Source organism: Schistocerca piceifrons, chromosome 2 (genome assembly GCF_021461385.2).
Source record: "Schistocerca piceifrons isolate TAMUIC-IGC-003096 chromosome 2, iqSchPice1.1, whole genome shotgun sequence".
Lineage (NCBI taxonomy): Eukaryota > Metazoa > Arthropoda > Insecta > Orthoptera > Acrididae > Schistocerca > Schistocerca piceifrons.
In genome coordinates, this window is record NC_060139.1 from 141,929,646 (window position 1) to 142,218,003 (window position 288,358).

Sequence of the window (288,358 nt, forward strand, 5' to 3'; positions counted from 1 at the left end):
CCAGATGGATGCGGCTAGATGCACCATATACAACCATGGTAGACACATTATCTGAGTAGTGTGATATAGACAGGTGTGCAGTGACATGGCAGTATGTCGCAAATAAACTTACTTTGTAAGTTGGGTGATAATCTGCGCAGGGCGCATATCGGACATTACCCAAGAATTTGGGTTGCCGAGTTCAGTAACGGAGAAACAATTTTTCAATCTCCGCAAACCGTCGCAGGGGACGACCACTGTCTTTTCTAGAACGGTTGTCACGTAATCTGCGTACAATCATATGATGCGATCGACGGTCTGGTGTAAGCCAGATCGCGCCAGGATGAATGTGGGGTTCAGACACGCATTTGGACCAGCTCTTTAAGGCCGCAAATACACCGCGTAGGCTCCAGATTCCGGATGTGTGTCCCATGAAGATCTCTGGGAGAGAACTGCCTAGGAGCAGTGACCTGGAAGACTAGATTCAACAACCATCGACAGAATTACATTTCATCAGTCAGATTGTTGATTGTCAGAAATCTTAAGATTATAGAGAACGTACAATTGTGAAATGGGAAATAGGACGGCTCATTCTAACAGTCAGTGAAGTGAACAAGAAAGAAGGTAAGGATACATGATCGAACGACGGAAAAGTGCTCCTGCCAGAGAACAGAAAAGGGGAATATTTTCCTCTTTACAAGACTCTGAGAGAAAAGTGAGGACGCAGCTGCCTCATCCTTCACGCCGCCTTCCTCACAAAAAATTTTTGCATGTGAACATGCTCGCGCTCTTTTAACACAGAACATTCTAAACCATTTTGCCCAGTCTCTCTTTGTAGTTCAGCCTTTACACTCAGCATCTTCCTCCCACTGTCACTGTTAACGTATGTCTCTTTCTCACTGTCTCCTTTTTCTCCCAATGATTTACAGTACATCCCACTGCCAGCGTTTTCTCTTTCAATTACTCTGTCTCCTTTTGTCTTCCATTCCCACTGTCACATTCTCTACCATACCTCGAAAGGTAGGAAATTCGGGCGATCCAACTTACTTTTTCCCTACACTCAAGTGTTTAAAATTTCGGTCCAAAATGCGCCCTCCGCTGTTTATACATGCTTAAGATCGACAATGTGTGAGAATTCATCTGTATTTATCATTTCCTCTGTCTCTCCTTTGCTCCCACTGCTTCTGTCTCCATTCATCTCTCTCTTTTACTGCCATTGTCTCTCACTGACCATCAATATTGACCCCACTGCTATTATCTTTATCAGTCCCTGTTTCTCTAAGAGTGCCACTTTTTCTTTCCCACCATCACAGTCTCCTCTCTCCTCTATCGTCAATCTCTCTCTGCTACCCTGCTTCAACTCAAAAAAGAAAAAATAAATTCGCGTGCCTAAAATGACGAAGGCGGAATGTATTATTGAGGCAGCTGGTTCCTCATTTTTCTGTCAGAGGCTTTTAAAGAGGATCTTATTGCCAGTTTTGTGCCCCAAAAATAGCATATTTCCGCTGTTTTTCTTCTTTTCCATGTTACAGCAGGATGTGCTGCTGATATAAAATGAATTCTATGGGTAAAGTCCTGACTATTTAGGCGCTGCAGTCTGGAATCGCGAGACCGCTACGGTCGCAGGTTCGAATCCTTCCTCGGGCATGGATGTGTGTGATGTCCTTAGGTTAGTTAGGTTTAACTAGTTCTACGTTGTAGGGGACTGATGACCTCAGAGGTTGAGTCCCATAGTGCTTAGAGCCATTTGAACCAATCTTGACTATTTATAAACTGCGACACTCTTACATACTTTGCCACATATGAACAGCAAATTAATGTGCATATTATAAGGTTAATACACAATCGTTTGCTTTATATTTTTACGGGTACTTTGCTCCTAGATCGCAAGTCATCGAAAACACCCGGCTCATGATTTGTATCATAAAAACGTGAGTATGTTATTAGAAATATTTTACTGAATACCAAGCTTTTCCAGTTTTTTGGAGTTGGAGTTGTTGGCAGTCACTTTAAGCTCTATTCGGGTATGTTACAACCCTTTCTTGTCACTATAGTACCACACTGGGCATTTTCGTAAAGGGTGAGGTGCCATTTACACAGAGACAGCGAGTTACAAAATTTTACTAGTGAAAAAAATACTGACTAAAAACATACTTTGGTGACCTCATCGCTCTTGCGTTGATCTGAGAAACTTGACCATCTGTTCACTACGTCAGTTAAAACTGTATTTACACCTCAGACTGGATATTACGTGCATAACTTACGTGAATATGTGCGACAGCTCTGGATTTCTGAATCTTGGTAAGGGATAATTATAGGGAAAAAGCTTTACAAGGTTCAGAGGGAGCATTGTCTTAAGAAGGTGCGGTAATATTTTCGACGCTTTTCCAGGAATAGAAATTACAGAAGTGGTCATCTCCACGTTAGGTAATCTCCGCACACAAAAATCTTATATTTCCGGGTGTAACTTGACAACGAATATACATTTTCGAGAATGGCCTTTCCTTATGAAAGTCTAAAGTACGTACAGTTAATATTTGAACCATGAGATATTTATTTAATTGCAGTCCATTGTGCAAAAGCGCCGAAAGCTGTGGTTTTTCGGTTTTGTGCATAAGTACGGTTACATTGAACCTCTGGATCACGGTAACAAATAATTATATCGAAAAAGTGTTTCAAAGTTTTCAGAGAACACATGACAATAATTTCGACGATCTGCCATGAGTGGAAATCATAGAAAAGGCCATCCCCTAAATCGACACTTTTCGTATCCAAAAATGATTTTTCGGGGTATTTTCACGATTTACCCGGGCACAAGCATTGTTGGAAGCTGCCTAAAGCCCACTCTAGACCATATCTAATGCAAAAGAAACAACCGAACTGCACAATTTTTGTGGGCTGCAGGAAGTGTACAATGTTCAAATATTTAACCTGTATTCTAGGATAGCTACAGTATGCCCGTTGTGCCGATAAGGTGTACAAATGGCCGCTACGTCAGGGGCTATCAGACACACTTGACCCCTTATCTCCGTTACCAGTATAATATGTGATATGACCCACTGATTAACACTTTCGCGCATTACTCTTTGCAACATGTTGGTACCGTAAGAGCAAAAGAAAATGGTATAATATGAGTAGGGTTCATTGTAAATAAGAAGGTAGGGCAAAGAATGAGTTACTGTGCGCAGATTATTCTCACCACGATGGAGGGGAACTGAAGCCATCACACAGAGGTCAAGCATAAAAGCCGCCTCCACAGGCAGAAGATGAAGTTACTTTTGAATACATCGTGGGAACAGACAATGCTCAATGTTATTACTAGTAGTTACTATTAAAATCATTCTGGATCACAAATTTATTTACTCTGGTACCCGGTTTCAACCAAGCCCGTGGTCATCTTCAGACCTATAAGTCAAATACAAAGTCTGATCAGAGGGTTACATATATTAATGAAAATTATATGAAACTACAAAGCTATAAAACGATGAATTATCGAAATGCTGTATGAGCAGGATCCTTCTTCTGGTGGTAAATCGCTGCTAGATAGAGCGGTGCACGTGTTACTTATATACTGGAGGCTCAGCCCACATTTGACAGAATGATGTCATCGCTAACCAATGGGTTAAAAAGTCAAATGGCAACGCAACATTTCGTAATTAAAAGAACAATGACAAGCTACTGTCAGATAAAATATGTAAAAATATTAAACATACGAGATAAATGAAAATCGTTTTGACGGTACATGGGCTGCCCTATCTGGGCCTGTTGAAGAACCATTTAGAAGCTATTGGGGGCCATGGTAAGTACAGACGCCTTTCCATAGATGTGGCAGCAGGCTACTCTCAAACGAGGTTTTGTAATATCGATAGGCTAACACTGTCACGTCAGACGACGTACCATGACCAGCAGCATGTTGTTATGGAAACGATAAAGGCTCTACCAGGGCAGTTACCATTAAGGAGGCTGCAAAAATCCTTAACTGACGTGTTGCAGTTAATGCTACGAAGATACAATTTCAAGGTGTAAGAAGAGACATCTATTTATACACAGAATGAGATTTTCACTCTGCATTGGAGTGTGCGCTGATATGAAACTTCCTGGCAGATTAAAACCGTGTGCTGGACCGAGACTCGAAATCGGGACCTTTGGCTCTCGCGGCCAAGTGCTTTACCAACTGAGCTACCCAAGCACGACTCACGCCCCGTCCTCACAGCTTTACTTCTGCCAGTACCTGGTCTCCTACCTTCCGAACATTACAGAAGCTCTCCTCGCAGGAGAGCTTATGAAAAGTTCGGAAGGTAGGAGACCAGGTACTGGCAGAAGTACAGCTGTGAGGACGGGGCGTGAGTCGTGCTTGGGTAGCTCAGTTTAATCTGCCAGGAAGTTTAATCTATTTGTATAGATTATAGGGTAGATAATAATGATCAGTTCTTGCAGGTGAAACCTGAGAAAGAAAGTATTCGAGAGCGCACAGTACATGTGCATATTCTTAAAACATTGCCTATGACACTCCTATATGTGACAATACGAAACGGCATTGCTATGTTATATTTTACATATCAGTGTTACAAACAAAAATATAGTTAAAGAATAAGAAACAGTACTGTAAGACTAACAATAAAACAATGACAGTGTAAGGTAAGAAATTAACGGATACCTGTGACGAACACACAAGCAGGTGACATACATTATTCGTCAATAAAATATATGCACAAAATTGTATATTTAATAACAGTTTATATTAACTTTTTTTCTTAGTAAAATGTAAAGGAAGAGGAAGAAATGGCTAAAACTTATGAGACAGACTACGTTGTAATAGATTAAGATCAGTTGCACATAAGTATATAAAAATCTTTATGAAACAAATATAGAAACATAAATCGTGTATATACCGATAGTCAGAAAGTAAAAAGAATTTAAAATACAGTACTACATGTCGTAGTGTCAGAATATTAAAATGATTTGAATTTGCATTATGCAGTGTTAAAGTGAGACAGAAGTAAATATTGTAAAATCAGATTGACAATCACAAAATAATATTTGGCAAAATAATAAAGGTTACAAACTATAAAATCTTTCATAAAGGTTTAGAATAATTTTGAAATTGTATCTGTGCAGCATTTACTACAACACGTCAGTTAACGATTTTTGCCGCCTCCTTAATGGAAACCGCTCTGGTAGAGCGTTTATCGTTTTCATAACAACATGCTGCTGTTCATGGTACATCGTCTGACGTGACAGTGTTTATCTATCGATATTACAACAAGCTCGTTTGAGAGTAGCGTGCTACCACATCTTTGGAATGGCGTCTGTACTTACCATGGCCACCAGTAGCTTCTAAATGGTTCTTCAACAGGCCCAGATAGGGCAACCCATGTACTGTCGAAACGATTTTAATTGATCTCATATGTTCAATATTTTTACATATTTTATCTGACTATACCGCCCATGGTGTACCAGGTAAGACATATGTATTTTTATTTTTCGTTCTTTTCATTGTTCTTTTAATTACGAAATTATGCGTTGTTATTTGACTTTTAACTCATTTCTTAGCGATGACGTCATTCTGTCAAAAGTGGGCGGAGCCTCCAGTATATAAGTAACACGTACACTGCTCTATCTAGCAGTGATTTACCACAAGGAGGAGGATCCTGCTCATACCGCATTTCGGTAGTTCATCGTTTTATAACTTTGTAGTTTTATATAATTTTCTTTAATGTATGTAGCCGTCTGATCAGACTTGGTATTTGACTTGTAGGTCTGAAGATAACCACAGGTGTGGTCGAAACCGGTTACCAGAATAAGTAAATTTGTTATCAAGAATGATTTTAATGATAACTATTAGAAGATGAAGTGATGTAGCACGTGAGGACGCTGAGTGCTGTAATATATTGATTATTCCTTGCTACTATAGTGTTATCTTGAAGCTGTGGGAAAGGATGACAGGCGCTCCAAGGCGCGGAAGCAAAGATGATGCTGAGGGCAGACGAAACTAGGAGAGATATTGATACATGAAATAGACGGTTTGCGAAAACGCGTACCCCCAGACACGGTCCCAGGGCGGTAGTTACTCTTCAGCGAATTAACATGTAACTTCATACGTTGTCTAGACGCTGTGGTAGGTTGCCACCTTAGAACTTTGTAACAAACAGGCACGTATTAGCGTATAAAGCCAGCTTGATACCAGCCCTGAAAACAGCAACGTCAGTAGGCTCACAAGGGTTAGAAAGAGAGCGAAAACGCGAAAACACTGTTGACGTAGCAGTCCCTACCCTGGGGAGCCCGAGGGGCTGGGCTTAATGACGTATAACAATAATGTTGTAAGCCTTGTTTGGCAGAGAAGTTACGTTTAGCTTTCAGCGGAACAATGTTGATACTAAATACGGACTTAGTAAGTGTAACTGCATTAACATCACCGCCTTAGGAGCAGGAGAGGGGACCTAACTAAACCGTGATTGGCAGGCTGGGTGGCTTTAAGTGGGAAAGACAGTGCCCCCACGCGACTCTGTAAAATCCCTATATTCCGCATTTTGGCGGAGTTCTCAGTCAGACGATCTGGATGCTGAATCCGCGTCCGTCGACTCCAGCTCGGTCCAGCTCCGCGTAAGTCTGCTCCCTCACTTGGAGTGACAGATTCCGTATGTTTTATTTTGCAATTAAGTTGTAGCCTTCAGATGCTGCTACTGTTTGTTACTGTGGTTAGCATCCACATCTGGGGCTTCTGCACTGGTTTCTGTTGTAACAGTGTTATTCATGCTTTTTCTAACCTTAGAACTAGCCTCCAGTACACTAGTTAGTCCTGTCTGGAATAAATAACTATTTCAAAACCCTGTTTGTCCAAGAGTCTCCCCACCGAGTTCCCTACCAAGTCTCACTACCTCCATTTCTAGTAAATATATGTACCAGCGTTGGCTCAGGTAGAAAAAAAAACAATCAAATGCCTTCACTGTGAATTGTCCTTCTGCCATCTGCTCTGTACCTCTCGGGAGTGCAGACTGAGCAGTAACCCCTTTTCTCCCTCTCCCACCTATGTCAGGACACGAAAGTGCTTATTTTAGGGGAACAAATGAAAGTGAGACTAAGAGAGTAATGGACTCGAAATGCGAAAGAGCGAGGAGGAAGACTGGGATCCGTAATAAATTTCTATTGGCAACTCAGCAGATACAGTGCTCAAAAGTCACAGAAGAAAGAGGTATGCTTGAAAACAGATTCGAGACATGGATGGTTACTAGTTGGGGTAAACTATTGTTAGATAGAGATTCCAGAAACAGGTATTATATTCTAAGGCGTACTCAGGAGTGCATATAGGCTCAGGTCACAGTGCAGCAGTGTAGAAGGTAAGGAAAATTATCCGGAAGAATCAGTGAGGAAAGAAGTGGGAAACTGAAGTACTCAGTAATGAGGATGTGGTTCGAAGTTCTCAGAGGCTGTACTGCGATAGTGAAACCCACAGCAAGCAGTTTCGCTGCAGGGCAACGAAAATCCCTGAAACAGAGTCAGAGAATATCAATAAGGGATTGAAAAAGAAGGTAAATGAGAAGAAAGGCCACGGCCTTGCCACAGTGGATACACCGGTTCCAGTGAGATCACCGAAGTTAAGCGCTGTAGGGCGTGGCCACACTTAGATGGGTGAGCATCCAGCCGCCATGTGCTGTTGCCATTTTTCGAGGTGCACTCAGCCTCGTGATGCCAATTGAGGAGATACTCGACCGAATAGTAGCGGCTCCGGTCAAAGAAAACCATCATAACGATCGGGAGAGCGGTATGCTGACCACACGTCCCTCCTATCCGCATCCTCAACTGAGGATGACACGGCGGTCGGATGGTCCCGATGGGACACTTGTGGCCTGATGACGGAGTGATAAGTGAGAAGAGACGTTTAGTGGCACCAAACATACTTCCATTTACCAATGAAAGTAGCAAGTTAAAAAAATCGGGAAAAGAGGGGTACATTAGTACATGACACAGAACTGGAAGTCTAGGCAACTGAAAGCAAAGTTGCTGCAAGAAAAATGTGACAAATTGACAACGATCTGAAAATCTGAAAGGCAGCTTCAGCACATCGAAAAATCAGTCTTGGCTACATGAAAAGAAAAGCCGCCAACATTGAGGATGCAAAAGGAAATCGGCTGTTAAAATCAGAGGAGAAAGCGGATAGCTGATAGGTAGAAAGCGAACATTGATCGCCCTTGCAAAGAGGAATAGTCTACTAACTTGACAGAAGAAGAAATAGACGTCGATGAGGAAGATGAATGACATCTAACTCTTAACTTCGATGTTCAAGAACTTTGGAATACTTTCGAGTAAAGGTGGCAGCAGGAAAAGACAACATTCAATCGGAATTTCTAAAATCAAATAGAGAAAACAACTGAATTGGGTGATCATGAACGCAGCAGCAGTTAATAGAGTTCTGACTCCTCATTGATGAGCATGTATTGACAACCAGATGCATCAACCAGATGCAGTCCCCTGTCCTGTATTTCCTAAGTAAAGGGAGGAAACTGAATCATTTGGACGCCCTGGAGATCAGTAAACATAGGCTACATAATCTTTGTTTAGTATCAAATGGTTAAATACAACCTAATTTTCCCCCCTCCCCCCTCCTCATAAACATCATTAAGAACCTTGTTTCTCCAATTCTCCCACACTGTGTACTTCATTTTATTCCTCAAATGAACGTAAAATGAAAATAACAATTTAAAACATGAAACAAATGTAAGTAAAATAATTAGAATGAAGATGAATGGTTAGATGATGTAATTAGATATGTTGAAAATACGCCCACGGTACATTGTGCACAGCATGTTTTCCAAAAATAGTATTTCACAAACCAGCTTTATTACATATGAATTACGTGGCTTGAAAGCTTCTGTAATTTATGTTATATCAAAAGGTATCAAGTTCCGTAAGTAATTAATGTTGGTGGGATATACTCAAAATTTTATGTTATTACAAGAGTTTATGATACAGGTTTCAATAACGTTAATTACGTATCAACCTTTACCTGAAAATCACTCTTCATATATCGTCGTTTGCGAAGTGTTTCTTCTAAACGTAATATTCCAAGTAACGTTGAAGCGTCCCCTTAGAAAAATTATTGAATTACTGTGCTGGTAAATCCCTTACGTTATTTGATTTTCAAACAGCTGCGCAGAACTGAACGTACTCAGACATTTCGCTCTTTACCTATTCTGATCAACACTAAACTGACACACAATATTTTTAGCGCAACGCAATCTGACTTTCAAAAAATCCCTACAAAAGAATGGCCCTGACTAACATTAACCTATACCTCTCACAAATCACTTACCTCACAAAAATCTTCGCTACTGGAACTACTGCAATACAGCGAGCGCCACTACTGCCAGCTAAATAAAAGATTCAAACTACGGAAGGCACTAACTACTGATAGGCATAGTTAGCAAATGAAAGATTTTAATAGAGCACAAACAATATATTTACCTTAATAGTCATAATATATATAGCAGTTCATGACAGTCTTACAAATTTCAAAACTCCGCCATCTCTCTCCCCACATCCACCACTGCTGGCGGCTCACCTCCAACTGCGCAACGCTACGCGCTGTTCACATCCAGCTGCCCAACACTACAATGGCAGACAACAATGCAAAATACCCACAGACTGCGCACAGCACAGCCAGTGATTTTCATACAGAGCGCTAAGAAAACCTAAAACAGCCTACTTACAGCCTTTAGTGGTTGTGCTCCACCCCTCAAAAGTAAAATTTTGTACAACAACAAAAAAATGAAATAAAGAAAAATGCTTATTGCATTACTTTGCCTCCTCTACACAACCACCGAGTTTCATAAGGTTCGTTTATTTACACTTGGGAATGTTCCCTTTTCAGGTAGGCCATGAGCAGTATCAAAGAAACGGTAAACATCTAGTTCAACTCACTGTCTACCCAGACCGTCAAGATCTGCTCCAACAGGTGCTGCAGAACACATTCGCCCATGAGGCAGAACAATGAATCTCCACTGATCTCTAACTTACAGAGCAACTGTTAATCCCGATCATCATTCAATAAGGCAGGTTGAAATCTAGGTGGCAAATTAGCAGGGAAGAAGGAATATTTTGCCAGAATAAGTAAAATTCATTTGAGCTACGACGCTACCTCAGGAACTTGTTTCTCACTAAAAGGTCCGTTTACAGGAAGAATTTTGGCGCCAAACTCACTACTGTCGCATAGGAACTGGCATAATCTAAACATAACCCGAAAACGTTACTGAAGAATTTTATATTCTTATCAGACGTTAGGTATTCATCAAAAATACCTTCATGTAGCTATGGTGCACCCCCACAAACTATCAACCTATAGCGAGGGAGAATGTATTTTGCGTATATCAAGGATACTTCATTACAATCCACCAGCGTCTCTGAACCACATTCGGCTGCTAGATCGTACACTGTATTTTTTATTTCTTGGTTGTCACTGGGAATAAAAGTACTTGTTGTGGTACACTTTATTCGAACTACTCGTAGAAAGTGGAAACGTAACTTCGCTTACATTGTATATGAGAACATATGCCAAATCCACTGTCGTGAGGCACTGAGCTTACACCATGGAACTGGATGAAGTATTATAGATGTCTAGGGCAATCTTATGGAAACAAAATTTACATTCTGTTGATACCGTTATTTCACTTCACGAATCTTTGTTTCACAACATCTTAACTCATTAACACAGTTTATTTTCACGTAACTCTATGAGTGTATTAGAATGAAATACAGATCTTCACCATCGTATACCAAACACTACACCACTCAAGGAACAGCAGAAACGTATTGCCAAAATTTCTCGATATGTTCTGTAAGGAACTCAGAAGCCAGAGATGTACCAATAAGCTCCTGGGTCGCCAACGAAGGCTCTTCAGATTTATGCTTAAACCTGTCTATAGCAAGACATCAAATAACATCACTCATCTTGTGAATTTTTGAAACCGTTCTTTTCTCTTGGTCGTTTTTGTGACGTTGTTGCAGCTTTATCACCTCTACGTTTTACTTACTTACGTCTGATATGAATAAATATTGCTGTCATCAGTCTACTTACAAACATGTATTCTTTCTCTGCCCCATATGGTATATGCTAAATAAATTAGTAGGCTGTCGTGGCTGAAAATGCGGTTGCCTTAAGGTCCGTCGTACAGTTGCTGAAATTGCGCCACGAAGTTCGATCGCAGAGTACCCACCAGTGGCCACGCTGAGCCTTGGGGATTGGCGGTTTCGCATCTGTCCCGACGCGGCCACAGAGCGCTGTAATCCCCCGCAGCTACCCACACAAACACAATGGGCCCAGACGGCCTGAGAACGCCTCTGGCGGTTGGCGGTGATCGGCTTTTCGACCGACGAAAACCGGATCCTCTCCAGGAGACTGAATTTAATTTCTGCTAACAATTCCTCACATCGTTTCTCTTTTCTTGAGCCGCCTTTGTTAATCGGATACTAACATATCTATATTAAACGCTTACCAGATGTAAGAAACTACCCGTAACTTGACTGTATCGAACAGTACTTGTGTAGCGCATGACTGGTTAATGCCGGAGATATGATAGTCATTTATACTTTTCCTCCAACAAGTAGATCAATATCTGTGTCCACCTATACATATGCGAACGTCAACCACCCAAAACCAGAAAAAACTGTAGGCATTATAACAGTCATGTACATGAACAGGTGGGCTGCCACATTCATCGGTTACAGTCAGCTCTTGTTGAGGCAATCTGCTCCTCAAGGCAGTGCAGTTTATCGGCTTTTCTGGTTTTTGTTAGCCTTATTGTAGTTCGAAATTCTATTTTCATACCCGAGAAGAATTTTGTCAAAGAAGTTGGGAATTTTACACTGATCAGCCAGAACATTACGACTGTCTACCTGATAGCCAGTATGTCCACCTTTGGTACGGATAACAACGGCGAAGTGGCGTGGGACTGACCAATGAGGCTTTGACAGGCTGCTGGAGTTAGCTTTCACCACATTTGCACACATGGACAAGTCACCCAATTTCCATAAATTCCGGGGAGGGAGTCGATGAGTTCTGACAGACATTCAGTTACATCCCAGATGTGTTCCATCTGGTGCGATGGGCTGTCAGCACATCTCTCGGAACTCGCCACTATGTTTCCCAAATCACTCCACCTCACTCCTGACCTTTCACTTGGCGCACTATCTTGTTAAGAAATGCCTCTGACGTCGGGAAATATGATCGTCATGATGGGGCGTAAATGGTCTGCAACCGATGCACGATACTCCTTAGCCATCATGATGCAATGCAAGAGCTCCACTAAAACCATTAACGCCCACGTGAATTGAGCCGTGCTGCGGCTCGCGTTGGCGCTGTTTGTAGATTTCCGACCTCTGTTGGAGGCCAGACCGTATCGTTTAGTTGGCATGGGCAGTTGTTTGTCTTCTTGTCGTCTTGACTGGCGCCACTCGTTTCGCGAGCGCTGCCTGTCCGCTAGTGGGAGCAGCGGCGATTATCGATATGTAGTAACTGTTGCCCTATCTTTGGGGCGACGTCATTGTTTTTCCGTGTCGTGTGAGTGTGGCAGTTCGGCTTCGGACTCATGAGGAGCCAGGTTCCAGTAGTGCGAGAACACGCCGGGACCAGGGTGGCACGCATGGACTGCCGGATGTAAGGGCTGTGGGCATGAGGGTGCACGATCTCGTCGTAAACTAGATCCAGCAAGCATTAAGATGAGTGTACTTCAATCCAAGTAGAGCGGAGTCAGTCATCCGTGTGGGCCCCATAGTACGTACGTGATGTTGTGACAGATTATCATCGCGCCGTCATGTGCAGTTTGGTGGATCTGCCTACCGCTTAGTACTTGAAGACCCTACCATGTGAAAAGCACTTGGCTCAGTGATTAGACGGTAAGGTTACTCAACTGTGAATTAATAAACCAGTGAAGACATTTGTTTCATTATGCCAACCGTCGTTAGAGTTGTCACGTTTAATTCAGTGTGCGTTTGTGTGGCTAATGACGTGTGTTTGCTGATTCTGGTTGGTTACATTTCGGTTTTGCCTCGCACGCAAATCGAGTGGGGTTTTAGTTACTGTTAGTTTCTATGGTTTTCTGTACTGTGAACTTGTTTGTTCAGATTTTCGGGTTTGTGGAATCAGACGGATATCTGGTAGTGGTTCCTTTCTCGTTCCTGGCTCTGAGCACTACGGGACTTAACATCTGAGGTTATCAGTCCCCTAGAACTTAGAACTACTTAAACCTAACTAACCTAAGGACATCACACGCATGTATGCCCAAGGCAGGATTCGAACCTGCGATCGTAGCGATCACGCGGTTCTAGACTCAAGCGCCAGAACCGCTCGGACACAATGGCCGGCTAACACAGTATTCTGGGGACGTAGTGCAGACCGACGGTTCGGTTTTGGCGTATTGTTCCATTGTAGCATTTGGTTTATCGAACGTCACGTAGCTTCAGCAAGATTATCATTAGTAATTCGTTAGACTGCCACTATTCTGAGTTACGATCTTGTGAAGTGAATGCAACTCTTGGCTGCCTATCTCATCGTTCGCGAAAGTGTTTGTTGCTTGACCTTCTCAGAGGTCGATTCCTAGAGCACCGCCTGCGACTGGTCCTTGTGTTTTATTATTGTATTATTTATTACCATACCTTGTAATGCCTACATTAAAGCTTATGTATGTCTAGTTGATTTTCAGGTCACTTTCTTGAATAAATCTAGCAGTTTAAGGGTTGAGTTACAAGGTTACCATCATCTTATTTCACCCGTTTGGTGGTCAGTTGCATGTTTCCTTTAATTAACCTTTGCTTGTATTTGCTGTTTTACAGTAGGGTTTTGAATTTTTTTTAGATATTTGCCGTTCCTCGCGTGTAAGGCCTTCAGCCGTGATTGTGGTAATTTGCTTTGAAGAAATAATTCGACATCTGTATTTTAGCAGTAAGCCTTAAAACCGTATTTACTGCCATTCCTGGCGTCTGATACCTTCTGCTATGCTTGTGGCCACTTTCTTTTAATATTTCAATACCTGTAAGTTGTAATTGCAACGAGTTCTTAAACATTCTTAATTTATTGTCATTCTTGGCGTGTAAGGCCTTCAACCGTGATCACAGTGGCTTGTTTTTCTTTGAACATTGTCTGTATCTGTATTTTATGGTGATTTGCAAAATTGTAACGCACTGAAAACACTATTATTTACACAGTTCTTTATTCGTTCATTAATAACGTGTGGTTTTTTAATTTATTGTTGAGTCAGAAATTACTGTTTAAAAATCTATGTGTGTAACTGTAAAAGGCAACCTATAGTAACTGATCACGGCCCCGTCCACAATCGTAACCGAATCCTGCCTTACCTTGACCACTTTGGTCTCATGAATATCCCCCAGAGCATAATAGAGCTGCCGCCAGCTCGTGTCCGTCCCGCAGTATACCTGTCAAGGAGCTGTTCCACTGGAAGGTAACGGATTCGCGCCCTCCCATCAGCAAGATGAAGACGTTATCGGGTTTCATCAGAGCACGCAACCCTCAGCTACTGCGCCAACGTCCAGTGCCATTGGTCACGTGCAATGTCACATTTGGCGACGTCGTGATGTTAACATTGCCACATGCATAGGTCTTTGGCTGCCGAGGCACATCGTTAGGACTTTTGGGTGCACTGAGTGTTCAGACACAATTGCCAGTCTGCCGAGCATTGAAGTCCTATGATAGTTACGCCACAGTGCGCCACTTGTCCTGTTTTACCAGTCTGCTCACCCTACGACTTCCGACACCTGTAATGAGTGTTGGCCGCCCAACCCCACTCTGTCTAACTTGATTTCATCTTGGCTTCGCCGCGTGTTGAAGACACTCACCACAGCAGTCCTTGAACACCCGACATGTCATGACGTTTCCGTACCAAGCTTCCGGGCCATGAAAATCTGTCCTCGGTCAAACTCAGATAGATGACGCGCCTTCCCCTTTCTATTCATAGACAGCCCCACGCTCACTTTTACTACATAGACCGTGTGTGTGTGTGTGTGTGTGTGTGTGTGTGTCTGACTAGCTCTCATACCTCGTCAGATGAAACTGCTATCGCCTGTTCGTCTTTTTCTTGTGTAACTGTGTGGAATTTTAATCCCAATCTGACACAATATTTTTCTTTCCGTTATTTCAGGTTCTAGCGACACCTGGTGAAAATATTATATCCGATTGTGCTTGATGAACAACGTGATTAGGTTTCTGAATTACCGTTCTGCGTAAAACTTTACGTCAAATCACGTCAAGTTTAACTCAGTGCATACAAATTTCCTGCGAATAAAAATATATTTAATATCTCTTCGTGCTTTACTAACATGAGCAATAGATGCCGGTTAGGAATCTCCATTGGTCACTTTTCGATTATTACCAACCACGTGCCACACGCAGTGTTCTGTACCATTCCAACAGAGAACACATGGGGGAAAACCAATGCACTTGTTCACTATCTTTGTATCCCTCCGTTAATTCCTGTTACTGTATACTCATCAACTGATAGCTGATGAAGTGAAAACTGTAGCGGGAAATAGATGCCTGTTTCACAAATTTTAAAGAACAATTTCTAGAACTTTATCATAGCTAACACTTGGTTCAAGAATCATAAAAGAAGGTTGTATACATGGAAGAATCCTGGTGATACTAGAAGGTATCAGATAGAATATATAATCGTAAGACAGAGATTTAGGAACCAGGTATTAAATAGTAAGACATTTCCAGGGGCAGATGTGGACTCTGACCACAATCTATTGGTTATGAGCTGTAGATTAGAACTGAAGAAACTGCAAAAAGGTGGGAATTTAAGGAGATGGGACCTGGATAAACAGACTAAACCCAGAGGCTGTACAGAGTTTCAGGAAGAGCATAAGGAAACAATTGACAAGATTGGGGGAAAGAAATACAGTAGAAGAAGAATGGGTAGCTCTGAGGGATGAAGTAGTGAAGGCAGCAGAGGATCAAGTAGTTAAAAAGACGAGGGCTAGTAGATATCCTTGGGTAACAGAAGAAATATTGAATTTAATTGATGAAAGGAGAAAATAAAAAAAACGCAGTAAATGAAGCAGGCAAAAGGGAATTCAAACGTCTCAAAAAATGAGATCGACAGGAAGTGCAAAATGGCTAAGCAGGGATGGCTAGAGGACAAATGTAAGGATGTAGAGGCTTATCTGACTAGGGGTAACATAGATACTGTCTACAGGAAAATTAAAGAGACCTTTGGAGAAAAGAGAGCCACTTGTATGGCTATTAAGAGCTCGGATAGAAACCCAGTTCTAAGCAAAGAAGGGAAAGCAGAAAGGTGAAAGAAGTATAAAGAGGGTCTATACAAGGGCGATGTACTTGAGGACAATATTATAGAAATGGAAGAGGATGTAGACGAAGATGAAATGGGAGATACGATACTGCTTGAACAGTTTGACAGAGCACTTAAAGACCTGAGTCGCAACAAAGCTTCGGGAGTAGACAACATTCCATTGGAACTACTGACGGCCTTGGGAGAGCCAGTCCTGACAAAACTCTACTATCTGGTGAGCAAGATGTAGGCGAAATACCCTCAGATTTCAAGAAGAATATAATAATTCCAATCCCAAAGAAAGCAGGTGTTGCCAGATGTGAAAATTACTGAACAATCAGTTTAATAAGTCACGGCTGCTAAATACTAACACGAATTATGTACAGACGAATGGAAAAACTGGTAGAGGCTGACCTCGGGGAAGATCAGTTTGGATTCCGTAGAAATGTTGGAACACGTGAGGCAATACTGACCCTACGACTTATCTTACAAGAATGATTAAGGAAAGGCAAACCTACGTTTCTAGCATTTGTAGACTTAGAGAAAGCTTCCGACAATGTTGACTGGAATACTGTCTTTCAAATTCTGAAGCTGGCAAGCGTAAAATACAGGGAGCGAAAGGCCATTTGGAATTTGTACAGAAACCAGGTGGCAGTTATAAGAGTAGAGGGGCATGAAAGGGAAGCAGCGGTTGGGAAGGGAGTGAGACAGGTTTGTAGCCTCTCCCCGATGTTATTCAATCCGTATATTGAGCAAGCAGTAAAGGAACCAAAAGAAAAATTCGGAGTCGGTATTAAAGTCCATGGAGAAGAAATAAAAACGATGAAGTTCGCCGATGACATTGTAATTCTGTCTGAGACAGCAAAGGACATAGAAGAGCAGTTGAACGGAGCGGACAGTGTCTTGAAAGCAGGATATAAGATGAACATCAATAAAAGCAAAACGAGGATAATGGAATGTAGTCGAATTAAGTCGGGTGATGCTGAGGGAATTATATTAGGATATGAGACACTTAAAGTGGTAAAGGAGTTTTCCTATTTGGGGAGCATAATAACTGATGATGGTCGAAGTAGGGAGGATATAAAATGTAGACTGGCAATGGCAAGGAAAGCATTTCAGAAGAAGAGAAATTTGTTAATATCGATTATAGATTTAAGTGTCAGGAAGTCGTTTCTGAAAGTATTTGTGTGGAGTGTAGCCATGTATGGAAGTGAAACATGGACGATAAATAGTTTGGACAAGAAGAGAATATAAGCATTCGAAATGTGGTGCTACAGAAGAATGCTGAAGATTAGATGGGTAGAACACATAACTAATGAGGAGGTATTGAACAGAATAGGGGAGAAGAGGAGTTTGTGGCACAACTTGACAAGAAGAAGGGACCGGTTGTTAGGACATGTTCTGAGGCAACAAGGGATCACATATTTAGCATTGGAGGGCTGCATGGAGGGTACAAAACGTAGAGGGAGACCAAGAGATGAATACACTAAGCAGATTCAGAAGGATGTAGGTTGCAGTAAGTACTGGGAGATGAAGAAGCTTGCACAGGATAGAGTAACATGGAGAGCTGCATCAAACCAGTCTCAGGACTGAAGACAACAACAACAGATATACAGGTTTAGATTTCGCCGCTGGTATGTCAAACTGTGAGAACTCCAAGACTCGACTGTTTGGAGTAAAATGATCAGCTGTTACGGCGACCCAAATCGAGGCTGTAGTTCGGAGATTCAGTTGAGTTGGGACACTTTGGAAAACAGAAGATGGTACTGTTCCTCACAAAAGAACCCTTGTGTTCCACTGTGAAGATGCGGAGACAATACTGTGTGATAATGGAACTGTTCTTATGGACAGGGCATTTCACAGTTGTTCGAAACATGTCAGACAACTGTACACAATACATTCCGACTTCGGAAGCACAGAAGAGACAAAGATATCTCTTTCATTCTCTCCAAGACATAATTCTAAACAAATATGAAGAATTTAAAAATACGATGTCTTGTTGGTCACCGAAAAATGCAGATAGACTCTGAAATGGTTGTAATTAAAGCATATGGAATTTCCACGACCTCATGAAGTCTCTACTGTTGACAGCAACGGAAGTCGTGAAAAGCTTGATACTTTACATAAATATGAAGCGACAAAAAATCCGTGAAGCATTTATCTAAGTATGTCATCGCTAAAAACAACATTTTCAGGTCAAATGGATGTATTTAAAGTGGTAGTAGTCATAATGTGTTCTTTATTTAATAGCTTATTTCAGAAAACCAGACTGCTACAGCAATATCAGAAAAATGTTTCGTTCATGGCCACAGCTGAAGAGGAAAAACCTATTCTTAAGTCAGCTCTTCGTGTCATTGAAAGAAATAAAACAACACAGATAATATTAAATAGTAAACACTACCTAATACTCTGCAGAATATATGTTTATTTGATCACGAAATTGATTTCCGCTTCATATTCATGTTCAGGCGAAAACTGAATGTCGCAAACACAGAAACAAAAGACATTTAACTTACACATATATTATTCGCACAGAATATACGAAAGAAACAAAAATGTTGGCATGTAGAGTATTTACGTAGAAGATTTTATATTTTTTGTGACCCAGAAATATTTACATTAAGAAAAAAGGAAACAGTGTTTTTTGTAGGGGGATACATTTAACAACTGACGAAAAGTGAAGTTGAAGTTATAATTCAATTCATGTACTTGCAACTAAGACTTCATTTAGCAGAGGTGAAAAAGGAAATTGAGTATGGTCATTTAATACTGAGTTGGAATTCTGTGTCTTGTGTTTGTGACATTCAGTTGCCTCCTGAAGATGGGCTAAGAAACTGAAAGCTGTTCGTGATCAAAGAAATATAAATTTTACAGAACATTAAGAAATCTTTCCTGTCTAACATTATTATCAATTTCTGCCAAGCACCGTTGGAAAATTCAGTTAACATTAAAAGCACAGATGTTGCCGCAAGCAAGACTGCCGAAGCAACGTTTTCTCGCTGCTCGTCATGTTGATTAAATTACTACTGTGTCGGAAGCAGGCGAGGGCCAAGTGTAGAGTTGTGGCGTACAAATCCAGTAATTAATTTTGGTCGCATCCAGCACCATGCAGCTCTCTCGGTGCTCGGAACGTTTCTCACAAAAAGCGTATATATGTTGTGACACGAACAGGCCTTGATACTGGGCAAAGTAAGAGTCCGCTAATATGATATACGGCTTATGCATAAGCTTTACGTGAAGTGAGGCCACAATACACTTCGAATAAAAGCGCTTTTCAGAAGAATATATGATGCTGGTGTTGTGGAGGCAAAAGGGTAGTTATTCTTTCGCCTAAGAGTGTACGACTGCGCTATATAATCCAAAATCCAAAGTCCTGACAATTTGTCTAGTGGAATGGTTCGTGATTTTACTGTCTAGAGGTTCAGATTCTCAAATTTTTTGAAGTTGTTTGCATTACGTCGGGTCCAGTTTACAATCATAGAGAAAAAATGAGTTCATTTTTTATGCCGTTTATTGCACTTGCAGCCATTTAAGTTTCCGCCTTACATGAGAATAGCTGCCCATTCTTGATGCAACATGGAGTATTTAATTTGTTTTTACAGACAGACAGTGAAGACTGCCACACGTGTCTCAAATCTGGCTTAATAGTGCAGATTTGCCTGTCTATTTCGTCTTTTTGTGCGCATGGCTTTTCCACACATTAATTAATATACAGGGTGGTCAGAAAAATTCTGAAAATCTTGTGAGTATATTGCAGGGTAGTTTGTGCTGAGAAATAATTGTTAAGAAAAAATTCTATACGTTGCGTCATTTTCGAGTTAATTAGGGTTGAAGTTATCCAATCAATCCGTTGCGTGGGCAGATTCAAGCAGCCCATCACAGATAGTGTCGCCAGCGTGTTCTTAGTTTGGTTTCCTAAAACTGAACAAGAGAGCGATACAGGAACGGGATGTGGGAAGATAGTAAAGCTCGAAACCGAGGTGAAGGCTGGGCAATCTCGTGCATTATCATCCACGCTACAAGGCTAACGACCTAATTGGCTATCTTCAAAGCTAATTGTCCTCGCAACAAAACTTAATTCGAATTTTTTGCTAACAATTATTTTTCATCACAACCTACCTTGGAACATCCCTACTTGTCACACTGCTACTGACCACCTAGTATAGCTTTCGTGGTTGAATTTGACTATGCTTCTGATACCACCCAAAGCCAGTCACTGTTTTTGTATCTCATGCTGTTCCTGTTGACCGTTGTGCACTGTAGTGGTTGTACAGTGGTGCTATTGTGGTTGTGAGGAGGTGAATGTTTGATGTGGCTGCCAGGACATCACTTGTGTCCTTTCCATCAATGTCTTTTTCAAAGGAAAATCTTAGAAACGGTACATATCATATAGATCTGCCAAATCATCTTAAGCGATGAGTTCTGTTAAACACAGAGGAACACCTCATCCAAAAAATTTATTCATTTACAGACAGAAACTAAGCAGATAAAGAAATATTGAGCATGGGTGGACAAACTGTAAGTAGAATTTAAAATACTACTACATCATAGCAAAAGCCAACCACCGGAACTGTTTATAACCTGTAAGTACGTTGTCCCAAAATGTAGACAAAATCATAAAAAATATGTACATATTCCAGGCCACTGAAGATGCCTTGCAGAGATTAAAGACGAAACGAGTATGGCACGAGAATTGTGTTTCATTCAGTTGCAGCTAGATGCTCCAAAACTAAAAATTATCAATATACTGTAATATTACACGCAACTGAGGAAGACAGGACTATAAAAGTTGAAGATGAAAAATTGATGAAGTTCAACAAACAAATGAAGGAGTATAGCATTTGGTATCAGGCGAAGAAGAAATGTTTTAATCCAGTGATACAATTACAAATCAAGACTAAACCGCAAACTTCTTAAAACGGAAACCCTAAAAACTTGTGTTATCATAAGACCTCGAAAAATGCAAATGGGAATAATAAATGGAAAAGAAAAAGGCAGACCATTATTCATACCACGAGTATCACCCAAGTCAACTAACATATTATAGTTTTAAATTATCATTAGCTCTGTTGGGAAAGTACCAGAGGCCCAAGGGCCGATAGAAAGCACTCATGCTCAAAACGTTAAGGGACTAAAGGCTGGCTACAGTCTGAGTAAAGTTCCGAAGGATCTGATAGTGTTCAGAAAGGATAGGCCTTATACAGTTACCTGTGCCGTATTTGGAGGTGTTAGAAATAGTTTATCTTGCAGCAAAATTGAAGTGCCAGTTCCTGTGAATTTGTGTGGGTTCAAATCATTCTTGGAAAACGGAATAAAAAGTAATAATTGGGTCCCTTTACCGACTTCCCAACTAAGATGATACAATTTCCGAAAAGTTCAAGGAAAACTTCAGTGTAATTTTGAAGTCGTACCTGATTCATACGATTATAGTTGGTGGTGTCTTCGATTTACCCCCTACATGTTATCGAAAACACATGTTTGAATCCGGATGTATGCATAAAACTTCATCAGAAACTCTGCTAAGCTCGTTCCATTAAATTTATTTCAAGCAGTTAGGTCATGAGGCCACACTGATTGTAGATGACTGTGGAAAAACACTTGACCTACTAGTGACAAATAATCCTGAGCTGATAACGAGCACGAAAACGGATACAGGGATTAGTGAACACACGGTTGTCGTAGCGAGACTGAATACCGTAACTCCCAAATCGAACCCAAATATCTCCTATAAAGGCTATCTTTTACGAAAGCTCGAAATTTAGCGTGGACCTCAATGCGAGATGGTTATAATAGTACCCACAACAAAACTATGTCTAGAAACCCGACAGAAAACCTAAAGACTATGCTAGCAGCAAGACACAATCAATGCCTTCACTGCGCAACAGCAATGGAAATACTATCGATAACAATTGTGCTAAAGCAAATTTACTAAATAAAGCCTTTCGAAATTCTTTCGCCAAAGAAGACGAAGTAAATATTCGAGAATGCGAATGAAGAGCACCTGGAAAGGTGGATAACTTAGAAGCAGATATCCTCGGAATAGTGAAGGAACTTAAATCACTTAATAAAACCAAGTCTCCCGCTCCAGATTATATACCAGTTAGGTTCCTTTGAGAGTACACTGATGCTATAGCTCCACGTTTAACAAGCATATACAACCGCTTGTTCGACGGAAGATCCGCATCCAAAGACGGGAAAGTTGCACAGGTGATACCAATACACAAAAACGCAGTAGGAGAAATCCAACACTCAATTACCGGTCCGTGCTACGAACGGCGGTAAGCAGAATGATTTTGCACCGTACGAGGGTTGGAACTTAAATAGTAGCAACTATTTATCCACAACCAATACAAAAGAGTTACATGTTTGTACCTGTTACTGTCCTTCAAAATAGTCACCAGAGTTATGTAGAACCCATTGCCAGAGATGTGGAAGGCGTAGTGTACCGTTAGCAGAGCCTGTACTGCTGATTGTGCGACTGGAGCGGTCTAAAGTTATGGAGATTCTCATGTACGACAGTGATGGTGTTTTCCTAACGCATTACGTTCCTCCTCGGCAGACGGTCAATGCACAGTATAACTGTTCGTTTTTGGAGCATCACCTACGACCACCTTTGCGAAAGAAGCGGTGACACTTCCTACGGCACCCACCCATCATTTTACACGTCAATGCGCTGGCGCATACAGCGAAAGTTATGGCTGCTCTGTTCGGTAGATGGGACTGGAAAGTACTGTACCATCCACCATACTCCCCGGGCTTAAGTCCTTGTGACTTTGATTTGATTCCAAAGATGAAGGAACCACTTCGTGGCATTCGCTTCGGAACTGTTTCAGAGATTCGACAGGCAGCACTCCGCTCCATTTGCACCATCAACAGAAGAGGCCCTGCTACTGGTATACTACGCCTTCCACATCGCTGGCGACGGGTTCTACATAACGCTGGTGACTACTCTGAAAGCCGGCTGGAGTGGCCGTGCGTTTCTAGACGCTACAGTCTGGAACCGAGCGACCGCTACGGTTGCAGGTTCGAATCCTGCCTCGGGCATGGATGTGTGTGATGTCCTTATGTTAGTTGGGTTTAAGTAGTTCTAAGTTGTAGGGGACTGATGCACTCAGAAGTTAAGTCGCATAGTGCTCAGAGCCGTTTGCACCATTTTGCACTACTCTGAAGGACAGTAACAGGTGCAAACATTGTAAGACGTCCATGACTGAGGAATTTATTGTTAGCGCACTTGAGCAGATGTAACTTCGATGGATTGCTCACGCGCTTCCTGCGATGTGTGTGTTACAATCGAATAGCAGAGCACAGAGCAGTGGAGGCAGTAGTAGTAGTAGTAGTAGTAGTAGTAGTCGCAGTCGGGCGGTTGGGTCAAGTGGCTCTTAGAGAGCAGTTGTCTAGTTGTATAGCTCACAGAGAGCACTTATATCCTATATGGAATTACCAGGGCCGGTCGTGGAGAACGATGGCGGTGCCTGAGGGATGTAGTATAAGGTAAAAGCAAAAATTATTATTTCTTACTGCCGTGCGCGTATGTAATTTGCAACAACTCATTTTGTACTATTGCTATATCAAAGTCAGATGTAAGTAATTTTCAATAATTTTTCAATAATAATCTTTCCTATAAAGATAAATTTTGACAGTCATTCATCTGAATTTAAAGTTTTTACTTATTGCTCCTATCCATAGTCATGCCAATTATCGTAAACAGAATCATTTTTTTTATACATAACAAAATCTGGAAAACCAGCATTGCACTGGGCCGTGCCCGAAAAATTTCTTATACGAGCATATATGTATGAATTATCCGGCAACATAAATGAGGTAAGAATTTTCAGTTTATTCAGAATGACTTTTCAGGTCCATGACGCAGCATTGCTGACGTCCAGATTTACCACTTTAGATTCACAGTCAGTTAATTATTGAAAGGTTATATATGAGGCACTATTTTATTGGGGCTTAGTCATTATTATTGCAAGGTTACGGAAATAATCTGTTGGAAGGTTACACTTGTCGACAGTCGCCTAGGATCGTATTTTTTTTTTTTTTTTTTTTTGTGAATTTCTGAGAAGTAGTCAGTTCATATCTGCTCTTATTTACCTAAAGTTAAATGTAGTCCGCACCTGGCGCAACGCATTTACTAATTTGTCTCTCCTTCTTTCACAAATCATCGGCAATTTATTGCTCTTTGTTGTTATTGTATTTGTTAAATGTTTTGTTTTATCCTTGTTTGATTTTGTGCCTATCATTGACTTGTGAAAATTCCGCAAAAAACTGCCAACAGTTCATCACGATGCGAAATGAGTGAAAAAGCCGACTTGAATAATTTGACTGATAATACTAGCGACACTCAGTGTCATAATGATAATCCTCCAATTACAGATAATCGGTGTGTGACGAACACCAGTAATGATCCTAATCTAAATGTTGAGCAAACAAATTCAATTGTGTCCACAGTAAATTTAACGACAATTGATGACGTGGCACGTTCCGCTGTAATGAACGCTGCCCTGTTTGACACACCTGATTTGCAAAATTTAACAGTGAACAGATAAATGTTTCTTACGAAGATGAACAATGTACTCAAAATGCGTCTATTTTATTTGATTTCGATGTAGTAACCAAAAGTGCACATCCAGTTAGTAAACCTTTCCATGAATCAGACAATGACCAATCGGTAACAAAAAACGTGACAAACGTGGATACACCACCACACAGCACAAAGAATAGCGTCGCTAATTTTGGCATGGATCAAGTTGTGGCATTATTGCTACAACTTAATGAAAAACATGAGAAATCTTACTGAATCGAACAAACCAACTAATGAAAAACAAGACAGGTCGATCAGACAAACTAATGAGAACTTTAGAAAGATTAATGAACAGATTACAGCCGTTGCCGTGCAATGTAATGAAACTAAAGAACAATTATGTGGAGAAATTAAGGCTTGTGCTAGGAATAGTAGCGAAGAAATTAGATCCGTTGCACAAGAAATACGTAATTCACATGCAGTCACAACAAAATTACTTACATATGAAATCAGTGCTGTCGCTAAAGAATGTTCAGAAAACGCAACACAGTTACGAGACAAATTTGAATTAATGCCAGCAGAACTTTCACGCACTCTGGCTGCGAAAGTCGACAAGAAATTCGAACAACAGAACAGCCAAATTGACGAACGTTCCAATCACCACTTTCAAAACAGTGAAACGCGTCACCGTAAATTCATACAGGAACAGAAAAAAAGGAAAGAAATAAGTCATGGAAACTATTACTACACAGAGACAGGAAGACAAGTGTAAGTCGTTACGAAAGCAAAAACATACATAGACACCAACATTGCTACAGTATCAGACGAAAGCTGTACTATCAAACAGTTGAACACTGAACTGCATGGTGAAATGTCCGATCTAAAAACAAAAACAGCCACTAGTATTCAGACTTTGGAAAATACATACACAGTAGACTTTCAGTGACCAGCAGACTTGAACAATTGGAATTAATATAGGATCCCGATGCCATTAAAGCAGACGTTAAGAAATTAAAACCACACGTAAAATGTAAAGACAAATGGTGCCTGCGACACTAAAAATGACGAGCAGGTAAAAGCACTGACTAAAAAATTTGATGAATTAGCCAGTCGTATTGACGTTATCGGAAATAACAATGACACCAAATCAGACGATACGTGACCAGTTTCGTTCAGTCAAACACCTGAGCTCCAAAACATACAGCAGACAGTCAGTGACATAGGTACATCTAGTAACACATTACGTAGAAAACTGTCATCTTTGGAGCAAGAAGTGACAGAAATGAAAAATGTTTCAGCCTCTAACACGTCACAGCATATGTCACATTCTGAACATTTGTCGCAATCACAAAGCCAGTATAACTTACGTAATTTACAGAGAGTATGTGACTTAGATTCCGAACGGACACAGACAAACAGATTATCATAAATCATGAACCTGCTCTGACATTTAGACACGATAATTTTGATTACAAGCACTTTATATCCGTTACGAAATTTAAGGTATTTAAAAATGACAGAACACAAATACATCCTTTAGACTCGATACAACAATTTGATTTTGAATTTCCACCGACGTGGCCTGTAACGCAGAAGCTAAAATTTATTTGCAGTTTTTGACCTCACAGGATTCATTACACTCCGATGAATATGTGCCATAGCGAACACAGGACCCTGCGCCACAGCCGTGCTATTTCTTCTTTAGTTTTCCGCACTGCTGCCTACTCTTTTACTAACCTTTATATCCATCAAAACAACTCTTCAACTATCGATCTATCTATGATTAGGAATGAGTATAGAAAACCTGATATGAAAAGTTTTACATGTAAGTCACAGTTTTCATTAGACACTCCAAAAATGACAAGAACTACCAGAATAATTTTAATAACCTACCAAACTTTAATTATCAGTATCGTCAAAATTGTCAGCAACAGCAAACACATTTTGGCGACAATAGAGGCTTTTCCCCACAACAACAATAAAACCAGCCGGTTAGCGTACCTAACCAACAATGTAATGTGCAAGGTCAACCAATCTTTAATGTTTCGCCGCGCGCACGTATAGCGCCAAATAGTAACGCACAACAACAAGGAAATCAATAAATACAGAAGACACATCATTTCAACTCCTACCGCAACGTGCCGTATAGTAATGACTATCATGACAGACGTAAGAGTAGTGAGCACAGTTTTCAGCGCACGTTTAATAACAGTACGTTTTATCAGCAGCAGTTTCATCCACAACAACAGATTATCATGAATGAACCAGACAGTCGACATCATACCGAACCAAATACGTCAGGACGAAATAACAGAACAGTACAAATAGTTGATAGCCACAGCATCCTCCCGCTAATAACAGCACGTCAAAAAATTTTTTTTTACTAGATACAGCACAGGTTGCATTCTGTAGCAACGTAAGCAATACTTATGATACACAGAATCGTGTTCACGAAAGCGTCATTCCTTTTGACGACAACCGAGGCACACTTTTACATGAAAACCCGTTATACAAAAAACCATTTCCCACTGTTTTATTGAAGTAAAGATTGGATCATCCAACTTTTCAGCAGAAATCGATTCTGGGTTACCTATGTCAGTTATAAATGAAGAAACTTTCAACGTATGAAATAAAGACAACACCTATCCTGTGTTACCATTAGGCAAAACTAAAGTAAAAGCAGCAGTATCTGGTCAAGGAGTAGATGTAAAATTACAGACACACTTATCATTTTGTATTGCAGGTCATACGTTCCACACAAATTTTTGGATTGTTCCCTTATTGACAACAGACGTTATTTTAGGTACGACGCAATTATTGACTTTAAAAGTTCCTATTTAATGTTAAAGATGAAAAGTTACAACTGGCATTGGAATTTCAACACGCTTCATCAGCAGAAGAAAGACAACGTATGGAAAGAAATTAAACACGTTTGGCAAGATAGGAATAACGTTGCCATTAGAAACAATTATACTGTAGGCAACAACATTCTGTTTCGCCGCTCACACCCTGACCGCAACAAGTGGTTATTGTGCATTCCTGACGAGCTAGTTAACAAATTAATTTGGTATACTCATTCAAGTTACGCACATTATGGAGCCAGAAAATATTTTCTTATACTGAGACAGAAATACTAAAATGTAGACTTACACGGCCAGAAATATCCTGTCCATTATAATTATCCGGGCTGTTTTGCCATGGTCGGTTTATGAATTCTGTGTCGATTCCCAACGTTTCGTCTCCGACTGCGGGAGACATCTTCAAGGGGGTCCGTAGGTCGATGGATGGTCCAACACACCCACTGGCTCGCTACTGACTGCCGCTAAATTCTGTGTCCGCGCGCTCCCACGCCGCGGCGTGACGTCACATGTTTTGAAAACGTCAGTGCAATTGGCCGCTGTCCGTCGCCGTCGATCGCCGTTGCCATCACCCAGTAGTGGACGGGTGGTACACATCTTCTTTAACACCGGCATCCATATACCGTTTAATTTTACGCCCTCCTCCTTTCGGTTGAAATTATTTGGGTGTTTAGCGATTTCGATTGCCTCCCCGTAGAGCCTTTCGTAATATCCGCTTGTGGCCGCTAGTATTTGCGTCTCCTCGAAACGAATATTGTGGTTCCCTGGCTGGAAAGCATGCTCCGCAACAGCTGATCGTTCCGTTTCTCCTCTTCTACAATTTCACTTGTGCTCTTCCAAACGTTTAGAAACAGTTCTTTTACTGGTACCCACATAAACATCATCACAGCTGCTTGGGATCCTATACACTCCAGCTTTTTCCAATGGTTTGCAAGCGTCCTTGGCATGCTTAAGGTATTCCTGTATCTTCCTGGTGGGCTTGTAAATTACGGTAATATTCTGCTTCGTCAAGATCCTCCCTATTCTTTCCGTTACATTTTTAACAAACGGCAGGAAAACCTTAGATTTCGCAGTAGCCTCTAAGTCAGTACGATTTCTGCGTGGCTGCCTCAACGCACGTTTTCTTTCGGCGGACGAATATCCGTTCTTCATTAGTGCATTGTGGAGATGTTTCATCTCAGCGTCTCCTGCAGCCAGGATAATTATAATGGACATGAGACAGAAATGTTATTTTGCCAACATGTAGAATCGTATTCGACGAGTTTTAGCGTCATGTAAAATCTTCCAGAAAGCTAAGTCAGACACGACTTCACATATTCCTTCGTTACATCCCATTGTACCCATTAAACTGAGACATGTGGCCGCTGTAGATATTTTTGGACCGATTCCCAGATCTAATAGAGGTTTTTGTTACATCTTTGTCGCTGTTGAACTCGCTTCGAAATTTCTTACCCTCGCTCCACTACGAAAAGCTATTGCTAAATCTATTTCGGATGCATTTGCCAAACATTTTCTATTTCATGTAGTGCATGCACTGAAAGTAATTTCCGACAATGGACCACAATTTCGATCTGCGATATGGACATATAGGTTACGAGCTAGAAACGTTTCTCCGATCTATGTATCCATGTATCATTCTTCTTCGAACCCTTCTGAACGATTGTCGAAAGAAATTGGTAAACTATGCAGAAAATACTGCCACAAAAGACATATTGATTGGCACACACACATACTCTCATTCCAGGATGTAATTAACTCCATACCAAATGAATGAACTATGCTATCTCCGACTGTAATATTGAAAAATGTTGAACCACCCAACAAAATTAAAAAATTAGTATCTTTTCCTACGTCTCGTCGACTGCGCCACCATGAAATAATTGACACTGCGCTCAACAACATCAAACCTGCCTCAGAACGCCGCAGATGACTGCAAAAACAGGTTTGTACACGCCGTGACTTCCACATACGATAGAAGATATTAGTATGCACACACTATTTATCCAACAGAGGAGAGAGTAAATGCAGTAAATTTGAGCTTCTATACGCTGGTCCATATAGAATTCGCAGCATTCTCCATCCCAACACATTACATGTCGAAAGTTTGAGAACCAGAAAAACCAAGGGCAATCACCATACTTCCAATATTAAACCCTTTATTGAATTTACATACATTATGATTTATCAGAATGTAATGCCGTTACCAGATATTTGTATGAACACTTACTGATGATGACCATATTTTCTTGGCAAGTGGCTGGCAAGATAAGGTTAGCAGGTCGCTTTCCCTGCCGTTATATATCAGAGTGTGCACATTTTCCACTTTCTAAATGTATATATGATGGTTTTCCTATCGAAAACAGAATTTTCTCTGCATGCACTATGAAATCTTTAAGATATAACAAACACCACTTGACTTTGACATTTTGCCTTATGATACCCCAATATCTTGACTATTCTACATTTTTGCTACTACGTTATGATATTGTGTGTACATTTTTGCATTTGAAAATTGTCTATGGTTTTGACCTAATATGTTTTCTGTCATGCTACGCTGTATGCTTAGTCATATCACTAGAAACAAGTTTTCATTTAATGGGTATATGATTTAAATGCAAGATATTAATCCATATTCATCATTTTCAGAAGGCAATATAGTGTAAAGGAAATAAAGAAAATGCAATACCTTGTCATGAAGAATAAATGGATTAGAATTAACAAAGGTTACCAAAATATAGTATATGCACCTTATGATAGCAGCCTTGACAAATTACTTTGAGAATATGACGAAGTTGCGGCGGACCGTCGTTTAGTTTTATTGGTAAAGTATGTTATAAGTAAGAAACTTAGTAATATATGAATTGATGACACTGATGAATTATGCTGATAAATAAGATAATGAATAATGATCTATTTTTGCAAAGGATAATAAATGATGGTGTCTAGTTATATGAAGAAAATGGTAACGAATAATGAAGTTTTTTTTCTTTTTTGCAGATGAGTGTAATGATAAAGTTTATGTAGTTATTTAAGTATTTGTTGTAGTTCTATTTGACAGGATGCCGTATATCGCGTAGTATAATGACTGAATGTTTGGGAAAGGGACGCCTAGAGTACATGCATATTAAGTTGATATGTCATTACCTGTTAATTAGAAGTTTACAACTTTTCAGCATAACATATATTTCTTCTTTCAGCCTAATAATCCACTTTACCTTTTTTCCAGGAGAAGTTTTTCATGACATTAGAATCATTTCTGAAATATGTCGTTATGTTATATGCCACAAGCACTTAGTTATTAAACCTGTTCTAGAACGCATTTCTTTTACCCATTTGCCTCTATCAATAGTGAATGTGATCACATATACTATACTTGTTTGATAACCTTGTTACAGTTGACTCATGACGAATGATGTTGATAATCCTTATTTCCACCAATAAGTGAAAACCAAATATTTTCGTGCCCCAACAATTGTCTATTGATCCCAAAGCAATGCATTGCCATATTACTAGTCCCAACTATTACCAGTATACAACTAAATAATGCTACCTGTTTAAGATATATTTCTAGTCCTAAATATAATACAAATTTTTCTGATGTATTAATTCCATTATGTCTATGTATTATTGGACTAAACACCTTGAGTACTAGTTCCAGTGTCTTATATTTTAAATATGTCTTATGTCATGTGCTACATATCAAATGTAGTCACTAGTAGCTTGCTGCTACACTCAATAATTTCCGTTTTGAATGATGACTTCTCAATAACACTGAATAATGTTCTGTAATACTCAATAAATACTTTGTAACTGGCCAATGAGTGTCAATAATTGTTCAAATCGGATGACTCACAAGTGTAATTCTGAATGATGACTAGCATAATGCGTAACGTATCCTTCACCTTCTGAACTAATTACCACCAATTATTGCGATATCCGTATGTCTTGTCCATCCTCATGATCATGGAGCACTATATTTGCGTTTTGCACTAATTCTGTATTGCTGTAAGAGTATGGATTCTACAAGAATGTGGAGTTGACATCAAGCTGTCCACCACCTTGAAAGATGGAGATGTTATTATGGACCTACTGTTTGGCGTACCTAATGTACTACCAAAATGATACCATACAATGTTAATGCAACATTTCAGTGTCAGGGCTACACTGATAAATTCGTCAGGGAAGAGAACATCAGATTGTCTCACTTGGTGTTGTGCTTCTGTAGAAAGATATGGAGTTTTAGTGCAGCTATGTACAACCTACTGTGCTACAACCATAATGCTATACTTCCCATTCCTTTCCTATTTCATGTAAAGATGCTGAAGACTTATACAGTGCATGTACACTTTATTTCATTTCTCAATGTGTTCAGTTCTTGAAAAAAATGTTAAAGACTTATACAGTGCATGTGCACTTTACTTCATTTCTCAATGTGTTCAGTTCTTGTATAAATGATAAAGACTTATATTGTGTGTGAGCACTCTGTATCATTTCTTGATATGTTCTGTACTTATATTATTTATCAATAATGTGATATATATATATATATATATATATATATATATATATATATGTGTGTGTGTGTGTGTGTGTGTGTGTGTGTGTGTATATATATATATAGACTTAGTAAACTAAATAGGTTGTAGGAACATTTTTTGCTCATGGCAAGTCCAGTTGACTCACCATCGCTGCCAAATTTTTACCCCCCAGTGGAGGGTTGTGTAAGAGGTCCATGACTAAGGAATTTATTGCTAGCACACTCGAGCAGATGTAACTTCGATGGATTGCTCACGTTCTGCCTGCGATATGTATGCTACAATAGAATCGCAGACCAGAGAGCACTGTCGGCAGCAGTAGTAGTAGCAGTAGCTCACAGTCGGGTGGTTGGGTCAGGTCGCTCTAAGAGGGCAGCTGTCGAGCTGTATAGCTCACAGAGAGCCTTATGTTCTATATGGAATTACCAGGTCTGGTCGTGGAGAACGATGGCGGTGCCTGAGCGATGTAGTATAAGGCAAAAGCAAAAATAATTATTATTTATTGCCATGCGCTTAAGTAATTTGCTACAACTCATTTTGTACTATTGTTATATCAAAGTCATATGTAAATAATTTTCAAAAATTTTTCAATAATAATCTTTCCTATAAAGATAACTTTTGACAGTCATTCATCTGAATTTAAAGGTTTTACTAATTTCTCCTATCCATAGTCATGCCAATTATCGTAAAGAAAAATCAGTTTTATCTTATACATAACAAAATCTAGTGGCCAGCATTGCACTGGAAAGCGAAAGAAAAATTTCTTATACGGGCAGATATGTGTACGTTATCCGGCGACATAATTAAGGTAAGAATTTTCTGTTTATTCAGAATGACTTTTCAGGGCCATGACACAGCACTGTTGACGTCCAGATTTACCACTTTAGATTCACAGTCAGTTAATTATTAGAAGGTTATATATGAGTCACAATTTTATTGGGAGGTTAGTCACCATCATTATTTCGAGGTTATGGAAATAATCTGTTGGGAGGTTACAACATATAACTCTTTAGTATCGGTTGTTAATAAACAGTGGCCACTATTTAAGTTCGAACCCTTGTATATTGAGCCCGAACATTACGAATAACTACGAAGGGAACTTTTTATTGAATCGTAATTAACACGGATTTAGAAAACATAATTTTTGTGAAACAGGTCTATGACTTTACTCACTCATGTTGAGTGCTAAAGCTAAGGAAATTCAGATTGATTCCGTATTTCATAGGAAATATTGGGAAGTCATTGGATAAGAAAGAAGTGATTTTAGCCGTTCCCCAAGGTAATGTTATAGGCCCTCCACTGTTCCTTATCTCATAAATCATCTAGGAGAGGTTCTGAGCAGCTGCCTTAGCTTGTTTGCAGAGATTGCTGCCGTTTACCGTCTGGCAAAGTGTTCAGAAGATCAAAACCAATTGCAAAATGATTTAAATATGATATATGTATCGTAAGAAAATCAGCAATTGATTCTGAGCAGTAAAAAGTATGAGGTTATCCACATGAATGCTCAAAGGAATTCACATAACTTCCTTTAGACGATAAGTCAATCAAATGTAAGGGCCGTAAATTCAACTTGAACCTTCTGCCATGTACTTAAGTGTGATTTGCAAAGCAGCCATTTGCATGTGGAACGTACCTCGGATTTAAAAGGCTGCAATATTTGGTAGAATTACCGAACAGCAGAAGTATTGTTGAAGTACGAGGATAAGCATTCCAACTTTGTGATCTGAATTGAAATAAATTCGTTTCTGACCCGGATAACTAACGGTAATGTGTTGTAGTGTTTGACAGTCTTTGCATCCAAAAGCTAAAAGCTAAATATATATTATAAAAATAAGTTTGTATACGTTAGATGGTGTTTTAAATGGTGTGCATGTGGGATGATTCATTGCACTTTATCTACAGTTCAGAAAACAAATATAAAAATTTAAGCACGTTCTTTTCAGCTACATTTACAGCATACGCAACTATGTACAGCCAACCATAGCAAAATACTCAAATATATAAATCAAATTTTGATAACATACTGTGTGAACTAGTTTCTCTCCTTAACACATTTAAGATGTGATTTCATTTTCAGTTCTCACAATACTAAAGAGATAATACTAAGTGAAATCCAAGGTATACCCAGAACCAATTACCGCAGTCTGAAAGAAGAACAAGAACATAGACGTAATCCAAATTTTGTACAATTACGTCTGGAGCAGACTTTTTCCTATGGAAAAGAAGAAAAAGAAACTAAAGCACTCCTATGTCAGTAAAGATAAAATAATTTTCTGGATAATATAAATAAACAGTGTAGCATTAGAAGATATTATAGTTGCAATAATCAATGACAAAATGAAAGGGGGCAGAAATATATGACAGTAATATTTAAATATGTTGGTCAATGTAGAAAGCAAAACATTGTCTATAACTACAGGCTGTTGGGCTGAAGGACAAGTGGAATACCTAGAAAGCGATCGTGAAGGCGAGAGCTGGAATGGGTTGTGTGTTGTAAATGATCTGCACTTGAAAGATAAAGAACAGGAGTAGGAATAGAGTAATTAATCAAATAGAGTAGCATTCGTCATGGCGGTGAAGAGTAAGACAACGTTAATACAGTATTAGCTGATTCTATGAGCGTTCATTGAGAAATTCCAGAACTACTTCTGTTTATATTAGTATAGACAATAACGCAGATATAGTACTAGAGATCGAAAGGCAACTGAAACCAGACGCCAGTAACAATGACATTCTAAATTGCGATTGAAATGCATTTCATGATGATGCACAGTGCAACAAAGTTGTGGGAGCCTTTTTCGAAACCCCGCAATCGTCTGCCATTGCAATGCGTATGTTTGGAATTCGGACTTGAAGGTGACTCCAGTCTTCCTCTGTAATGGTGCAGAAGTGTGGCGCCATGCGACAGCACCCTTGGTGACGCTCCAAGCAGCAAGCTGTCGACACATACGAAAAGAAGGCCACAGCTCAGCATCTGAGTTGTAAGGTGGGTTAATGACGCCACAATGGTATCAAATTTCACCACATTTCTGCCCAGAGCCGTGGTGGACGTGCCACACGATGAGAAGGATTTCGTCACATGCTCCTAATACCCACATTTCCTCTCTTCTTCTAACGTCTCTACGATGGATGGTAGAACCGCACCATCCAGCGTTGAAATCAATCCGTTATATTAAGGATGGCCGGGGAAAACATTTCACACACATCGCAGTTCAGAAACACGAAAAGGCCTCATAGGGTGGCATAATGGGCGTCAACGACACCACCCCTTTCCCAGAGCCACTAATTACAACACAATTCGCTGCTGAATACCACGGTTCGCAGTGCGATGGGTAACAGGAAGATTTTATTCACAACCTCTGACACTGCTGACACCCTCGAACGTTTTAACCCTTGTGTAAGGACAAGTGAAGCTGCATCACATTGTGCGTGATCGCACCTCTTTGGAGTGCATCGTGACTGCGATTTTCGCTCTCATATTCAGGCTGGATTTACTAGGGACCGTTCAGCCCCTTTAGACAGAAATATAACGTGGTCGGAAGCCATGGGGTACTTACGCTTTTTCAACCGCACTCTTTTCCGCCATCACGTGATTTGATCACACGCGGGTGCAACATTAACACAAGCGTGAATAAGACGATAAAGTGTCTCCCTAAGAACACTAAATTCGGCAATACGCAGGGTGCCACCCTAGTAACTTTGTTTCGCGTAGTACAAATGTACTTGTTAGAAACTCTGACTGATCCACACTGGCGTCTGTTCTAGCACCTGAAGGGAGGCAAACATCATCTAAGAGATGGCGAAGGGGTTGCGTAACCGCCACATGCGAGACAATCCGCCAGGCTGATTTCGTATCGAAATTTCTGGATGTGTATTTCTACGTTCTGTCTCATCACAAAAGGGGAAAAATTTATCCTGAGGTTTGATATGACGTCATTTCGAATACAACTTGAGTGTTTCCAATACTTTTTTCCCCTATCATCATCAAAAATAAAAAGGAATACTTTATGCTGCGGCTGGCACCGTTTTCCGTTTATATGGGCTTCATCGCAGCATCTGCCACCATTCAGAGAGGGCTAAAGTGACACGTGCCCGGGAGTTCATTTGGGCGGTCCGCTGTAGCTCCAGTCCGCCGAGGGGCCAGTGACTTCAGGTGACGTGAGGGGAAGGCGCCTTATTAGAAAATGCCGCTCCCGCTTCCCTACAAGCGTCATGCACCCGTTTTCGCTTCGTTTCGCACATACAAAGTCCGTCACCACGTCCTAATAAGTGTGTGTCCGTGGTATCTGTTAAAATTGTTGCTGTTTGTTCTAACGATGGCGACTGAACTCCCGGTACTTGGCCACTTCTAGTAAATGTAGCATCTGCTGGTGGTAGTCTTAAAAATTCAGGACCAGGGAGGCAATTCCTTTGTCGGCTGCCAAGCGAATCAACTCCCCGTTCTCATTTATTTTGAATAAGCACGTCCTTCTTGTTGGCTACTGTTACAGTTCAGTGGCTTAGCTTCACTTCCACTCATATCCATCGCCAGGAAGAAAGGGATGTCACTAAAGGGCTATGGTTTACTAGAAGAACTGGTGAAGAAATTAGTGCCTCATGCCACTAGACGTCTCTGGTTTCATGAACTGCTGATTATACGCAATGGAAAGTGTACCTGATTGACCTATAGTTAGTGTAACAAGTTCACCCAACTACAGGCTATCAAAACATCTGGCAGGTTATTAGCATCCAAATTGGGACATCGTTTGCACCATACTGTGAACTCACAGAAATTTGATGACATACTCAGGAAAATGAAAATAGGCTGAAACGATGTTACTCTGGAAACTGTGTCACTTTTTTATGAGGGTGCCCAGTGAGACTGTCTCTTTTGGCCCAACACCTCTCACATAGAATCTTAAAGTTGTACCACGACGAATATTATGGCACAGCGGTGGCATAATCTCTGTCTCTGGCAGTTGCATATTTCTTCATGGAGAACTTTGCGAACATTGCTCTGAGCCTGGTGACTTTGCGTCCGTCTTGATTTCTACAACATCTTCCTGACGTGCTTCACTTTGAAAATGCACTGCAGCAGATAGTCGATCACATGAAACTTTACTTTCGAGATGGAGAACGATGGTAACCTAACATTCTTGGATGTTTTAGTTGAGCAGCAGGCTGAAAACCAGCTTGGTCATTCAGTGTACAGGAAGTCAACGCATACTGATTGATACTTGAACACCAGTTGTTTTCAAATCGATCATGAAGACGTTAGCACACAGAGCAAAGATTACTCCAGATAAAGATTATCTACAGTCTGAACTGAATAATTTGAGAACTGTGTCCAGAAAGAATGGTGACAGTAAGGGAGATATTGCCAACACTTTCAGGTACCACCGACTAAGGACGCCTTGTGAATCTGCAGGAAAGGCCATGCTGACTGTTTTTCTGTGATACTGTGAGGTAACGATGAGCAAGTTTGCACATGAGGTGGAGAGACATGGACTGAGACCATTGTTCCGGCCCGTCCCCGAGATACGAGACATTGTGCGCCCTGTTAGAAACTACATAGCCCTTCGTGCCCCCGAAAGAAACCAAAGACGGATTCTTGAAGTTTGTAGGGAGGTGGGAATGGCAGTTTCAAATGTGTCGCCGTCCACTCGTGCCTTCTGGTCTCGGAAGCGGACTGGAGCTGCTCCGAGCTCTACAATTCTCCTAATGCGCACGCGTCACCTCGGCCAGTGATTCGTGGGAAATAATGCAATAAGTGGAAAACCGTGCCAGTCCCTGATGTCTGTGGTCTTTTACTACTGTCGACGATGGCGGAGATAGTCACTGAAAGCTTGAGTGCTATATTCGAAATGATCCGGCTTCCAAACAAAGAAGATTTTGTGATTCTTGAGTTCCTCCCGGCGTATTTGATAATCAAAATATCCACGGGTGTGCTGCCGGTCTATAGTGTCCAACGGGCACAATATTTCGGCGATCATACATGTCGCCATCATCAGGTGAACTGACGGACTGAGCTCCTGTGAACGTGCCGGCACGGAGATCCGTACGCTATGGCTGCTCAGAGGGAACTGGGTTCGGTCGCGGCGGCGGCCGATTTAAATACCCTCCGCCCGCGGCGCGCTCCCTCCGCAGTCCGCACCCCGTGCCACGGTCGCGCGGTGGAACAGATTGCGACGGCGTCTGAGATGACGTCGGTGTGATGGCTCTGTCCGCCGTGGTCGTCACAACTATACGTTTGCTCGATTTACTGTTGATCTACCAAATAGCTGGTTCCCAAGCCTTGCTAAGATTATAGCCACAGTCACCGTTTATGAGGTCGTCATTGGTGCGAATTTCGATGGCCTCTCTAACAACGCTGTCCCAGTATCTCGGCGTCTGTACCAGAATCCTCGTGCGGTCATACTCCATGGCGTGATTTTCCGACAAACAATGTTCAGCGACCGCCGACTTGCTCAGATACATCAGTCGAGTGTGACTCTGGTGTTCACGGCATCGATCCTCGACGGTCCGCATCGTCTGACCAATATACGACTTGCCACATTGACACGGAATCTGGTACACGCCGGCCTTCCTCAAACCGAGGTCATCTTAGGCGCTCCCCACCAGTGCACGAGTTTTATTTGGAGGACAAAACACAGTTCAGACCCGGTGTTTCTTCAGAATGCGGGCGATTTTCCTCGAGAGTGCGCCTGTGTATGGAATAAATGCAGTGCCTACCTCCTCCCTCGTTTCATCCATCTCAACAGGTTGTGCTGCAGTGGTTGGGCGGAGAGCACGTTGAATCTGCCACTCTGAGTTCCCATTTTTTCGAAATACAGTTCTCAGATGTTCCAGTTCCTGGGGTAGACTCTCTGCGTCGGAGATAGTGTGCGCCATATGTACTAGAGTTTTGAGTACCCCATTCCTCAGTGAAGGGTGGTGGCAGCTGTCTGCGTGCAAATACAGATCAGTGTGCGTTGTCTTCCGATACACGCCATGACCTAGGGTGCCGTCAGCCCTTCTCTTGACCAAGACGTCAAGGAAAGGTAATTTACCCTCCATTTCAGTCTCCATAGTGAATTTGATGTTGGGGTGTATGGAGTTTAGATGTGCAAGGAAGTCAAGGAGTTTATCCATACCATGTGGCCAAATGACGAACGTGTCGTCCACGTAATGGAAAAAGCAAGTAGGTTTCCATACAGAGGACGACAGGGTTCCTCCTCGAAGTTCTCCATGTACAAATTTGTTACCACCGCTGAGAGTGGGCTACCCATGGCGACTCCCTCCGTTTGTTCGTAGTATTCTCCATTAAAAAGAAAATACGTGGAAGTCAAGACATGCCTAAAAAGTTCAGTGGTCTTCTCGTCAAACTTCTGACTAATCAATTCTAGTGACTCTCGCAGGGGTATCCTCGTAAACAGGGAAACGACGTCAAAACTCACCATGACATCTGACTCATCCAACCTGAAGCTATCAAGGCGTTTAACAAAATCCACGGAATTACGGATGTGATGAGGGTATTTACCCACATAAGGACTTAATATTCCCGTCAGGTATTTGGCCAACAAATATGTAGGTGCCCTGATGTTGCTGGAAAGCTACTTGCTTTTTCCGTTACGTGGACGACACGTTCGTCATCTGGCCACATGGTATGGATAAACTCCTTGACTTCCTTACACATCTAAACTCCATACACCCCAACATCAAATTCACTATGGAGACTGAAATGGGGGGTAAATTACCTTTCCTTGACGTCTTGGTCAAGAGAAGGGCTGACGGCACCCTAGGTCATGGGGTGTATCGGAAGACAACGCACACTGATCTGTATTTGCACGCAGACAGCTGCCACCACCCTTCACAGAGGAATGGGGTACTTAAAACTCTAGTACATATGGCGCACACTATCTCCGACGCAGAGAGTCTACCCCAGGAACTGGAACATCTGAGAACTGTATTTCGAAAAAATGGGTACTCAGAGTGGCAGATTCAACGTGCTCTCCGCCCAACCACTGCAGCACAACCTGTTGAGATGGATGAAACGAGGGAGGAGGTAGGCACTGCATTTATTCCATACACAGGCGCACTCTCGAGGAAAATCGCCCGCATTCTGAAGAAACACCGGGTCTGAACTGTGTTTTGTCCTCCAAATAAAACTCGTGCACTGGTGGGGAGCGCCTAAGATGACCTCGGTTTGAGGAAGGCCGGCGTGTACCAGATTCCGTGTCAATGTGGCAAGTCGTATATTGGTCAGACGATGCGTACCGTCGAGGATCGACGCCGTGAACACCAGAGGCACACTCGACTGATGTATCTGAGCAAGTCGGCGGTCGCTGAACATTGTTTGTCGGAAAATCACGCCATGGAGTATGACCGCACGAGGATTCTGGTACAGACGCCGAGATACTGGGACAGCGTTGTTAGAGAGGCCATTGAAATTCGCACCAATGACGACCTCATAAACCGTGACTGTGGCTATAATCTTAGCAAGGCTTGGGAACCAGCGATTGGGTTGATCAAGAGTAAATCGAGCAAACGTATAGTTGTGACGACCACGGCGGACAGAGCCATCACACCGACGTCATCTCAGACGCCGTCGCAATCTGTTCCACCGCGCGACCGTGGCACGGGGTGCGGACTGCGGAGAGAGCGCGCCGCGGGCGGAGGGCATTTAAATCGGCCGCCGCCGGGACCGAACCCAGTTCCCTCTGAGCAGCCATAGCGTACGGATCTCCGTGCCGGCACGTTCACAGGAGCTCAGTCCGTCAGTTCACCTGATGATGGCGACATGTATGATCGCCGAAATATTGTGCCCGTTGGACACTATAGACCGGCAGCACACCCGTGGATATTTTGATTAAGGAAGATTTTGTTCAGCAATTTCAGTGCGAAGGTCTCCAAGGATACTGGCCAAGGGAGTTCAAGTCAGGACTAAGGTGAGGCCGCCAGACATTCAGCAACATTCTAGCTCACAAACCATGGCCTCACGCACGATACTTTGTGATCGGGTTTGTTGTCATGCTGATACAATAATCTTCTACAAACTGTTCCTCTACTGCACCCAGTACACATGCCTTAAAATTTAATCATATCTTTCATTGAACAATTCCTTAAGCTAAAGGGACCATACCTGAACCCAGTTTCTTAAAACCACCTCCTCTGTACATCACTGTTGCCACTGCATGTGATGTCAGGTACGTTCCATAGGAATTGGCCAAACTGAAACTCTTCCATCGGATTGCTACACAGCGTTGAGTAATATATCAGTGCAAAACACTCGTTTCCAGGTATCGTCCTTTAGCGTCACATTTTACACCGCCTGAAGGGTCCTTTATCACTGGCTATAGCAATATACGGATTGGGCTTTACTTTTTTACCATTGTAACTCACTGCATATAACACCCCATTCAATGTCATTGTGCTAGCTGGATTGCGGTTAGCACTTTGGGATTCATGAATTATTCCTTCTGCAGATTTCATACGTATTTTTATAACCATCCTCCGCAATGCTTGTTCCATAGAACTTGAAACTCTTTGGTCTCGATTTAGCTGCGATTGTTTCTTCAAGTTTCTATTGCACAATCACATTTTCAACTTGGGCCGTTTTAAAACGGTTGAAGAGTCCTTAATGGATTTCTTAAGTGGCATCCAGTGTCTCATTCTGGTGTTAATGCTTCTCTACTGACAAAATATTCTCCCATTTCTTTTGTTCGCCTCTCGTGAATCTGTTGATCAATTCCGCTTTACGTAGAAAAAAGTGATCAGATGTGTATAACAGTAAAACGATGAGTACCAATTGTCCAACCATTATGGCCTCCAAACGGAGGTTAGAGTGCAGGTCGAAATACTAAACTCCTTTGTGCAAAACTACTTCATTCAGAAATATTGCGTGGCAGTGTCCTCTTTAAATCGTAGCAAGTACGTCAGACATTCAGGTGTCGAATAACAATAGAAATTCAATAGAAATTAAACTGAAATTACTCAACAGAGGACACATTATAGGATCTGATGGGATATCTGTATGATTCTGCACAGAGTACGAAAAAGAACTTGCTCTTCTTCTAGCAGCAGTGTACTAAACGTAGCTGGAGGAGGTGTAGAATCCTAGTGATTGCGAAATACCTTCCACCTTGTTCATCAGTACCACTTTGCATTTATATAGGAAATAAAGGAAACCGAGAAAACAGAAGCGTGTTTTGTTACTGTTTCATTTTTTAAACGCGAAAGTCTCACAGACATGCACAGCCAGTTGCAGTGGCAAACACTACAAAAGAGACGTTGTGTATCAGCATGTGGTTTACCGTTAATATTATATTATCGTACTTTCCTACTAAAATATTCATTTCTTCTTTGGCTTCCCGTGGAAATACCATGAACGTAAAATTAGAAAGATTCTAGCTTATAGAGAGGTTTTCCAACTATCAAAGCATGTGTGGTGGATCCTTGTCGGGTTGTTTAAGTATGTTTGTCTCTTAAGGTATTTCTTTAAAATAAAATAATCTGAAACCCTTGATGTATATTATCTGTGGTCGTGAGAGATTGTTAGGCCCTTAAGCAGTGAAGGTCGCCCAGAAAGATGACGTTTTGTCGGAACTAAGCCCAAAAATTATCAGGAGAGAGCAGAGGGGGAGCACGTCATACGTATCTATCTGGAGACCAGAGAGAGCGTCCTACCTTTAACCGAGTCCTGCGGTCAACAGATAATTTCTTTCCCACACCCCTTATTGGCTGTCGAAAAAGTTGTGCTTCTTGGTCAGTGCATTTTATCAAAACAAACATTCTTCGAGAGGAGGGATCCAGCTAGGCTCGTAGGTCAAAATGAAGTGTAGTCAGACATCGCACACTAAAATTTAAGTAGAAAAATCTTAGAAATGATACCTAAAATTCGCAAATCACCTCTTCCTCCTGACGCCCCCACCCCCCCCCCCCCTCCTCCTCCAATTTTGGATAGGCGATTCTCCCTTTCAGGCTCACATATATTTATGGTAGGATGGCATGTCATTGCCCCTTTTTACTTGTCCAGCAGGTGCCCTAGAGTCATACTGTGACACTATTTCCTAGTGGTTTTAAGTTTCCTACCTAGGCCTTCATCTTTATTGGTGTCAATACCCAAGGGTAATTTGTTGTAATTAAAAATTGGAGCGCTTCCTCATCCGTTTAAAGCCTAAAAGGTGTCTTCCCCAAAGATTCGACTGTGACAAAATGTAAATTAGATTATATTTATTTTATTTTACTATTTTATTACAACTACTACTTCATATCTAAATATTTATCTATTGAGTAGAAAAGGAGTTGTCATTTAGGAAACATTTTAGTGTGTTTTTAAATGTTGGTCTGTCCGACTTTTGATGCTGTTAGGTAGATGATGAAACACTTTTATGGCATCTTAATTCATCTCTTTCTTTGTAAAAGTCATACTTAATCCGGAATCTTGATAATCCTTTCTTGTAGTATGCTGGCTATGCACTTAGCTGTTCTTTTTAAACTGGAGTGTATTAATAATAAATTTCATAAGTGAATATATGTATATTGAAGGTGCTGTGAATATTCCTAGTTCCTTGAATAAATGTCTGAATTTTTTGCAGTAATTCTAATAGCACAAGTATCTGATCTCACATGTTTCAGCTGTTCATCAATACGTTTCTTCCAATTCAATTTCTCAGCAATCCACACACTCATAAAAGTTGAATATTCTACCTTAGTAACTTCTGTTCAAAGTTTCTATTTCTCAATGGTGTTATGCCATTTACTGTATGTAACGGTATACACAGTGTTTTCTTTTTTTTTCAAAATTTAGTGAGATTCCATTAGCAGGGAAGCATTTAATAACTTTCTAAAATATATTATTTACAATTTCATCACTTAATTCTTGTCTGTTGGGTGTGATTATCAGCAAAGAGTATTAGCTAGGTAGCTTCCTTATAGTAGAGTGAGAAGTCATTAATATGTATGAAGAGCAATGTGGGACCAAAGACTGAACCCTGTAGAACACTGCCTCGATATGTCTCCAGTTAGAGGAATCCGCAGAATTTTTCAAACTATCTGTAGTGTTAATTTCAACATTCGGCGTTCTTCCAATTAAATATAAAGTAAACTGTTTGTGGGCTATCCCTCTCATAGCACAATAATTAAGCTTATCTGGAAGAATTTCATGATTCACAAAGTTAAAAGCCATTGAGAGGTCACAGAAAATCCCTGTGGGTGATGTTAAGTTTTTCAGTGCATTTAATATTTGATCAGTGGAAGCACAGAAATAGCATTTTCTCTTCAAAACCTTTGTAAAATTCAAACTGACATTTTGTTAACACTTCATTTTTACAAATATATAATGCTACTTTTGAATACTTTACTTTTTCAAGGCTTTTAGGTAAAGCTGTCAGAAGTGAGATTGGGCAGTAGTTGTTAGCATCAGACCTAAGTCCTTTTTATGCAATGTTTTAATGATAGCATATGTTAATCTGTCTAGAAATGCCTTGTTTTAGTAAGCTAGTACATATGTGATTAGGAATCCTATTAATCGGTTGGGAACAATCTTTTAGTGCTGTGGTGAAAATACCATGAGTTCAATGTGAGCTTTTCCTTTTGGATTAATTTATTATTTTCCTAATTTCGGTAGGAGAGATAGGTTGAATTTCTGTATTATCAGTGTGCATAGGTATTGCCACACCCATATATAGCCTAGCATTTGCTAATGAACAGCTGCATCTTATTTTCTCTGCAACACTTTAAAATGGTTATTGAAAGTGTTTTCGATTTTTAACTTTTTGTTAACAAATTTTTTAATACGTTTGATAGAAATACAGTCTTCCTGTGCACTCAGTCGCCTTGTTTCCCTTTCAACAATAAGCCAAATTGTTTTAATTTGATTAACAAACATGATGCACATACTTCAGGACTTCTGAATAACGTTTCTTATCACAGTACAGTAGTTTTTATAATGTTAGACTGTTTCTGGATCAATGCTCCTTCTAGCTATATTTCCCTTTTCTGTTTACAGGATGTCTTTATCCCTTTAGTGAGCCGTGGCTTTTCTTGTAACAGTTATGTTTCACTGTTTTTGTAGTGAAACTATTTTCAAATACACTTATGAAATAGGCTAAATTTTAAAATAGCATTCGGTTTCCTGTACACCTCATCCCAGTCTAATTGTTGCAGGCTTACCGAAAATTTGCTATTGTTAAATCACTAATTGAATGCACTGTTTTGGAGAACAGCTTTGTATAGCTATATTGAGCTGTGTCATATACCTTAATCAGCTTTCCATAGCGGTCAGAAAGCCCATTCTAAACAGGAAAAGTTTTTAATTAATCAAATTTATCTTGGTCTATAAAAATATTATCTATCAGTGTGTTGCTTTCCTGTACTACTCGAGTAGGAAAATCAATAACTAATGTCAAATTGAAAGACGAGGTACTACTTCAAAGTCACTTTTTCATGATACCTACATGGATATCCCAACAAATAATAATTCACTTTCCTCTGTCTGACAGATAGCACAACAAACAATCCACGTTCTTGAGAAATAAGTGAAAATTTCTCATTTGGGACCCATACACAGCCAGAGCTATAAATGTACCATTATTTAATTTAAGCTCAAAGGCTCATGTTTTTTGTGTGTGGCTCCGCAGAAAATCTTTTTGTTTCTAAATTTTTCACATTGTGATAAATTTTTGCATGTATGGTAACACCTCCGCACTGCATAGTGTCTCTACTTACATGTATTGAAAACTTATACCCATCTACATTTACCTTTCCCACATCTGCATATGGCATGCACTTAGACCATGTAATAAGAAAGATTCTTAGTGATGGCTTCTTGTACTCTCTTCAGCTTTCCACTTGTGCTGGAATGGAAAGATGTTATATTCCATTTTTTTACGTGCTATAGTTCACGAACTTGAAAGAATAATGAAGACATGAACTTTGTCCATTAATCAGAACGTATTGCAGCAGGACTTGCAAATAGGAGAGCGAAATATGTAGCAAAAGCTTTTGCCTGTTTTTCTGCTGTCATGTCAGCAATCGGAAGGAAGATCAGGCAGGGTGAAAAGTGATCAATGATCGGTAACATATACATATGTCCAATCTGTGTTTCTGGAAATGGTCCTAGTATGTTGAAAACCACTATTGCAGGAAGTCTTTGCAATTGATTTTAAGGCTTCGTCTTTTGTGCTCACTGTGTGCACAGATATAATCTCGGTACTGTGCTTTGAGCTTTCCATCACTTTTTACCCAGTACTTGAGTGTTTTTTGCCTGTTTTGTACTATGACTAACTTTAATACTGTCATGACACTATACAATAATAAGTCGATGAAGTGCTTTTAGTATAATTAATCAGTTCCCTTGTGGATTTATGCCCTTTAAAATACCATCTCTTGACAAAATTTATGGTAGGGTGGCGAACGTCTTGTATCCTACGTCCTTCTCCTGCAAATTTTCGAGGATTGTCATGAGATGCAGGAGTGCATTCACTTCTGTCATATCAACGGATGCCTCAGATAACTAATTCTAGAAGTGACAGTAGAACTGTATTGCCAGTCACTACTGTGAAACGTCTGCTGTAAATAATGTATAGTACTTGTATTAATTTATGCTGAAAACCAGTGCCACGATTCTCGGTAGCACTTTAACTAAATTCTGCTTCATTAAGCTGTTCAGACTCATAACCAGTTGGTTTCTCGACACGATCTTGTTTCTAACTTAGAAGACAGCTAATGGTATAATCACTAACATCACATGACAGAAAGAAATATTTTTGAACCCAGAGGAACCAATAGAGGAGATTTAGTCAAAACATCGTTAAATCGTTGCGTCAGCACATCACATTCACCAATCATTTAAAAAGGCACTGAATTTTTCGGTAACTTACAGTCTTTCGTGACATAATCTTGCATGAATCTGTGATAATAATTGGCAAGATCGAGAACTGATTGTAGTTCTTTTACATTTATTGCTGCGGGAAAATTATCAACGGCTTCAGAGGGATGTGGATCTGGTTTAATGACAACAGAGCTTATAATGTGCCCCAGATATGGCACCTGAGAATTCGCACAAGAGCACCTCTCTAATTTCGGACTCAAAATAGCAAGTTGTAGATGTGACAGTACGCTTCTCAACTGATCACCTTGTCCCTCGATTGCCTGCGGAAAGTTAGTGATATTCTCATATCATACTAGTCGCTTGGTGGGTGTCAGTCCCCACAGTAATAAATCTGCAAACAGCTAAAATGAAGTGGGTGCAATTCTTAATAAGAGTCATTTAGAGGAATTCGTATAGCGCAAATGGGATAGTAAACGCAGTATTGGGTCCGTCCTCAGGAGCTATTGATATATTCTGATATGCTTACCTCGTAACTTGCTTCGTAAGACATTTGTAATCTCCCAAATGGCCTATTAATCTCTCAACGTGAGGCAGCAAATATGTATCCAATGTGGTTGTACAAGATACCACTCACATTTTCACACAAAGATGGAAATTTTGTTCTCCAAAGACGCTATTTTTAGGTGATTGTGAGAATGGACAGTGCCCGTGGGCTAGAGGAATGATTAATTATTTACATGTGTAGCTGCAGCTGAATGCACTCGTCCATGACTGATTTGAAATAATAGGGAATGTGATTTGGCTTCTGAGGCATTCCCAGGCACAACTTTAACCTGCATCTGTTGCTAGTAGATACTGTCTTTCCTAGGAGAGCCACATGAATCCCTCATATAATGGATGCACTATTTTTACGTCCAGCTCTGACAGACGCATTAACTACTCTCTCAATTGGCTCATTGTAGCGAGTGTGACTGTGCGATCTTCCCAGATGGCAACACTTCTTTGTGGAAGGTTTTCTGTGTCCCCTAACACATTTTTGAGTCTTCAGAATTTTCTGAATGTCTCTTTCTTGTACGCTGACCAGTTCTGCTCCACACAGGATCATAAAGTTATACATTCCAAATCATATACGCAAAAAGAAACACACAACTCTCCATTAATGATTCATTGCTCATGTCTTTTGAAGCTATCTGGGACTTCGTTTATAGCGCGCAGATAGATCAGAAAGATACTTCTGGCCGACTCTTGGATTTTCGGTTGTTATCCAGAGAACTTTCCACATTCCACCATAAATAGTTGCAGTGGGACGTGCCTTTAATGCTAAGATCACTGGTTTAATGTGGAATTGAGAAATAGGCATTTTTCTTCGAGTTACTTGCACCTTTGCAGTGCCTTTTCCATCCAATCAACGCACTGAGTCACCTAATTGACAGTTTAGGAGTGAAAGTCCACGACTCTCTGACTGTGGCGTACGAAGTCATTGCCGATAATGACATCAGAGTTCTGTTCTCTTTTCCTTAGCACCTCAATATGAAATAAAATTGTCTTTTATTATCCTCTACTTCAGTAAAGTATAATCCCTATGGGCTAATAGTTCTATATCAAATCCAGTAAAGTGAGAGTGAGGTAGCATCAATACCTACTTCGCAATGAAACAGTAAAAAGGAGTAATAACCTGAGTGCTTGTCTCCGTTAAAACCTTGAGCGGCTTGCTTTTATTCTAGCCTCTCACAAACAAGTTTGTCACCTCAGATAATCCTTGATAGCTTATGGGATTACTAGATTTTATTGATAAACCGGAGTGGCAGCTACACCAGCTACTATCTGTATTAACCAATCCATTTCTTCTGTTACCTCTAGAACCTCACAAAGTTCTTCTCGACCTCGGTTTGCTTATTCTGTGAGTATTTACTGTCTGCGCTTAAATGGCTGATCTCTCTGCAGTGAGAACAGCAGAGGGCATGACGCATTTTGTTTTTGTGTCTGGGTTACTTACTAAAGTTACAATTTCTCTTCGCAGTGAATATATGACGTGGATCATTTTCGCAAAAAGCCGTTCTCAGGCTGTAGGCACAGCTTCTTGTCAGGACGCGAATGAAGTAATTTTTATTTCTATGGCCACATGCGGATTTAAATCCTTGTTAATGTCGTCCACAGTTCTCGCCTCTGCCTCTTCAAGAAGCACGTCATTTCTTCCCTTGTCCGGTCTCAGGACCTAAGTACGCAGGAGACAGCTCGTACACGGTCGGTAAAAAAGTTAAACCTTTCTTCACTCCACTGACAAAATATGGACAAACTAACACTCTTTTTGTCAAAGTATCGGCTAATACATTAAAATTTCTCTCATCGTGTAGTGAATCTACTGAATGTACGCCGAATCTTGGGTGTCCATTTACTTAATTTGTGCAATATACTAGAGGAACCTGTAAGGCCAAGGAAATTTTGCCACTAATGAACACGTTTCACACAAATGTGAAGATATTTTCAGATTTCTTCTTCATTAGTGGAGGTATGAAATTAACACCAGAAAACTTCATCACACAGTACTGCAACTCTTTCGACGTGTCTAATAGGGTCATTAAGCACTGCCTGTACGGTTAAGTCTATTTAGCGATGAGACTGTGATGCTCCCGCAGCGCCATTTTCGTAATAGCTAGTTCCGTTATATTATAAAGCAACACCTCAAAGGTCCTTTGCTTCCAGTGGTGAGGTCAAGTCTCTATGTGGAATATATAATTTATTTTATTATCTTCTAATTTTTCGTTTCTTACACTGAACATAAGCCGAAATAATGTTCAATATTTTGCATTTATAAATATTTTTATAAAATTCTAGGAAAGGAAAATGCAAAGGATAATTTGGGTTTTGAAATAAATTTCCAAGAAAATATTGTCATTATAGATCACAGAACGTCTTACTTATCTAGTTTCATTTTGACCTTCGAACAGCCATTAGGAGCTGTATGCGAACAGTGGGTACCTCGTGCAGCTAAAATCAGCTCAACGAGAGAGAAAAAATATATCTCGAGGGGACTGCATCAATCTACGTTCCAGGTTTCATCACCAGCTATCCTCGACAATATTTGGCGAAATGATGCATTACGCATGGTTTGTTGTCAAACAGTGTGAAGAGGGGTCTTTTGTGAATGTGAACCATGTTGGTTTCTCTGTAGAAACTTTAAAACAACATATTATTGTAAAAATGCAATGCTTGTAACGTATACAAGATGTTGAGGCAGTTACATCTCCTTTTACTTTTACAATGAATGTAACCTCAGCACATGCAAATTATCAACCATAAAATAATAAATTTATTTATAATCCCAAATTTTCCATTGGCTTTATTTTTCATTTCTTTGGTTAAAACATTAATAAATACAGTGCACTGAGCATCAACTCAGTTTAACTGTAGTGTAAGTAACATAAAAATTTAAAATAAAATGTTGTTTCTGGATAGGCACTCAACCTCACATCCATCGGATTATCTTTTGTACTCTTTCTGCTGTGCCACCTGTTGCTTGGCATCTAAACTAAAGCTTCCCCCCACCCTCCCCTCCACACAGAGTGGGACACTGACCAGCTTTTGTTTGGGTACCGTGCGACTATGTGGCAGATCTAACTGCACCTAGTCCTGTGGCAGCTTTCGCCATGGCAAAACAGAAGGAAAAAGGATTAGGTGTCGGGTGGCAGATAGCAGCCAGTGGCAGATAGCAGCCGGGGCCAGCAGGTAGTGGTGCGCTGCTGGAGTTAACGCACCCAGACCACAGATGCGACCACTGTAAAGCCGACCACACAAAGGCAAATATGTCGAGGCAAACCCAATCAGCAGGGGATTGGCCGATTGGTTGGCCTGTGAATGGGTGGCTTAACATAAATGGCTGCAATGAATTGTACTCAAACATCTCAAAAGAAAATTTGAGTGGAAAATATTTAAGAGATATCAATAAAAAGTCGCTACACCCCGAGGTCCGTTATGTGAGTTGAATAAATCGTTCTTTTGGGAACTTCTCAACTGGAATGGGAAAGAGAAGTTACAATGGTACACAAAATACCCTCTGACACATACCATAATGTGGTTTGCCGAGTACATATGCAGATGTAGAAGGTCTAGCACAGATAAACGTATTACAATCACAAAATGCAGCTTGTTCGTGCACGTACATCCAATCTGCAAAATAATTATTGGACTGAGAATTTCATATGCTAGTAAAGTTAACATTACTGAGCCCATGCAACTACGATTTGTGAAATTTCTGTCTACATAAAGGTCTGTTGACAAGTACTTCAGCCATCACTACTATGTTTAAACAACAGGAAGTACCCATTTTTCTAGTAAGCCCGTGGAAAAGTAATCAGTGTTGCCATGTCCACTTTCAATTATTTTATATGAACTAGCAAATGGTCTTTTATGTGAAACAAAGTGTCTTTACCGAGGCTTATTTACCTGCTGAAAATTTAGAGATGGTTAAATAACTTTTAATAACTGTTTATAAAATTGTACAATGTTTTTGTAATGCTTGTCTACCTGAATAATGGAAACCATCCTCCAAAAATCCTATTACATTACGGTGAATAATCGGATATTCTGACTTGCCATATAATTCCCACATATAACAGTAGCTTTAAGCAAGGTGTCAAAAGTGGGAACCAAAGCATAAATTTGAATTCATAAACTGAGGTCAGACTCAGCACTTGTAAAAGGTTGATATTAAAAGAAAACAGGAAACGATAAACATATGCCACAGCCGAAAGTATGAACCGAGATTTTAGTGACTGGGATTGGAGAGCTGGGTTCCATTAACTGACGAGGTTGAAGTGAAGGATACGGTAGAGAGTCTGTCGTCACTGCGGAACAATCAGGTTGGAAGCCGATGACGGATGCCACCGATCACCCAGTAACAGCCACTGACACTCCCTGTAACTAACAAGGGGTGGCCATGACGTTCGGATCACGGATGTATTTCAAACATCATACACGTTTAGTAGTCCGTTAGGACAACATAATGTGCAAGTAATAAGGCGCGCTAGTGATACCAATTTCTAGATCATCGCAAGAGCAGTAGTGTCGTGCGTTGCGACTTTGAGCACGAGCTTGCGGCGGTCATGCAGTTAACTTGCAAGCTCTGTACTTCAGTGGATCGATGGATTAAGTCCTGGTTATCTTTTTTCGTAATTTATATTCTTTTCAACACAAGCTATATGAAAGGTAATGTGATGAAAAGATCAGTGTATTTGCATGAACTTTCATTTAATTTCCAATGTTATTTCGCTGTTTACCAATTTCTATTACTACAACAACTATTATGCAACTTTTATTTCTATAGGCGAGTTAAAAGCCTTACCATACGCCTTCCAAGTTATTCATATTTGATTACTAACAAACGACGAAGTGCGTCTAGTGAAAAGGTTATTAAAATACATTCAACCGTACATCGCGAATTTTCGGCACCGACACTTACGAAAATGTCCTACGCATGGTCGTCATACAAATTGTCGGAAGAATGACAAATTTTACAAAATGTAAACGAGTTTTGGTTTTCTTTAGAAACTCTGAGGTTTCCTTGTTCATACGGGATAATTGTGTTCATACCATGTAGTAGGTGCCGTTTTATTTTATTTTTCCCGTGTCTTTATGAAAAATATCATTCAGCATCTTGTAATGTCGAAAGCACATCCGATGATTAATCGTTCAATACCCTGATATTCTCGCATATTGTAACTCATGGTTTTAATGAATGAAGTTCCCTCGTCCTTGAAACCTGAGTGTGCAGATCAAAGCGTCCACTTACAAAACAGTTATCTTCAGGTACAAGGGATTTCAGATATCACAACAGGAATACATATTCAATAAAACTTCGTGCATTTTGACGTCTAATTGTCGATAATTATGAACATAATGTTTGTTACAATTACAAAAGTTGGCAAATAATCAAACGAAATCAGAAATTCAATAAAAGTTGTGCAGATACACGTGTCTTTTCATAAAATAATACCTTTCAAATCAAATGTCTATAAAATAGTATCATTAATATTCAAAAAAACTATAAATTTAAAAAAAATTTCTGGAACTCGATCCAACGATGCACCGATTAAGGGGTGTGAATACTAACCCCATGACGTCCGCCGTCTTGTAGTCAGTGTCGCAAAGCACCGACATATCACTAACACATAAAAATTCTCTTGCCGTTTTCTCTAAATTGCGATTTAGTACTTGCATTTTGTGTTGTCCTAATGGACTACTAAGGATGTAGGAAATCTGAAGTAAATCCGTGATCCGAACGTCGTGGACCTCACAATGTGAAGTCGGTATAAGAACGAAGCCAATGTAAAATTTGAAATTTTCCCGGTGAATCACCGTTCAAAAAGATTTCGGGCTGCCAGCTGGTCGTCGTAAACTTCATTGCATGATATTTCGGCTTGAAAACTGCCAGCCATCTTCAGGTGAGCCAAATGAGGACTGACGAAGACTTTTTTTTTCTTTATTGTATTTAAATTCCCATTGGGGCAGGCTGGCAGCAGCATATGCACTGCTCTTCAGCCAAAAGACGTAGAACAAACAATAGAAGCCAGTGAAAAATATACAAAGGAGAGAATATGGTGAACATAGATACAGAAAATAGGGAACATCATGGAAGGCAGTAGACAAAAAAAGGGGCGACTGTAAAATGGAGACAAAAAAGTTCAAAAAAGTAGCGCACTAAACATAACACTGACGTGGCACACTGACGATGATCAAAACTGAGGATCTGCCAGGTGCAAGGAGATGAGCGAGACTGGAAGAAGGGAGGCAGGGTAGAGAGGGGGGAGATGGGCGGGGGGCGCGCTCTAGAGGGCCAGGTAGGGAGGGATGTGGGAAGGAAACAGGCCAGTATGGAGTGAAGGGTCTCAGTGGGGGGGGGGAGGTGGAAAATCCGCTCTGGGAGAAGGAGGGGAGAGGTAAAAGGTGACCCTAGGAAGGGGGGGAGGAACAAGGTCAGGTTATAGTTGGAAGGAAGGGTGGATGTCACGGTGAAGTTCATCATCCTGGAGGGGGAGGCGCTGGAAATCGCCCTGATGAAGGAGATGGAGGGTGTGGAGGTGGAGAGAGGGAGGGATACAGCGATAGAAGCGTGGCAATGGGCGGCGGGTGGAGAGGAAGGAGGAAACCAGAGGGTGGGGGGATCAAGCCTGCGGACATTGTAAAGGATGGAGTGATGTTGGAGGAACAGGAGGAGGTGGGGGAAGGGGATCAGTTCAAACAGGAGCCCTGTGGGGGAAGGAAGGCGGATATGGAAGGCAAGACAGAGAGCATGGCATTCAAGAATTTGGAGGGCCTAGTAAAAGCGGGTGGGGGCGGAGATCCAGGCAACACTCTCATAACAGAGGATAGGACGGATGAGGGATTTGTAGGTGTGGAGGATGGTACAAGGATGCAATCCCCATGTCCGGCCACACGGGAGTTTCAGAAGGCAGAGGCGGGAATGGGCTTTCTGCTGGATGGTCTGGAGATGAGGGGTCCAGGTGTGGTGTCTGTTGAGGGTGAGGCCAAGGTATCTCAGGGTGGGGGTGAGCTGGATGGGACGACCATAAATGGTGAGGTAGAAATCATGGAGACGAAAAGAGCGAGTGGTGCTGCCTATGATGATTGCCTGGGTTTTGGAGGGGTTGAGACGGAGGAGCCCCTGGTTACACCAAGTGGTGAACTGGTTAAGGTGGGTTTGGAGGGTACGTTGGGACCGTTGAAGGGTAGGATAGAGAGCCAGGTAGGCGGTGTCATCACCATACTAGAGAAGATGGACTGGTGGGGGTGGCTTGGGCATATCAGCCGTATACAAGAGATAAAGGAGAGGGGAGAGGACAGAGCCCTGAGGGACGCCTGCAATGGGATAAAAAATACGGGAGTTGGTGTTGTGGAGGGTAACATAGGAATGACGGTGCGAGAGGAAGCAAGTGACCAGACAGACAAAATTAATAGGCAGGGCATAGGTTGGGAGTTTAAAGATGAGACCGGGATGCTATACATGGTCATAGGCATTTTGGAGGTCAAGGGAAACAAAAATGACGGAGCGATGGGAGTTGAGCTGGAGGGGCAGAAGGTGAACAACGTTAAGGAGTTGGTCTTCAGCAGAGCAGGAGGGTCGGCAGCCACACTGGGTAAGGGGGAGGAGGTGGTGTTGGAATGAGTAGGGTGCTGATGGATATGGTGGGAGGGGATGGATTCAAAGACCTTACTGAAGACGGAGGTGAGGCAGATGGGATGATTGGAAGAGGCGGCAGAAGGAATAAGAGGACGCGGGAAGTCTTCCACAGGTCAGTGTAGAAGCCAGTAGAGAGGATGACGTTATAGAGATGGGCGAGGACAGTCAGGAAGGAATAGGGGCTTTCTCAAAGGTGGCGGTAGGTGACAGAGTCGTGACCAGGTGCCGTGTTGCGTTTGGACCGAAGGGGAGTGTTTATGTCAGAGGGGCAACTGCCCCAAGTACTGGAGACTAGGAGCAAGTGGAGCGACCGAGGTATCGGCACATTCCATGACGGTCGGGAAAAGAGAATAATCAAAGTGGGGATCATCTAGAATGGAGAAGACCTCAGAAATTGGGAAGTGAAGTGATTGGCCTTACTGAGGTTGTCAGGAAGGGGGCGATCGTTATGGAGAAGGGGGTAGTGGGGAGCAGAAAAGGAACCAGTTCAAATGGTTCAAATGGCTCTGAGCACTATGGGACTTAACATCCATGGTCATCAGTCCCCTAGAACTTAGACCTACTTAAACCTAACTAACCTAAGGACAGCGCAGAATACCCAGTCATCACGAGGCAGAGAAAATCCCTGACCCCGACGGGAATCGAACCCGGGAACCTGGGCGTGGGAAGCAAGAACGCTACCACACGACCACGAGCTGCGGACAAGGGAACCAGTAAGGCAATGGAAGGCAGACCAGTAATTGGAGGAGTTGATAGGGAGGGCGGTGTTGAGTCGTGTGCAGGTCTGGCATCTGTCTGGGCGTTTCGTTGCTGTAATAAGATTCCGTATGTGTCACTGTATTTGCCGGTGGCGTTGGAGTGTATCCCTGTCACGAGTGCGCAAGAAGGATCGATAGAGGCGGCGGGATTCACAGAGGAGGAGGACAGCCTGAGGAGGGAGAGTGGTACAGTGTGAGTGGATGGTCTTTGTAGGAACATGGGCCTCCACGGCATCAGTAATTACCTTCTGAAGGAAGGACAAGGCGTGGATGATATCGTCAGGATGGCGATAGGTAAGAGGGTGGCTATCGACCTGGGTGGAGATGGAGTCCCGGTAAGCATCCCAGTTGGCACAGTGGTAGTCATGGACGACCTTGGCAGGGGGTGCAGGGTGCGGAGCCAGAGGGGGATGGTGAGCAGATGTTATGGTGAGAAGGACAGGGAGGTGATCGCTACCCATGGGGTCAAGGACGGCGATGGCGATACGCCCAAGGAGGTTGGCAGAGGCAATGACAACATCTGGGGAGGTGTCACTTTCGGGTCGGGTGTGCAGGGGAAGGGGAACAAGGTCACCTTGGATCATGGAGAGCAACTGATGCCACCGCATAAGGGTGGCAGGAGTACAGCTATGGATGTTGTGGTTGGCGGCAATCACATAGGTGGAGAAGGTGAAGTCAATGTGCGACGTGAAGTCACAAGGGAGAGGAGCAGTGGAGCGGACATAGATGGTGGCACAGGTAATGGTGAGGCAGGGGAAGAAGACGCTCTATGGGGTCACTGAGGAGAGGTTGTGGCTGGATGGGGATATGCTTAAGGTGGCCAATCGCGACTCCACCCTGCACATGAGGACCAGGAGTGTCAGTGCAGTGGAGGATATAGGGAGAGGTGTGGATAAAGTGGTGGGGCTGGAGGAAGGTTTTGTTCAAGAGGATGGTGTCGACCTGGTGGTGGGAGAGGGTGTGCATGAGTAGGTATTTGTTGGAGCAGAAGAGCGAATGTTCTGGAAGAGGATGCGATACTTGTGCTGCGCCATGGTGGGAAGGAGGGAGGGGAAGAGAAGGAAGGGAAGAGGCTTAAACTAGTGTGTCGAGGCAGGTGAAGGTGAAGTGGGCTTGGTTGTGTGAGTAAGTGGAGAAGGTGTTCAGGTGGAAAACGGAGCAAGCGGCAAGGGAAATTTGTTGGAAGGTGTGGGTGCACTGAAAAGGGTGAAAATTTTGGAGTACAATGGTATGGACCCAGATGATGTCCTCGGCCGTGGGGGGTGGATGGAGGGAATTGTTGGGATGTACAGGGGGATCAACAGGACGAACAGGGACTGTAAGCTCAGGGGTGGCTGGAGGGGATTTGGCTTTACACTTGTGGGAGTAGGTGGCATGGGGGCCATTGCAGGTATCACAGGAAGGAGGAGCAGTGAGGTTGGGGCAGTTCTTAAGAAAGTGGGAGGCCTTGGAATTGGGACGGGTGGGGGGGGGGGGTTGCTGTAGGGAGTAAGGTGGTCATTGTACATCAGGCACTGCTGACAACGGTAGGATTGCTGAGGGGATTTGGAGGATTCAACAGGGTGGTGACGGTGGTATATCAGGGCACCCTGGGTGAGGAGATGGTCGATGGAGCAGGTGGACTCAGAGAAGACCCGCATGAGGTAGGTGGGACCAGAGGCATTGTGGATACGGTAGGCAGAGCAGATTTCTAGGTCTGGGTTGTATTTAAGTTCCGCCAACACTTCATCCTCCGTGATCTGCGGACTGAGCTTGGTGATCAGGGCGATGTAGTTGAGGGGGTGACGGGGAGGCTGGGGCTGATGAGGAGTGGAACAGGAAAGGAAGGGTGTCAGAGAGGCGTGGGGGCCAAACATAACTCGCGGGAGTTTACGGAGGAGGTCTGTGTGAAAGGATGGGGATGGGGACTTGATAAGGACTGAGTCCCTGTGGGGAATGAGTTTGGAGATGAGAGCACTAGGTAAATACTTTCGTTTCTCCATGGTGAGGGTACGAGCATCGAGGAACTGAGGATCGGGAGTTGACAGGACAAAGGTATCGTGGGTGGGGGCTGTGGTATGGGTGGCTGGAGGAGGGGTGGTGTCCATGGAGACAACAGGAGGAGGGGGATGTGGTGTTGACTTTTGTGGGAAGTGGCGGGAGCAGAGTCGGTAATGACGTGCGTTTGGGGTTTTTGGGAGACTGGAGGCTGGGAGGATGAGAGAGGGACAGGGAGTAGAGGGAGGTGGTGGGTGCAGATCCCTCTTGCGTAGTGGAGGTGCTGCGTGAAGCAGCCGGTTTAATGGTGGCGATGGTGGCTTGGTGCGAAGTGATGCGTGTGGGAGAGGCAGTTGACAAAGTGATGGGGGTGGTTGAGAGAGAAGAAGCTGACCACCTGAGGGGTGGCATCAAAGGAGGCAACAGAGGCGCATGTGAGGGTGGGGGTAGTAGTGGGAGCTGTTGAGGGTGTGGAGGCTGGAGGAAGAGTGTAGAGGTGTGGGTATACAGCAGGGCAGCAGATAGGGGGATGGGTAAGTGGGGGAAGGGGAGGTAAGGTGTAAGGAGAAAGGCCATGGGCGGCGCTCCAGGAACTGACTGTCTTATTGACAGTATTGTCGCGCATGTGTTGCAGTCGTAGAGACAGAAAGGCCCCACACTGCCCAGCGACAGCGCCCTCGCTGGTGGAACTGCAATGCTCAGCTGCCCTCGGTATTGTCGCTGGCCGCAGCTATCGAAGACTTCTGTCCTCTTCGTCTCGAGCAAATTTCGGAGATGACGGGATTCCATGCGTTATTCAATTGGTAACCACTATCACGGTTCATTACATTTCCCGCAATTCGTATTTCCACGGATTCTTTGACGATGGAGTCCCAATAATTTGCTGCTGTGTCCAAACTCGAAGTTTCATCGCACTCCATTGAATGTCCATGGGAAATACACTGTTCCGCAACTACAGACTTACTGGGTTGCAGTAGACGAGTGCAACGTTGATGTTCTGTACTACGGTCTACCACTGAGCGCGTTTCTGTCCTATATGGGCCATACCACAGTGACGCGGTATTTTGTACATTCCCGCCTTCCGCAGTAACAAATCATCGTTCACCGATCCCAGCCAATCCTAAATCTTAGATGGCGGACGAAAAACCACTTTCACATGAAAATTATTAAGAATCCTCGCTATCTTGAAGGAGATATTTCCAACTAAGGGAAGAAAACCTAGGGACTTGGCTGGCGTAATCTCCTCTTTATCCGCTTTCCGGTTCCTGGCTGTAGTTGAGAAGGCCCTGTTAATTTGCCGGGTCGAGTATCCGTTGTCACTGAACACCGTCCAAAGGAACTTGCCCATTTTTCTAGTTTTTTTTCTTTTTGTGGAAACCTATTGCCTTTTCCTTTATAATGTGCCCAGATATCGTTCTTTCTTGGTGTAACCACTTCCACGATGCATTGTAAAGCTGTTCAAGTTTAGGCGTCTTCAATGTATCGCGATTCTTAAGAGCCATTCCACTATTTATCGTGACTGTACAGGGTAATCCAATGATAGTGACCAGGCCGAATATCTCACGAAATAAGCGTCAAACGAAAAAACTACAAAGAACGAAACTTGTCTAGCTTGAAGGGGGAAACCAGATGGCACTGTGGTTGGCCCGCTAGATGGCGCTGCCGTAGGTCAAACAGATATCAACTGCGGTTTTTTTTAAATAGGAACCCCCATTTCTATTACATATTCGTGTACTACGTAAAGAAATATGAATGTTTTAGTTGGACTACTTTTATCGCTTTGTGATAGATGGCGCTGTAACGGTCACAAACGTGTAAGTAGGTGGTATCACGTAACATTCCGCCAGTGCGGACGGTATTTGCTTCGTGATACATTACCCGTGTTAAAATGGACCGTTTACCAATTGCTGAAAAGGTCGATATCGTGTTGATGTTTGGCTATTGTGATCAAAATGCCCAACGGGCGTGTGATATGTATGCTCTTCGTTATCCTGGACGACATCATCCAAGTGTCCGGACGGTTCGCCAGATAGTTATGTTGTTTAAGGATACAGGAAGTGTTCAGCCACATGTGAATCGTCAGCCACGACCTGCAACAAATGATGATACCAAAGTAAGTGTTTTAGGTGCTGTCGCGGCTAATCCGCACATCGGTAGCAGACAAATTACGCTAGAATCGGGAATCTCAAAAACGTCGGTGTTGAGAATGCTACATCAACATCGATTGCACCGGTACCATATTTCTATGCACCAGGAATTGCATGGCGACGACATTGAACGTCTTGTACAGTTCTACCTCTGGGCAGAAGAGAATTTACGGAATGATGACAGATTTTTTTGCGCGCGTTCTATTTAGCGACGAAGCGTCATTCACCAACAGCGGTAACGTAAACCGGCATAATATGCACTATTGGGCAACGAAAAATCCACGATGGCTGCGACAAGTGGAACATCAGCGACCTTAGCAGGTCAATGTATTGTGCGGCATTGTGGGAGGAAGGACAATTGGCCCCATTTTATCGTCGGCAGTCTAAATGGTGCAATGTATTCTGATTTCCTGCGTAGTGTTCTACCGAAGTTACTACAAGGTGTTTCACTGCATGGCAGAATGGCGATGTATTTCCAACATGATGGATGTCCGGCACATAGTACGCGTTGAAGAGAATTTGAACAGCAAATTACATGAGAGGAGGATTGGTCGTCCAAGTACCATACTATGGCCCGCACGTTCACCGGATCTGACGTCCCCGAAATTCTTTCAATGGGGAAAGTTGAAGGATATTTGCTATCGTGATAAACCGAGAACGCCTGAAAACATGCGTCAGAGCATTGTCAGTGCATGTGCGAACATTACGGATGGCGAACTACTCGCTGTTGAGAGGAATCTCGTTACACACATTGCCAAATTCATTGCGGTTGACGGACGTCAGTTTGAGCATTTATTGCAAAATTGGTTCAAATGGCTCTGAGCACTATGCGACTTAACATCTGAGGTCATCAGTCCCCTAGAACTTAGAATTACTTAAAACTAACTAACCTAAGGACATCACACACATCCATGCCCGATGCAGGATTTGAACCTGCGACCGTAGCAGTCGCGCGGGTCCGGACTGAAGCGCCTAGAACCGCTCGGCCCCCACGGCCGGCTAGCATTTATTGCATTAATGTGGTATTTATAGGTAATCATATTGCAACAGCATGCGTTCTCAGAAATGATAAGTTCACAAAGGTATATGTATCACATTGGAACAATCGAAATAAAATGTTCAAACGTACCTGCGTTCTGTATTTTAATTTAAAAAACCACCTGTTGCCTACTGTTCGTCTAAAATTGTGAGCCAAATGTTTGTGACTATTACAGCGCCATCTATCACAAAGCGAAAAAGTAGTCCAAGTAAAACATTCATAGTTCTTTACGTACTACACGAATATGTAATAATAATGGGGGTTCCTATTTAAAAAACGCAGTTGATATCCCTTTGACTTATGACAGCGCCATCTAGCAGGCCAACCATAGCGCCATCTGGTTTCCCCCTTCAAGGTAGACAAGTTTCATTCTTTGTAGTTTTTTCTTTTGACCCTTATCTCTTGAGATATTAGGACCGGTCACGTTCAGTGGACCACCCTGTACATTATTCATTGTCTTTCCGATTTCTGCTTCGATATTTTACTGTCGTAAGCCTACATCGAGTTCCTCGGCAGTTTTTGAAGTGATTCCCTTTTGTCTGGTCCTCATAGCACTGGCAATTTTCCGATTTAATGATAGAGTAACGTCTACGTTTCACTCCTGATGTGTAGAAAATGCGCACACAACTGTACAGTACACACAATGTAAAACAAATATATACAACAGTGAAACGAATACGGAAGAACAATATAAAACGACCGAACAGTACGGACTAAAAACTTCACAGTGCACTACTATACAAAAAACACAACGCCAGAAACGATTCAAGAGATCACGGAGCACTATAACAGACAATAGATAACAACCATTACCTGTAAAACTGCAATACAGTAAACAACAAAGTCGCGACGTGTAGTGAGTCACCGCCACGAGTCGGTGAAAGTTCGCTTCGAGCACGGTTGGATCAACCGGAGCATCGGACCAGCCGAGGGCGGACGAAAGGGGTTCTACTGCATGCTTGCAATTACTGCGTGGAATGTAGGATGGAATATTTTAATTGATTTATAATAGTTATTATATATAGGAGAAACACTGTAAGAAATAAAACGACTCACCATCTTGTTCGTCGTTGACCACTTTTTCTTCTGACTTTTTGTAGTGTACTCGTACAAAAATATTCAGCTCCTTCATTAAACCCACTGTCAGTAATTTCTGGAAGTGATGTATCTTAAGGTTTTTTGTTTGTGAATGGGTGTCCAGTAAATCTGGTTGTCACCGTAACAGTTGATGTGCATAGTATGTGTAGTATGAAAGTTCCTCTCACTCTGTCGTATGTACTAGAGATTGGGTTGGTTGGGTTGTTTGGGGAGGGAGACCAGACAGCGAGGTCATCAGTCTCATTGGATTAGGCAAAGAAGGGGAAGGAAGTCGGCCGTGCCCATTCTAAGGAACCATCCCGGCATTTGCCTGGAGTCATTTAGGGAAATCACGGAAAACCTAAATTAGGATTGTCGGTCGCGGGATTGAACCGTCGTTCTTCCGAATGCAGTGTCTAACCACTGTGCCACCTCGCTCGTTTATGTGCTAGAATCAACAAGTTTTACGTTTCATTTCGTACATTTCTGAATTCTACGAGAACTAATGCTGATATTGTCTATATCCTCAAGCAACTTCTGCAGCAGTTTTTAGATTTGAAAAGTACTCTCACTTCATGTGACATTCGTAAGGTTGCTATTTTATAACTACAGAAGGTATGCCACCACAAATTTGATTGGACCTTATTATTAATTCATTTCATAAATCCAAATTTTTTGCATTTTTGTTTTTGCATTTGGTCATTCACGCATGGGAAATGATTAGCGAACGCAATTTGTTTGTGATGGCTAATTCCTTCTCAATGTTCCCTTCGTTTAAAGGGATTTTAAAAAGATTGGAAACATTTAAAACCAGGCAGTGCAGTTCTAGTGAACAACGCCGCCTAATTATTCTGGCTACTGCTATCTTCAGATAATAATATACAATTTGTAAAATAATGTTCAGTATCAGTTTCAATAAATCCTAAGCGCTTAGATGTAAGGCGTCGAACGTTGTTTTGTGAGTTCAAAGTTTTTATATGATGACGGAGAGGTTGGCGGGGTATATAGAAAGGCGAATGTAGGGTCTGTGCGGCTAATGCCTCGTAACGTTCAGTTTTTCTGAAATTGCGGCCAGTGAAGAGTACATTTGCCTGCGATTTGGGAATGAAGTCATAGATTTCGTTGTTACTTATAATCCAACCAGCCCCACACATTCTGGTTATTAATTACTGAGATATTTACATTTTAGCTAAAAGAGAATTACGAGGTTTTACCCGACAAAAAGGGGCGAAGCCCCGTCGTGCGTATCTTTGCCTCATTTGAGATAAACATGGATAACAATAGATGACTGTATAATAAATACACTTGAAACAACTCTTTGTAACAATTTTGTATTGTAGCTAAGAAACCAACACAATATTGAACTGAAATGTCTCGTAAATTTGAACATATCACATAAAAGTACTTGTACAAAAATAATACTTTCTTCTCCTCGAAAGAAGGATTAGTAGGTTAACCTGAAAGAGTTCAGTTGCTGAAGCTGAACTATCTGCATAGATACTCCACAAGCTGCTGTACGGTTCTTGGCGGAGGGTACCCTTACCAATACTAAATATTTCCTTTACTGTACCTCATAAATGGTGTAATTTATTATGTCCTCTAATTCTTCCTTGAAGTCCGATGCTTTTGTTCTCCTTCTTCGTATACTTATTTGCCAAATAGTAAGTCCATACTTATTCGTGTGTCATTGTCGTGCTGTGGGAGAATAAGATGAACAATCAACAGACTGACTGTTGAGGCTGTTCACTATTTGATCATTTCATTTTTTTTTTTTTTTTTTTTTTTTTTGCGCTGATGTAATGAACTCTAGCTGACGTCGTTTTGTTTCTATAATACGGTCTTATAATACTGTCTTCTTTTTCTCTGGCATGCTTTTTTTTCCTTGTCACTCCTCTTCTGTTCGTTTGTTAGTGGATATCTACGTTGAGATTTCAATGTTTTGCCAGAAAGTTTCCCCCAAAATCTCTGTTTTTAGACAGCGGAATTACATCTTCAGGTGTGCTAATTTCACGCAGTGTGTGTTGAATGTCATCTGAAGAATTGTCGTTACATTGTTGGAGCTGCTGACATTTACAACAAAAAAGCTGCCGGTGTAGCCACCGGTTTGACATTTTTATGAAAAATGTGCCATTATTGATTCTGGAGACCAACTGGAACAATTATTTCGCAGTGAAAGTGATGCTTAAATGCAGGAGTGTCAACGAGTAATTCTTTGATTCTTCTTCCCGAACACTACATTACAGCATGTTCAAGTTACATTTTAGTAGTAAAAAACAGAGCGCCCTTTCATGGGACTGTAAGTTTCATTAGGACAAACCGACCATCTAGTGCTCTCCTCCTGAACCGATGTCAATCTATGACTCGATGCGTGTTTTTGTCCCAAGCTGGGCTTTACCCCCACCTCCTCTACGGTACACGGATCAAGAAAGTTATTTTCTAGATCCCGAGAAATAAGGAAACAGCAAACAACGATTTAGTGGAAAGTGGTAGATGGAATTAGAAAACACCAAGGACGGACGCAGCTGCGCGTATCTGTGAGAACTGTAACTTCGGAAATGAGGATAAAATACCTTCTGCACATCCCAAATTTTTCGCCATTTAATATCCCTTGATAACTTGTACTGTACTTCTAATTCTGAATCTGTAGGCTTTGTCACAGGTCCTATATTTAATATATTAAGAAGCCAGAGCCCTTTCCTTCAGATGTAGTCATCAAAAGTCGAAAAATATGAAAATTGATTAACTATTTACTGACAGTTTTTTTTTTTTCTAGCGACCAGCCTGTCTAAATTTTGCTGCCTCAGTGACTTCATTCTTGTATTGTATAACAGAGACTTAACTAATTTGCAATTTTGAGTATTAACTGCACTCACTTCTGCACTTTCAGTGGAAAAACTAAAAGATACAGCACCAATTAAGTGTACACAATTACATTTATTCTGCATTTAGCTTAGTGAGTGACTTCTGCTGAATTGTTGTTACGTTAAAAGTGAATCAGTTGCTCATTTGCTTAATATAAATTCAATTCAGTCTCTCAAAAATTAAAAGTAAATTGCTTGCTTTTTTTTCCGAAGTTACCATTTCGTTATGCTGATGCATTTCTACGAAACAATGATTCTCCTACTGTCAGTCATTTATTTAACTAGAAACATAATTTAACTTTGCTCTCAAAACTTTAGTATTTCAGATTAAGTAACTGCTTTCGGATTCATTTATTTGTTTAGCTATCTTTGCCATTACCTTTATTGAGATTCTGGTTATCCATTGCCCTAGTGAGCTGACGACTTTTTAATTATCCTGTTTTTCGTAATCAGTATTTTTTGCATAATTAGAATTTTTGTAGTAAAAATATTACGTCGTACTCCCCCCCCTGCCCTCCCCCGTCACCTTTGTGCGGCTCGTGAGCGACTGCATTATATTCCACCCATTTCAAAATTACCATCAGTATTTAGTTCAGGTTTAGAATAGATTCTTCCTTTAGCATGATCTGTTGTGTACTTTCCTACTAACTGGCATTATTTTCATTCGACAACGATAGCATTACTGCGCAATCACGGTCAATCATATAACAATCCAATAGGCCGATTAGGAAGGGGGAGGTTACAGAACCATTTATGGGTACTAATAGGTGATGTGGTGGTGACGATGACTAGACATAACACAGTCTAAAAGTCTTGTAAATGTTACTAAAACTCTAAAAAAAAAAGAAAAACAAATGAACCAACTCCTTTTGTAAGCTTACTGGTACCACATGCTCATGTCTGCTTACATAAATTCGTAAAAAGTTCAGCAGGTAGTATAAAATGACAGATCAGTACCGCACTCATCAGCCACTAAAACTGCTTTATGATGTAAGATTGACTGTTTCAATACAGTAGCCTCGGTCTTCGAATGCCATTTTTCACATCTGAACGAAATTTACGGTGCTGCAAAACAGAATATCCATTTTTTCTAATTACGTACTGGGATACTAAGATTACGCTCTACGTTACCTGGTCGCACGACCTGATTTTATGCCGGCACCATTATTTTCCTGCCAGCGCGCTTCATCTCGTCCCCTCCTGTTCCATACATCATTTCCTTTATCCTCTACGGAGCCCATAGCAATAGTTCCAAGGTTACTGCTTATCCTCCAGAGAGGATTTTCATATATTGGACTTTTTTTCCCTCGGGCTTTGGCGTCCAACGCAACATATCCAGGCACAGAAATGGAGATTTCTCTTGGAAAAAATTTTACTAAAGTTAACTGTCTCCTCAAAAGATTCAATTCAGTAACCGTGTACAGAAAATTTATGACCGAACGACTAGAGCTATTTACTGATAACTCCAGCTGTTACGAAAAGTACACATTTCATTGGATGGCGAAGTAACTGTTCCAGTTAATGAATATATCGCAATGTATTCAGAAACTGATTACGTGTGAGTAATTACGGCATAGAAATGTAACACTGATAGATATCATTTCTTGTCAAAACGTTTTTTAACTTGTTACAAAGTCATAGAATAATTTTTTTTTCGAAAGGTCTCGCAAATTTCTGATGACAGTTGTGGTGCTTGCGTTAAAAATTAAAGTTGTTAATAGTAACATTATAATTTCGGCCAACTTTTTAAGACGAATATTCACTACTGGCCATTAAAATTGCAACACAAACAAGAAATGCAGATGATAAACGGGTACTGATTGGACAAATATATAGTACTAGAACTGACATGTGATTACATTTTCACGCAGTTTGGCTGCATAGATACTGAGAAATCACTACCCAGAACAACCACCTCCGGCCGTAATAACGGCCTTGATTCACCTGGGCATTGAGTCAAACAAAGCTTGGATGGAGTGTACAGTTACAGCTGCCCGTGCAGCTTCAACACGATACCACAGTTCATCAAGAGTAGTGACTAGCGTATTGTGACGAGCCAGTTGCTCGGCCACCATTGACCAGACGTTTCCAGTTGGTGAGAGATCTGGATAATGAGCTGGCCAGGGCAGCAGTCGAACATTTTCTGTGTGCAGAAAGGCCCGAACAGGACTTGCAACATGCGGTCGTGCATTATCCTGCTGAAATGTATGGTTTCGCAGGGATCGAATGAAGGGTAGAGCCACGAGTCGTAATATATCTGAAATGTAACGTCCACTGTTCAAAGTGCCGTCAATGCGAACAAGAGGTGACCGAGACGTGTGACCAATGGCACCCCTTACCATCACGCCGGGTGATACGCCAGCATGGCGATGACGAATACACGCTTATAAGGTGGGTCGCCAAACACGGATGCGACCATCATGATGCTGTAAACAGAACCTGGATTCATCCGAAAAAATGAAGTTTTGCCATTCGTCCACCGAGGTTCGTCGTTGAGTACACCATTGCAGGCGCTCCTGTCTGTGATGCAGCATCCAGGGTAACCGCAGCCATAGGCTCCGAGCTGATAGTCCATGCTGCTGCAAGCGTCGTCGAACTGTTTGTGCATATGATTGTTGTCTTGCAAACGTCCCCATCTGTTGACTCAGGGATCAAGACGTGGCTGCACGATCCGTTACAGCCATGCGGATAAGATGCCTGTCATCTCGACTGCTAGTAATGCGAGGCCATTGGGATGCAGCACGGCGTTCCGTATTACCCTCCTGAACCCACCGATTCCATATTCTGCTAACAGTCATTGGATCTCGGCCAACGCGAGCAGCAATGTCGCGATAGGATAAACCGCAATCGGGATAGGCTACAATCCGACCTTTATCAAAGTCGGAAACGTGATGGTACGCATTTCTCCTCCTTACACGAGGCATCACAACTACGTTTCACCAAGCAACGCCGGTCAACAGCAGTTTGTGAATGAGATTTCGTTTGGAAACTTTCGTCATGTCAGCACGTTGTAGGTGCCGCCACCAGCGCCAACCTTGTGTGAATGTTCTTAAAAGCTAATCATTTGCATATCACAGCACCTTCTTCTTGTCGGTTAGATTTCGCGTTTGTAGCACGTCATCTTCGTGGAGTAGCAATTTTAATGGCCAGTAATGCGTGATACGACGTACTGTAACACATTACTGCGAAGAGCTTAGCCACTCAAGAAAATAGCCATGTTACGTTCCTGAACTTCCACATATAGTCTTACATTACTTGTATGCAGTAGGATTCCAAAACCATATATGCATCCCTTCAGTGCCATTCCATGCCCCCCTTGCTCCCCACCCAAAGCGGTACGAAATGGCATGAGCCTGTCAGAGCTCTTCAGCCACGTAGCTATGATGAAATGTAGTGTAGTAAAAAGCATATACGTTGTCCTACATATCTAGACGACTCAACATTTTGTCCCGTTAAGAACCTAATAAATTTATCAAGCAAATGTTTTTTAGCTACAAGTGCGATGCTAAACAACTTGATTGTATTGTAACTTTGTTCGCTATGAAGACAAGAGAAGCAGTACATCTTTTTCTTTTATAATAGCGTCCTATGGTTTTGTTTGGTAATACACTTCCTCTACTGAAGACTTGTTCACAAACTGTTACGTATTCACGTAAAGACTACATTCACCCCAATAAGAAACAGGAACGGGAATCTTTAATAGCATTCTGTATTTCTGTAACCCACAAAAAGAGGCGGAACATTCGAGTGTAATGAAAGTGGTAAACACGGACACTGTGTGATAGGTTAGTACCTGCGTTGAATGAAAGAATTCATCGCTGCTTCCAGTCTCTCCAGCTGAAGTGAATTAAAAGCTAGCACTGCAACTACACTGGGGTTTAAGTAGCTGATAATGCTACCTAACCAACAGAGGACTAGTGGATAACCTTAAATTGTACATATATGACGGTAGTATCTGCTCCCGAAAGAACAGTTACCGTGGCTGACCATGCAGCTTGCTAGAAATGAAATGATAATTAAATGGACACCCTAGCTGCGAACAATGAAGTACATCAACGCCAGTTTGCAGCTAGGGTGTCCATTTAATTATCATTTAAATTGCATATGCCTCGTCTGCAGATTAGGAGGTCGGTTGGGCACAGTTGCTTTAAGCCCTTATGGAAGCATTGATTAATTATACGGCCTACTTATTTCATGAACACAACAGCAATTGAATGAATTAGTAAATGAAGGAAATAAGAAATGAATAATCCCTCAGGATAATAAGGTAACTTAACCGCAGGATTAGAGTTCATTATTAGTTTTATTCAGATAGAATACAAGTTACTAGGGATTGGCGGCTTTTCGCGGACTAATAAGCCTATTTAAACACTGTGAGGCAATAAGTGTGATGGCTGTGAGCATTAGGCATTGTGCAACGCACCAAAATCAACTACACTATGAAGCAAAGCAAGCATTGTATCGCGTGTGAGATACAGAGACGAGCGGGTGTGCCGGGACTTACCCCAGTTCACTGCTACCATCTCCACGTAACCTTAACGTGTCTGCGCGTAGCGCACTAGTATTGCACCACAATTAAATATGAAAAGTATTCCACGTTTTTAGGAAAAATCAAAGGCGCTAAATAAGGGACTTATAAACATGAAAATTTGTTTTATGCTTCAGTTTATCCCAAAAATAATAACTGAAAGATCACGTTAAGCTACCTCTTATCGTTTTTGAGTAATTAGGTAAAAACCAATTTTGTAACAAAAATGTCCCCAATTGTTGAAGATTGAGTACCTGTGATTTTAATGATAGAGAATTTTGGTTAAAGTGGATGATAAAACATACCAAGTGAGAGAACTATAAGAAATTTGAAAGTTGTAGTGTTAGTACCTGCTGACATAAGTTCTAGTAAAGATACGGTTCAGAGGTCACGATCTACGTTAGTTCCACTATAAAAATTCTAGAAGGCAAAGTTTTCATTCTAGAGTGCTGAAACTTTGTCGGTGATTTCAAACAATTTAACTGAATTCAAATAAAAATTAAGAGGTTTCTGAAGTAATTTGTTACAATATTATTAAAGTTTATGTGCCCAAGAAAGCGGTCGTTCGGAGGCTACTGCAGTATGCAGATAGCCGTAGACAACAGATGTTCCCTCTGCCGTCCGCTCCGGCGCCTATATAAATACAGCCCGAGAGGCAGTAGGAAGGTTCATTTCGCTATCAGCCACTGTAATATCCACGTCTGTTAAACGTCGGATCGCGCTCTGCGTCGGATGACGTCAGAGCCGAACAGTGACAAAGCTCGTATTTTGTGGCAAAAACGGATAGTGAACTCGCGAGGACTGTACACCGTCCTGGATCGCTTGGAATTTGCCTAAGTAACTGTTAATGTACCGTCCGTGTGAGTAACAATTCCGCGTAAGAAGTGGTGATTTTATTTTCACTTTTATGGCGAGCATTTATTTTGAACATTTATTGCAAATTTTCATTTGAGTGATTTTAGTCAGGGCGAAAGACAAGCTGGTAGTAATATACTGTAGAGGTCGTCTCTGAATTGCTAAATGTGCTGGTAGAATAGAGAATCTCCAAGTGATGTAAGTGAGAAGCTTTATGTAATATCAATTTGGACTGGAACTTTATACTTTTATTTGAAATCATAGTCCTAATCTCTCAGGGAAATAGAATAGAAACTTTTCTTTCAGTTGGCTGGATCAGAATATGGCCGAGCAGTCTGGAAACTAAGTTCATTATGTTTCCCTCTGCTTTCTGGCTGACCACTAAATTAGTTGCCAGGCAAGCGTGATTAAGACGGCGTTTAAAATAATTTTCAACCGCCGCCCCACAACTAGATATCATCCTAAAGTCCAATAAGTTCATTCAGGACTATAGACACCAAACGGTTCAGCATAGCAAAGTCCAGTCGGTTAGTGTAGCACTCATTGTTCAAATATTTTCTGATATTATTACTTCTGTTACGATGAAAAATTTCTTAATATCTAATAGGAGCACACCTAATTAAATGCCTGTGCCTCACTGACTGCTCAAAGGTTACCAGCTAACATACCCAATAAGACATGAACATCAGAACACCACAAACTCGATCTGGTTGCCTATTTAAGACTTTTGTCATGTGGCTTACCATTAATCATCTCGGAACTAGGCAACCATTCTAATAAGTAAGTATTATACCATCATTACACATTTCAAACATTTCGAAAACATATTGTCATAAATTTAGCAAACATGTATAGGGTGTACCAAAAAAGTATGTTACAAGGCATGGTAGTTGTAGAAGGGCACCGTGTGAATATAATCTGCTCATAAACCGATGTTGGAAAACGCTTCTTGTGGGTGCCAGCGTTCCTAAAATGTGGAGGATATAGACAATTACAGACATGTGATGTCCAGTGAGCGAGGGACTAGGCTATCAGGCATCCATGTCCAAACCATCTGTGGTCAAAGCTGTCATTCAAATGGTCACGTACCGCAGTGTCGAAGAGTGCTAGAGCACCATCCTGCTGGAATCATTTAGTCGACGGATGTGCAAAGGCCGGCCGGAGTGGCCGTGCGGGTCTAGGCGCTATAGTCTGGAATCACGTGACCGCTACGGTCGCAGGTTCGAATCCTGCCTCGAACATGGATGTGTGTGATGTCCTTAGGTTAGCTAGGTTTAAGTAGTTCTGTTATAGGGACTGATGACCACAGCAGTTAAATCCAGTAGTGCTCAGAGCCATTTGAACCATTTTTGATGTGCAAAGACACTTCATCCAACTAGGGTAAGACCTATCGCAGTAATGCGACCATCAACATGCGCAGGCATGAAGTACAGATCAATGACTTAGTCATCAAGCTGACCTCCCATGCGTTACCAACAAAGTGACGTTGGTGGCCTCGGATACGCAGACTCTTCCATCCAAAAATTACTTTTTCTGTTGTTGAACCTGTAGTCTCTGGTACAGGTGCACTGCTCAGAAAACAGGATACATCTTTGGAAGTGAGGATCCTGACTACTTTGTTCAGGCTATCGACAGATGTGGACACAACGAAAGAAGTCATCCTGAGTCATCACATGAACCTTCTGTAGTGTGTGAGGACGAAGTTGCTTATCATGCAGGAGGTTCCACGCAGGCATGTGGTTCACGTTAAATCTGTATGCCACAGTTCGGATGCTCATAGAAGGCTGCTCTGCAAACTTCTAACTCACAGCTTCTTCACCTCTGGTGTACGGCCTTTCCAGGGGCGCAAAACAGGGTAAATATTAGGTCCTAATGTACTCGTGGTCTAGGAGTTGCGTCTGTGGCTAGAATTCGAACCATCCTGGATCCCGTGTTAGAACTTCGCCACTGCTTAAATTTTGATTACAACTTATTAGCAATGACGGCCACGGACCTGCGGCGTAAGACTTCGCCAACGGTCTTGCCAGAGTGCGCAGGAGAGAACAGATGTTCAGGGAATTCTCTTGCCTTTGGGGTGGGGTACGGCCCCTAATAGGCGGAAGAATCAGTAATTATCAGCGTCATGAGGATGTAGAAGGCAAGGGATACCAGTCCATTACAGACAGATAAGATGTATCCACAGTATATATGGCCTGTAATTGAAAAAGTGTCATGACTCTCTCTCTATAAGCAAAAGATTCCAGGTTAGTCCCACTATAGAATTTCTGAGAGGGGACTGCCAAGGGGGTGCTGACATCAGAAAAAACAATGAATAACCAACCAACGAAAGGATAGCGTTCTAGGAATCGGGGAGAGCGAAATCAGAAATTTTAACGTGGTAACGAATACAGAAAATCTGTGAAGGGAAATGATAAGGCTCAGTCTGGACTTAGCGGCGTACAGTGAAGTGAAATGGAAAGAGGACAAAGATTTCTTGTCACACGAGTATAGGGTAATATCAACAGCAGTAGAAAACGATATACTTTGAGTAGGATTCATTACGAATAGAGGGTAGGGCAGATAGTGAATTACTGGGAACAGTTCAGTGGTAGGTTTGTAAGCACCAGAATCGACAGCACTCCAGTAGTTCAGGTATACATGCTGACGTTGCAAGGAAAAGACGAAGACTCTGTATGAGTAATTCACTACTTAACTCTAGATGAAAGTCTAATAGCCATGGGGGATAGAAATATGGTTCTGCAGGAAGGAAAAAGAAGAAAGAGTTACGGGGAAATACGAGCTTCGCAGAGGGAGTGAAAGAGGAGAAAGACTAATTGAGTTCTGGAATAAATTCCCACAGTAATAGTGACTATTCTGTTCCGTAGTTACAAGGGAAGGAGGTACACTTGGAAAAGGCCCAGAGACACGGGAAGACTCCAGTTAGACTGCATTATGGTCAGACAGAGATTCCGAAATCAGAAATTGGAAATTTGTGTTAAGTTCCTATGGGACAAAGCTGCTGAGGTCATTGGTCCCTAGGCTTCCACACTACTTAATGTAACTTAAACTAACTTACGGTAAGGACAAAACAAGCACCCATGCCCGAGGGAGGACTCTAAAGTCAGGAAAACAATAAGAAAAGAAGTGGGATGTGAAAGTACTACATAATGAGGGGCGACGAAGTTCTTTGAGGCTATGGATACTATGATTATGAACAACTCAGTAGGCAGCTCACCTGAAGAGAACTGGACATCTCCAAACGGAAACGACAGAAGTTGGAAATAAATATGTTGTTGCAAGGAAGGTAACTGCGATGAATTACTTCAGTTGATCAGTGTAAGAAGGAAGTACAAATATGTTCTCGGAAACTCAGGAATACAAAAATATAACACACTTAGGAATGAAATAAATTGGAAGTGTGGGGTAGCTATGGCGAAATAGCTGCATAAAAAATATGAAGGAATAGAAAAAGAAATTATTGTGAGAGGTACAGACACAGCATACAGAGAAATTAGAAATAGTCTTTGGTGAAATTAAAAACATGTGCGGTGGCACTAGGAGCGCAATGTGAATTCCACTGCTAAATCCACTAGCGACAGAGGAGAGGTGGGAAGAATATACTGAAGGGGTTTGTGACGAGGTTAACGTGTTTGATGAAGTGACAGGAGAAGAAACTGGAGTCAGCAGGGAAGAGGTTGTAGATCCAGTATCAAAGTTGTAACGTTGTTGGTTTAATTCGCTATGAAAGCGGTGCTGATAGACAATAAAAGCGGTTTAAAAGCTGTGGGTTGTCTGGGGAAGTTAACCCTGCATTACTGCGCAACTGTTTCACCAGGTATCCAGTCTAGCTTACCAAATTCCCAACCAGACTAACATTAATTATAATCTTTTAATAGTCATACGTTAACCGGTGGTATATATTTATAAAAAAGAGAATTTAAATAAAAGGAAATAAATCAGTTTATATTTGGAATTTTATTTTAACATTGATCATGGATATTTCAGCATATTAAACTTGATTCATAACTAAACTGGTGCCTTATTTAGGATTGTGAAAATGTGAGTTTGTAATCTTACGGAACACATCAAATATGGAGCCAAGATTGGGAGACTGCATATAAAACTGCTGTCATAAAATAACACACAAAGAACGTTGAAACATATGCAAGAGGAAATTTACCACAACCAACCGATTAAATTTTCACCCAAAGAAGTTACGTTCGTAGCGCAATCCTGTCCGTCATGAAATTACCACACACTGGTATACTAAATTCATACTAACTCTCAGTGAAATCTTCCCGAGAAGAATAGCTGAGGGCTACTTTGATGCTTACACCACATGCTTCATGTGGTAAACTTGGTTTACACAAAGAGTGTAACTCCACATTAATTTTGATAATTAAAATAATTTACATCGAAACGCAATTTACTAAAGAAAATCCTCAAATTGGTTACTATCGTCTTATTATTAACCTGATGGGTCAAACAATTGTATAAGCACGTGGTACTGGTCTCACAAAGTACACCCCACGTGAGTTGAACATAAAGAAAAGTTGCTATATTGAAAAATATTGTCAAGACGAGACGTTATAATCTCACACACATTCGCATTTAAGATTGATGATCTTAGTTAGAGTTACTGATCAACACGTGGTTCTACTTTACTCAGAAATTAGTGACAAAGCAACAACTGGAAGATATTCTGAACTGTACACTCGAATCACACTGCGTTGCAATTTAAGATAACATTAGATATTTTAGAGCTAAACCTGAAATAAAGGTGATTAAATTTTCAGTTAGGCTGAACTTAAGAAATCCATTGTCCTACGGACTTAGCAGACACGTGCTTAGCCGGAGATCTTACCACTTCAGACGCTCGCCGCGGACAGACTGACTGGTCCCTTCCTGAGGGTGGCTCACAAATACAAACGGAAGTGGCCAGAGAGGCAGCTTCCTATACCAACATGACAAGGGACGGACAGGACGATACTAAGGATAGAAATCTCTCTGCTTTTAGAAAGCGTAGCTACCTGTTCCGACGTTGGTCCTACTGTTCACTAGCAGACACGCTTGTCTGCTACCCTCAAGCATGCAACTAGAAATACATTTGCTCATTCATCCTCTCACACAGAAGGGAAGGGGGATCACAGTATCTTATCATACACAGTATATAAAAGAAAGCGGATGTAGGTTCCGTATGAGACTGTGTGACATGAATTACATATAAACTGTGTTTTAAAGTGTAGTAGTGTGACAGATCGTTCTTGTTTATGTTTAAATGTAACACGTTCCACTACTCAGTCTCCTCCCAGATAGTCAGAAACACCACAGTAAATTTAGAAGAGGAATTTATGCCGTAAATGACAACAGATTTAAGAAATTAACATGAAAGGAATCCAACAGAGACCTTTCAGAGTCTCAGGCTAAAACAGCTTGGGTCGACATAAGATCCAAAAGGAAGAAAGGATAGATAACTTTCTGTCGGAATTTCTACAATCATTGGGGGAAGTGGTAACAAAACGACTATTCAACTTCACGGATAGAGTGTATGAAACTGATATACCATCAGACTTTCAGAAAAAAATTCTCCACTCATTTCCCAAGATAGCAAGAGATGACAAATGCGATAATTATCGCACAAGCAGCTTACCAGCTCATGCATTTAAGTTAGTGACGAAAGTAATATACAGAAGAATGGAAAAGAAAATCGAAGATCTGTTAGATAGCGGTCAGTTTGGCTTTAGGAAAGCTAAAGACACCAGAGAGGTACTTCTAATATTGCAGTTAATAATGGAAGCGGGACTGAAGAAACGTCAAGACAAGTCACAAGATCTTCGACCGTGGAATAAAAGGTTGGATAATATAAAATCGTGCAAGATCTACATCTACATCTACATCTACATCCATACTCCGCAAGCCACCAGACGGTGTGTGGCGGAGGGTACCCTGAGTACCTCTATCGGTTCTCCCTTCTATTCCAGTCTCGTATTGTTCTTGGAAAGAAGGATTGTCGGTATGCTTCTGTGTGGGCCCTAATCTCTCTGATTTTATCCTCATGGTCTCTTCGCGAGATATACGTAGGAGGGAGCAATATACTGCTTGACTCTTCGGCGAAGGTATGTTCTCGAAACTTTAACAAAAGCCCGTACCGAGCTACTGAGCGTCTCTCCTGCAGAGTCTTCCACTGGAGTTTATCTATCATCTCCGTAACGCTTTCGTGATTAGTAAATGATCCGGTAACGAAGCGCGCTGCTCTCCGTTGGATCTTCTCTATCTCTTCTATCAACCCTATCTGGTACAGATACCACACTGCTCAGCAGTATTCAAGCAGTGGGCGAACAAGCGTACTGTAACCTACTTCCTTTGATTTCGGATTGCATTTCCTTAAGATTCTTCCAATGAATCTCAGTATGGCATCTGCTTTACCGACGATCAACTTTATATGATCATTCCATTTTAAATCACTCCTAATGCGTACTCCCAGATAATTTATGGAATTAACTGCTTCCAGTTGCTGACCTGCTATTTTGTAGCTAAATGATAAGGGATCTTTCTTTCTATGTATTCTCAGCACATTACACTTGTCTACATTGAGATTGAATTGCCAATCCCTGCACCATGCGTCAATTCGCTGCAGATCCTCCTGCATTTCAGTACAATTTTCCATTGCTACAACCTCTCAATACACCACAGCATCATCTGCAAAATTCTCAGTGAACTTCCGATGTCATCCACAAGGTCATTTATGTATATTGCGAATAGCAACGGTCCTATGACACTCCCCCGCGGCACACCTGAAATCACTCTTACTTCGGATGACTTCTCTCCATTGAGAATGACATGCTGCGTTCTGTTATCTAGTAACCAATCCAATCACACAATTGGTCTGATAGTCCATATGCTCTTACTTTGTTCATTAAACGACTGTGTGGAACTGTATCGAACACCTTGCGGAAGTCAAGAAACACGGCATCTACCTGTGAACCCGTGTCTATGGCCCTCTGAGTCTCGTGGACGAATAGCGAGAGCTGGGTTTCACACGACCGTCTTTTTCGAAACCCATGCTGATTCCTACAGAGTAAATTTGTAGTCTCCAGAAAAGTCATTATATTCGAACATAACACGAGTTCCAAAATTCTACAACTGATCGACGTTAGAGATATAGGTCTATAGTTCTGCACATCTGTTCGACGTCGCTTCTTGAAAACGGGGATGACCTGTGCGCTTTTCCAATCCTTTGGAACGCTACGCTCTTCTAGAGACCTACGGTACACCGCTGCAAGAAGTGGGGCAAGTTCCTTCGCGTACTGTCCCTAGTACTATATGGGCGTTGTGACCGTTTATTAATGAGAGCAGTTCTGGGACCTTTCTATAGACGCTCCTGCAGTTTACTATTAGCACATTAATATTGTTATTCCCAGTTGCATTTTGCCTACTCCTACCTTGCCGCATCTCAGGAGGCATCTTGTCGGGCCTAGGGAGGGAATTCTCTAACCTAAAAAACCCCCATGTGCACTCCACACGTACCCCGCTACCCTTGTAGCTGCTTCCGGCGTGTAGTGCACGCCTGACCTATCAGGGGGACCCTACATTTCTCCACCCGATAGCGAAGGTCAAGAAATTTGCACCCCAGATCTCCGCAGAATCGTCTGAGCCTCAGGTTTAAGCCTTCCACTCGGCTCCAAACCAGAGGACCGCGATCGGTTCTGGGAACAATACTACAAATAGTCTGCTCTGATTCCATCCCGCGAGCGAGGCTTTCCATCTTCACCATTTCCGATAACTGCCTGTACTAACTGAGGATGACCTCTGAACCCAGACGGCAGGATCCATTGGTGCCGATATGAGCAACAATTTGCAGTCGGGTGCACCCAGTGCTCTCTATCGCCGCCGTCGGGGCCTCCTCCACATCTCGGATGAGACCCCCCGGCAAGCAGACAGACTGAACACTGGCCTTCTTCCCCGACCTTTCCGCTATTTTCCTAAGGGACTCCATCACCCGCCTAACGTTGGAGCTCCCAATAACTAATAAACCCCTCCCCCCGTGTGCCTGCTCGGACCTTGCTGAAAGAGCAGCCATATGTCCACTCACAGGCAGAGCGGGCGATGCCACACGGCCAGCCTCCACATTTACCCTCCGCGTCGTGCGGCGCGATCGCCGCTGAACCCGCCACTCCCCTTGGGGAGAGGGTAGCCCAACCGTGCCCCATACCCGCGGAGATGTCTCGACAGCAGGGACAGTGGGTGAAGCATGTAACACCTGGGGTGTACCATGCGACGCACCAGACTCCCCACTGCCGCTACACTCCGAGGCAGCTGCCTGAAGACGGCTGACCGTGGCCATCAACACGCTCAGCTGTTCGCGAACAGTGGCCAGCTCCTCCTGCATCCGTACACAGCAGTCACACATCCTATCCATTCTAAGAAATCAAAAGCTGTAGAGAGTTAATCAATTTTTAACTAGACTGCTAATTCACTAAAGGCGGCTGATTGTTGACTAAACTGTGATTGCTAGCCACTTCTTGTAGAAAACAATGAAAATAGGACTACCTGTCTCTGGACTGTATTGAATAAACACTAGCACTACCGGCACTATGGTTGACTAAAGGGACGCTCTCTGACTGTATTCAAAACAAACACGAAATCTATCGAACACTATTTCTAGCACTCGACAATTAAAGCATCCTAAAAGCAAAAACACACGGAAGAAGAAGTGACAAGTAAGAAAAATACAGTTAATACTTAAATTAAGGTAGTTCGCTGCACAGCAGACATGAAGCACACGGCAGTTAGGAATTCTGTGGAAAATAGGAGTTCGCAATACGGAAACACGAGTAACATACAGTATGTGCAAGAATCAAGAGGAAACACTAAGACTGGAAGACCAAGATGTAGTTTTTCGCCCTTCTGTTCAATCTATACATCGAAGAAGCAATGAAGGAAATGAAAGAAAGGTTGACGAGTGGAATTAAAATCCAAGGTCAAAGTATATCAATGATAAGATTCTCTAGTGACATAGCTGTCCTCAGTAATGTGAAGTAGAATTACAGGATCTGATGTATGGAATGAACCGTCTAATGAGTACAGAATGTGGACCGACAGTAAAACGAAGAAAAACGAAAGTAGTAGAATGAGAAGTAGCAGAAATGACAAGAGCGAGAAACTAGACTCCGGAAATGGTGATCACAAAGAAGACGAAGTTCAGAAATTCTGCTACCTAAACAGCAAAGCAGTCAACGAGAGACAGAGCAAAGAGGCCAAAGAAGCATACCTTAGTCATGTTCATCTAGAAAACTAAGCGGATAACCAGATCGTAATCACACCCCTGTCTAAATTAGTATAAATTAGGATAGGCAACGCGCTCTACATCACAGAACACTACTTGACGTGGATGTTACTGCTACCACTTCTTAGACCGTGGTATTTCTTGGTCACATTTGACACAACTATCACACAATGTGAACATTTAACATACAGACAGGCCAGAGAATCTGTTATTACTCGCCTGACGTCTATACGCATCTGCGACATCTTTCATATCTGTAAAACAGCAGGTATGGACAATTAGTACCTAAAGACAGAATACAGTAAAAGTATGAAATTGTAAAATAAAATACGAAAATAGAACTGATGTTAACTGTCACGCACTACACATGTGCAAAATGACCTTAATGCGAACCGTGTGTGTATCGTAAAGCGTAGTTGCATTTCGGATTTGTATTCAAAGTGGATTAAATATATGTCAAATTAGTCACTTCCTCATGCACGAGAAGGAGTGTGTCCGAACCGAGTTCGGTTTGAACGTTGTTTTGTATACAAATCGTTTCGGAGATCCAGATGGTATGGCGTGGGGTGTCATGATGTTGCATTGATGCTGTGAGCTCGAAATCTTCGAACACTGTACAAACACCGATCAACTTGAAAGACGTATGTATTCATTACCAGCGATGGCGAGGCATGACAGAATCTGTGACCAGAGAGTTATTTATCGTTGCTAGTCTGCGCTTGACCGCGCTAGTGTTCAGTTGTACTCTGTCTGTAGTAGTAGCCAGTCGGATACGGTAGTAGCGAGTGGACGGTTGTACTGAGCAGGCGTCGGCATGCGTCGATGGCGTGTTTTTCTTGCGACTCTGGTCAGGATTGTGGTGGACGATGAGTATTGTTGTAGAAGGTAATGAAGCAGCATTGCGCACATTTAGTAATGTGTTAATTGAAAATTTAATTTGTTCAGAAAAAATGCCCTAATAATAATTTTTTATAAAGTAACTCTTTTAAAGAAAAACATTCATTTCAATTTAAAGAATATTTCCTATGCATTTCCTTGCAAGAATAAAAAAAAAAAATATAGGCCAGCATTGCACGAAGCTGTGTCGATAAATAAGAGCAGGTATAGATGCAGTTTTTAGTGAGGTAAGTATTTTGCTTTTGTTATTCGGAATACAGAGCCGAAGGTCAGCGCTGCTTTCCTTATAAAATTTACCAGATATTATTATTTCTGCTGAGAGGTTCCATTTGGGTCATGGTTCACTATTTAATTAATAATATTGTTATAGGTTTTTGGTCAATTTTCATTCCTTAATTTTTGTAGGGAGTTTAAGCTTGGCTCCATTTTGCATTTTTATTCTTTTATTTCTGCGGGGAGGTTACAAACTATATTGTGACACTGCTCTCCTACTCCATGTCCGTCTTTTCAGTGGTGAGTTCTTGTCTGACCTTATTTTTATGTGTGACATTGCATGACTCCATTGAACAGCGCAGGTGGAGGATCTCTTAAATTTAGGAGGCATTCGACGAGTCGGTTGTCCTGCCCCGTCCCCGAATCAAATAACCATCGAAAATGGAATGCTTTGGGGAGAAGTACTACAGCACATTTTCTTGCACCAAATAGCACGCGTTGTGATCACACATCCTATTAAGAACTAGGTCTCGCCTCCCCCCCCCCCTCCCCCACTTCGTAATATCCTGGGAACCATCATGAAACGCTGCGACTTCACTGTAAATACGGCCTCTGAGTATAAGTGTTATTGCTGTTAGTGTCATTGCGTATTTCTTTCAGTTACCTTCTGTACCATACTGTACTAGTTGTTTCTATATACAGTGAGAGTTTCAGCGATCTATATTACTTGGCAGGTACACATCACACGAAAGTTACTTTCGTCATTAAGTTTGAAACATCCCCTTTGAAAAATTAATGAATTATTGTGCTGGAAAACCTCTTACATAATTTGATTTTCAAACAGCTGAACAAAGCTGAACGTACTCAGACATTTCTCTCTATACTTATTCTGATCATCACTAAACTGAAACACAATATTTTTAGCGCAACGCAATCTGACTTTCAATAATCCCTACAAAAGAATGGCCCTGACTAACAATGACCTATACCTTTCATGAATCACTTACCTCACAAAAACCTTCGTTATTCGAATTACTGCAATACAGCGAGCGCCACTGCTGCCAGGTAAATAAAAGATTCTAACTACTGAAGGCACAAACTACTGATAGGCATAGTCAGCAAATGAAAGATTTTGATGGAGAACAAACAATGTATTTGCCTTAATACTGTTCAAAAGTCATAATATATATATATATATATATATATATATATATATATATATATATCAGTTTATGATATCCAGTATTACAAATTTACTCTTTCTGACGGACACACGTCCAGATCGTCCGCTCTTAAAATTCTGCCATCTCTCTCCCCACATCCACCACTGCTGTTCACATCCAACTGCCCAACACTACAATAGCGAATACTCCAACAGTGCAAACCAGCCACAGACTGCACAGAGCGCAGTCAGTGATTTTCATACAGAGCGCTACGTGGCATCACCAACATAAAAACCTAAACAGCCTACTTACAAGTTTTGGACACTGGTGTACATCCAACAAATAGTAGAACACGATGAGTGTAAGTGCTTTCTGAGATGAAGATCTTCTCACAGGAGAGAAAACCATGTGATGTTTCCTACTCAATTTACGAATCTTCAGCTCAGAAAAAATTTATTATAATTCAGAAGGTCAGGATGAATAGTGTACTGAAATGAAATATTGCTCTTTTCAGATTAAGTTTATTGCACATCAAACACGTGCACTTCAAGAATTAGCAAGCAGATAAAAAAACTAGGAAACAAAATACATGGTGACAGATGATATTGATGGCTGGCAAATTATTAAAGGGAAAGGACTTAAAGCTATATCGTTGACTCCCTCAAGGAAATAGCAACACTCTCTGACTATACGTGAAGTACTGACCGAGGTAGTGAACCGCTAGCTAAACGTCAGTACGACTTCGGTTGGTTGAAATGCAGGGCTGCAGGCCAGATGGACTCACTACAATGAATACTAAATTCTCAAAGATTGTCAACAGACCCATGCCATTGTGCTCGCCACTGAACTGCCCAATTTCTAATGGTTCACCATGGACAGTTGTCAATGTCAATAAGATTCACCAACAGCCGCGTAACTTAAGATATTATTTTATTTTGAAGGCTACCGGTTTCAGCATTTCACTATGCAGTCATCAAGCCCCATACGCATTTCTCCAAATAAGAGATACGTTGACAAGAGCTGCCGAATGGTTGATGTGAAGACTGGCCACAGCTGCACAGCTGCAAAGGCCGTGGGCGACATACGCTCACACCGAGATGTGCAGAAAATCAAGGACGGCGCTCCCAAAACGGTAGCACTCCGCCAAGTTGAAGAGCGTACAACGTACATCGGCCGAACTGCCTAGGCCGTCCTCTACGGTGGACATCCACCAAATGTCTCAAAAATCTCTCCTGTCCTCCCTCCTCGACAACATATCGTCGTTGAGGTGCCAAAAATTGACCCCGCCAATGGCCTTCGAATTTACGCCAATTGCTTACTTGCACACTGCGCGAGAGCTCCCGCCTAGACATGTCCTCCAGTGAGAAAGTTTTCCACCAAAAGAGTTGCTCCTCCCCGTTAAACGTGGCGCCAGAGAAACGCATGTGCATTTATACCTACGACGAACAATACTTTTATTCCGAGAGTAACTCGCAAAGGCTGTGGGTCGCACACCCGTGGTGGGCAATATGCCTCTGGAATGCAGGCCTCTGTCAATTGAGGCCTGGATGCTGTCCTGGAAGGGCCTATATCTGTTTCTTTCGCCTCTGACGCCCTGGTCACGGCTCCTTGCCTTCCTCACCGACACAATAAAAGACCTACTGCCACAACTGTTTTTTATAGTGGCAAGAAAGCTCTGTCATTCTCTGTCATGCCTATCACAACTCATTCTGATGGCTCGTTACGTAGCTGAGATGGGTGCAATGTCTTGCACGGACTAGGCAATTAACAAGGATTGAAAGATGGTGTTCCCGAAGGGTAGCAACCTTTCAACTATGCCGAAAGCATCGCACTAGTATCACGGCTAATGCAAAAGAAAAATACGTTTTGCAATGTAAAATAGGTTTCGCTGTGTGATACATGTATATATAGTTTCTGAAACACGTATTCTATCTGTCAACTTTCGGTATATCTGGGCCTCTCTCACTTTCTTTAATGGTTCTTAAACAAGATATTAACTATGATTAAAGTATCAAACTGATTTCCCTTTCATTAATTTAATCCAATCGTGCTCCCAGTAAAGTTTTCCTTCTTTTCTATATATAGGTTGGAATTTAAATAGTGGCAACACTGCTGTGGAGACACTATGCAACGGAATCTACTATTGTTGGTGGTAGCACGCATTGTTGAAATACCTATCTTACCTCCGAGCAAATGGACTCGCCCGTCCTATGTCACCGTCGTGCACACAATCGAGGGAAACACAACTAAAAATGGGCATCAAATTTGTCCTTTGATAGATGTTTAAGATATTTTTTTCGCAAAAAATTTGGCTATTACCGAAACGATTGCTAACAGTTATGCCTGTAGAAGGTGAAAAAATTATATTTATAATTTATAATAATTTACTATGAGTTCCTTTTTAAATATTCTGACGATGATTGTTGTTGTTGTTGTTGTTGTGGTCTTCAGTCCTGAAACTGGTTTTGATGCAGCTCTCCATGCTACTCTATCCTGTGGAAGCTTCGTCATCTGCCAGCACCTACTGCAACCTACATCCCTCTGAATCTGCTTAGTGTATTCATCTCTTGGTCTCCCTCTATGAATTTTACCCTCCATGCTGCCCTCCAACACTAAACTGCTGATTCCTTGATGCCTCAGAACAAGTCCTACTAACCGATCCCTTCTTCTAGTTAAGTTGTGCCACAAATTTCTCTTCTCCCCAATTCTATTCAATACCTCCTCATTAGTTATGTGATCTACCCATCTAATCTTCAGCATTCTTCTGTAGCATCACATTTCGAAAGCTTCTATTCTCTTCTTGTCCAAACTATTTATCGTCCACGTTTCACTTCCATACATGGCGACACTCCATACCAATTTTTTCAGAAAACGACTTCCTGACACTTAAATCAATATTCGATCTTAACAAATTTCTCTTCTTCAGAAACGCTTTCCTTACCATTGCCAGTCTACATTTTATATTATCTCTACTTCGACTATCATCAGTTATTTTGCTCCCCAAATAGCAAAACTCCTTTACTACTTTAAGTGTCACATTTCGTAATCTAATTCCCTCAGCATCACCCGACTTAATTCGACTACATTCCATTTTCCTTGTTTTGCTTTTGTTGATGTTCGTCTTATTCCCTCCTTTCAAGACACTGTCCATTCCGTTCAACTGGTACTCCAAGTCCTTTGCTGTTTCTGACAGTATTACAATGTCGTCGGTGAACCTCAAAGTTTTTATTTCTTCTCCATGGATTTTAATAGCTACTCCGAACTTTTCTTTTGTTTCCTTTACTGCTTGCTCAATATACAGATCGAATAGCATCAGGGAGAGGCTAAAACCCTGTTGCACTCCCTTCCCAACCACTGCTTCCCTTTCTTGCCCCTCGACTCTTATATCTGCCATCTGGTTTATGTACAAATTGTAAATAGCCTTTCGCTCCCTGTATTTTACCCCTGCCACCTTCAACATTGCCAAAAGCTTTCTCTAAGTCTACAAATGGCTAGAAACGTAGGTTTACCTTTCCTTAGTCTTTCTTCCAAGATAAGGTGTAGGGGCAGTAGTGCCTCACGTGTTCCAACATTTATACGGAATCCAAACTGATCTTCCCCAAGGTCGGCTTCTACCAGTTTTTCCATTTGTCTGTAAATAATTCGTGTTAGTATTTTGCAGCCGTCACTTATTAAACTGATAGTTCGGTAATTTTTACATCTGTCAAAACCTGCTTTCTTTGGGATTGGAATTATTATATTCTTCTTGAAATCTGAGGTAATTTCGCCTGTCTCACACATCTTGCTCACCAAATGGTAGAGTTTTGTCAGGGCTGGCTCTCCCAAGACTGTCAGTAGTTCTAATGGAATGTTGTCTACTCCTGGGGCCTTCTTTCGGCTTAGGTCTTTCTGTGCTCTGTCAAACTCTTCACGGAGTATCATATCTCCCATTTCATCTTCATCTACATCCTCTTCCATTTCCATGATATTGTCCTCAAGAACATCGCCCCTGTATGGACCCTCTATATACTCCTTCCACCTTCCTGCTTTCCCTTCTTTGCTTAGAACTGGGTTTCCATCTGAGCTCTTGATATTCATGCAAGTGGTTCTCTTTTCTCCAAAGGTCTCCATAATTTTCCTGTTGGCCGTATCTAGTTTACCCCTAGTGATATATGCCACTACATCCTTACATTTGTCCTCTTGCCATCCCTGCTTAGGCATTTTGCACTTCGTGTCGATCTCATTTTTGAGACGTTTGTATACATTTTTGCCTGCTTCATTTACTGCATTTTTACATTTTCTCCTTTCATCAACTAAATTCAGTATCTCTTCTGTTACGCAAGGATTTTTACCAGCCCTCGTCTTTTTACCTACTTGATCCTCTGCTGCCTTCGCTACTTCATCCCTAAAAGCTACCCATTCTTCTTCTACTGTATTTCTTTCCCCCATTCCTGTCAATTGATCCCTTACGCTTTCCCTGAAACTCTGTACAACCACTGGTTCTTTCAGTTTATCCAGGTCTCATCTCCTTAAATTTTCACATTTTGGCAGTATCTTCAGTTTTAATCTACAGTTCATAACCAATAGATTGTGGTTAGAGTCCACATCTGCCCCTGGAAATGTCTTACTATTTAAAACCCTGTTCATAAATCTCTGTCTTACCATTATATAATCTATCTGAAACCTTTAAGTATCTCCAGGGTTCTTCCATGTTTACAACCTTCTTTCATGATTCTTGAACCAAGTGTTAGCTATGATTAATTAAGCTCTGTGTATAATTCTACCAGGCGGCTTCCTCTTTCATTTCTTTCCCCGAATCCATATTCACCTACTACGTTTCCTTCTCTTCCTTTTCCTACTGTCGAATTCCAGTCACCCATGACTATTATATTTTCGTCTCCCTTCACTACCTGAATAATTTCTTTTATCTCATCTTACATTACATCAATTTCTTCATCATCTGCAGAGCTAGTTCGCATATAAACTTGTACTACTGTAGTTAGGCGTGGGCCTCGTGTCTATCTTGGCCACAATAATGCGTTCACTATGCTGTTTGCAGTAGCTTATCCGCACTCCTATTTTTTTTATTCATTATTGAACCTACTCCTGCATTAACCCTATTTGCTTTTGTATTTATAACCCTGTATTCACCTGACCAAAAGTTTTGTTCCGCCTGCCACTGAACTTCACTAATTCCCACTATATCTAACTTTAACCTATCCATTTCCCTTTTTAAATTTTCTTACCTACCTGCCCGATTAAGAGATCTGACATTCCACGCTCCGATCCGTAGGACGCCAGTTATAGTTTCTCCTGATAACGACGTCCTCCTGAGTAGTCCCCGCCCGGAGATCCGAATGGGGAACTATTTTACCTCCGGAATATGTTACCCAAGAGGACGCCATGATCATTTAATCATACAGTAAAGCTGCATGCCCTGGGGAAAAATTACGGCTGTAGTTTCCCCTGGCTTTGAGCCGTTCGCAATACCAGCACAGCAAGGCCCTTTTGGTTAGTGTTACAAGGCCAGATCACTCAATCATCCAGACTGTTGCCCCTGCAACTACTGAAAAGGCTGCTGCCCCTCTTCAGGAACCACACGTTTGTCTGGCCTCTCAACAGATACCCCTCCGTTGTGGTTGTACACCGCGTGACCGCTACGGTCGCAGGTTCGAATCCTGCCTCTCGTATGGATGTGTGTGATGTCATTAGGTTAGTTAGGTTTAAGTAGTTCTAACTTGTAGGGGACTGATGACCACAGATGTTAAGTCCCATAGTGCTCAGAGCCATTTGAACCTTTTATTTTTTGTTTTTGCACCTGCGGTACGGCTAGCTGTGTCGTTGAGGCACGCAAGCCTCCCCACCAACGGCAAGGTCTATTTTTCATGGGGGTGGAGGCTGATGATGATTATAAGGCCTGAAATATATTTGTTTATTTCATTCAGACTAACTACGACACTGAAGGCTACTTCTAAACCTTAGAAGAAACCAAGATTCCGACTGTTGGCACCACAGATACCGTTGTCTGAGTCCGTGGGGTAAGACCTAAGTAGAAAACACAAGCAACATTGTAAATTACACACATTAGAGCAGTATACCGAGTCAGAAAAAGAGATTTGTCGGTGCTTACTCGAGGTTGACGACGAGCGCCACCGTATTGGCGTCCCAACAATCTGACTGAGAAGCCCTTTATGGCAAAAAAATGGGAAAAAATTGAGTTTCTGAACGCTTGTGGCAGCACCCTGTTTCTATTTGTAGTCGACCCGCCAGTCCACCGACTTCTTAAGAACATCGGCCTTGCCTGACGTGCAGTGTTGCACCTCCAGGTTGCCTCTATCCAACCACATTCTAATTCCTGCCCTTGTCCTATTCTTTAAGTATGGTTATCACTGATTTTCACGTTAACAAACTCCAATCCTGGTAGCAACAGAATTCTGATGAAAGCTAAACGTCACTGCTACTGCTGGTTACTTGACCCCATCCACAGACGTGGGGGACAGATGTTACAGCAGTTTTACATACTTCCTATCTCACTCTATGCTGGGTAGGCCCATGGACGTTGTTGTTCTCAGGACCAAGCTGCAAGCTTGCTGCTTATGCTAAGACGTGCCTGTTTGTCACTGTCTTCTACTATGACACCTTACAACAGCGTCTAGGCTTCACATCGATTTACAAGTTAACCCTAGCAATAGCAAGGGATTTTCCATAACTCAAATTACCATTGAGGGAGTGGGGGGGGGGGGAGGGGGCGAGGAGTGTACGACCATATCCCTAGCCGAAAGAAATTGATTAAAAAACAAACTTGTTAGTTGTAGCTGATTTATACTAACAATGTACTTTTGAAGAGATTCTGTAAGTGAGGAACAAACCCTGAAAAAACCTAGAGCATACACACTACTGGCAATACCAATGCACTCTCAATGACGTGTAATACCGACTCTGTGACCATCACAACACATTAAAAATCGAGATATCATTCATTTCCGTTGACTTTTACCCTCAATACAATTTTTAAGGAGATATTAACGTATTAGTAACGTTCCGAACGTGGTATTATTGAATACGACCTTCTTTGAGCAAAATGACATCTAATAGTGAGATTTAAATTCTTGAGTTACGTTTAACTGAAAAATTTAAAATATGTGTGGAATCAGAATTAATTATAAACTATCTTTTTTCAAAATTTTTAAAATATAAAATAACTCACTAGGTTACAGTATTTTCAAAATATGGGAATAAAGTTTCCACCCCCCCCCCCCTTTTTTTTGGTATTGCTACGGTTAATTCTCTGAAGTGAAACCGCTACTCAGGGACAGCTAGCAAGAGCGTCTGCAATTTGCAGGGCTCGACCATTACAGTTTACCTCCGGTAATTTGCCTCCACTAATATAATGGCTTGCATTTTTGATTGCTTTCTGTGTTTCTGTGACTTCCTGTCTGGAGTACCCTCGATTGCTTGCAGCGCCCTTAACAATATACAAGTGAACTCGTCATCAATATATGACAAAAGCACGTAATGGAATGAAATGTCGTGTGGCTAGGACCTCTCGTCAGGTAGCCGGTCACCTGGTGCAAGTCTTTCCAGTTGAAGCCACTTCGGCGACTTAGATGTCGAAAGCACGTAATAATTAAAATTGAAACAAATGAGCTCTCGGTCACAATATTTAGTCTTATTAACTAGGTTTCAACACTTCTAAGAGCGCAACCTGTGGCTGTACAGGAATGAGCTGCCCTTAGAGGCTCGCCTTCACACATTCCTTTTGCATATTTTGTGACCAGAGCCCTTCTGGCATGTTATTTATTTTACACGTGACATGTATGTACTGTTCTATCTTGTATCGTTAGTCAGTACTTACACTTTTTATATAATTTTTTTTTCTTACCACAAATTTGAAATTATGTTATAGACCACTATAAATGCCCAAATTCTGATGAAGGCACTCTTAGAAGTGTTGAAAACTGGTTAATAGGTCAAAAAAATTGTGACCGAGGGCTCATTTGTTTCAACTTTAATTAACGAACGGTCACTGAACCCAGCATCCATGTTCAAAATTTTCAACGTAATAATGTTTGCTGGTCACCGATGCTCTGAATTGTAAAACTAGCTGAAAGCAAATCACAGTAACAGTCTAAGGTCCAAAGTAAACGTCATTCAGTGATAAGATTATAAACAAAATCTGTACAGAAACGGAAATCGTTACTAATTCAGTTTCTTTAATGATTTTTTTCGTGCTCTGCAGATGACGAAGAGATGGATGAAATGTATGATGAGATAAAAGAAATTATTTAGATAGTGAAGGGAGACGAAAATTTAATAGTCATGGGTGACTGGAATTCAATAGTAGGAAAAGGAAGAGAAGGAAACGTAGTAGGTGAATATGGAATGGGGGTAAGGAATGAAAGAAAGGAGGTTGTATACATGGAAGAGGAATGGAGACACTAGAAGGTTTCAGATAGTTTACATAATGGTAAGACAGATATTTAGGGACCAGGTTTTAAATTGTTAGACATTTCCAGGGTCAGATGTGGACTCGGACCACAATATATTCGTTATGAACTGTAGATTAAAACTGAAGAAACTGCAAAAAGGTGGGAATTTAAGGATATGGGACCGGAATAACCTGACAGAAACCAAGGCTGTAGAGAGTTTCAGGGAATGCATTTGGAACGATTAACAGGAATGTCGGAAAGAAAATTTAACAAAAAGTAGGTAGCTTTGAGAGATGAAATAGTGAAGGCAGCAGAGGATCAGTTAGGTGAAAAGAGGAGGGCTAGTAGAAATCATTTGGTAACAGAAGAGATGTTGAAATTAACTGATGAAAGGAAAAAAATATAAAAATGCAGTAAATGAAGCAGGCAAAAAAGAATACAAACGTCTCAAAAATGAGATCGACAGGAAGTGCAAAATGGCTGAGCAGGAATGGCTAGAGGACAAATGTAAGGATGTAGAGGCGTATATCACTAGGAGTAAACTGGATACTGACTATAGGAAAATTAAAGAGACCTTTGGAGAAAAGAACCTGTATGAATATCAAGAGCTCAGATATAAACCCAGTTCTAAGCAACGAATGGAAAGAAGAAAGGTGGAAGGGGTATATGGAGCGTCTGTACAAGGGCGATGTACTTGAGGACAACATCATGGAAATGGAAGAAGATGTAGATGAGAATGAAATGTGACATATGATACTGCGTGAAGAGTTTGACAGAGCACTGAAAGACCTAAGTCGAAACAAGGCCCCGGGACTAGACAACATTCCATTAGAACTACTGTAGGCCTTTCTAAGGACAGCCCTGACAAAAATCTACCATCTGGTGAGCAAGATGTATGAGACAGGCGAAATACCTTCAGACTTCAAGACGAATATAATTATTAGAATCCCATAGAAAACAGGTGTTGACAGACGGGAAAATTACTGAACTATCAGTTTAATAAGTCACGGCTGCAAAATATCAACACTAATTCTTAACAGACGAATGGAAAAACTGGTACAAGCAGACCTCGGGAAAGATCAGCTTGGATTCCGTAAACATGTCGGAAAACGTGACGCAATACTGACCCTTCGAGTTATCTTAGAACATAGATTAAGGAAAGGCCAACCTACGTTTCTAGCATTTGTAGACTTAGAGAAAGCCCTTTCAAATTCTAAAGATGGCAGGGGTAAAATACAGGGAGCGAAAGGCTGTTTACAATTTGAACAGAAACCAGATGGCGGTTATAAGAGTCGAGGGGCATGAAAGGGAAGCATTGGTTGGCAAGGGAGTGAGACAAAGTTGTAGATTATCCCTGGCGTTATTCAATCAGTACATTGAGGAAGCAGTAAAGGAAACTAAACAAAAATTCGGAGTAGATATTAAAATCCATGGAGAAGAAATAAAAACGTTGAGGTTCGCCGATGACATTGTATTTCTGTCAGAGACAGCTAAGGAACTGGAAGAGCAGTTGAACTGAATGGACAGTGTCTTGAATGGAGGACATAAGATGAACATCAACAAAAGCAAAACGATAATAGTGGAATGTAGTCGAATTAAATAGGGTGATGTCGAGTGAATTAGATTGGGGAATGAGACACTTACAGTAGTAAATGAGTTTTGCTATTTGGGAAGCAAAATAACTGATGATGGTCGAAGTAGAGAGGATATAAAATGTAGACTGACAATAGCAAGGAAAGCGTTTCTGAAGAAGAGACATTTGTTATCATCGAAAATAGATATAAGTGTCAGGAAGTCGTATCTGAAAGTTTTTGTATAAAGTGTCGCCATGTATCGAAGTGGATCTGGACGATAAATATTTCAGACAAGAAGAGAATAGAAGCTTTCGAAATGCGATGCTACAGAAGAATGCTGAAGGTTAGATGGGTAAATCACATAAATAATGAGGAGGTATTGAACAGAATCGGGGAGGAGAGATATTTGTGGCACAACTTAACTAGAAGAAGGGATCTGTTGGTAGGATGTGTTCTGAGGCATCAAAGGATCACCAGTTTAGTGTTGGAGGGCAGCGCGGAGGGTAAAAGTCGTAGAGAGAGACCAAGAGATGAATACAATAAGCAGATTCAGAAGGATGTAGGTTGCAGTAGGTTCTGGGAGATGAAGATACTTGCACAGGATAGAGTAGCATGGAGAGCTACATCGAACCAGTCTCTGGACTGAAGACTACAACATCAATAACATTATTATGAAGTAAAAAATATGTTGTAGGTGTGAAACTGTGATCCGACGTAAGAGAGACGCAGATGGCCTCAATCAGACCTGGTTAATTAAATAAATAAATACATAATCAAAAAGCAGCATGCTAGTGACCGATTTATTTTCCTTGGAACAGTGAACTCAGTAAATTTTAGTTGAAATTTTTACACTATCCAATCTATGTCCTGTTCTGGTTAAATATCACGACTGGCCACTAGTCAACTCTCGTAATTTATTTAGTTGCGTGGTGATAATTTTTTCTTTGAAACCTCATAGTAAGTACCTCAGCCATTCTTCAGAGAAAATGCAATTATCACCAAGTGCTTGATATTTATACTTTCTCACGCAACGCTTCGTCAAACGTTATGTTTCCTCTTCGTAGCTGATGCGGTACCATTCGTTGGCAGTCTCGTTTTAATTACTAAGCTTCTGTATGTCTGTATGCAGCTTCGTTTGACAATCGCTTGGAACTAGCAAGTCTGCAGGATACGCATATATTCAGTTTCCATTCGAAAGCCGCTCTCACACCGTATGTTGTCTCTATCATCTTCAACTGAAATAGTGTAATGAAAGACAACGTTAATATTATACTCATTTCATATACGCTTTCACATCAAATCACCGATGGATTTAAATGACGCTATTAACGAGTGTGTGGAACGCTATTGGATTGATTGTGCGTCGAAAGCAGGAAGAGAAAAGCAACAGTTTTCCAGATACGCGTCACCTACATCAGAATGTACTGTGGTTAAATTTTTTCTGGGGCTGTTACGCGAAGGTTTCGTGTTTGATTTCACGCTGAATGCACTCTGGAGCTTGTCAGTTGAGGAGCATATATTAATAACAGCCCTCTCCAATTGCTCCTTGCTATTAAAATTAAGCAGCCTCCTAGTCTGCGCATAGCTAGGCTACAGATGTTCACACACCCTCGTATCTACCACGTTCATCTGATTCACAATTTTGCTATGCATAATCTTCAGAACAGAAATGCTTAAAAAAAGATGAATTTCGAAACCATTTGTGGTGTGAAACATGGCACTCTCCACAGACAAGACGAATTGGAAACTCTAGTCGCCAAATAACTACTTGTGATCTGGGCACGTCACACATTTTCAAACACCGTCCAATCCCACGGGCCCTTAGCTCGCATCCTGGGAACGCTCTTGCGGCAAGCACAATGAACGGTGAGAGGAGCTCAACAAGCTTCACCCCTATGTAACGATATTAATTTAATCGCCAGTAAACCTTAAGAGAAGCAGACTCAACCCAGGGTGGGGCAGGTTATTTGTAAAAAGAGAATGACAAGCGAGAGACGCTCCCTTTGTTCGTCATAATAAATGTTAATATGAGAAGAGAGATTTTTGTTGCTTTTCTTAACTTATCGAACCATCTAACTCATTGATGCAGCGCATTTAGGATCGGTGTAGGGAACTCAGTAGATAAGCTTTCGTCTAGTTTGTTAGTTAGTTACATGTTCCACAGATCATTTGAACGATATTTTGATCGAAAGGATGCGGAACGAGTCAGTTCACAGGATATGTATACATGATTAGTGTTAGAATTAATGAATGCACATTTTTTTTTGTGCTTTTCATTCTAGTACAAATATATAACTGGCTACAGTTGTTGTGTAGAAGTTCGTCACTGGAAGAGAAGGGGTTGTCCAGGAGAAATTCTTTAAAATTAGATTTAAAATTCCAAACGTGCTTCGCTATCTGTCAGACATTTTATGCTCTAGGGCAAATAAAAAAAAAATATTTTTGTTGCTGCATGTTGAACTTCTGTCTCAGCCACTGATAGCTTCAACAATGGGTAATAAAGGCGTTATAGCTTTGTAGATCACTGTTCTTCTCAACCTGTGATGTACTGTAAATACTGGGTGTTGAGTGATGTCCTTAGGTTAGTTAGGTTTAAGTAGTTCTAAGTTCTAGGGGACTGATGACCATAGATGTTAAGTCCCATAGTGCTCAGAGCCATTTGAACCTTCTTTTTTGTACTGTTAATGACAAATTTCATTAGTGAAAATATGTATTGTGACTGCGAAGTTAAAATGCCTAGCTCCTTGAAGAGGTACATAAGTGAAGTTCGTGGGTGAGCACCACTTATTGTTCTTACGGATTTCTTTGTTTCGATCGGTACTTTCTTTCTAAGTAATGAGTTACTCAAGAAAATAGTTCCACACGACGTTATTGAGTGAAAATATTCGGAAGTTCCCCACACTTCATACGCCAACTGCTGTTACGTTCGTGCCGAGGTAATAGTGTACATTAAATAAAGAAAGAAGAAAGTAACGGGCAACGTTCTTCTCTTCACGGATTGAGTTGATTTTTATGATGCAGCACAGGAACCGACAACAACATGTAACCTGGAGATGCATCTTTTAGTGTTTTCGTTGTTTTGCAGTAGTCACGGAATATTTGGTACCAGCACCACGAAAAGCACAAGCGGCCTGACTCTGAAAATAATTTATTAGAGTACCTCAGCAGTTCCAGTAAAACAAAATTCATTTTTCTCCTACTTTTAAATATTTCAACGCGGTGACATTTGAATCTCACTAGGAGCTCCGTTGCTGTTTGTTTGAGCATGAAAACGTAAGAAGTATTATCGTTGTATTTGTACGTTATCTCTATCCATAGATAATGAGGCAGCAGTCTGGAACGATATGGCACGAAAGAGATATAGTCACCGGTCACGGAGAAATACATTCGTCCTCTCAAGCCACAGTTGTGACTGGCCGTGGGAGTGACCATAAAAATTTAAGAGGACGAGAGTAACGCTAACAGTACTGTTCAGCGCTACACCGAAGCAGGGTACGACTGTCTTCTGACGAAGGTATTTGGAGTAGCACTGCTGTTCTGGAGGAAAAGAAAATGTACTCTCAGGTTTTCTACTCTCTGGCGCTGTTAAACTTATCAAACTGTACGAGGTGTAGCGCTTTTCCCGCTCTGCCGGAAACCGATGAAGAATTGTTCAAAGCAGAATTGGGACATCTGACGCGTGACGTTCTGTCGCTGTACTTCAACTATACGTGCGTAGCGACAGTAACGGAAGGCGGAGACTCGGTGGTGAGCGACGTGGCTGTCGGCACGTCGTCGGTGCGGCTGTCTGGGGCGCTGGAGCAGCGACTGCTGGTGTTCGCGCTGGACGCCGACTGCCTGGGGGCGGTGGTGCAGCGCCGGGACGCCGCGGGGGCCGTGGCGGCGTTGCTGGCGGCGACGCGAGAGGCCTCCAGGCGGGCGGTCCGGCGCCTTCTTGTGCTGCCGGTGGCTCGGTGGGCGCCCGTCGACACAACCGCACTCTTCGCTCTGGAGGACATCAAACTAGCACCAGACATCGTAGTGGCTAGGCTCGTGGAAGAGAGCGATAGGTAACTAAACTACGTGATAAGTTACATCTGTCGCATGCTCGGAGATACCGTGGTGTCACGAAAAGTCCAATTCGCGGCTAGGGTCAGACCATTCGATTCCAACGACACTTATGATACGAATTACTGCCCCAGACACCATGTGTACCTGACCGGGGGGGGGGGTTCGTTTCCCATAAGAGCCATCTAGTTCTGGAGCTTCAGCAGCAGTTTCTTGCATTAGTCTCTTCGTTCTGACCTCCGCCTTCCTCCGTTGAACTCTTCCGTCAGCTTACCAGAGGAGGAAGGTGCCGGAATCTTAAGATAAGGCTGAACATCTTTATAGGCCTATAGTAAGCAGATCCCTCTGTATATCGGCCATATGTACGTTTGCTTCTCCCAATTATTGGGGAATATCCTCGTACCATAATCGTCTATGCTGACAACTCAGATACTGATGAGCACATCAGTTTTTCCTTCACACTCTCTAGGGGGCTGTGAACAACATTCACAACCGGCCGGATGTGTTGTTAGAATATCTTTAGTGGCCGTTAAACAAGCCCTCTGTTACGTGTAGGCCTCACGGGATTAGCCGAGCGGTCTACGGCGCTGAAGTCATGGACTGTGCCGCTGGTCCCGGAGGGGGTTCGAGTCCTCCCTCGGGCGTAGGTATGTATGTTTGTCGTTAGGATAATTTAAGTACTGTGTATGTTTAGGGACTGATGACCTTAGCAGTTAAATTGGGGTTGGGTTGTTTGGGGGAAAGAGACCAAACTGTGAGGTCATCGGTCTTATCGGATTAAGGAAGGACGGGGAAAGAAGCCGGCCGTGCCCTTTAAAGGAACCATCCCGGCATTTGCCTGGAGCGATTTAGGGAAATCATGGAAAACCTAAATCAGGATGGCCGGACTCAGGATTGAACCGTCGTCCTCCCGAATGCGAGTCCTGTGTGCTAACCACTGCGCCATCTCGCTCGGTGCAGCAGTTAAGTCCCGTAAGATTAGACACAAATGTTTTTGGTTAAGTGTACACTTGCAATCTGTAGTAACTCTCCAAGCATCCTCCACGCCATAAACCAATGCGTCATCGGAACCAGATGGTTTTGCAATACACGATCGTCCTCGTCACGACGATACTGGGAGCCCGATTGTTTCCTTCTAAGACGCAAGTCATGCAGGGATCCTGAAGACCAATTATAAATGGATCCTACTGAGCTGGAAACCACGAAAGCGAGCAGATTGGGATTCGAGTTGCGGGCGACACAGTGTCTTTATCTTTTGAAAGACTGGAACAAAGAACAAGCAATGTATCGCCAAGGGGTCCACGACTGTATGGCATTTTTCCCGTCGCCTCCTTAAAGAGAATTTAGCGTCATTTACCGAAGTACATGTCAGTTATTCTTGGCTGTCTCCTGGTTACAATCTGAGGCGACAGGATCCACCCCATTGTTATTCCAACCCAACTCTTTAGGTGGTCCATCTCGTCATAGAGCGACCCATCTTCATTGTTTTGCAGCGAACAGTCTTGACACCTCTTTAACTCTACTGCTAGGGGACTACTTCCAAGGGGCGGATCTGTTTTACCTTATGTTCGTGCGAGTGGTTTGTATAATTCATAATCTTATCTCCTCTTTTACCATTCTGTGATGTTCGCGCTCAGCCAGCATTTACGGTGAAATGGGGGGGGGGGGGGGGGCGGCTGACGGGCCTTTTTTCCTGGAAGAGGCTAGGCGCTATTGGCCGGTTGTGGACGCTCGGGCCTGATGGTGGAGAGGAGAATGGAGGGAAGGGTTATCTCCGGCTGCTTCACTACGTGACACCTTTCCTATCTCATTGTTGCAGTTCCTCACCGCTCACCTTCTCTCTAGTTCCTTCCCCTTTCTACGTGGCACTCTGCCTCACAAGATGTCGCAAAGCTGAAATTGGCAGTCGACGAATTTGTTTCTCCTCTAAACCTTTAGGCTTCAATTATTAACTGACAACAAAGATGTTTAGCCTCTCTGAACCTCCATAAAAATTCATATACTGCTTCGTAGACATACGCGGAAACATAACAACCACCCCCCCCCCCTCCTCCCACCTAGATTACGATCTCAGTTCTGCAAAGAAGAGACTCCACAAGTTCTTCGGGTAAGCCATATCCAGGTGAAGTCAGTGATTGATGTTTAGATTCAGCATAAATAAGCAGCTATGAGGTTGTTGACTGCTACGATTGACATGGTGCTCCTAATAGTCGTAGGTATTTTCTACGGGCCAGGCGAGAAGCTATTCAAAGCCAGTGTGGCTGTGAAATCAAGAACTTCAGACTTCACAAAACATCCACAGCATGGGAGGCAGAAGATTTGTTGACGGAACTAAAGTTGTGAGAGGTGGTACAGAGTAGTGCCGCTGGACGTTACCTACACCCTAGACGCCGAGCCAGAGTTAACGGCTCATCTTGCATTCGGTGAAATCGGCAGCGTGCATCTTTTGAAAAGAGGACATACCGCTACGCCCACAGGCAGATACTGTCCTATTTCTCAGTTGTCTGGCCGACTGAAAACGTGTTGATTTATATCCCACAGTCAGCAATGGCTCTTAGCGAGGTAAACTAACTCCATCCGAAACATGCCATGAAGGTCGAACGGCACCGACCGGCCGCCGTGTCATCCTCAGTCCACAGGAGGTGTCGATGGATGAGGATACGGAGGGGCATGTGGTCAGCATACCGCTCTCCCGGCTGTATTTAGCTTTTACAACACCGGAGCAGCTACTTCTGAAAACAAGTAGCTCCTCAGTTTGCCTCACAAGAGCTGAATGCACCCGGCTTGCCAACAGCGCTCGGCAGATTTCGAGGGTTACCCATCCAAGTGCTAGCCCAGTCTGACAGTGCTTAACTTCGGTGATATGACGGGAATCGGTGTTACCACTGCGGCAAGGCCGTTGGCCCTTAGCGAGGTACCCAGTTCCTAAAGTCCGCTGCATACAGTTCCCTTCGCAACGTTCGTCGGAAAGTTGTTCAGATATTCATTCTCTCACACCAGTAATCCTTGTCGTGTTTCAAACCGACAGTCTTTGAAAAGTGTGGCATTCTACTCCGGAACACGTCGGCGAGAATCTTTTTGCCATTACGTTTCTTAAGTTGTGTTACGTGGCTCCGAGGGGTACACCATTTCCGACATGAGCAGGTCCAGATGCGATAGGTGTTCTCTGCATACTATTACGACTGCACAGCGGCTCTTCTTACTGACCTGATTGCATAAAACCACTGTCACGTATATAGAATTTTTCTGTCGTGAATTACACCATCGCTGGTGGGTCACACGCTCGTTAGATTGCAAGTCAATATCATTTACAGCGCTCTAGTGCTATTTTCATTTCTTTACTAAAGCATTTATTTGTCGTTGCGGCCTTGAGTCTGAAAACTGGTTTGACTGTGTTCGCTAAACTACTTTACCCTGAGAAAGCGGCCTCATCTCTGAGTAACTACTACAGCCTACAAGGGATGGTCGAAAATTCGAAAAAAGAAACAAAAAAAAAACACAATAATTTGCCCAATACGGCGAACAAACAGCGTTGGCATTCAAATCAGCTACCAGTCGACTCTGAATGGAAAAGACAAGACTTGTATGGTTTCCAAAGGAATGTTATACCATTATTCCTGCAAAATAGTGGCAAGTTAGATAATGATTATGGAGGCGGATGGTGATCATGATTGTTCTCTACAAAACGGAGTACAAATGCTCAGTACTGTTGAGATATGATGACTGAGTTGGTCAGTGGAGACACGACAATACACTCTGTACCATGGGATGAACCTGCCAGCCAAAATGGTCACATAATTCTTGACAGTAATGTAACCTTGCAGAGTTACCAAGGCCCCATACAATACGACGATACGGCTGCCGAAATCATAATTCACTCTTGTGACGTAAAGTCAGCCAGAGTTGGTAACAGGGTGTGACAACGCTCATCCGACCAAGTGACTTTCTTCCACTGATTCATAGACCAGGTTTTTTGGCTTCGGCATCACTACTTCTTCGTTTTGGAATTACGGTTCGTCCTTCAGTTCCTTGCTTATGGATCTCCCTTCATAATATTTAGGAGCTGAAAGGGTTCACGACTGTTACAGTGCATTTCTCAGTGATTTTTACTGAAGTCCTTCTGCTGTTTTTTGGCACAATCAATGACAGTCTGTCACGATCACTCAACACACACTTCGGTTCGCGTTGTGATTTATCGGATTACGTTTTCCCGCTTTCCCTGGATGCGGTACAAATCTTCGATACGGTGTCTTTTGAAACACCAAAATATTCGGCTATTTGTTGCGGAGGCAGCCACCATACTAGGACCAACAATCTGCCTACGTTCGAATTCACTTACCTCCGAAATAACGAAAACTACGCAAAGCACTGACCTGGACTGTCACTTGCCACATGAGGAGGACTTTGCACAGCTGCTCTTCCAGTCCATTTCCTTAGCACCCTTCTCCGCTCGAAAAGTGGAACTTGGGATAGGCGCCACAGCACACCTATCAATGGCGAGGCGTGTTCGCCCCATCAGCGCGATCTCGCCACCGTGGGAAAACAAAAGCAAAAAACAGGATCTACTCTTTAACATCGGTTGGGAGAGACACCTTCCCCACAATAACGTCACCTACGGTCGAGTTTCTTGGTCAGATCTCTTAAGACGCTATCTACATCCTGAGCCTGTACTCCTACTCGCCGAAAATAGCATTCTGTATACCATCACATCAATGGCGTGTTACTGCCTTCCATCGGCAGACGCTCTACGTTGTCCGGATGATGGGCTGGCATTTTTATCGCCGTAACTGCCTCCCACCGCAATGCCCTGGACGATCCACGCAAACTAAACCTGTTCTGCATCTTTCTCCAAATTGTGAGTTCCCTGCCCATATATGAAAGGCAGAGGAGGAAGTAAGTTACTCTGACCTGTCCACGGATAGAGGTGTTTCCATCAGGATAGACAGCAAACCAACACCGACACGAAAACTCAGGTATACCTACCAATGCCGCGAGCACAAGAGGAAAATATGAATTGACTGGATAATTCAGTACGAAAAAAGAGATGAATACCTAATAGCAATGAGGAATTGGAATGCGACTGTGGGGAAGAAGCAGAAGAAACGGGTACGGAAAAATAGGAGCTTGGTTGAGGGAATGACATCTTTCTTCTCTGCAGTAAAGTTCAACTGGTGACACAGAATCACAAAAGGAGGAGGTAGACCTTGAAAGTCCTGGAGATACGGGAAGTTTGCTGATAGATTACATCATGTTCAGACATAGATTCCGAAATCAGATGTTGACTGTAAGACATACCCAGCAGCAGATATAAGATCAGATCACATTGTACTAATGATGAAGTGTAGCTTGAAATTTGAGAGACTAGTCAGGAAGAATCAGTGCGCAGGGAAGCGGGATACGAAAGTTCTAAGCAGTGAGGACATACGCTTGAAGTTCTCTTAGACTATAGACTCAGCGACAGTGAATAGCTCGTGGGAAGTTCAGCTGAAGAGAAATAGACATCTCTAAAAAGAGCAATCACAGAAGGGGGAAAGAAAAACATTGATAAAAGGAAGGTAAGTGCAAGAAATCTTTAGTAACAGAAGAAATAAGGAAGTAAAAAAACGTTCGTGGACATTCAGGAACACAGAAATGCGTCACCTAGGAATGAAATAAATAGCAAGTGCAGGGAAACTAAGGCGAAATGGCTATATAAAAAACGTGGAAAAATAAAAGGAGAAATGATTCTCGGAAGGGGCGACTCAGCATATACAAATGTCAGAACAGCCTCCGGAGAAATTAGAAGCAAAGCCGATAACATTAAGAATGCAATGGCAATTGCACAGCTAAATGCAGACGAGAGAACGCATTCGTGGAAAGAGTACACTGAATGTCCCTATGAGGGTGAGGACTGCGCTGATGACGTGATACAAGAAGAAATAGGAGTCGTCAGTATTAGAATCACAATTTAAAAGAACTTTGGAGGACTTAAGAACAAAGCCGGCCGAAGTGGCCGTGCGGTTAAAGGCGCTGCAGTCTGGAACCGCAAGACCGCTACGGTCGCAGGTTCGAATCCTGCCTCGGGTATGGATGTTTGTGATGTCCTTAGTTTAGTTAGGTTTAACTAGTTCTAAGTTCTAGGGGACTAATGACCTCAGCAGTTGAGTCCCATAGTGCTCAGAGCCATTTGACTTAAGAACAAATAACGCGGAAGGTAAAGATAATATTGCATTGATATATTTAAAATCATTGTGGGCTGTGTCAACAAAGCGATTTTTCACGGCTGCGTAGAGAATATATGAGCCCTGCAATAGGCCATCAGGCTTTCGGGAATATATCGTTCACACAACTCTGAAAACAGCAAGAGCCGATAGGTGCGAGAATTATCGCGCAGTCGGTTTAACAACAGCTCATGCATCGAAGATTATACCCAGAATAACATAATGGACAACCGAAAAGAAAACTGAGTAACTGTTAGATGATTATTAGTTTGTCTTGAGGAAAGGTAAAGGTACCAGAGAGCCAGTGGAAGCAAGACTGAAGAAAAATCAAAACATGTTCACAAGATCTGTCAACCTAGAAAAAGCGTTTGACAGTGTAAAATGGTGAAAGATGTTCGAAATTCTGATAAAAGCTCTGGTACAACACGCACAAGAACTAAGATGCAGCAATAAGAGTGGATTAAAAAGGATGTGAGGCAAGGAGGTAGTCTTCCGTCCCTACTGTTCACTCTATACGTCGAAGAAGCAATAAGGGACATAAAAGAATGGTTCAAATGTGGGATTAAAATTCAAAGTGAAAGGATATGAGGGATAAGAATCTTTGAGGACATTGCTACCCTCAGTGTAAATGAAGAATTACTGCATGTGTCGAATGGAACGAACAGGCTAATAAGTACAGAATACGAATTGAGATTAAATCGGAGAAAGACAGAAGTTATGAGATGTAGCAAAAATAAGAAACGCTAGAAACTTAACATCAGAGATGAGGATCACGAAGCAGATGAAGTTAAGGAAATCTGATATGTAGGCAGCAAAATAACCCATGACGGACGAAACAAGGAGGACATAAAAAGCATACTAGCACTGTCAGAAAAGGGCATTCCTGGCCAAGAGAAGTCAACTAGTATCAAACATAGACTTTCGTTTGAGGAAGTAGTTTCTGAGAATGTACGTTTGGTGCACAGCATTGCATTGTTGTGAAAGAAGGACTGTAATAAAACGGGAAAAGAACAAAATCGAAGCATATGAGATGTGGTCCTACAGAAGAATTTGGAAAATTAGATTGACTGATAATAAATGAAGAGTTTCTCCACGGAATCAACGAGGAAAGGAATGTACGGGAAACACTGACAGGAGGAAGGGACATGGTGACAGGTCAACTGTTAAGTCATCAGGGAGTAACTCACATGTACTGTAGCTGTAGGGAGCTGTAGAGGGTAGAAACCGTAGAGGAAGACAGAGATGGGAATGCATCCTGGATAACTGAGGACGCAGGTTGCAATTGCTACCATGAGGTGAGAAGGTTAGTGGAAGCTGCGAAAAAGGGAATACTGCCCTCGCCGGCCACCATTCGTGGAAGAATTCATCTTCCCAGCATCCGTTTGCGTGGATGCAGGCTTGTTGGGACACTAACATCGCCTGGTACAACAAGAAACATAACGATATGTTTGGATATATTCACGCTACAACCTGGATGATGTCGTACCTATTACATTTGTAATTGATGATTTTGTAGGATAAACATATTATCAAATAGATGTCATGTGCTCTGAAGCCTTATTATCAACATTTTTCGCCGAACTACATGGTCCCAAACACTTTTACTGGCGCCAGTTTTGTACTGTGCCGTCATTTCTGACAAAAGTTTGCACCTGTCCCACTTTACAGTGCAGGCAAGGTTCCGGCATCCACATTCCATGGTGCGTGGACGTACATCACCTTTTCGCCTACATTTTGTTTCACCTTCCTTCATCCACTTTCCCTCAACACTCACGAGAGCAGCACACCAACATCTGACCAGCTTCGCTGTTTCAGAGATCCTCCTTCCAAGGTGTAAGGGTATAATAACTTGCTCTTTGTGAAAGTAGTTTAGGCCATTGGGTTTCATCATTTGAAGCCTTATCGTTTCTAGAATGATTCATCTTTCGGCTCTGCTGAGTTAATAACCTTCCTTACTGCATCACGTGCCCAAACCGCCCAAATCTTTAATAATTACTAGCTGCTTGCCCATGACTATGCTTGTATATCAGTAATTTTGTTGTAATGATTGATACTGAGTAGCTAAGCTACTGTACTTGCTATAATCTCAGCTGCCCTGACGTGTCTGTCAGTTTCACGAATTATAGCCCAGGAAGCGTAACTCTGTTCCCCACTGCTCCTATGCCCCATTGCACGACACAGAAGTTTGTGTAGTGACACTGCCGAGCGGTGCATACGGAAGGAAGTGGGTAGTAGCGCATATAATGTGGACATTATTCGACAAATTTAATATTTTTCGCCACACACTGTGTTGACTGATGTGAAGAAGGGTGTTCTATCCCCTATTTCAAAATGGTTCAAATGGTTCAAATGGCTCTGAGCACTATGGGACTTAACATCTGAGGTCATCAGTCCCCTCGAACTTAGAAACACACACATCCATGCCCGAGGCAGGATTCGAACCAGCGACCGTAGCAGTCGCGCGGTTCCCCATCCCCTATTTCATACTCTGAGTGTTACTTTGTATATTATTATTCTTAACTTTGTAAAGTATCCTATGACCTTCCTCTGCGTTTAAGCAATCTGCATACCAAATTCAATCGAAATCGCTTCAGCAGTTTAATCGTGAAAACGCAACATAAGGATATATATGTGCTTATAATAATATTTGTATGGAAACATGGATTGAACACGTTGATGATTGTATAAGCATTGTATTCATCACATTGAATCGTGTTATGTAGGACATATGATCAATAAAAACATTTTCACGAATGCGATACAATTCAAATGTCAAAGCGTAAACTCCTTTCTCGAAGAAGCATTATATTGCAATATGCTTTTCTTCTGTGAGCTGAGTTTGAGGAAATAAACCTATATGTAGGCGTAAGCTAAGTTCGAGTTACCTGTGAAAACATCCCAAAAATTCGTTTACTAGGTTTGGAGATTAGTGTAGTAAAAGAATTAACAGACACAGTGGTTTTAGGTAGAGCTTTAAATCACTAGAGATGGGATTTTTATATTACCTGTGAAAACATAAGGAAAATTCGTCTACATGTTGTGGAGATTAGCATGTTCAAACAGACTGCCAGGCAGACAAATCAGTTTCATGGTTTTATTTTTAGTATTATTGTGAGATGTGGTAGTGCAGGCCGCTTCCACTTTTGCAGTGGGCAGTACTCACGATACTTTGGCTCTTCAGTGCAGTGAACTTTATATATCTGTCACTGGTAGGAGTACTGATCTGTGCACGTACAAATACTCCATAAAATACTCTGATGAAGTAATTTACTGTTTATAGGCAATTGATTTTTAACCACGACACTTATGGAGAACCTTACTTGCTGTAACTTACTCTATGCACCCAGTTAGTTTACAGGAAGTCATTACGCATTACCTGCGTTTATCGATGCTGCTTTGAAGAATTCACTCTATGAAATGGTTGCGGAAAGTTTGATCGATTCAGCCTTGTAGATCTCCCCTCACTGCAAATATCCACTACAAGGTGTGTCTTCCTACAGTGAGTTTCTAAAACAGCAATGGATGGCACAACATGCAAAGCATAGGAGCGAATTATATCATAGTGAAATCAAATGACACCAGTACTTGAAGGCTGTGCTCCTCAGACGACCAAAACACACAAGAAAGTGTCATCAAAGGAAATGACACGGTAGTTACTGATGTTTCTTACCACAAAGCGTAATTTTTTCCCTGCGTTCCGGTTAGGAAAACCATTACACCACCTAAGTTTCTGTGCTCAGAAAGCTCAACTATGGAAAAGTCTGATACTCTCTTTAGGTGCTGTAACTGAAGCGCAGAGATTAGTCACTAAAAAAAGAAGACCCTTGATGACTTGATTACTTTTAAAAAATCTTTAATTATAGAGACTCTTTGCATTGTCACATTGCATAACATCTGAAAAAATTCATTCACACAATTTTCTGTAACACTGGATAACTGGAATTACCTGTGAATAACGTTGTCCCACATTTATTTTAGTGATATTTGTATTTCAAGTGCGTTAAACAGATCTTTGCCAGGTTCTGTTCCCCTGATATTTGACGAGTACGTTTGCCATTTTCTTCGCTCTTACTTCCGTCCTTTACTTTTGCTCCACATATTGTGCACTAATATGTAATGCTTTAAATAACATTGTTGGCAGTTTCAATGCACTTTTTTTTATTTTTGGTGTTATCATCAGTAGCGGCATGTAGGCACCTTACGCATACACCGGGTGTAAGCGATAGCTGTAGCCGATACCTGCTTATAATGTACCTAGGTTGACGAACAATTCAATATAGTACACTTGCAACGTATAGTGGAGGGAAACGACCACAAATACGGTAATACGAATCAGAGATTTTCAGTAGTACCTCGCTCTCTTACGCAACTATTTTAGTCGGCTGTTTCATGAACATTGATAATTTCGACTTTTCCGCGAGGGTAATGAAAGAAAAAGAACTGTCGTTGTGCATAAGCTAATTACGTTTTCAATTCGATCTGAACTTAACCTTTAAAACCACAATAGCTTCGCAGTAGCAACGACAGGCAAACAAAAAGATTGCATTTCATATATCATACTGTTCAAATTCACAATACTTGGCTACAAAATTTACACACACGTAATTTTTACATTTTGAATGAGCAAGAAAGAAGTTTTTAATTTTCAAGGACGATTTTACCCAAAATCTCGCATGGCGACCATACGCTGTAGCACAGGTGGATTTTGAAGGCCAATTAGAAGCTCTTTCCTGGCTTGACAGATTGTGACTATCATGCCTCGACTTTAAACAACATCATTCTAGTACGATATGACAAGTTATAGTTTACACCCTGTACACAGGCTGTTTCACATCTCCTACTACAGGAATCCAGGTGGTGTGGAGGGGACTTAGTAGATGTTTAATAATAAGCCCACGTCTGGAAAAGTACTGTGTCGATGTAAAATATGTTTGAATAGTGGAACACTTTCAAATCTCGCGCTCCACAGCACACAGAGGACACCACCTGTGAGCTCTACAGGAGCCCTGGGCATGGCCAATACTTAGAGTAGCCGTCGGGCTCTCTTCTACGTGAGAGTCTTGCGCGTCCGTGGAGGGTCATGGTCAGTCCTCCAATATGCGAACGTACCATTGTCTCGAAGTCGTTCTTATAGCCAAACTACACTGAATAGCCAAAGAAACTGGTACGCTTGCCTAATATCTGTAGGAACCCCGCGAGCACACAGAAGCGCCGCAGCTCGACGTGGCATGGACTCGACTAATTTCTGAAGTGGTGTTGGGGGGAAATGACACTATGAATGCTGCAGGGATGCCCATTATCCGTAAGAATACGACAGGGTGGTGATCTCTTCTGAACGGCTCGTTGCGAGGCATCCCAGGTATGCTCAATAATGTTCAATTCTGGGGAGTCTGTGGCCAGCGGAAGTGCTTAAACTAAGAAGAGTGTTGCTGGAGCCACTGTAACAATTCTGGACGTGTGGGTGTCACACTGTCCTGCTGGAATTGCCCAACTTCGTTGGAATGGGCAATGGACATGAATGGATGAGGTGATCAAACAGGATGCTTACGTACGTGTTACCTACCAGAGCCTCCATCAGCTTGAACAGTCCCCTGCTGACATGTAGGGTCCATCGATTCATGAGGTTGTCTCCACACCCGTATATGTCCGTCCGCTCGATACAATTTGAAGTTAGACTAGTCCGACCAGTCAAATGTCGTTGTTGCCGAGCCCAGTCGAGGCATAAGGTTTTGTGTCGTGAAATCATCTAAGGTACATAGGTGAGTATTCGGCTCCGAAAGCCCATAGCGGTGATGTTTAGTTGAATGGTTCACACGTTGACGCTTTTTGATGGCCCAGCATTGAGATCTGCAGCAATTTGCGGAAAGGTTGCACTTGTGTCACACTCAACGATTCTCTTCAGTTGTCAATGGTCCCGTTCTTGCAGGATCTTTTCCCGGCCACAGTGATGTCGGAGATTTGAGTTTTTACCAAATTCCTGATATTCACGGTACACTCGTGAAGTGGTCATAGGGAAAAAATCCCCATTTCATCGCTACCTCGGAGATGCCGTGACCCTTTGCTGCTGCGCCGACAATAACACCACTTTTAAACTCATTAAATCCTCGTCAATAAAATTTTTCTGAGTTTGTGACCGAATTGTCAATACGTAAAGCTACCGACATTTCGATCACTGTTGAAAGTGACTTTCTTCAGGGTGTTTTTGATTACAAACCCAGAAAAAAGTTATTGAGTGTGACGATGGCCGCGGAAGCCTAAATTTATATTCACTTATATCTTGATAACCTGCTATTGTAGCAGCAGTCACCGATCTAACAATTGCGCCAGGCAATTGTCTTATATAGGCGTTGCTGACCAGAGAGCCCTATTTTGCCAGTTTACATATCTCTGTTTTTGAATACGCATGCGTATACCAGATTATTTGCCGCTTCGGTGTAAAACGGTATGTGATGTCATAATTACACCAAGGACTGACGACATAGCCCTCTCTTCTGTGTACCTTGAACGGGGGATTTTATGTTCAAACGGTTAATAAATGGACATTGGTTCCTTATCAAAACTTTATTTACTAAGTCCTTTCCACAACCATAGAAGTCTGCAAGAGAAATTGAGCTTCCTGTGTACACTGTCTGACAAAAAACTGAAATGTCCAGAACGGAAGACGTTTGTGGACCTTGATTGTCACGGGAGCATCTGAACATTACACAGGCAGTTCATAGCGACACGTGCCATATGTGAATGAGCATTGTCATGTTGGAAAAAGGCACCACGATTGTTGGGTCCGCTATAGCACTGACACAATCAAGGAAGGACAGAAGTTGCGATGGCCGGTGAAAGGAGTCCAAAAGGATCTGTACATAACACTTTCAAATTAATAAAACACTATTTCTAACAAGGACGAAACTCAACTTCTCGTTATGAAGTGGAGTGATGTGCTTCCTGTGCCTCCTACAAGCAATTATTTTACACTCTATTACTACTGGCAGAACACAGGCTAGGTACCATATTCCTGTTACTCACTACTAATGCTTTCGAAGCCTGCGACCAAATTGGGTGCGACCAGCGACCGTTTGCTGGTTAAGGCAGCGTTAACTGTGGGCGCTGAACTGTGTCTCCCTAGAAGTGTGGCTCTTCCCGCTCTTTCCATTGGCGAGCGGTCAGCCATTTTCATAGGTGTTTATCACAGAATGAACACCTTTGCTAAGCAACCGTTACACTCGTAGGAAAATTACTTCAGCTAAATAAACATATCTAACGAGGTATGCACATTAGTACAAGATGTTCTACATCTAGAAACACTGAGAGTTTTGCACGGAGACGGAAGAATAGTAACAAATATTAACAAATATCTAGCGAACGCGGAAGCCACAAAAGCTGAAAATCAAAGACAAAGAGCTCGCGGTGCAGAAGGTATTAGGAAGCGTGGCAGCTAATTACCAGTGCTATTCAATTTGAGTGCGAAGGTGAAATAGAGAAGCCGGCAGCGGTGGCCGAGCGGTTCTAGGTGCTTCAGTCCGGAATCGCGCTGCTGCTACGGTTGCAGGTTCGAATCCTGCCTCGGGCATGGATGTGTGTGATGACTTTAGGTTAGTTTGGTTTAACTAGTTCTAACTCTAGGGGACTGATGACCTCAGATGTTAAGTCCCATAGTGCTTAGAGCCATTTATTGCAATAGAGAAAGTGAAACTGAATTCCAGCGCAGGACGAAATGAGGAAGGGAGAAACAAACAGGCTACATAGATATAGCCTATCCAACAGTTAGGCATTGTCAACACCCAGACCCCACAGTGAAATCAGTCATAGCAGCGGATCACATCTTGTGGTAAATGACGTGTTCATTGTTACTGGGTGTGTAGCGTGAAAAATATCGAATTCCTATATACAGGGTGTTTCAAAAATGACCGGTATATTTGAAACGGCAATAAAAACTAAACGAGCAGCGATAGAAATACACCGTTTGTTGCAATATGCTTGGGACAACAGTACATTTTCAGGCGGACAAACTTTCGAAATTACAGTAGTTACAATTTTCAACAACAGATGGCGCTGCCAGTGATATGAAAGATATGGAAGACAACGCAGTCTGTGGGTGCGCCATTCTGTACGTCGTCTTTCTGCTGTAAGCGTGTGCTGTTCACAACGTGCAAGAGTGCTGTAGACAACATGGTTTATTCCTTAGAACAGAGGATTTTTCTGGTGTTGGAGTTCCACCGCCTAGAACACAGTGTTGTTGCAACAAGACGAAATTTTCAACGGAGGTTTAATGTAACCAAAGGACCGAAAAGCGATACAATAAAGGATCTGTTTGAAAAATTTCAACGGACTGGGAACGTGACGGATGAACGTGCTGGAAAGGTAGGGCGACCGCGTACGGCAACCACAGAGGGCAACGCGCAGCTAGTGCTGCAGGTGATCCTACAGCGGCCTCTGGTTTCCGTTCGCCGTGTTGCAGCTGCGGTACAAATGACGCCAACGTCCACGTATCGTCTCATGCGCCAGAGTTTACACCTTTATCCATACAAAATTTAAACACGGCAACCCCTCAGCGCCGCTACCATTGCTCCACGAGAGACATTCGCTAACGATATAGTGCACAGGATTGATGACGGCGATATGCATGTGGGCAGCATTTGGTTTACTGACGAAGCTTATTTTTACCTGGACGGCTTCGTCAATAAACAGAACTGGCGCATATGGGGAACCGAAAAGCCCCATGTTGCAGTCCCATCGTCCCTGCATCCTCAAAAAGTACTGGTCTGGGCCGCCATTTCTTCCAAAGGAATCATTGGCCCATTTTTCAGATCCGAAACGATTACTGCTTCACGCTATCTGGACATTCTTCGTGAATTTGTGGCGGTACAAACTGCCTTAGACGACACTGCGAACACTTCGTGGTTTATGCAAGATGGTGCCCGGCCACATCGCACGGCCAACGTCTTTAGTTTCCTGAATCAATATTTCGATGATCGTGTGATTGCTTTGGGCTATCCGAAACATACAGGAGGCGGCGTGTATTGGCCTCCCTATTCGCCAGACATGAACCCCTGTGACTTCTTTCTGCGGGGACACTTGAAAGACCAGGTGTACCGCCAGAATCCAGAAACAATTGAACAGCTGAAGCAGTACATCTCATCTGCATGTGAAGCCATTCCGCCAGACACGTTGTCAAAGGTTTCGGGTAATTTCATTCAGAGACCACGCCATATTATTGCTACGCATGGTGGATATGTGGAAAATATAGTACTGTAGAGTTTCCCAGACCGCAGCGCCATCTGTTGTTGAAAATTGTAACTACTGTAATTTCGAAAGTTTGTCTGCCTGAAAATGTACTGTTGTCCCAAGCATATTGCAACAAACGGTGTATTTCTATCGCTGCTCGTTTAGTTTTTATTGCCGTTTCAAATATACCGGTCATTTCTGAAACACCCTGTAAGTAAAGATGTAGGTGAACTGGGAGTACAACGTAAATATACCAAGATGATGCGTAATTGTGCGTTCCTGTTCGAAGGAAAGCCATCCAAGTAAACAAGTTACACTATTGGCCAATAAAATTGCTACACAACGAAGATGACGTGCTACAGACGCGAGATTTAACCGATCGGAAGAAGATGCTATGATATGCAAACGATTAACTTTTCAGAGCAATCATACAAGGTTGGCGCCGGTGGCGACACCTACAACGTGCTGACAGGAGGAAAGTTTCCAACCGATTTCTCATACACAAAACAGCTGTTGAACGGCGTTGCCTGGTGAAACGTTGTTGTGATGCCTCGTGACATGCGGGGACCAAGCAGCAATCGGTATTGTTATTGTAAACTGTCGAAGCTGCATTGGTAAAGTACCTGAACTTCAAGCGCTGATAGAAAGCACCGAAGCTGAAATCGTTATAGGTACAGAAAGCTGGCTGAAGCCAAATAAATTCTGCCGAAATTCTTACAAAGGCACAGACAGTGTTTAGAAAGGATAGATTGCATGCAACCGGTGGTGGCGGGTTTGTCGCTGTTAGTAGTAGTTTATCCTGTAGTGAAGTAGAAGTGGATAGTTCCTATGAATTATTATGGCTGGAGGTTACACTCAACAACCGAGCTAGGTTAATAATTGGCTCCTTTTACCGACCTCCCGACTCTGCAGCATTAGTGGCAGAACAACTGAGAGAAAATTTGGAATACATTCCACTTAAATTTTCTCAGCATGTTATAGTCTTAGGTGGAGATTTCAATTTACCAGATATAGACTGGGACATTCAGATGTTTAGGACGGGTGGTAGGGACAGAGCATCGAGTGACATTATACTGAGTGCACTATCCGAAAATTACCTCGAGCAATTAAACAGAGACACGACTCGTGGAGATAACATCTTGGACCTACTGATAACAAACAGGCCCGAACTTTTCGACTCTGTAAGTGCAGAACAGAGAATCAGTGATCATAAGGCCGTTGCAGCATCCCTGAATATGGAAGTTAATAGGAATATAAAAAAAGGGAGGAAGGTTTATCTGTTTAGCAAGAGTAATAGAAGGCAGATTTCAGACTACCTAAAAGATCAAAACGAAAATTTCTGTTCCGACACTGACAATGTTGAGTGTTTATGGAAAAAGTTCAAGGTAATCGTAAATTGCGTTTTAGACATGTACGTGCCGGGTAAAACTGTGAGGGACGGGAAAAACCCACCGTGGTTCAACAACAAAGTTAGGAAACTACTGCGAAAGCAAAGGGAGCTTCACTCCAAGTTTAAACGCAGCCAAAACCTCTCATACAAACAGAAGCTAAACGATGTCAAAGTTAGCGTGAGGAGGGCTATGCGTGAAGCATTCAGTGAATTCGAAAGTAAAATTCTATGTACCGACTTGACAGAAAATCCTAGGAAGTTCTGGTCTTAAGTTAAATCAGTAAGTGGCTCGAAACAGCATATCCAGACACTCCGGGATGATGTTGGCACTGAAACAGAGCATGACACGCGTAAAGCTGAAATAGTAAACACATTTTTCCAAAGCTGTTTCACAGAGGAAGAACGCAATGCAGTTCCTTCTCTAAATCCTCGCACAAACGAAAAAATGGTTGCCATCGAAATAAGTGTCAAAGGAATAGAAAAGCAACTGGAATCACTCAACAGAAGAAAGTCCTCTGGACCTGACGGGATACCAATTCGATTCTACACAGAGTACGCGAAAGAACTTGCCCCCCCTTCTAACAGCCGTGTACCGCAAGTCTCTAGAAGAACGGAAGGTTCCAAATGATTGGAAAAGAGCGCAGGTAGTCCCAGTCTTCAAGTAGGGTCATCGAGCAGATGCGCAAACCTATAGACCTATATCTTTGACGTTGATCTGTTGTAGAATTTTAGAACATGTTTTTTGCTCGAGTATCATGTCGTTTTTGGAAATCCAAAATCTACTCTGTAGGAATCAACATGGACTCCGGAAACAGCGATCGTGTGAGACCCAACTCGCTTTATTTGTTCATTAGACTGGTCTAAATTATTGTAGGGGAATTGTAACATGCAGTGATATTATAAATAAAGATGCCAAAGAAATTCGACAGGGACAGGAAAGCGAATGTGTCACCAAAGTTCAAAAGTTTATCAAAAGAGTTAATGTTGAGTACCAGAATACACCATGTTTTATCGTGACATTCAATTTACTGACATTACCGGAGTACATTGCCGCAGGCTCTCTCTCTCTTAGAGTTAGGACCCATTTAACTAAACTAAAAATCTGCTTTAAGCATCAACGCATGTGCCGCGCCACGATGATTTACAATGGTCATGTTACATGCCGAGATGCGGTTCCGTTGCACACCAGACAATTATTCAATACCCTTTCCCGTTCATGTGTGTCAGTTGCCCCAAAAATCATCCAGTTTCCTTTCGGCAGAGGAGATGAAAATCTCGGATATTAAGTCACATGACGCATCTTATACTTCGACGTGAAGAGGGCTTTTAGCCTACCTAGCCACCTACTTTCATGTAGTCAATGCATCATAACTGAAACAGTGCTTCCAGATGACTAATGTTGGCTCACAGATTTCAACTGCTGAGCAGAGCACAAAAACCTACCGCTATAAATATAGACGATGTTTCACAATTCATTTTACATATTTCTAGTGGTTGTATAGGGGACTTAGTAGATTGCGTTGTACATAGTAACCAACGTCTATAAATGTCATTCAACGATGCTACAGAGCGTCAACGTTACAGGCGACGGCACGTCTGTAAACGTATGTATATAATACAGGGTGATTCTGATGTCTCAAACTTTCTAGGGTGATGGAGAAGGAATAATGTGTCAATTTGAGATAGGGGTCCCGCAACAGGAACGAACGAGTCGAAAGTTATAAGGGAAAACCGTTCTGATACATCTGACAGTTGAATACAAATACTGGTGCTTTTTATCTGATTTTAGGGTATACAACGTTCATAAGTGGTAGTATGGACCAAAACAAGGAAAAAAATGTCAAATATACGTGGGCTCTAAAATGCATACCTGAGGAGTTATGAGCAATTGTTCACCTTCGCTACTGTGAAACATATCTACCTTTGACACTCTGGAGCGTCGTTGGATGACTTTTCCGCACATGGGTTCCTATGTAGAACTTGATCTAATAAGTCCCCTCCGCAACATCTAAAATTGTGTAGCATGAATTGTGGTACACCCTTAGGAGAGCACGTCTGCACCACAAGTCAAATAATGAGGCTTCCTTGTGTTTGAAAAAATGGTGGAGTCGAAATCTAATGTCGGAGAGAACACCAAACCCTCACGGCAGACAGATGAAAATTTCTGTTACAACACAGTTTTGCCACCATCCACAAAGTCCAAGTCGGGGACGAAAAGCAACAGGCTGAAACTATCTCGTCCCAAACTAACACACCATGCGACATTGGTCCTGTTTTATGGATCAGATGGTGACCACATTATCGATGGTATGGACGGCGGTGTTTTCCTTAGGGAACCAACAGATCCCTAACGTAACTCTCATCCACTTTAGCCAACCTACGCTAGAGGAACTACAGGGGTAAAGACGGAGGAAATGTCGAAGTTAAGACGGATTTCATAATACAGTGGAATTTGAATTACTTGAAGATTCCTGTGGAGGGACTATGTCTAGCAGCTCATGGTAGGCGAATATATATATATATATATATATATATATATATATATATATATATATATATATATATATGTCTCCAAGAGACGCCCCTGAGGTATGTGACTGTATTCTCCATAAAAAGACGGCCTTAGCGGGGAGAAAACTATAGGAGGAGTGGCTGTTTTGGTGAACGATGCGTACCATTCCTTTCTTTTCTCAACCAGCCTACAAACTGTCGCTGTACCAGCACATGAGCGTCATAATTTAACGATAAATTCCCACTACAGGACCCCGCATGAGGTGGAAGACGAAATGGCTCTCAGTGTGAAGATATCGCCATGACACTACACAGATTCCGTTACCTTTTTCCTGAGCTCTCCTCTTTTTCTTGTTTTCTACTTTCTTCGTCAGTTGGAAGATTTAATACGGTATGGATTTTGTAGCTTCGTTTCTTTGTACAACTTTCTTTCCGTGTAAGTCAAGGAAATGGTATTTTTATCTTTTTGATGCTATGTGCTTGCACTTTTATTAACGCATCATTTCAGTTATTCTCTGTAAACATGATAATATGAAATTGTGGTATTAACACGTAACTGTAAAACAGCGTATTCTGTGAAATGCGAAGTGAGATGCGTTGAGCTGCAGATATATATTGAGAAGTCTATAGATGAACGGCAGCAAAGAAGCCTCTTGAGAGGGAAGGAAATGACTGTCGTTTCGTGTGAGTTGGGTAGTGGTGTGTCGTTGGCCGAAGTGGAAAGCTGTTTTATCGATGATACGTGTTTTCATTTCGATGCGTACCATGGGCAAAGAAGCTTATAACCAAACGCGTCGCACTGCTTCTCTTTCTGAACTGCTGTTCAGGACATTAGTCTTGAAATTACGATCGCCGCATGATTGCTATGGGAGTACGTTATCCACTGTGAAAAGTACGAACTGTTTGGCTTGTAATGCGGGTTGTTAACCAAACTATCGAGATATTAATGTATGTTCTCTGTATCGATTGTGGTACTTTGAAACGTTCCGAGTCATAACGGAAAGGTAAACAGCAAAATAAAAACTGTGGCCATTGGCGGTTAGCAAACGTTATGACGTCGGCATGCGCCACGTGTTAATTGAATGAAGTGTGTCTTACCTACATCGGTAGGTGCATATACGTTAATCAAGAGGATTCTGCGACTACGAACAGACTGTTGCAGTCAAGAGGTTTAGCATGACCGGATAATCAGTGGAACGTGCGCTCATAGATTACAGGCAAACAACGCGGACGATGACGATACGAAGACAACGCCAGTTAAATGAAGATTGCCGTTGTACATCGCAGAAAAGCTAAATCATCACGAGTTATTACTGAAAGGTTTTTTTAATATAATTTCCATCTGTGTTACAGTTGTGTTAGTTCCGCATAGCCTCTGCCTGTAACATAACAGAAATTCCACTCAATTTTGATTCACATTTTTTAGTAAATTTCGCAAGTAAGATCAAAATTAAATTAGTTCCTTAAATACATTTCTAACACATATGTTAAAATTTCATAAGCCTTTTACCTTTCGACACTGTCCTCATTCATTTTTAGCAGCGATACTCAAGTCTTCAGTCTTTAGTTTTGATTCGCGTTTTGTCGTGTATATATGTATACTTGTGTTGTTTACCACTTATATTTTCTGTGTTTTCATGTTGCTTGTCTTTGTGTTCATTTTCATGCTGGTCATTGTCGTATGCCCAACACCAAGCTACTAGGCAGCAGCCAAGCGCAACAAGTCAGAGTGTTCTCATCGGTGAACTACTTTAATAGTGGGAAAATCTGATTTTGGTTGATGTGTAATGAACTATAATTAATCAGATGTCAATATTCGTCATGTTATGTCTGTGGTAAAATTAGTAATTATTTTAATTTTTGTTGGCGTCAAATTCAATTAATCTTGAGGATTATCGATTATTCTTTGTTCAGTTATCTCCATCCTTCTGCATATGACATATTGGGTACGTAGCACGGGAGATTTGTCAGGACTTTTTCACTTCTGTTACCTGAACACCATTTCTAGTAACATTATGATTAGCTGGGTTCCAGCTTCGTCACAACTGTACTCCTCACACAGCTATCCTACCCTTTCCTCTCCTGTGGAAATTTTAATTTACGAAATGTGCTTTGTAGTTCTGGAACCACATGCCCCGGGATTACATGACTTTGGGGGTTTCTCATAACATAATTTGCGTGTCTAATCAACATGTGGGAGGGCACGCACTGCAGCACTGCGGTGGAATCGTTCAATGGCATCGATTTCCCGAAATGCTCTCTGGCCCTCTCAAATACTGCTCTGTAGAAACTGTTCCAAGACTTGCATTCAGATGACGCCCTTCCGATCTGAATTCGACTGCCAGAAAGAGTGGTGCCCGGAAGAAAGAAGCGACGATGGGTTTTCAGTAGGACCAACTGGACGCTTCACTACGGACTTTTAGTACGTAGACACAGTGACAGCGTCCAGGAATGGGTGGATCATGTTACCAAAATGATTCGCCAAGCGCCTGTCCACAGTCTTCCAACCAGTTAAGAAAGGCAGCCTTGGTGGAACGATGAATGCCGATCCACAACCAGGACTAGGTGGTGAACTCTGCTCAGGTTCAAGTGCCAGCTAGCAGCAGACAACCCCACGGCCTTCGGGGCAGCGACAGTGAAATGTCTTCGAATGATTGGATAGAGCAAAAAGAGGTCCTGGAAACCGTTTCTGAGCACCATAAACCGTTCCACTAAAAGTACAGTCCTAGGAGGATACCCGGGAACCTTGGGAGGTGCTCAGTAAAAGCTGTAACGAAAGATGGACGTCTCCAAACCAACGTAGGAATTTTGTGAATTCTAAATTTTGTGGTAAGAACTTATGGGTTCATACTGGTTAGGTCATCGGTCCCTAGGCTTACACACTACTTAACCTAACTTAAACTAACTTACGCTGTGGACAACACACACACCAATGCCCGAGGGAGGACTCGAACCTCCGACGGGGGAAGCACGTAGGAGATATATTCCACACTATGGTGAACTGTTTTGCCGTTATTACCGTCTCTGCTGGTCTGGATTCTCCTTCCCAGTGCTACAGAGTGGCCGCTGAAAGGGCCAGTTGGGACCTCAGTTCCACCAATTATGGTGAATGCAACTGCCCCTCTCCAACTAGGGAAACTGATTCTGTGTTATCTGCAGCTCGTGACATAGCACCTGATCACAATGGGGTCCATCATAATTTGTTACGGCATAACACAGAGCGAAGAAAATAAACCCTCCTCGTTTTTCTTATCTTCAGTTAGGCATGTGGGTAGTTTTCCAACTTGTGAAGACAGTCAACTTTAATTCCACTTTCAAAACCTGCGAAGGATCGTACACCCCCCAGTAGAAATTACAGTTTGCCCTCGCTAGCCGCATGGGAGTGACCCTGGAGCAGCTGTCTCGTTATTAGAATTCAGTCTAATCGCCAATGACTTTGAGTTTGGGTTCAGGAGATATTACTCCACGTTCGATAATCTGGTCCTTCTGAAAGCGGCTATACAACAGGCATTTCTGCACACGAATGACGTAATTTTGTTTCTTTTCCTTCCTGACACTGAGAGACACAATAACCTCGGAAAGTTCCACGAAAGGGGCTTTCGATAACTTCCTCCTGTCGTTATATTGTCCTTGCTCTCACTACGCTGTTATAAATATCGAGTCGGTCAAATACTCTCTAACCACAATGAGCAACGTAAGGGTGTCGCGAAAGGTACTGTTTATGTGTGATTGTTCTTGTTATATCTTTTAATTGTGACCAATAGGTTATGGCTCTGAACACTATGGGACTTAACATCTATGGTCATCAGTCCCCTAGAACTTAGAACTACTTAAACCTAACTAACCAAAGGACAGCACACAACACCCAGTCATCACGAGGCAGAGAAAATCCCTGACCCCGCCGAGAATCGAACCCGGGAACCCGGGCGTTGCAAGCGAGAACGCTACCGCGCGACCACGAGCTGCAGACGACCGATAGGTTATATCTGTTCAGGAATCATGAAGGAAGGATACATACATGGAAGAAGGCTGGAGATACTAGAAGGTTTCAGACAGATTAATATAACGGTAAGACAGAGATTCAGGAACCAGGTTTTAAATTGTAAGACATTTCCAGAGGCAGATGTGGATTCTGACCACAATCTATTGGTTATGAACTGTAGATTAAAACTGAAGAAACTGCAAAAAGGTGGGAAATTGAGGAGATGGGAACTGGATTAACCGAAAGGACCAGAGGTTGTACAGAGTTTCAGGGAGAGCATTAGGGAACGATTGACAAGAACGGGGAAAAGAAATACAGTAGAAGAAGAATGGGTAGCTCTGGAGATGAAATAGTGAAGGTAGCAGAGGGTCAAGTAGATAAAGAGACGAAGGCTAATAGAAATCCTTGGGTGGGAGGAATACAGGGTGATTCAAAAAGAATACCACAACTTTAGGAATTTAAAACTCTGCAACGACAAAAGGCAGAGCTAAGCACTATCTGTTGGCGAATTAAGGGAGCTATAAAGTTTCATTTAGTTGTACATTTGTTCGCTTGAGGTGCTGTTGACTAGGCGTCAGCGTCAGTTGATGCTAAGATGGCGACCGCTCAACAGAAAGCTTTTTGTGTTATTGAGTACGGCAGAAGTGAATCGACGACAGTTGTCCAGCGTGCATTTCGAACAAATTATGGTGTTAAACCTCCTGATAGGTGGTGTATTAAACGTTGGTATAAACAGTTTACAGAGAACGTCAACTACCCGAGGCGATGGATCGGCCGCCCGTGACAGAGCACTTCATCACTGGCCTCCCAGAAGCCCTGATCTTACCCCCTGCGATTTTTTCTTATGGGGGTATGTTAAGGATATGGTGTTTCGGCCACCTCTCCCAGCCACCATTGATGATTTGAAACGAGAAATAACAGCAGCTATCCAAACTGTTACGCCTGATATGCTACAGAGAGTGTGGAACGAGTTGGAGTATCGGGTTGATATTGCTCGTGTGTCTGGAGGGGGCCATATTGAACATCTCTGAACTTGTTTTTGAGTGAAAAAAAACCTTTTAAATACTCTTTGTAATGATTTATAACAGAAGGTTATATTATGTTTCTTTCATTAAATACACATTTTTAAGGTTGTGGTATTCTTTTTGAATCACCCTGTATATAGAGGGTCTATACAAGGGCGATATTCTTGAGGACAATATTATGGAAATGGAAGAGAATGTAGATGAAGATGATATGGAAGGTATGATACTGCGTGAAGAGTTTGACAGAGCACTGGAAGACCTAAGTCGACACAAGGCCCCGCGAGTAGATAACATTCTATTAGAACTCCTGACAGCCTTGGGAGAGCCAAACTTAGCAAAACTCTACCATCTAGTGAGCAAGCTGTATGATACAGGCGAAATACCCTCAGACTTCAAGAGAAAAATAATAATTCCAATCCCAAGGAAAGCAGGTGTTGACAGATGTGAAAATTACGGAGCTATCAGGTTAATAAGCCAAGACTGCAAAATACTAACAGGAATTCTTTACAGACGAATGGAAAAACTGGTAGAAGCCGACTTCGGGGAAGATCAGTTTGGATTCCCTAGAAATGTTGGAACATGTGAGGCAATACTGGCAAACCAACGTTTCTACCATTTTTTGACTTCGATAAAGATTTGATAATGTTGACTGAAATACTATCTTTCAATATTCTGAAGATGGCAGGAGTAAAATACAGGGAGCGAAAGACTATTTACAATTTGTACAGAAACCAGACAGCAGTTATGAGTCGAGGGGCATGAAAGGGAAGCAGTGGTTGGGAAGGGAGTGAGACAGTGTTGTAGCCTATCCCCGATGTTATTCAATCTCTATATTGCGCAAGCATAAAGGAAACAAAAGAAAAATTCGGAGTAGCAATTTAAATCCATGGAGAAGAAATAAAAACTTTGACATTGTATTTCAGCCAGAGACAGCAAAGGACCTGGAAGAGCAGCTGAACGGAATGGACAGTGTCTCGAAAGGAGGATATAAGATGAACATCAACAAAAGCAAAACGAGGATAATGGAATGTATTCGAATTAAATCTGGTGATACAGCAAGAATTAGATTAGGAAACGAGACACTATGTTTTCCTATTTGGGGAGCAAAATAACTGATGTTGGTAGAAGTAGAGAGGATATAAAATTCAGACTGGCAATGGCAAGGAAAGAATTTCTGAAAAAGACAAATTTGTTAACATCGAGTATAGATTTAATTGTCAGGAAGTCGTATCTGAAAGTATTTGTATGGAGTGTAGCCATGTATGGAAGTGAAACGTGGACGATAAATAGTTCTGACAAGCAGAGAATAGAAGCTATCGAAATGTGGTGCTACAGAAGAATGCTGAAGATTAGATGAGTAGATCACATAACTAATGAGGAGGTATTGAATAGAATTGGAGAGAAGAGAAATTTGTGACACAACTTGACTAGAAGAAGGGACTGGTTGGTGGGGCATATTTTAGGCTTTATGGCATTACCAGTTTAGTATTGGAAGGTAGCATGGAAGGTAAAAATTGTAGAAGGAGACCAAGAGATGAATACACTAAACAGATTCAGAAGGATGTAGGTTGCAGTAGGTATTGGGTGAAGAAGAAGCTTGCACAGGATAGAGTAGCATGGAGAGCTGCATCAAACCAGTCTCTGGACTGAAGACCATAACAACAGGCTATATTTTCATACCTAATGCAGCTAATGCAGAAAGGTTCCGCAATCACTTTCAAATGTATAACATAGATAGTAAAATGTCCTGCCCAAAATTTTTTGTTTGATGACGTCTTCGAACACTCAGAATGTTGTAAAGTCGTGACTATTAGGTACATCGCTTTGCCCTTATAAGCCTAATATTCTGCCTTAAGATTGGTGGCCAATGTTAACTGCCTGACTTGTCCTTGAGTTTCCAGTTTCTTGCACCTAAAATTCAATGCCATTGCTAGTGTGTATAGAAACTGCTTGTGGGGACCAATGTAGGGACGTCACCCTCACTGCTCTTAAGTGAAATTCGTTTGTACCCCATTTATAACTGTTCGTTCTTATGGTTACCCATTTGTTCATTTAGAATTTTAGTCCGTTGTAGTTCAGTCCATCTATGGGATTATGTCATCTTCCCAGTTAACGGGGTAGAGCTTAGTGCAGGTTTCTGCTGCCTTGTCGTCCACGGGTCTGGCGCCGCTCTCTTAGCGACCAACCGATCGATCAACCGAACTGCCAGTGTGAGAAAAGGCCGAGCCATCTCTTGTTTGTTACCTGACGTTCGAGGCTGGAGCTGTAAGACAATAATAACTAGATTCTATGTATCTTACTTTCTTAAACACCCCCGGCTTTATTCTGATGGCCCGTGACATTTCTGTTCAGAGCATACTTCGCACTGACTTGTTAATATGTAATTAATTATTAGTTGAGTGCCGAGGCGGGTTTTGGTCTTAAATATCTTATAACCTGAATTGCTATCAGTAAAAGTCTTAGTGGACGTGGTGGCGCATGCTTCTAAATTACATCTGTTAATTGAAAGGTTATTAACAATGTTTGGTAAGCGCGAGGAGCGCACTTTTCTAAAGTTGTTAATATTATCCAAGTTGTTTTGAAAAAATAAATTGGATGGTTTAGTAAATGCCAGGTGCGCATTTTTCGAAAATTGCAAATTTCGTTTAATTTGTTTCGCAGAGACAAATTATGATTGACAGATAGTCCAATAAGCGACAGGCGCATATTATCTTAATTCTAAAATGTCTTGAAATTCTTGCGATCGTCTGCTTTTTTAACTGAGAATTGTTTACTGTGTAACCAGAATTTCATTCGAGTATTTCATTCAGGAAGAAATATGTTTAATTGTGTCCATGCACTCACTGGTTAAACTAGCGCAAATAAGTTGTTACCATGCAAAATGTGAATGATACTGTTGTTGCTGCGCTAGCCCTCCCACTCCACAGCCTGGTGTGCTGACCCTTGTGACCTGTCCATATGAGCGTCGTTTCAGTGTCAGAGCGTCGTTACGGACCACTGTGGTAGGGTTCTTGATTGCAACATGGCCTGGACTCAGCATGTGGATGACTTAACACAGGGAAGAATCATCGGGGAACTAGAAGAAGGACAAAGAATGACGAGTGTAACTCGTTTATTTGGTATTACCCACAGAATCATTTTACGTGAGTGGGAGAGTTACGAACCACAGGCACTGCTGATCGAATGAAAGGATGGGGATGACCACGACCAACCATAGTAGCATGTGACCGCTACATTGTGCAATAGTCTAGAGGAGCCTCATGTAAAACGTCGGGTGCAATTGCAACGACATTTAACAGGACGGCAAGACACGCAGTCGTATACTCCGCAATTGCACAGCGACTGTATGCGGGTGGTCTCTTTGTCCGACTCCCAGCACGTTGTTCTCCGCTGACAGTCCCAAATCGGTGCCACCGTTTCCGATGGGGTCAAGAGCGTAGGAACTGGACCAGCGAGGCGTAAGGTCATGTGCTCTTCTTGGGGAGACCACACTCTGTCAGAATACTGATTCCGTGTGTACAGTCATGTAGCAGGTGGTGGGAACAGGAATCCACCAAGAAACGTTGTTGAACACGATCGTTTTGGTGCTCCAATTGTTACGGTGTGGAGACGCATAATGTTGCATGCACGTAATATCTCCAAATCATTTAACACAATGGACGCACTGGTCAACGTTATTGTGACACTGGACTCCCTCCGAATTTGAGTCTCTTCATGGGTTCGTTCGGTTCTGACTTCACTGGCAATGAGCGACCACATTGAGCAGGACAGGTGCAGAATCTCTTTGAATGGGAGGATACTTGGCGAATGGTTTGGCCTGCTCTTTTCCCGACTTAAATATCAACTAGCACTCTTGGGATGCCATAGGGAAACGTATTGCAACATGTCCACATGGATCAATGGCCTGGTAGCAACTGATAAACGCGCTAGTGGAGGAATGGAGCACCATAAGGTTGGCCATCATGTGAGCACCTTGCAGTACATGGACTGCTGTCTGTGGTTATCACACGAACTATTAAGAACCATTGTTTCGCTTTTGTAATATCTAGGGTAGTATCAAAGATCGCGCCGTCTCCAGTGTAATTGATGTCTTGAAAATAGTGTCATTTCTGTTCGTCCCATTCCGTATTCCTTCAGTTGCCTTCTGTAGATAGCTCTTTCTATGTGTGGTCAAAGTCTCGAGCTACGTTATTTCGCAGCGACACATCATGCGGAAGTAGCTTTCGTCCCTACTTTTTGCACAAATGTCAACATAAATGTAAGATAACTTATTGTTGCCGAACACGACCTGAGGAATAAGCATGAAATCTTATTTCAGCAAACACAAATATTAGTTCTCACTTGAAACTAGTGATACTCAGTCATCAAGGAGGGTGCCCAAATTAGAACGTATGTGCGAACGACTTTAACGTAATGCAGTATTCGGTTTTCACAAGTTTATTGGGGGGGGGGGGGGGGGAGCTGTAATTGATACCTGTTTCCTGTTTTTCCTCCACCCATGTTAGCTGGGCAGTCAGTTGCAGAGGTTATTCATTTCAGAAAACATCCCAGTGGTTGTCAGTGGTTGTCAGTATCTCGAAGAGGGTTTCCCGTTCTGGCATTAATCTACTGCCAAAGATAAACCTAACTATAACCATGATCGGAACCGGGGGATTACATCCATTTTACATCCAGGCACTTCATATTTTAAATGTATTTCTGTTCCCTACCCCTAAAGGCAGAGTTGGTACTTCGAGTAGTACTTGGATGGTTTACAGACTTTTCAGCCAAATATCAGGCGAGCAGGTGGAGGGACAACGGGAGTCACGATCGGCAATAGATGATTACTTATTCGAGCTCTTGACTAACAGCCAAGGGAATCTACCTTTTTCAGAATGGGTGGGTGGGAACTATTTTGAATTCATTTCTGCATAAAAATGTTCCACTCTAAATATATGAAAGCCAGTGTACATATAGATGCAGTTGTTTATTTGTAACAGCGTAACGTCGACGATTTTGTCGGCATGCGATGTGTACCTAAAATGTACAGTGGGACTGTATAGAAATATGCGGTACTGTTGATTGAGATGGAAACAAAGACGCTCCAAGTGACTGTTTGTTGTCGCCGGTGTTAACCTTAGTCGCTATTAAGCCGTGTGCAGCACTATAACGATCACGCTTCCCGGGCTAGCACCATTGCTTGTACTTTGATATTGGCGACCGTATAGTTGTGGAAATCAGTATAAAAGTAGGGTTTCTACGAAAGTAACATACAATGTCTGAAGCATACACGCATTGAATTTAATATGAAAGTGGTAGACAGATGTAACACATAAACAATCATGACAGAATCACATATTTTCTTTCATAAAACAAATAACTAAACAGGACGTTTGCATTTCCTGGTTGGAAATTGCTATATAAGCACTCATTCACCAGTTGTGGTAATGCGTTGTTAGTACTTTTTCTAACCTCTGTTCTTTTTAACTATAAAATTCTCTTCGGTATGGATTTTGGTAGGGTTTGTAGTTGTTGCAGTGAATTTAACATCCACCCTTCTCGTATCGTTCTTTACAGCTCACATACGGCCTCAAACTGCCTTCCATTGCTATAAACACGCTTTGTAACTATTCGCCAAAGGTTTTCAGCGGGGTTCAGATCCAGGCTACGTCCAGGTTAGGGCAAGACATCGATATCTTTATCTTCAAGCGACGTTTTTGTTGTGCAGAAATTTGCACGGATGCATTATCTCGTTGAAACATTAAGACGTTCGTCTTTAGGCCTCATACGTGCTAATCCAATCTGTCTCTAGCATCTGAGTGTGAATACTAGAGTTCATTGTAGTGTTCGTCCAAACAGTGTGTGATTTACGTTTAGTGCAGAATGCTACCCATATCATATTACTTTCACCACCTCAATTTCTACTCATTCATACCTGCTGTTCTGTTTATAAATTAGCGCATTCATACTAGGTGCTAGCCGGTCAATCCGAATTAAACTTCTTCACATCACTGAAGGTCACTTTACCCAATTTTCAAGCCTATGATCTATGTGTTTCAGCAAACTTCAGTTTAGCCTGCTTTTATTTGGATGTTAGGGCAGGTTTCTGTAGTCGGTTCTGGATTATGAGATGTTTTCATTTGACAGAATATGTCGTACACTCTGGCATTTACTGGCAACCGAAATAAGCAAGAATTTCAGAAGAATAACAGTTTGTGACCCTTGATCAGCGATAGTGGAACCACTTCGATACCCAAGATAATTTTGTGCTTTGCCCATATTTTCCGTTCCGTCCATTTCGTACGCCAAATCTAACAAAATTACAAATAACTGTACTTGAACGGTTCCACTTTTTCGCGATTTTACCATTAGAGAGTCCGATTTCCTTTTGCGTACCGATTTTTTTTTTCTTTTCATCACATGATAACTGTATTCCGTGGGGCTATGTTAGAATCGTGGTTTTTGTAGACAATACGCACTGTCGCTAATGGTGTACGTTTCGTGTCAGTAGGAAACGCACGTGCACGCACGTATTAACACGGCACGGAGCCGACTACCTTCATACCAGCTTCCACACTAGACCACATGTATCGTTGATGTCTTGTCATATACTGTACTACTGACGTCAAATGCGATAGCCATTTGACTGCATTACTCTGTATACTGTATCTCATACTATTGCATGCACACTGTGTGCAACTATATCAACAGACAATGCCTTTGTACTGACTTCCACTTGTGCAGTTTGTCTTTTTGGATAGCGAGTATTCATCTGCGAGAGCGCATGCGCTTAGAGGGCAGTGAAGGATTTTGTGCTCGGCGGTCTGCCCACAAATTAAGAGAGGATTTGTTGGTACTTGTCCGTTGGCATGCACGAGGCTGCTTTGGGCCAGTTAGAGTCAGTGAGTGGAACCTGGAGTAAGGCTTGGTGGCTGGCCCGCGAGTGGAGAGCGGATGATTAGCATGGCAGCGTTCATGTGCTCAATTACTGTGAATTTGCAGAGATTGAGGTACGGTAATCTGTGTTTGATGAATGAGCCACTGGTGTGGTTAACTTCCGCCCACGTCCGATAGACTGAATTAATTTGTGGTCATGATGTCTGTGTATTTCATTGTAGTACGGAATCTTCAACTGGAACAGGTACTATAATCTTATAGAAACGATATTGCGTTTAGTTCAGAACTATCTCCTGCGTCGACGTGGTGTGGCGTAACTGATTCTATTCACAAGGGCTACCCACAGTGCTTTATGTGTTTTAAAGGCATATTTGCATGCTGAGCTTTTACTATCGGAAAACGTAATTGTAAGTAATAAAAAAAAGAAATAATTTAAGCCATAGATGTAGTCCATGGCTGTATAAATATTGTCTGCAGCCGCTGGAAACATTTGAAGATTTTTGATCGTCATATTATTAGCGAAAGGGGAAGAGTCACCTCTTGTTTTCTAGATTTTTTCAAGATCGGATGTATGTGGCACACAGCCATTAATACTGCAATATTTCATTCTTTTGTTCACGAGTTGCAACCAAAGGGCACTCGTAATTGCATAATTGAAGTAACAGTGTAAGTGTAGTAATTTTAAATTGTGTTTTTATTTCAGTATATAGTTATTACTAACCTATGTACGTTTTATTTTGTGTCTTTAGTCATTGTAAGATTGTTGGGTGACTTGGCATGGAAAAAGGTTCCGTACTTCAAAGCAATATGTCGTCCACTTCGATACACCGTCGTATTCGGGTTTTGCTTGATAACGAAGTCCGATTTTGGAGAAAACACGGAGAGAAGGAACATGGTTAAAAATACATGAACGGACTTTTTTAACGAAAATGCCATCCTCAAGGGCCGAGAGTTTTTAAACTTTTTTTTTTATTAAATGCATTACTATAATTCATTGTATGGTCTCGATCCAGTTACGAATGAGCCAAAAAAAAATTAAAGTATGTTACAAAATGAGCCGACAAAAGTCGCGGGATAACGATATCGACACATACAATTGATGGCGGTGTCGTTTACATAAGGTATAAAAGGTCAGTACATTGGCGGAGTTGATTTGTACTTAGCTGATTCATGTGAAAAAGTTTCCGACGAGAATATGGCCACAAGACGAGATTTAACAGACACTAATGCGGAGTGGCAGTTCGGCCGTTGGGCCGTTCCATTTCGGAAATCGTTAGGGAATTAGTATCCCACGATCCAAGTTCCAAGACTCTGAGGAGAATACCCAATTTCAGTCATTAGCTCTCATCTTGGAAAACGCAGTGGCCGACAGCCTTCACTTAACGAACAAAAGCAGCGTTCGCGTAGAGTTGTCAGTGCTCACAGACAAGCAGCACTGCGTAAAATAACAGGAGAAATCACTGTAGGACCTACCACGAACTTATCTTTTATGACAGTGTGGTGAAATCTGGCGCTAGTGGCTTATGGCAGCAGACGACCAACACAAGTGCCTTTGCTAACAGCACGACATCGCCCGCAGCACCTGTCCTGGGCTCTTGACCGTATCGGTTGGACACTAAGGGGCGCCATGTCACGTATTGCGCAGCTGCTCCCGCTGGAGGTTCGAGTCCTCCGTCGATCATGTGTGTGTGTGTGTGTGTGTGTGTGTGTGTGTGTGTGTGTGTTGTTCTTAGCATAAATTAGTTTAAGTAGCGTGTAAGTCTATGGACCGAAGACCTCAATAGTTCCCTTAGGAATGGGGGGGCGGGGGGGGGGGAACCTGCGGCCTGGTCAATAAGGCCAGGTTTAAGTTGGTAAGAGCTGACGCTATGGCCCGAGTGTGGCGCAGACCCCACAAAGCCATGGACCCAAGTTGTCAACAAGGCTCTGCACAAACTGATGGTGGCTCCATAATAGTGTGGGCTGTGTTTTCATGGAATGGATCGGGTCCTCTGGTCCAACTGAACCGATCATTGAGTGGAAATCATTATATTCGGCTACTTTGAGCCTATTTACAGCGACTTATGGACTTTATGTTCCAAAGAACGACGGAATTTTTATGTCATCCGGCTACAAATGCTGGCGATATGTTTGAAGAACAGTCTGAACAATTCGAACGAACGATTTGGTCACCAGACCGCCCGACATGAATCCCATCGAACATGTGGGGGATATAATCGAGAGGACAGTTTGCGCACAAAATGCCTCTCCGCCAGCACTTCCACAATTATAGACGGCCATAGAGGCAGGATGGCTCAGTATTTCTGCAGGGGGCTTCGAGTCGTTGCACTACGCCGGGGAAAGGAGGTGTAACACGATATTAGGAGGAATTCCGTGACTTCTGTAAAGTCTGTGTATACTGTTATCCTCTTTGTATCGATGTATGTTCTAAACGAAAACCTGTCTTGCTAGATATTGTTTACGGGGAGCCACGATACATGCTGTTTCATTGTAATCTCAAGAAGCTTGTATTGGGAAAATGTCTTCAACTACTGTTGGCTCTTTACATTTTCCATGTTAAGAGGATTGCATCTGTGTACTGGGTGGCTGCACTTGCGATAACTTTATTTGCGTACAAATGGTTTAAATGGCTTTGAGCACTATGGGACTTAACTTCTGAGGTCATCAGTCCCCTAGAACTTAGAACTACTTAAACCTAACTAACCTAAGGATATCACACACATCCATGCCCGAAGCAGGATTCGAACCTGCGACCGTAGCCATCGCGCGGTTCCAGACTGTAGCGCCTAGAACCGCTCGGCCACTCCGTCCGGCCTATTTGCGTACAGCAGTCGCAGTTAATTCCATTGTTAATACTACACTGCCTCAGGTTGGTTGTTGTGGGACTTCTTTGCCTGCTATTTATTGGTGGACTGAGGCTCCAGTTTATATGTCAATGTGTCGGTGATGTTCTCATAGGAAGCATCTGAGCTCCTGGACAGGAAAGCTTCTTTTATAATTATTAACTTTACTGTAATTATTTCCTCACTGCTTTTTATTGGTCGATCGTACACAAAATGAAGACTGATGCTTTTCACTCCATGCATCCCATGCTTGCTGCACCGTTTACAGTTCTATGATTTCAAAACGAACACATTGCGAAAGATTAATTGAAATTTTCTTATGTGTCCCGTTATTTTTATTTCGTTGAAGTCGTATGGTTGGTTACATTCTGCGCTGATACTGGACACCCAGTTAATGTTCAATGTCATATTCTCTTTTGCTTGTTACAATGATGTTTGGAACCAGTGTACTCGCGTAAATAAGGAGTGCAACTTAGCGTTGTGATCAAATTATTATTGCAATGTTTCTATAAGTGTGTTATTATCGTATTATTAAATCAATCAATCGATTCCATCCTTTTTTTCCCTATAGGCCTACCGTCCTTACTAACAGTTAAACATGTATGATTCCGTTACTCTTAGAACAGTTAGTTTCTTTCCTGAGACGACAGTGACGTAAGGTCGAAAACTAGCTTATTTATCTAAAATTGATAAGGTCACCGAGAATACGCAACAGAAGTTTCATAGCTTCTGCTAAAGTGATATTTGACGTAAGACGATAACACATGAACCAGCTAATAATAATCTCTGTGTCTCATAAGTAAGTAAGTTATTATCGTATTATTAAATCAATCAATCGATTCCATCCTTTTTTCCCTATAGGCCTACCGTCCTTACCAACAGTTAAACATGTATGATTCCGTTACTCTTAGAACAGTTAGTTTCTTTCCTGAGACGACAGTGACGTAAGGTCGAAAACTAGCTTATTTATCTAAAATTGATAAGGTCACCGAGAATATGCAACAGAAGTTTCATAGCTTCTACTAAAGTGATATTTGACGTAAGACGATAACACATGCACCAGCTAATAATAATCTCTGTGTCTCATAAGTATCTGCATCCTGAGAAAATTTCATTAGAGAACCATATTCTCTGCATGAATCTCTGTCATCCAGTGTTTTTTATCATCAGCGTTCATCAGCCTGATTTGACGTGTGTCTCGTCCCCAGCAGGTTCGACCTGATTTCCGTGCGCTTCACGGGTCGGTTGACGTGGAGGGACGAGGTGGTGCTCGGAAGCTGGGAGCGGGGTCGCGGCCTGCTGCCGCCGTCTGCAGACCTCTTCCCAGACAAATTGTCCGACCTGCAGGGCCGCGAGTTCGTCTTCGGCACCTTCCACTACCCGCCCTATGTCGTGCTGGACGAAAAGGACCCAACTTTCCAGGACGGCCTCGAGGCCCGAATGATATTGGAGTTCCTCAAGAAGGTTAATTTCTGTTTCACACTGTATCTTACACTCATTTATAAAAAGACTGAATTCTTCTAACTTTGACTGTTTGTAGAGTCCAACGACCTGTTGGTTGTCCTTTCATTTCGTTTATAGCTCATCGCAACGATACACTTTTTATGTGAGTGATATTTTGTCCGTAGACAGTACATGATTCGCAACAAATTTGTACGGAATTTTAATTTGTTAATGTATTAACTTGAATTACAACGATTGTTTTCGGACGTTTCCATAAAAGGGTGTGCTAATTTACGAGTCCTGTGTACAAAATTACTTGTATGATGACCTTTCGTTATTTACCTGACATAAGACTGATCTGCAGTGAATTTTATACTGGAATCAAAGAAGACGTTCTCTATAGGTTTTGATGCTCTGAACACGAATATCAGGATTAAAATTGTGTCATAGCTCAGGGTTACAAGTAAGTAGGACATCACTTTTCAGGCCTATACTGCTCACCTAATCTCTCTGTAATATCGAACATAACTCAGCAGCATAGCAATAGTCCACCGTCCTATGTACTGCAAACACGTTGAGGTGGCAGTAAAGGAAGTGCATCTCCACTGTCGTGTTGCAGTCGAAAACCATATAAGAATGAATGCGTTCGTCCACAAGATACCTGTAATTTTCTGGTCTCCTGTTTCCCAAAAACGGCGTTGTTACATTGCGAAACAATGACAAGCACGCAGCTGATAAGGGGTTAGAGTGGACTCGCATTGTGTATTACACCAACAGACGGACCAATTAATGTCATTTTGTGAATCTTCCTGGCAAATTTAAACTTCGTGCTGGGCTGGGACTCGAACTGGGGACGTTTTCCCTTCGCGGTTGAAGTGCTCTTGGGTAGCTCAGTTGGTAGAGCACTAGCCCCCGAAAGGCAAAGGTCTAGAGTTCGAGTCTCTGTCTGACACACAGTTTTAATTCGCCAGTAAGTTTCATATCGGAGCAGACACCGCTGCAGAATGAAATTGTCATCGCCTTCAAATGGTTCAAATGGCTCTGAGCACTATAGGACTTAACATCTGAGGTCATTAGTCCCCTAGAACTTAGAACTACTTAAACCTAACTAACCTAAGGACAATGCACACATTCATGCCCGAGGCAGGATTCGAACCTGCGACCGTAGCGGTCGTGTGGTTCCAGAATGCTACGCCTAGAACCGCTTGGCCACAATGGCCGGCTGCCAACACCTTCGTGATTGTACTGAGTCGTGGAAACTTCTTACACACTGAAATGCGCCTTCATTCTTGAATGCTGTCAAGAGTCCCAAATTAATGTGCAATAAAAGAATAACTACGTTCTTTAGCAATAGCTTTGACCGAGGCATCAGATTTGTTGGGTGTGTGACCGACGAGATTCCACTGCTGCCATCGCAAGGCGAAGAGTTTGGCTTTATGCTTTTGAAAATCTAAATCCCTAATCAGATCACTGACTTCACGATATGTGATTTTGTAAGGTTCTCCAGACGGCAATGGTAGTGTAAATGCAGGGTTAATGTCACTGGCGGATGATTGCACATTTTCGGCTGTATGCATCGCCTCAGCACCATCGCTTTCATTGCTTGATGGTAGGAGAACGGGAAATGGCAGTCCTTCGCCGTGAGCCAGTGTGTGAATGACAGGTGGGATTTCAGGGTACTGACTCCTTTGCTCAAGTGAGGTATCATACAAAAATAACACTCCGGTGCATGATTTGTAGACTAACACCGAACGTCATGGAGACATTTTACCACGCATTCAAGCGTTCAGTGTAGACAAAATGCGCAACATACGTGTAAAATTCACGATTTTTCTTGGTCTCCAACTCGCCACCCAAAATACAAGGCTTATGCTTGTCTCAGAGCTTCGGTCAATGGCCACCTTCTTGAACCACAAACAACATCTGCAAAAATACGACAAAAGTTACAAGGCTTGTTACTGCAAGTGCAGGGAGTTTTTGTAAAAGCGTACATGTGCACAATAATACGGTTCATCGACTTCAACACGTCACCTCAGCCATTCACTGCCAGAAGCCGCGACACACCCTCCAGTAACGAGAGAACCAACATAGCACAAGACGACGCAGCCGTGACAGATGACAAAATCGCGTCTGGTTTCTACATTCTAAAACGCTCACGTGTCTGGATGGAGCATATGAGTTGAAGCAGCGTTGTCAAATTGTACTCGAATAATCCACGTAATTCACTCATGGCAGAGAAGCCCTTATTATAATTATTTTGCAAGTAGCTGTTATAATGTCACCTACGTGTGAATGTGAAATGTAAACACATTATTTACTTGTAACTCTGAGCTAAGTGTCAATTTTAATCTTCGCATTGGTGTTCAGCGTATCTGAATCTATAAAGTACGGCTACTATCTTTTCTGTAAAAAATAAAAGAGAAATTTTGTGGAGCAGTATAATTTTTCCACTTTTAAGATAATTGCCAGTCAATAAATATACCAGTAACGTATGAGGGCGTACTGAAAATCAATGCCTGCGTTTTTTTATTCTGTTCTCAATATCGGTTGAGGTATTAAATGTGCATATTACTTAGCCGACTTTCTCGCTTGTCTGGAGCACGTTGCAACCCTCTGCCACTAAAGGGCTCCAAATTGCAGCGTGTAACATGGCAATGTGTAATTTCACTGTGCCGGTGCGTGAGCAACTCGGTGCAGTAATCGATTTTCGAATTCGAAGAATTCATCAATATTTTGATATAAAGGTTATAGGCCAAGTAGAATGACTTTTTTAACCTTGATTACACTGCCGATCACTCGGTAATTAACGACTTTAAATTTGTAACCGTTTACCACGTCTAACAGCTAAGTACAGTAATGTACTGCTGATTTCTCTGCACTCTAAGCATGTGGTAAACTTAGGATATGATACAATCCCTCCTCTCTGCTTATTGCATTAATACAGTGATCAGTCAGAATATTATGACCACCGACCTCCTATCGATATAGACGCTTCCAAATGATAGCAGCGTCACGGCACATCTACTAGAAAGAAAGGGGAAGGAGCCCGAGTTATCTGACTTTGACCGAGGACAGATTATGATGACCCGGAAGCTCGGCACCAGCATTTCGGGAACGGCAAGACTTGTCGGGTGTTCGAGGAGTGTTGTGCTGATTGACTTCAACACGTGGCGAAGCCAAGGTGATACCACAACGAGACGTCGTAGAGCTGGGCGGCCACACCTCATTGCGCGCTTACGGTCTATCCAATGACATATGCGGTTGGATAGAAAGTTTTCTAACAGACAGGGAGCAGTATGTTGTCCTGAACGGGGTAGCTTCAACATAAACAAGAGTAACTTCAGGTGTGCCCCAGGCAGCGTAATAGGTCCTCTGCTTTTTGCGATTTACATAAACGATCTGGTTGATGGTATTGACAGCGGCCTTAGACTGTTTGCCGATGATGCTGTAGTCTACAGGAAAAGTAGTATCACGAGAAAGTTGTGAACAAATCAATGAGGATTTGCAGAAAATAAATGCGTGGTGTAATGACTGGCAGTTATCTCTCAATATTAGTGAGTGTAACCTACTGCGTATAACAAGGCAAAAATCCCCATTAATGTATGAGTACACAATAAATAATTTGTGTTTGGAAGCGGTAACATCCATCAAGTATCTGGGTGTGACTATTCGAAATGATCTCAAATGGAATGATCAGATTACACAAGTAACGGGTAAGGCGAACTCTAGGTAGCGGTTTATTGGTAGAATCCTGAAGCGATGCAGTCCTTCATCAAAGGAAATAGCTTACAGTACGTTAGTTTGTCCAGTCTTAGAGTATTGTTCGTATGTATGGGACCCTTACCAGTTGGGTCTGGTTCAAGAGATTGAGAAGGTCCTAAGAAGAGCGGCAAGATTCGTGACTGTTACATTTAGCCATCGCGAGAGCGTTACAAATCTCATAGAAAGTTGGTAGTGGGACACACTTGCAGATAGACGGCATGCTAAACGGAAGGGGTGCTCACTAAATTCCGAAATCCAATTTCACCGAGGATATAGAGCGTATATTATTACGACCAACTTTCAAATCGCGTTATGATCATCATTCAAAGATAAGGGAAATAAGAACTCGTACTGAGGCGTTCAGACAGTCGATTTTCCCTCGCGCGATCCGCGAGTGGAACGGGGGGGGGGGGGGGGGGGGGGGGGATACGACTTTGGCGCGAATTGTGCCCTCCGCCACACACCGCTTGGTGGCTAGCGGAGTATATACGTAGATGTAGAATGCAGATGTCTTGCGTCGTAGGCTGGGCAGACTGGTAAAACAGGACAGGAGGCTAACTGTAGAGGAATTAACGTCAAATTTTAATGTTGGGCAGAGTACAAGTGTGTCTGAACACACAGTCCGCAGAACACTCTGAACGATAGGCCTCCGCAGCCGACGACCCATGCACCAGCGTTCCATGGTCTGGTGAATTCGTCGTCTTCCAGGGGAACAGCTCTTTTGACATCTATGCTGCGGAACGGAGACAAGATGGCGGCGGCTCCATTATGCTCTAGGGAACATTCACACGGGCATCCATGTATCGAGTGGTGCTTGTGAAAGCACCATGACAGCCAAGGAGAATCGCACACTGGTTGCAAAACACGTACACCCTTTCATGATGCTCATGTTCCCCAATGGCAGTCGCATTTTTCAGCAAAATAATGTGCCATGTCACAAGACCAGGAGTGAAATAGATTGGTTCGAGGAACGCAGTGGCAAGTGCTGGTCCCCCAATTCGCCACATCTGAACCTCAACGACACATCTGGGATATTTTTGAACACAGCGTCAGAGCACATCGCGCCCCTCCCCGGAATTACGGGAATTAGGTGACTCGTGTGTGCATATGTGATGCCAAGTTCATACAGCGAGCTACCAAAGCCTCACTGCTTTCATGTTACGACGCGCTGCCGCTGTTATCCGTGCCAAAGCTGGACATACCGGCTACTAGGTACGTGGTCATAATGTTCTACTGACCAGTGTGTATGTTTGGTGGATATTAAATTTCCAGTAAAGAACTTCGTCCTCACGCTTTGTTGAATCTATGGGCACCTACCGACGGCCGTGTGATACTCTTAGAATGGCGTCATTAGACATTGTATGGAGGGGCGTGGATTCAGCACATTTTTCTCCTGCGTTGTCAGTTCAAACAAACCTCGAGCTGCTACTCGGTCAACCAGCTCACCCATTGTTATCATGAGGCTGGGTGGGTGCTGTTCCAGTCCTCCCTCCAAGCAAAAATTCCTGGCAGTAATGGGAATCGACCCCGGGTCCACCGCATGGTAATCAGTCATGCTGACTACTCAACTGTCGAGGCCAATAAAATACTCAATTTCACATTTTTAAATTACAATAGCACCGATAATTTTCAACAGATCAGGTTTGCTTCTGATGCCAGTCGTCTACTTGGTGTAACTGCGTGTAACGTGCGTGGAATGTAGGCGCCATTGTGAAGTGAAGAGGCTGGTACAGGAGAGGAATTCATGGCTGACTGCCATCAAACCAGTCAGGAGACAGAAGACTTAAACCCAGTTTATCATAAATCTACTATTACTTCTAGCTGTTACCGATTACACTGGGAGGCCATTAGGAGTGGTCTCGTCTACCTTTGGGTTCCAAAAATCCTGTGCTCAGTCCACAACGTAATCTACTCTACCTTACACACTAGACATGGTCAGATGACAATGCAACTTCGTATACGTACTCATTATTGGTGGGTTTTCCTTTCTATATGGCTTATAGAATGGCCACCACAGCGAATTAGTATTGCCCATGTCAAGTGTTCTTATCAGACCTCGTGGGGTATATACGAAGCGTGAATAGTGTCAGAAGTTGAAAGATCACTGTGAAGGACACGGACATGCGGCATGCTCATATTTGTATACTGTGTTATCAGCGTCTTGCAGACTCTGAAATTGACCTGATAGTAGGACTCATACTGGTGCTGGCTAGTCGAATCTTTCAGTATGCTTATTTGTTGTGCATTCTCATGTGACAGTGACCCAGTGTTGGACTGCATAGGAACGTGAGGCCACTCATATACGTCAAGCTTCTGGTCGACAACCACGAGGAAGGCTCACCTTATTGTGTATCAAGCAAAGTGGCGTTGTTGCTCTCGGTGTGGATTGTGTGGGGAGCCTTCGGGTATGATACTTGCTCACGCTTAATAGTGACTGAAAGAACTTTGGTAGCACAATGGTACGTCATGGATATCCTGCGTCGTCCTGTGTTATCTCTCACGATACAGGACCATTGTTACCATTTTCCAACAGGGTAATGCTGACCCTTACAGAGTTCGTTTCTCTATGAACTGTCTGTGCGATACTGAATTACTACCGCGGCCGCAAGATCTCCAGATCTGTTCCTGACAGAAAATTTGTGGGACCAGTGCCAGTGTACTGTGGGTCAGCTTGTCCCAAAAGCGGCTAAACGCCTTTACGACTCCTTCTCCAACCAAATGAGTGCGTGCATCTAGAGAAAAGAGGGTGCAACGTCATATTCATAAGTGCGCTTATAATGCCAAGTTCTTTGTGAATTGTTTGCTGATTTTCAAAGCAGAGAAATAACATACCCTAAGAACCCACGAAATTTCGTTTTAGTTCACGCAGCGTATTTGGCCTGGCCTGTTGCCTGTCTCTTGACAACATCCTTGATCTTGTGATAGCTGTGACGTAGGTTGAAGGTGTGGCAAGTACCAAAACGCTAAACGCACGTTATCTCTCTCTGTCTCTGTCTCTCTCTCTCACTCTCACTCACTCAAACACACACACACACACACACACACACACACACACACACACCACAGAAGCACACAAAAAGCGTAATTTTGCATTCTGTTTGATGTAAAAACGGGTTTGACTATAAACAAAACGTTTATCTTGGATGTAAAAACAACGTTCATGTTTATGAATATTGGTATTTAAAGAATCATATTTGCAAGCGTCCAGGAATTAGATAAAACGTATGTCTTACAGTTATCGACATTATTGTAGACAACAACCGTACAAGAATATGTTTTGTACAGCGCAGTCAACCGGTCACAACAAGATTGTACTTAAACGTTGTTTCAACACCAACTGCTTGTATCTTCTTCATAAAATCTAATAAATATCTTGTTGTAACGTGTGAACAGATTTATGACCAAAACGCTCTCGTCATATAAAATACTTCGTAAGGAGACAATATTTAAGCCATATAAATGTTATAGACATTGGGAGTGATACAAAATTTGTAGTTGTCAGTAAAATTGTCGCTGCGTGGCGTAGCACACAATACGCCTGTAAGGGCTCTGGAGGTAACAGACACTGTTGGAGGCATCGGACTTAGAAGTAAAATCTGGTTCCAACCGATTCACTGTATTACGCAAACCATAAAACATACGCAATATAAAGAACAATAGATCATCTATTGATTAGGGAAGCACCAAAGTTAGGGGAGCTGGCAGAGCACAGTGAGTGATCTAAGCTTGCGTAAGTAGCAGAAGTCTATTACGAGCTTTCACACAAAGCGGACGTGAAATGCATAGGTTCAGATAATTGAGGGTACGCGGATTTGCATTAGCAACACTACTAGATTGGCAGCGGTCGTAGTTGTGATGAAATGAATACGGTATCAACATCAAAGGTTTTATGTGTGAGCACGCTATGTAGTATAGCAGGTGGATGATGTTACTAGCACCACCTCACGAGGTTTGCAGCTCTCGTCATCACCATATAAATGGGAAAAAATACGTTTCCAGTACAATTGTATGGGAACATAGACGAATGAGTTTACTTGTGTTTTGAATACACTATCCCTGTGTGAAAATTGAAGTGCCCTTTTTATCTAAAATCACTGCACCCTTTTTATCTTGCTACATCTTGTTGCCAAGAGCACATTGTTGCCTCATAAAATGAGTTAATAAACTTAATTGATAGTTACAGCAAATGTCTATGTCTTTTTCTATTCCATCAGTCCTCTGATTGGCTGATGCGGTGCGCCACGAATTCTTCTCACAACTCCTTCACTGTCGCCGCCTCTATCATTTTTACCCTCTACAGGAATATCTGTTACCATGCAAGTTATCCCCTGATACCTTAACAACATTCTATCACATTGTCACTCGCTCGGATGTCCGTGTGCATTAGAGCGCCCGCTTTCGTGACGGGGAGGTGCGCCGATCCTGAGTCGAATCCGCACGGCGGAGTGACAACGAGAGTCGGTCTGTCAGCTATCCTGTATATGGTTTTTAGGCGGTCTCTCACATCCCACTAGGCGAATATCGGGCTGGTACGAACGTCCCTCTTCAGATACATACTACCCAAACATTTGGAAAAATTTCTCAAACTTACACATAGAATTCACTCTGGACGCAGACAGATGCACTCCGTCTTCAGGCCACAAGTGGCCCATCGGGACCATCTGACCGCCGTGTCATTCTCAGCTGAGGATGCGGATGGGAGGGGCGTGTGGTCAGCACACCGCTCTCCCGGTCGTTGTGATGGTTTTCTCTGACCGAACCCGCTACTATTCGGTCGAGTAGCTCCTCAATTGGCATCACGAGGCTGAGTGCACCCCGAAAGATGTCAACAGCGAATGGCAGTCCGGATTGTCACCCATCCAAGTGCCGGCCACGCCCGACTGCGCTTAACTTCGGTGATCTGACGGGAACCGGTGTATCCACTGTGGCAAGGCCGTTGCCCACGCAGACAAATGGTGGTATACTAATTCCATTGTCGAGGCTGAATAGGAGACGGAAGACCTAACAAGTTTAGTATGCGTATTCTTAGATCCAGGAGTAGCAGCAGCTGCCTATTACTCTGTCTTTTGTAATTGTTTTCCACTTCGCTTTCCTCGCCGAATAAGCGAAGAAACTTTTCACGTCTTATCAGTCCACTTATTTTTCAGTACACTTCTATAGTAGTGAAACGTTCGCTCCGTCCATCATTAAAGCTTCTGTGGCCTCGTGCAAAATGACAATCGTTGTCGCGGACAGAATCCACTCTCTTTTGTGTACATGCCGCGTTCGACACCAATGAGGAGACCTGACGCTCTATACCTGGGTACGTTTATTGACATATCTGGAGTAATGGTCTACACTGATTCATTACCAAATCAATATAAATAAGAGTCTCCTACATTGCTTTAACCAACTTGATTACTCGAAAGCCAATAATAAAAATTCCTATAGCCCTCTAACCACTTTCAGGAAAGAGCCTGAGTTATGATCACTGAACTGGAGGAATTAACAGCCAACAGCTTGCATATACTGGTTGTTAGCAAATGTAGTTGTTCATAATTCTACTAACAAACAGGAACACAGTTCGAAGTCATCAGGAAAAAGGGCACTCGAAACCATCACTTTACGATTTACATGGATGCAGACACCCATTTAGAAGGACTGGGACCAAATCTAACCCCTCTTCTCCAAGCCAAACATAAAACCACTTCCACCGGCCGCTGAAAACATGATGAGACGACTACAACAATGAAACAGGCAAGAATAACAACACGGCTAGGAAAATGTGTTACAGCATTACACCTCAAACTCTTTGGATCTATCCTTTTAAGGTTTCCTCATAGTCAGTGTTTTACTTCTATACAATGTTGTGTTCCAGACGCACATTACCAGAAATCTGTTCCTTAAGTAAAGCCCGATGTTTTGTACCAGTGATCTTTTTTGGCCAGGAACGCTCCGATTGTCTGTGCAAGTCTACTTTCTATGTGCTTCTTGCTTGGTCCGTCATACGTGCTTCAAGGGTCCCATAATTCCTTCACTTATCTACTTCGCCCCAAGTTTGATGTTACGTTTATTGCTAATACCATTGCTGCCACTCTTCATTATTTTCGTCTTTCTGCCGTTTATTCTCAATCCATATTCTGTGTTCAGTTCTTTGTGTGTCCACTCAACATGTCCCATAATTCTTTATCACTTTCTTTGCAAGCAATGTCTTCATTTAATTTTATCGTTAATGTTCTTTCATCCTGAAATTTACTCCCACTCTTGAACATATGTTTTATTTCTGTCATTGCTTCTTCGATGTAGAGATTGAACAGTTGGGAAGAAATACGTCATCCCTTACGTAACTTCTCTTTAATCTGGACTCTTTGTTCTTGATATCTTATTCTTACTGTTCCTTCTTGGTTCTTACACATACAGAATATCACTTGTCTTTCCCTGTAGCTTACACCTACCCGTATACAGATTTCGAATGCGTTTCTTAAGTCGTCAGATCCTATAAAGGTGACTCGATAATTCTTAAGTTTTGCTTACATTATCAACCAGAACATCAGAACTGTTGCTCTTGAGTTTTTACCTTTCTTAAGCCAGACCTATTGTCACCTAAGGGATCGATAACTTTCTTTTCCATTCATCTGCACAATATTTTTTTAGGAATTGGGATGCATAAGCTAACAAGCCAGTCGATAACACTCGTACTAATCTACTATTGCTATTTTTGGAATTGCAGGGATGATAATTTTCATGAACGTCTGATGGTACGTCAGCAGTCTTATTGATTCAGTACAGTAACTTGAACAGCAGCATGGTTGATATTGCCTCAATTATTTTAGATATTCCGAATGACTGTTAACTATGCGTTCCACCTTATTTGATAGCAAGTCTTCCAATGATCTATGAAACTCAGACTGTAATACGACATCAGCTATATCTCCCAAACTGACTCCCAGTTTTTCTCTAATTTCAGCAGACACCTCCTCCCTCTCATAGACGTCTTCAACGTTTTCTTTCCACCTGTCGCCTGTCCTCTAACAGCCGAAACCTTCTTTCACTCTTATGCTGACGCCCTGCTCTTAAATTCACTCTACGCTGTTTTGACTTTTCTGTTGGTTGAGTCACTGCTTCTGATAACATTACTACGCGGAAAATTTTGTTTAATTTCATAACCATTTAATGATTTCATTAGTGTCCTATTGCTAAACATTCTTCTATGCTTTTAAATCTTTGCAATGTATCGTCTGTGGTAACTCGTGACGTCATTGCTCAACTTCAGCGGGTTGTAACATGGGATATTCCAATGTGGTTACCGTCCCGTGTATTGTTTTTATTCTTTCCTCTGTTGTACCACTGTAATGACATTGCTTCTGATGAAGGTATTGCTAATAATGAGCTATAATTTCTTTTTCTTCTTTCTTTTCTGGTGTTTCCTTTTACTCCTTAATCGTGTCTTTGATGGTCTGATGTACTTTTTCGGTTTTGTTCTGAAATATGAAACGTTACTATGTTTTGCTTTATTTGTATTGCTACATAAATCTCCTTTTAACTCAGTATGCAAAAGGTTCGGATAAATTCTAGTGTCCGATTCCACCCATTAGCTTCGACCAATGACGTCATACCTAAAACAAAGAAGATACAGAGAGGCGATGTTGAATGCAGAGAGGATTATTCGTATGGCAGAAGACGATACAACAGTGTAATAAATAATACACAGTCACAGTTCACGAGATTAATTATATTGAACTAATTGTTTCGGAAAGACGTTGAGTTAGCTTAATAGAAAGTAACAGAACAAAACCAGGAAATACACATACGTGAAATAAATTATCAGAGGTCGCGTGAGTACGTGAAAGAACCTCAGACGACCTTTACAGTCCACTACAATATCACACAACTTAAACATGTAATATTGTGAAAAATAACAGAAATTTAATGTAAGGGAATTACCGCGTAAAGTGGAGACAAACCAAAAATCAACGTAACAATCGCAAAATGAAGCAAACAGTGACATATAGGAAACGTAAAAGGACATTAACGGGAAATAAGAAAAACGCAACACAGAAATCCTGAAAGAAATGGCACTACAGTAGTAACGAAAATTCGTGGAATAATAACAAGTCTGGGAATTGTGTAAGTGAAATTAAGCTACAGATCAGTTCTAGTCACCAATTCGAAGGTTCATTATTGTCAGCGTTCTTTCGGTAAGTGCCTACAATTCCTTGATCTAGAATTCCTACTTTGTGTAGCTGTCTGTGCTACTGCGAAAGATAATTAATCTTGGAATCGGTAACTAGAATTCCCCTACGTAGGTCAATTCTAGCTGTCGATTGCTAGGTCCGTTATTTATGGCGTGTTTGTAGTGATGCATAGAGCGACATCATACAGCTAAAACCTTAACGAACAATCAGTCCACACGTAATGAAAATGACATAATAAAAGAACCTGTGATCGATAGCTGAGCGGTACCGTATATGAAAATTTTAAAACAATGGATAGTGCACACTACTGTAAAAAACGCGACAAATAAGAAACCATGCTTCGTTATCTTGAGCGTTTTTGCAATAGATGTGTACAACGGTTTGTTGCAGGATTTAAGATCGTTATTTTCAGCGTTTTTGCGGTGCGTGTGTCCAGTTCTTTCTTCGAGAATTCCTGTTTTTGGTATTGCCTTCTGTACTACTTCGAAAAATAACAAATTTTGGAATCGGTAAATAAATTTGAGCTATAGAAGTCATTCTATTTGTGTACTACGGCGAAAAATAAGAAATCTTGGAATTCTAGTTGCGCTCTTAGACTCCCATGTTAACCATACCCTCGGAAATCGCGACATATGTAGAAGAAATAGCATAATGTACGTCAGTTACTAAGACAACCACGGACAACATTTAATAATGGGCGACCTTACATCCTTCACATCGTAAACTCATGACGGCACATAGCACTCACTGGTCAAAACTGATGGGTGCAACCGGACACTAGATTTGACATGTATATTTCAGTTCCTTTGTTACGCTGATGTATAATGCGCTGTGTAAAACTAAGTGTGGGTCAACTGAAGAACGGGGGTACAACTCTGCGGCTTTGACCAATGACGTCATATTTTAGTCATATATATTTATTTGTTTATTTTCGGGCCATAGATAATGAATCGATTATCTACTGCGGCGAAGCGTCCAATGGTAAATAGAAATAAAGGAATGTATTATAAAGAGAAATATATTGTGTACGATTTTTGTCCCTGGTTCCTATTTTTCTGTTGACCTATGTAGATAATCTTAAATATATAAAACAAATTTTACGTTTGTCGCTTTTCCCGCCTTCGCTAGTACTGGTATCCTATTATTAAGTTGACCCATATAGGTCAGCTGAGGTACGGGATACAAATTTTATGTCTGTCGCTTGCTTTGACTACGCTAAGGCTAGTATCCTAATACAGGATACAAATTTGACGTTTATCGCTTTTTTCGCCTTCGCTAGTACTAGTATCCCAGACTTAATGTGACCTCCATAGGTTACCTGAAATACAGGATACAAATATTACATTTGTCGCTTTTTTCACCTTCGCTAGTACTAGTACCCAGTTCTTCATTTGACCTATGTAGGGTAACTGAAGTATAAGATCCAAATTTTACGTTTGACGCCTTTCTCGCCTTCCATAGTACTGGTATCCTACTCTTCAGTTGATACTAGTACTAGCAAAGGCGAAAAACCCGACATACGTAAAGTTTGTATAAATGTCAATTCAGGTACTCCATGGCATTGTGACGTACATAAATTTATTCTACGGATTTATAATGTGAAAAAAGCGATATACGTCACATCACTTTCGAAATATGGATTTACATGATACATGTCAATGATCTGTTTTCTTTGTACCACAGTGGTTTGTTTCTCAAGACTCTTCTATGCTTTTAAATATTTGTAATGTATCATCTGTGGTAACTTGTGTCGTCATTGCTCAACTTCGGCGTGTTGTAACCCTTCCAATCGTATGAATTGATGTGTGAGAGCTATTTCGATGGTTGCAGGCGAAAAGTGACATTCAGAATGCATGCGATTTCGTGGCCTGCCCTCAGTTTATGTTGTGTAATCGTGTTAGATAGAATCACACGAAAATGTTACACTGTGTGGATACTGTGAGCTTCTTGGAATACTATTAAAAGCAGTGACTACGTATATGGGTAATGACTATGATTGTCGTTGTGAGAACTGAACTGTTTGCACTTAACTGAGATGAACAAGCTAAAATACTTTAAAATACTGATTTCGTTAGCTGCTTAACAAATTGCTGCGAGCGTAATCTTTAACTGTCGCCATGGAAAGTTACAATCTGATGTTAACCTGTGGCACTGTTTTCTCCAGAATTGTGAATTTCCTATGGTGACTGCTAAACATGTTCGGATTGTAATAACGTGGTCTGCGGGTAGAACTGAATACTGTAGTGTTTTCAAACTGTATACGGGACGTTAGAACGTGTGTAAGCAACAGTGTAAAAACGTGGAGCTATACACCAACAACTAAGTTCTGCCGGACATAAAGAATGCAATGTAGAATGGAATAAAGACCTGCAGAAACACATTTCAAGAAAGAGGACGTATCTGCTGCCATTTCATAACTGATCTGCCTGCTTTAATTACACCACCAGGACCGATGAGCCACCGTTGACATCACAACGTATGGTCATCAATAAGATAAGACTACAAACTTTTCAAACACTTCCACATGTAGTTTCTTCTTGTTTTGTAATGAACTTTTCTCAGTATTTGCTTTCCTTAAATAAATGCAGGTTTTCTAACTCGTATTTGCAGTCGGTATTGGCGTTGTTAATTTCATCACAGACAGTAATCATAACAATTTTCTACTTGTATCGTTTTATATATTTTATTTCAGTTGTTATTGAGAGTGTTTAACGTTTTCTTTTGGAAGGACGTGTTTTTATGAATGTGAACAGTGTTTTTATCAGATGAATTTACGTGTTTTGCTGTGATATGTACCACCCCTTGTACGTTGTGGTGTCAGCCATTAAAATCTTGAGTGCCGACCAATCACAGTTAGGCAGCACGTCTGCTATTAGTGCAAGGCACGCTATAGGTTGAAATTTTAAATCTAATGGTTGGCAACTGTGTAAAGTATATTTACATTCAATGAGTAGTCATATTACTACATACTCGTGAAAATTGTGAGTTTATTTGGCTCTTACTGTTATAAATAAATAAAATTATGGCCACTCCTTTAATTATTAACGAGCTTTTTTACGGGAGTTTTCGTGTTTTATGCTCTTTTGATGCTTGTTGTCAAACTATATGTGGTTGCTGGCTTTAAGTAAAACGGGTTCTTTTCAGTTTAAATAATCAAAATTCACTGCCAAAGTTGCAGAGAGTGGGTCTGTGAGAACCGTTTAATTCAAACACGGCTTAGTTCGCGACACGACGAGGTAACATAGCATGTTACGGCTTAATTTCATTACACTACCGAGTCATTTTCTTCACAAGCTCTGTTCCATCTTCGTTGACAAATGTTAGTACTGAAGTCTTGGTAAATGCAGTAAGTGATAAAGGCTTGCGCTGTTTCATGTAATCGTAAGTAATTACAGTAAGGAAATACAAGCTGACAACTGGTAACTACATCCAAGTCAGCCTATCTAAATTGTTAAAAATAGGTAAACCATGAGTTCAAAGAATTGTAATTTTTGCGAGACTACTAGTCGAAATTTGAAGAGTCATACGCAGTTGAGTTCTTCTGTATTGCAAATATTCTACTAGCAGCAGAAATAATTGTAGTTCCTGGGATGAGAAGTTCCGCCTTATGCAAGACACCTTTTTTCTTTTGTTTGTCGGGTGAAACAAAGGAAAAAATGTGTCTTGTATAAGGTGGAACTTCTCATCCTATTTTCTTAGCAAGCACGGAGAGAACAAGAAGAAATGCACCACAAGATGATTATTGTAGTTCCTTTTTAAATACCGAACTTTGTTTATACTAGTAGCTCGGTAACCGATATATCTATTGAAATAGATTATGCGTCATTTAGTGAGATGTATTGACGTGGAGATGCCGAGGGGCAGGTTCAGCTGCCTAATTGGGAAGGCTTTTCTTATCCTTCGCGCACACTGACACCTTTCATTCGCGATGTGAGAGATTTGGGTGTTAAATGTATCTGACAGGGTTAGATGACTTTTATGAGAATGTGTGTTGTGTGTGTGTGTGTGTGTGTGTGTGTGTGTGTGTGTGTTATCTTCGCGTTGTAAGGGGGGCTCTGAAATTAACAAAAAAAAAAAAAACAAAATGGTTCAAATGGCTCTGAGCACTATGGGACTCAATTGCTGAGGTCATAAGTCCCCTAGAACTTAGAAATACTGAAACCTAACTAACCTATGGACAACACACACATCCATGCCCTGAAATTAACAGCCCTAACCGATGGACGGATCGCTATCCTTAGTGTCACATGGTGTAAGTCCATGAGACACTGGAGAGAAGTCCGTCCCCGCTACTTGAGTGGTCAGCGCGACAGACTGAGAATCCTAAGGGTCCGGGTTCGATTCCCGGCTGGGTCAGAGATATTTCTCCGCTCAGGGACTGGGTGTTGTGTTGTCTTAATCATCATCATGTCATCCCCATCGACGCGCAAGTCACCGAAGTGGCGTCAAATCGAAAGTCTTGCACGCGGCGAACGGTCTACCCGATGGGAGGCCTTCGTCACACGCTTTTTTTTTTTTTTTTTTTTTTTAACAGCAGAGAAGATTGGTATTTAATTCAGGACTGGCGAACAGGCACTTCGCACCACGGCTCCCTTTCTTCCTTTCCCGAAAGGCTAAGAGAATCGCTAACAGTGGGTGAGCTACCCAGATAGCCACTGACGTACCGGCAACGCCTGGCGTTACACAGCTTCGGTGGTCTGACGAGAAACTATATTCAACGAGGCAAGCCCGTGGGCTCCCATTTGGGTCAATTACGACATGTTAACCAGTTCGGGGACTATCTGAGCGGAAAATATTAGCTTCATCACCCTGTATAACACTAGCAGTAAAAATAAATTTTCTACCTGAACGTATCGTACAGGTGAACGCGACCTGCCGCCTCACGCTGGAGACGGAAGACAAGTGGGGCCAGATCTGGGACAACGGGTCCGGGAACGGCTTGATGGGCGCCGTGGTGCGCGATCTGGTGGACGCGAGCTACTCGTCGCTGGGCTACTGGTACTACGAGCATATCTGGCTGGACTATTCGCGCTCCTACTACCGCACCGGCATCACGTGCCTGGCTCCCAGGCCGCGCCCCTTACCCGGCTGGCAGGTGCCGCTGCTGCCCTTCTCTGCGTACCTGTGGGCCGCCGTCGGGGTCTCCGTGCTCGTGGCCACCGCCGCCCTCTTCATCGCCAAGACCAGCTCCACCAGGCTGCTCGGTACGTGCTGAAGACCCATACTATCGCCCTCTGTTTTGCTGTGTACTCTAAAAACATTGTTACCACCTCCCTGTTGCTGTGCGGGTCCACCTGAGACGCCCTGCTAAGCCCGCAGGACAGAACAGGCAGCTTAAGTTGTGGACAGGGGAAAAAATAAGCAGCTGTCAGTTACACTCGAACATACAACCTTTTATTTTATCAAACATTACATGTGAGAAGAAAACTAAAAAGAACATAGGTTTGGTTTTGGAACTTAATTAGCGGCTGCATGCGCCGTACAATCCCATGCCTTAAGGGCAAGACCACTTTAATTTAAAAACGACTAAAAGCCAATAACTGAAAGCTCAACCAAAATCAGAAATGTAAAAGACAAAGCCTTATCATAAAATACTTCCTTAATTAGGCTGAAGGCCCAAAGAATCTAACACTTTAAGAGCAAAACAAATTCTAAATCGGCTGAAGGCCCAACACTTAAGACTCAACAACATTCATTTTAAAAATCCCAAAGGCTTTACGTAAACAGTTCTTAAAGTAGGCTGAAGGCCCAAACCATCTGACGCCATAAGGGCAAAACAACCTTAATCTAAATATCGGCTAGAAGCCATACAAGTGAAAACAACAAGAAAAGCAGTACACTCACGGGCGCTCAGAAGTTCCGAGGGTCGGCCTGCAATTCAAACACTAACATTCGCTTTGGTGAGACAGGCAGTCGGCCCAACCTTTGTCGATCTGACGACAACCCAACCGCCAGACTGTCAACGGACCCATCGACAAGATAACCTCCGCTTGACCTGAGAGCTTCTGTAAAATTTGGAAGGTACGAGACGAGGTACTGGCAGAAGTAAAGCTGTGAGGACGGGGCGTGAGTCGTGCTTGGGCAGCTCAGTTGGTAGAGCACTTGCCCGCGAAAGTCAAAGGTCCCGAGTTCGAGTCTCGGTCCGGCACACAGTTTTAATCTGCCAGAAAGTTTCATATCACCTCACACTCCGCCGCAGAGTGAAAATCTCATTCAGATAACGTAGAACGTTTTGGGCGCCCACAACCAATTATCCATTGAGCTGTCGAACACCGTGCTGGACAGCGACAACACGATCAGGAAAATACACTGCCTGAATTTACGTCAACGACCATGGCAGGTAACCGGAACGTTAACGGCCACAAGGCTGAAGATTGCGCTGGTGCACTTCAACTCAAACAACCAAATTCAGTTAAACTCCACCGGAGGGTGGCTGAAATTTGCCCACTTGAAAACACACGTAGTTGCTCGCGGGAATATCTCAAGAGCCGACAACAAACTCCAAACAACACAATGTGAAGAGTCGTGACTTGCCGGTGGATTAAGTCAAAACTCAACTCTCATGTCCAGGATCGGTGAGCCAAGAAACTTGTAGCAATGGAAACAGCACCACACTCTGACACCGCATAGAGGCCGCCAGCGGCCCGGCCAAACCACAAGCCGTGGAGATTTCCTCGCTGCTCCACGCCAACCGACCAGCAGCCCGCACGCAGCCCAGAGGGAAACTATAAGCGCCAGGCCAAAGATAATCCTAGGTGCGAATATCGGTACACATCGCTGCTGCCACCGGCGGAAAGAGAGGATAGCATCATCGCTATAACCGCGGGAGACTAAACACAGAATAGCAACCAAGGTTTAAACCAACGCATAGCATGAGCCAGCCATGGCTCACCACCTTGTTGTTGTTGTTGTGGTCTTCAGGCCTGAGACTGGTTTGATGCAGCTCTCCATGCTACTCTATCCTGTGCAAGCTTTTTCATCTCCCAGTACCTACTGCAACCTACATCCTTCTGAATCTGCTTAGTGTATTCATCTCTTGGTCCCCCTCTACGATTTTTACCCTCCACGCTGCCCTCCAATACTAAATTGGTGATCCCTTGATGCCTCAGAACATGTCCTACCAACCGATTCCTTCTTCTGGTCAAGTTGTGCCACAAACTTCTCTTCTCCCCAATCCTATTCAATACTTCCTCATTAGTTATGTGATCTACCCATCTAATCTTCTGCATTCTTCTGTAGCACCACATTTCGAAAGCTTCTATTCTCTTCTTGTCCAAACTATTTATCGTCCATGTTTCACTTCCATACATGGCTACACTCCATACGAATACTTTCAGAAATGACTTCCTGACACTTAAATCAATACTGGATGTTAACAAATTTCTCTTCTTCAGAAACGCTTTCCTTGCCATTGCCAGCCTACATTTTATATCCTCTCTACTTCGACCATCATCAGTTATTTTGCTCCCCAAATAGCAAAACTCCTTTACTACTTTAAGTGCCTCATTTCCTAATCTAATTCCCTCAGCATCACCCGACTTAATTAGACTACATTCCATTATCCTTGTTTTGCTTTTGTTGATGTTCATCTTATATCCTCCTTTCAAGACACTGTCCATTCCATTCAACTGCTCTTCCAAGTCCTTTGCTGTCTCTGACAGAATTAAAATGTCATCGGCGAACCTCAAAGTTTTTATTTCTTCTCCATGAATTTTAATACCTACTCCGAATTTTTCTTTTGTTTCCTTTACTGCTTGCTCAATATACAGATTGAACAACATCGGGGAGAGGCTACAACCCTGTCTTACTCCCTTCCCAACCACTGCTTCCCTTTCATGTCCCTCGACTTTTATAACTGCTATCTGGTTTCTGTACAAATTGTAAATAGCCTTTCGCTCCCTGTATTTTACCCCTGCCACCTTTAGAATTTGAAAAAGAGTATTCCAGTCAACATTGTCAAAAGCTTTCTCTAAGTCTACAAATGCTAGAAACGTAGGTTTGCCTTTTCTTAATCTTTCTTTTAAGATAAGTCGTAAGGTCAGTATTGCCTCACGTGTTCCAGTGTTTCTACGGAATCCAAACTGATCTTCCCCGAGGTTGGCTTCTACTAGTTTTTCCATTCGTCTGTAAAGAATTCGTGTTAGTATTTTGCAGCTGTGACTTATTAAGCTGATAGTTCGGTAATTTTCACATCTGTCAACACCTGCTTTCTTTGGGATTGGAATTATAATATTCTTCTTGAAGTCTGAGGGTATTTCGCCTGTTTCATACATCTTGCTCACCAGATGGTAGAGTTTTGTCAGGACTGGCTCTCCCACGGCCGTCAGTAGTTCCAATGGAATATTGTCTACTCCGGGGGCCTTGTTTCGACTCAGGTCTTTCAGTGCTCTGTCAAACTCTTCACGCAGTATCGTATCTCCCATTTCATCTTCATCTACATCCTCTTCCATTTCCATAATATTGTCCTCAAGTACATCGCCCTTGTATAGACCCTCAATATACTCCTTCCACCTTTCTGCTTTCCTTTCTTTGCTTAGAACTGGGTTTCCATCTGAGCTCTTGATATTCATACAAGTCGTTCTCTTATCTCCAAAGGTCTCTTTAATTTTCCTGTAGGCGGTATCTATCTTACCCCTAGTGAGATAGGCCTCTACATCCTTACATTTGTCCTCTAGCCATCCCTGCTTAGCCATTTTGCACTTCCTGTCGATCTCATTTTTGAGACGTTTGTATTCCTTTTTGCCTGTTTCACTTACTGCATTTTTATATTTTCTCCTTTCATCAATTAAATTCAATATTTCTTCTGTTACCCAAGGATTTCTACTAGCCCTCGTCTTTTTACCTACTTGATCCTCTGCTGCCTTCACTACTTCATCCCTCAAAGCTACCCATTCTTCTTCTACTGTATTTATTTCCCCCATTCCAGTCAATTGCTCCCTTATGCTCTCCCTGAATCTGTGTACAACCTCTGGTTCTTTTAGTTTATCCAGGTCCCATCTCCTTAAATTCTCACCTTTTTGCAGTTTCTTCAGTTTTAATCTACAGGTCATAACCAATAGATTGTGGTCAGAGTCCACATCTGCCCCTGGAAATGTCTTACAATTTAAAACCTGGTTCCTAAATCTCTGTCTTACCATTATATAATCTATCTGATACCTTTTAGTATCTCCAGGGTTCTTCCATGTATACAACCTTCTTTCATGATTCTTAAACCAAGTGTTAGTTATGATTATGTTGTGCTCTGTGCAAAATTCTACCAGGCGGCTTCCTCTTTCATTTCTGTCCCCCAATCCATATTCACCTACTATGTTTCCTTCTCTTCCTTTTCCTACACTCGAATTCCAGTCACCCATGACTATTAAATTTTCGTCTCCCTTCACAATCTGAATAATTTCTTTTATTTCTTCATACATTTCTTCAATTTCTTCGTCATCTGCAGAGCTAGTTGGCATATAAACTTGTACTACTGTAGTAGGTGAGGGCTTCGTATCTATCTTGGCCACAATAATGCGTTCACTATGCTGTTTGTAGTAGCTTACCCGCATTCCTATTTTCCTATTCATTATTAAACCTACTCCTGCATTACCCCTATTTGATTTTGTGTTTATAACCCTGTAGTCACCTGACCAGAAGTCTTGTTCCTCCTGCCACCTAACTTCACTAATTCCCACTATATCTAACTTCAACCTATCCATTTCCCTTTTTAAATTTTCTAACCTACCTGCCCGATTAAGGGATCTGACATTCCACGCTCCGATCCGTAGAACGCCAGTTTTCTTTCTCCTGATAACGACATCCTCTTGAGTAGTCCCCGCCCGGAGATCCGAATGGGGGACTATTTTACCTCCGGAATATTTTACCCAAGAGGACGCCATCATCATGTAATCATACAGTAAAGCTGCATGCCCTCGGGAAAAATTACGGCTGTAGTTTCCCCTTGCTTTCAGCCGTTCGCAGTACTAGCACAGCAAGGCCGTTTTGGTTATTGTTACAAGGCCAGATCAGTCAATCATCCAGACTGTTGCCCTTGCAACTACTGAAAAGGCTGCTGCCCCTCTTCAGGAACCACACGTTTGTCTGGCCTCTCAACAGATACCCCTCCGTTGTGGTTGCACCTACGGTACGGCTATCTGTATCGCTGAGGCACGCAAGCCTCCCACCAACGGCAAGGTCCATGGTTCATGGGGGGGGGGGGGGGGGGCTCACCACCTTAGAACGCAATTAAGCAGCAATCCTTCATGACATGGACTCGATTAACTCACTGGTAGAGTTATGGAGTTAACATGTGACATATGTGTACTCGCCAAGTTGCGAATTACGGGCATGCAGTTGGTGGGACCAGAGCTGATGTCCGATAGCAATCTAGATGTTTTCCGTCAGGTAGAGATAAAGTGATCTTGGTGACTAAGGCATCAACGTGAGTGACATAGACAGTTGCTGTGATGGAAAATTCCATCGGCGCTGGCGATAACATCAATCGTCAGTGGATGCAGGTGATCCGCCATAATGTTCAGAATCGAAAGCTCTTACGGTGCCTTAGATAACCACCACAGTGCCCCAGAAAGCAGGTGAATGTCGTGCGCAGCATAATTCTCCCGCACCGGCAGCCGTCCTTCAGGTGGATCACGTTTTGCGAGGCCGATCCTCTGTATGACTTCTCATCCGGACGCCTTTACAGACCTGGCGTAGCAGTAAAAGTGATTCATCCGACTTGGCGACGCGTTTCCAACGATGCACGGTCCAATTTTGATGCTCTCGTGCCCACTGCAGTCGTTATTAACGATGTCATTGTGTCAAAATAAGAATACGTAAGGTGTCGTCTTTTGAGGAGCCCCAAGATCAGTAATACGCACTACATATCATGTTCCAAAACACTAGTGACCACAATAGTATTGTACTGTTTATGAGATGTAGTACCATGTAGTACCAAGACTTACTGCCCTTTGAATTTCAACATAAGTACAATTATGGTTCATTTGAATGAAAGAGCGAGGACTGAGGTCGGTAGCGCTGGCATCTAAGTAGGATGAGCTCCATTGGAATAACAGCTGTCTCATCCTCTAATAAAGTCGTTATTTGACAGCAGATGGGTTAGCTGAGAAGAGAAATATAAAAACAAAGCAGCCAGTAGAGAATATAGACCAATAAAAAAGAGATTTACATTAAGTTAAATTAGGATAATCGAATATGGTTAGAGGAGAAATGTAAAGCTGTAAAAGCATACCTCACAACGGGAAAGGCAGAATCCGCATATTGCAGACAATCTCAATGAGAGGGAAGAGGAAGTCGAAGAAGATGAGATGGCTAATGTAATACTGTGACACCAATTTGACAGAGCACTGAAAGGGAATGTCAGAGAGTTTTAGCCTATTCCATTGTTACTAGCTATTAACATGGAAAAAGAAGTAAAAGAAACCAAGGATAAATTGGGAATATGATTCAAATTCAAGAAATAGAATTAAACACTACATGGTAGGATGATGAGGCTATAATTCTCCCTGAGACACCAAAGGTGCTGGAAGACTGGTATGAGGAGTGACGTTCTAGGATGAACTTTTACGGAAGTGAAAATAGGCCAATTAAGTCTGAAAATGCCACGTTAAAAGTAATAGACTTATTTTTCATTTTGGCAGTACAATGTAAGGATCGGTCAAAAAGTTCCAGTCTGAGGGTGTTGCTGCACCATATGTACAACGTAGCACGACTCCGATGCGGGCGTATAAGCATCGACATGTAGGCCAGGCATTAGTGTGGCATTCGAGTCTTTCCAACGTGAGTGAGGTAAGTGCAGTAATGTGAACAATGGCGACATTATTAACAAATGCGTTCAAACACGTCCAACGTGCTGGTATCCTTTCCGTCGTTGCCGAAGGACAAACACCGGTAGACATCCGTAAGAGAACGAAGAACATTTTTTGGGCAGCATGTCTGTTTAAAACCACAGTTGTGGAATGGCGCTCCATCACGTGCTGCTGCTTCCTGACAACTCACGTCCCCATACAGCAAATTTCTTAATTCAGAAGTTACGCCAACTCAGTTGAGGGACGCTCGAGCACACACCCTGTAGTCCTGATCTCTCCCTATGCAGTTATAACGTCTTTGGTCCCTATGAAAAGGCTATGACGAGGTACGTTGTTTTAACAAGGTTTTCAGTCAAGTGCGTCGGCACGATGATTGCCACCATGCTCATGGCGATATCGCCTCAATGGCGACCGATTCTGGACCATGTGGCCTTCGAACGGAAACGTCTTGGCCGTCACTTGTACCTAACAAGGTTGGAATTACAAGGGGTATAAAATGCAAGCTGGCAATATCAGTAATGGAGTTCCTGAACAAGAAACATTTTCTCACCACGTTTCCGATGCCCGATTTGCACTTTCTCGTGCCGCGGCTTGTACGATGCTGTTTCGCCGCTCCCGCCATGTAGCAACACTATCCAGCAGATACTACAGCTCTGACTGTTATGCGTGTATTGCTGTCTCTGTTGATCACATCACAGAAAAGTAATTTGTCTCCGCTATGTCAAATGTTCATATCATGATTCCACTAAAAATTACTTTTGTTAGTAACGAGAAAACAAGTGACATTCTGTTCACACATGCTGTTACGTGACACACCTGACAAATGGTAACTGTTTGGGCTGAATTCGTCTACGCACAGTTACAAATTTGTCAGTACCGTCAGAAACACCTGGTGAGGCACCCATTGTAGTCACGTTCATGGATCGTGACAGACTGCCAAAGTAATCAGCAGCAGAGGTCGCAATATGGGAATTCTACTGTTTTCCGAAAACCCTTTTAAATAGCTAATTATGTCATTTTATAATGTTACTTAAAATCCGTCTTGATTGCAAATTTTTTTTTATTATTCATATGACCGGTTTCGGTTCATTCAGAACCATCTTCAGATCTGATATTTAAGTTACAGGAGTAACCCGTCCAATTCAGCAACTTTCACAAGCTACGTCACATAAAATTGGTTGGCCAATATGTGACGTAGCATGTGAAAGTTGCTGAATTGGACGGGTTACTCCTGTAACTTAAATATCAGATCTGGAGATGGTTCTGAATGAACCGAAACCGGCCATATGAATAATAAAAAAAAATTTGCAATCAAGACGGATTTTAAGTAACATTATAAAATCACTGATTGCGGTTGTCCCATAAGACATTATGTCTGTTTTTGCAAAATATGTCATTTTACGCTCACAAATCTTTTTTTCTCCTGAATTTCAGAATTCCTTTATAAAAATGGAAATGAAATGAAAATACTTTGAAAGCCAGCTAAAACGCATCATTCGAGTCATGTGATGCCTGTGACATCACTGTCTAGCCCGCAGCACCCACTGTCATAAAGCCAATTCAAAGTGATATCTTGTTTTGGAATTTACGTTTCGCAAAATGGGTCACAAACGGTGTACAATACCACACTGTACAAATACATCTATTAAAGTCGCTAAAAATTGTTTCCGAGTGTTCTAAAGAATGAGAAGATGCGTAAAATATGGTTGAACTGCACCGGCCAAATGCCACCTCGTCGATGCACAATGCCCATTACTCAACTAAAAAACTCTTGCACTCTAAATTGAACGTTAATTTACCTGTGAGATATGATTTCCCACTGTTACAAGGATGGATAGCGTCATCCAGCGACATTAAACTCTTAATGAAAATTGTCGTTATACCCAGTGTTATGTATCTCATTCGATAGCTTAGATAGATGCCGCCACAGTAGCTCAGCGTGTTCGGTCAGACGGCTGGTTGATAACTGAAAAAAAAAGGCAGACTGAATAAAAGAATGAACGATGGACTTAAACAGCTGTCAAGAGACGTCTGTCTGGACCAAAAGCAACGAGCAAAATGGAACCAAAGAGAAATTGGTAGACTATCAGACTTTATAACATGATCGTCTAATTTTATAAGATGATATCGACTGATTCGAATTCAGCCAAAACAATATTTTAACTTATTTGTAAAGCGACTCGACACTCCTGTCATGAGAAAACCAAATCAAAATTACAAAACTTCACCATCACAAAGAGAATATTTTATGTTTTCCTTGCCGTTTACATGCGCTTACATTGGCGATCGCTGTCCACACGCGTTACCTACAGAAAGATTTTTCTAGTTAATATGATCATACACCTTTTACTTTATTAGGAACAATAGCTTTTTATCTTCGTACAGTCCAGCTAGGATCGTTATTGTTCAAATTTTTGAAGCTTTATCATCTGATATAAATATAAAGTAAGTTTGCTTCAGACACTGACTTTAGTTTGCACTCACAAACATCAAAGTCCTTACTTTTGTGTTACCTCTATGTTGTACATGCGTTATATCTCTTCCGATACAAAACTATATACTCCTACATCTAGTTGCACTGTGGGCGTATGGCGATACGTGCACTAGTAGCAATGCTTTTCAAAAATTTAATTGTTTGTACGCAAAGTAAATGCATTTATTCTCAGTTGTCCATTTCTCAGACTAAGATTAACATCCCACCAACAGAACAGTGGATCCAATAAGTTCTTGCTAACGCTATTTCCTTATTTTGTGTAGAACTTTTTCCAGTATATGACCCTTATAGGATTTGAACCTGTATCCTTCCCATCCCCAGGCACAAACGCTGTCCGTTGCGCCACAGAGCGCATTCCCATTGCACTGCCTCCGCTGAGTGTCTTGTGTAGAGGAAATCAGCACTAATATTTGCCAAGAATAACTTTACTGTGCATTGGGTCGTCATTCATAACCGATAGTCGATAGTCTACATACAAGATATGGACCCATTCGCAAAAGATTTGCTGTTCCTTAATTTTGAGCGAGTTTAATGATGTTGCAGGAAGCAGGGAAACAATGTCGGTACTTGCACACATCGCCGCTATAAATGAGTGGACCATAAACGCATCGACATTCAGAACGTTGCCACTATCAGCGGTTACAAAATTACTTTCTATTGTTGCTTAAAATTGTAAACTCTTTTTCTATCACCAAGTAGCTGAAGTGTTTGCAGAAGTATGTAAAACATTGGTATCTTCTATAGCTTTGTCTTACTACTAGAATGTGACGTTACCAGAGCTTCAGCCAATAAAAATGCGTTTTCGATCCCGTGACCATTTCTTGATAATTAGTGATTTTTAAGCTTCAATTGCACAAAAATAACAGATATTTTGTGAGAATATTCATCGGTAAATTCTGTCTGAATGTGAGAATAACAACAATCCGCACCATAATTTTAACATAGATAAATAGCCTATTCCAATGTTGGTGGCGTATGGATAACTTTTGACCCCGTATTTTCGATCCTGTGTAACTTCACTGTCGGACATGAGTCCCTGTTCTTAAATTCTTCCTCCTGTAAGACTTAACAGCACTTCGAAGTTAGTCGGTACCATTCTGAAACATCTTTAAGAACAGTAATAATATGTGGAATAAAATTACTGGGCTCCTAAATACCTACTGTCTGCAGGTGAGGAAAATGACACAGTGTTGGCCGGCGGGCGATACTCCACAGTGGAGGACTGCTTCTTCCGGTCTTTGGGCCTGCTGGTGCTGCAGACGCCGGACGTGGAGCGGCGCCACACACGTGTCGTGGGCCCCACGCGCCACGTGCTGTCCTGGCTGCTGATCGCCTACCTGCTCGTCACCGCCAGCTACGGCAGCGGACTCTCCTCCGTGCTCACCATTCCCAGGTACAAAATAGACTGCACCCATCAACTGAATTATTTCTGTGAAGCATCAGTAGCTTTTCATTGCTGTTTTGCAGCTATTGTAAGAGACAGTCAAACGAATACTAGACAGCAGGAAAAAGGTACATAAACTGTTTATTATTTCAAAATTAATCTCCATAGCTCTTAATATACTTATCCCACTGTGAAACAAGACTATCAGTGCCTTTTTGGTGTGGTTTGACAGTTAAAATACAGTACTCTATACTTATAGTTTGTCACATAAATGTAAAATTTGCAACGTATCTTAAGTACTTTAGACAGGTGTAATGTAGTAAGATCTGTGCCCGTTTGCAGCAGGTTCCCTTTTTCATTCAGCTGTGAGTTCATAGTGTATCTAATTAGATTGTCCTACACGAGAACAGAATAATATATGTATGCATTAATTAAAAGCTAATCAATTAATTATGTATTATAATGATGTGCCGTAACTAGCAGCTTTTATTTTTACTAATGCAGTTCTCATGCTGTACAGGGCTATTACAAATGACTGAAGCGATTTCATAAATTCACTGTAGCTCCATTCATTGACATATGGTCACGACACACTACAGATACGTAGAAAAACTCATAAAGTTTTGTTCGGCTGAAGCCGCACTTCAGGTTTCTGCCGCCAGAGCACTCGAGAGCGCAGTGAGACAAAATGGCGACAGGAGCCAAGAAAGCGTATGTCGTGCTTGAAGTGCACTCACATCAGTCAGTCATAACAGTGCAACGACACTTCAGGACGCAGTTCAACAAAGATCCACCAACTGATAACTCCATTCGGCGATGGTATGCGCAGTTTAAAGCTTCTGGATGCCTCTGTAAGGCGAAATCAACGGGTCGGCCTGCAGTGAGCGAAGAAACGGTTGAACGCGGGCGGGCAAGTTTCGCGCGTAGCCCGCGGAAGTCGACGAATAAAGCAAGCAGGGAGCTAAACGTACCACAGCCGACGGTTTGGAAAATCTTACGGAAAAGGCTAAAGCAGAAGCCTTACCGTTTACAATTGCTACAAGCCCTGACACCCGATGATAAAGTCAATCGCTTTGAATTTTCGGCGCGGTTGCAACAGCTCATGGAAGAGGATGCGTTCAATGAGAAACTTGTTTTCAGTGATGAAGCAACATTTTTTTCTTAATGGTGAAGTGAACAGACACAATGTGCGAATCTGGGCGGTAGAGAATCCTCACGCATTCGTGCAGCAAATTCGCAATTCACCAAAAGTTAACGTGCTTTGTGCAATCTCACGGTTTAAAGTTTACGGCCCCTTTTTCTTCTGCGAAAAAAACGTTACAGGACACGTGTATCTGGACATGCTGGAAAATTGGCTCATCCCACAAATGGAGACCGACAGCGCCGACTTCATCTTTCAACAGGATGGTGCTCCACCGCACTTCCATCATGATGTTCAGCATTTCTTAAACAGGAGATTGGAAAACCGATGGATCGGTCGTGGTGGAGATCATGATCGGCAATTCATGCCATGGCCTCCACGCTCTCCCGACGTAACCCCATGCGATTTCTTTCTGTGGGGTTATGTGAAAGATTCAGTGTTTAAACCTCCTCTACCAAGGAACGTGCCAGAACTGCGAGCTCGCATCAACGATGCTTTCGAACTCATTGATGGGGACATGCTGCGCCGAGTGTGGGAGGAACTTGATTATCGGCTTGATGTCTGTCGAATCAGTAAAGGGGCACATATCGAACATTTGTGAATGCCTAAAAAAACTTTTTGAGTTTTTGTATGTGTGTGCAAAGCATTGTGAAAATATCTCAAATAATAAAGTTATTGTAGAGCTGTGAAATCGCTTCAATCATTTGTAATAACCCTGTATATTGGAATGAATCTACGTGTACCATTGAGTGAGGTGCAGTAATTTACCAGGTACTGCATACTGCACATAATACATATATACAGGGATGTCCATTGATCGTGACCGGGCCAAATATCTCACGAAATAAGCATCAAACAAAAAAACTACAAAGAACGAACCTTGTCTAGCTTGAAGGGGGAAACCAGATGGCGCTATGGTTCGCCCGCTAGATGGCACTGCCATAGGTCAAACGGATATCAACTGCGATTTTTTAAATAGGAACCCCCATTTTTTATTACATATTCGTGAAGTACGTAAAGATATATGAATGTTTTAGTTGGACCACTTTTTCCGCTTTGTGATAGATGGCGCCGTAATGGTCACAGATGAATGGCTCACAATTTTAGACGAACAGTTGGTAACAGGTAGATTGTTTAAAATAAAATACAGAACGTAGGTACGTTTGAACATTTTATCTCGGTTGTTACAGTGTGATACATGTACCTTAATGAACTTATCATTTCTGAGAACGCATGCTGTTACAGCGTGATTACCTGTAAATACCTCATTAATGCAATAAATGCTCAAAATTATGTCCGTCAACCTCAATGCATTTGACAATACGTGTAACGACATTGCTCTCAACAGCGAGTAGTTCGCCTTCCGTAATCTTCGCACATGCATTGACAATGCGCTGACGTATGTTGTCAACGCGTTGTCGGTGGATCACGATAGCAAATATCCTTCAACTTTCCCCACAGAAACAAAGCCGGGGACGTCAGTCCGGTGAACGTGCGGGCCATGGTATGGTGCTTCGACGACCAATCCATTTGTCATGAAATTTGTTATTCAATACCGCTTCAACCGCACGCGAGCTATGTGCCGGACATCCATCATGTTGGAACTACATCGGCATACTGTCATGCAGTGAAACATCTTGTAGTAACATCGGTAGAACATTACGTAGGAAATCAACATATATTGCACCATTTATATTGCCAAAAATAAAATGGGGGACAATTATCCTTCGTCCCATAATGCCGACCCATACATAAATCCGCCGAGGTCGCTGATCTTCCACTTGTCGTAGCCATCGTGGATTTTCCGTTGCCCAGTAGTGCATATTATGCTGGATTACGTTACCGCTTTTGGTGAGTGACGCTTCGTCGCTAAATAGAACGCGTGCAAAAAATCTGTCACCGTCCCGTAATTTCTTCAAATGGCTCAAAGGGCTCTGAGCACTACGGTACTTAACATCTTAGGTCATCAGTCCCCTAGAACTTAGAACTACTTAAACCGAACTAACCTAAGCACATCACACACATCCATGCCCGAGGCAGGATTCGAACCTGTGACCGTAGCAGTCACGCGGTTCCGGACTGAAGCGCCTAGAACCGCACGGCCACCGCGGCCGGCTGTAATTTCTCTTGTGCCCAGTGGCAGAACTGTACATGACGTTCAAAGTCGTCGCCATGCAATTTCTGGTGCATAGAAATATGGTACGGGTGCAATCGATGTTGATGTAGCATTCTCAGCACCGTTGTTTTTGAGATCCCCGGTTCTCGCGCAGTTTGTCTGCTACTGATGCGGGGATTAACCGTGACAGCAGCTAAAACACCTACTTCGGCATCATCTTTTGTTGCAGGTCGTGGTTGACGTTTCACATGTGGCTGAACACTTCCTGTTTGCTTAAATAACGTAATTATCCGGCGAACGATCCGGACACTTGGATGATGTCGTGCAGGGTACCGAGCAGCATACATAGCTCACGCCCGTTGGGCATTTTGATCACAATAGCCATACATCAACACGATATCGACCTTTTGCGCAATTGGTAAACGGTCCATTTTAACACGGGTAATGTATCACGAAGCAAATACCGTCCGCACTGACGGAATGTTACGTGATACCACGTACTTGTAAGTTTTTGACTACTACAGCGCCATCTATAACAAAGCGAAAAAAGTGGTCCAAACTAAAACATTCATATTTATTTACGTACTACACGAATGTGTAATAAAAATGGTGGTTCCTATTTAAAAAAAAAACGCAGTCTATATCCGTTTGACCTATGTTAGCGCCATCTAGCGGGCCAGCCATAGCGCCATCTGGTTTCCCCCTTCAAGCTAGACGAGTTTCGTTCTTTGTAGTTTTTTCGTTTGATGCTTATTTCGTTAGATATTAGACCCAGTCACTATCAATGGACTACCCTGTATATTACTTACCAGGTATTGACACTGCAGACAATTCATATATATATATATATATATATATATATATACCTAGTAAGTTACTTACCAGATACCCAATAAATGAGTAGCATTTCCACCTTCTCTTCGTTGGTGTACATTCAACTCACACAGCTCTTGAACTGACAATGGTTGACGGAATGACGGGTGTGCACTCTACTTATGTTTACATTTGTCTGTCAACGTCAGCTCGTGGATGTGTTCCATTACCCCGAGTACCTGCACTAAGCGCTGGGAGCGTCAACGTCAGTGTTGTGTTAAGCAATTAATAACGTAGTGTTTCAGTGAATGGCACACTCTGACACATTTTTTAATAGGTCGTTAGGAGAGGAAATGAATTACCGAATAAAAAATTCAGGGTGCCAATTAAAATAGTCATACCGCTGTTTATATCTTTGTAAAATATAAAGCTACAACTAAGGCAATCATGCTGATTGATATCCCCCTGACGGCTAAACAACATGTGCCTGAAATGGTACACCCTGTATATAATCTTGACCACCCTGAATAACTGTTTGTCCAGATGCAAATTAAATAATGTTTCAGGCAAATGTTCTTTAGCCGTCACGGGAATATCAATAGCATGATTACCTTCGTTATAGCTTTGTTTTTTTACAAATATATGAACAGCGGTATGACTTTTTTAACTGGCACCCTGATTTTTTTATTCGGTAATTCATTTCCTCTCTTAAAGGCCTATTCAAAAATGTGTCACAATGTACCATTCACTGAAACACAGCGTTATTAATTACATAACACAACACTGTCGTTGACGCTCCCAGCGCTTAGTGCAGGTACTCGCAGTAATGGAACACATCCACGTGCTGACGCTAACAGAGGACAAATGTAAACATAAGTAGAATGCACACCCGTCATTCCGACAACAATCGTCAGTTGAAGAGGTATGAGTAGAATGTACACCAACGAAGAGAATGTAGAAATGCTACGCATTTACGGGGAATGTAAGTTAGCATAACAGTAATTGTAATACTGTTTTCTTATGTGCGGTTACATTTAGTACAGTAATTTATCGTTTGACAGGCTGTCTTCCCTACAAACTGCATCGACATAACGTTTCTTTTATTGTTGTTGTTGAAGGTAGGCGAAATGCTACGCAGACAGCGGAACTGTACAGAGAGATAATATCCTGACAAGAATCCACCTTCGCGACGGATGTTTTCTCGTCTTCTTGCGAAGTTTCGGGAAACTGGAAGTTTCAACCCACGCCAACGCAATCGTCGTAGCACTATCACAGACGAAACTGCCGAAGTTACTGTTCTCGCTTCCGTTGCTACGAATCCACATGTGAGCACACGACAGCTTGAACACGAGATTCGCATTCCTAAAACCAGTGTACATCCTATTCTTACACGTCACCGTTTCCATCCTTACCATGTATACCTACATTAAGAATTGCATGGGAATGATTTCCAGAATCATGTGCAGTTTAGTCAGTATTTGCCGCCGAATGTTCCTTCTCAAACAAAGGACAGGTATATACAAGGAACGTGCATTATTGGTTCAGCGACAGCCCACGATGGATTACACAGGTGGAACAACAGCGTCAGTGGAGAGTTAACGTCTGGTGTGGGTTGCTTGGAGCTACAATTATTGGCCCTTATTTCACCAATCGTAGTCTAAACGGCACAGCGTAAGCCAACTTTCTCAGACGAATTCTTCCTCCTCTTCTGGATGAAGTACCGCTAAGAACCGGAATGCTAATGTGCTATCAACACGGTGGATGTCCAGCACATAATGCCTCGCGTTCACGTCATGTTCTGAATCGAAGGTATCCTGCCAGATGGATTGGTCGAGTAAGAACAGTTAGTTGTCTCGCTAGGTCTCCTGATTTACGTCCTCTGGACATTTTTCTTTGGGATGCATTTAAGACGTTGTCTATCGTGATTTTCCAACACCTCCAGAAGACATGCAGGAACGTATCGTGCTTGCTTGTAATTCTCTTCAGCAGGCAACACTGGAAGCAGTAAATAATTCTTTCATTGAACGAGTGCACCTGTGTTTCGGTGTCCAGGGTCACCACTTTGAGCACCTTTGAATCTTCTACTTCTGGGATATGGTACAGGAGAGTCAACGTGAGTTTTTTGTTATGTTTTTACTTGGTTTTCATTTGTTTTCTGACGACTCATCTACATCTACATACATACTACGTAATCCACCATACGGTTCGTGGCGGAGGGTACCTCGTACCACAACTAGCATCTTCTCTCCCTGTTCCACTCCCAAACAGAACGAGGGAAAAATGACTGCCTATGTGCCTCTGTACGAGCCCCAATCTCTCTTATCTTTGGGGTCTTTCCGTGAAATATGAGTTGGCGGCAGTAAAATTGTACTGCAGTCAGCCTCAAATGCTGGTTCTCTAAATTTCCTCAGTAGCGATTCATGAAAAGAACGCCTCCTTTCCTCTAGAGACTCCCACCCGAGTTCCTGAATCATTTCCGTAACACTCGCGGGATAATCAAACCTACCAGCAACAAATCTAGCAGCCCACCTCTGAATTGCTTCTATGTCCTCCCTCAATCCGACCTGATTGGGAACCCAAACGCTCGAGCAGTACTCAAGAATAGGTCGTATTAGTGTTTTATAAGCTGTCTCCTTTACAGGTGAACCACATCTTCCTAAAATTCTACGAATGAACCGAAGACGACTATCTGCCTTCCCCACAACTGCCATTACAAAATGGTTCAAATGGCTCTGAGCACTATGGGACTCAACTGCTGTGGTCATAAGTCCCCTAGAACTTAGAACTACTTAAACCTAACTAACCTAAGGACATCACACACATCCATGCCCGAGGCAGGATTCGAACCTGCGACCGTAGCGGTCGTGCGGTTCCAGACTGTAGCCCCTTTAACCGTTCGGCCACTTCGGCCGGCTTCAACTGCCATTACATGCTTGTCCCACTTCATATATCGCTCTGCAATGTTACGCCCAAATATTTAAACGACGTGACTGTGTCAAGCGCTACACTACTAATGGAGTATTCAAACATAACAGGATTCTTTTTCCTATTCATCTGCATTAATTTACATTATCTATATTTAGAGTTAGCTGTCATTCTTTACACCGATCACAAATCCTGTCCAAGTAATCTTGAATCCTGCTACAGTCACTCAGCCGGCCGGAGTGGCCGAGCGGTTCTAGGCACGTCAGTCTGGAACCGCGCGACCGCTACGGTCGCAGGTTCGAATCCTGCCTCGGGCATGGATGTGTGTGATGTCCTTAGGTTAGTTAGGTTTAAGTAGTTCTAAGTTCTAGGGGACTGATGACCTCAGATGTTAAGTCCCATAGTGCTCAGAGCCATTTGAATCATTTGAACCATAGTCACTCAACGACGACACTTTCCCGTACACCACAGCATCATCAGCAAGCAGCCGCACATTGCTATCCACCGTACCCAAAAGATCATTTATGTTGATAGAAAACAACAGCCGATCCACCTCACTTCCCTGGGGCACTCAAGATGATACCCTCACCTCCGATGAACACTCACCATCGAGGACAACGTACTGGGTTCAATAACTTAAGAAGTCTTCCAGCCACTCACATATTTGGGAGCCAATCCCATATGCTCCTACCTTAGTTAGGAGTCTGCAGTGGGGCACAGAGTCAAACGCTTTCCGGAAATCAAGGAATATGGCATCCGTCTGATACCCTTCGTCTATGGTTCGCAAGATATCATGGGAAAAAAGGGCGAGTTGCGTTTCGCAGGAGCGATGCTTTCTAAAGCCGTGCTGATGCATGGACAGTAACATCTCTGTCTCAAGGAAATTCATCATATTCGAACTGAGAATATGTTCGAGAATCCTGCAACAAACCGATGTTAAGGATATTGGTCAGTAATTCTGAGGATCCGACTTTCTACCCTTCTTATTCACAGGCGTCACATGCGCATTTTCGCGTAGCCCGGGACTTTACGTTGGGCAAGAGATTCGCGATAAATGCAAGCTAAGTAAGGAGCTAATGCAGTAGAGTACTCTCTGTAAAACCGAATTGGAATCCCATCACGACCTGGCGATTTATATATTTTCAGCGTATTCAGCTGCTTCACAACCCCAGGGATGTATATCACTATGTCCTCCATACGGGAATCTGTACGAGAGTCAAACGGCGGTATGTTTGTACGATCTTCCTGCTTGAAAGATTTCTCAAATGCTAAATTTAAAATTTTAGCTTTCGTTTTGCTGTCTTCCGTTGCCAGGCCAGAGTGATCAGTAAGTGACAGGATGGAAGCCTTCGACCTGCTTACCGATTTTACGTAAGACCAGAATTTTCTTGGGTTTTCAGCAAGATCTTTTGCTAAGGTATGACGGTGGTAGTGGTTGTATGCTTCGCGCGTCGCTCTTTTTACAGCTGCACGAATCTCTACTAACTTTAGCCTGTCCTCATTCTCCCGATCTTTCTTGTACCGCGAGTGCAACTGTCTTTGCCTCCTGAGCATTCTCCGAATTGCGCTTTTGAACCAAGGTGGGTCTTTTCCGTCCGTAACCCAGTTTTTCGGCACATACTTCCCCAATGCGTGATTTACAACGTGTTTAAAATTTGCCCATAATTGTTCCACGTTCATCGTACCGGAAGTGAATGAAGTCGATTTGTTTACTAATTGTGATGCTAACAACTGCTTATCTGCTATTTCTAGTGATAATACTCTCCTAGCCTTCGTAACCATAGTCGTAATGACAACATCATGATCACTAATCCCTGTCTCAACACTGACACCGTCGATGAGGTCTCGTCTGTTCGTGGCTAACACATCTAAAATATTTCCATTACGCGTTGGCTGTCGATTTAACTCCTCAAGACAGTTTTCGGATAATGTGTTCAAACGTAATTCACACGACGGCTTGTCTGTAGCACCTGTAATGAATCCATAGACATCCCAATTTATACTAGGTAGGTTGAAGTCTCCTCCGACTAATATAGCATGAGCCTGGTATTTCCGCAATTCATAGTGTAGACTCCCTTTGAATGATTCTAGAACTGTCACGGTGCAACCTGGTGGCCGGTAATAACACCCACCAATTAACTTTATTTCTCCTAGCCCTGTTAAACGCAATCAGATAACTTCTCAATCACACTCTACTTCGACCTCAGTAGACACAATATTTTTGTCAACTGCAATGAAGACACCACCTCCTACGGTGTCTAATCTGTCTTTCCGATACACATTCCAATCCTCACTAAATATTTTATAACTTCCTATCTCAGGGTTCATCTAGGTCTGTCCCGAGAATAATTTGCGAGCCACACGCTTCCTGGAGGGCAGTAAATTCAGGAGCTTTATTCCGAACACTCTGAAAATTTACTGATAATATCTTTACAGCTGAAGTGTCTTTACACTGCGCGCGTCCTGATTTCCCTGCCTGCACGTCGACTGGTGAGTGTTCATCAGGACATCTCGCACTACTGCCTAGCATAAAAAATCCCCACGTGCACGCCACAAGTACTCTGCTACCCGAGTAGCCGCTTCCTTTGTGTAGGGCACCCATGACCAATCTAGGGGCGTCCTACAATTCCACACCCAATAGCGCAAGTCTAGATATCAGCAGCCGAGACCGTCACAGAGTCGACGAAGCCTCTGGCTGAGACCCTCCACTCGGCTCCAAACCAAAGCACCCCGATCAACTCTTGGAAGGATGCTGCAAATAGAAAGTTTTGCTTGCACCCCGTGTGCGAGGCCAGCGGCATTCACCAAAACCGCCAGTCGCCTGTACGAACTGAGGATCGCCTCAGAACCCAAGCGACAGGTATCATTGGTGCCGACGTGAGCAAGTACTTGCAGACGACTGCACCCCGTACGCTTGATAGCCGCAGCAAGGCCGCCTCCACGTCTTCAATGAGGCCCACCGGCAGACAACCAGAGTGCACATTGGAATTCTTTGCAGCCCTGTACGCTATTTCCCTAAGGAGCTCCATCACCCGCCTAACGTTTGAACTCCCAATAACCAGCAAGCCTTTGCCCCCGTGTGCCTGCTCGGGCCCTGCTGAAGGAGCGGCCACCTGCCCACTGACAGGATGAACGGGCGAGGCCAGCCGGACAGCCTCCACATTGACCCTTCGCCTCGAGCGACGCGGACGCGTTGCAGTCTGCCATTCACCCTGAGGTGAGGGCGGCCCCAACGCGCCGGGTACAATAGAAGGTGCCTCGGCGCCTGAGTCAGCGGACGCAGCAAGCGACACCTGGGGTATCTCAAGCGACGCGCCAGACCCTCCGCCGTCGCTGCACCTCGAGGCAGCAGCCGGAAGGCGGCTGACCGTGGCCGACAGCATGCTCAGCTGCTCGCGAACCGCGGCCAGTTCCTCCGGCGCCGGCACACAGCCCGCACACACCCTGTCCATGCTACTGCTAAGATCTGGACGTATAGAGTAGCGACAAATAAAACAGCAATATGCGACTGCACCGTTACGTCACCAGCGCCAGATTGAGCTGCGATATACACTCCTGGAAATTGAAATAAGAACACCTTGAATTCATTGTCCCAGGAAGGGGAAACATTACTGACACATTCCTGGGGTCAGATACATCACATGATCACACTGACAGAACCACAGGCACATATACACAGGCAACAGAGCATGCACAATGTCGGCACTAGTACAGTGTATATCCACCTTTCGCAGCAATGCAGGCTGCTATTCTCCCATGGAGACGATCGTAGAGATGCTGGATGTAGTCCTGTGGAACGGCTTGCCGTGCCATTTCCACCTGGCGCCTCAGTTGGACCAGCGTTCGTGCTGGACGTGCAGACCGCGTGAGACGACGCTTCATCCAGTCCCAAACATGCTCAATGGGGGACAGATCCGGAGATCTTGCTGGCCAGGGTAGTTGACGTACACCTTCTAGAGCACGTTGGGTGGCACGGGATACATGCGGACGTGCATTGTCCTGTTGGAACAGCAAGTTCCCTTGCCGGTCTAGGAATGGTAGAACGATGGGTTCGATGACGGTTTGGATGTACCGTGCACTATTCAGTGTCCCCTCGAAGATCACCAGTGGTGTACGGCCAGTGTAGGAGATCGCTCCCCACACCATGATGCCGGGTGTTGGCCCTGTGTGCCTCGGTCATATGCAGTCCTGATTGTGGCGCTCACCTGCACGGCGCCAATCACGCATACGACCATCATTGGCAGCAAGGCAGAAGCGACTCTCATCGCTGAAGACGACACGTCTCCATTCGTCCCTCCATTCACGCCTGTCGCGACACCACTGGAGGCGGGCTGCACGATGTTGGGGCGTGAGCGGAAGACGGCCTAACGGTGTGCGGGACCGTAGCCCAGCTTCATGGAGACGGTTGCGAATGGTCCTCGCCGATACCCCAGGAGCAACAGTGTCCCTAATTTGCTGGGAAGTGGCGGTGCGGTCCCCTACGGCACTGCGTAGGATCCTACGGTCATGGCGTGCATCCGTGCGTCGCTGCGGTGCGGTCCCAGGTCGACGGGCACGTGCACCTTCCGCCGACCACTGGCGACAACATCGATGTACTGTGGAGACCTCACGCCCCACGTGTTGAGCAATTCGGCGGTACGTCCACCCGGCCTCCCGCATGCCCACTATACGCCCTCGCTCAAAGTCCGTCAACTGCACATACGGTTCACGTCCACGCTGTCGCGGCATGCTACCAGTGTTAAAGACTGCGATGGAGCTCCGTATGCCACGGCAAACTGGCTGACACTGACGGCGGCGGTGCACAAATGCTACGCAGCTAGCGCCATTCGACGGCCAACACCGCGGTTCCTGGTGTGTCCGCTGTGCCGTGCGTGTGGTCATTGCTTGTACAGCCCTCTCGCAGTGTCCGGAGCAAGTATGGTGGGTCTGACACACCGGTGTCAATGTGTTCTTTTTTCCATTTCCAGGAGTGTATGAACAATTACTTACGAACTAAGCAATCAAATGACCACGACTACGCCACTATACAAATATTACAATGCGATCCTACCCCTGTCTTAGTACAAATGACAAACGCCTACGCGATGTTACACTCTACCATTATTAAAATTAGATACTACCCCTTTCTAATTCGAAAATACGCAAAGTTCCGAAATATTTCATCACGCAAGCACACAAACACATAAAGTAATTTGAAATAAACCTGCGGAACCAATACGAAAAACTGAATATACGACTAGTTTCTGGTACTGCTGCTCGCACACGTCACTCTGCAAGCACAGATGAAACTGCACTGGCGTCTGTCTGCTGCTAACTGACTCTACGAAATAAACATGAAGCACTGGCTGTCCAAAACAAACAACTGGCTAACGCCTCCGCGAATTCATACTTTACAGCTATCAATAAGCAATATAACTCCTCTCAAATACGAGAATACGCAAGGATTTTATGTAATTAAATATGCAAGCGCACAAACACTTGGAAAGAAATTAAGAATCAAACTACAAAACAAATAAGAAAGCTAAATATGCGACTCGCTGATACACTGTTGCTGCACTACCGCTGCACTGACACCAGCAAGTGGACGAGTTTGTGATCCCAGGCTAACAGTCAGTATTGTGTTATGTAATTAATAACGTTGTGTTTCAGTGAATGGTACACTGTGATACATTTTTGAATAGGCCTTTAGGAGAAGAAATTAATTACCCAATAAAAAGTTCAGGGTGCCATTTAAAAACGTCATAGCGCTGTTCATATCTTTGTAAAAAACAAAGCTACTACGAAGGTAATCATGCTGAATGCTGTCCCCCTGCCAGCTAAAGAACATTTGTTTGAAACATTTTGTAATTTGCATCTGGACAAACAGTTATTTCGAGTGGTCAAGAAAATGGGACACCCTGTATATAGGTAAGTCACTATACATAGTTTAGTGGCATACGTAAATTTATCTCCACTATATGTATCGCATGAGAACTGCATGAAAAAACTAAAAATTTCTGGTAGTTACTGCACATAATTATATATACGAGGGTTGGAACTTTAACAGTGGCGGGTATTTACTTACAGCTCGTGCAAAATGGATATTTGTTTCAAAGTTTTACTGACCTTAAATGTAGTCAGCAGCATTGTGTATAACCCGTTGCTAGCGATTTGGAAGTCGTAGGATACCCTTAGCAATGCCAGTTGTGTTGACAGTTTGAGTGGTGCGGTCTATTGCCCGACGAATTTGTCGCAGTTCCAAAGCGAATGCCGTGAAGTGTTTCCTTCAGTTCAGAAATCGAGTTGACCTCACGAGCGCTTAAGTCAGGGGAGTGCAGTAGGTGGTATAGCACTTAGCAGCCCCATCAGTCAAACAAATCAGTGACAGCTTGCACTGTACGTGCTTGAACATTGCCCTGCAAAACGATAGTCAGGTCCTGCAGACAGTGTCATTACTTCTGTCTCTATGCTGTTCATGTTTGGAACACATCTTACGACCAGCTTAGAGACAGAAGTGATGACACTTTCTGCAGGACTTGAGCATCATTTTGCAGGACAATGATCAAGCAGGTACACTGCAAGCTGTTTGTTTGACTGATGGGGCTGCTAAATGCTATACCACCTACTGCACTCCCCTGAATTTAGTCCTCGTAAGTTCAACTCGATTTCTAAACTGAAGGAAACACTTCACGGCATTCGCTTCAGAACTGCTTCAAATTCGTCGGGCAATAGACCGCGCCGCTCAAACTGTTAAGACAACTGGCACTGCTAAGAGTATCCTAAGACTTCCACATCACTGGTAACGGGTTATACACAATGCTGCTGACTACTTCGAAGGTCAGTGAAGGTCAGTAAAACTTTAAAACATGTATCTATTTTGTACGAGCTGTAAATAAGTAGTTGTCACTATTAAAGTTCCAATCCTCGCATATATATATATATATATATATATATATATATATATATATATATATATATATATATATATATACAGTAGCACATGTAAATATGTAAATTTCTTTCCAGTATTTTTTCCGCGGTCTGCTTTGGTATTACATATTGTTTCTCTGTGCCTCAGATGGTTTGCCTTATTATGACTGGAATAGCCCAGTTCCACCATTCACCCTAGTAGGATAGGAAGCCGGCAGCAACTGTAGAAGAAACGGCCCAACACATGAAAAGACAGATAAAAAATTTTCTTTCCTTAACGGCGCATGCTGCATCGGTCTGACGGTAGGTGAGTATGGCCCCACCTCACGTACAGCAGGGCAGCATTGTAATGCCTGTAGCAAACCTCTTGATTACCTTCACAAAAGGAATTAGTTGCAGAGGTGTGCGAAATCGATCTACCCGTAGATTACCCGTGTTTACTATCACGTGTAGTCTATTGCTAATAGCGAGTTAATGTGTGTTAATTTATATTTTATTGCGCCGTGGACGTATTTAATCGTTCCTCTCCTGTTATCGCATGTGACTGTCAGACGTTTGTAACGCCGAACTCAACGAGTTTATTTCTTGTCCACTTCAAAGGTGTGGCACTGGTATCTCGTTACAGTAAACTTGGCAAAGGCTGAAACGTCGGGCTTGTGGTTCAGTGACCGGCCACTGTGAACAAAGCGCTGGCGTTGCTGTAGCGGTGTAATTTAAACAGTCGACAGTGTACCTCAGAACTTAACAGTCATCTTAATCCTATGAGTACACGTTGCGTGTTCAAAGTGTTCGTTGTGTGAATTGCGCGACTAACAGCTTCTGGGAGTGATCACTCCATTGCAACCATGTTGTTCGTGACATCACTACATACATTTTCCATGTTGTTGCATTTCGCGGCATATGAGTAAGTACTACAGTTGCTTTTTCTGTGGTACATGGTTTGGCGCCTTGTGCAACTGTTTCATTTGAGATGCGGTGCTACAGAATAATGTTGAAAATCAGCAGGACTGATAAGGTAAGGAATGAGGAGGGTCTGCGCAGAATCGGACAGAAAAGGAAAATGTTTAAAACACTGCCAAGGACAAGGGACGTAATGATAGGACATCTGTTGACACATCAGGGAATGACTTCCATGGTATAAGGTGAACTGCAGAGGACGAAAACTGTAGAGGAATACATCCAGCAAATAACTGAGAACGTAGGTAGTAAGTGCCACTCTGAGATGAAGAGTTTAGCACATGTGAGGACTTCGTGGCGGGCCGCATCAAAGCAGTCAGAAGATTGATGACTCCCCCCACCCAGGAAAAAGCCTTTTAAATGTCATCCGTAGCAGCCTAACAACACAGCAATATCTCGACGATTCTACTCCCCATTTTGTTGCCGGTCATGGCGAGCTATCCTGGGATTACATCTAAGGTAGATAATGGTCGCTCACACAGGACGAGAGTTTCTACTGCTTGCCTTCGTGCTTGCCAAACTCAACCTTGGCCAGCAACATCGCATCTCCCATTCGGATCTCTCATCAAGTGAGAATGTTTGAACCATTACAGGCATAGCGCTCCTACCAGCTCGGAATTTTGACGAGCTAATGCGCCAATTGTGGCACGATGTCCCTCAGGATAGCATCCAAAAACTCCATCAATCAATGCCAAGCTGAAGAACTGCTTGCTCAATTTGTGAAGCTCAAAAAAATCGTTCAAATGGCTCTGAGCACTATGGGACTTAACAGCTGTGGTAATCAGTCCCCTAGAACGTAGAACTACTTAAACCTAACTAACCTAAGGACATCACACACATCCATGCCCGAGGCAGGATTCGAACCTGCGACCGTAGCAGTCACACGGTTCCGGACTGCGCGCCTAGAACCGAGAGACCACCGCGGCCGGCTGTGAAGCTCATTCTCTTGAATAACATCATCCAAATTTTCTGAAATTGTAACCATTTGCTTGTCTGTAAATGTTCATCACATCTGCTCATTTCCGTCTCATTTGAATAATCTCTTGTTGCGTCTTTCTTATTCCTAAATGTACACTTATCACATGGAACGTTGTGACGATCGGCCGCTGGCGATAGCAGTGTCACCGGACGGGGAATGACTGCTAGACAGACAAGCACACACGGTGTATGTAGTATAAGTGAGTGTGCCGTCCCTGTGTTGAATGGGGAAGGCACACGATCTGTCTGAGTTTGACCAAGGGCAGATTGTGATGGTATGGAACCTCGTCACGAACATCTCGGAAACTCCACCATTTGTCGGGCGTTTGAACAGTGCTGTGATGAGCGTCTTCAATAAGTGGCCAAAGAAAGATAAAACCACGTCCAGATGTCTTGGGGTTGAGCGGCCACCCCTCAGTACAGATGTCGGACGTTGTAGACTGCGAGATTGGTAAAACAGGCATCGTTCAATATGCCCTAGACAAGTAGGAGAGCTTCTGTAAAGTTTGGAAGGTGGGAGACGAGGTACTGCCAGAAGTAATGCTGTGAGGACGGGGCGTGAGTCGTGCTTGGGTAGCTGAGTTAATAGAACACTTGGCCGCGAACGGCAAAGGGCCGAGTTCGAGTCTCGGTCCATCACACAGTTTTAATCTGCCAGGAAGTTTCATATCAGCGCACACTCCGCTGCAGAGTGATAATCTAATTCTGGAAACATCCCCCAGGCTGTGGGTAAGCCATGTCTCCGCAATATCCTTTCTTTCAGGAGTGCTAGTTCTACAAGGTTCGCAGGAGAGCTTCTGTAAAGTTTGGAAGGTAGGAGACGAGGTCCTGGCAGAACTAAAGCTGTGAGGACGGGGCGTGTGAGTCGTGCTTGGGTAGCTCAGTTGGTAGAAATGTTGTCCACGAAAGGCAAAGGTCCCGAGTTCGAGTCTCGGTCCGGCACACGGTTTTAATCTAACTGTATGTTGTTTTGTGGCTCTTACACATGATTTAAATTGGCCTCCTGACGATAACGGAGACACATGAGATCGTGTTTCTCCGTGTTCCGTCACTTTATAAACTATGTCTTTGCCTGGCATGGCATTTTACGTGCATATTTTTCTTTTACAAGTAGGGTAATTGTGAAATTCTGTGTCTTGCAAACGCATAAAGTTTGTTCAAGACAGGAATCTTAGGAATATATCGTAAAGACTGCAGCCATTTTCCGTGTATTATCGTCTTGTAACCTGTGAAAGATGAAAAACGATTTTTGGGGCGGTTCCTCAGAAATTGCCTACGAATTTACGCAATTGCATCATTTAGTCACTCTTCCACAGGTATAAGTGTCAGTTTAATTAAATCATGAGTTTTTCGCGGGTATATCCTTCATCAGACAATTTATTTATAGTTATTTATAGTTTCATCCGTTACTTTTGGGAACAAGAGTTCCATATTTGAGGTTGAATAAAAAAGACACTATTTTCTTCTACTGATTTTTGTTAATTTCAGACTCTGAGCATTATGGGACTTAACATCTCAGGTCATCAGTTCCCTAGAACTTAGAACTACTTAAACCTAACTAACCTAAGGACACCACACACATCCATGCCCGAGGCAGGATTCGAACCTGCGACCGTAGTAGTCACGTGTCTCCAGACTGAAGCGCCTAGAACCGCACGGCCACATCTGCCGGCTACCAGGCTGTTCACCCGATATTTATTTAGTCATAAAATAAGCCTGGAAAAGTTGAAGAATCACATGTTTTTTAACATTTTAAGCAAACTCTAGGTGGTGGACGATATTATGCACGACAAATAAAATACACAATCCTATGTTATTACAGGTTATATATTTGCGGTTTCATAGTTTGCAAGATCGCTACAGTGGTTGAGAACTACCTAACTGAGCACTAGTAACTAGCGCAACAAGGATATCTTACATTGCAAATTACATTTTTGTGCAACGGGCAATATTAAACACAGTACGTGGTTAAAACAAACTATATTAAATTATTACACTTTACTTACTACTTATACAAGTAGTGTAACTTTGAATCTCTGTATCTTCGAACCCTAAAAATATATCAATAAAATTCTCAAGGTAGTTCTAGACCGCTATCTTAGTTATATATTATACGAATTTCATCCATGTCCTGTGCACAGCTATATCTTGGGATACTCTGATGGGTTTTGCTCAGCTATTGACAGCGAAAATATAGTAAAAAGATCTCTCTTTTGTGGTTTTCCGAGGAACCGACAATGAACTAAAGGTGCCTTCAAGTTCACCGTACATCACATCAAATACAGGAAGAGCTAAACTATTTGCTCCATTTGTCTGAGCTGCAGGAAGTCTTAAATATTAATAGATTGACCCTGTACTGTAGTATGGTGAAACTAAGACGTTAGTTCTGTTGGGTACACAAATGGTCCTCAGCCCACGGGCTATCCAGAATAATTGGACCCACCATTTTATGACCAACAAAGCCGGAGATATGAGCACCTAACAGTCGTGTTATTTATCGCAGCGTTTTGGAGCTTACTGTAATCATACCGTCGCGTGGATACCTATTGCCCGTATTTCCTCATAGCTTGTCCCAGTTTTTCTTAGAATTTCGAACATCTTGCACCATTTTACATTATAGAATGCTTTTTCCAGGTTGACAAACACTGCGAACTTGATTTTTCTTCAGTTTTGCTTCCTTTATCAATCACAACGTCAGAACTGCTCTCTGGTGCCTTTACCTTTCCTGTAGCAAAACTGATCGTCTTCTAACAGGTCCTCAATTTCCTTTTCCATTTTTCTGTATATTATTCTTGTCAGTAGCTTGGAAGTATGAGCTGCTAAGCAGATTCTGCGATAATTGTCGTGTTTGTCGGTACTTGCCATCTTCGGAATTGTGTAGATGACGTTTCTCCGGAAATCTGAAGTTATATCGCAATTCTCATTCATTCGACACGCCAATTTTAACAGTCGTTTCGCTTCCACTTACCCCTGCGGTTTTAGAAATTCTCTATCCCTTTTGCCTTACTTGATCTTAAGTCTTCCACATCTCTTTCAAATTGTAATTCGAATTCTAGATCACCTGTCTCTTCTCTATCGACTCCATCTTCTTCTTTTATCACGCCATCAAACAAGTCCTCCCCCTCAGTGACACCTTCAATGAACTCTTTCCACCTATTCGCTTTCTCCTCTGCATTGCACTCTTAATGTTACCGTCCTTGCTTTTAATTTCATTGAAGGTTATTCTATCTTTTCTATACGTTGAGCTAGTTCTTCTATGGTTCATTGTTTCATGATTTCCATATGTTTTTCGTGCAACCATTTCACCTTAGCTTCCCTACACTTCTTACTTACTTCACCCCTAAGCGACTTGTATATCTATATTAATACATTTCTCTGGACATATTTTTACTGCCTTCATCCATCGATCAGCTGAAGTATTTCTTCTGTTACGTATGCTGTCTTCGCAGTTACTATCTTTGCACCTACGTTTCCTTTCCAAATTCTATGGCTACTCATTTTAGAGATACTCTGCCTACTGAGCTGCATCTATATCATCAGAGAACTTCAAGCATTCCTCTTCCTTTCTTAGTACTTCCATTTCCCACTTCTCTGCGTACTGATTCTTCCTGACTAGACTCTTAAACGTCAGCCTACTCTTCATCATTACTAAATTGTGATTTAAGCCCAAATCTGCTCATGTGTACACCTTACAATCCAGTACTTGATTTCGGGATCTCTGCCTAACCATGATGCAATCTAACCGGTTTCTTCCCACATCTCCAGGCCCTTTACAAGTGTACCTCTTTCTCTTGTGATTCTTGAATACAGTATACGTTACTACTAACTGAAAGTTATTGCCGAACTCAATTAGTCTTCTCTCATTCCTACTACCACGCCCATATTCTCCTGTAATCTTTTCTTCCACTGCTTTCCCGACAACCACATTCCAATACCACCTGACAACTAGATTTTCATCTGCCTTTATGTACTGAATAACACGTTCAGTACCCTCATATACTTTCTGTCCCTCCCTTCATCTTTGCTTGTGACGTCGGCTTGTATACCTGAAATATTATCGTTGGCGTGGGTTTGCTGTCGATTCTGATGAGAATAAGGCTATCACAGAACTGTTCACAGTAACTCACTCTGTATCCTATCTTACTGTTCATAATAAATCCTACTCCCGTTATTCCATTTTCTGCTGCTGTCGATTTACCATATATTCATCCAACTAGAAATTCGGGTCATATCACCATTTCAAATCACTTATCATCTCTGTTTTCAGATTTTCTACCTTACCTACCACGTTTAGAGTTTTGACAGTCCACGCACCGACTCGTAGAATGTTATTCATTATTGGGTTACTTTATCCACCTTTGCATTCCCCTCTATTCCCACAATTCTATTCCCACACGAATTTTCGTCACCCTTTACAGAATGAATAATTTTTTTATCTCATTATACATTTCATCAGTTGCATCATGTGTGTATCTCGTAGGCATATATATATGGGTCTTCTTCTTTCTTTGATACTGCTTATACAATGCAGGATAGGAAGGAACTTATCAAGGATTACACACAGGACTTGAATCAATTGGATTACGATGAAGAATAATCCTATTTATTGCATCATGAGTATTGTTCTTTGTATCATTCTACTGAGCCTCCTTCAGAAGAAGACTAGCACCAACAATTGAACTAGGAATATTATGACCTCCAATAGTAATTCAACCTTTCAATCCTATACAAATTCCATTACTTAATACAGCTGTTCTTTTAGCCTCAGGAGTAACTGTAACATGAGCACATCACATTTTCATAGAATCCAACAACACCCAAGCATTACAAGGCCTATTCTTCACAGTACTATTAGGACTACATTTCAAAATACTTCAAGCATATGATTATTGAGAAGCACCTTTTACTATCGCAGATGCAGTTGCAACAGGTTCCCATGGACTCCACATAATTATTGGGTTAATTTTCTTAACAACAAGTCTACTTTGACACTCAATAAACCAATTCTCATCAAGGCACCACTTTGTATTTGAAGTAGCAGCATGATATTGACACTTCATAAAGGTAGTACGATTATTTTTATATATTTCTATTTACTGATGAGGTAGATAATTGTTTTTCTAATATAAATAGTACATTTTACTTCCAATGAGAAAGACTGATATAAGTCAAGGAAAACAATCTTAATTCTATTTACAAGAGTTTTTGTTAGACTCATTATTCCATTGATTGTTATAATCCTTGCAACAATGCTATCAAAAAAATTAACCAATGACCGAAAAAAGATCACCATTCAAGTGTGGGTTTGATCCAAATAAATCAGCATGAATACAATTCTCCCTTTGATTCTTCTTAATCACAGTGATTTTTCTAATCTTTGATGTAGAAATCGCACTAATTCTACCAATTTTAATTATTTTTAAAACATGAGACATTATAATCTGAACAGTACACACAATGTTTTTCATTCTGGTCCTATTAGGCAGGCTACATCATGAATGAAATCAAGGAGCCTTACAAAGAGCAGAATAAAGGGCTGTAGTTAACCATAACATTTGGGTTGCAATAAAAAAATGTTGATATAATCAATCAACCTTAAATAGATTAAGAAGCGAAATATTGCAGTCAATTTCAACCTGAAAGATTGGTAAATAATATACCCTTATTTTTGTTCGTTGAAGCCAAAAGGAGGCATATTACTGTTAATAATATAAATGAACTATAAAGTTCCAATTAAGGAAATGTAGAGCCAATATGAAAGGTGCAGACTTTTTATATTAGTGGTTAAACTCTGTCAATATTTCTACAATTTGTATAATTTAATTAAAACATTACATTTTCACTGTAAAAATAATTTATTTATATTTATAAATATGTAAAAGTAAAAATACTTCCTTAATATCTTCCGTGTCAAGCTCTAATTATAAGCTATTTAATCATAAGAAAAATAACATCACAAAAATAAATATTCAAAAAATAAAAGTTAAAAGGTAAATCTTAAAGTTAGAATCATATCTACCTTGAACACCACTAATTAAGTAAAAAAATAATGTATATAAACCCTGGCCACCGAATAACTCACCTTGACCATAATCAAACGATTTTGATGACTAATAACCCAATTTCAAAGGAACATATCTAACAAACTTACTTGAAAAGAGGTATAAATCATATAGAACCAGCAAATCTAACAAAAGAAAGCATATTTAAAGAAAATAAATTATAAGAAATATCAAACTTAGAAATAAGATAACCCAAATAAACACCTAAAACAACAAGTGTAATCATCAAAAACTTTAAGTAATTAGCAAAGCAATCACATGAGAGGTAGGGAAAATTAACCAGGATTAAAGACTGCCAGCAAAAAAGCAACAAATAATAAACCAACTATATCAAATGAAATATAGTAACCCTTATCATCAAAAGAAACTCTAGAATAAAAATTATTATCCGCAGATATTGAACAATAAAATAAACGAAAAGAATAAGAAGCAGTTAAACCAATTATTTCATCTTAAACAAACCATTTTAAGAATCAAGTCCTTTGAATAAAATCCAGGCAAAAAAGATATACCACACAAAGACAAACTAGTAACATTAAAACAAACAGAAAATAAAGGCATAAAATTAACACTTAAACCCATAAAATAAATATCCTGAGAATCCTTTAAATTATGAATTATTATAATCACACACATAAATATCAGTGCCTTAAATAAAGCATGAGCCAATAAATGAAAAATTGCAAGCTTTGGATAACCCTTAGCCAAAATTCTTATTATCCAAATCAAGCTGTCTTGAAGGTGAAAGAGCAATAATTTTCTTTAAATAATATTCAAAATTAGCACCCAATCCAGCTATAAATATTGTTATACAACCAATTAAAAGTAAAAATCAACCACAATTATAAGTATCTAATATAGGTATAAAACGAATCAATAAATAAATTCCAGCCGTAACAAGAGTAGAAGAATGAACTAAAGCAGAAACAGATCTAGGAGCAGCCATAGCAGCAGGAAGTGAATAAGAAAAAAATGTAATTTCAGCTGATTTAGTTATAGCTGCCAAAACAATTTTTATAGTAATAAGCTTTATTTCAAAAGAATTAGAAATAAAATCATAATAATAAATATAATTTCAACCACCAAAATTTAATATTCAAACAATGGCAATTAAAATAGCAACATCATCAATCCAATTAGAAAGAGCTGTCAAAATACCAGCACCATAAGATTTTACAATTTGGTAATAAATAAATAAACAATAAGAAACCGAACCTAAACCTCCTCACTCTAATAAAACTCTACTCAAATTAGGACTAATAATAAAAACCCGATTGAAAGAATAAATATTAAAACAATAATAATAAAACGATTTACATTTTTCTCTACTCACATATAATCCTCTCTATAATAAATTACCAAAGAAGAAATATATATAACAGGACATAAAAATAAGGGATATTCAATCCAAAATAAAGTAATAACAGCCACAGAGCCACTCAAATTAAGAAGTTTTCATTCAACAAAATCTCTATGATCAATTATTAAATAATAAATTCCAAAAATAAAAATTATAGTTCTTGAAAAGAACAAAGAAAAAAACTCAAAGAACAAATAGAAAATAGAATCACAGCCTAAGATGAAAAACTTCATATCATTGATCCCACAGAACAATATTTCAAATTAAAATACTTAAGCAATTTATACAAAGAAATACTCGCCCTTTAAACAAAGAATATTTAAAGGTAATCAATGCAAAAGTAAAAGATGATATTCCCGAAAATAACCAAGAGAACAGGTATAAACCCCAGAATAATAGTTTCCATGCTGAGAATAAGAAAACACACACACACACACACACACACACACACACACACACACACACATATATATATATATATATATATATATATATATATATATATATATATATATATATATATGTATATATATATATATAAATAGCTCTAAGAAAAGACAAAAAATTTAAACCAAAAAATCTAATATAAGATCAAGTCATGATTCTATTTAATAATCTAAGTTCACCTACCAAATTCAACAATGGAGGAGCAGCTATATTTGATTATCTTAAAAGGAATCACCACAAAGCCATTATAGGCATCATATTAATTATTCCACTGTAATTAATAGTCAGCATCTACCTTAACATTCATAAATAATATTACATAAACAAAATAATCCAGAAGAAAATTAACCATGACCAACCATCAAAGAAAGTGAACCTGTACAACGCCATCAATAACCATTCTTATATGAACAACAGAAGAATATGCAGTTAAGAACTTTAAATCAACCTGACAAAGACAAATAAATCTAACACTAACCCCACCAGATAAACCTAAAGAGAGCCAGAAATAATTAAACCTTAAACCCAAATAAGAAATAACCTTTAACACACGAAAAATACCACAACCAACAAACTTCAATAACACACCCACAAGAATTATTCTACCAGAAATAGGAGCCTCAACATGAGCCTTAGGAAGTCATAAATGAACTGAAAAATTGGCATCTTAACTAAAACGGCTAATATTATAAAGACATAAAATACAGCATAATAAGAACCAAAACCAACCAATAAAGTGAAAAATAAAGTGTTAGAAAAATCATAAACCAACAACAAAGGCAATCTAGCAACCAAAGTGTAAAAAATTAAATAGACACCCGCCTGCAAATGATCAGGTTAATTTCCCCAACCCAAAATCAAAAGCAAAGTAGGTACCAATCTAGCCTTAAAGAAATATAAAAAGAAAGAAGATTTAATCTAACAAGTGAACAATTAAGACTAATTATTAAAATTAAAACCATATAAACAAAAAATTTATAATCATAAGAACTTAAATAAACTGAACCTCAAGCAGTAATTATTAAAGAACAAATTAAAAAATTCAACAAAATTAAACTAAAAGAAAAAAAATCAATAAAAATAATATATAATTATATTCAAATCAGCATATGAATATACACAAATTATAAAAACAAAACTCTAGAGGAACATTAAAGTATGAACCATCCACCAACAGTTATTTAATAAACAGAGGTGGATCAAAAATAGTTATAAATAAACACTTTAACATAAACCAAAAGATAACCCAAAAGAATTAAAAAATCATTACCATGTGTCTGAATTATAAAACCCAAAATAGAAGGACCTAAAGCAACTTCACAAACAGAAAAAACTAAAAAAAATAACTTGAAAAAATTATCATAATCAAATTAAATAAGAAAAACAATAATTAATATGAATAAAGAAAGAACAATATACTCCAATCTCAGAAGAACCAACAATAATTGCTTGCTTCTAGAAGAAAAAACACAGACACCAGCAAAATATACCAACAAAGAAGTAAAGATAGAGAATATAAACATTAGTTTCAATAGTTAAAAAAAACACCAATCTCCTAAACGTGAAATAAGTCTAGCCCCCACTTTTAAAACTTCAGAGGGGGAAAGCAAACATCATCGATCCCCAAAACCGATATTTTAAATAAAACTAACCCCTGAAATGTTTAAAATAATTATTATAGCACTATCAAATGTAACAAATACTATTTTATTAAATTAAGTCACCCTATATAAATAACAAATCTCATTATCCTATAAAGTTTCATGGTTGGGTTAACAACAGGAATAATAATGGAAAGTTATTGACTATGATACATTTTTTTCTAAACATTTTTTGGTGGTATATTAGTTCTATTTATTTATATTACAAGAATTGCATGAAACTAAATATTTCAACCTAAATAAGTTACTATAATTATCACCTTAACAATATCAGTCCTTATTATTTCAACACGAATTATCTTAGACACAACAATATTTACAAACTTCTTCAAAAGTACCGAAACCATAACTATTGATAATTCAATCAATTACCAAGATATAACAATATCTTCAGAAAAATGGAGTTGTTGTTGTGGTCTTCGGTCCTAAGACTGGTTTGATGCAGATCTCCATGCTATTCTATCCTGTGCAAGCTTCTTCATCTCCCAGTACCTACTGCAGTCTACATCCTTCTGAATCTGCTTAGTGCATTCATGTCTTGGTCTCCCTCTACCTCTAAAATTTTTACCCTCCACGCTGTCCTTCAGTACTAATTGGTGATCCCATGATGCCTCAGAACATCTCCTACCAACCGATTGCTTCTTCTAGTCAAGTAGTGCCACAAACTCCTCATCTCCCCAATTCTATACAATATGTCCTCATTCGTTATGTAATCCACCCATCTAATCACCAGCATTCTTCTGTAGCACCACATTTCGAAAATCTTCTATTCTCTTCTTGTCCAAACTATTTACTGTCCATGTTTCACATCTGTACATGGTTACACTCCATACAAAAACTTTCAGAAACGACTTCCTGTCTCTTAAATCTATACCCAATGTTAACAAATTTCTCTTCTTCAGAAACGCATTCCTTGCCATTGCTAGTTTACATTTTATATCCTCTCTACTTCGACCATCATCAGGTATTTTCCTCCCTAAATAGCAAAACACATTTACTTCTTTAAGTGTCTCATTTCCTAATCCCCTCAGCATCACCCGACTTAATTCGACTACATTCCATTATCCTCGTTTTGCTTTTGTTGATGTTCATCTTATACCCTCCTTTCAAGGCACTGTCCATTCTGTTCAACTGCTCTTCCAAGTCCTTTGCTGTCTCTGACAGAATTACAATGTCATCGGTGAACCTCAAAGTTTTTATTTCTTCTCCATGGATTTTAATACCTATTCCGAACTTTTCTTTTGTTTCCTTTACTGTTTGCTCATTATACAGATTCAAGAGCATCAAGGAGAGGCTACAGACCTGTCTCACTCCCTTCCCAACCACTGCTTCACTTTCATGTCACTTGACTCTTGTAACTGCCATTTGCTGTCTGTACAATTTGTAAATAGCCTTTCGCTCCATGCATTTTACTCCTGCCACCTTCAAAATTTGAAAGAGAGTCTTCCAGTCAACATTGTCAAAAACTTTCTCTAACTCTACAAATGCTAGAAACTTGGGTTTCCCTTTCCTTAATCTTTTTTCTAAGATAAGTCGTAGGGTCAGTATTGCCTCACGTGTTCCAACATTTATACGGAATTCAATCTGTTCTTCCCTGAGGTCGGCTTCTACCAGTTTTTCCATTCGTCTGTAAAGAGTTCGCGTTAGTATTTTGCAGCTGTGACTTATTAAACTGATAGTTCGGTAATTTTTACATCTGTCAACACCTGCTTTCTTTGGAATTGGAATAATTATAGTCTTCTTGAGGTGTGAGGCAATTTCGCCTGTCTCATACATCTTGCTCACCAGATGGTAGAGTTAAGTCAGGACTGGCTCTCCTAAGGCTGTCTGTAGTTCTAATGGAATGTTGTCTACTCCTGGGGCCTTGTTTCGACTTAGGTCTTTCAGTGCTCTGTCAGACTCTTCACACAGTATCATATCTCCCCTCTCATCTTCATCTACATCCTCTTCCATTTCCATAATATTGTCGTCTAGAACATCGCCCCTGTATAGACCCTCTATATACTCCTTCGACCTTTCTGCTTTCCCTTCTTTGCTAGACTTGGGTTTCCATCTGAGCTCTTGATATTCGTGCAAGTGGTTCTCTTTTCTCCAAAGGTCTCTTTAATTTTCCTGTCGGCAGTATCTATCTTACCCCTCGTGAGATAAGCCTCTACATCCTTTCATTTGTCCTCTAGCCATCCCTGGTTAGCCATTTTGCACTACCTGTCTCATTGTTGAGACGTTTGTATTCCTTTTTGCCTGCTTCACTTACTGCATTTTTGTATTTTCTCCTTACATCAATTAAATTCAGTATCTCTTCTGTTACCCAAGGATTTCTACTAACCCTCGTCTTTTTACCTACTTGATCCTCTGCTTCCTTCAGTATTTCATTCCTCAAAGCTACTGTATTTCTATTCGCCAGTCTTGTCAAATGTTCCCTTATGCTCTCCATGAATCTCTGTACAACCTCTGGTTTAGTCAGGTTATACAGGCCCCATCTCCTTAAATTGCCACCTTTTTGCAATTTCTTCAGTTTTAATCTACAGTTCATAACCCATAGATTGTGGTCCGAGTAAGCATCTGCCCCTGGAAATGTGTTACAATTTAAAACCTGGTTCCTAAATCTCTGTCTTACCACTATATAATCTGTCTGAAACCTTCTTGTGTCTCCTGGGCTCTTCCATGTATACAAACTTCTTTTATAATTCTTGAAGATGTGTTAGCTATGATTAAGTTATGCTGTGTGCAAAATTCAACCAGACGGCTTATCCTTCATTTCTTAGCCCAAATCCATATTCACCAACTATGTTTCCTTCTCTTCCTTTTCCTACTGTCGAATTCTAGTCACCCACGACTATTTAATTTTCGTCTCCCTTCACTACCTGAATAATTTCTTTAATCTCATCATACATTTAATCAACTTCTTCATCATCTGCAGAGCCAGATGGCGTATAAACTTGTACTACTGTAGTAGGCGTGGACTTCGTGTCTATCGTGGCCACAAAAATGTGTTCACTACGCTGTTTGTAGTAACTTACCCGCATTCCTAATTTTTTATTCATTATTAAACGTTCTCCTGCGTTACCCCTATTTGATTTTGTATTTATAACCCTGTATTCACCTGACCAAAAGTCTTGTTCCTCCTGCCACCGAACTTCACTAATTCCCAACTATATCCAACTTTAAGCTATGCATTTCGCTTTTTAAATTTTCTAACCTACCTGCCTGATTAAGGGATCTGACATTCCACGCTCCGATCCATTGAATGCCAGTTTTCTTTCTCCTGATAACGACGTCCTCCTGAATAGTCTCTGCCTGGAGATCCGAATGAGGGGCTATTTTACCTGTAGAAAATTTTACCCAAGAGGACGCCATCATTATTTAATCGTACAGTAAAGCTGCATGCCCTCGGGAAAAATTACGGCTGTAGTTCCCCCTTGCTTTCAGCCGTTCGCAGTAGCACAATAGCAAGGCCGATTTGTTTAGTGTTACAAGGCCAGATCAGTCAATCATCCAGACTGTTGCCCCTGCAACTACTGAAAAGGCTGCTGCCCCTCTTCGGGAACAGCACATTTGTCTGGCCTCTCAACAGATACCCTTCCATTGTGGTTGCACCTATGGTTTGGTTATCTGTATCGTTGAGGCACGCAAGCCTCCCCACCAATGGATAGTTCCATGGTTCAGAGGGAGGAAAATGGAGTAACGTTCATTATTACAGTTGTAATAAGAATTAATTATTTTTAGCACTATTAACAGTAGTTAAAATCATTAATATTAACCAGAATCCTATTCATAAAATAAGATAATTTACAAATGAATAAACCTTTACAATTAAGACATTCTTTAATTAAAATTATTAACATCTCTTTAGATGACTTACCTGCACAAACAAGTATTTCATTCTGATGAAATTTTCGGACCCTACCAGGGTTGTGCTGGTGATTCAAATCGTAACTGGACTATTTTTAGCTATACACTACACATCAAATATTGAAATAGCATTTAGTAGTGTAGTACAATTCTGTCAGGATGTAAATAATGGTTGAATCATTCGAACTTTACATGCAATTGGAGCATCTTTATATTTTGTTTTCATTTATTTGCATGTAGGACGAGGAATTTACTGTGGATTTGATATATATATATATATATATATATATATATATATATATATATATATATATATATATATATATATGCACATTGGAGTAATATCATTCTGTGGTGCAACAGTAATTTCTAATTTATTATCAGCAATTCCATATACAGGGTGAGTCCCCTAACATTACCGCTGGATATATTTCGTAAACCACATCAAGTACTGACGAATCGATTCCACAGACCGAACGTGAGGAGAGGGGCTTGTGTAATTGGTTAATACAAACCATAAATAAATGCACGGAAGTATGTTTTTTAACACAAACCTACGTTTTTTTAAAAAGGAACCCCGTTAGTTTTGTTAGCACATTTGAACATATAAACAAATACGTAATCAATGCCGTTTGTTGCATTGCAAAATGTTAATTACATCCGGAGATATTGTAACCTAATGTTGACGCTTGATTACCACTCCTCCGCTGTTCGATCGTGTGTATCGGAGAGCACCGAATTACGTAGTGATCCAAAGGGAATGGTGATGGACCTTAGGTACAGAAGAAACTGGAACAGCACATTACGTCCACATGCTAACACCTTTTTATTGGTCTTTTTCACTGACGCACATGTACATCACCATGAGGGGTGAGGTACACGTACACATGTGGTTTCCGTTTTCAATTACGGAGAGGAAAAGAGTGTGTCCCGACATGTCAGGGCAATAGATGTTCAGTGTGGTGGCCATCATTTGCTGCACACAATTGCTATCTATGGCGTAATGAATGTCGTACACGCCGCAGTACATCTGGTGTAATATCGCCGCAGGCTGCCACAATACATTGTTTCATATCCTCTGGGGTTGTAGGCATATCACGGTACACATTCTCCTTTAACGTACCCGACAGAAAGAAGTCCAGAGGTGTAAGATCAGGAGAACGGGCTGGCCAATTTATGCGTCCTCCACGTCCTATGAAACGCCCGTCGCACATCCTGTCAAGGGTCAGCCTAGTGTTAATTTCGGAATGTGCAGGTGCACCATCATGCTGATACCAGATACGTCGACGTGTTTCCAGTGGGACATTTTCGAGCAACGTTGGCAGATCATTCTGTAGAAACGCGATGTATGTTGCAGCTGTTTGGGCCCCTGAAATGAAGTGAGGACCAATGAGGTGGTCGCCAATGATTCCGCACCATACATTTACAGTCCACGGTCGTTGTCGCTCTACCTGTCTGAGCCAGGGAGGATTCTCCACGGACCAGTAATGCATGTTCCATAGTTTCACTGCCCCGTGGTTTGTGAAACCCGCTTCATCGGTAAACAGGTAGAACTGCAACGTATTCTCTGTTAATGCCCATTGACAAAATTGCACTCGATGAATAAAGTCGTCACCATGTAATTGCTGATGTAGCGACACATGAAACGGGTGAAAGCGGTGACGATGCAGTATTCGCATGACACTACTTGGACTCCGTCCACCGGCTCTCGCAATGTCCCGTGTACTCATGTGTGGGTTCATGGCAACGGCAGCTAAGACACCAACTGCACCCGCATCTCCTGTGACGGGCCTGTTACGGACCCGTTTCCGTGCTACGACCATACCTGTTGCATACAGCTGGCAGTAGATGTTTTGCAACGTGCGGCACGTTGGATGCTCTCTGTCCGGGTACCGTTCTGCATACACCCTGCAGGCTTCAGCTGCATTTCGTCGACACTCGCCATAGATGAGTATCATCTCCGCCTTTTCTGAGTTCGAATACGCCATGGTCACAGTTCCTACAACACTACACTATCACAGACGTCTGGTAAAACGGGGTACCACAGTTGGTCTGCGTGCGGAGACGATTGCAGAATAACAATAGCAGCAAGCGCTACATGCGGACACTGCGACCGCTAGAGCAAACCACAACAGTGCACTACAGCCACACTCGTAAACACGGTCGTCATCGTAAACATGTCCCTGCAGATGCTGCTCGCCGACCGTGGCCCGTGTTTGTTACAACACGCAACTGAACGTCGGAGGTTTCAAGCGTCAAGTTTAGGTTACAATATCTCCGGATGTAATTAACATTTTACAATGCAACAAACGTCACTGATTACGTATTTGTTTATATATTCAGATGTGCTAACAAAATTAACGTGGTTCCATTTAAGAAACGTAGGTTTGTGTTAAAAAACATACTTCCGTGCATTTTTGTATGGTTTGTATTAAACAATTACGCTAGCCCCTCTCCTCACGTTCGGTCTGTGGAATCGGTTCGTCAGTATTTGATGTGGTTTACGAAATATATCCAGCGGTAACGTTAGGTGACTCACCCTGTATATATGTATATATATGCCTATGAGATACACAGATGAAGAAGTATATATATATATAATATATATACATATATACATATATATATACTTCTGTTGTAGATATTTACCTATTGTGCATCTGATTGATCAGTGTCATGTTTATAATAATTTATCAGCATTCTTCTTTTCCTATCCTTTATTGGACTCTCACTATTGCGTTACCCCTATTTGATTTTGTGTTGCTAATCTTGCATCCACCTGACCAGAATCGTTTTCTTCTTGCCGTAACACATCATATAAGACTGGCTAATTCCAATGTATATATTCCTTCTTTCTGTTTTCTAACCTACCTAAAAGATTAAGGAATGTAATAATCTACACTTCGACCTGTAGAATGCTGGATTTGTTTCATTTGATGACAGCCGGCCGCGGTGGCCGTGCGGTTCTAGGCGCTGCAGTCCGGAACCGCGGGACTGCTACGGTCGCAGGTTCGAATCCTGCCTCGGGCATGGATGTGTGTGATATCCTTAGGTTAGTTAGGTTTAAGTAGTTCTAAGTTCTAGGGGACTGATGACCTAAGATGTTAAGTCCCATAGTGCTCAGAGTCATTTGAACCATTTTTTTTATGACAACGGCCACGTTGGTAGTCGTCGTTTGTAGATCCAAACTGGGAACTAGGACTATTTGGCATTCGGAATATTTTATCCAGTAGCGTTGCATGTCCCCAGTGAAAACAATGCCTATAATATTCCCTTGCATTCAGCGACGCCGCAGCATCAACATGATATGGGCAGCCTCTCCATCACGGCAAGATCCATTGTTCATGGTTCATGGTGGAATCATTTCAGACATGGGTATGTCTACTTAGTACCACAACTGATGCCTTCCATTCTACTATGACCCAACTGGATTTTCATGTTTATTGGCGCAGGGTAACCTATTTTTCACTTGGTGTTCAGAAAGTTCAATTTTGCACTGAGCATAATCAGTGAGCTTCTGCTTTTTCACCGCAGGCTATACACAGTACAATGTAATAAAGGTATATGAACTGTAATTAGCGTCACAAATCTGCTCGGGAGTTACCTAAAACTGTACCATTTTTTTACTGTTGTTAGCCACTGCGTTAAATGATAAGGAAAAACATTTTCCTAGTGTGATATTTAGCATTGCTGTTCCGAACGCAGAAGTCACAATTGTCTTGAGACTCGAAAGCTGTACACGTAACTGTATCTTTCCTCAATACATCCTGATCATTAAGTGTCAGTCGGTGAACAAATCGCCGTTTTCGGTCCTACTACTGTGCGATTTCATTGTATTGGATATTGGATCTGTCAATCTATTATCAATAGTTTATATCTGTACGGTCACTTCTCAAATTTTGCCGCCTTTTTCTAAAGCTGCCCTCACTCATTTCTGCTGGTCCATAAACTAATGGAATTTTTACACCATGCCAGACGTAAGTAATGTCTACCCCATGAATTGTCAAAACCAGTTCCAATATGACGTTTCCCGAAATTAGCTGGCTGAAAGGGAGAGTTCCGAAAGGCAATAAATTTAAAAAAAGGCAAACATCTGCTGGATTTTAGGAGCTGTAGCACCATTTTCACAGAAAGTTAGCGCTTCAAGTAACTGTATCTGTGAATATAAATACACTATCATTATCGTTACCCAGAAATTACTTTTTTGTTTTGTATTATTGAAATGTGTCTGATATAATCATAAACTGATATATGGAAGACCATGGAATTTAATAATTTGCTGGCAGACTTTACTGTTGGAGATCATCTAGGGCTTATCATGTCCAGCACTAGATTATATGTCATGGTAAAGTTTCCAACAGGGATATAGGGACTCAATGCAACATCCATGGGCAGTTTCAATTCAGACCCAATTACCTTCAGTTACTTTGATTTACAAGTCTCTCTAAGCGCGACAGTAAAATTTTAACAACCAGATATGCTGACCAATTAGTTTCAGGTCATAGAAGAAAAGTACTATATCGCAGAATCAATACAACGTCTCGAACATGGTGTTCCCTCAGGTCTGTAAGTATAATAATGACACACATAACGGTCTAAAAAATGAAACACTCCTAAAATACATTAAAAACAATTTATAACTTCGCTGTATTTTATTTTATGGGCATTAGGTAGTGATACGGTTTATGTTTCGTCTCCTAATGCTGGACATATCATGAGAGACTATAATGATGCAGGAAAAAAATTCAGACCTGAAAAAGTTCAGCGAACTAAATACTTTATACTTATCTCCGCCAAGATCGGGTTGCGATGTCGTCAGACCACTGCCTAACATGGCGGATTCGCCTCTACGTGCGTTGTGTAGTTTGTAGTGTGGAACAGCTGGCAGCAGATGGAGGACATCACGAGTCCACTATTGACAGGATACATATAATTAGTTCTGCATGCTTATCTTGTTTGCTTTAATCTGCTATCTGAAGCTTCGTGGCCTCTGATGACGTCTCCAGGGTTAGGAGACGAAACATGGAGCACAGTAGTATGGTATGGCCATGGTCTGACGCCCGTGTAACAAAATGCACCTCCCCAAATGAAAGTGATAGAAATTTGTTATTTCTGTCGCTTCACAGACTGTCAAAAGCCGGCCGAAGTGGCCGTGCGGTTAAAGGCGCTGCAGTCTCGAACCGCAAGATCGCTACGGTCGCAGGTTCGAATCCTGCCTCGGGCATGGATGCTTGTGATGTCCTTAGGTTAGTTAGGTTTAACTTGTTCTAAGTTCTAGGGGACTAATGACCTCAGCAGTTGAGTCCCATAGTGCTCAGAGCCATTTTTTTGACTGTCAAAACATGACAATGCATTCTTGTAACTGACAGCACTTTAATGTAAAAAACCGGTTTTACATTTAGAATATGCCTGGTAGCTTTCTGATGGGGCTCGCATCTGTAACGGCACCCAATCACCGTGAAAAAGAAGTGAATTTGTCCGTAGCATATTTGGAGCTATGTTTTGAGAAGCAAAACCGCACTGCTTTGGAAGAGGTATGTTGCGGGTATAAGCGGCTTGCAGTTCTGGGGGGAGAATGTCGCGTTCCCGGCGGGGCAACAGCCGCCGGCCCGGACTAAGTACTTGATAACGCAGGAAACAAGGTGTGAAGGAGCAGCCAAGCGCCGCCTGAATCTGCTAAAACAACGCCGCTACACAAAACGCCTACCACCGCGCAGCTCTCTGTGAATGCCGACGTTACAGACGAAGAGGCGCCTACAAAGCCTGAATTCTCTAGTACCTGAGCGCTGAAAAGAAACAAGCGTATTTCTTTTTAGGATGTGGAGTGAGTTTCTTTCACACGAAATGGTCCGAACAAACGAAGCTACTAAAATAAAGTCTCCCCCCCACACACACACATACATACACACACACACACACACACACACACACACACATACACACACACACACACACACACTCTCTCTCTCTCTCACTCTCTCTCTCACACCTCACTCACACCCACTCACACACACACACACACACACACACACACACACACACACACACACAGAGAGAGAGAGAGAGAGAGAGAGGGAGAGAGAAAGAGAGAGAGACAGAGGCAGAGACAGAGAGAGAGAGGGGGGGGGGGCGGAGAGAGAGAGAGAGACAGATACGCTTGCTGTACTTAGAATCCGACAATGAGGCAACTGCTGATAAAAAAAAAAAAATATTGTAAAGCCGCCTACTGAAAACCTTCTACAAACAGGAGATTTGATTTTTTTTATTTATTTTTTATAATAGGGATTATCGGCATAAGAGGCAGAGGCAGAATTAGGAATGTGAATGTACACAATTCCAAGAAACGCTTGTTGCTGTACGTCGCATTTTGATGAAGTTACAAAATGGCATAGGCACTTATTCGGGGAGGGGGGGGGGATACGTAGTTTAAATTCTTCTGATGTGATGTGGAGTGCTGAACAGTTGATTCTGCAAGCATTTTCGCCAGTGAGACTCACTGGTATTTCCTTAAAACGGCAATTAGTCTCATTCTCAGAAATGAACGAGACACCAAGAATTCAACCTGACAAAACACATTATGAGAATATAAAGTACAGTGTTTCATTTTCTCTCCGATCTCACATCAAGCATAACGTTGCCTTTTAACTTGGAGGCACTTATTTCCTGTGGAAGTGATGGAATCTTCCGGCCGGGGAGTTTAACGGCCACAATATCAACGCAAATGTCCCTGTATTCAAAGCATGTTTAATTCGCTTTTTCTTGGCATATCTACAAAAGAGTTAAAGGGGATGCACCAAAATATGGAAACAGAACGATAAATGCATGCCTGAGCATAAAAAGCCTGCAGGTTTCGCTTTTGTAACTGACGACGAATGGAACCTATGCATTGTCCTCAATACGCTGTAAGCGTCAGTTGTGGTCTAAGCAGTTTTCTGAGTATACAGGGTGGTCCACTGATCATGACCGGGCAAATATCTTACGAAATAAGCGTCAAGCGAAAAAACTACAAAGAACGAAATTCGCCTAGTTCGAAGGGGGAACCAGATGGCGCTATCGTTGGCCCGCTAGATGACGCTGCCATAGGTCAAGCGGATATCAACTGGGTTTTTTAAAATACAAACCACCATTTTTATTACATATTCGTATAGTACGTAAGGAAATATTAATGTTTTAGTTGGAACACTTTTTTTGCTTTGTGATAGATGGTGCTGTAATAGTCACAAACACATGGCTCACAAATTTAGACGAACAGCTGGTAAGATGTGGGTTTCTTAAATTGAAATACAGAACGTAGGTACGTTTGAACATTTTATTTCGGCTGTTCCAATGTGATACATGTACCTTTGTGAACATATCATTTCTGAGAACTCATGCTGTTACAGCGTGATTACTTGTATACCACATTAATGCAATAAATGCTCAAAATTATATCTGTCAACCTCAATGCATTTGGCAATACGTGTAACGACATTCCTCTCAACAGCGAGTAGTTCGCCTTCCGTAATGTTCACACATGCGTTGACAATGCACTGGCGCATGTTGTCAGGCGTTGTCGGTGGATCACGATAGCAAATATCCTTCAACTTTCCCCACAGAAAGAAATCCGGGGACGTCAGATCCGGTGAACGTGTGGGCTATGGTATGGTGCCTCGACGACCAATCCACCTGTCATGAAATATGCTACTCAATACCGCTTCAACCGCACGCGATTATGTGCCGGACATCCATCATGTTGGAAGTACATCGCCATTCTGTCATGCAGTGAAACATCTTATAGTAACATCGGTAGAACATTACGCAGGAAATCAGATTACATAGCACCATTCAGATTGCCATCAATAAAATGGGGGCCAATTATCCTTCCTCCCATAATTCCGCACCATACATTAACCCGCCCAAGGTCGCAGATGTTCCACTTGTCGCAGCCATCGTGGTTTTTCCGTTGCCCAATAGTGCATATTATGCCGGCTTACGTTACCCCTGTTCGTGAATGAAGCTTTGTCGCTAAATAGAACACGTACAAAAATCTCTCATCGTCCCGTAATCTCTCTTGTGCCCAGTGGCAGAACTGTACACGACGATCAAAGTCGTCGCCATGCAATTCCTGGTGCATAGAAATACGGTAGGGGTGCAATCGATGTTGATGTAGCACTCTCAACACCGACGTTTTTGAGTCTCCCGATTCTCGCGCAGTTTGTCTGCTACCGACGTGCGGATTAGCCGCGACAGTAACTAAAACACCTACTTGGACATCATAATTTGTTGGAGGTCGTGGTTGACGTTTCACATGTGGCTGAACACTTCCTGTTTCCTTAAATAACGTAAATATCTGGCGAACGATCCGGACACTTGAATGATGTCGTCCAGGATACCGAGCAGCATACGTAGCACACGCCCGTTGAGCATTTTGACCACAACACGATATCGACCTTTTCCGCAATTGGTAAACGGTCCTTTTTAACACAGGTGATGTATCACGAAGTAAATACCGTCCTCACTAGCGGAATGTTAAGTGATACCATGTACTTACACGTTTGTGACTATTACAGTGCTATCTATCACAAAGTGAAAAAGGTGGCCAACTAAAACATTCATATATCTTTACGTAATACACAAATATGTAATAAAAAATGGGGGTTCCTATTTTAAAAAACGCAGTTGAAATGCGTTTGACCTATGGCAGCGCCATCTAGCGGGCCAAGCATAGCGCCAACTGGTTTCCACCTTCAAGCTAGACGAGTTTCGTTCTTAGTAGTTTTTTCGTTTGATGCTTATTCGTGAGATATTTGGCCAGATCTCGATCAGTGGGCCACCCTGTAAATGCGTGTATTAAGTCAGATGTGAGTATATTCGGACACGGGAAAATTGTTGGTAATTGTATGGTGGGTGCTGCTGTAACCAAGGGCGCCAAGGTGTTTGGTGTTTCAAGAATCACGGTACCGAACATTTATACCGCATTCAGGGAAAAGCAGAAAATCATCCACTGAGTCACTGTTGTATCCTAGTCAGTAATGCCACCCGAGCCCGCTGCCAAAAGGTTGGCAACATCAAAGTCCGGACGCCGTCCGCATAAGCAGCGCCAGCGATACAGCAAATCGCCGCAAGTCTGCGCGCGCCACCGCTGGCTTCTGGGTTCTTAAGCGCTGGAGTCGCGAGCGCTAGGACAGTTCTGTATTCGCCGCTTAGTTGTATACTCGCCACCGAATTGTGTACTTGCTAGACAGTTGTGTGTTCATCGCAGCAGAGTTGATGTTTGTCGTCAGCCGACGCTGACCTAGCCGCTCCGACTCGAACTAGATAGATTTCTGTAGACACGGAGTTCACTACTGTTCTGTATCTTCTTTAATAAAGATAAGTACCGACTTTTATTTAATCAGAGTGTTTGGGGTTTCATCTTTCTGTTTACTGTTCCAGCGGACCGGTCGGCCCGCTATTAAAAGTGTGGCGGTGACTTCGTAAGCCATTTCTACAGCCAAGTGTTTGTCGCTGCGAACACCGCCACAAAACTGGCGACGAGGACTTCCGAACTCGTGTGCAGGGCTGGTTCAACTGGTTCTTGTTATCCTAATTATAGAGATAAAATTTTGGGGGCTGGTTTAATTTGTGTTCACTATGTCTGCCGAATTACAACAGTTGATCTTGTTACAGAGTCAGCAAATACAAAGTCTGGTGGAAGCAATCGCCAAACAAGCGGCTAATCCTCCAACACAAAAGGAACAAGCACAGGCAGCACCACCGTTCCGGGCTTTTGATGAATCCAGAGAAGAATGGCGAGAATATTTCGCGCAGTTGCAGGCGCACATGACAGTCTACAAAATCACAGGTACTGCGCGGCAGCTTTATTTAATTTCCACTGCAGGCGTGGAAGTCTATCGACTACTTTGTAAGTTGTTCCCGGAATCCCAGCCAGAAGCTTTAGACTATGACGTTGTTGTTAACAAGCTTGCTGAGTATTTCGAGTCGCGAGTTCATGTGGCAGCAGCCAGATTCAAGTTCTTCAGATTAAAGAAACTGCCACATCAATCTAATAAACAGTGGTTAACAGATTTACGGGGCCTCACCCGTCAGTGCCGATTTAATTGTGTGTGTGGAGCTTCCTACAGTGATGTCATGTTACGAGACGCTATTACTCAAAACATTGCAGATTCTCGTATTCGTGCTGCTATCTTAAAGTTGCCTGACCCGTCATTAGAGACTGTGATGAACATCATTGAAGCCCAAGATACTTTTGACTATGCTGAGTGTGAGTTAGATCAGCCATGTATTTCTCAAATTGCCTGTGCTAAGCAAGTTACGTCACGCCCGCGGCCCCACCGGCAGAGTCAGACTGTAAACACTAGCCGGCCGCGTCATGTTAAACACATTCGTCAGCCGCGTGTGCAAAGTGATAGAGTTAAGTCTTGCCCTAAGTGTGTTCTTGCTCATCCTCGTGAACGTTGCCCGTTAAGACACGCGGTTTGTCACTTTTGTCAAAGGAAAGGACACATCCAGACTGTTTGTTTGCGTAAACGCAAGACCAATTCTAGTGCTGCCCAGCCCATGGCTATTCATGTTCTTCAAAGCCAGCCCGCCCAGAAGGTCGCGTTTAAAGACTCTTCCACGGTTCGTGTGGGTAATAATCTTGTTCGCAATAAGCCACCCACCCAGCCCTCTGCTATGCGACCCAAGCGTAATTCACACGCTGTGAAACGTGATGTACAGACTGCAAGTGACGCGGGAGTTGTTGTTCCACCCACCCAACCCACGAGTTGTCGTAAGCAGCGAACACGCGCTAAACGCGCTGATTTGTGTCTTCCGCCTCCACTGCACCGATCCAGAGACAGTGTAATAAACTATTTGTGAAGCTACGCATCCAGGATAAGACCTTCAATTTTCAATTAGACACTGGTGCGTCTGTGACTCTCATAAATAGTGCTACGTATGCGGCTATCGGCCGCCCTAAACTTTCTGTGGCAAAACGTTCTTTGGCTACTTATAGTGGAGAACGAATTCCTGTGTTAGGTGTCTGTAGCGTGCCAGCCACATTCCGTGGCAATACAAAAACAGTTTCATTCACAGTGCTCCGCGCTACAGGCAGTGTAAACATTTTCGGATTAGACTGTTTTGACTTGTTTGGCCTGTCTATCCAAGACAATGTGTTGCAAATTAATTCTGTTGTTGTTCCTCAAGACAGCATAACCGATTTGTGTAAACGATACAGTGACATATTTAAAGACGAACTAGGTTGTGCTGCGAACTTTGCCGCTCATATTACGTTAAAAGATAATGTTCAGCCTCGATTTTGTCGTGCTCGTCCAGTGCCTCACGCCCTCCGGGCACCTGTAGAAGATGAACTTCGTCGTTGGCAAAACAACGGTGTTATTCAACCCGTTTCAGCGAGCCAGTGGGCTTCTCCCTTAGTTATTATAAAGAAACCGTCTGGCAAGTTACGTTTGTGTGCTGATTTTAAGTCGACAGTTAATCCTCAGACTGTCATTGATTCTTTTCCTTTGCCTAGACCGGACGAGCTGATGGATAAGTTAGGGGAAGCTCGTTTCTTTTCCAAAATTGATCTCCGTGAAGCATATTTGCAATTGCCCCTCGACGAGCAATCACAACAGTATTTTGTCATAAACACGTCGTTGGGGTTGTTCCGTTTTCTGCGTTTGCCTTTTGGTTGTGCGTCAGCTCCAGCTGTTTTTCAGCGTTTTTTGTCACAACTTCTGGCTAATGTGCCATCGTGTTGCAACTATTTAGACGATATTGTTGTGTCCGGTCGGACGCCTGCTGAACATTTCCGTAATTGGGAGTGTTTGTTTAAAGTGTTGTCTCAGGCAGGCCTACGTTGCAACATCGATAAATGTTCATTTTTCCTTACGGAGCTGGAGTATCTGGGACATGTTATTAATGCTCAAGGCGTTCATCCCTCCCAATCACATTTAGCAGCTATTCGTGATTTGCCCGCCCCTCGCAATCTGCATGAATTGCAAGCCGTTCTTGGCAAATTGACATATTATATTAGGTTTATACCTAATGCATCACAGATTGCTGCACCGTTGCATCGTCTCCGCCGTAAGAATGTTACGTTTGTGTGGTCAGCTGATTGCCAATCAGCCTTTCAGCAGCTTAAAGAGGCTTTATTGAATGATCGTTGTCTGGTCCATTACGACCCTAACAAGCCTCTGGTGTTAGCTTGTGATGCCTCTTCTTTCGGCCTCGGTGCTGTGTTGTCTCACCGAGTCGGTAACACCGAACGTCCTATTGCGTTCGCATCTAAATTGCTAAACAAAGCTCAGTGTAATTATAGCCAACTGGACAAGGAAGCGTTGGCTATTGTATTCGGTGTCACAAAATTCCATCACTACCTCTATGGTAGACCATTCTATTTAGTAACAGATCACAAGCCCCTGACGTCACTGTTTCATCCGTCTAAACCAGTTCCTCAGCGGACAGCTCAGAGACTACAACGTTGGGCTCTTTTGTTATCACAATACCAGTATGAGATACTGTATCGCCCTACAGCTCAGCATGCAAACGCTGACGCGCTTTCTAGATTGCCGATTGCTGCGGATGATGTCTTCGATTCCTCTGACGACTCTTGCCATCAGATTGACGCCGATGAGCATCAATTCCTCCGGGATTTTCCGATTGATTATCGTCAGGTGGCACGTGAGACAGCTACGGATCCTCATCTGAGTTTACTATTACGTTTTGTTCAACGTGGTTGGCCGTCCAAGGCAAAGGACATATCGGATCCTGTGGTTCGTCGCTATTATCCGCAACGTCATCTGTTGTCTGTTTCGCACGGAGTTTTGCTGTTACGCACCGAGAATGACCAGCTTCGTGTAGTGGTTCCCCAAGTGCTCCAATCCAAGGTCCTCGACTTCTTGCATCAAGGTCATTGGGGTGTGGTCCGCACCAAGCAGCTTGCCCGCCGTCATTGTACGTGGATCGGCATTGATAAGCATATTACGCAGATGTCTACAGATTGTTCGACGTGTGCCGAACACCAAGCTGCTCCGCCTCAACGCTATTTTGAGTGGGCACGCCCTGCCGTTCCCTGGCAGCGGGTACATATTGATTTCGCTGGTCCATATTGGAATTCTCGTTGGCTCATCGTGATAGATGCATTTAGTAATTTTCCGTTTGTTGTGCCCATGCAGTCTACAACGTCTGCACACACTATACAGGCGTTGACTTCAATTTTTTGTATTGAGGGTCTTCCAGAAGTTTTAGTGTCTGACAATGGTCCACAATTTACCTCTGCTGAATTTGAAAGTTTTTGTTCTGCCAATGGCATTCGCCATATTCTTACTCCGCCGTTCCACCCTCAATCGAATGGTGCAGCGGAACGTTTTGTACGCACATTCAAGGATCATATGGACCGCCTTCGTGCTACGCACTCTCGTCAGCAGGCCCTCATCACGTTCCTGTCGTCGTACCGGACCACGCCACGCGACGGCCCTTCGCCTGCGGAGCTTCTCCACGGCCGTCGTCATCGCACCCCGGATCGACCCGCCGCTTCTGAGCATCGCACGCGTTTTCAGCGCAACGACGCCGTTTTTATCAGAGTTTATCACGGTCGCCGTCGTTGGGAACGTGGTACCGTGATAAGTGTCCAGGGTCGCGGTTTTTATACTGTTCAAGGTGCTACTGGGGTGCACAGGAGGCATCAGAACCAGTTGCGCCGCGCTGGCCGCCCGGATTCTGCCGCTCGTTCTTTGTCCACAGATTTGGTCCGCGGCGGGTTCCAGCCGCGTCTTCCGACTTCGCTGCCGCCCCCAGGGCAGCAGCAGCAGCAGCAGCCGTCGCCGCTACCACGCCGACAGCCCGTCCCGTTGATGCCTCCCGCGCAGCTTCATTCGGGAGCGCCCCAGGTGGTCGCTCCGGCGCCTGCGGTCCCTCTTCAGTCGCCACCGCCTTCGGAGCTGATGGACGTCGACCCCTCAGCCGGGCCGCCTTCCCAAGCGGTGGCTGTGCAGCCTGTCCTGCAGCCGCTTTCCTTCGGCACCCCCAAGGAGTCTGACACCGCAGCGCCTTGTCCGGCGCCCACTCAGCGGCCGTCGACGCCGCGTCAGGAGACGCTGCCTCTCTTCGTGGGTCCCGACGCCCCGTCGCGTCCCGTACCAGAAGCTGCGCCCGCGGTCACAGGCGTGCACCCTGACCTCGGTTTTCAGTCGGTGTTTCCCGAGGCCCCCCGCAGCCAATGCTGGGGTGCGGACCAGGGACTGCCACCGACAACAGTCTCCGCCCCGGTCTCTTCTGCTACGCCTGCGGCCAGACCCCTCCCCCGCCGTCGACGCTCGCCACGTCATTATTCAACGACGGTGCGGCGATTTGGGGGGGAGGAGTGTTGTATCCTAGCCAGTAATGCCACCCGAGCCCGCTGCCAAAAGGTTGGCAGCATCAAAGTCCGGACGCCGTCCGCATAAGCAGCGCCAGCGAGACAGCAAATCGCCGCAAGTCTGCGCGCGCCACCGCTGGCTTCTGGGTTCTTAAGCGCTGGAGTCGCGAGCGCTAGGACAGTTCTGTATTCGCCGCTCAGTTGTATACTCGCTACCGAATTGTGTACTTGCTAGACAGTTGTGTGTTCATCGCAGCAGAGTTGATGTTTGTCGTCAGCCGACGCTGACCTAGCCGCTCCGACTCGAACTAGATAGATTTCTGTAGACACGGAGTTCACTACTGTTCTGTATCTTCTTTAATAAAGATAAGTACCGACTTTTATTTAATCAGAGTGTTTGGGGTTTCATCTTTCTGTTTACTGTTCCAGCGGACCGGTCGGCCCGCTATTAAAAGTGTGGCGGTGACTTCGTAAGCCATTTCTACAGCCAAGTGTTTGTCGCTGCGAACACCGCCACAAAAGTCACAATGCTTACGAAAGCGTGTCATGAGTGATTGTGACACACGGTCATTAAAGAGGGCTATGACTAAAATTAAATTGACAATTGCTGCAAAAGCCACTGCAGAAATGAATGTCGCACTCGCGGATCCTGTCAGTACAAAAACAACTCGAAGGACGCTCCATAAGCAGAAAACTCCGGGTTGCAATTTCAAAACCATCATCAATGATCAAATTCTCGTCAAGGAAAACGTGGTGCAGAAGCCATAAAACATGAATTATGGAGCAATGGAAGAAAGTTATTTCGTTGAATCTGTCTTTCATCACACTGTTTCCAACTTCTGTCCGAGTTTACATCACAAGAGTGAAACACGGCCATAATGATTTAGGCAGCCATAGCGTGGTAATTCCATGGATCCCTTGGTTACCCTCCAAGGTCGCTCTACTTCCAAGGACAATGTGTCGTATTGAGTGCAATGGAATAATGTTTGTTCCCCAGTAATGACGCTGTTTCCCAAGGGGACAGGCTACTGTTTGCACAGCTCGCCCGTCCTGGAGTCGTTTCGTGAGCACAAGGATGAACTGGCGCATCTACCATGGCCTCCTAAACACGGTATTATTTTTCAGGAAGAAAACCATACAGCACCTGTGTTATCCATTCTGAGACGAGTGGAAGCCGTTTTGTACTACAACGGATTTCCTACACCTTATTAGACATGGTAATGGGCTTTTCATGTTACAATATATTTCCCAGACCGTGTTCATTACTAAATTTCTCTCATGTACGTAGATCTGCTATTGTGGCAGCAAATAAACAGAGGGAGTACATTAAATAGAAATTAATTATGTGCCTGTACCACGGTTGTGAACTGTAGATTAAAACTGAATGTGCAGCAAAATGGAGAGAATTTTAGGAGATGGGACCTGGATAAACTAACTAAACCAGAGGTTGTACAGAGGTTCAGGGAGAGCATAAGGGAACAACTGACAGGAATGGGGGAAAGAAATACGGTAGAAGAAGAATGAGTAGCTTTGAGGAATGAAGTAGTGAAGACAGCAGAGGAGCAAGTTGGTAAAAAAAAGGGCTAGTAGAAATCCTTGGGTAACAAAGGAAATATTGAATTTAATTAATGAAAGGAGAAAATATAAAAATGCAGTAAATGAAGCAGGCTAAAAGGAATACAAACGTCTCAAGAATGAGATAGACAGGAAGTGCGAAATGGTTAAGCAGGGATCGCTATAGGACAAATGTAAGAATGTAGAGGCATATATCACTAGGGGTAAGATAGATACTGCCTACAGGAAAATTAGAGCGACCTTTGGAGGAAGGAGAACCACTTGTATGAATATCAAGAGCTCAGAGAGGAACTCAGTTCTAAACAAAGAGGGGAAAGCAGAAAGGTGGAAGGAGTATATAGACGGTCTATACAAGTGCGATGTACTTGAGGACAATATTATGGAAATGCAAGAGCATCTAGATGAAGATGAAATGGGAGATATGATACTGCGTGAAGAGTTTAACAGAGCACTGAAAGATCTACGTCGAAACAAGGCCCCAGGAGTAGACAACATTCCATTAGAACTACTGATAACCTTGGGAGATCCAGCCCTGACAAAACTCCACCATCTGGTGAGCAAGATATATGAGACAGGCGAAATACCCTAAGAATATAATAATTCCAATCCCAAAGAAAGCAGATCCTGACACGTGCGAAAATCACCGAACTATCAGTTTAATAAGTCACGGCTGCAAAATACTAACATGAATTCTTTCCAGACGGATGGAAAAACTGATAGAAGCATACCTCGGGGAGTATCTTAGAAAATAGATTAAGGACAGGCAAACCTATGGTTCTAGCATTGGTAGACTTACAGAAGGCTTTTGATAACGTTGACTGGAATACTCTCTTTCAAATTCTGAAGGTGGCAGGGGTAAAATACAGGGAGCGAAAGGCTATTTTCAATTTGTACAGGAACCAGATGGCAGTTATAAGAGTCGAGGGGCATGAAAGTGAAGCAGTGGTTGGGAAGGGAATGAGACAGGTTTGCAGCCTATTCCCGATGTTATTCAATCTGTATATTGTGCAAGCAGTAAAGGAAACAAAAGAAAAATTCGGAGTACGAATTAGAATCCATAGAGAAGAAATAAAAACTCCGTAATTCTGTCAGAGACAGCAAAGGACCTGGAAGAGTAGCTGAACGGAATGGGCAGTGTCTTGAAAGGAGGCTATAAGATGAGCATCAACAAAAGCAAAACTAGGATGATGGAATGTAGTCGAGTTAAATCGGGTGATGCTGAGGGAATTAGATTAGGAAATGTGACACTTAAAGTAGTATATGAGCTTTGTTATTTGGGGAGCAAAATAACTGATAATGTTCGAAGTAGAGAGGACATAAAATGTAGACTGGCAATGGCAAGGAAATCGTTTCTGAAGAAGAGAAATTTGTTAACATCGGGTTTCTGAAAGTATTTGTGTGGAGTGTAGCATATATGGAAGTGAAACATGGACGATAAATAATTTAGACAAGAACAGAATAGAAGCTTTCGAAACGTGGTGCCGCAGAAGAATGCTTAAGCTTATTTGGTTCGGCCACATAACTAATGAGGAGGTATTGAACAGAATTGGGGAAAAGATAAATTTGTGGCACAACTTGAGTAGAAGAAGGGGTCAGTTGGTAGAACATGTTCTGTGGCATCAAGGGATCACCAATTTAGTAATGGAGCGCAGCGTGGAGGGTAAAAATGATAGAGGGAGACAAAGAGATGATTACACTAAGCTGATTCAGAGGGATGCAGTTTGCAATAGGTACTGGGAGATGAAGAAGCTTGCACAGGATAGAGTAGTATGGAGAGCTGCATCAAACCAGTCTCTGGACTGAAGACCACAACAGCATCGTGGTTATGAGTAACATAGCGATTACGCATTGGTGTTTGATTCATGCCCCGCAGGTCACTATTCGTTGAGGTGAAAACATGTTACAAATATCTTTAACTGGTCAAGAAATTATTTTCAGCTGACATAATTATGGCCGACAATCTTCGTGGGGAAGATTTCGAAATATATTTTTCTGAAACCAACATGTTTTTACGTTTCTACAGTTGTTCGGATGACATTTTCTGTGTATCGTTGAAAGCCTAAGTTTACTTCATAAGGAATTCGATCAGTTGCTCCAACACACACAAAATATTGGTTCATTTTACTATAACTCTTTAACATAGAAGTATAATACTTAACTTAAATGCAGTCCGTTTCCACTTAACGGACAACAAATTTTTATCACATTTGTCCAGTACAAGAATACTGATTGTACTTGAATAGTACGAAGGGTTGACTCAGAGCGAAGTATATTCAACTTTAAAATTTGGTACCCAATTCTGACTAATAATGCAAGCGCTGCTGGATCTGAGATATTTTCATGCTGCAGTAATCGAAAATTGCCCTCTAATGTAAGTTGTCTTCCGTTAGCGGTGGCGTATGGAACCTCGTGAGGGAGTGTTTTCGACAACGACTCTCATTCGTGACTGCGTCTGGTAGCGACTGTCTTTAGCTCGTGGTGCTGTCGTGAGGTATCAACCAGAACCTGAGGCCTCGCTCTTCGGACGACTCCACAACACATTTGTCACGTGACAGCGTGGGAGGGGGGGGGACACTTTCTTCGGGTACACATTTCACCATTGAGGAGTAAGTGACGGAACCCTTCCATACCACGATTTCTGGTGAGACAAAATGGTGATGGTACGCTGGGACACGTCTGTGTACAGAACATCTAGATATACTCTTCCATAGCTTTCTTCTTTTGTGGCATGCTTTGTTTTAGGTACACAGCACTTTGCTCTATGTCTGCTGACAGGTTACTCTCAGGGATAGAGTCTAGAATGTAAGGGATAGAGTGTAATGACAGATTTTACCAGGTTAGGTTGCAAAGTGACAACTTCAGTTGCAGTTACTTTCTACTTATTTACGTCCAGAGACTTGCGGTATTTTGGAAATTAGACATGTTACCTGAACTTCTATAAATTATCTATTTATGGTACAATACTGGCGATCGTTATCATTCTGTCACCACAATCAAGATTCGTATTCGAGACGAAATCACAAGTAACATTTCGAGAGAATAGGTACCAAAGCGTTCTGTATTACATTAATAGAAATTCCCATAGGCGAGAGAACCATAAAGTAAAAGCATAACGCGAATAATTTCTATGAGAGTATCACTAGTGTCTTATATTTTATGCGAACTGATTCGTATCAATCCGCCACCGTAGTGAAGTCCGCCCCTGGTAGCTGAGTGGTCAGTGAGACAGAATGTCATACCTAACGGCCAGGGTTCGATTCCCGGCAGGGTCGGAGATTTTCTCCGCTCAGGGACTGGGTGTTGTGTTGTCCTTATCATCATCATTTTATCCCCATCGCCACGCAAGTTGCCGAAGTGGCGTCAACTCCATAGACTTGCACCAGGCGACCGTTCTGCCCGACGGGAGGCCCTAGCCACACGGCATTTCCACACCGTAGTGAAGACTACGTATTTAATTGATAACTATATCAATATAAAACTGCCAAAGTGTTTGCGTACAACATCAACAAAAGAAATATCACGATCCCACAAAAGCAGAAAATCAAAACTCGAAGTTAAATAGTTAGTACTTGCATATGTGAAAAGTAACTGCTTTTCACAGAAAATTTAGTGTAATCCAGCATGTAGTATGTTAAGATTCCCGTTACTTTAAACAATAAAATCGGTACGGAAACATATGTTAAGCCGTTCTTAAAAGCAACCAGATGCTCCGATGTTTTAACTTCCCATCATCATTTTTGTCATCAACAAAAGCCCTTCGTAAATTTTTACCTAAACATCACAATTCTGGCCCAGAAAGCCACTGGAGAGCAGCTACCAAGGGATAGTTGAGTGACTAAGCAACAATGAGAACCGCCCTCATGAGGTTAAATTTAAACAGGGAATCCGTCTGGGAGAAAGGAAAGTTCCTTCCTGGTTAGCAATTCATGAGTGTACTGATACATCCCTGTCATTAATTTATGTATGAGTTTTCGACAGCTAAATGGAACCGCCACTCTTCGCAGGTACGAACCCCCCATCAACACGGTGCGGGACCTGCGCGACAGCGGACTGAACTGGGCTGCGACGCACATAGCGTGGCTGAATCCTCTGAGAGGCACCGACGAGCAGGTGATCATAGACCTGTGCGAGCGGTTCAGAGCGCTCAAGGAGGAAGACATGAAGGCCCGCTCTTCCACCCGCGACCTGGCGCTCGGCATAGAACGGCTGCCGGCAGGTGGGTTCTTCAAGCGCGCGCAGTCTGGGTCAGGGCTCAATCTCTGACGAAAGTAAGTAGACAAAGAAACATGTGAAATACAAACAATCCTGCTAGATCAAAATCCGTATCTGAGACAACAATAATAATTTTTACACGCAGTAGTACATTCGATAAAACAAAAAGGAAGTTCGATGTAACATTACAGAAAAAAACGGTGGGCTAGGTGCTGTAAAACCTAAGTCAATGTCAAAGCGACTGAAGAGGATACTACGGGCGACTGCCTGGATAAAGAAATATGCAGTGAACACCAGGACACTTAACACTGTGTGTGCTGTGACCTCGAGTGCCGTATACAGGACGCGGTGTACCACCAGCGAGTGCAGAGCATGGAGTAGCGTACACGGAGGAGGAAAAAACTGGTGAGCCAGAGTGCAAGAGTACTGCCATCCGTTGACGGGAAGAGCAACGAGGGACCAACTAACCCAGCCGTCCACAATTTTCAGTCAGTGTTTTATATTCAAAAAGAAAAAAAATTACAAGAAAGTTGCATGAAAAGCGTTAAGAGCAGATTGTGAGTGGTAAAGTAAGATACGGAACAGGAGCACTACAGAACTGTAGTAAAGCTAGTACGAAGCCGGCAACTTAAAATTTATGTATGAACCGCAAAACACAACGAAAATTTTTTCTCTTTCCATTAGTGGTACGCAAGTTTCTAATTTAGTGACGATATTTATGGCGACTTGGAATAACGTGCCACAGTCATGAGATAAAATAACACACATAGGTACCACTCCTATTAAAGACATCTCACTACCAAACGAAATTGATGGTAACAAAACCTTAAAGTCCACACTTTCGAAAATTCCTTTACCAATTAATTTCTAGCAGCAATAGCACTAAAGGTACACATCAAAAGTAGGAGCAATACAAAAACTGCTTAACTGAACGACGGCGATTCAAAAAGACTTACGGGAGATAAGACGTGAGAAAAAATTTCACATAATGAATGTCAGGTAAATTTTCATTTAGTGACGACACAGACAATGTCTCACTATAATGCGCCATAGGCAAAGGATAAAAAGTTAAATATATGCAAATTTCTAGTAAAAGAAGACTTTTACAGCTATTTAAAATATAAACTGTGCTGAACCCTGCATTCCTCATTTTAGGAAACAGGCACAAGCCTTATAGTGGCTAAGCCTTGTTAAGGGACACAAAAGCAATGGCAAAAACATCGACCAAGTTCAGAAATATAGATGTACAATAATGTAAGGAAATGAGACTGGTTACTGCTTCAAAAAAGGAAAGTTATTCAGAAGGGCTGCGCGCTTAAGCGAAGTTCACATATTTCTTTACCCAGGCAGTCGCTTTTCCATTGACAGGTTTTACCGCACCTACCCTGATCGCTGTTTTCTAAAATGTTATGTGGAACTTCTTTTTGTTTTCTCATTTGTACTACTGCGTGTTAAAATAATTATTAGCTTCGGTCTCTTGTTTATTTTCAGTATCACACCTGATTATGGGCATGAAAGAGCCCGAAAGCGGCCGTGCTTTAAGTATGGAAAAATTAAATGAACCTTACAACTAAAGCAGTATGTTATAACTCTATACGTGAAGTAGGTGATTCACTGTATTACCTCAAGCATTCGTCGCAGTAAGTTGCTTGTGATGCAATGGCGCCCTTGGAAATAAGTGTAACTGAATTATGAATTCTAAAAATATCTTGTCAACGTGGGATACGTGCAGTCTGCTTAACTTAAAAGAAGCAAAGATTATAAAATTATTTCACTAAACTGTGATTAAATAAAGTCGTCTTGATAACGTGTTGGACAATATAAAATATCCCCGATGAGCTGTGGCACAATTTACCGTTAAAACTAACCATCAAAAGGTTCATAGTTTCTTTATGTCGGCACAACTAAGCAACTACATCACAGATCAATTTTACGTAAGGGAATCAACATAAATGCAAGTTTAATACTCCACCCCTGTTTGTTGAAAGGACGTCGCAGGACACTATGTTTCCTTTTATGACCTCCCTGTAACGCCTGTTTTAGTCATCAATCTTACGCTGTCAGTCTGAATTTCTGAAGAAAACGACACATTCATCACAAGGGATTCGATGTGACGCGTATCACATATTATTTTATGTTTTGTACTTAGTGCATAATCATGCAAGATCACTTTAAGAATTTACCAAAGGTTTTAATGTAGTATCTCGGGATAGGAATACGCAGGGTTACAATCAGCTAGACTGTTAATTTGGTCTCCCGATGTAGAATATGGAATTGCCATACTGTTTGTTCCGATTTATCGTATGCAGTGGTACTGTTAGAAAAAAGTGAATTAAATCTATTAATGGCTGCCGATGAGAGTGGGGCATCCAGATAACGGGGAGATGTCATTTGTTCGATCACATTGTTCTTCATATCTAAAGGACAAGTCATAAGTATCTTTCTGTCTCGTAGTTTTTGTACCTGGCATTTCGAATGTCTTGCTATTAGGCCATATTTTTGTAATTATGTATTTCTCGAGTGGAGATACAGCTGCACACTGAAGTAACAAACCTGCAGACACCATTACTTCTTACATACGTCTTTGACGACAGTCCACACATACACACACACACACACACACACACACACACATACACACACACACATTTTGTTAAACCTGGTTCTTAGAGCATCTAGACAGCAATTTGTTCTAGCAAGATACAGTATGACGGTTTAAATTAAATAAGAACTAAAATTTCTTTTGACATGTTGCTCATTCTGTTATGAAACGTACGCTTTGTTTCAGGTTACTTTGCTGTTGGCGACTACATAGAAGAAGAAGCCGCCAGCAAGTGGCTGCGGCCGATGCGAGAGGACATCTATTGGGAGATGAATAACATTATGGTGCGCAAGGGCTGGCCGCACCTTCAGCATCTGGACGACCTCATCGACCGGCTAATCGACTCTGGCCTCATACTGGCCTGGGAGGGTCAGGTTAGTACTTTCAATAAACCCAATATTATTTTTGTATATTATTGCGGTACGTTTGCAGATCAATTTTTACATCAGAAAACCGTACAGCAGTGCTCGCTGTCAATTTATGTAAGTCTTTCAGCCCATCTTTAAAAGCATGAACTGGATAGTTCTCCCAACCACAGTAACATGCAGCACATTCCCACATCAATGTCCCATTCGGATACGATTTAGTTTCGTCCACTCGCGACGAGATTCATCAAACTATGAACTTTCATAGTTGGTTTCTAATCTGGTGCGGGTTGCGGGATGGAAGTTCATTGCAGCATACTTTAGGTGACATCTGAAATGTCTGTGTCCCGAAGATCGACCCAAGGTGAGTTGTGTGACTTCAGCCGTGTTACTGTTAGATTGTAGAAAGCACCATATGTAACATATAGGACTCTGTCTTTTTAAGAATTTACACGATGGCAGCTTTCTTCTGAGAACTGGAGGAATGGGTACTGCATTCAACATGGAACAGGAGGACCCCTCCCTGGCAGTGTCAGTACTGGTCTTCGTGGGCTCATTCAGGCGTGTATATATTTTAGTTACATTGGCGGTGTTTTCTCGTGCAAGTGCCACAATATGCAGCAGAGGAATACACAAGTGAAGCTGCAGCTCTGCGTAGCGTATCTTCATTTGCCCCCCCCTCCCCATCCCCCTGTCCCTTTCGTTTGCGGCTACTTCGTGGAGGCGATTTACCCTTGAGCTATGCACCTCTCACAAATGTGTGGGTTCTCACTTAAATTATGATGTCCAATCGAGAGTGACACCTGCATAGTAGGGTAGTCGTCATGTGAAATTCTGACTCAATGAAATAACACATTTAACTTGCTGAGAACTTCTTTATTATGTGAACGGTATGCTGTGATCTCTACTTGGGTTCTGCTCCTTCCTTCATCTGAAAAAGTACTGATTCCTTATAGTAAGATGCTCTACAAAGATATCCTCACAATGCATTGTATATTCTTCCACTATTAGAGGAGATCTCTTGCAACCAATAGAGAATTTCGTTTTCCATGGTGATTATACTTCATTTTGTGGAAATAGATGACACTTTCTGGAATGCAGAGTGTTTTAGCGTTCTCTGACGTACACTATGCAGTATTTCCCTGAAGGTTGTATTCTTTGTATCCCTCTACGTTAGAAACTTGCAGGTCTACGCTAAAATCGTGATGGTCTTTCGTTCTTAGGCCTGCTCTGCCACCGTGGATAATGCAAGTTAAATGAATTCCTGAAAGCATCCACTTCACTAAGATATCAGTTTAGAACTATGGTAGGGTACGTATTTGAATCAAACGTACCTAAAAGTCGATTGAAAAGTAATAACTACTAAGCTGCATCGTAATTACGTCTGTATGCAGTCGAAAACCTGTGATGTGTTTACTGACAAAATGAAGATCTTCCGAAGAAGCGGAGTTCTTGGGCAAAAGTTCCTCTAATTTGTTCGCTATGTCACTCCTTGTCTACTCTCAGCTAATAGCATAAAAGAGGGGTTATTGCTTTCATCATTCTTCCAAGCACTTTGATGTGGCCTGTCATGATCTCATCTCTTGCGCCGTTCTGTGCATCTCAGAGTAGCACCTAACTTATCGTTCTTCAGTCTGAACCGATTAAGCGGTTAACACAATGGAATTGTAGTCTAGTGGATGACGGTTCTAATGACTGAATCCAGTCAGATCGAAAATAATAATAAATAAGAAAGTTTTAAAAGAGGCATCCACTTCAATCATCTACGATATGATATTAGTTTTAACTATGTCCAAGACATTGAGAACAAGGTTAATAAATATCAATTGGTACAACTGGAAGACCTGTATGAAGAAAAATAAAAAAAAAGACAATTACAATTATATAAAGTTGTGGGTTTATCTCCTCTTGTAAATGGTTCCATCTCATAGACGGTAACTAAAATAAAAAATTACCTGTACAAGCAGCAGTAATTAAGTTTTTCAGATATGTAAGAGGCTCTCATAAAATGAATAAAATAAGGAATGAAACAATAATTGAGACGAAGGTTAACAAATGTCAACAGGAACCACTGAAAGACCTGTGTGAAGAAAAATTAGAAAAAAACACAATTAAAATTCTATAAAGTTATGAGTTTATCTCCTCTTGTAAATGGTTCCATCTCGACGGTAACGAAAATAGAAAAATAACCTGTACAAGCAGCAGTAATGAAGTTCTTCATATATGTAAGAGGTCCAAATAAAATGAATAAAATAAGGAATGAAACAATAAAATCAGATCTAAATATCTTTTCAGTTAGTGACAAGGTGGAAGAGAGTAGAATGAAATTGAAGGATCATGTTGACACAGTGATGGAAAACAAATTTAAAAAAAAAAAAAAAGATAATGAATTATCTGCCGATTGAAAAGAGAGAAGTAGTTAGTCGTCGTAAGACACTGATGGGTGTATAATAGAGATCGGAATATCTAATCCTAGGAAGTAGTTGATGATGTTACTGTCAAGTATTTTTACAAATGATCGTCTTTGACTCCACTCATCAGCATGCCAAGGATAACACAATGGCGTAAGTAAACACTATACTGTTTGACTTTCAGCTTGTCACGGCAAATTAAACCACTTTCTTGTAGTGGCGATAGTTTTGGCGACCTTTTTTCTAATCTTTGGTATCTTAATCTTTGCAGAGGATTGCAGAGTTCATTCCATCTTTTCTCTGTCGATTTCTTGTGCACCCCTTAATGAGCTATAGAAAGTGGCGATTTCAGCTCATAGCACCGACATGACTGCACTGTACCTACCCGGCCCCTATCCCCCACTCCCACATCTCAATGTGAATAGTAAATTTGCACTTCAGCCATCAAGGCTAGGTAAGACTGCATTGAGTTTTGCATTTATAAAGCGACCATGGTAGACTATGAAGAACACAATGACTGTAAATATTACGTGTACACAAGTACACTTCATCTGCTAGTCCAAATACATAAAGAAATACATGTTTTTGCACTCGACAAAAGAGAAAAAAGGTCAAATATCAAGATAGTCGCGGTTTTTGGTCCTTGTTAAACTACACGGCTCTGAAACTACACTCCTGGAAATGGAAAAAAGAACACATTGACACCGGTGTGTCAGACCCACCATACTTGCTCCGGACACTGCGAGAGGGCTGTACAAGCAATGATCACACGCACGGCACTGCGGACACACCACGAACCGCGGTGTTGGCCGTCGAATGGCGCTAGCTGCGCAGCATTTGTGCACCGCCGCCGTCAGTGTCAGCCAGTTTGCCGTGGCATACGGAGCTCCATCGCAGTCTTTAACACTGGTAGCATGCCGCGACAGCGTGGACGTGAACCGTATGTGCAGTTGACGGACTTTGAGCGAGGGCGTATAGTGGGTATGCGGGAGGCCGGGTGGACGTACCGCCGAATTGCTCAACACGTGGGGCGTGAGGTCTCCACAGTACATCGATGTTGTCGCCAGTGGTCGGCGGAAGGTGCACGTGCCCGGCGACCTGGGACCAGACCGCAGCGACACACGGATGCACGCCAAGACCGTAGGATCCTACGCAGTGCCGTAGGGGACCGCACCGCCACTTCCCAGCAAATTAGGGACACTGTTGCTCCTGGGGTATCGGCGAGGACCATTCGCAACCGTCTCCATGAAGCTGGGCTACGGTCCCGCACACCGTTAGGCCGTCTTCCGCTCACGCCCCAACATCGTGCAGCCCGCCTCCAGTGGTGTCGCGACAGGCGTGAATGGAGGGACGAATGGAGACGTGTCGTCTTCAGCGATGAGAGTCGCTTCTGCCTTGGTGCCAATGATGGTCGTATGCGTGTTTGGCGCCGTGCAGGTGAGCACCACAATCAGGACTGCATACGACCGAGGCACACAGGGCCAACACCCGGCATCATGGTGTGGGGAGCGATCTCCTACACTGGCCGTACACCACTGGTGATCGTCGAGGGGACACTGAATAGTGCACGGTACATCCAAACCGTCATCGAACCCATCGTTCTACCATTCCTAGACCGGCAAGGGAACTTGCTGTTCCAACAGGACATCCAAACCGTCATCGAACCCATCGTTCTACCATTCCTAGACCGGCAAGGGAACTTGCTGTTCCAACAGGACAATGCACGTCCGCATGTATCCCGTGCCACCCAACGTGCTCTAGAAGGTGTACGTCAACTACCCTAGCCAGCAAGATCTCCAGATCTGTCCCCCATTGAGCATGTTAGGGACTGGATGAAGCGTTGTCTCACGCGGTCTGCACGTCCAGCACGAACGCTGGTCCAACTGAGGCGCCAGGTGGAAATGGCATGGCAAGCCGTTCCACAGGACTACATCCAGCATCTGTACGATCGTCTCCATGGCAGAATAGCAGCCTGCATTGCTGCGAAAGGTGGATATACACTGTACTAGTGCCGACATTGTGCATGCTCTGTTGCCTGTGTCTATGTGCCTGTGGTTCTGTCAGTGTGATCATGTGATGTATCTGACCCCAGGAATGTGTCAATAAAGTTTCCCTTCCTGGGACAATGAATTCACGGTGTTCTTATTTCAATTTCCAGGAGTGTATATTGGGTGCAATCATGTGCGACGCCCAAGCACAGAGACATAAGACCTGTAGTCCAGTTGCCATTTCTACGCAATAACGTGCCAAATGAGGCACACTACAGTCATTTTGGTTGAGATCTAAGCTGTTAAAAGTTGGTTCTATCGACCTGTCTGATAGTTGTTTACGAAGTTTTGATACACCCATATTAATAATAACAATATAAATGGACGATCTTTGGATATACTAATGAAATTGCTTACTTTCAAGGTATAGCAATATTCTACCTGGAAAATGACATTGATAGAATAACTATTAAACGTTTAAGATACAATTACCTATGTGTAGCTCCTGTCAAATTTATTTCTTGCGGAATGCACATCTAATCAAATATATCATTAAAAAAAATTGAAGGAAATAGTCAGATTCTGTGGAAAATGGTTTGTCTAAAAGTAAGAAGTAAAATAAATTAAATATATTATGCATGCCATTTGTTGTACATGATTTGGATCATAATTTGAAGGGGCGTCAGCTATATCTCTAACATATTTCATTTGTTATTACTGTACAATTTACTTCAAATAAACATTCAACTGACTTTTTGCTTTTTTTCTAATTTTCAAGTTTTGTTCAGAAAACTTGATGTAATCGACATCTCATTTGCTTCCCTACTGTCTTCAGTCTTCACAATGTGTTTAAGTTTGCACTTGAATCACATTTACGTAATCTTTCACGCGCTAAATAGCTTGGTCTTAAAACTTTTTGACATCTCATTTGTCTTCCTAGTATCTGCTGTTCTTGAAATGTTCAAAATTTTTTATTTGATTCGGAATAAGTGATTTTAAAAACTTTTTGGGCGCAAAATAGATATACCTTCAAGCGATGAACTTTTTGACACCTAATTTGCGTTGCTAACGTTTTCTGTTCTCTAAATGTCCTATATTTAGTACTTGATTCGAAGGAGGCTCTTTTGATTCTTAAATATCATAGCAATACAGTATAACTTTTCAGGCGCGTAATAGGCCTTGAAGACATCAACCTTTTGACATTTTATTTACAATAACTGATCGTGAAATATTTCAGTTTCCGTCAAAGGACTATTTAAGTTTTTTAATTACCTTGATTACTTTCAAGTTATACTAGACCTCACGCCGGTCAGTTTCATACACAGTTTGCCTTTTTCCAGCTCTTCAATTGAAAACCACGACAAAAATCGGTTGTGTAATTTATAGGCTGTCTAGTTTTCACACTGCTCAAACATTTGACGGGAATTGAACTTTTAGTATCTTCCTCCCCCTTGGATGAATTTGTGCTGGCGCCTATGGAGGCAGAGTAAAGTATTCCCTTCGACCTCACCTCGTCGTGTTGGCAGGTGACGCGACGATGGCTGGCACCCCGAGTGCAGCTCGCGGTCCAAACGGCGTTCCGGCTGCCCTCGGCGGGGGCGGAGCCGGTCAAGCTGGGGCTGTCGCACGTGCAGGGCGAGTTCGCGCTGCTCGCCCTGGGCCTCTGCCTGTCGCTGCTCGCCCTCCTGGCCGAACTCGCCATCCACAGGTTCCTCAGCGGCGGGGACGCCGCTCTGCCCTTCAACGTCAACTTTCTAGCGGAGCCACCTCGGAAGGAAATGGCGATCACGAGGGTCTGTGGCCCGCAACTGAGAAAGGCCAAACGGTCTGGCCCTGTGGTTGGAGGTCTGAGAATGGCGGGCCGGAAGCGTCGTTCATAATAGTAGCGTGCTGCAGTAGTAAACAGTAGTACAACAATAAATAAACACAGTAGATAATGTCTGTCAAATATTAGTACAACCTATATCGCTGTAACTTTACATCTAGAAATACGAGGGTTGCACAGGCACTTATGTGCCGCATTTTTTCTTCAAGTATTCTTCATTGACCATAATGAGAATTACACACACGACTGAATGGTGTTTTATCTACACATCTTATTTTTTCACGTAATCTCCGGCCCGTTCTATAGCTTTCATCCAGAACGAAACAAGGGCTAGCATGCCCAGTCGGTAACAATCCTTGTCCTGGTGCCGGAGCCAGTGCTTCACTGTGTCAATCACCTCTTCATCGTCCCCAACATGTCTTCAACGAGTGGCATGTGAGGGGGCTAGGCCAGGACTGTTGGGTGGATGAAGTAAAACTGTCCAACTCTGTTTTGCGATGTGTTCAGCAGTCCTCAGACTTACGTGGGGCCGAGCGTTATCGTGTTGCAGCAAAACATCTCCTGGGTTGCTGTGGCGCAGATGTCACCCGAAGCGCATCTTCAGTTTAGTTAAAGTGTTGACATAAGCTTCTGAATTAATGGTGCTGCCGCTTGGCATCACATCAATGACAATCACACCTTCACAGTCCCAGAACACGGCGATCGGCGGAAGCAGTCACTTTGAATTTTTCTTTTCTGTGTGGCGTGGGAATGGCGCCATTCCTTCGACTGTCGTTTTGTTTCAAGGTCAAATGGGGTTTCATCACCTGTTATAATCCGGGACAAGAAGTGTGGTATCGATGGCTACGATGCCACGGCATAGGTAAAAGTTCTTAGGTTGGCTCTACGACACTGACACCGATGACAGCGCCCTCTAGCCGGCACTGTGCAGCTCTACGAGCGCCGCTCCAGATTCAGCCCATTTTCTCGCGAGCTGACGACCAACCAACATTGTTTCATCTTCATAGTGGGCGAGCCACTACCGATTTTGTCTGTGTTAGCTTTGATACATCCGGCTTCGCACCTACGTGCCCATCTTTACGAAAAGTTACTTATATGTCATTGACTAGTAATCTCTATTAATTTTACTTTTACGTTAAAAGCAGTAGCGACATTTTTACCTCACCTGCTCCTACTCGCTTCCTACATTCGACCTACCCTTCAGTTTACAGGAGCAGACCCACGCGCCACCTCCCAGGCGCGATACAAAAAGAAGGCTACCCCCTCAGCTTCAAATTGTTGCAACAAACCAAGACAAATGTTTTTTTCTGTGCGATTTATGATCAACCGTTTGACACCGCTGGTTCCATCTTGCACGCACATTTGAATATCCAACAGTCCGGATAATTGCATCCTCATTTCCTTAACTAATTTGCAGATGTACTGTCAACTGCCGAGTCGTAATGTGTCTGTCCTCGCGAACGACAACATCAGCTCGCTGCACCGTGTCAGGAGTGACAGCCGTGCATAATCTCCCTAACCGCTGCAAATCCTGGAGCTCCGTCGAACAGCCTTCTGATGACCTCAGCTTCCGTTCCCAGCGACTAACTCTACTTCCGTCGGCAGCACATGTTTCATAGACTTTGCACGAGCGTTTGTGAAAGTTCCCCACAGTTTCTTTCTCTGCAATGAGAAATTCAATGACGGCACGTTGCTTGTAACGTACGTCATCTAAAGACGCCTTGTAGCTGTGCTGTCAGAAGTGACGGAAACTTGGTATGCTCACTCAGGAGACTATAAGTTATATATAAGTAGCGTTTCTCATTCGTAGCATTGTTTTCCGCTGAGAAAAAGAAAGTGCTGCATTACTTTCTGGGCAACACTCGTACACTAAAGGAAGAAAATGTAACACCCTCAAGAACAAGCCCATTTTATTGAAAAGTGAAGTGTTGGTAGTTCACCGTTATAGGATTACATAATAACAAACTCAGACAAAATGAAGTACAGTAACGGTTGGCCAAACAGTCGCATCAACACACGGTGTACCCCACTCTGGCGACAGGGCAGGTGTGTATACTCGCAGGCAAACGATCTTTAAGGTGCCTAATGGCACACTGCCATTGACTGTCACAAGATATTCCCGAATAGTTCTTGCTGGCTCTAGATAACGAGTAAGTTCCCGCTTCACCATGCCCCATACGTTTTCAATTGATGTGAGATCTGCTGATTTTGCTGGCCAGAGCATTATATTTATGAAGAGCACGATGCGTCGCTGCAGCAGTATGTGGACGAGCCTTGTCCTGCTGGAAAAGCACATCACCTACCGGGCAAAGAAATGACAGGAGCAGAGGATAACAACCTCTGCTATGTAGCAGTACCTAGTTACTTTACCATTCAGAATTACCAAGTGTTACCGTGAGCTGTAAATGCTTGAGCCCCTCACCCTGAATCCTGGGGTGGGTCCTGTGTGTCGTAAGAGAATATACTCCAAATCAGACCGCTGATCACGTCTGTGCCGTATTTATGTAATCTATCAGTCACGTACGGGCACAACCAGCTCTCATAACTTTCACTCCAGTCGACGTTTTTTGATCAGTGTAGCTACGCGTGGCGATATCGTGGTGTCAGTGGTACTCTGGCGAGAGGCAAACGTGATCTTAGTCTTGCTGGAGGCCGACGGTTCCCCGCGGTCCACGGTGACCCTTCTGGTGCATCATGTGCCCATATTTCTTCGCTGGAAGATATTCGATCGTCCACTGCTTCTTTAACAAAGCTTCGCTCTTGATGTGCGTCTCTAGACGTACAGACGTACGGACGTACAGAACCTGGACTACGGTGACACGATTGTTCCACAGACCACTGCCGAAAACTGCGACAGTCCACCGATACACTGTGCCCAACTTGTGCAGTAATCAGTCTATACGTGCGTCCACTTTTCCGTAAACCTATAATGCCATCCAGATGAAATGGATAAAGTTGTTCAACTGGAGTATGTACCCTAGAATGAATGTTACAAACACCGTTCAGCTCTAAACTCGGCAAAGTTGCTATCTCCCGAGTAGAAACAGAGGGCGCACAACAGGCCTCTACAGCGCCATCTCGTCGCCTATGACAGTGACAAATGAATCACTAATACTACAGTCATTCAGTACGCACGTATTATACCCCGGTGTCACTGAACACTCTCCTTGAAGCCGTTGCAGTTTTGTCCGGCACTTATAGTCCATAAGAAAATAAGCTTAGTTGATATGACATGTGAAGTTCAAAAGTTCTGCTTTTATCGTAGCATGGGAACAGTGACGTCTGATAACAACCTGAGAAACTGTCACCAATGCTCCACACTAAGTAAGCCACAGTAGCACAGATGTCCTGAGGCAGTGTTTCGAAGTCTACTACCTGTGGTCGAACACTGCCGACGAAGTCCCATGGCAGCAAAACAGACCTAGAGGACGATTTTAGCAGCACTAAATGGAGCCGAGCCACGTCGTATGTTAGCTCTACGATGTTGGCGATGATATGGTTGACGTGACCGCCAGAAGCGAACTGACTTTCACCTCTGCGGCCATTTATACCGCCATCTTTGTAGTTCTCCAGAGGGTCGAACTGAATGGCCAGCGGATAGCGTAAACACCGCTGCTTGTTGCGGAGCCATTTATACCAACAGTGACTATAGTGTCTGTCATTGTTACAGCTTCACCAGTCGATAGCAAGATAGCCAGATGCCACATGTTGTATGTATGGTAAGACGGTGGACCTATGAGGGGGGTACTTCAAATTGTAACACAACATTGCTGCACTATGGTGAACCTCATTTTTCAAGTTATTTCTTTTCTTAGTGCAACTTCCTAGTTTCGTTCTATTGTACAAAAAAAATAGTCGAGTGTAACACAGGAAAAATAAGAATAGTGAAACTGAAGACTTTAAACATTACACAAAGGTAGCTGCTTAACCACTAACTTTACTATATTCAACTTAATTATTAAAGTTGCTGGATTATCTTTGCTAAAAAGATGTGCAGGTTGGTCAAAAACAGTCTGACAAATTTGTGAGCGTGTTGCAGGGGAGGGAGAAAATTAATTTTAAGAAAAAAAAAATCGATACGTTGCGCCGTTTCCGAGTACTTTAGCATCGATATTGGCCAATCTGGCCGTTGCGATCGAAATCCAAGCGGCCCCTCCAGAGATGGTATCGCCAACCGTGTGTTTCGTTTGCATTCATAAAACCGAACAAGAGACCTGTACAAAAATTGTACATGGGACGCTAGTAAGGATCGTGCATGAGCCAAAAGCTGAGCAGTCTCGTGTAACTATTATCTACGCTATGAGAATTACTGACACTTATTGTTTCTGCGGAGGGGTCGCTTGGATTAGAGATTCGAACGGCCTGAATGCCTTAATTCATTGCTAATTAAGTAGGAAACGGCGGAATGTATCGAATTTCTTTTCTTAACAGTTGTTTTTCGGCACAATATACCCTGCAATATCCTTACAGGCTCTTCAGACTGTTTCTGACAACCTATGTAACACAACTATGTAGGCTAAAGTCTTGCACCTAGTGAATAACGCTTTTTGGTACACATAATGTCCTTCGCGGGTACTTCAGTATAGTGACCGGTTTTGAAATCACATGAAGGAATGAGCACTAGAATCTGCCATAAGCAGTTTCCTCCATTTTGTACGTTTTTATTGTAGACGGAGGTTGTGTTTCGTGCAACATTTTTAAAAATTTCGAGTCATAATCATATAAGTACTGTACTAAATATTACAGCTATTTGGAATACGTTGTTAATTCATTATTTAGAGATATTTACAGCTAGTAAAATGTTCTACAGTTTTAAGGTTAGATATATAGCGTATGGACGGTTAAATCGCATTTCGCCTGTCGTGCACCATCTTGTACCTCGAAACACAGGAATGTCTTTTGCTATGGAACGTGTGATATTTGCAAATTAACTGAGTAACAATGTAATTGTTAGACGGCTAAATACAGTATTGACAAAACCTTTCTTGATTTAAATTTCAATTAAATATTTGTTCCTAACTACACGTCCATGTTGTACCCTGGAACATGTTTTCACATTTGAAAAACCTTAATTTTTTTGAAATTGGAGAAAAAACTGTGATACATGAAAACTTAATGCAGTCATTTAAAGATGAAAAAAAAAGATATACTTATATTTCAGAATTGGCTGGAGGCGAAAGTGTGAAAAGTGTTCCAGGGTGCAATGAACTCTTAGCTGTGTCAAGCACGTTTGAGAAATTCAACCACCATTTTGCGAGAATCCGCTACGGTATGATGTAATCAGATGTGTAAGTTGTTAATTGTGTATATGTAAACATGTCTAGATCTACCACCCTTGTATCTTCTCCACTGTGAAAACGCAAGACAGAGCAAAAATCAGCAGCTGGACAGCGCAGACTCCAGAGATGATACGACGTTTCGGAGCAGCTAGCCGCTACACGAGATCACCGACGGCTGATTCTTACAACCAATGGATTGTCAGAGGCCGAAGATACGCTACGTGTTCATGAGTTTTACTGGTTTCCTGTTGAATTTAGCACGGAGGCTAGAAAATCGTTTGCTAGAGCTGCAAGAGAGGGGTTCAACGTAATTTCGTAGGAGGAATGCCGGTATCGCTAATCATTGGCGGGAGATCAACAGAGATTTGGAGTTGATGTCTGGTGAGACCAGACAAGTAACAGTGCAGATTTACTGTGTAACGAGTCGAGATGCAGATGACTACCGCCGATTATAGTGACCTTGAGTGATATCCCGTGAAGACCTGTGATTATTTTTTGTTTGGCTCCGTTCAAAAAGTAGAGTTCCGCTCCTGCGATATATCTTAGTAGTGTCAAGGGCGATTTGTGAGATTTTGAGTTTGTGAGAGGGTACGTAAATTTTTGGAGAGATGAAGGGTCGCATGTATAGAATAACAAGTCCAAGTGTTAGTGTTTGCTATTAGAATGGTATTTTATGGTATTGCAATCGTTCGATTTTCTGTGATGAATTATTAGTTCGTGGTTTCGCACTCCCAAAGGCAGTTGGATGGTAGCAAGTTCATGTTACTGGATAGTGTGGTGTATTGATCCATTGAACTATTACCTATAGCGGTTGTGGTTCGGAAATGGCAGTAGCAGAAATATTCACAGATTTAAAAGAATTTTATCCATAGTGGATGCTGTTGAACTCCGTGACTGTTCCTTTATACGGCGTAGAAAATTTCCGCTACAAGTCACAATACAATGTTATTTATTTGTCACACGACCGGTTTCAGGCTTGCGCCCATCCTCAGGTGTTTATACATTATGTACATGTTTTCATTGCTGGAGATCACTGTATAAATAGAAAATAAATATTTGCTGGTGATTGAACAGATACAAGTGGGACAATTGTAAGTGGTAAGGCAGCGTTTGTCGAAAATACATCTGTACTTATATAAAGGAGAAGCATCATTATTATAGTTACGCTGTGGTGACAGTTTTTCCAATTTATTTATTTGTCACACGACCGGTTTCGGGCTTGCGCCCATCCTCAGGTGTTTACACATTTATGTACATGTGTATATTGTTGAAAATCACTGTATAAATACAAAAAAATTATTTTCTGGTGACTAAACAGATACGTGGAAAAACTGTCACCACAGCGTAACTATAATAATGATACTTCATATTTGTGAAGTACAGATATATTTTCAACAAATACTGCCCTGCCACTTACAATTGTCTAACTTGTATCTGTTTAGTCACCAGAAAACTCTTTTTTTTTGTATTTATACAGTGATCTCCAGCAATATAAACAAGTACATGAATGTATAAACACCTGAGGATTGGTGCAAGTCCGAAACCGATTGTGTGACAAATAAATAACCTTTTATTGTGACTGATGGTGGAAACTTTTCCACACCCTATTCACAAATTTAGATTGGTTTGCGGTCAAGTTGTAACCAGACAGCAACTGAATTTGCGCCTTAGACGGATTTGGATGTTTGAAAGCTGATAGAACTTGAAAATTGGCGATCTTTTAATGAAGCTCGGAATTTACCGCTGACTTCAATGCGAGACCCTTATAATAGTTTCCACAACGAATCTTTGTCCCGAAACCTGGCAGAAAATCCATAGAGATTCTGGTCGTATGTGAAGTATGCTAGCGGAAAGACACTATCAATGCCTTCTCTGCGTGATAGCAAAGGAGATACTATCGAAGACAGTGCTGCCAAAGCACTTACAAAACACAGCCTTCCGAAATGCCTTCACAAAAGAAGACGAAGTAAATATTCCAGAATTCGTTTAAAGAACAGCTGCCAACATGAGTAACGTAGAAATGGATATCCTCGGATTAGTGAAGCAACTTAAATCACTTAATAAAAGCAAGTCTTCTGGTCCAGACTGTATGCCAATTAGGTTCCTGTCGGAGTATGCTGATGCATTAACTCCATACTTAACAATCATAAACAACCGTTCGGTCAACGCGAGTTCTGTACCCAAAGACTGGAAAGTTCAAGTAACGTAGTAGGAATAATCCGCTAAATTACAGGCCCATATCATTAACGTCGATATGCAACAGGATCTTGGAACATACAGTGTGTTCGAACATTGAGCTCACTGTCGGTTAGACCACCAGTGACAGACCACCTCAAGTTCCTGCAGCTAATAAGGCAGTACACCGTTCATTTGTTACATATTTTTACGAGATTTAAGCAGGAGCAACTTATTTTCAGTTATCTGCGTAGTTATTAGTTGATTTTTATAGTTTCTTGTTTGTTTGAGTGATTACTAGGCACGAACTTTTATTTTAATAACAGTGTAGCGTAGAGTACCACCGTTGTTACTGACCCTTGTATCGACCCTCGTATCGTACAGCCTTTTGATTGTTTTTGTTAGAAAAGCACAGTGTCAGTTAGACTGTCAGTGACAGAGCACCTTCAGTTCCTGCTGCAAATAATCCCAGTACACCGTCCGTTTGTTACATATTTTTACCACCTTCAAGCAAGAACGACTTCAGTTAATGGATAGGAACTGTGATTGCTGTGTGCAGATGCGAGCTGAGTAGGTGACCCTTCCCTCGCAGCTCCAGGCGGTGTTGGCATCACCGGCTGGCGTGGCCGAGCGATTCTAGGCGCTCAGTCTCATCAGTCAGGAACCGCGCGACCGCTACGGTCGCAGGTTCGAATCCTGCCTCGGGCATGGATGTGTGTGATGTCCTTAGGTTAGCTAGGTTTAAATAGTTCTGAGTTCTAGGGGACTGATGACCTCAGATGTTAAGTCCCATAGTGCTCAGAGCCATTTGAACCATTTTGGTGTTGTGATTCTTGAGTTTCTCCCGGCGTATTTGATAATCAAAATATCCACGGGTATGCTGCCGGTCTATAGTGTCCAACGGGCACAAAATTTCGGCGATCAAACATGTCGCTATCATTAGGTGAACTGACGGACTGAGCTCCTGTGAACGTGCCGGCACGGAGATCCGTACGCTATGGCTGCTCAGAGGGAACTGGGTTCGGTCGCGACGGCGGCCGATTTAAATACGCTCCGCCCGCGGCGCGCGCCCTCCGCCGTCGGCGCCCAGCGCTACGGTCGCGCGGTGGAACTGATTGCGACGGCGTCTGAGATGACATCGGTGTGGTGGCTCAGTCCGCCGTGGTCGTCACAACTATACGTTTGCTCGATTTACTCTTGATTAACCCGATCGCTGGTTCCCAAGCCTTGCTAAGATTATAGCCACAGTCACGGTTTATGAGGTCGTCATTGGTGCGAATTTCGATGGCCTCTCTAACAACGCTGTCCCAGTATCTCGACGTCTGTACCAGAATCCTCGTGCGGTCATACTCCATGGCGTGATTTTCCGACAAACAATGTTCAGCGACCGCCGACTTGCTCGGATACATCAGTCGAGTGTGCCTCTGGTGTTCACGGCATCGATCCTCGACGGTACGCATCGTCTGACCAATATACGAATTGCCGCACTGACACGGAATCTGGTACACGCCGGCCTTCCTCAAACCGAGGTCATCTTTGGCGCTCCCCACCAGTGCACGAGTTTTATTTGGAGGACAAAACACAGTTCCGACCCGGTGTTTCTTGAGAATGTGGGCGATTTTCCCCGAGAATGTGCCTGTGTATGGAATAAATGCAGTGCCTACCTCCTCCCTCGTGACTTCATCCATCTCAACAGGTTGTGCCGCAGTGGTTGGGCGGAGAGCACGTTGAATCTGCCACTATGAGTACCCATTTTTTCGAAATACAGTTCTCAGATGTTCCAATTCCTGGGGTAGACTCTCTGCGTCAGAGATAGTGCGCGCCCTATGTACTAGAGTTTTAAGTACCCCATTCCTCTGTGAAGGTTGGTGGCAGCTGTCTGCATGCAAATACAGATCAGTGTGCGTAGCCTTCCGATACACCCCATGACCTAGGGTGCCGTCAGCCCTTCTCTTGACCAAGACGTCAAGGAAAGGTAATTTACCCTCCGTTTCAGTCTCCATAGTGAATTTGATGTTGGGGTGTATGGAGTTTAGATGTGTAAGGAAGTAAAGGAGTTTATCCATACCATGTGGCCAGATGACAAACGTGTCGACCACGTAACGGAAAAAGCAAGTAAGTTTCCATACGGATGAGGACAGGGCTTCCTCCTCGAAGTTCTCCATGTACAAATTCGCTACCACCGGTGAGAGTGGGCTACCCATGGCGACTCCCTCCGTTTGTTCGTAGTATTCTCCATTAAAAAGAAAATACGTGGAAGTCAAGACATGCCTAAAAAGTTCAGTGGTCTTCTCGTCAAACTTCTGACTAATCAATTCTAGTGACTCTCGCAGGGGTACCCTCGTAAACAAGGAAACGACGTCAAAACTCACCATGATATCTGACTCATCCAACCTGAAGCTATCAAGGCGTTTAACAAAATCCACGGAATTACGGATGTGATGAGGGCATTTGCCCACATAAGGACTTAATATTCCCGTCAGGTATTTGGCCAACAAATATGTAGGTGCCCTGATGTTGCTGACAATGAGGCGTAATGGTACACCCTCTTTGTGAACCTTCGGCAGTCCATATAGTCTAGGCGGTACCGGACCTTGGGGTAACAATTTCTTAGCGTCACCCTCCGGTAAATCTGCGTCCTTGAGAAGCGCCCTCGTCTTGTTCTCCCCTTCTTTGTAGGGTCAACGCTGCAGAAAGGTCTCAACTTCGATCCAACCTCCAAGTTCACTCCGGTCCCAGAAATTGTTAGTGCTGTTGAACAGGTTGCAGCTCAACTTCCGCCAGAATCAGCCGAGGAAATACGTCGTGAAACTTGTCGTGCGTTGACGATATCCAAGCCGATGAAGTCAAATATCAGCAGTAAAGAGAGGGCGGCCATTCGTGATCTGAGGGAGCGCTCTGAAATTGTTCTCTTACCGGCTGACAAAGGCAATGCTACAGTTGTTGTCTCCCATAAGGACTACACTGATAAGATGCAGAGCCTGCTAAATGACGATTCCTACCGGAAGATCACCGTTGACCCTACAAAGAAGGTGGAGAACAAGACGAGGGAGCTTCTCAAGGACGCAGATTTACCGGAGGGTGACGCTAAGAAATTGTTACCCCAAGGTCCGGTACCGCCTAGACTATATGGACTGCCGAGGGTTCACAAATAGGGGGTTCCATTACGCCCCATTGTCAGCAACATCAGGGCACCTACATATTTGTTGGCCAAATACCTGACGGAAATATTAAGTCCTTATATGGGTAAATGCCCTCATCACATCCGTAATTCCGTGGATTTTGTTAAACGCCTTGATAGCTTCAGGTTGGATGAGTCAGATATCATGGTGAGTTTTGACGTCGTTTCCTTGTTTACGAGGGTACCCCTCCGAGAGTCACTAGTATTGATTAGTCAGAAGTTTGACGAGAAGACCACTGAACCTTTTAGGCATGTCTTGACTTCCACGTATTTTCTTTTTAATGGAGAATACTACGAACAAACGGAGGGAGTCGCCAAGGGTAGCCCACTCTCACCGGTGGTAGCGAATTTGTACATGGAGAACTTCGAGGAGGAAGCCCTGTCCTTATCCGTATGGAAACTTACTTGCTTTTTCCGTTACGTGGTCGACACGTTTGTCATCTGGCCACATGGTATGGATAAACTACTTGACTTCCTTACACATCTAAACTCCATACACCCCAACATCAAATTCACTATGGAGTCTGAAACGGAGGGTAAATTACCTTTCCTTGACGTCTTGGTCAAGAGAAGGGCTGACGGCACCCTAGGTCATGGGGTGTATCGGAAGGCTACGCACACTGATCTGTATTTGCATGCAGACAGCTGCCACCACCCTTCACAGAGGAATGGGGTACTTAAAACTCTAGTACATAGGGCGCGCACTATCTCTGACGCAGAGAGTCTACCCCAGGAATTGGAACATCTGAGAACTGTATTTCGAAAAAATGGGTACTCAGAGTGGCAGATTCAACGTGCTCTCCGCCCAACCTCTGCGGCACAACCTGTTGAGATGGATGAAGTCACGAGGGAGGAGGTAGGCACTGCATTTATTCCATACACAGGCGCACTCTCGGGGAAAATCGCCCGCATTCTCAAGAAACACCGGGTCGGAACTGTGTTTTGTCCTCCAAATAAAACTCGTGCACTGGTGGGGAGCGCCAAAGATGACCTCGGTTTGAGGAAGGCCGGCGTGTACCAGATTCCGTGTCAGTGCGGCAAGTCGTATATTGGTCAGACGATGCGTACCGTCGAGGATCGATGCCGTGAACACCAGAGGCACACTCGACTGCTGTATCCGAGCAAGTCGGCGGTCGCTGAACATTGTTTGTCGGAAAATCACGCCATGGAGTATGACCGCACGAGGATTCTGGTACAGACGTCGAGATACTGGGACAGCGTTGTTAGAGAGGCCATCGAAATTCGCACCAATGACGACCTCATAAACCGTGACTGTGGCTATAATCTTAGCAAGGCTTGGGAACCAGCGATCGGGTTAATCAAGAGTAAATCGAGCAAACGTATAGTTGTGACGACCACGGCGGACAGAGCCATCACACCGACGTCATCTCAGACGCCGTCGCAATCAGTTCCACCGCGCGACCGTGGCGCTGGGCGCGGACGGCGGAGGGCGCGCGCCGCGGGCGGAGGGTATTTAAATCGGCCGCCGCCGCGACCGAACCCAGTTCCCTCTGAGCAGCCATAGCGTTCGGGCCTCCGTGCCGGCACGTTCACAGGAGCTCCGTCCGTCAGTTCACCTGATGATGGCGACATGTTTGATCGCCGAAATATTGTGCCCGTTGGACACTATAGACCGGCAGCACACCCGTGGATATTTTGATGATCATTTTGGTGTTGGCATCCATCACACAGCTTGAGGCAGCTGCCAAAGAGCATCACTACGGGAGGGAGGGGGGGGGGGGGGGCTCGCGGGGATCCGAGGGACGTCGAGCACGTCCCACATGTCTCCCAATCGGTCTACTGCTGTGGCTGGCCCAGGTACTGCCTGCACTAAGGTGGATCCCTCACCTTTGGCCGAGTGGGATATCATTCCAAAGTCTGTCAGGTAGTGAAAGACTTTCGGAGGGGCTGATGGTAGGGCCTCCCCGGTTCGTTTGACGTACCAGTTTCGAGCGTTATCTGTGGCTGACGAAGTCTCTGAGCCAATCGTCCACCCTATTCTAGAGGAAGCTTACCGGAACGCAAGATCTGGGCATTTGCAGAGCGTGGGTTTGCTCGAAGTTGGGAGCTCCAACGTTAGGCGTGCAATGGGGTCCCTTAGGAACATGGCTGCCAAGAGGGGACCGAAGCCAGTGTGCAGTCCGTATGCATTCTGGAGGGAGTCATTAAGGATGTGGAAAGGGTGCTTCCGGATTCCATGAAGAGTACAGGGTGCAGCCAACAACAGGTAGTGGCTCATGTCGCTAATAGTGACGTGTGTCGCTTTGGATCAGAGGATATTCTCTCTGGTTTCGTGGGGCTAGCGGAAATGGTAATAACTGCCAGTCTTGGTTGTGAGATTAAGGCGGAGCTCACCATCTGCAACATCGTCGATAGAACCGACTGTGGTCTTTTGGTGCATAGTCGAGTGGAGGGTCTGAATCAGAGGCTTAGGTGGTTCTGTGACCGTGTAGGCTGCAAATTCCTTGAATTGCGCCATCGGGTGGTAGTTTTACGGGTTCCGCTTAATAGGTCAGGAGCCCACTACACACAGGAAGCGGCTACACGGGTAGAGAGGGCTGTGTGGAAGGGACTGGACGGTTTTTTAGGTTAAAGTACCTCAAGAAACAACAGAATAGGCTTCTGTCTAAAAGGGGGCAGGTAAAACAAAGTAACGTATTTGCAGAAGCGATCGATATTGTAGTTTTAAATTGTCGTAGCTGTGTTGGGAAATAACTATAGCTCGAAGACCTAATAGAAAGCACTGAAGCTCAAATAGTTATAGGTACGGAAAGCTGGATAAAATCGGAAATGAGTCCTGCTACATTTTTTTTTTTCAAACGTCCCAACAGTGTTCAGAAAGAATAGATTAAATACAGTAGGTGGAGGAATATTTATTGCTGTCAGGAGTAGTTTACCTCGTAACGAAATTGAAGTAGATAGTTCCTGCAAAATATACATATCAAAAAACGTTTTCCATCACCCCAGTTCTCAGAACTCCTGAAGACTGTAGATATTGTATCTTAGACACAGTCCCTTTCACTGTTCAGAGATGTCACTAAACCCCCCATAAAATGTAAACAGCCATGCATGAGCAGCACCTATTAGATGGAGGGGGTTCGAGAGCCGATCAGTTCCAGTCATTCCACCAGGGAGGAGGTACATGGCTTGTTTTGTCTGTAGTTCAACCATGTCTAGACGGTTAATACCAAGGTTCCATCGCTACCGCATTGTAACTTTGTGGCAGGAAGGGATCTCAGCAAGTGAAATGTCCAGGCGTCTCGGAGTGAGCCAAAGCGATGTTGTTCATATATGGAGGAGACATAGAGAGTCATTAACAGTCAATGATATTCCTCGCTCACGCCACGCTAGGGCTACTACTGCAGTGGATGACCGCTACCTACGGATTATGGCTCGGAGGAACCCTGACAGCAACGCCACCATGTTGAATAATGCTTTTCGTGCAGCCACAGAACGTCGTGTTACTACTCGAACAGTGCTCATTAGGCTGTATGATGCGAAACTTCACTCCCGACGTCCACGGCGAGATCCAACTTTGCAACCACGACACGATGCAGCGCGGTGCAGATGGGCCTCTCAGGATTGGCATCACGTCCGATTCACCGATGTGTATCGCATATGCCTTCAACGAGACAATCGCTGGAAATTTGTTTGGAGACAACCTGGTAAGGCTGAACGGTTTAGACACACTGTCCAGCGAGTGCAGGAAGGTGGAGGTTTCCTACCATTAAGTGTGGCATTATTTGGGGCTGACGTACGCCACTGTCGCTCATGGGAGGCGCCGTAACGGCTGTACGATACATGAATGCCACCCTACAATCGATAGTGCAATCATAACGGCATCATATTGGCGAGGAATTCGTGTTAATGGACGACAGTTCACTCCCCCATCGTGCACATCTTGTGAATGACTCTTCAGAATAACGGCGTCACTCTACATAGTGGCCAGCATGTTCTCCAGATATAAACAATATGGAACATGTCTGGAGTAGATCGAAAAGGGCTCATTATTGGCAACGTGACCTACCAAACACTCTGAGGGATCCACGCCGAATCGCCGTTGACTATTGGGACAGTCGCGACCAAGAATGCGTTGATGAACTTGTGGATAGTATGCCACGACGAATATAGGCATCCATCAATGCAATAGAACGTGCTACTGTGTATCAGAGGTACCGGTGTGTGCAGCAATCTCTACCACCAACTCTGAAGGTCTCGCTGTATGGTGATATAACATACAATGGGCGGTTTCCAAGCGCAATAAACAGGGCGTAAATGATGTTAATGTTGATTTCTATTCCAGTTTTATGTACGGGCCCCGGAACTCATGGAACCAAGGCCATTTTTTTATGTATGTAGTATGGGTATAGGTTATACTAAACAAATGGACTAAACTCTTAATTGGATCGTTTTACCGACCCCATGACTCAGAAGATATAGTGGCTGAATAGTTCAAAGAAACTTAAGTCTCATTTCAAATAAATACCTCAATCACAAAGTTATAGTCAACGGTGACTTCAATCTACACTCGATATGCTAGAAAAATTGTATGTTTAAAGCCGGCGGCAGGCATAAAACGTCATCCGAAATTGCACTGAATGCTTTTTCAGAAAATTATTTTGAACAATTAGTACATGAGGCCACTCGAAGCGTGTAAATGGTTGCGAAAGCATACTTGACCTCTTAACAACATATAATCCTGGATAAATAGGGAGTATCATGACGGTTACAGGGATTAGCGACAACAAGGCAGTTGCTGCTAGGCTGAATAGTGTAACCCCCTGAATCATCAAAAAGAAACGCGAAATACATCTATTTAGGAAAAGCTAACAAAAATGCTCTTAACGCCTTTTTAAGAGAAAGTCTCCACGTCTTCCGTCCTGATCATGTAAGCGTGGGAAATATGTGGAACGATTTCAAAGAGATAGCATCGATGGCAATTGAAAGCTATATAGCACATACAATAATAAGTGATGGTACTGATCCACCATGGTACACAAAACAGGTCACATCACTGTTGCGGAAGCTGCGAACAAAGCATGTCAAATTTAAAAGAACGCTAAATCTCCAAGACTGGCAAAGTTTTACAGAAGTTCGAAATATAGCTCGTACTTAAATGCGAGATGCTTATAATAATTTCCACAAGGAAACTCTGTATCAGAATCTGGCACGAAACCCAAAGAGATTCTGGTCCTACATAAAGCACACTGTTGGCAAGACGCAATCAATAACTTCACAACGCAGAAGTCACTCATGACAGTGCCACAAAAGCAGAGTTATTAAACACTGTTTTCCGAAAATCCTTCACCAAAAAAGACGAAGTAAATATTCCTGAATTCCTATCAATAATAACATAGAAGTAGATATTTTCGGTGTAGCAAAGCAGCCTAAATCACTTAATAAAGGCAAGCCTCCGGTCCAGATTGAATACTAGTCAGGTTCCTTTCAGAGTATGCAGATACATTAGCTTCATATTTAGCGATTATATACAATCGGATGTTCACAGAAAGATCCACTATTAAAGACTGGAAAATTGCTCAACTCACACCAATACCCAAAAAGGGAAGTAGAAGTAATCCGCTGAATTACAGGCCCGTATCACTAACGTCGATTTCCGGTAGGGTTTTGGAACATATTGTCGTCGACTATTATGAATTACGTCGAAGAACACGATTTATTGACACATAGTCAGCTAGGTTTCAGGCAATATCGTTCTTGTGAAATACATGGAGCTCTTTATTCTCACGAAATAATGAGTGCTGTGTAAAGGGGATGTCAAATTGAGTCCATATTTTTAGATTTCCAGAAGGCTACCGATACCGTTCCTCATGAGCGTCTTCTAACTAAACTGCGTGAATGTAAACGTAGGCATCCGCGGCCGTTGTCACAGTCAATAAAATTTTTCTGGGTTTGAGGCCTCATTGTCGTCAGTAAAATACCGAAGTTTGGGCGTCTGTTGCAAGGCGCCTTCCTCAGGGTGTGTTGTTAACTGTAGGCTTTTGACACTGTACCACACAAGCGGCTTGTAGTGACATTGCGTGCTTATGGAATATCGTCTCAGTTATGTGACTAAATTCGTGATTTCCTGACACAGAGGTCACAGTTCATAGTAACTGACTGAAAGTCACCCAGTAAAGCAGGAGTGTTTTCTGGCATTCCACAAGGTAGTGTTATAGACCCTGTGCTGTTCTTTATCAATATTAGCGGTTTTTGAGGCAATCTGAGCAGCCGTCCTATGTTGTTTGCAGGTGACGCTGTCATTTATCGACTAGTAAAGCCTTTAGAACATCAGAAGAAATGGCAAAACGAGTTAGAAAAGTTATCTGTATCGTTGCGAAAATTGGCAATTGACCCTAAATAAAGAAAAATGTGAGGTCATCCACATGGGTGCTCCTTAAACTTCGGTTAAACGAGAAATCAGTCAAATCTAAAGGCCGTAAGTTCATATAAATGCTTAGGAATTACAATTATGAGCAAGTGAAATTGGATGGAACACATACAAAATGTTGTGGGGGAAAGCTAACCAAGGACTGCCTTTGTTTGACAGGACACTTAAGAAATGTAATAGATCAACTAAGGAGACTGCCTACACTATACCTCTCCGTTCTCTTTTAGAATACTGCTGAGTGGTGTGGGATCGTTACCAGATGGGATTGACGGAGTACACCGGAAAAGTTCAATAAAGGGCAGCACGGATTCTGTTATCGCTAAAGAGGAGGAGAGGGTATCACTGAAATGATACCTTATTTAAGATGGACATAATTAAAACAAAGGCATTTTCTGATGCGGAGGATCCTTCTCAGTTAATTCCAATCACTAACTTCCTCATGCGAATACGAAACAAAGTCGTTGACGCCGACCTACATAGGGATAAACGGTCACCATGAAAAAATTTGAGAAATCAGAGCTTGTACGAAATTATATAGGTGTTCATTGTTTCCGTGTGCTATACGAAACTGGAATAACAGAGAATTGCAAATGTTGTTCATAGAATCCCCTGCCAGATACTTAAATGTGATTTGCAGAGAATCCACGTAGATGTAGATGTAGAACATACGGAATCATCAATATAAAGCATGTAGCAATACTGGCGTTCTACGGATCGGAGCGTGGAATGTCAGATCCCTTAATCGGGCAGGTAGGTTAGAAAATTTAAAAAGGGAAATGGATAGGTTAAAGTTAGATATAGTGGGAATTAGTGAAGTTCGGTGGCAGGAGGAACAAGAGTTTTTGTCAGGTGAATACAGTGTTATAAATACAAAATCAAATAGGGATACTGCAGGAGTAGGTTTAATAATGAATAAAAGAGTGGGACTGCGGGTAAGCTACCACAAACAGCATAGTGAACGCGTTATTGTGGCCAAGATAGACACGAAGCCCAAGCCTACTACAGTAGTACGAGTTTATATGCCAACTAGCTCTGCAGATGATGAAGAAATTGATGAAATGTATGATGAGATAAAAGAAATTATTCAGGTAGTGAAGGGAGACGAAAATTTTATAGTCATGGGTGACTGGAATTTGAGAGTAGGAAAAGGGAGAGAAGGCAAAATAGTTGGTGAATATGGATTGGGGGTAAGAAATGAAAGAGGAAGCCATCTGGTAGAATTCTGCACAGAGCATAACTTAATCATAGCTTACACTTGGTTCAAGAATCATAAAAGAAGGTTGTATACATGGAAGAATCCTGGAGATACTAGAAGGTATCAGACAGATTATATAATGGTAAGACAAAGATTTAGGAACCAGGTTTTAAACTGTAAGACATTTCCAGGGGCAGATGTGGATTCGGACCACAATCTATTGGTTATGAACTGTAGATTAAAACTAAAGAAACTGAAAAAAGATGGGAATTTAAGGGGAAGGGACCTGGATAAACCAGAGGTTGTACAGAGTTTCAGGGAGAGCATAAGCAAACAATTGATAGGAATGGGGAAAGAAATACAGTAGGAGAAGGATGAGTAGCTATGAGGGATGAAATAGTGAAGGCAGCAGAGGATCAAGTAGGTAACAAGACGAGGACTAGTAGAAATCCTTGCGTAACAGAAGAAATATTGAATTTGTTTGATGAAAGAAGAAAACATAAAAATTCAGTAAATGAATTAGGCAAAAAGGAATACAAACGTCTCATAAATGAGATCGACAGGAAATGCAAAATGGATAAGCAGGGATGGATAGAGCACAAATGTAAGGATGTAGAGGCTTATCTCACTAGGGGTAAGATAGATACTGCCTACGGGAAAATTAAAGAGACCTTTGGAGGAAAGAGAACCACTTGTATGAATATCAAGAGCTCAGATGGAAACCCAGTTCTAAGCAAAGAAGGGAAAGCAGAAAGGTAAGAGGAGTATGTAGAGGGTCTATACAAGGGCGTTGTATTTGAGGATAATATTATGGAAATGGAAGAGGATGTAGATGAAGATGAAATGAGAGATACAATACTGCGTGAAGAGTTTGACAGAGCACTGAAAGACCGGAGTCGAAACAAGGCCCCAGTAGTAGTCAACTTTCCATTAGAACTACTCATGGCCTTGGGAGAGCCAGTCCTGACAAAACTCCTACCATCTGGTGAGCATGATGTATGAGACAGGCGGAATACCATCAGACTTCAAGAAGAATATAATAATTCCAATCCCAAAGAAAGCAGGTGTTGACATATGTGAAAATTATCGAACTATCAGTTTAATAAGTCACAGCAGCGAAATACTAACGCGAATTCTTTACAGACGAATGGAAAAACTGGTAGAGGCCGACCTCGGGGAAGATCAGTTTTGATTCCATAGAAATGCTGGAAGACGTGAGGCAATACTGGTCTTACGACTTATCTTAGAAGAAAGGTCATGTAAAGGCAAACCAACATTTCTAGCAGTTGTAGACTTGGAGAAAGCTTTTGACAATATTGACTGGAATACTCTCTATCAAATTCTAAAGGTGCCAGGGGTAAAATGCAGTAACCGAAAGGCTATTTACAATTTGTACAGAAACTAGATGGCAGTTATGAGAGTTGAGGGACATGAAAGGGAAGCAGTGGTTGGGAAGGGAGTGAGACAGGGTTGTAGCTTTTCCCTGATGTTATTCAATCTGTATATTGAGCAAGCAGTAAAGGAAACAAAAGGCAAGTTAGGAGTAGATATTAAAATCCATGGAGAAGAAATAAAAACTTTGAAGTTCGCCGATGACATTGTAATTCTGTCAGAGACAGCAAAGGACTTGGAAGAGCAGTTGAACGGAATGGACAGTGTCTTGAAAGGAGGATATAAGATGAACATCAACAAAAGGAAATCGAGGATAATGGAATGTAGTCGAATTATGTTCGGTGATGCTGAGGGAATTAGATTAGGAAATGAGACTCCCAAAGTAGTAGAGGAGTTTTGCTATTTGCGGAGCAAAATAACTGATGATGGTCGACGCAGACAGGATATAAATTGTAGACTGGCTATGGCATGGGAAGCGTGTCTGAAGAAGAGAAATTTGTTAACATCGAGTATAGATCTAAGTGTCAGGAAGTCGTTTCTGTAAGTATTTGTATGGAGAGTAGCCATGTATGGAAGTGTAACATGGACGATATCTAGTTTGGACAAGAAGAGAATAGAAGCTTTCGAAATGTAGTGCAACAGAAGAATGCTGAAGATTAGATGGGTAGGTCACATAACTAATGAGGAAGTATTGAATAGAATTGGGGAGAAGTGGAGTTTGTGGCACAACTTGACAAGAAGAAGGGACCAGTTGGTAGGACATGTTGTGAGGCATCAAGGGATCACAAATTTAGCATTGGAGGGCAGCGTGGAGTGTAAAAATCTTAGAGGGAGACCAAGAGATGAATGCACTAAACAGATTCAGAAGGATGTAGGTTGCAGTAAGTACTGGGAGATGAAGAAGCTTGCACAGGATAGAGTAGCATGGAGAGCTGCATCAAACCAGTCTCAGGACTGAAGCCAAGAACAACAACAAGCACTACTGAGACTTGGAAGTTAATAAAAGTCGAGTTGCTGGTAAATGTTTCCCTAAGTGTTGTAAACGTGCATCGCCAACAACTAAAGAGGTTTAGCATAATAATTTTTGAATGAATGATATTGTAAGCTTATGGTCCTAAGTAGCTATGGCATTTAATATTTTTTTCTTTTTTGTTCATGTTGTTTTTCTCTTATCGTATAGTGGGAAATGGTGTTTAGCATTAATCGCAGGACTCACGCTTTAAAATTTAAGATAAGCTATAGTAGTTGGAGTTTACTGAATAAAAGGGTTGCTAGGGTGGCTGAAAGATAATTAGATCTGCCTTATATATGTACAATATAATGTGATAGTGATTGGTATTATTCAATTTGGTGTAAAATAATATAATAGTTTGTTTTGATAGATATGTACGAAAATTTGGAAAGAGAATTATTACGTCTATCGACAATGATATATTAATATTGTGCAGTTAAGAATTTAAAATCATAGCCAACGTTCCAAATATGGCGATTGACTGTTTTAAGCAGACTTAATATCTGATGCATTGACGGAATTATTTCCGATTAACATAGAGGAAACAAAAATGTTCGTATGTGTGTGAATTCCTAATCCACCAAACTGTTGAGGTCATTGGTCTCTAGACTCACACACTAATTAAACTGAGTTATGCTAAGGACAAAACACACACCCATGCCCGAGGGAGTGCTCGAACCTCCGGCGGGAAGGACCGGGCAGTCAGTAGCATGGCGGCTCAAAGCGCGAGGCCATAGAGGAAACACCTTATTTCGAAAGCTTGTTTATTACGATTTATTTCGACTTTGTCAGTAGTTTTATTGTACCAGAAGAAACTCTCATATAATTGTATCCAGGTAATTATGTTTCACTTAAGAGAACGTTACGAAAGAAATAATTATATATTCAACACATCTACTTCTACATCTATAGGGATACTCTGCAAATCACATTTAAGTGCCCGGCAGAGGGTTCATCGAACCATCTTCACAATTCTCTGTTATTCGAATCTTGTATGGCGCGTGGAAAGAATGAACACCTATATCTCTCCGTACGAGCTCTGACTTCCCTTATTTTATCGTGGTGATCGTTCCTCCATATGTACGTCGGTGTCAACAAAATATTTTCGTATTCAGAGGAGCAGGTTGGTGATTGGAATTTCGTGAGAAGATTCCGTCGCAACGATAAACGCCTTTCCAGCCCAAATCCTGTATCATTTCTGTGTCCCTCCCTCCCACATTTTGCGATAATTCAAAATGTGCTGCCTTTCTTTGAACTTTTTCGTTGTACACCGTCAGCCCTATCTGGTAAGGATCCCAAACCGTGCAGCAGTATTCTAAAAGAGGACGGACAAGCGTAGTGTAGGCAGTCTCCTTTGTAGGTCTGTTACATTTTCTAAGTGTCCTGCCAATAAAACGCAGTCTTTGGTTAGCCTTCCCCACAACATTTTCCATGTGTTCTTTCCAATTTAAGTTGTTCGTAATTGTGATACCTAGGTATTTATTTGAATTTTCGGCCTTTAGGTTAGACTGAATTATCGTGTAATACAGCATAACCTATAACGGCAATGCCGGCAGCAGCCGAGCCGAGCGGCAGCGATAGGAGCGGTAGTAGCAGCAGAAGTTGTCTGATACACAGTAATTTAGTTTAGTTTCTGCTTTTTTTGTTCACGTGCTTCTGCAAACAAACGAATTATACATGTGTATTTTACCGTGTAGACTACGATTAGCAAACTACTCTAAGTTATTGTTTTTACGTAAATCTTGGTGCATATCCTTGTGTAAGGCGGCTTCCTTTTGTACATTTCCCTCCGCCAGAAGCTCCGTTCAAGCCACTACGTTTAAACCTTGTGTTGGTGCGCAGCATATAGTTTAGATCAGTGAATTCCAGTTTGCATACTTATCTAGTGTAGTAGCTTTCCGGTAAACAGAATTTCTAGTTAGAGGTAACTGCAGATACATCCACTTCAGCAGAGAAATTTATTCCTGTCTAAGTGTTTGCTATCTCAGGGTATAGTCAGAAATCTGCATAGCAGTTATTAGTGTTTCTTTATTCTCCTCGTTGTATTTTGCGTAAATTCCCAACTCATTAGAGCCGTTTGAGATATATTTTTTCATTCACTCTACGATATGGCTAGGTACTGTGCTTGTTGTGAGCGCACACATCTTGAACTGGCTGCTGTCCGTAAACAGATGGAAGCTGCGTTGGCTGTTGTCGAGATGCTTCTGGTTAATGCTCGAAGTTGCGGCGACATCGGGGCGCTGGTGACGAGACCTGCGACATGTTTGGTGCCGTTGGGATTCCCTTGTTACCTGGTGTCACTGCATCTTCTGATACCCGAAATATGATAAGCCAGAGAGTGGGTAACAGACAATGGTGGATTCACGTATCACTGGGCGGAAGGCGAAAGAGGGAGCAGGTCGCACGGTTGGTTCAAAATGGTTCTGATGGCTCGAAGCACTATGGGACTTAACATCTGAGGTCATCAGTCCCACATACTTAGAACTACTTAAACATAACGACATCACACACATCCATGCCCGAGGCAGGATTCGAATCCACGACCGTAGTAGCAGCGCGGTTCCGCACTGAAACGCCTAGAACCGCTCGGCCACAGCGGCCGGCGTGGCCGATTCCCTACGCCTTAGCAACAGGTAGGAGGTGCTACCCATTGCTGATGATAGCTCTGAGCCAACACGGGATGCATCTCCTGTTGGGCCAGCGACCGATTTTTCTGCTCTGTTCGGACAAGCAACGAGAGTAGGTATGCCTGCCATTCGGAGCTTCAATATCAGGCGGATGTTGGATCCCCTTACGGAAATAGCAAACAAGAGGGGAAAGAGTGCCAGTGTGTACTCGGAATGTTTGCTGGGAGGTCTCGTCCGAGATGTGGAAGAGGGACTGCCGGCGGCTATCGAGCGCACTGGGTGCAACCGGCTACAGGTTGGCTACATGTCGGCACGAATGAGCCTGCCGCTCTCTTTCTAAGGGCATCCTCGGCTGCTTTCGGCGGATTGCTGATCTGGTGAAGGCAATTAGCATCGCACATAGGCTGCAAGGTAAGCCGTCTATGTGTAGCATGGTACCCAAGGCTGATAGCGGTCCTAGGATTTGGAGCAGAGTAAAAGATCGAAACCAGAGACTCAGACGACTCAGCGACGGTATCGAATGCAAATATCTTGACCTCCGCTATCTGGTGCTGAATTGTAGGGTTCTCTTTAACAGTTCAGGCGTGCACTACACGCAGGAAGCGGCTACCAGGGTACTGGAGTGTAGGTGGCGTGCACAGGGGCTTTTCTTAGTTTAAAGAAACCCTTCCATGGGATCAAAGACGATCTGCCTGATAAATTAGCCATAATGTCCTTAGAGGATGTTCGTCCTCGCAGATCAGAGATAGAAAGGGTTAATATGATTTTAGTAAACTGCTGGAACAATCAAGGAAAGGCCTCGAAATTAGTATTGCGTACTAAAGTTTTTAATGCACGTATGGTGTTAGGTATAGAATGTTGATTGGAACCGATCGTTAATGGAAACTAAATCCTAAGTTATAATTGGCATATATATCGTAAGAATAGGTTAGTCGCCAATGGTGGCGGAGCGTATATTGCAATAAAGAATCTAGCGAGGTTATCTAGACTACGAATGTGAATTAATCTGGGTGATGTTAAGTATCATAAATCCGTTAATATTGGTAATCAGATGCTTTTATGGACCGCCTGGATCAGGAGCTCTAGTGGTAGAGCCCTTCAAACGTAACTTGCATAATATCACTAATAATGTTTTGAACATGGCTGTGAGCAGCAACCGTAATTGATTGCAATGCCACAAATTTCCAGCCAACCGGTTGGAAACAGAGTTTAAAATTCTTCAACTAGTTTTCAACGCCAACTAGGGGCGCCTTCTTCAGAAGAAATTGTTACCTTACCTAACAATACATTAATAACAGGTAGGCATTACAACAAACACTTAATTTTTACAAATTAAATTGCATAGAAATACCCACGTCTGGTCAAAAGGAAATTTGCGCGACATCGCTCTAGTCAGAACATTAAAACACAATTAAAACATTTTCCACTTGAATACATAACACGTATAGTTAAAATTTAAAACAATATATAAATATGCCACTAACGGCACTACGGTGGTCGCTGTTACTCACTCGTGACCCATAGCGCTGTAGTGCACTTACTGGCATATTTATATATTGTTTTTAATTTTGACTGTACCTGTTATGTATCCAGGTGGACAATATTTTAATTGAGGTTTTAATGTTTTGACTAGGGCGATGTCGCTCAAATTTCCTTTTAACCACATGTAAGGTAGCAGTTTCTTCTGAAGAAGGCGCTCCTCGTTTGCGTTGAAAACTAGTTAAAGAATTTTTGAATTCTATTTGCAACCGGTTGACTGGAAATCTGTGACATTGTAATCAATTACGGTTGCTGATCACAGCCATGTTCAAAAGAATTAAGATTTTTTCCAGCCCAAGGCTGTATCCAAATATAAAGATGTAAGGAAAAAGATAATCAACACAGGTATGGCAATTGCATTTAATAAACGTTGTGAAGAGCAAGGGCCTGTACCAAACTATGTTACAGCTTTTCTAAATGTCAAATTGTTCAAAAAAGAACAAAAATGTTTAAATTTCCTGTAAAATGAATCATTTCACACAAAATCAAAATGTTATACAATAAGAAAGATAGTTTGAACGAAGAAGCATATTATTTCTACCTTGAAATCACTAAGTTGTTTCGCGTGCAGAACAACTTTCAGGTTGATGATTTTTTGGAATCACATATCTGACAGCATAGAAAATTATAAGCAGATTATTTCGAACAGATACGAAAAGAAACTTAGCAAACTATGTCGTCTTTTGCCTGTAAACAAAACAATTCTCAAGCTATTCACAGTTTTCAAAAATGTGATCGTAAGTTTTACAACATAATTGTAAACAAAACTGACAAATCTTACAAATAAGGAATTGTCCTTATTAAAAAAGGCCTCAAGTACAACATCTCTCCTAATGTATCTGACCATAATGTTGAAGAAAATACGTTAATAGACCTTACAAGTGGCCTCGATTGCTTCAAAATTGATAACGCATGTCAAACTAGAATAACCCATAATGTATGTAACATCGTCAGTCGTAGTTTGTCTGACGCTGAGAATACCATTAGCAGTGACAAAAAATTTGTAATGCTATTAATACGAAACTTAAAGAAAATGATGCTCTTGTAACGAAGTCAGATGAAGGAAATTCCGTGATTATTGCTAGCAAACATGAATATGTGAGTAAGTCTTTGCAGTTCTTTGAGGAGAACAATATTTCTGAGCTGCAAGACGATCCCACCTCAACGTTGCAAAAATAAATTAGGTATGCTATCAATGATGCTAAATTTTTAATGAAACCATTAAAAAAAAAAGAAACAGTTAATCAATATGAACCCGCAGCCTCCAAGATTGAGTTCTCAGTGTAAGGCGCATAAGACTGGTCATCCAATTCGTCCCATTTCTAGTAGATGGATACTGCCTACCACACCTTAGCAGAGTTACTGCACGATATATATTTAAAAAATCTTTGTTTTTCAAATTAATTTCAGTTTTGAATAGCCAGAACTTAGTCTATAAAATAAAAAATTTGGAATGTGATGAGTATACCGAGATTGCTTCGTTTGATATTAAGAATTTCTATACGAATGTACCTGTTCTCTCGACCTTAGATATTGTGGAAAAAATTTACGGATTTGTAAAAAAGACATTACTGATGAGCAAATTATCGATGTCTTGAATTTACTACATATCCCGTTGAAATATAATTATTTCGAATTTAATGGACAATTATACGAACAACACGACGGACTCGCTATGGGCAATTCGTTAGCAAGTATCTTAGCCGATATGTTCATAAATCCCTTAGAAGAAAATTTCTTTAAAAATTTTTCAGCTTCAGCGTTAGGTATCTTATCTTATTGCCGAAACGTTGATGACATTTTATTTAGAAAGGCACTGAATCTGGTATTGACCATATGTTTAAAATCTTCAGTAAACTGCAAGAAAAAACTACGTTGACATGTGAGCGCGAAAATGAACATCGTCAGTTAATTACTTGGATTTAACATTAACGATAACTGACGATAGGATATCATTTAACATTTTTCGCAAGGAAACACACACGGATCAGGTTGTACCAGCCTCTTCAATGCATCCTGAATCCCAAGAAAAAGGCTTTTTTCACTCAGCCATCCATAGAGCTGTTTCCACACAACTGTCCTCCAAAAATCTTGCAACTGAGATAAATCTGTTAAAAGCCATTGCAGTTATTAACGAATATAAGCCGATTACAGTAGATAAAATCTTCAGAATTAAGATCAAAGCCAGAATTATTACTCTCAGCATTGCTTTTAATAACGAAGCTGACGAAAAGAAAAAATATTTTTCCATTCCACAAGTAGGGACAGTATGTTACAGGATTCAGCGATTACTGAGGAACAAACATACCTGCAACGTAGCCTTTTCTACTAACAACGTATTGCATAGCAACCTTATACATAATTTAAAATCAAAACGGTCTCCCCTCCAGAACTCAGGAATCTATAAAATCAGTTGTGGCACATGTAAAGGGTATTGCATAGACCAAACAGGTTGTGCTTTCTCTGCTAGATACAAGGAGCATCTTTCAGGGAAAATTCGTTCTAACATTCATACCTTAACTTTTGCCGACAACCTGTTGATCACAGGTTTTAGATTAACATTTCGGAAGACTTACAGATCTTCAAACATTTTTCTCTGAATGATGGCCTCATATTAAATGAACAACTACTGTCTCGCAATAAAAATTTTTCAGTGGCTTAAGGCCATTACTTAAAGATGTCTGATAGCTAATATTTGTTATCTGCTTCCCTGTTAGGCACTTAAATACTGTTTTCATCTCCCTTGCTTTTATGATTTACATCCTGTTAATTTGTCAGTCACTATTATATTAATTTCGTAAAGATATTGTTAAACCTTTGTAAATTCTGTTGCTAGATGGCGCGAGTTGTATCATTTTCACGTCGTCATTTGCTACGGCCCGCTCGCGCAGTCGCTGTTACTCACTCGTGTCCTATACCACTGTAGTGCCCTTAGTGGCGTGTTTGTATATTGTTTTAAATTCTGACTATACCTGTCATATATTCAGGTGGAAAATGTTTTCATTGTAGTTTTATTGTTTTGATTAGAGTGATGTCACTTAAATTTCCTTTCAACCATATGTGAGTATTTTTATGCAATTTAATTTGTAAAAATTAAGTGTTTGTTCTAATGCCTACCTGTTATTAATGTACCTTCCTGTGATATTGTTAGGTAAGGTAACAGTTTCTTCTGAAGAAGGCGCCCCTAGTTGGCGATGAAAACTTGTTAAAGAATTTTAAATTCTATTTGCAACAGGTTGGCTGGAAATTTGTGACATTGATATCATTAACAGTTTTCCTGATCATGCCGATGTAATGGGAGTGACTTCTACTTGCCAGGTGTAGATAGGAAGTGACATGCTATAAAATTGGTGACATACACAAGAAATCTTGTGACATTGTTCAGGATATCTCGCCCGAAAATTACTTTGAGCAGACAGTTTAAGAACCAACTCATGAGTGTAACGTCTTACAGATGCCGGCAACAAGAGATTTGAACATACCGAATCAGTTAATGTAGAGGAGGGTATCAGTGATCATAAGGCTGCGATTGCATTTATGGCAAGGAGTCTTACAAAGAATGTTAAGAAAGGTTCAAAGATATTTTTGCATAGCAAGAATGACAGGATACAAAGTCCAGACTATCTGTGCAGGCAGCATCAAATATTCGGTGATGAGGACGAAGATGCAGAGAACAGATGTAAAAAATTCAAAGGCATCATGCAATATTCCCTAGGCAAGAGTGTTCCGAGTAAGGTCTTAAGGGATGGGAAAGACCCACAGTGTTTCCTTAGTTATGTTAGAAAACTGCTACGAAAACAAAGAAAACTTTATCTTAGATTCAAGAGAAGTAAAACCTAGCAGACAAACAAAAGCTGAATGAAGTGAAAATGACCGACAGGAGAGCAATGAAGGAAGCTTTCAATGACTTTGAAAGTAGAACTTTGTCAGCCGATCTGAGAAAAACCTTGAGAGCTTTTGGTTGTATGTAAAATCAGTAAGTGGTTCAAAATCATCACATCATTCAGTCAGTGACCATACTGGCGCCGAAGCGGAAGATAACAGAGAGAAGGTAGAAATACAGAATTTGGTCTTCCGAAATTGTTTCACCGCGGAATAACTTTTCAACCGCCGTACAAGCGTCGCAATGGCAGATACTGATATAACCGATCGCGGAATAGAAGGTCAACTACAATCGCTTAATAGAGGAAAGGCGTTAGGACCAGGTGAGATACCTATAAGAATCTACAAAGAATAAGCAAAAGAACTTGCTCCCCTTCTAGCAGTAATGTATCGTAGACAGCTTGAGCAACGAAGGACACCTATCGAGTGGCGGAAAGCACAGGTAAATTCGATTTCTAAGAAGGGCCATGGGACAGGTGTACTCAATTATACCCATATGGTTGACGTTAATCTGTTGTAGAATTGTAACTCAGCTCGCCCTGTTGCTCCACGAGATCCACCGCCCCGTACACAACGGCGCTCAGGTTGATGCCGTATTTCTTGACTTCAAGATGACGTTTGAAACAGTCCAGCACTGCCGTTTCGTTAAAAAATACCAGATTATCCAGTATCGGAGCAGATAGATTTTCGAATTTAACGGAACAAAATCAACAGATGTAAAAGTAACTTCCGGACTACCCCAAGGAACAGTGATAGGACAGTTACTGTTTAAAATATATAGAAATGATCTAGTTAAAAGCTTCGAATGCTCTTTAAGGTTGTTCGGTTATCGATAACAAAGTAGCAACGACAGAAGATGATAACGAACTGATGAATGGTGCAGGCTCTGGCAGTTGGCCCTGAAGGTAAATAAATGTAATATACTGAGCATACGTAGGAAAAGAAATCCGCTACTGTACAGCTACACTATTAATGACAAATGGCCGGAAACAGTATCTGCCACAAAATGTATAAGAGTAACTATTCAGAGTGGCATTAAGTGGGAAGACCACGTAAAACAAATATTGGGAAAAGCAGATACCAGACTCAGATTCGCAGGAAGAATCATAAGGAAATTTTACTCTTCTACGAAGAAAGTAGCTTACAAAGCGCTTGTTCGAAGAATTCTTGAGTATTGTTCATCTGTCTGCGATTCCTACCAGGTGGAACTGATATAAGAGGTAGAGAAGATCGTACGAAGTGCGGTGCGTTTTGTCACTAGATCGTTTAGCCCCCGCGAGATCATTACCGAGATGCTCAACAAACTACATCGGCAGACGTTACAAGGGAAGAGTTATGCATCATAGATAGATGTTCTATTGAAATTTCGTGAGAGTACTTTTCTGTAAGAGTCGGACAACATATTACTTTCCCTCAAATACGTCTCGCCTAATGACCTCGAGGAGAAAATGGGAGATATTAGGCCTCAAACAGAGGCTTACCGACAATCGTTCATCCCACGTACTATTCGCGAGTGGAACAGTATTGGAAGGCTCAGTTATTGGTACAAAAGTACCCTCCGCCACGCACCGTTATATGACTTGCGGAGTATGATGTATATGCAACTGAAAATTTTTGTATCAATATAAAACAATATTTAATATAAAGAACTATAGCTATGAGAAGCACCTTGTGTATGTTAGCTGGAGGAACATGGCCAATGAGATACGCGTGCGAAGCTGGCAGCTGTGTGTTACGAACTGACAGCCGGCACAGTCGCTCAGCGTGTTCGGTCAGAGAGCCGGTTGGCCTCTGTAATAAAAAAACTGAGTGGATGGATCAACCACCGAACTTGAACTGGAAGTCTTGCGACGTCAGAAACGACCAAACACAACGATCAATAACGAACAAAGAAAAAAAAAAGAAAAGGAAAGCTGTCTGACCGAGCGGTATTGGAAACTGCCATATTCCTGGTCATACGCCGGCCACTTCTGCTTCCGGCACAACGCATTTGAACAGCGGGTACTCTGCTCCAGTGCTGCAGGCGCTCCTTCAACGGAGACAGTTGCTCGCCGAGCGTCGCTAGTATGTGTTATGGAACCATTACTGCGGACAAACTATAAAATGCCTCATGACCTCTGTCAGTCGCCACCAGGGCTCCGGCCTCGCTCTCAAAAATCGTGCGCATCGGCGACAGCGGCGCTGCCATCAAAGAGACTACGTTGCATCCGCCATTACATGCTCACTGAACACAGCGACGTGTCCTCTCGCTCACTGTCTATGAGGACGCCTCTCGACAACAAGTACGCAACATGTCAGACATCCATTTTGTTAACTGCTGGCTCCAATTTTAAAAATGTTTTAAAATTTTTACTCTCATATGGCAGAAGAGCGCGACTTTATCAGTTGACCGCCCACCTTCGCTCACAGCTGGCGAGGGGAGCGAAATGCTTACGTTTGTGCTCAAGTTCCTGATTTAAAGCCAGGTCTCGCTGTCCATCACTCAGAAACTAGACTCGGGAGTCACATCTACACAACACTCCAACGTCTCTCCAGCAGTCGTCAGGAGGGACGATCCCGACCTACATCATGCTAGGCTATTGTTATGGTCTACGTCATGACATAATCATGACACAGGTGATGTCAGGCTCTTGGCTGCGCAACATTCACACCAGAGAAGAAAGGTTCTTTCAGTTGTATCATTCAGAAGCTGCATTAGGTTCTACTATATTCTTTCTGTGGTGCCTGAGAAAGCGTTACTTACATGCTACTTGGGAACTCATTATTTATTGTGTGCAGCCCATCACCCGGGAAACATCAGAAGCCATAGCCTCGGATGCCTCAGCATTATTTTGACTTGTAGTAAAATTCACGGAACGACTGGCAGCGCTCAAAATTGAGAGAAAGTTCACTGCGTGGATTAAATAGCAACATATGCACACCGGCGAAATACCATCATTTGCGAGAATCGCGTGGGCATGTGGACAACATTCTTAGCGTCAACTCAAGACTCTCTGCAGTTCGTCTCCATCACTGACGTTTTATTATATGTTAAAATGCGCATTCTATATCTTTCCATTTACCTAGTACAACGGTGATAATCACGAATGTCTATCGGTTTATCAAGATACATAGATATGTTTCGTAATGAAAGCAGTCTTGATTGAGAAATAGCAAGGTGTCTCCCTATATCATTATTATCTTGATACTGAACCTGTTTCAATGTATCCTCTACTGTTCCTGATATTGACGTTGTTCTTTAGAGTGCACAATTACCTCTACACTATATTTACATTTAGAAATGACCTGAACGACAATGAAACATTCTTAAAATTTAGCTTATGTCCATCCAGTCGGTAACAGCACACATTGATTACGAAATTCCTCTGTTACTGTCGTGCACTCTCTGTGCATGCACAACTCATGGTGTGAACACACAGTAACACATTCAAGCCTGACAACAAATCATGAACACAGATTAATTATAATAATACTGATAACATAAACTCTTACGCAGTGTGAGCATTTATGATTTACTAATAAATGTCTGAATTCAATGCATTTATGTCATGTAAAAATTCTGTTATACATGTATTTGTTATTATTTCTCTCTATAGCCAGTTTAGCTTAATGCGATGTCGAAGTTAAATTGCGTAACAGCAGCGTTACTTCTTGTGATCTGATATAAGCGGTTGACGGAAAATATCAACGTATCTTTACAATTTATTCACAACTAACATGAATTTACTGAATATACATGGCGTAGCTAAATTCCATTTATATACTTTGTGGGAAAGTTCCTTACACCAAAACAAGAAAAAATACGTACATTAAGAGGCATAAGCACTGCTTCGGCCTCGATACTGTGAAACAAAGTTCTAGTACTGTAAAATCTTTCCTTTCCATATTTTAGGATGGCGTATTATGGAACAAAACAGGAAACACGTGTTCATTAAACATGGGCTCTGAAATGCACATCCTAAGAGCTATGTGCACTTATTCATCTTCGATACCGTGAAAAACATCTCTTCTACTGAAAACTCTTTGCTTTCGACGCTTTCGGAGGATTAAGTACGAGCCAAAAGAAGAACAAATGTTACGTAAACATGAACTTTAATATAAATACCGTGAAAGTTATGAACAGTTGCTCATCTTCACTGCTGGGAAACCCTTTTGAAGAAATGCTAATAGTTCTTAAGGTATGCTTTGAGCGCCCATGGTAACTTGACACTTTCTCTTCTTTTGCTATAAGGATGTTCTGAACTGTAGCTTAAATTTGTTTTAATTTTTCATTTCCACCTCATAAGGATATTTAAAGGTTCAGTTAAATCACTTGCTTAAACTAATTTATTGATGTTTGCAGTGTTCGAAGTAGTAGTAAATAAGCGTTTGTTATTGTATTCCAGCTGCCACCAGATACATATTTCTGAGATTCTCCAACCTCTGACAGTAGAATATCGGCTGTAGTTGTTAACAGTTAGACAACTCTGCCGGCGCTGAGTGCATATGGTTGCGAAAATGGCGCCGTCTGCAGTTTAAATTTATTAAGACCTCTGAAAATTAATACGGCGAAGGTCCCACTCCAAACAACAGTCCGATGTATATTAAAAGTTTTGCAGAAGCCAGAGGAACTTCAGGATTAATATAGATGAAATATTTTGTGAAGAAAACCATAATTTATCTTCTGAAATTGGGCACTGTCACTAGTGTTACATTTTAAATGTAGAAGTGAAAGTTTCAAATATCCAAAGTTTTTATGTACAAATTAATTTCTTAGACAGGTTTAAGAAATCTATTTTACAATCATCGGGTCTGTAAAGCATACAGATCGAAATTATTATCATAATGAGACTTATGTAAAAGGATGTGGTACATATTTACACAATATGGATGTAAACAACAAACCTTCATGCTCCTGGATTGACTTTCTGTGATGGACGCGATGTATCGCATGTATGATGGAGGTACAGTGCGGTGTAGTTGTATAAGACATACTGTATATGTCGTTGTTATCGAAAATATGTACCACTTACGATTTCATCTGTCTCATTACGATGATGACTTAGTTTTATATGTTTACATTTCCGATGATAGCGACTTAGATTGCGGAAACTGGTCGTCTAAAGAAAGTTGTATTTAGCCACTTTGTCTGTTTGAAGCTTTTACTTTTATATTTCATATTACTCTAGATAGACCCAATACTTCCATAATATTAAATATAGACAGTATCATATTTGCTCAGGTGAAATGCACTACCCTGAGAATCACTTGAAGTTACCTCTATATCTGACCAGCACACACTCCGCTGCCGAGTGAAAATCTCTTTCTCGAAACATCCTCCAGGCTGTGGCTAAGCCACGTCTCCGCAGTATCCTTTCTTTCAGGAGTGCTAGTGCTGCAAGTTTCGCAGGAGAGCTTGTGTAAAGTTTGGAAGGTAGGAGACGAGATTCTGGCAGAAGTAAAGCTGTGAGTACCGGACGTGAATCGTGCTTCGGTGCCTCAAATGGTAGAGCACTCGCCCGCGAAAGGCAAAGGTCCCGATTTCGAGTCTCGGTCGGGCACACAGTTTTAATCTGCCAGGAAGTTTCATATCAGCACACACTCCGCTGCAGAATGAAAATCTCATTCTGGAAACATCCCCCAGGATGTGACTAAGCCATGTCTCCGCAGTATCTTTTCTTTCAGGAGTCATAGTGCTGCAAGTTTCACAGGAGAGCTTCTGTAAAGTTTGGAATGTAGGAGACGAGATACTAGCAGAAGTAAAGCTGTGAGTACCGAGCGTGAGTCGTGCTTCGGTAGCTCAGATGGTAGAGCACTTGCCCGCGAAAGGCAAAGGTCCCGATTTTGAGTCTCGGTCGGGCACACAGTTTTAATTTGCCAGGAAGTTTCATATCAGCACACACTCCGCTGCAGAGTGAAAATCTCATTCTGGAAACATCCCCTAGGCTGTGGCTAAGCCATGTCTCCGCAGAATCCTTTATTTCATTAGTGCTAGTTCTGCAAGGTTCGCAGGAGAGTTTCTGTAAAATTTGGAAGGTAGGAGACGAAATACTGGCAGAAGTAAGGCTGTGAGTACCGAGCGTGAGTCGTGCTTCGGTAGCTCAGATGGTAGAGCACTTGCCCGCGAAAAGCAAAGGTCCCGAGTTCGAGTCTCGGTCGGGAGCACAGTTTTAATCTGCCAGGAAGTTTTATATCAGCACAGACTCCACTGCAGAGTGAAAATCTCATTCTGGAAACATACCCCAGGATGTGGCTAAGCCATGTCTCCGAAGTATCCTTTCTTTCAGGAGTGCTAGTGCTGCAAGTTTCGCAGGAGAGCTTCTGTGAAGTTTGGAAGGTAGGAGACGAGATACTAGCAGAAGTAAAGCTGTGAGTACCGAGCGTGAGTCGTGCTTCGGTGGCTCAGATGGTAGAGCACTTGCCCGCGAAAGGCAAAGTTCCCGATTTCGAGTCTCGGTCGGGCACACAGTTTTAATCTGCAAGGAAGTTTCATATCAGCACACACTCCGCTCCTGATTGAAAATCTCATTCTGGAAACATTCGCTAGGCTGTGGCTAAGCCATGTCTCCGCAGAATCCTTTATTTCATTAGTGCTAGTTCTGCAAGGTTCGCAGGAGAGTTTCTGTAAAGTTTGGAAGGTAGGACACGAGATACTGGCAGAAGTTAAGCTGTGAGTACCGAGCGTGAGTCGTGCTTCGGTAGGTCAGATGGTAGAGCACTTGCCTGCGAAATTCAAAGGTCCCGAGTTCGAGTCTCGGTCGGGCACACAGTTTTAATCTGCCAGGATGTTTCATATCAGCACACACTCCGCTGCAGAGTGAAAATCCCATTCTGGAGACCTCATTATGTTTGAGCACAGAATTTGTTCTAAGATTCTACTACAAATCGATGTCAAGAATATTGACGGTAGTTTTGTGGATCACTTCTACTACCCTTCTTCTAGACACGTTTAACCTGTGCTTTTTTTTTCAAGAACTGGGCACGGTTTTTTGTTCGAGGGATCTACTATAAATTATACTTAGAAGAAGGGATAATTCAGCCGTAAAACTCAGTATAGAATGTCATAGGGATTCCTTCGGGCTCTGGAGCTTTGTTAAATTTTAACAATTTCAGCTTCTTCGCGCCGGTCGTTGAGGCCGAGTGGTTCTAGGCACTTCAGTCAGGAACCCCGCGACCGCTGCGGTCGCATGTTCGAATCCTGTCTTGGGCATGGATGTGTGTGATGTCCTTAGGTTAGGTAGGTTTAAGTAGTTGTAAGTTCTAGGGGACTGATGACCTCAGATGTTAAGGACCATAGTGCTCAGAGCAACTTGAAACAAGTTCTATCTCAACACCACTGACACTAATATATCATCCATCTTCTCAGTGGTACGACGATTACACTGGTGCAGTTATCCTTGGTTTCCCTTTGCAAACAAACGTTTGAAAACTGTGTTAAGAATTTCAGCTTTTGCTTTGCTACCCCCTGTTTGTGTTCCTGTTTCATTCGCTAGGGGCTACACACTAACTTTAGTGCCACAAACAGCCTTTATCACAGAAAAAAATGAAAATCATTCGCTTCAATTTTCATCGTACATAGTGCCTCTATTCATTCACAGGTGTACATGTTAAATACTTGGACAAAAGTACAAACATGTTCCTTGATATACGTCATAAAAGGAAAAGAATTCTGTATTTTACTCGCTTAGTGCTCGCACTTATAAGTAGAAAATATAGTCGGTTACACTAGATGATCGTACCATTCAACAGTTAGCCCTGGCCGTACACTGTCGTATATAAACAGCACACTAAACTTAAAGGAAAGGTATGTAAATGAAACAATATTATACGTAATCTGACTGCATTTACAATTAGAGTGCAGCCTGAAGTTTGCCACTGTACTGCAGTATCCTCCAATTCTTATGCGCGCCGGATAACTTGAAAATGTAAACGTAAGACTGAAGTACTGTACTGAACAAATGACACTTGAAAATGGATGTCCAGCAGATCACTGAAACAGCTTGGAGCTCCCAGAATTAAAGCTCCCACCATACCGTGCAAATTATCTATTTATTAAAGTTTTAGTTAGTGCAGAACATCACGAGCCTCAGTAAAAGATTGGATTTTTCTAAAGTTGGCTGAGTCAACTTCTATGGATCAGATATGCACTCGTCGAAATTGGCCCAAGTTTTCAACAGAACTCAGGCAACGATTTGCGCAACTGATAAGGGTCGGAATTTCTCGAAATTGTTAGGTTTATTTTCCTTATCCCAAATAACAACAAGTTTAATCAACTTTCAAGGATGTATGTTTATTCTATGCGAGAACGTAAAGAACCACGTAGTATCTCAGCTAGGTCCCCATCCACCCCAAAGCCTCGAAAAATTCTAAGTCCAACTTGGTTCAGGTTCTAGTGAAAGTTCTCAGATGAAAACTGGAAAAAATTGCAATCCCGAATCCACACTCTATATCGGCGCTAAAATTTCAGAGTTCGAAATCGGCACTTGACGAAATAATGTTCTATATCCACAGCTCAACACTATTACTAAATGTTTACCGGAGACACACGCGAAAATTCTCTGAGACCACAGCTCGGCACTTAGAAAATTCTAAATACTTTCACAAGACGACTAGCTCGTCGCCCATCCCACTCACACACAGACTGCTCGCGAATACCTCCCAAATCAGCCTTCGTAAGCCAAGATGGCGGCCTGGTATTTATACTATCGCGTAGGTTCAAATTGTTGAAATGGCTCTGAGGTCATCAGTCCGCTAGACTTAGTACTACTCAAACCTAACTAACCTAAGGACATCACACATATGCATGCCCGAGGCAGGATTCGAACCTGCGACCGTAGCAGCAGCTTGGTTCCAGACTGAAGCGCCTACAAGTGCTCGGCCATAGCGACCGGTTCTCGCCTAGGTCACATGAGTCAAATCATGTATATTTGCTTCCTGATCAGGTAAATATATAAGTATTACACAGGGCGTATCACATAGAACACGCACCGCGCAATATTGCGGAAACGAAAAATACTACTGAAGTGCGGTTTTCGCAGAATGGATTGGTAGGGAGGGGCTCGCATTGTTAGCCGATCAACACTGGTGGTCATCTGCGTGTATGAATGTTTCCGTTTCCGGCTGTTGTGGGTATTTAATTGTGTACATATTGTAGAGAATAGCAGTAAGAACAGTCCCTTGTGTAATCCATACTTCTGGTTTCTGCATATACTTCTCTTACATTGGAGAATTACGTAGAATCTTCCGTCTGCAGCCCATCTCTTAACATGTAAGTCAGTCGAATTTGCCCGCTTCCTTAGTTAAAAGGTTGCCGGCACGGATGCTCATCGTGCATCGTGCTCAGTGAGAGAGCTGGCTGGTTTTCAAAAAAAAAAAAAAAAAAAAAAACTGAGCATATGGATCAACAACGAACTTCAATGGATGTCATGTGACGGTCCGCTACCACCAACTACAACGAACAAATTGTAAAAAAGTGTTGACCGCGTCTGATTGCTATGTAGCGTTTCCGGTATCAGCACCTGGCAGGATCGGAAATTTTCTCCGCTCGGGGACTTGGTGTCGTATTGTCTTCATCATCATTGACACGCAAATAGTCCAATATGGCGTCGACTGTAAACCCTTGCAGTTCGCCACCCGAACTTCCCCATCAATGCCGTACGACCATTTCTTTTCATGTCAGTTGAAAGGCCTCTGTTATTTCACGGACTCTCGTGAGGAGTCGCTTGTGCTTTACTTCATCATACGAGGCATAAAGGTCAATAAAGCAGTAAAGTCTTTAATGTGATGAGTCAGATATAACTAAAATATGTTTTACGTGCTTGAAACCAGTTTTTTCAGAGTTAAGTTTTGAATCTATTTTGTTTGCTGTACAGAACCATTTTTCCAAATATGTGATGCAGGTGATACGTTAAGGAAGTATGAGGGATATATTTTTGGCTCAGCCGTTTCTTTGCCATGGTTAAATGAAACTACTGCTTGTGCGTTCTTCCAGAGGTTGGGAATCTCAGGTGTTTACATACATCTGTTCGTCATCCTCACTATTTATTCATTAGTTTTTGGATCAAATTGCTTTACTTTCTCAGAGCGTATGTTACTAGGACCTGCTGCTTTATTTACTTTCCTCGCGTTGTTCTACCCAGATCTCCGGTAGGAATGGAGTTTCTAGAGATTCGCACTCTGCACGTGTGTCTCGCTTGAGATTTGGCAGTGGCCAATACAGATTTGAAAAAATTTTTCATAATTACAATAACAAAGAAATGAAATGCACACACTTATTGATACAATGTTGGTTAAAAGCTAAAATTTTCTCACAGTCCATAATGACAGTCCTGATCATTCATCACAGTAAAATTGCAGTGTTTTTTTTCTCAAAGTCTGAGTAGTAAAAGAGAATGCACATGGAAGTAGTGGATTTCCATGCAGTCTTGAAGAAGTAGTGTTGTCCTTCCAATGGAAAGACAGTGCGGCTCTTGACATGCAGACAGGTAATGGGCCATAACAGAGCAAACCCACAGCAGAGTCAGTCGAAGTTGAAGAATATTGGTAGATAGGTCATCACAGAGCAGACCCACTGTAGTCCTGGTAGAGATTACGGTATTGTTGGGTCACCAGAGGTGCAGACCCACTGCTGTTCTTGTAGAAATTGTGGTATTGGTGAGTCATCAAAGGTGTAGACCCACAGTAGTCCTTGTAGAGATGGCTAGCAGCCATCCGTTGTGACTGTGCAGGTGCACAACCACCATCGAAGAGTCTTGTGGACAATTTAGCAAGTCCATGAACCACCCCTTGTGCACTCCCAAAAACTTTTTTTGAAATGTCCTTAGAACCAGCAATGCTGTTATACAGTCCCTTGCTCCATTATTAACACATGTGCAAACACTAACAGTCCTCTTTTTTTCACATATTGTGCATATACTATGACCATCAGAAATGTGTGCAGTGAAATGTAACTAAATTTGATGAACTGGTGTCCATTACAATTTTATAACATGAGAATACTGTTACAGAGATACAGAAAACATCATGAAAACATAATAAGACAGATAACATTTGTAGTAATACAAGATTTACAAAAGAATAGAAATAGACATATACATCAGTGTTACAGGAATTATGACATAAGTAAATACATAAAATAATGAGAATAGTTTTCGAAACATTAATTTCACACATGAGCATTGAAACAAAACAGCATAAATAAAATCTAAACATCTTTACAAAGTAAATAACATATTATAAATGCAAATTATATTTGAGGATGACAGTATTCCTCATCATAGTGAATGTAGCTTAGTATTAGAAAAATTCTACAACATAAATCTTATTAACTAAACACATAAAGAATGGATGAACACAAATACCAAATACACAAGGGTACACAAACACACAGCAGGATACACAAAAGGAAAGGACATTGTCTGTTTTACTGCAGTATTGTGCAAACGAAACTTTCTTTACTTCTTGGAGATCTCCATTCATTCATCATTAATCCCAAAAAGTCCTATCTGTACCTACTTTCCGTATTCTATTCATATCCTCCTTCTGAATAATTATTCTTGATTGTACCGTACCTTTCCTTTTTACAAACCTTTTTCGTATAACTTCTCAATGCATTCTTTCCCTATCCTCCATAGTTAGTTTCTTATATAGTCTACCCCCTCTTAAGCTAACTTAAATCTACTGTACTCAGATATATATACCAAGGGTCAAGGCAATGCAGCAGCACATAACAAATTAACACAAACAGCAATGACAAAGAAAATGGAAATTGGCAATGCAAGCAGCAGTACATATAATTTAGCAAAGCAGTTGCATTATTACAACTAATATAAGGCAATGTGCAGCAAACAATAAAAATTAATCAGTAGTAAAACTGGCTTAACAGAGTAATACAAAGTGAAATTTAGTAGCACTATGCGTGGCAAACAGCAGGAGCAAGTGCTATAACATATACCTAAACATGACAAAGCTCAAGCAGAAGAAATAATACACTAAAGACAACAATGCAGATTAGGGAAAAGTCTATTCAAATCTTAATATCTATGTCATTAAAGCAGTGCACCACAAGAAGTTATTCTACCAAAAAAATTACCAAGTAGTTGAAAAGAAAATTATGTATGCAGTAACTGTTAAACAGTTATTAATCCCTTCTTATTGTTCTTTCCCTTCCAAGTGCTCCTTCTTTTTTTTTTTTTTTTTTTTTTTTTTTTTTTTTTTTTTTTTTTTTTTTTTTTTTTTTTTTTGGAGAATGTGGATCATAAAATTATTATCTAACAGATCTGTTGACAGAAAGTGTTCACATTAGCAAATGTATTTCATTTTATTTTATAAAACCAATGCTGCAACACAGCTGGAAACCAGATATCAAAACAAATAAGCAACTATGATTACAATATCATTCAATAGTCATGTGGCATTTCATAAGTTAGTAGAAATTCTCTCAACTTTGGTAGACAGACACTTTTCATAATCAGGTGTGCAGATGTAAGTACCTTTCTAAGTAATGAGCGTGTCATATTTGCGATGCTTTCTAGAAAGGAATGTCAATTGCGAGGATAATGGCCTCTTTTTTTTCTCCACCTGTGCCTCTGAAAGGCACACACTAATGGCTTTTTTCCAGGCAACTGTCGCGCGGCTGGGTGCTTACAGTGTATTACATGAAAATGACCTACCTTCTTTACTGAAATATTTATGGCAGCAGTTTCCACTACAGTGACAGTCTCCTATAAAATAAAAAAATTCAAAGGTTAGAAATTAACATTAGAAGTGTGCAGAAACTAAATCTCATATCTAACAGTGTCCAAAAAGTTTTGTCAGCATTGTGGTAACTAACATTCACACATGTACACACATTTCATAACTCTTAAGGTACAATTCTTGGTTTCCAACATCCTTTTTCACAAGTCAGAGTCCCTAACCATTACCCATTATTCCTTACCTTATTATACATATACATATTCGACGACAGTTCTTCAATATTTCATCATAATAAATATGTAGCATAATCAAATTCCTCATATAGAATCAGCTTATTGAACATAAACATACCTCAACAGCATAATACACATTGTCGTCGTAATAATATCATCATAACACCTCAGTCAAATCTCAAAATCGTTGTAGCTTCCTCCAGAAATTTAAAAACCTAAACAAAATTTCTGCTCATTTCAGTAGTGTCATCTACCTCAAACATACTTTAAAAATCATGATCCCATACCAAACACATCATTCAAAGCTCTCATTATATCACAATGGTTCCAAAAAAATATGAACTGTTCACAAAGTACAGACAAAATACAATTTCGTACGTGTGAAGTTATCCAATGCTGTGATTACGTAAACATCTGTCACTGATGTAGTAAAATAAATGGTTGTCTCTCTCAGTTAAATGATCAGATAGCTGTGTAATTTATGTGTTAGAGAAATATGGTACCGATGTGTAAAGTTGTATAAGCAAATACCATTTTAACTAGGGCTCCTTGTGCTTGCCAAACACATGGTATACAAAGTAAGCGTGTACCCCCTGAGGATTTATGTAATTATATCCTCAGGTGTTACAGATTCAGCAATAGAATGAAATGTATCACGGAAAACCTTTGTATCATAGTAATTCAAAAATCTTTAAAAATAAATGTTTTAAGTACAAAATTAATCATTCAAATACGTGCATTGTAGCGCTGAACTGTGCATCTTGTTGTAAGATAATCTCTGTCATTACTTAACGGTAAAAATGTGCCAAGTGTAGTAATTATCGTCGTCCGTAACCATAGTTCTGTTGAAGTCAATGTACTAACCTCGTAATAAACAAAAGTCAAATGCTGTGCATAGAGATATCGTAGTTATTATGCTTATTGCCGTGATGAAGAAAGTACAGTACTGTAACGTATTGTTGTTCTACGGAAAAGGCTGTCTCATTGTAGCTATACCACAAAAGTTACTATTGAAACATGTCTTACTCTCCAGAATAATACATAAAAGCTGTGCAGGTATGAAACAGTTACACCGCAAAAGCAACAATGTAAATTGTGTCACATGTTAGTAGCGTCGTGATATAATCATGTAGCTGTCAAAGAAACCAAAAGCTAAGTCATCTTTAATCTCACAGAATATACTTCAAATAAAGAATATATTTTCAAGTAAACCAAAATGTTGCATTAAAATCTCGTCAGCAGTATATGTCCTACGTATGTTAGCTGTATATTCGTTATGTAATCGTGCAACTAACAAGCAATAATGAACAAATAACAACAATGTGTCGTTTGTTCACTATAACAATGCATTCGTAACTTCTGTTTAAATAAGTTCTCTTGGTTCTTGACTGGATATTTAACTTCAAACTTTGTTGCATGTTAACAGATTGTAAGTCTGACAAAGCATACCAGTGAAGTAAAGTGAAAAATTTTATATCAAAGACTAAGTTAAAGAAACAGATTATCTCTCAATAAACGGTTTTACATGTGAAATAAGGTGCAATCCTTTACTCTTCCTAGTACGCAGAGTTTCAACTTCAACGCAATTATCATGTGGTATACATCGGATTCTGTAAGATGCATTGTAAATCAGAAAGAATTTGTGACTCAAGTGTTTCTTCTTATGTGACAATGAATGAGCTTTAATGAGAACTTTCTGACCAGTATAATATTTCTTTACATTTGCTTTACCGTGTAGTTTTCTCATTTTGTCTGCTGCGTATTTTATATTTTTAATAGCCAAATCAATTATGTCTTTGTGTCCAAGTTTACGTATATTCGGAAAAGGTACAAGCACTCTGGTTCTGTTCGGAGGTTCTTCATTCTTCAATACAAGAATAGGTGGAGTCATGAGGCATTTCATTCAGCACATTTTGAAATAAGCGTAAATATCTGTCCCAATACTGATGCTTTCTGTGACAATAAAGTCTGCAAAGCTTATTGATTTCTTTCATAATCCGTTCAGACGGGTTACAGTGTGGTGAGCACAATGAAATAAAAACAGGTTTGATTTTATGATTCCGAAGTATGCGTGACCAAACAGCAGATCTGAATTGCGGTCCGTTATCTGAAATGACTTTAGCAACGTGTCCAACTTCACGTAAGAAATATTTAACAAAGGCGTTGGATACGGACCGTCTAGTGGCTTTACGTAATGGTGTGAAAGAAACCAATTTTCAAGTAAACTCAACAGCGACTAGAACGTACGAAAAATCCATTCGATGTTCTGACAAGGGGTTCCAAGAGATCAACAGCAGCAAATTCTTTTAATTTAGAAGGAATGACGGGAAAAAAACGGAGAACGATGTGAGATAGTAGTTGGTTTCGCCTTCTGACAAAGTTTACAAATAGACATATTGTTAAAATAACAAGTCGTTCGAAGAATATGATAACATTTTCGTGGACCAAAATGTGCATAGCTGAAATGAATGTACCAAATGAGCATATTAACAAAATCGTCTGGAATGCAAAGTACCCATAGCTTGTCATCAACAGTACAGCGTTTGAAGAGTATGTTGTTTCTAACCAGATAATAATGCCTAATCTGACTGTGTGTCTTTTCATGACATTTACTTTTGATGTTTTTCCAAATCGGATCTTTATCTTGTTCATAAGCAATGTCCTTTAAAGATGTGGTGATGAAGTTTTCTGAATGTAAAGAATATTGAAATTTTTCTCGAGGTTGCCTTCTGTGTTACTTTTCTCAAGCCCAACCGGTGCGCGTGATAGTGCGTCCGCAACAACGCTCTCTTTTCCCGGAATGTAGACTATTGTGAAGTGGAATTCTTGCAGAAACAATGCCCAATGTTTTAACCTGTCATGATTTAATGTTGAAGACATAAGAAATTGTAATGCACGATGTTCACTGTATACTTTTATGTGCTTCCCAGAAAGAAAGAAACGGAATTTGTTAAATGCCCAAACGATAGCTAAAGCTTCTAATTCAGTAACGAAATAATTGTTTTCAGATTTTGTTAGAACTCGGCTAGCAAAAGCAATGGTTTTCCGAACAGTAATCTCATTTTCTATGGCTTCTTGAAATAAATGGGCACCAAGACCGACTTTACAAGAATCCGTGCTAAGACAGAAATCTTGTGACAGATCTGGATGAGCTAGTATTGGCGCGTTAAGTAGCGATTCTTTCAAATAGTTGAATTCCGACTGTGCTTGTTCGTCCCAGTTCCAAATAGTATTTTTTCCAGTGCGAGAACAAATTTTAGGTGTAACTAGAATTTGCGTATTCAGAAAACGACGGTAATAATTTCCGAGACCTAGAAAACTGCGGACTTGTTTTTTTGTGGATGGAACTGGAATGGCTCTGATTGCTTTTAACTTTTCAGGATCCGGCTGAATGCCTTCAGAAGAAATAATATGTCCCAAAAACTTCACCTTTGTCCTACCGCATTCAGACTTTTCCAAGTTAACTTTAATTCCAGATTCCGCAAAAATACGTAACACGTTGTTGAGGATGCGATTATGTTGTTCCCATGAGGCTTCTGCTATCAGAATATCGTCCACATATAAGGTGATGTGACGTTTTAAGAAATCAGGGAATATAGAATTTAGTTCGCCAATGAACGCTGCCGAAGAAATGTTCAAACCTAAAGGAAGTTTCCGCAGTTGATAACAAACGCCGAAACAATGAAAAGCAGTGTATATTCTACATTCTGGATGAAGTTCGATCTGATAAAAGCTGGATCTGAGATCAATAGAAGACAACAATTTTACACCATTAAAATTTTGAAGAAGTTCTTCGATCGTTCGCGGCCTGTCTGTTTCAGGAATGATGATACTATTGATTTTTCTCGAATCTAAGACAAGCCTGATCGATCCATTTTTCTTCTCAACAACATGTGATGGATTGTTGTATGAGCCTACTGCAGGCTCAATAATGCCCTCGTCAAGCATAGATTGTATTTCTCTTCTAACACGGTCCCTATAATTTGCTGGAATTACGTATGGTCTAACACAAAATTTGGTATGCTCACGAACACAAAATTGGTATTGAAATCCCTTGATTGTTCCTGTTTTATGAGTAAATACTGTGGAATATGCTTGTAAAATCTCAAAAAGGACCTGCCTATCAGTGTCATTACAATTCTCGATTGTTTGAATTTTATTCTGAATTAACTCAGTAGTATCAAATATTCCGTCGATATCATCCCTGTCAGTACTTGCAGAGTGATTGTTAGTGTCTAGTTCCGTAGAAAATTCCGAACAGTTGTCTAACAGAAGGTAAAGCCGATTAATTTCCTCGTCATGGTGTGAGAGCCAATCTTCAAATTTCAAAGCTATTGACTTACCTTCTTTCTCTAAACTTATTTCAGCATCGTGAAAGTTTAGAATTGCTTTGTATTCATTGAAAAAGTCTACTCCCAATATAATTTCCGTCGACAATAATGGAACAATAAGGAAGTTCATAGAGAAGCTGTGGCTTTGACGAAAGAATTCTAAGTTGGTTTGTTGGCGTACATCTACACTTTTTCCAACTATCGCACCTTGTAATTTAATCTTACGTAACGGAAGTGTGGGGCAATCGTTCGATTTGTTGCATTTGCTAAAGGCTGTTTCACTAATTACTGAAATGGGACTGCCAGAGTCAAGTACTGCCGTAAATTTTAGGTCATTTACTGTAATGTGAATTACAGGATATCCAATGTTGTTATGTTTTACATCGTGTTCCTGGAGTAAGATGTCCCTAATGTCTTCCATTTTTACGTAATTACTAGCTACGGGAGCTGCGTCGTCAGTTTCAGAAGTACGTTTTGTGGCTGCCAGCGGTATGAGTCATTGCGTATTGTCTCTTTGTTGGCGCGCGTCGTTATTGGGATTTGGAGACCTAACTTCTACAAATTCACCTTGTCGACAGGGCCCTGCCCTGTTTGAATCCCGCCAGTTCTGAAGCAGTTCAGATCTGTCGTTACGATCATATCGTCTGTCGTCATGTCGGTGGATTCCATAGTTTCTTTCTTGTCGGTCACATGGTGGAGAATTTCTCCCTGAATCGTAACTGCACGCTGGACCGTTGTGTATGAAATTATTCTGTCTCCCTTGATAATATTTATTTTGGTTCCCATATTGTCTGTTTCTCTGATTGTCTCTGTATAGTCATTACTGCGGAGAGGTGATCTTTCCCTGTAATTATTACTACTCTGCGAAAGGTTGTCATACGGGTGGTGTCTGTTTTGGTCACGATTTACTTTGTAAGAATGGCCTTGTCGTGTCCATTTATTATTTCAGTCATCGCGGAATTGTGACGGATGTAACCTGTAATTGTTGCGCTCCTGTTTTCGCGTTCCGCGATTGTCAGTGTCAATTTCCAATTCTTGTAACAGTCCCTTAAAAGCTTCAATGTCGTCTTTGCAACGTCCTGCCAAAATAATATACCGTAAATGTTCAGGAAATTTGATTAAGGAGATGCGAATGAGTTCTGAGGGGCTGTATGGGTTTGACTGGTACTTATTCTTGTGCAAAATGTCTTCAAAATATTTCACAAGATTGGAAAATTCAGATTGTTCGAAATGTTTCATCATTATGATGCTATGTTTTACTCGGTCTTGTGTGGCTAGAGACCAATATGCTGAGAGGAAGGCATGGTAAAATTCTCCTTCACTGTGGCAATCGTAAATGACGGATCACATTCTTACAGCTGGTTCATTCTCTAAGTAGCCACACATAAATTCTAATCTGTGCCCTAATAACCAGTTGGGAGGAAAACAATCAGAGAATTGAGGAAGCCACGCTTATGGATGAATGTCGTTGCCGGAATTCTTGAGTGATTAGAATTTACTTGTAGTAATAAACAGCTTATAGTCAAAATCGTCATGTCGGCAAGTCGCATATCGGTCATTGTTACTTCGTTTCGGCGGTTTCATCTCAAAATTCGGTGTACCTTGCCAATTTCTTTCATAATTTCTGAAGTGCCCCGTGTCATTATTTTGTGGCTGTTCCGTATTTCTACGTCCCTCTTCCCGTATTGGAGCGCGAGTGTTCTCTGAAATACGTAATACTTGTTCTACCTGTGTCAACCGATCTTGTACTTCCCGGATTTCTCTTTGGTATTGCGTATTAATTGGATTCTGATTTTGTTTGAATTTCCTAATTTGTTCGTACTCTTCTGTGTCATTAAAGATTCCGGTTTTGCGTCATTCAGATTATCATCTACCTTCGTACATAAATTATTTAGCTGATCCGAAAGTTCGACAACTTTCTCTGGTAATGAACTAATCTCCTCCATGTGTCTTTCTAAACAAATTTTGAGAGTATCTACTGTGTCCTTTAAGGTTTCCTGAGTTTTTGCAAGTAGCGTAACCGAATCGGTCGATACAACTAAATCAATTTTAGCTTGCAAGGTCTCGTGATTATCATGAATAATGGTTTTCAGTTATTTTATGGCTGCATCGTGATTCTGTAATGCATTTCATGCCACGAAAATATGGGTTGAAAATGCTCACAAATTTGTGTTTTTACGTCATTACAGACTTTCTGACATTTCGATTCAATGTTATGTAACTCAGTAGTTAAATCTTCACGTGTTTGTTCAAGTGTGGTGTCTAACTTTTGAAGAATTTGTTCCATTGTGTCTAACTATTGAAGCTTTTGCTGTGTTTGTCTATGATTTTGTTTCATTTGTTGCATTAATTGCAATAATAATGTATTAGTGTCTGGAATCTGTTCCTCTATGCTTTTCGGCAGTGCATTTGCACCGGCAACATTCACATTTTGACGAGCAGAAAATGTGTCTTGACTTATTTGAGAAAACGGTGAGGACGCAAAACCTGAATCTACAGTAATTGCAAGATTGTGTCCTGTCATTTCGGATTCCCGAGGCGAACTGTTGCCGACCGATCGATCGATAAAGCTTCCCCGTTCACTAATTATTTCACTGTCTACACCATTACTTGCCGCCCCGCTCCATTTTCCTATGCACAATTACCAAATTACTATGTTCAACATTAGTTAATTCACTTCACGGTGGTGCTGATACACTGCTATCGTCTACACTGTCATTTCTCAGTTTACTTTGGAGCCTAGTATTACGTTTATCACACGCCATAATTGTCACAATGTTTCACACGATAACACAGATAAGTACAATTTGAAGATCAAAATAAGAAAACACGTTAACATAGCATTGAAAATAATATCTAGTAAATTGCAAGCGCAGCTGCGAAATACTTGGTGCAAATCTACATGCATGCCACAAGTGTTTTACTGTAAAACAATGAAAAACTACAACTACAAAGGAAATTCTCTCTATGATTACGCGCTAGCAATAAACAATAGCTACACAAATTACACAAACTACAGGAAAAAAATCAGAAGATTCCAGTGAGGTATCCTCGGCCAAGGGTCAATATATGAAACGTCCCCTTAGAAAAATTTGTGAATTACAGTGCTGGTAAATCCCTTACGTTATTTGAATTTCAAACAGATGAGCAGAACTGAACGTACTCATACATTTCGCTCTATACCTATTCTGATCAACACTAAACTGACACACAATATTTTTACCGCAGCGCAATCTGTCTTTTAATAATCCCTACAAAATAATGGCCCTGACAAACATTAACCTATACCTTTCACAAATCACTTTCCACACAAAAATCTTCGTTACTCAAGCTACTGCAATACAGCGAGCACCACTACTGCCAGCTAAATAAAAGATTCAAACTACTGAAGGCACTAACTACTGATGGGCATAGTTAGCAAATGAAAGATTTTGATAGAGAACAAACAATGTATTTACCTTAATAGTGTTCAAAAGTCATTATATATATATATATATATATATATATATATATATATATATATATATATATATCAGTTCATGATATCCAGTCTTACAAATTTACTGTCTCTGTTGGACACCCCCATGAAACATGGACCTTGCCGTTGGTGGGGAGGCTTGCATGCCTCAGCGATACAGATGGCCGTACCGTAGGTGCAACCACAACGGAGGGGTATCTGTTGAGAGGCCAGCCAAACGTGTAGTTCCTGAAGAGGGGCAGCAGCCTTTTCAGTAGTTGCAGGGGCAACAGTCTGGATGATTGATTGATCTGGTCTTGCAACACTAACCAATATGGCCTTGCTGTGCTGGTACTGCGAATGGCTGAAAGCAAGAGGAAACTACAGCCGTAATTTTTCCCGAGGGCATGCAGCTTTACTGTATGGTTAAATGATGATGGGGTCCTGTTGGGCAAAATATTCCGGAGGTAAAATAGCCCCCCATTCGGTTCTGCGGGCGGGGATGACTCAGGAGGACGTCGTTATCAGGAGAAAGAAAAATTGCGTTCTACAGATTGGAGCGTGGAATGTCAGATCCCTTAATCGGGCAGGTAGGTTAGAAAATTTAAAAAGGGAAATGGATAGATTGAAGTTAGATATAGTGGGAATTAGTGAAGTTCAGTGGCAGGAGGAACAAGACTTTTGGTCAGGTGAATACAGGGTTATAAATACAAAATCAAATAGGGGTAATGCAGGAGTAGGTTTAATAACGAATAAAAAAATAGGAGTGCGGGTAAGCTACTACCAAGAGCATAGTGAACGCATTATTGTGGCCAAGATAGACATGAAGCCCATGCCTACTACAGTAGTACAAGTTTATATGCCAACTAGCTCTGCAGATGATGAAGAAATTGATGAAATGTATGATGTGATAAGAGAAATTATTCAGGTAGTGAAGAGAGACGAAAATTTAATAGTCATGGGTTACTGGAATTCGAGAGTATGAAAAGGGAGAGAAGGAAACATGGTGGGTGAATATGGATTGGGGGAGAGAAATGAAAGAGTAAGCCGTCTGGTAGAATTTTGCACAGAGCATAACTTAATCATAGCTAATACTTGGTTCAAGAACCGTAAAAGAAGGTTGTATACATGGAAGAATCCTGGAGATACTAGAGGGTATCAGATAGATTATATAATGCTAAGACAGAGATTTAGGAACCAGGTTTTAAATAGTAAGGCATTTCCAGGGGCAGATGTGGACTCTGACCACTATCTATTGGTTATGAACTGTAGATTAAAACTGAAGAAACTGCAAAAAGGTGGAATTTAAGGAGATGGGAACTGGATAAACTGACTAAAACCAGAGGTTGTAAAGAGTTTCAGGGAGGGCATAAGGGAACAATTGACAGGAATGGGGGAAAGAAATAAAGTAGAAGGAGAATGGGTAGCTCTGAGGAATGAAGTAGTGAAGGCAGCAGAGGATCAAGTAGGTAAGAAGACGAGGGTTAATAGAAATCCTAGGGTAACAGAAGGAATATTGAATTTAATTAATGAAAGGAGAAAATATAAAAATGCGGTAAATGAAGCAGGCAAAATGGAATACAAACGTCTCAAAAATGAGATCGGCAGGAAGTGCAAAATGGCTAAGCAGGGATTGCTAGCGGACAAATGTAAGGATGTAGAGGCTTATCTCACTAGGGGTAAGATGGTTAATGCCTACAGGAAAATTAAGGAGACCTTTGGAGAAAAGAGAGCCAGTTGTGTGAATATCAAGAGCTCAGATGTAAACCCAGTTCTAAGCAAAGAAGGGAAAGCGGAAAGGTGGAAGGAGTGTATAGATCGTCTATACCACGGCGATGTACTTGATGACAATATTATGGAAATGGAAGAGGATGTAGATGAAGATGAAATGGGAGATATGATACTGGGTGAAGAGTTTGACAGAGGACTGAAAGACCTGAGTCGAAACAAGGCCTCGGGAGTAGACAACATTCCATTGGAACTACTGACGACCTTGGGAGAGCCAGTCCTACCAAAACTCTACCATCTGGTGAGCAACATGTATGAGACAGGTGAAATACCCTCAGACTTCAAGAAGAATATAATAATTCCAATCTCAAAGAAAGCACTTGTTGACAGATGTGAAAATTACCGAACTATCAGTTTAATAAGTCAAAGATGCAAAATGCTAATGCGAATTCTTTACAGACGAATGGACAAACTGGTAGAAAACGACCTCGGGGAGGACCAGTTTGGATTCCGCAGAAATGCTGGAATACGTGAGGCAATGCTGACCCTACGAATTACCTTAGAAAATAGATTAAGGAAAGGCAAACCTACATTTCTAGCATTTGTGGAATTAGAGAAAGCTTTTGACAATGTTGACTGGAATACTCTCTTTCAGATTCTAAAGGTGGCAGGGGTAAAATACAGGGAGCGAAAGGCTATTTACAATTTGTACAGAAACCAGATGGCAGTTGTAAGAGTCGAGGGACATAAAATGGCAGCAGCGGTTGGGAATGGAGTGAGACAGAGTTGTAGCATGTCCCCGATGATATTCAATCTGTATATTGAGCAAGCAGTAAAGGAAACAAAAGAAAAATTCGTCGTAGGTATTAAAGTCAATTGAGAAGAAATAAAAACGTTGAAGTTCGCCGATGACATTATAATTCTGTCAGAGACAGCAAAGGACTTGGAAGAGCAGTTGAACGGAGTGGAGTGTCTTGAATGGACGATATAAGATGAACATCAACAAAAGGAAAACGAGGATAATGGAATGTAGTCGAATTAAGTTCGGTGATGCTGAGGGAATTCGATTAGGAAATGAGACACTTAAAGTAGTAAATGAGTTTTGCTATTTGGGGAGCAAAATAATTGATAATGGTCGAAGTAGAGAGGATATAAAATGTAAACTGGCAATGGCAAGAAAAGCGTTTCTGAAGAAGAGAAATTTGTTAACATCGAGTATTGATTTTAGTGTCAGGAAGTCGTTTCTGAAAGTATTTGTATGGAGTGTAGCCATGTATGGAAGTGAAACATGGACGATAAATAGATTGGACAGGAAAAGAGTAGAAGCTTTCGAAATGTGGTGCTACAGAAGAATGCTGAAGATTAGATGGGTAGATCACATAACTAATGAGGAGATATTGAATAGAATTGGGGAGAAGAGGAGTTTGTGGCACAACTTGACAAGAAGAAGGGACCGGTTGGTAGGACAAGTTCTGAGGCATCAAGGGATCACAAATTTAGCATTGGAGGGCAGCGTGGAGGGTAAAAATCGTAGAGGGAGACCAAGAGATGAATACACTAAGCAGATTCAGAAGGATGTAGGTTGCAGTAAGTACTGGGAGATGAAGAAGCTTGCACAGGATAGAGTAGCATGGAGAGCTGCATCAAACCAGTCTCAGGACTGAGGACAACAACAACAACAACTGTTAGGCACACGTCCAGATCGTCCGCTCTCACAATTCCGCCATCTCTCTTCCCACATCCACCACTGCTGGCGGCTCACCTCCAACTGCGCAACGCTACGCGCTGTTAACATCCAGCGCCCATGACTACAATAGCAAAAAACAATGCAAACCAGCCACAGACTGCACAGAGCACTGCCAGTGATTTTCATACAGAGCGCTAAGTGGCATTACCAATATAAAAACGTTAACAGCCTGCTTACACGCGGACCCCGCAGGGACGCGGGACAAACGCTGAAGGAAAAGGAAAGGAAGAAGACGGTCTCTAAAATTGTTTCCTCTACGATCTCTTTATGTTAAGAAATATCTTCAAACATTGGACATGATAACTGTCGCAGAGATCAAAAATATTATGAGGTAGCGATGATTTGTACAATTCGGAAATTTCCGAATGATAATTGCTGAAAAGCGATATTGCGAATAGAGATTATCGCTTTCTTCAAAAGTTGGAAACTATGTTTTAGGAATCTAAAGGTACATAGAAAGGATTTCGTACCATTGCTTGTCGTCCTATTTCATGCTTTATGCAACATTTGTTTGTGTTTTGATCATGCGTAGGTGGTAATAGCTTTGCTCCTTAAGCATTATATTCACTCGCTGTCCATTTGAGCAAAGAAGAAACCAAATGTACATTAAATAACTCAATGAACACAACAATAATAAACATCTCAACATAGGGGAGAAAATAACTTGTACACCATCTGATAAAGAACAAAGGAAGTAAGCACTCAGAAGACATGGTTAGAGCTCAGTTCAACCTCATACACGTACACAAAATCATCGGTTATATATATGGTCTGGGTTGAGTGAACACCAAAGTGCGTTACTGTTTTTCGTGCTCGGAGTTGTTGCGAGTCTTAGTGCGGCATGTAATGGATGTGAACAGTGTCATGTGTTGAATGATCACTTTGAGGGAAAAGAAGACAGTTTGTACTTGTATGAGACAATGTCATCAGCACCAGACAGAATTCGAAATGTACCTAATTGTGGATTATCCATTTGGTCGGCTGGTCGAGTCATGGAATGTGCAGTTTGTGGGGCACTCGGTTGTGACAGTTGCCCGTTGCAGGATTGCATGCGAACGTGAGGGCAAGTACACTCGTATTCAAAGTTCCGGTCAAGCATGTCGACCACCGCAATGGAGGATCGACATACTGTGCACCAAGCGCATCAAACCCCTTCTTATATGCGCCTGCCGCCCGATACTAATGCATGGTCTTCCTGCATCTATCTGTCATCCTGCATCGTTCGTCGGAGACACGAAACAGCAAGACGACTGAAATACCCTCCCCTGCACAGCGTGCTTTAAAACACCACATCATAAATGGCTGTGTTTGGAGTAGGGCCGTTACTGGGAAGCGTGGTCTGCTATTGAAATATGTCGCGACGTGTTCAGCTATGATTGCTGTTCTCCAGATGATGATCGTCAGCGAGTATGGCTGCCATCTGTGGAGAGGTGCCATTCCGCCAATGTTTTGGAGCGGCATAACGGTGTTACTCGAGGGTCATGGTGTTGAGAGCCAACGTGTATGACTTCAAGTAATCGTTGGTTGTAATTGAAGGAACTCTGACAGTTCCGTTGTGTTTTTTTTCAGAAAGACACCTTTCCCTGAGGAATAAGTGCATACACCTGAGCCAGAAGCTTAGCAGTTTCATCGTAATAAGTGGGCTTGTACTGCTCAGTTCTTCGTAGATTTGATTCTAGTTTGTAGACACTGAAATAATATCAAATCCCTCTCAACCGGTGGAGTTTCATTTCGTTTCTTCCACCTTTCCTGGGTGCTTAATTTTTTTTGTCAGATTGTTACTATGAAATTACTACAACGTAGGAGATCAAGACGTCATGTTTAGTATCCTACCACTCTGTATCATATCTGACAGTGGCAAAAAGCACTCATTGTTCTAGAAACTGCTGAGTTACTACATATAGTTTTGTGCCAAGCTCCTATACGTAACATTTTTCCAAATATCTGTTGCTGACTATGAACTAAATACATACGAAGTTGAGTAACTTGCATTCACGAAAACAGGTAATTACGAGTCGTTCAGTACATTACCAAAAATTTCATGCTTTTCAGTGTGATGACATTGGCAGACTTTCTTTATTTAGAATTCCAATAGTAAACGTCTCAATGTTAAATTCATTTTATTTCTAAATCTAAACTCACTGCTAACAGGATCATAAAATCATCCAGTTTCATTCTACGTAATAGGAATATCACTAGATAAAACACTGAAACAAAAAAAGCACATTAACGTGACAGTGTATGAGTAAATGTGAAATTATGTTATTGTAGAACTGGTCACTTCTCGGAATTTATGAAGATACTTTTAGCATTTTGTCTGTCTTGCTATGTTCCCTGTTGGTTATTAATGATTTTGTTTATGTTTCCTGTGAAATGATAATGTATGCGTAAGACAAGTAACAATTTAGTGTAGAATAGATGGTAAGCTTTTCGGCAAAAATTAGTACCATTCTTATTTTTTGCAGAGTTATGCGATCGATTACTGTTATTTGTTTATGAAGCTTCAGAGATATTTTGGAATACATCATTTGTAAACAACGCTGTGAATAGATATTTCGCTGAGGCTAAAGTCAAATGCTTGTGTCTCACTACAGTACTCTACTAGCTGAATAGTTCCGTAACATACTGTTCTTACGAATTCACGACAATCAGCTGAAATGCGGCAGATATAGATTCACATTTTTTTGCAGGGTAGGGGCAGTTTACATTCTGGAAGATCAAGCCGGGTGGCTGTATTTTTCTCATCATTTTCGAAACACTGCATTCCTTGCAGCGCTACCACAAAAGTCAACCTTTTAATATCCAGCCGATGTCTTTTCGTTAAGAATAAATGGAAATTGATCTAAACAGCGGGATGGTAAGAAGACTGTGTGGTGAGATGCGGTTAGAAAGACCGATGGATGAATCAGATTATTTTATTTCAGGATCCACCCAAGCATTCACTTAACTAAATAAAATAATATTGTGTAGTTACAAGCATGTTACAAATATCTCGACGAGACACTTTTCACTAAAGAACTGAGACTTAACAGCCTAAATTCTTGCCCTTGGGAATATTTAATGTAGTCCTCTGGAATCAACAGTAAAACCTACGAATTGTACACGATAAAGTATAGAACACCGAAGCCATCGTAAACCGTAGCAAATAAGGTCACTCTAATACAGCTGTAATTTGTCTTGGTTACAAGATGTTCTGCGTAAAAGAGACCACATATAGACGCTAGTGCGAACTGTTATTGAGAACTGCTCGAATGTCTGGGTTCCGTACCAGATCGGGTTAGGAAGACATCGAAGCAATTCAGAGGCGAGCTGCTAGATATGCAACCGGTATGTTCGAATAACATTCAGATGTTACGAAGATGCTTCGGGAAATCAGACGGGAATCCTTGGAGGGAAGGTGGCGTTCTTTTCGAGGAACACTATTGAGACAATTTAGAGAACTAGCATTTGAAGTTGACTGCGGAACGATTCTGTTGCCTCCAACATATACGTATACATAGCGCGTAAGGACCACGTTGTTACGATACGAGAAATTAGATCCCATACGGAGGCCTATTGACAGTCGTTTTTCCTTCTATTTGCCTGCGAAATAGGAAAAGAAATGAATAAGTATGGTATAAGGAGCCATCCGCCATGTGCCAGAAAGCACAATGCGGAATATCGGTGTAGGTGTATATGAAGCCTCTTTACGTGAATAACTCGCTGTAATAGATATTTTCCTTGCACATTGGCCACCGTCATGTTATGAAACATTTATACACACAGTTGCTTCCATTAGTAATGAAACGAGCGCAGATTAAATCCGAGGTCAGTACAGTATTACTCTAGCTTATAACGTCGTAAATAGTTTATGATGTTACGCAAGTATGAAACATGAAAATTTAGAACAAAAACAGCTTCAGATGCGAGAACTTCGGATCGTTTATCTTGGTTGCTGAATGTACTTATGCGCGAACATTGCTTGTTTATTATTACACGGGAATACGTAGCTAATGTTTATTACGGGCTATAACTGTACACAGTTGATTTAGCACCGGTGCATGGAAGGCAGTTACAGTTAAGCACCCCTGTATACAGCACGCTAACAAGCACACCACCTCTATGTGGTAACTAAATAAACATGGCTGGAGAATGCGTGGATAACACTAATGTATTTTAGCTTTGCCAAGCAATGTAAAAGTAAACGCACTTGATTCAATGAAGGAACATTTTTATTTCCGGTGTCATGACTTTCAGTGAACTGAAATTCATAATGAATAAAACATAATCCTTCGAGAAACTGCAAATACAGAAGGGAATCGTTGTACAGAACTTAAATATGAGTAAAATTTGTGTTACTTTCACGAAACTAAATTACTTACAGTACATTACGGTATATTGATAATTTTTACCTATGGACCGTCTGACAGCAACTGAATAAAACACAGTTTTAGTGCCATACGCGTTTCGCCTTTATTTTCTGCAAGGCAGAAAAGAGTACAATCATAGAAATAGCTAGGAACAACGGGTATGACAAACATGTGGTACACAAGGTCAATCAAAAAATAAAAACACAAGTAAAAAGCAAACACAACAGTTCCACAATACAAAAGAACTCACAAGCTGAAAACTTACAAACAGACTCAACAAACACACACAATGACAACACCACACAGAAAAGAACGAGATGGTACACCATGAACTACACACATAAACTAACACACAGAGTTGCTAACATCCTAAAGAGACAGGGCTTCAAAATAGCATACAAGCCTGGGCAAACCCTTTAATCACACCTAAGCCAGCCAGCTACCAAGAGGGACAAATTCCAACAATCAGGAATATATAAACTTGAATGTCAAAGTTGTGATGCAGTATACATAGCCATGACAGGCAGGAATTTTGAAACAAGATACAAAGAACATATCAGATGTTGGAAGTATGAAACAAACCATTCCACATTTGCAGAGCATTTAAAACACTACAACCATCATCCTACAAACATGGAACAAGAAATGAAAATAATGAGAATAAGTAATCATGACAAACATCTTATACAAATGCAAGAAAACTTCCACATCCATAAAGCCATAGCAGAAAACAAACATGTGGTAAATGAACACACACACACATCAGCACAAGCTCCCTACTACACTTAATAAAGAAAATGATAACACAAAACAAAAAAACAAAAAAAACTCTTCCCCACACCGTCTGGACACACACACACACACACACACACACATACACAAACGCACACACAAATGCATGCACGAACAGACCACAGATACTCCAATAGTTACACTCATAAGTTTGGCAATAACATTCGATCTTTGGCAAAAACATTTGACAGTCGACAACAGAAACCAAAACATTGCATTAAAACAAGCGTTCAGTGCATAGTGCTGTGGAATGTGGAAAAAACCGCAAATTGGCGTTCATAAGAAGAAAAACAACACCAAAAATGCAACAGGAGCGTAATATATAAGAAATTGTCCACGCAACCTGTAAGTACAGTTCAAAACATTACTACTTAATAGGAAATACCAACCACCAGAGCTGTTTATAACCTATAGGCACAATGACAAAAATGTAATTAAAATAGCTAACATATGTACATATTCCAGGCCACTGATGATGCCTTGCAGAAAATAAAGGCGAAACGCGTATCGCACTAAAATTGTTTTATTCAGTTACTGTCAGACGGTCCATAAGTAAAAATTATCAATATACCGTAATATTACACGCAACTGAGGAAGACAGGACTATAAAAGTTGAGGATGTCAATACTTACGGTATATGTTATGCATTTTTATCTTGGAACACGTTTTATAAATTCACAGGAGCTTGCTTCATCTGACTTTTATGTGAAAAAGCTCCTTTTTTAATAGATCTAGGAACATAGAATGTTGACATACTGCCACCAACTCCGTCTTTCTTTTTAGACAAAATAAAACATAATTTCCAGGGAATTACAGACATAATGAATATTTCAACCTCACTTTCATCTCTAACTTCGATAATTTTAAAGTTGAAGTTCTATGGCTACAATATCTGTTCATGTAGCATAGCGGGCAGATACTGAACGTCGTACACCACCTATGCTCCAACAGTATTCTCGCTGTTGTGTGTCCGTTTTCCTCCACACATCCTTCTCTCCCTCTCCCCATTAATGGCTGTCTTGAGTGGACAATACATTTTTTGGAACTACAGAATTGTGAAAATGAATTTTTACCTGGCAGATAATATTAATAGCTTTTCCCAATTTTGGCAGGTGACCCAATTATCTGTTATTAAGTACTACCTGAAAAAGTTCGCCACAAATATTCAGTTCCTGACAGGATTTCATTATATATTATACAGTAGTCAAAATACGGACAACTCTGTCCCATAAATCATTGATTCGGCACTGCAAAGATACTTCACTTATACGTTAGCATCATATAACTGAAATTCTCCTCAATGGACAAAATTTTGTGGAATTGTTCAGTGATTGCAGTGAGGTGTCAGACATATGAAGAGATCATATAAACGCCTGAGATATTTTTTTAACAATAACAGATGTGAAGAATATGCTAGCTGATATATCGATCAGTTTCTGATGATAAGAAACACGTGCCGATATGCAGCGAAAACTTTAGAAATAATGTAACTCCATCAACACCTGCTTTTTAATTTTTTTATTTTATTTTTTTCTGCTCTTGAATTCATTGGGACGCAACACACTGCAGTCAGATATGTTTAGTATTTCTTGATTAAAATATATATATATATATATATATATATATATATATAAATTTATATTTGATGCAGTGCTACACCAACTCTTATTACCGAAATCATGCTCATATCTGATATCAAATGATATTTCTGAGAGGACTGAGGATTTTTAGTAAAGAGCACGAAATATGTTATCACCGATGTAGTATTTAAGGCGGGCCCAGGGAAGTGCGTTGGTATTCTTGTCCATCTTGTATATTATTGACGTGGTAGGCACTGTCAATAGTAACTTCAAAATTTTTGCAGATCATTTATTTATCTATAGTGTAGTACTATCTGGAAAAGCTTTACAAATCATGAGTTATATCCTGATTCCATGTCCAATTGATACTTGTTTTAAATGTTCAGAAACGTTAAGTTTGCTGCTCACAGAACATATATACCTGGTATCATGTGGCTACTTTATTAATCCGTCTAATCCGCAATCAGTTAGCTCATACAATCGACAATATGTTGAAATGATCTCGCAGACCCAGTTAAGCAGATGCTGAACTTCGGATAGGTTTCTGGGAGCAATACAATAAGTACACAATAAAGATTTATGTAATCTTCTTGTAGAATTAATGAACAGTGAATCAACTACAAAAAGTAAGGTGTATACAAATCACTTTACCATGGTTTCAATGTTACCACAAACGTCTTCCTCAGAAGGAAATAATGACAACTGGGTTACCTGTTGTGGCGGAGGTACGTTAAAATATAGCCGAAAGCAGTCAAAATATGAAATTTCACCTCCATAAAAACTAAAACATGCACAACATGGTGATTTTCGCTTAGTATTAGCTCATCAACGGACAGTTTGTGGACGTTGTACATTGGCAAGGTAATACTGAATCGCTACCTCTATGTTGTGCCTCGTTTCATTATTATGGACATAAATATGTACTCAACGGTAGTCTTCATGGCTAAAACAACTAATTTTAAATGCTATACCTTCCAATCGATGTCATAAAACTGACACGGAAGTGCTTGTAATTGCAGAAAAAATACGTGTTAGCTAAGTAGAGAGGCACGCAAGAATACACACAGTCTGAATGTAACTTATTGAGCCTATTGTTGATGTCTGTAATGATGCTAAATTATATTGTTCTGAAGCGCCATTTTGAGAGGGACACAGGTAATGCATTGTGTTACTCACTAGAAGAACTGTAAGAGTTGATACTGATTGCCAATTATTACTATTACTACAAATGACAAATGCATACATGTAACGAAGTTTGCAACCAGAACTATAGTGCCAAGGCTCTATAAAAGCTGTATAGGCTGTATAATTTTCCACAACTATAATCTCGCAATATTTTAGAATGTGTGCAAAATACATATGCAACACGAGAAGCGCGATGCTTACTTCAGTTGTCTAGGGCCGATTTGAGGTTAACCCCGAGAAAAAAATGATGTAAGGTCCTAATCTATTATTTTCCCGCAACTACGATGTCATAGTATTCTAAAAATGCTTCAGAAAACCGAATGTTTATGATGTAGCAGTAACTATATACGTAAATTCTGCATTCAGTCTGTGCAGCAACAACACCACATACACACACACACGTACACAATACAATCGTCGTATTAGGGAAGAGAGGAATGTGGCGCTGTATTACAATTATCACCTAAACTGCAAAACGAAAGAAATTGTCCATAAACGTACACTCCTGAGAAGCGTTATCAAAGACGGTAACAGTGAAACGTGGGACATTTCGAAAGACAATGTCAGTGTCAGTATCTCTGAAACAAAAGTAAGAAACTATTTACATTTTATTGTGAGAAGCCTCACAGTTTACAAGCACAGTGAAACTCCAAAAATTAAGTAAAACGCTTAAAATGTATGCTTATCGTAATATAAGCATGACCTCAACGAAAATTCGAACAAAAATAAAGTTATGTGTATTGTAGTCACACATCTTGCATGCACACTAAGGCATCAAATACTCCTTACGTGTAACTTAAAACAGTCTCTGTAAGCATACCGCTGTATGATGACTCTCCATTGCTATACATTCTAAGCCAATGCCGCAACATGTTGTAAAGTAACATCAGAGTTTTATAAGTGTACATCCACAGCTGTTCGGCAACATGTTCATGGTAAACAACTTCGCCACAGCTGAAAAACACCTTATGGCCCGTAGCCTTGCACGACAGAAGTCGCTATACACTAACACGGTTTCAGGGTCTGAGGCCTATTATCAGCTGTATCTGAAATCTATATCCTGAAAACTAATAGGCTAACATCTGCTGTAGGTATACAGTCAAGTTTGACAAGTTATTTGAGGGTCCATCTGCGGGAGGCGGTCGCCTATCAGTAGTTAGGGCATAGACGTGACGTCCTATTACTTCCTCACTTCGGATACACCTGTCGGTCAGTTTAAGACCCCGTAACTGTGGTAGCGTATAGCGACTTTTGTCGTGCAAGATTTCCATCAATAACACATTTTATAGCTTTGGCGGATATGTTTACGATGAACGTATTAAAATTTTGTTACTCTCAATGACGTGCATATATACAGGGTGAGTCACTAACTGTTGCCACCAAAAATAACTCCGAAAGCGTGATAGAAGTTGAAAAGTTTGTGGGACAATAGTAGCTTGGGCCAACGGCGGTCATAATATGACGTTGGTTTTTTGTTGCTTGGTGGGATCGCTTCAGAGATATGAAGGTCATCTTCGTTCCCTTAAATGGGATACTGTAGTTTGGTACTTTTTTTCTGATAGTGGCTGTCGAGACATCCAATGATGTGTAACAGTAAGGTCTTTGAAGGTCAACGAAGGTCAAAAAGGTGGCATGAACGTCCATTTACTGAAGGTATTCGAAGTGATGACCATTGGTATCAATGCAGTGCTGCAATCCTCTTATCATGGATTGAGTGGTATTCCTTAATACTGTCGCACTTATCGAAGCACATGCTCTGACAGTATCTCTCTCGTAAATCGTGCAAATAGCAAATTTTCGCCGAATACGGCGTATCAATCTAACGTGCCATTGACACGTAAACACCTAAAGATATGCGAGGGAGAACTGTCAGAGCATGTGCTTCGATGTGATAAGGAATACTACTCCATCCCTGATAAGAAGATTGCAGCCCTGCATTGATACCAATGGTCATCACTTCGAACACCTTCTGTAAATTGACGTCCATGCCACCTTTGTGACCTTCTTTGACTTTCAAAGACCTTACTGTTACACATCTTTGGATTCGTCTCCATAGCCGCTATCAGTAAATAAGTACCAAACTATAGGATCCTATTTAAGGGAACGAAGTTGACCATATATCTCACGCGACCCCATCTAGCAACGAAAAACCAATGTCATATTATGGCCCCCGTTGTCCCATGCAACATTGTCCTACAAACTTTTCAGCTACTATCATACTTTCGGAGTTATTCTAGGTGGCAATAGTTAGTGACTCAACCTGTAGGTAGGTATAGATGCGGAAGAAGTTGTGTTCTAAAATTTAGGGGACTTCAATCGGAAACGACGTCAGAGATTCTACAAACCCTTGATGCTGTTACAGCCAAAAGATACATTTAATATCATGTCTTCAACCACAACGTTCATGTTCGGTCCTTCAACAAGCACAACATAAACAAAAAGGTTGTAAATATTACGAAGTATGGTACTTCAAATTTGCAGTTTGACAGCATGACAGATGATATCGAAGTCGTAATATACAGAAAACAAAACGGAGATTTAATAATGTGATTACAGCAGATATAGTGATAGGAAATTACCGGTAACTGTCTAAGTAACATAATTATATCTCATAACAGATTAGCTGAAGAGAAAGGTACAAGTCATGGTGTGCATGGCTAAACAAAATTCCATAGGGTAAAACACAGTCCATTATGTAATGTCTGGTAATACCATGTTGTTTAGCCAAGAAAGACGTAGAAGTCTGCCGTACTTGCACGTATGAATAATTTATAAAATCTACAAGACGGTTACCAACAACGTTGCTCGGTACGGGACTCATGATTTAAGATATAAATATACAAGTTTTACTCTACTACTGAAGTTCGTCCAACTGTTTTCTCGCTTAGTACAACCGTAGGTGTCGTTTTATATCCGAGTATTCATCTCCGAGCTAGCACTACACCCCACCTAGAAAAATTTACGAAGCTACCGAAACAGGGTGGTTCCTATGACTGAAGCATGATGGTTAAAAACCATAGAATGTGTCTCACATCCGTCACTCTGGATTTACTGTGTAATTTCGTGAGGCGGAGTCGTCTATGATTCCCAAATGCAGTGTGTGTAAATTAAAGATGTCATAGCATTTTCCGCAAATCGGCGATAAATAATAATGTAACGGAATAATTTACTGGTTAACTGTGCTGTAGAGCACCATATCCCAATGCCCATTGGAGGTGTTCTGGAGAACAATGCAGCCCCCTCCCTCAGTTCTAATATAGCATTACTGTGTTGTATTTGTCGAAGTCAGAGTCACTTATTAAAGCATTATACATATAGAATTTAGGTAGTCGCTAACCTGTATGCCAGCAGACTAATTACCAAGCAGCACAAACTTTCTTAAACACTACACGGCGGCTGTTCTCTACGTTGTTCGTTAATTGCCATCTCATGGAAGTAATTCGCAATGAGTAAATACCGTTGAAGGTGTTTAATACACTTAAGGAGTACTGCACAAGGCCAAAACACAAATTACATTCTGTTCCCAAGTACAAGATTCCCAAAAGACTACTTTCTGTATTGTTGAGGAGTTCAGCGATAGCCTTTACGTGCATTTCATGCCTCATTGTGTATTATATGTAAGATTTCTCGTACTTCGCAGGCACAATGAGGCATCAAATAAATGTAACGGCTAAAGCCGAACGCCTTATGGTAAACAAATAGTGCTTAATGCATAGTGCCTGACGTGTAATGCCTAATACCTAATGCAAGATATTCCTCTCTCTGTAGGCACACTACTGTATGACCATCTTCCATTGCTGTAAATGTTAACTAAAAGTCACAACAGTATTAAAGTAATATATAAGATAAAGCTGTCATACTTTTTCATGGAAACACACCAAACTTTCATCACTATTTGCAGACACATTGCAATTTGAAAGGATCCAGGTAAAGAAGGTGGCGTCTGTCTGTAACATATGTTTACACCAGAGTACTAACGAGGTTTGTAGTTTTCTCACTAAGTGTGGAGGTGAGTGTGCTTTGACACACATATACACTATTATCCTGATGTACAGCTGATATCTGCATTCTTATATTTACTGTCATGAAACAAAAATAATTTTACAATATGTTCACTGTAGTCTGTACTGATTACCTGAATGATTATTACGCAGACTCCAACAGAGATGAACGGTAGCAGAGTGTATTTTAACAACATATGTTCTTTTCCTTGCTACAGATAATTAAAAAGTTTATTTGCTAACTGATGACACACAGGTTCGTTGGTAACAAGCAAAGCTGCATAGGAGGAAATAACAGCAATGTTTTGCAAACAATCATTGCAATGTAGTACAGTATTTCGTAAAAAGTCTCTTCTATAAGCCTTCAATTCGATCAGTAATACATGAGGTCCAGTAGGCACGAACACATTGATAGGAATACTATAACTATCTTTAATGAGGTGTCTTGTGAGTGTGTGTATAAACCATAGTTCCTCAAAACGAAGCTGCAGAGGTAGAATAGACATCTTATTTATTTAGATACTGCTGCAACGTAGGAATAAAATTGATTCATCTCCATAGGATTTAAATCCACTGAAACCTACAATTATGATAAAGGGATGTAAGGCGAAAGTTTAGGGCCCATTCACCATCATGTGTCATTTCCTGTTACTAAGTTATTGACGTAAATACCTATAAAACAGGTAGGAGTTTGGAATTCACAGTTTCAATTAATTACAGCACAGCTTGAGTAAAATATAAGATCTCAATAATAGGGCAATAAAAACAGGAATGCCCCGATTAATGAGTTTCAGCTTACCCAAATTATGAAATAGCTTTTCATTTAATTAAAATGGAACAGGCAGGGCTTCATTAAAAGCAACTTAAATTATGTAACATAACCAAATAGAAAACCGGCAGGCCTTTCCTTCCTTAATAACGCCTTTACTTAGGTAAAATTACCAAATAAAAAATAGCCAGGTGTTCTTTAATAACAGTTTCAGTTAAGTAAAACTACCAATTAGAAAAGAGGCAGACCTACAATGATACCAGCTTCAGTTGAGCAAAATTACCAAATGCCAAATAGGCTGGTCTTCAGTAATAAAAGCTGGAGTTAAGTAAACTTAACCGAATAGAAAAAAGGCAGGTCTCCAACGAAAATGGCTTCAGCTAAGTAAATTACGAAATGCAAGGCAGGCGGTTTTCTACAACAACAGCATGAGTTAAATAAAATTACCAAATAGGAAAGTCGGATTACTGAACATAATAGTAAAAACCAAATATAAAACAGGCAGGCCATCCTTAATAACGCATTCACTCAGGTAAAATTACCAAATAAAATACAGCCAGGTCTTCTATAATAACAGCTTCAGTAAAGTAAAACTACCAAGTAGAAAATAGGTAGACCTTCAATCATACCAGCTTTAGTTAAGCAAAATTACCAAATGCTATATAGAGTGGCCTTCAATAATAAAAGCTGGAGTTAAGTAAAATTACCGAATAGAAAACAGGCAGGTCTCCAACGAAAATGGCTTCAGCTAAGTAAATTACGGAATGCAAGAGAGGCAGGTTTTCAACAACAGCATGAGTTAAGTAAAATTACCAAATCGAAAAGTAAGATTACTGAACAGAGTAGTAAAAACCAAATATAAAAGAGGCAGGTCTTACAATAATAACAGCTAAGTCCTCAAAACTTACCTGGAGTTCCCGAATCGAAGTTGAAGATTGGTGCTTCCAAAGGGGTCCCACAATTCCGCCCCACAAAACTGCCTTCTACTCTTTTCATCGGTGTGTCACGTCCCAAAGCTGGCTGACCAGGCTGCACACGACGACAGCATTCGATATCAGTCACGGATTCAAATTAGCCCATAAATACGTCCAGCCTGACTCTGTCTTTGTGCCCTCAAACCAGAGAGACATCATACGGCAGAGCGACCTAGTGGTGCCAGGAATTTAAAAGGAGGCGCCAGCAACTCTGCAACGGCTCAACCTTCCCCCCCCCCCCCCCCCCTAAACCAATGGCAATGGGCCCCAGCCCAGCCTACAGAAGAAGGAGGGTTAGGTTAATTAATGGGCTCAAGTTGATTACAGTGCACCTTGAGGTACTTGACAGTGGTCAGGTGCCTGACAAGCAATTAAACCAGACCGAGAATTTGGATGATACAGCATGGGCCTATGAAAGGAAGTGATCTTCCCTAGATTGGCACCACCCGTCACCTGACTGGCACAGTTCTTCACGAAAACCTCATCACCTACCGTGTCCTTAAAGGGGCGTCTATTCCTACTATATCGCCATTCCTGGTAGCGGTGGACTAACCTAATGTTACTTTGGCCCATTCCAAATTTTCCCTAAGATCATTAGGTTTAACGGACGAAGGCAGGGGGTCACTGATATTCCACAAGTTGGATAGAAGGGAACTGATGAGATACAGAAACAAGAGAGCTGCAGGAAATGTCTTCGATTCACTTGCTGCGCAGTGTTAAATGCAAAATTGAGCCAAGACACAGTGGTATCCCAATTACTCGGAAACTTATGATGGTAAGTAATGAAAGTTGACTTAAGGTTGCGATTCACTCTCTCAGCGAACGATGCCTAGGGATAATATGGCGTGGTGGTCAAGTGCTTAATAGCACTATGAAAGCAAATCTGCTTCAACTTTTTGGAAACAAACGCCAGAGCGTTACCGCTAACAGGAGCATTAGGGGGTCATAACCAGCTGAAGCTGTTGGTCAGATGTTGAATGATAATGGCCGATATGACCCCAAGACTAGTGATTAACCACACAAATCTGAATGACTAATTGATTAATTAACTGGGAGGGGTTATGAGAACAAACGGCGAGGTCATGAGTCCTGCGATTCCGAAGTTAGTCACAGAAGAAAGGGGGTCCGCTAACAGAGGATGAATCCAGTTACGAAAGTCAAACTATAAGGTAATGACGATTAAACAAACACAGTAAAGGCATAAAAGGTGAGACTAATTCCAAAAACTGGAAAAAAAGGGGTAGTTATGGCGTCACAGACTGAGAAGACTGTAAAAGAAGTCCCAGCCACAACCAACCTGCCCCTGTTCTAAGACGAAATTTTAGCTTTATGCCTGAAAATAAAACCACTTTCACTGAGGAAACTGAGGACCAGTTATACCATTCTTTGACTGTCTGCTAATTTTAAATTTAAGGAATCGGGAAGACTATACTGAACACGAAAGGCCAAAAGAAGGGGACATTCCACCAATATGTGAGATAACGTCAGTCGGTTCCACAACCATGTTGTGGGGGTTCGTCGTTATGTAGGAGGAAGCAATGGGTGAGCAGGGTATGACCAATGCGTAAATGGCATAAAACAGTGGTCTCCACCCGAGAGGAGCAGGAGATCGCTAAACTGCATTAGACTCCTTGATTGTGCGGAGTTTACTACGATGAGCAGTAGTGTTCCACATGGCATTCTACCTTTGGGCAGAGAGAAATTTGACGTAGATCCACACATTCGCAGCCGGAATCATGGCAGGAAATGGGGGGAGGGGGTAAGTATATGCTTCTGTAGCCAAATGGTCAGCCAGTTCATTCCATGGGATGACCACATGATTTGGGACCCAGAGAATGATGACTGAACCGGCGGCAGGCTCAAGGGCAGAGAAAAGGTTTGGATAGCAGAAACCAAAGGGTGACGAGAGTAGCATTTTTCGATATCCTTCAGGCTGCTCATGGAATCTGAACAAATTAAAACACTCTGGAGGACGCCCTGAGAAACAAAAAGGAGGGCACTGTGAATAGCTAGAAGCTCTGCTATGAACACATTACATGATCCTTGCAATAAATGGTGTTTGAAGTCAGTAGGAGACGTGAAAGCATATTCCACATTATCAAGTGCCTTATAACCATCAGTGTAAAAGGTGATGGCACCCTGGAACTATGCAAGGATGTCACATACAAGATGCCAGAAAACCATAGGAGTGACAGATATCCTAGGACTCTGAAATAAATCGGTCCTAACCCATGGTTTAGGCACCATGATAGGGGGTAGAATGGGAGGAAAGGTATGGGGTGCAGTCCAGCAAGTGCAGATGGAGATCCCGACAGAGAGAAGTGAGACACATGCCAAAAGGCTATCCCACCTGTGGGTGGATGTTCAGTGGGAGATATCCCTCACTGGCAAAGAGCACAGTGTACACAGGATGGTCAGGGTATTGACAAATGATGATAAGTAACAAGGAGTTTGTTGTATGTGTAGAGGGGGAATCCCTACTTCTGTGACAAGACTAGAGTATGATAAAATGGAGAAGAGTAGAACGGCCTGCACCCCAAGATGTGTGGGCTAGGAGAAATGGAGCATTAAGCTTATGCTTACATGTGGTCTTTAGGTGGCGAATGTGGGGCAGCCATGTCACCTTGTTGCCAGAAACAGTGCTCAAGAAACGGGACTGTGCTACATCATCGAGGAGGTGATTGTATAAATAAAGTTCTGGATCAGGGGGTAGTTTGGGTCGACGAAAAAATGCATAACCCGTGTTTTGGAGGCAGAAAACTGGAAGCCATGGGAGGTGGCCCACAAAGGTGCCCATCAGATGGCGCCTTGGAGCTGGCGCTCAGCAGCTGTTATCGAGTGGGAGCAGCATCAGATGCAAAAACCGTCGATGTACAACGCTGGGGTAGCCAGAGTCCCAACAGAGATTATGACCCCATTGATGGCCATGAGGAAGAGTGTGACACTTAGCACAGAATCCTGTAGGATACCGTTCTCCTGAATCCGAGGGCCACAAAATGAATTGTCAAATCAAACCAGGAAGCACCAGTGAGATAAAAACTCACGGATCGAAATCGCAAGGGCACCATGGAAGCCCCAGTCATGGAGGGTAACTAAAATGTGATGGCACCAAGCCACGTTTTATGCCTCATGTAGGTCACAGAAGACAGCAACAAGGTGCCAGCGGTGAGTAAAGGCTTGTTGCAGGGCTGATTCCAATATGAGTCAATGGTCAGTTGGAGAGCCTCTTGCCTAGAAGCCACACTGATACAGTGACCAAGGCTCTGAGATTCGAGTACCCAACATAATCTGGAGCTAACCATTCGTCAGGCTAATTGGGTGGTAGCTGTCGAGAGCACTGCATTCTTTCCAGACTTAAGGATGGGGATAACTATACTGTCTCGCCATTGTAACCGAAAAGCACCCACGAGCCAAAAGTATTTGCAGACCCTGAGGAGATGTTGCCTCTGGGGAACGTCCAAGTGTTGGATCATCTGGCCCTGGGGTCATGTCCAGGGAAGAGGTAAGAGCCTGTCACAACTCCCATTCAGTGAAGGGTGCATTATAGGGCTCAGCGTGGTGTGGGATGAAACAAAGGAGGGGTCTGTTCAATGCATTTCAGCCAGAGAATGGTAGTAGGATCGGAAGAGGACGCCGATGGTGCCACAAAGTGTGTTGTGAGGTGTTCCATCAGGAACAATGGATCAGTGCACAGAGCTCCTTGGAGGTTAAGTCCCTGGACAGTTGACTGTCGATGGCGGCCCCAAAGGCTACCGAGCTTGAACCACACCTGCGATGAAGAGGCATACATCCCAGGAAGGAAACACAGCGCTCCCAGCACTCCATTTTACTCCCGTTAATATGGTAACGAGTCTTAGTACGAAGATCCTTAAAAGCGAGGAGTTTGGTCTTGAAAGGTGTCACTTAAATCGCTGCAGCACTCATAGGCGGTCCTGGACAGTGATGGCGACACCCCTTGTCCATGATGTTACCGGTCAATGACGAGGGGGATTTGTGGAGAGGGGGCAGCAGTCCCAGCAGCATGAAGAATAGTGACAGAGATGCCTTGCACGACTACATCAATGGACTTCGAGTGGGAGGTGTCGAAGTGAACAATTGACGTACATAAAGGCCAACTGGCCCTGCAGAATGCCCAACATAGGGGCTGTCTGCCTGGCGGTAGCAGGGGAACGATAGAATCACCGAAAAGTGGTCATTGTCACAAAGGTCATCATGGGTTGACCAATATAGAGAAGACTCAGCACATCCAGAAGTACCTCTAAATATGTCCA

The 288,358-nt window shown here is 41.9% G+C and overlaps 1 protein-coding gene across 1 annotated transcript; it reads left to right on the forward strand.

Moving 5' to 3' along the window:
* The first annotated feature begins 58,209 nt into the window (after window positions 1-58,209).
* LOC124775198 lies at window positions 58,210-217,651 on the forward strand. Its single transcript, XM_047250037.1, has 8 exons — window positions 58,210-58,330; window positions 95,642-95,972; window positions 131,228-131,480; window positions 148,257-148,599; window positions 158,861-159,083; window positions 208,198-208,409; window positions 211,194-211,381; window positions 217,298-217,651. Exons 1-8 carry the CDS (start codon window positions 58,210-58,212, stop codon window positions 217,649-217,651), a joined length of 2,025 nt encoding a protein of 674 aa, XP_047105993.1.
* Window positions 217,652-288,358: the final 70,707 nt, after the last annotated feature.

Bases quoted from the DNA above. Each gene is read 5' to 3' on its own strand.
- LOC124775198 (XM_047250037.1), top strand. From the start codon at position 58,210: ATGGTGGCTTGGTGCGAAGTGATGCGTGTGGGAGAGGCAGTTGACAAA. The intron at 159,084-208,197 runs GTACAAAATAGA...CACTCTTCGCAG, and splicing joins TCCGTGCTCACCATTCCCAG to GTACGAACCCCCCATCAACA. The intron at 208,410-211,193 runs GTGGGTTCTTCA...GCTTTGTTTCAG, and splicing joins CATAGAACGGCTGCCGGCAG to GTTACTTTGCTGTTGGCGAC.